General features: G+C 41.3%; 4 protein-coding genes across 6 annotated transcripts; 2 read left to right on the top strand and 2 right to left on the bottom strand.

The window, feature by feature from the left end:
• The first annotated feature begins 80,720 nt into the window (after window positions 1–80,720).
• akirin2 (akirin 2) lies at window positions 80,721–110,544 on the top strand. Its single transcript, XM_063040362.1, has 5 exons — window positions 80,721–81,263; window positions 91,391–91,534; window positions 102,048–102,200; window positions 108,254–108,325; window positions 109,136–110,544. The coding sequence occupies exons 1-5, from the start codon at window positions 81,089–81,091 to the stop codon at window positions 109,144–109,146; spliced, it is 555 nt and encodes a 184-aa protein (XP_062896432.1). The 5' UTR covers window positions 80,721–81,088; the 3' UTR covers window positions 109,147–110,544.
• A 140-nt stretch (window positions 110,545–110,684) lies between these two features.
• On the bottom strand, window positions 110,685–202,179 carry orc3 (origin recognition complex, subunit 3). The gene is made up of 20 exons (XM_063040360.1): window positions 202,126–202,179; window positions 194,969–195,023; window positions 192,008–192,105; window positions 188,382–188,526; window positions 181,765–181,869; window positions 178,994–179,154; window positions 174,894–175,030; window positions 173,216–173,375; window positions 169,651–169,764; window positions 169,409–169,542; window positions 165,454–165,517; window positions 161,394–161,510; window positions 159,133–159,212; window positions 157,543–157,676; window positions 156,517–156,611; window positions 153,091–153,188; window positions 148,036–148,177; window positions 144,471–144,587; window positions 114,292–114,371; window positions 110,685–112,935 (listed from the first exon to the last, which is right to left on the bottom strand). Exons 1-20 carry the CDS (start codon window positions 202,147–202,149, stop codon window positions 112,830–112,832), a joined length of 2,166 nt encoding a protein of 721 aa, XP_062896430.1. The 5' UTR covers window positions 202,150–202,179; the 3' UTR covers window positions 110,685–112,829.
• Window positions 202,180–202,300: 121 nt separating this feature from the next.
• On the top strand, window positions 202,301–255,899 carry rars2 (arginyl-tRNA synthetase 2, mitochondrial). 2 transcript variants are annotated; one of them, XM_063040357.1, is made up of 21 exons: window positions 202,301–202,446; window positions 205,778–205,851; window positions 210,259–210,361; window positions 212,205–212,288; window positions 213,762–213,859; window positions 216,000–216,055; window positions 217,389–217,472; window positions 218,057–218,133; window positions 225,514–225,672; window positions 227,173–227,279; window positions 230,310–230,405; window positions 232,362–232,422; window positions 234,414–234,490; window positions 235,606–235,730; window positions 238,197–238,264; window positions 240,464–240,573; window positions 243,175–243,270; window positions 243,807–243,881; window positions 246,318–246,381; window positions 253,078–253,210; window positions 253,871–255,899. In XM_063040357.1, the coding sequence occupies exons 1-20, from the start codon at window positions 202,411–202,413 to the stop codon at window positions 253,162–253,164; spliced, it is 1,737 nt and encodes a 578-aa protein (XP_062896427.1). In that variant the 5' UTR covers window positions 202,301–202,410; the 3' UTR covers window positions 253,165–253,210; window positions 253,871–255,899. The 2 variants fall into 2 exon arrangements, with proteins under 2 accessions (XP_062896427.1, XP_062896426.1); XM_063040356.1 differs by having other exon boundaries at window positions 253,078–255,898.
• A 37-nt stretch (window positions 255,900–255,936) lies between these two features.
• slc35a1 (solute carrier family 35 member A1) lies at window positions 255,937–280,128 on the bottom strand. 2 transcript variants are annotated; one of them, XM_063040358.1, is made up of 8 exons: window positions 279,900–280,128; window positions 273,597–273,774; window positions 272,748–272,907; window positions 272,048–272,200; window positions 266,788–266,854; window positions 261,509–261,685; window positions 259,935–260,069; window positions 255,937–259,659 (listed from the first exon to the last, which is right to left on the bottom strand). In XM_063040358.1, the coding sequence occupies exons 1-8, from the start codon at window positions 279,907–279,909 to the stop codon at window positions 259,535–259,537; spliced, it is 1,005 nt and encodes a 334-aa protein (XP_062896428.1). In that variant the 5' UTR covers window positions 279,910–280,128; the 3' UTR covers window positions 255,937–259,534. The 2 variants fall into 2 exon arrangements, with proteins under 2 accessions (XP_062896428.1, XP_062896429.1); XM_063040359.1 differs by lacking the exon at window positions 279,900–280,128 and having other exon boundaries at window positions 273,610–273,748.
• Window positions 280,129–288,358: the final 8,230 nt, after the last annotated feature.

The following is a 288,358-nucleotide window of genomic DNA, read 5'->3' as shown; positions in this document are numbered from 1 at the left end:
CAAAAAGACAAGCAGGTGAGAGATTCATTGGCCACTGCCAATTACCCCCGTGTGTAGGTGGGCAGTCGAATCTGAGGGGAGATGATAGGTAGGATAAAAGAGGATTAGTATAGGTTTAATGTAAAAGGATGTGTGTTGGTCAGAGAGGACCTGGTGGGCCAAAGGACTAGTTTCCATGTTTTGTGGCTCTACGACAAGGTGCCAGGCACATAAAGAAAGAATTGCCAATGCCAGCAGGTCTTACCATCCCCAATGAAATCTTTCAACCACACCCTCTGACCTGACACGCAAACTCCTACCAAGCAAATTGCAGTGGGGAGAGGTAGTGGAGGCGGGGGGGGGGGGCACTTGGCACTCTAACAGCATCACACCAGGTAGAATCTCTGCCTACGTAGTTGCTGGTTCGGGCATGTCTACCTACCTATTCATTAGGCTCTTTTATTCATTCATTACGTGCCACGTCATATGTCATAGGCGATCATGGTCTATGACCATGATTGTTCTTGGCAAATTTTTCTACAGAAGTGATTTGTCATTGCCTTCTTCTGGGAGTGTCTTTACAAGACAGTTGACCCCAGCCATTGTTAATACTCTTCAGAGATTGTCTGCTTGGCATCAGAGGTCACATAACCAGGACTTGTGATAAGCACCAGCTTCTCATACGACCATCCACCACCTGCTCCCATGGATTCATGTGACCCTGATCGGAGCGGGGATGGGGGAGGTGGCACTAAGTAGGTGCTACACCTTGCCCAAGGGTGACCTGCAGGCTAGTGGAGAGAAGGAGCACCTTACACCTGCTTTGGTAGAGACGTGCTTCCACCCCACCACCCATATTCACCAGTTACCATCTCCAATTATGAGTACTGTATAAGGTGTATTCCCGGTTCTGTCCTGAACAACAAAGGCCAAATATTTCTCCTCTGGGGGAATAATGTAGTGTCAGTTTTGATAACTGGAGGAGCAGTTTGCTAACAGGTTTAATATTCCATCCAAAACAAGCACAGATGACTGATTCACTAGAGGTGGTGAGATTATTGTCCTTCAATTTCATCTTCAGTTCCCAGTTTAACTTCATGCTCTATTTGTGACAATGAAAATAACCCTGATTAATCTTCTATATTTAGGAACCTTTCTATTTTGCATACCCATTTCAAGTGAGGCTAATGCCATCTGCTTGTTCTTCAAACACCTTATCACTCAAGTATCAGGTTCCTGTAGTTTATTTTCAGCTCTGCGGTGCAGTTCCTACATGCTATTGGAAAAAAATATACAGCAAGCAATGTGTTGGTTTTAAAGAAGTATTCTAACAGGGTGCATAAGCTACTCCACAAGTGTACAATGTCATTCAGAGCAGGTTGAAGCAAGTGGCAGATGTAGGAGCCTCTGTTAATGTCCCACAGTGGACTAGAGATCAACCGCAGCTCAGATCTACGGTATTTGACTGCAGGTGAAAGAGAGAGAATGGAGAAAGCAATAGAACTTAGAATTTATTTAAACCTTATATCCATCCCACAACATGAAGGAGTAAAAACCATTGCGTTATGACTCCATCACAATGTATAGACACGTGAATTTAAACATCTAATGGCTTGTAGAAAGAAGCTGTCCCGTAGCCTGTTGGTCCTGGCTTTAATGCTGTGGTACCGTTTGCCAGACGGAAGCAGCTGGAACAGTTTATGGCTGGAGTGACTGGATTCCCTGATGATCTTCCAGACCCATTCTAACTTCATGCACCTGCTGCTATAAGTGTCCTCTGTGGAGGAAGTTCACATCCACTAGCTGACAGGTCCGGTTAGTGTTACAAGGTGCTGTGAGATGTTTGCCATAGGATATTGAAATAATGGCAGGTGCTCTGCCCATAACTGCAAGAAGTATTCTGGACACAGCTCAGCACATCACGGAATCCAACCTCTCTCCGCGGACTCTATCTATACTTCTTACTGCCTCAGTGAGATAATCAAATACCCAACTACCCTGGACATTCCCTCTTCTCCCTCTTCAATTAGGCAAAAATACAAAAAGCATGAGTCAGCAGGCTCAAGAACAGCTTGCATCTTGATGTGATGAGACTCTTTAATAGTTCTCTAGTATGATAATATGGTCTCTTGACCTCATAATCTACCTCAATGTAGATGGTACTATCACAATGCACTTAGTAATGAATATGAACAGCATGCAAGACAGGCATTCCACAGTACAGGTGACAGTAATACACTAATTCCAATCAGATCTGTTTCCTTTCACATCGATGTTAACCAATATTCTGTTGCTGTATCTGTTTCAGGAGGAACATTTGGTGCTGAGAATTCCCCACCTTCCTGGACAGCCACAAGGGAGTTCTATGGTCAGTCCACTCAGATGTTTTCTCAGTTGAAGGTTAGGCAGCGGGTTCTGAGACTCAGTCCTCTGCGGACAATTCCAAAATGCAACTGGCGTCTTTTTCATCCCAAGCGGCTAATATATAGTAGCTTAGCACTTATCAGGTTACACTTAGGAGAAAATGGTTGCAATACCTCAAGCAGAAAGACGGTGATCAGTCTAAATAGCAGGTGTACTTATCTAAGCACATGCTTGAAGCATTAAAGTGGACAATGTCCAAGCACCTAATTCTAAACAGCTTTAAAACAATAAATTGCCACAACTCATTAATTTGCTTGCCAGGAATATTGTGGAATATTCAGAAATTTCAATGTTGTGCATGATTTCTTTTTGCTGGAAATATGTTTTCTTTTGTGGGGGGTGGGGAGTGGCTAGGACCATAAGGCACAACCTCAGAACAGAAGAACATTCCTTTAGAACAAAAATGAAAAGGAGTTTCTTTAGCTTGTGGGTGGTGAATCTGTGGAGCCAATTCATTGGGTGTACTTAAACTGGAGGTTCATAGGCATGAGATAATCTGCAGATGCTAGAAATCCAAAGCAACACACACACAATGCTGGAAGAACTCAGCAGGTCAGGCAGCATCTATGGAAAAAGAGTAAACAGTCAATGTTTTGGGCCAAGACCCTTCTTCAGGACTGAGAAGGAAGGGGAAGATGGCTAAATAAAAATATGGGAGGAGGGAAAAGAGACTGGCTGGAAAGTGATAGGTGAAGCCAGATGGTTGGGAAAGATCAAGGTCTGGAAAAGAAAGAATCTGATAGGAGAGGAGAGTAGACCATAGGAGAAAGGGAAGGAGAAGGGGACCCAGGGGGAAGTGATGGGCAAGTGAGAAGTGAAATGTCAGAACGGGGAGTAGATGAGTGGGGGTGGGTGGGGGTAAGTTTGTTCACTGGAGAGAGAAATGGATACTCATGTTATCAGGTTGGAGAGAACCCAGAAGCAATCTCAGCTGTTGCTCCTCCTCCCTAAGGGTGGCCTCATCTTGGCACTAAAGGAGGCCATGGATCAACACATCAGAATAGCAATGGGAATGGGAATTTAAATGTTTGGCCACCGTGAAATCTCTCTTGTGGCGGATGGTGCAGAGGTGCTCAGCAAACTAGCCCCACAAGCAGGACTTCCTGGTTGCCAAACCATTTTAATTCCCAACATGTCGATCCATGGCCTCCTCTTGTGCCAAGATGAAAAGCAACACTTTATATCCTGTCTGATTACCCTCCAACCTAAAGGTATGAATATCAATTTTTTTCTTCCATTAATTTTTCCCCTCCCCCTCCCCTCTTCTTCTATTCTCCACTCTGCCCATCTATTCTCCACTTTTACCTCTTCTCATCTGTCTATCACTTCCCCTGGGTCCCCTTCTCCTTCCCTTTCTCCTATGGTCCACTCTCCTCTCCGATCAGATTCTTTCTTCTCCAGCCCTTGACCTTTCCCACCCATCTGGCTTCACCTATCATCTTCCAGCTAGCCTCCTTTCCCTCTCCCCTCATATTTATTCGGGCATCTTCCTTTTCCTTCCCAGTCCTGAAGATGGTCCTTGGCCCAAAACTTTGACTGTTTACTCTTTTCCATTGATGCTGCCTGTCCTATTGAGTTCCTCCAGTATTCTGTGTGGGTTGCGATGGAGGTTTATAGCTTCTTGATTTGTCACAACGTCAAAGGTTTCAGCAAGGAGAATGCTGTTCAGAGGGATAATAAATCAGCAATGATGGGATGGAATAGTGGAGCAGACTCAATGGGCCAAATGGCCTAATTCTGCTCCTATGCACTGAATTCAGAAATAAAGATATTGATAGACTGAGTATCCTCTTTAGAATACATTATTTAATGATGAATGGGGTGTTGTGAAAGCTTCTAAACTTAAATGTAATGGAGTGTCCTGGCTATCACAGATGTATGCAGTAATAATCAGATACTGCAACACACTCTCTGAAGTGCTTGACACAGATTTCTATGATCCTTCTGAGGCCTGAGCTTCTCTCTCAAGGGAATAAGCTTCAGATTCTGTTTTATCTCGAAATCTCAATTTATAGGCCAAGTTTCTAAATAGCAAATCCCGGATCTCCAAGGAGGCCATCAAAGTTGGGATATATTCCACCTAGGCACCTTCATTTTCTCCATAATATGCCAATTCTGCATCCAAAATCTCAGACCTATTCCTGGAAGACTGAACTGATCTCGTTGAAAATTAGCAGCGTTAAGAGAAGGCATAAACTTATAATGAAAATCAAAAAGGAAAAGGAAAAAGAGCAAAGAAAAACACTAAATATCAAAGAACTTGAAAAAAAATTACTGCTCCAAAAATCTGCGGACCTATGCTCCCAACGATTTCACCAGCAGGAAGCTTGCAATCAATGGCTTCCATTCTTAGCCTGTCAATGTATGCAAAATCAACATTAGGACCATAAATGTGATGGCCAAGAAAAGGAAGCTTCACTACTATTTAGCAAACTCTCCGCATTATATGCAAAAAAATGCTGCTAAAGTGTACTGGCTAGGGAATGCTGAACTCTCTTGAGATGTTCTGATGGTTTCTCCTTGATCATTAAGCACCTAAATGTTATTTTTATGTTTTATATATTTTTAGGGATCTGAGGGGGATCCCAAATGCCCATCTACTGTTTCTGTGTGAAAAGCACTGTATCTTCCTGCTTTGAAGCCTTGCTTGGGTCTTGGCAACAAAATTGACCAATAGGGATGCTTCAATGCAAAACTGTAATCAAGTCAAGTCGAGTTAACTGTCATATGCACAAGTACATGTACGCAGAAATGCAGTGAAAACCTTACTTGCTGCAGCATCACAGGCACATACCATTAGAGATATAATATTCACAAGAAAATCATAAAATAAACATAAATTACACAAGAAAGAGCACAATTAAAACAAAAAAGTCCATTGTAGTACAGAGTGATCAAGGTGCAGATAGCATTACCATACTGAGGTAGTGCTTTGCTTATGCCGGTTGGTCCAAGAACTAAATGCTGAAAGGAAATAGCACAAACCCAAGAATTGATCTAGAAATCATACAATCAAGTAATGTTACTTCAGTGACACCTCATAAGAACTTTTAGTATTCAGATCCCAACACTTCTAATAAGGGAAGTCAAATATTAAGTAATTCAGGGTCAACATAATGAAATTACCTCACAGCAGGGAGATATATCAATTAGTTTTGGTTTCCGCTTTTGAAGTTAAGGCTTGATAAGCATTGCAGTAAAGTTGGGAGGTTGAAATCTCAAGGCAAATATAACTAACTTAAATAATATGATTAAAGCTAGACTGAAAAGGAAAACACAGCAGGAGCTGGAATATTGAAATTAGACAGAAATGATAGAGATACTCAATAAATCAGGCTGCATTTGTGTGCAACGAAATACAGTTAATGTCTCAGGTTGATAACCTTTGATGAATAAACCTAGATGAACTTCACTGAACAAAGAAAAAAATGTATATATTTTACTAATTTTATCAAAGATAATCAATGCTATTAGCAACATATACTGAAGCAACTCACAAAAAGCTGAGGAACTCAACAGATCAGGCAGCATTGCTGGAAGGAAATGGGGCATAGTCATTTTGGGTTGAGACTCTTCATTTGGGTGACGAAGGGTCTCGCGACAACACATTAATTGTCCATTTCCTTCCCTGGATACTGCCTGATCTACGGAGTTCCTCCAGCGTTTTGTGTTTTGCCCCAGGTTCCATCATCTGCAGTCCCAAGCTGTTGCTGAACGATAATTCACTTGCAAGTTCAAGCTACATAACAAAGCAATTAGTTTCCTCTCTGACAGATACATTCTCAGCAGATATCTGAATGTCACGATGCTGCCAGTGTATACAGATTGAATGTACAAAATACATCAACCATCTTTTAAACACGTTTAGAGAATTTGTATTATCCAGTGCAGGTGGAAGCCATCTAACCATCACACTCTGCTGGCTCATTGAAAGAGCTGACCAATTTATCCAATTTATTTGTGCTCTGAGTTTTCCCAATAACCTATAAATCAATCCTTGTTACATTTGAGTTTCTTTAAAAAGTTCATTTGGAATGTAATTCTACAAATTCTTTGGTAGTGCAGTTTGAACAAACAGTATCCTTTACCTAATTTGCCAATAATTTTAAATAAATAACCATTGGTTACTAGCACAATTGTCCAAAGAGATAAATTCTCCCAGATTGCTCTGTTAAAACCCTTCATAATTTTAAATATCTCTAATAAGATTCGTTCCCTGGTCCAAAGTACAGAAGGGAAAGAGGGAGAAGAGGGAAACAGTAGTGATAGGGGGCTCAACAGTCAGAGAAACAGACAGGAGATTTTCTGGACGTGAACGGTCCACCTGGATGGTATGTTGCCTCCCAGGTGCCAGGTCAGGCATGTCTCAGATTGCTACCACAACATTTTGGAGGGGGAGGGAGAGCAGCCAGATGTCATGGTACATATCGGTTCCACTGAAAGCAAAGTGATCCTGAAGAGAGAAATTAGAGAGCTCGGCAGAAAGCTGAGAAGCAGGACCTCCAGGGTAGTAATTTCTGGATTGCTACCTGTGCCACATGCTAGTGAGGGTTGAAACAGGATGCTTTGGCAAATAAATACATGGCTAAGAAGCTGGTGTAGAGGGCAGGGCTTCAGGTTCTTGGATCATTGGGATCTCTTCTGGGAGAGGTATGACTTGTACAACAATGATGTTTTGCACCTGAACCCAACGGGGCCTGATATTCTCACGGGCAGATTTGTTAGATCTGTTGGGGAGGGTTTAAATGGATTTGGCAGGGGTGTGGGAACTGGAGTGAAGGGACTCAGGATGGTAAAAAAGCAAAGATAGCATGCAGTCAGACTATCAGGAAGGGCAGGCAAATGATAGGACAAAATTGCAGCCAGCAGGGTGAGTATCAGTACATTAGGGATGCAGAATCAAAAATGGTAGCAAATGCAGTACTCAAAGTGTTATTATCTCAATGCACGGATTATAAGAAATAGGGTGGATGATCTTGTTGCACTACTACAGATTGTCAGGTATGATGTTCTGGCAATCATTAAGTCGTGGCAGAAGGACGGTTGTAGTTGGGAGCTGAATGTCCAAGGTTACATGTTGTATTGGAGGGATAGGAAGGTAGGCAGAGGGGGTGGCGTGACTCTGCTAGTAAAGAATGGCATCAAATCAGTAGAAAGATGTGACATAGGATCGGAAGATGTTGAATCCTTGTGGTTTGAGTTAAGAAACTGCAAGGACCTTGATGGCCGTTATATACAGGCCTCCCAACAGTAGCTGGGATGTGGACCGTAGATTACAGGGGGAAATAGAAAAGGAGTGTCAAAAGAGCAATGTTATGATAGCTGTGGGAGATTTTAACGTGCAGGTAGATTGAGAAAATCAGGTTGGTGATAGATCTCAAGAGAGTGAGTTTGTTGAATGCCTACGAGGAGATGGTGTTTTAAAGCAACTTGTCATTGACCCTACCAGGGAATCAGCTATACTGGATTAGGAATTATGTAATGAACTGGAGACGATTAGGGAGGTTAAGGAAAAGGAACCCTTAGGAGACAGTGATCATAATATGATTGAATTCAACTTGTAATTTGTGAAAGTAAAGTCTGATGCAGCAGTATTTCAGTGGAATAAAGGAAATTACAGTGGCATGAGAAGAGTTGGCCAAAGTAAATTGGAAGGAGATGCTGGCAGAGATGACAGCAGAGCAGCAATGGTGTGAGTTTCTGGACAAAAAAAGAGGAAGGTGCAGGATAGATGTATTCCAAAAAAGAAGAAATACTCAAATGGCAAAAGAGTACAACCATGACTAACAAGGGAAGTTAACGCTAATGTAAAAGCTAAAGAGAGGGCATACAACAAAGCAATAATTAGCAGGAAGACAGAGGATTGGAAACAAGAGAAAATTTGCAGATGCTGGAAATCCAAGCAGCACACACAAAATGCTGGAGGAACTCAGCTGACCAGGCAGCATACGTATGTGGAAAAGAGTACAGTCAACTTTTTCGGCTGAAACTCTTCGGTAAGACTGGGAATTGAGGATTGGGAAGCTTTTAAAACCTACAGAGAGCAACTAAAAGAATCATTAGGAGGAAAAGATGAAATATTAAAGCAAGGTTGCAAACAACATCAAAGTGGATAGTAAATGCTTTTTCAAGTATGTAAAAAATAAAAGAGAGATGAGAGTGGATATAGGACTGCTAGAAAATGAGCCAGAGAAATAATAACAGGGGACAAGGAGATGGCAGATGAACTAAGTGAGTATTTTGTATCAGTCTTCACTGTGGAAGACACTAGTAGTGTGCCAGGTGTTGAAGGGTGTGAGGGAAGAGAAGTGAATGCAGTTACTATTACAAGGGAGAAGGTCCTCAAAAAGCTGAAAGACCGAAGGGTACATAAGTCACCCAGACCAGATGAACTGCACACTAGGGTTCTGAAAGAGGTAATGATACAGGTTGTGGAGGCATTAGAAATGATCTTTCAAAAATCATTGGACTCTGGCATAATGCCAGAGGACTGGAAAATTACAAATGTCAGTCCACTCTTCAAGAGAGGAGGAAGGCAGAAGAAAGGATATCATAGACCAGTTAGCCTGAGCTCAGTGGTGGGGAAAGTGTTGGAGTCAATTGTTAAGGATGATGTTCTGGAGTACTTGATGACACGGGACAAGATAGGACAAAGTCAGCATGGTTTCCTTACAGGAAATCTTGCCTGACTGACCTGTTGGAATTCTTTGAGGAGATTACAAGTAGGATAGATACAGGAGAGGTAGTGGATGTTGCATACTTAGACTTTCAGAAGGCCTTTGACAAGGTGCCACACATGAGGCTGCTTATCAAGAAAGAGCCCATGGTATAAAAGTGAATTTACTAGCATGGTGAGAGCATTGGCTGATTGGTAGGAGGCAGTGAGTGGGAATAAAATTATCCTTTTCTGATTGCCTGCCAGTGACTAGTGGTGTTCTGCAGGGGTCGGTATTGGGACCTTCTTTTGCTGTATATCAATGATTTAGATGATGGAATAGATGGCTTTGTTGCCAACACACATCAAAGTTGCTGGTGAACGCAGCAGGCCAGGCAGCATCTATAGGAAGAGGTACAGTCGACGTTTCAGGCCGAGACTCTTCGTCAGGACTAACTGAAAGAAGAGCTAGTAAGAGATTTGAAAATGGGAGGGGGAGGGGGAGATCCAAAATGATAGGAGAAGACAGGAGGGGGAGGGATGGAGCCAAGAGCTGGACAGGTAATTGGCAAAAGGGATATGAGAGGATCATGGGACAGGAGGCCCAGGGAGAAGGAAAAGGGGGAGGGGAGGGAAAACCCAGAGGATGGGCAAGGGGTACAGTCAGAGGGACAGAGGGAGAAAAAGGAGAGTGAGAGAAAGAATGTGTGTATATAAATAACGGATGGGGTACGAGGGGGGAGGTGGGGCATTAGCACAAGTTAGAGAAGTCAATGTTCAAGTCAATGTTAAAATTCTTTTAAATGCCCCAATTGTATCAGCTTCTACACCTATATCTGACAATCAATTCCAGGCACCTATCACTCTGTGTAATAAAAAACCTACCTCTGACATCTCCCCCAAACTTTGCTCCACTCAGCAAATGGATATCCCTCTGGTATTGGCCATTGTTGCCCTGGAGGTAGGATGCTGCCCGTGCACGCCATCTATGCCTCATGTAATCTTATACACCACTATCAACTGATCTCTCATCCTGCTTTGAGATTTCATAATCCTCTGAAGGACTCAGTGGTCTTAACTCTCAAGCATGCAGGTACGGCAAGTTTAAGCCATGGCCAGAAGAGAGGGAGGATGGGAGGACTCCAGGCCAGGCTAAAACACTGAGGAATGAAGGTTCCTTTACCCAGCATCTTGTTAACAAATGTACATTTGCTGGAGAACAAGATCGAGGATCTAAGAAGCACGCATGGCCTCTCCGGTGAATGATATCATATTTGTAAGTAGGATGCCGTGCACAATTCTGATTTGATGGAGACAGGCGTGAGAAGCACGGAGGAACACCTGGAGAAACTTCTGTAATGCCTGCTTCGCTGCCGCTGTTACTGTGCGATCAATAATCTCCAGAGGGGAAGGCCCCAAATCCTCGGCTTTGCCTGTTACTGGCGGCCGGGGCTGGGGTCGAAGCACTCGGCAGAGATGGTGCTCGGTTCTCAGTGTTGGAGGGCTGGTCGGAGGCTCAAAGTTTTCGGACAGACTCAGAGTCGGACTGTGGTCGGGTGCTTCCAACATCCTGCATCAGCAAGTTCGCATTGCTGGAACCTCATGGCAGGGAGAGTTTTCTTCCTTCTACCGTCTGCATGAGATGATGGGACTTTCAAGAGACTTTGAGACTTTTTTTTTACCATGCCCATGGTCTGTTCTTCATCAAATTACAGTATTATTTGCACTGCTGTAACTATATGTTATAATTATGTGGTTTTTGTCAGTTTTTCAATCTTGGTCTGTCTTGTGTTTCTGTGATATTACACTGGAGGAACATTGTATCATTTCTTAATGCATGCATTACTAAATGACAATAAAAGAGGACTGCGTGTCCTCATAATCTAAAGAAAAAGATTGCTGTATAGGAGGCAAATGAGGAATTGCTGTGTTCTGTGTTTCACAGAGACATGGCTCACTCCAGACACATCAGATATCTGCTAAGTCCCAAAGACTCCTCAATACACAGGATGGACTGGACTTCATGACAAGTTTATCATGACTTTATGTTTCATGATAAATGGAGTCAAACATCGGCTTCCAATCCTTCCTGCATCCTGCCCACTACGAGGTTCACTCACACTGCCTCGGCCTCCCAGAGTCCTCTGCTTCCAGAGCACTGGAACACCCATATGATCTCCAAACATCCATACTCACCTCAATGTTTCAATCTCCAAATGACAAAACACAGGCTCTAACAGTTCCAGAATCGCATTCAAGGTGAGAAACAAATGTAAAAGACATAAAAGAAGTGAAAAAGATGGCTTCATTATCTAACCAGAGGTTATCGACCAAATGAGCATTGTAAGCAGGTGCCATATTGTCTGGAAAATTTCAGAGGATCTGTTCAGGGTCCAGCACGTATATGTCATTATGAAGAAAGCATGGCAGTGTCTCTATTTCCTTAGAAGTTAGTGAAGATTTGGTATGATATCTAATACTCTGACAAACTTCAAGTTCAGACTTCAACTGCAAATTTCACCATACCAAAGTGTGAAGTGTACTCTGATTGGTTACATCATGCCCTGGTACGGAAACACCAATGCCCTTGAACAGAAAATCCTACAAGGAGTAGAGTATACAGCCCAGTCCGTCACAGATAAAGCCCTCCCCACAAATGGGCACATCTACACAGATGGACTCACTTTCAAGAACTCTTCATCTCATGTTCTCGATATTTATTGCTTATTTATTTACCATTAATATTCTTCTTTTCTTTTATATTTTCATAGTTTGTTGTCTTTTGCACATTGGTTGTTTGTCCTGTTGGGTGTGGTCTTTAATTGAGTATGTTATTTTTCTTGTATTTACTGTGAATGCCCACAAGAAAATGAATCTCAGGTTGTATACGGTGACATATATGTAGTTTGATAATAAATTTACTTCGAATTTTGATCACTATAAGAAGTGGTTTGTGAGAATTTCACCAAAACTATGATGAAGAGAGTCTATCCAGATTAGGTTTATTTTCTTCGGAACAAGGGAAATTGAGGGAAGATTTAATTGTTTGTTATAGCACAGAAATGTTTGTGTTGGAGAGAGTACAGGGGAGATCCACTATGGTGTTGATTAGGATGGAACACTTCCAATTCGGAACAGAGAATGAAAGGGCTGGTTTGTTTCTCATGGAGCAAAAGAATTTTGGTCGAGGGGGAGCGAGAGAGGATTAGCCTGAGGGAGTTAAATAAAATTCTGAGGAGCATAGATATAGTAGGTAGCGAGAAACTTTTTTTTCCCTTAACAGAAATATCTAAGACAAAAGGGCATAATTTTAAAGTGAGGGATAGGAGATTCAGAGGATATTTAAGAAAAATCCCTTAAACCTTTGGGTATTTAAAATCCAGATTTCGCTCTCTATGGGGTGGTTGACAATAAGACCATAAGATACAGAAGCAGAATTAGGCCACTTGGACCATTGAGTCTGCTCTGCTATTTCATCATTGCTGATCCATTTTTCTCTCAGCCCCAATCTCCTGCCTTCTCCCCCTACCCCTTCATGCTGTGACCAAACAAAAATCTGTCAATCTCTGTCTTAAATATACATGAAGACCTGGTCTCCACAGCTGCCTGTGGCAACAAATTTCACAGATTCACCACTCTCTAGCCAAATAAATTCCTCTTCATCTCCTTTCCAAAGGGACACCCCTCTGCTCTGAGGCTGTGTCCTCTGGTCCTAGACTCTCCCACCATAGCAAACATCCTCTTCAAATCCACTCTATCAAGGCCTTTCACCATTCGATAGATTTCAATTTAAGTCACCCCTCATTCTTCAGACTTCTAACGAATACAGGCCCACAGCCATCAAATGCTCTTCATAAAACAAGCTATTCAGTCCTGGAATCATTTTGTGAACCTCCTTTGAACCCTCTCCAGTACCAACACATCCTTTGCTAGATAAGGGTCCCAAAACTGCTCACAGTATTCCAAGTGAGGCCTCACCAGTGCTTTATAAAGCCTCAACATTACATCCTTGCTTCTAAATTCTAGTTCCCCTGAAATTAATGGCAACATCACATTTGCCTTCCTCACCACAGACTCAACCTACAAATTAATGTTTAGTGAATCCTGCTCAATGACTCCCTTTGCACCTCAGATTTTTGAATTTTCTCTCCAATTAGAAAATAGTCTACCCTTTTATTTCTTCTACCAAAGCGCATGACCATACATGTCCCAACATTGTATTCCATCTGCCACTTCTTTGCCCATTCTCCTAATCCAAGTCCTTCTGTAGCATCTCTCTTTCCTCAAAACTACCTGCCTCTCCACTTGTCCTCATATCATTTGCGAACTTGGCAACAAAGCTATCAATTCCATCAACCAAGTTATTGACATATACATAAAAAGAATCTGTCCCAACACAGACCCCTGTGGAACATCACCCATCACCAGCAGCCAACCAGAAAATGCTCCCTTTATTCCCACTCTTTGCCTCCAGCCAATCAGCTACTGCTTTATCCATCCTAGAATCTTTCCTGTAATACCATGGGTTCTTAACTTATTAAACTGCTTCAAGTGTGGCACCTTGTCAAAGACCTTCAGAAAATCCAAGTACACAACATCAGCCAATTCTCCTTTGTCTACCCTGCTTGTTATTTCTTCAAAGAATTCCAGCAGATTTGTCAGGCAAGATTTTCCCTTGAGGAAGCCATGCTGACTATGACATATTATATCATGTGCCTCCAAATACCCTGAAAGCACACACTTAACAATAGACTCCAACATCTTCCCAACCACTGAGGTCAGAGTAACTGGCCTATACTTTCCTTTTTTCTGCCTCTCTCCCTTTTTGAAGAGTGGAGTGACATTTGCAATTTTCCAGTATCCTGGAACCATTCCAGAATCCAGTGATTTTTGATAGATCATTACTAATGCCACCACAATCTCTTCAGCCACCTCTTTCAAAACGATGGGGTGTACACATTCACATTCAGGTGACTTGTCTACCTTCAGACCTATCAATTTTCCAAGAACCTTCTCCCTTGTAATGTTCCCAAAGACACACTACTGACCCCTGACACTCTTGAACTTCCACCATACTGCTAGTGTATTCCACAGTCAAGACTAAAGCAAAATACTTATTTAGTTCCTTTACCATTTCCTTGTACCTCATTACTACCCCTCCAGCATAATTTTCCAGTGGTCCAGTATTCACTCTGGCCTCTCTTTTATACTTTATGTATCTGTAAAAGACTTTTGGTATCCTCTTTAATATTATTGGCCAGCTTACTTTCATATTCCATCTTTACTTCCTTAATATTTTTCTCCAGTCCTGTTGAATGGTCTTGGCCCAAAATGGCGACTGTACTCTTTCCATAGATGCTGCCTGTCCTGCTGAGTTCCTCCGGCATTTTCTGTGTGTTTCTTTACTTAATGACTTTTTTAGTTGCCTTCTGTTATTTTTTAAACACTTCCCAATCTTCTAGTTTCCATCTAATTTTTGCTCTTTTATATGCCCTCTCTTTGGTTCTTATGCTGGCTTTGACTTGTCTTGTTAGCCATAGTTGTGTCATCTTTCCTTTAGAATACTTCTTTCTCTTTGGGTTTACATATCTTGTGCCTTGCAAATTGCTTCCAAAAATTCCAGCCATTACTACTCTTCCATCATCCCTGCCAGTGTTCTTTTCCAATCGACTTTGGCCAATTCCTCTCTCATTTCTCTCTAACTCCCTTCACTCCACTACAATACTGCCTCATCTGACTTCAGCTTCTCCTTCTCAAGTTTTAGTGTGAATTTGGCCATTTTATGATTTCTTGTCCCTAAGGATTCTTTTACCTGATCAATTCTGGCTCATCGCACAACACCCATTCCAGAATAGCTGATCCCCTAGTGGGCTCAGCCATGAGATGCTCTAAAAACCCATTTCATTGGCATTCTAGAAATACCCCCTCTTGGGATCCAGCACCAATGTGATTTTCCCAATCTACCTGCATATTGAACTCCCCCATAATGAACGTAACATAGCCCATTCGGCATGCATTTTCTACTTCCCATAGGGTACAACATCCTTACTGCTGTTTGGGGGGGGGGGAGGCGTCTGTACACAATCGTTTTACCCTTACAGTCCTTAGCTCTACCCGCAACAATTCAACAACTTCCAACCCTACGTCTCCTCTTTCTAAGGATTTGATTTCATTTTGTACCAACAGAGCCATGCCACCCCCTCTGTCTACCTGCCTGTCCTTTTGATACAATGTGTATCCTTAGATATTAAGCTCTTAGCTATAATCTTCTTTCAGCCATGATTCAGTGATACCTGCAGCATTATACATGCCAATCTGTAGCTGTGCTACAAGTTCATCTGCAGCAATCTTTGATTTCCAACATCTGCAGATTTTCTCATGTTTGTGATTCTACAAGTTCATCTACCTTATTCCGTATACTGTGTGCATTCAAATATACACCATCAGTCATGTCTTCACCCTTTTCAATTTTGTCTGCCTTTTACATTGCAATTCATCCCGTTGACTGCAATTTTGCCCTATCATGAGCCCCTTCTTGCTTGGAGTCTCACTGCACGTTAGCTTTGTTTCTAAACCAACTTCCTCATCCTCGGCACTATCACTCCAGTTCCCATCCCCTTGCCAAATTAGTTTAGTTCTGAACAACTCTTGTAATTCTGCCTGCAAGGATATTGGACCCCCTCGGGTTGGAGTGTAACCTGTCCCTTTTGTACAGGTCATACCTTCCCCAGAAGAGATCCTAATGCTCCATGTCTGAAGCCCTGTCCCCTGCACCAGTTCCTCAGCCATGAATTCACCTGCCAGATTATCGTATTTTTATCCTCACTGGCATGTGGCACACGCAGCAATCCAGCAATTACTATCCTGGAGGTCCTGCTTTTCAGCTTTCTACCTAGAACCGTAAAGTCTCTCTTCAGGACCTCCTCACCTTGTCTACCTATGTCATTGGTGCCAATATGCACCAAGACTTCTGGCTGCTCACCCTCGCATTTGAGAATGCCATGGACCCGATCAGAGACATTCCTGACTCTGACGCCAGGGAGGCGACTTACCATCTGAGTGTCTCTATCGTGCCCACAGAACCTCATCTCTGTTCCTCTGACGATGGAATCTCCTCTCAACAGTGCAGTCCTCTTCACCTCTCTGCTCTTCTCAGCCACAGATCCAGACTCGGTGCCAAAGACCCATGCACTGTGACTCTCACCTGATAGGTCGTCCCCCTTAACAGAATCTAAAGTTGTATACTTATTATTGAGGGGAATGACCACAGATGTATTTTGTGCTGGCTGTGCATTTCTCTTCCTTCTCTTGACAGTCACACTGTTACCTTGTCTCCTGCAACCTACGAGTGACTACCTCCCTGTAACTCTTATCTATCGCCTCCTCATTCTCCCATATGAGTCAAATGTCATCGAGCTGCAGCTCCATTTACTTAATACATTCTCTTCGGAGCTACAGCTCGGTGCACCTGGTGCAGATGTGTTTATCCAGGAGACCGGAGGTCTCCTAGACTTCCCACATCCCTCACACAGTACAGCACACTGCCGCTGGAACCATTCTCACTACACTATAGATGAGGAATGAATAAAGAAGAACAAAAAAGAGGAACTTACCAGATATTTTAGCTCATCCAAGTTTAATCTCACCTAATTCTGATGAGCCAAAGTAATTCTAAAATAACGGCCACTCAAAGAATGGCTAAGGTGGGTACACTCACATTTATGAAGTATTTAGATCAACACTTGAACCAGCAAGGCATGAAAGGCTACTGGCTGAGTGCTGGGAAAAGGATTAGTACAGTTAGGTGGTTGGTGTTGGCACAGACATGGTGGGGTGTGTCCATACCGTACAAGTCAACGGCTCTATAAAGAGCCCAGAAGGCTTGTAGGGATGGCAGTGGTGCAGCAGTTAGTGCTACTGTCTCACAGCTCCAGGAACCCAAGTTCAATCTTGACCCAGATGCTGTCTATATGGAGCTTTCACATGCTCTCCATCTCTTCATTGGTTTCTTCCAGGTGCTCTGGTTTCCTCGCACATCCCAAGGATGTTCTGGAAGGTTAATGCACATTATGAGTACATTAATGGCAAAAAGAATGAAAGGATAGTTGAGGGGAGAGTATGAGCCTGAACAAATTTCCGGAGTACAGAGGAATAAAGAGAAGATAAACAGATCTGCTCCTCCGGAAGTTGACATAACCCTGATGGGCCAAATGATGAAGACAAAGGATTCATTTTCATTGGTAGAGAATCATATATTTAACTCAATTGAATAAAAAATCAGGTAAGATTAGATTATGAGGACACGGAGTCCACTTTTATTGTCATTTAGTAATCCATGCATTAAGAAATGATACAATTTGTTCCTCTAGAATGATATCACAGAAACACAAGACAAACCAAGACTAAAAAAAACTGACAAAAACCACATAATTATAACATATAGTTACAATAGTGCAAAGCAATACCATAATTTGATGAAGAACAGACCATGGGCACGTTAAAAAAAAAGTCTCAAAGTCTCTCGAAAGTCCCATCATCTCACGCAGTCGGTTGAAGGGAGAAACTCTCCCTGCCATGAGCTTCCAGCGCCGCAAACATGCTGATGCAGCATCCTGGAAGCACCCAACTCTGAGTCCGTCCGAAAACTCCGAGCCTCCGACCAGCCCTCCGGCACCGAGCACCATCTCTGCCGAGCACTTCGACCCTGGCCCTGGTAACAGGCAATTGGCAAAGCCGAGGATTTGGGGCCTTCCCCTCCGGAGATTCTCGATCGCACCGTAGCAGCGGCAGCGAAGCAGGCATTTCAGAATTTTCTCCAGATGTTCCTCCGTGCTTCTCACATCCATCTCCATCAAATCAGGATTGTGCACAGCCCCTAGTTAACAAATACGCTATCAATTCGGAGCGGCCGCATGCACTGCATCACGCCGCCATCTTCTCCTCCCCTCCTAGCTAGGATTTGAAGAAATGTTTTAACATCCAAACTGCAGCAGAGATCTGGAACCCAGTACTGAGAAGGGTGGTAGAGGCAAAAACCTTCAGCATGTTTAGAGGGTATATTTATCATGTGAACACTGAAAAGCAAACAATTGCGAACATCAACATGGGCACAATAAACTGAGTGGACTCCTATGAGCTGTAAATTTCTGTTATTAATCCTTGCTAACCATCACTGTACCCGCACAAGGGGTGTCTCAGCAACATTCTGAAAATTCACTATTTAGAATTGTCTAGGTTCAACATGACATCATTATTTTTGGTTTTCATGTCCCTTTTTACAAATTGAAGTATTCTATTTAGTTAACACCTGTAGCAACATATAGGTTCATAGTCTAACATTTGTGAATATATACTGCCCCTCATCCTTCTTCTCTTCTACCCACACCTTATAAAATACTATTGTTTAGATTATACTCTGATCTCCAAACCCAAAACCATGCATCTATTGTAAACAAAGGCCTATTAAGGTTAAAAAAAATCTCTGAAATGATAGGATAACATAAAATGATATGGCCAGCCTTTCCCTCTCCGTACTAGCAGGATACAGAGGATTTCTCCTCTGCAACAGCAATGGCAAGTGTTTCTGGGAATAATGCGGAAGGTGCAGGATCAGTTCATTCCAAAGAGGAAGAAAGATCCTAAGGGGAATACGAGGAGGCCGTGGCTGACAAGGGAAGTAATGGACAGTATAAAAATAAGAGAGAAGAAGTATACCATAGCAAAGACGAGTGGGAAGCCGGAGGATTGGGAAACTTTTAAAGAGCAACAGAAGGTAACTAAAAAGGCAATACGTGGAGAAAAGATGAGGTACGAAGGTAAACTAGCCAAGAATATAAAAGAGGATAGTAAAAGCTTCTTTAGTTATGTGAAAAGGAAAAAAATAGTTAAAACCAAAATTGGGCCCTTGAAGACAGAAGCGGGTGAATTTATTATGGGGAACAAGGAAATGGCAGATGAGTTGAACAGGTACTTTGGATCTGTCTTCAGTAGGGAAGACACAAACAATCTCCCAGATGTAATAGTGGCCGAAAGACCTAGGGTAATGGAAAAATTGAAGGAAATTTATATTAGGCAGGAAATGGTGCTGGATAGACTGTTGGGTCTGAAGGCTGATAAGTCCCTGGAACCTGATGGTCTGCATCCCAGGGTACTTAAAGAGGTGGCTTTAGAAATCGTGGACGCATTGGTAATCATTTTCCAATGTTCTATAGATTCAGGATCAGTTCCTGTGGATTGGAGGGTGGCTAATGTTGTCCCTCTCTTCAAGAAGGGAGGAAGAGAGAAAACAGGGAATTATAGACCGGTTAGCTTGACGTCGGTGGTGGGAAAGATGCTGGAGTCAATTATAAAAGATGAAATTACGACATTTCTGGATAGTAGTAACAGGATTGGTCTGAGTCAGCATGGATTTACGAAGGGGAAATCATGCTTGACTAATCTTCTGGAATTTTTTGAAAATGAACAAGGGAGAGACAGTGGATGTAGTGTACCTGGACTTTCAGAAAGCCTTTGATAAAGTCCCACATAGGAGATTAGTGGGCAAAATTAGGGCACATGGTATTGGGGGAAGAGTACTGACATGGAAAATTGGCTGGCTGACAGAAAACAAAGAGTAGCGATTAACGGGTCCCTTTCGGAATGGCAGGTGGTGACCAGTGGGGAACCGCAGGGTTCAGTGCTGGGACCGCAGCTGTTTACAATATATATTAATGATTTAGATGAGGGAATTAAAAGTAACATTAGCAAATTTGCCGATGGCACAAAGCTGGGAGGCAGTGTGAAATGTGAGGAGGATGTTATGAGAATGCAGGGTGACTTGGACAGGCTGAGTGAGTGGGCAGATGCATGGCAGATGCAGTTTAATGTGGATAAATGTGAGGTTATCCACTTTGGTGGTAAGAATGGGAAGGCAGATTATTATCTAAATGGAGTCAAGTGAGGGAAAGGGGAAGCACAACGAGATCTAGGTGTTCTTGTACATCATTCACTGAAAGCAAGCACGCAAGTACAGCAGGCAGTGAAAAAAGCTAATGGCAAGCTGGCCTCCATAACAAGGGGAATTGAGTATAAGAGCAAAGAGGTCCTTCTGCAGCTGTACAGGGCTTTGGTGAGGCCACACCTGGAGTACTGTGTGCAGTTTTGGTCTCCAAATTTGAGGAAGGACATTCTTGCTATCGAGGGAGTGCAGCGTAGGTTCACAAGGTTAATTCCTGGGATGGCGGGACTGTCATATGTTGAAAGATTGAAGCAACTGGGCTTGTATACTCTGGAATTTAGAAGGCTGAGAGGGGATCTTATTGAAACATATAAGATTATTAAGGGATTGGACACGCTGGAGGCAGGAAGCATGTTCCCACTGATGGGTGAGTCCAGAACCAGAGGCCACAGTTTAAGAATTAGGGGTAGGCCATTTAGAATGAAGTTGAGGAAAAACTTTTTCACCCAGAAAGTGGTGGATATATGGAATGCTCTGCCCCAGAAGGCTGTGGAGGCCAAGTCTCTGGATGCTTTCAAAAAACAGATGGATAAAGCTCTTAAAGATAGTGGAATCAAAGGTTATGGGGATAAGGCAGGAACTGGACACTGATTGTGGATGATCAGCCATGATCACAGTGAATGGCGGTGCTGGCTCGAAGGGCCGAATGGCCTACTCTTGCACCTATTGTCTATTGTCTATTTCTTTTACAAGAGACAGTGCCCACATTTACTTGTCAGTGAAATTCATGCATAGGAACACTACTCCTCTCACTTTGGCAGACCAAGGAACTGATTGCAGACTTCAGGAGAGGGAAACTAGAGGTCCATGTCCTCATCAGAAGATCAGAGGTGGAGATGGTCAGTAACGTTAAGTTCCTGGGTGTCACTGTCTCATAAGACCTGTCCTAGTCCCATCATATAAATGGAATTGCAAAGAAAGCACTTCCTTAGGATTCTGTAGAGATTCTGCATGTCATAAAAACCTTGGCCTGCTTCTACAGATGTGCAGCGGGAAGTCTGCTGAGTGGCTGCATTGTGGCCTGGTATGGGACACCAATGCCTTTGAGTGGAAAATCCTATAAAAAAGTAGTAGGTTGGCCCAATACCTCACAAGTATTGGCAGGTGTATGGAGTTGAGTGGGACCCAGGATCAGCCATGATGGAATGACGGAGCAGACTCAATGGGCCTACCTCTGCTCCTATGTCTTATGATCTTATAGGCAAAGCCCTCACAACCATTGAGCACAGCTACACGAAGCTTTGTTGTAGGAAAGCAGCATCCATTATCAAAGATCCTCACCACCCAGCCCATGCTCTTTTCTTGCTGCTGCCGTCGGGCAGAAGGTACAGGAGCCTCAGGACTCACACCACCAGGTTCAGGAACAATTATTACCCCTCAACCATCAGGCTCTTGAACAAAAGAGGATAAATACACTCATCTATTGAGATGTTCCCACAACCAATTATCTCACTTTAAGGACTTGTTATTTCATGCTCTTGCTATTTTTTTTTGCTATTAATTTATAGCTGTATTTGCACAGTTTGTAGTATTCTATGCTCTTGCTTACAGTTACTGTTCTATAGGTTTGCTGAGTATGTCCGCTGGAAAAAGAATCTCAGAGTTGTATGTTGTGACACGTATGTACTCTGATAATAAATTTCACTTTGTATTTTGAACTTTTGAACTCTGAACCTAAGTGTAGATCTTCTCTCTTTGCAATGCAGGATTTTGAGACTAATAGTATAAGCCATCTCTTTTTGCCAATCTGGCTGAAATAAGCTAAAAGCACTAACTGGGAATAAAGCCTAAGGCTTTATGGTTGTTTCAGTTTAATATGAGACACACTAAAATGCACAGATGGAGCTAATGTGGGGCTGTTTAGCACAAAATCTGAAAACAGAGTTAAAGAGAAAATTATATTGTATAAAAATAATCGTAACATAATGCCTTCCAATAGCTGACACATAGAGCTGCAGAATTAGCAGTGGGAGCCAGGCTGCAACTGTGGTTCAGCAAATGCAAGTCAACGTTAAATCTGAGCTTCCATACAAAAGACAGCTGCAGAGTCAAGAGAACTGCTATCCTGTTATCTATGTCTCTACTTGGATCCACTGACATACAGCTGAACCAGCTCTGGTATTCCCAATATATTCCCATAATACATAACAGTTTGCCTTAATAACTAACAACTTTTGACAGGGCTGTTCCGGTAATTATCTATGAAAGGACTAACAGCTGGCCTCAGTTCTGCATTATTCCAGATTCAGCCTCTAGTCACCATCGTCCAGTTCATGGGGTTCAGTGACATTAGGCAGCAGTTGTTTTTGAAGAGATACTATTTTATTTTTCAATATACAAACAGATTTAGGTCAAAGTTGTATCCTGTTAAAACCAGAGATAAGCCTTCTTAAGCTTTTGACTCCTGCCTCAACTTGTCCAGCCATTTCAGACATGTTATTCTTACTGAAGTTTGTTAATGATAAATGAGACAAGAGAAAGGGTGTTTGTGATAGAAAGAGGCATGGATTCTTTGGTGTTGTATTCCTTCAGCTGTTCCTGCTGTAATTCCAGCAACAGTCCAGAGAAACAGACCAGAAGGAGGCCTATGAGAAAGCTCTCCCACCAGCCTTGTACGATGTAGAGACCACAGAGCCAACAGCATTGAACAAAGTTGGTGGGACGGGACTAGGGACCTCTTCTGGTAGCTGCTGCTTTCAGATTGGTTGCAATGCTCAAAAGTGGAGTACAGTGGTGATAGGAAGTGTTGGCCAACACAGTCATTTGACACTGTCAGATGGATGCTAGGCATCACATGAGAGAAATCTGTTAACCAATAACAAAATGCTCTTTTAAATCAGTCATAACAGATGCAAAGTTGGCAAAGAGGCCTCAGAGATGGATAATGACCAGCACTCTGAAGATGCTGATACAAGTGTGGGTGCTACCAACCCTTGAAGAGATACTTCATGTATAGACAATGTCACTTTTAGTGAAGACTAGGCCTTAATAAATGGGACTTTGGTACAAAATTTCAAGTTATATGCATATCACAGTCTTAGCGTTCAGCAGGCCAACCGTTTATTTACAATGTGTTACTGAATTCCAACCTGTGTTTATTGTTACAATTTGTAGCAGTGTTGCATCTTGAAACACTGACAACGTAAATACATTGGCTCTAAAAATTTTCAAAGTAAAGGTTGTGATGCATTTATTATTTAGAAAATTTATGGATTATATTCAGGAACACATAATTAATTACATTGTATTATACTGTTATATTAACAAAGATTTCAAAATTATGTCAGCAAAATTATATGAGCTTAATTTAAAATTATTTTAACATTATCTAAAAGAAAATTCCGGCTGAGGGGCAATGTAGGCTATGTGTGTGGGAGCATTTCAGTTACCTTGCAGCCGTGTGCCCACACAGATTAAAGAAAAAAGTGTGAGTAATTAAAATGTGGAGGAGTACATTTGACAAAATGGAGAGAGCAGTAACAGGAAGCTGTGATACACAAAACCTTGGAACTTATTGATTCCACGTGGACTACATCAGAGAATATAACACAAGTATTGACTGGCAACAGCTGTGGACACAACAGTGGAAACAAGGCTGAAAGGCTTGATTCTGGAAATTATCCTGTTAGATTTACATTTATACATATTGGAAACCTAAACTTGTCTCGAGATGGATTTTCCTACACAAAGCCACTGAAAACGGAGGAGGAATATGATGCAAAATGGGATAAAGCCCTTCTATTGAATTCCTGCCAGGACAATTTACTTCCTTCACTGTTATCTGTTCCTCCACTCTCACCTCCCATCCTCACTACCAAGTCTAACTACAAGCAGCAGGGTGGGCTTGTGTGACTACTTTCCCCCACAGTGTTTCCACATCCAAAGGAAGAGTAACAGTTGACCCTACTACATTGATTGGCCTAATCTCAAATAATAATGAGGCAGCCTACAGAGAAGAAGTCATCACTCTGACACAGTGGTGTCAAGAAAACAACCTCTCCCTCACGTCGCAAAAAGGAGGAATGGAGGCAAGCATCAATTGACATCAATGGATCTGGGGTTGAGAGGGTGAACAGCTTTAAATTCCTTGGCATACACATCAGCAAGGAACTCATGTGGTCTGTACACACCAGCTGTGTGGTGAAAAAAACACAACAGCGCCTCTTTCACCTGAGACAGTTGAAGAAGTTTGATATGGCTCCCAAATCCTAAGAACTTTCTACAGGGGCATAATTGAGAGCATCCTGACAGGCTGCATCACTGCCTGGTATGGGAACTGGACTTCCCTCAATCACAGGACTCTGAAGAGAGTGGTGCGGACAGCCCAGCACATCTGTAGATGTGAACTTCCCACTATTCAGGACGTTTACAAAGACAGGTGTGTAAAAAGAGCCCAGAGGATCACTGGGGATCCGAGTCAACCCCAACCACAAACTGTTCCAGCTGCTACTATTTGGGAAACTGTACCACAGCATAAAAGCCAGGACCAACAGGCTCCGGGACAGCTTCTTCCACCAGGCCATCAGACTGATTAACTCACGCTGATGTGATTGTGTTTCTATATATTGACTGTCCTGTTGTATACGATGTTTATTACAAATTACTACAAATTGCACATTGCACATTTAGATGGAGACGTAATGCAAAGATTTTTACTCCTCGTGTATATGAGGGATGTAAGTAATAAAATCAATTCAATTTAGTTCAGTACTAGGAAGTGACTAGGATCCAATACCCCTCTCTCTTTGGTAGGGCCTACTGCATGGCAGGAGAGGCATCAACGGCAATCTGCATTGCTCTCTGGTGAAAGAAATATTATTTCACTTTCGGCACTCCTTGATCCCCTTTAGGGGTTACAGAAGTGAAAATATACAAATACTTCTATTCAGATATCAGAAAAAGGTAGGGTTGCCCGTATCCCTCCCGAAATCAGCCCTACTTTTCAACAGTGTCCCAACCTAAAACTTGAGGAAGTGCTATGACAAGAGAAAGTCAAAGAGAGCTACAACATTTCTCAACACGCCCTCCCCCCAACCTTGACCAGCACCATGATATTTATTAGCAGTATTTCAATTCATCCAGACTGTTTGAATAACCCTGGAAACAAAATAATCCACCTTCTTTGCAATAAAAGCTACTGTAACGTGGACATCTTCACAGTCATATTCAAAACCCGGACTCCAGCAACGACCATGGACATCTTCACAGCGATTGCGCAACCACCAACTGCGACTCCAGCCTTGAACTCCAGGCCGGGTCTTTATGTGCTGCTGTTGTGACTCCCGTCTCCCCTTCCCCCACCAATACTCTGCAACCCCATCACCCTCACATCCCACCGTCAGCTCCTGGGCCCTCAGAGGCTCCATCTTCCTCTCACCCCAACCCTCCCCTCTCCACTGACACCACCAGCCTCCCCCCTCCCCCCTCTGATCCCAGCTCTCATCCGTGCCGGGTCTTTACCATCCCCTCTGACCTTCAACTGTCTGAGGCAGAACGCTCTGTTCTCAGTAAGGGCCTCACGTTTGTCCCCCTTCGCCCACACCTCAGCGAGTTCCGTGTTCGCCATGATGCGGAACCTTTCCTCCGCCGTCTCCGTCTCCGAGCCTACTTCTTCGGCAAGGACTCTTCCACCCCCACCGATGACCCCTTCTCCCATCTTCAACCCTCCTCTTCTTCATGGTCACCCTGCTCTGGTCTTCTGCCTGCTCTGGATCTCTTTATCGCTAACTGCCGACAGGACATCAACCGTCTCGACTTCACCGCACCTTGTCCCCATTCCAACCTCACTCCTTCAGAACGCTCTGCTCTCCACTCCCTCCGCACTAATCCTAACCTTATTATTAAACCCGCCGATAAGGGGGATGCTGTTGTAGTCTGGCATACTGACCTCTACCTTGCCGAGGCACAGCGACAACTCGCGGATACCTCCTCTTATTTACCCCTCGATCGTGACCCCACTAAGGAGCACCAGGCCATTGTCTCCCACACCATCACCGACTTTATCCGCTCAGGGGATCTCCCATCCACTGCTACCAACCTTATAGTTTCCACACCCCGCACTTCCCGTTTCTACCTCCTACCCAAGATCCACAAACCTGCCTGTCCTGGCAGACCTATTGTCTCAGCTTGCTCCTGCCCCACCGAACTCGTTTCTGCATACCTCGACACGGTTTTATCACCCCTTGTTCAATCCCTTCCGACCTATGTTCGTGACACTTCTCACGCTCTTAAACTTTTCGATGATTTTAAGTTCCCTGGCCCCCACTGCTTTATTTTCACCATGGATGTCCAGTCTTTATATACTTCCATCCCCCATCAGAAAGGTCTCAAAGCTCTACACTTCTTTTTGGATTCCAGACCTAATCAGTTCCCCTCTACCACCACTCTGCTCCGTCTAGCGGAATTAGTCCTTACTCTTAATAATTTCTCCTTTGGCTCTTCCCACTTCCTCCAAACTAAAGGTGTGGCTATGGGCACCCGTATGGGTCCTAGCTATGCCTGCCTTTTTGTTGGGTTTGTGGAACAATCTATGTTCCGTGCCTATTCTGTTATCTGTCCCCCACTTTTCCTTCGCTACATCGACGACTGCGTTGGCGCTGCTTCCTGCACGCATGCAGAACTTATTGACTTTATTAACTTTGCCTTCAACTTTCACCCTGCCCTCAAGTTTACCTGGTCCATTTCTGACACCTCCCTCCCCTTTCTAGATCTTTCTGTCTCTGTCTCTGGAGACAGCTTATTCATTGATGTCTACTATAAGCCTACTGACTCTCACAGCTATCTGGACTATTCCTCTTCTCACCCTGTCTCTTGCAAAAACGCCATCCCCTTCTCGCAATTCCTCTGTCTCCGCCGCATCTGCTCTCAGGATGAGGCTTTTCATTCTAGGATGAGAGAGATGTCTTCCTTTTTTAAAGAAAGGGGCTTCCCTTCCTCCACTATCAACTCTGCTCTTAAACGCATCTCCACCATTTCACGTACATCTGCTCTCACTCCATCCTCCCGCCACCCCACTAGGAATAGGGTTCCCCTGGTCCTCACCTACCACCCCACCAGCCTCCGGATCCAACATATTATTCTCCGTAACTTCCGCCACCTCCAACGGGATCCCACCACTAAGCACATCTTTCCCTCCCCGCCTCTCTCTGCATTCCGCAGGGATCGCTCCCTACGCAACTCCCTTGTCCATTCGTCCCTCCCATCCCTCCCCACTGATCTCCCTCCTGGCACTTATCTGTGTAAGCGGAACAAGTGCTACACATGCCCTTACACTTCCTCCCTTACCACCATTCAGGGCCCCAAACAGTCCTTCCAGGTGAGGCAACACTTCACCTGTGAGTCGACTGGGGTGATATACTGCATCCGGTGCTCCCGATGTGGCCTTTTATATATTGGCGAGACCCGACGCAGACTGGGAGACTGCTTTGCTGAACATCTACGCTCTGTTCGCCAGAGAAAGCAGGATCTCCCAGTGGCCACATATTTTAATTCCACATCCCATTCCCATTCTGACATGTCTATCCACGGCCTCCTCTACTGTAAAGATGAAGCCACACTCAGGTTGGAGGAACAACACCTTATATTCTGTCTGGGTAGCCTCCAACCTGATGGCATGAACATCGACTTCTCTAACTTCCGCTAAGGCCCCACCTCCCCCTCGTACCCCATCTGTTACTTATTTTTATGCACACATTCTTTCTCTCACTCTCCCTTTTCTCCCTCTGTCCCTCTGAATATAACTCTTGCCCATCCTCTGGGTTCACCCCCCTTGTCTTTCTTCCCGGACCTCCTGTCCCATGATCCTCTCATATCCCCTTTTGCCTATCACCTGTCCAGCTCTTGGCTCTATCCCTCCCCCTCCTGTCTTCTCCTATCATTTTGGATCTCCCCCTCCCCCTCCCCCTCCAACTTTCAAATCCCTTACTCACTCTTCCTTCAGTTAGTCCTGACGAAGGGTCTCGGCCTGAAACGTCGACTGCACCTCTTCCTACAGATGCTGCCTGGCCTGCTGCGTTCACCAGCAACTTTGATGTGTGTTGTAACGTGAACAAATGTAATTGCATGACAGCAGAAATAAAATAAGTCTCTTTTGTAAGACATAGTTTAAGGACAAAATACAAACATTTGTAATTATTCTAGAGTAGCAAATAACTTATTTGCACAAAACCACGAATTCTGACTATAGAAATGGTGAAGGAGCCAGCCACGTTTCCAAAGTTATTTTCAGGTCCCTATAATAGTGTGTACTTACAGCCACATTTCACAGGTCCTCTGCATTCTTCAACCCGTATAACACACTTCTTTTCATCGCCTGGACATCCTTTGGTCAGCAAGACCTCTCTCATTCCAATACCTTGTCATTAAAGAGGCCAGCATTAACGCTTTGAGATAAAGATTTCATCATTCTCATTAAATCAAATAGTGCTTGTAGAATGTTAGATGCATATGTATCTTTAAGAGTACCACACCACATGGTATATTTTTTGATATATCATCATCGGATTAGAGTAGTTCACAATTAGTAAGATGTTTGGTTTAAAGCTCTATGTTTATTGCTTACTTCACTGAACAGCAATTTAGAGAAGCATCTACAAATGTTGCATTAGCAAAAGTTTGGAATACTGCAGCTGAGGAAGTGACAAGGAAAACCCACTGACAGTGAAAAGAAAACAGGGCTCTCTATATTAGAATGCTATTGTTGACAGGCAATTGATATGTTAGTCAGCTACAAAAGTACGAGAATTTGCATCAACTTTCCCTGTGCAAGGAATGGGCAGAAATGTTCCTGAGAGCAAATGATATCCTCAAGGTCCCGGGATGAGGCAAAACAGCCTATGAAAAGAAACAGGGAATATTACCACAGGTAGTAAGACCAGAGCCATATAAAATGTTCCTTATAATGAAATTCTGAGAAATTTGATGGGAGGTCTTCACAAGTTACATATTTTACATATGCATCAAAGTCCCAGAAGGAATGGTGCAAATATGTCATCACATTAAAAGCTTCAAATTAATGGCAGCATCTTCACAACTTTTTAAGAATCTTTCTCAAAGAATCATTTGGTGTATGGGTTATAAAACAAGAGAATTCTAAATGGCCCAGTAGATCTGACTTCTGAGGGTTTGTGTAGAATAATCTTAAAATATGAAAAAGGTATTGAAAAACAAAGTATACCAAGTACTTCGACTTTCTGTACATTAGCGTTTAATCCATTGAGTGCAATTGGCATCAATAAAGAGCAGCTGGATAGAAGCACGATCCTTGTTACTTTCCCTACCAAACAGCAATACAGAGAAACACCAATAGGTACAACATTCGTGACAAGCTGAAGGGGGGCATTGAGGAGTGTAAATCTGTCACTCAGGACAAGAGTTTGAGGGGCAGGCAAACAGCAAAACCGAAGAGATTTTAGTGGTTTCTTTGTAACCAGGTTACATTGATACCTCTAGTGGGAAAATGGTACGACATACATGTGTGCCTGAGGCAGGAAGGCTCTGAGTTATGAGTATAAAAAACTGGCCAGAGCCACCCAGCCTCTGAATGTTGACATAAACCCCCCCTATATTTTATTTACAACCAATAGCCCAGATTGCCAGTGGGACTGTTAGACTGCAGTGGGAATGTATTGCGCTGGTTATCTATCCTGGTGCTGGGCCGGAGCTGTGTAGCTGCAGTTACAGGTAGCTCCTTATAAAGGACTGCAGTGCTTAGAAGTGAGAAGATCCTGAGCCACGCAAGCAGCACTGCCCTGCAGAAAATGATTGCATGGGTGCCAATGAGTCAGGAGCTCGGACTAGCATACATAATTATAACAACGTGCGGGAGGTCGTTCAGCTCACGAAATCCATATTGGATTCTGCCATACCGGCTCCTTTAACAAACTCACTCTATTGATCTCATACCCTTCTGCTTTATCTCCCCACTGAAAATTAGAGAATAAATAAAGGCCTGTCAATTCCCCCTTGACTTCCTTGCCATTTACACGTACCAGGAGTTAAGGTTCTAACATGATTAGCGTAGAGGACGAGAAATCAATAGTCACTGTTCTACACCCTTGCTGGCAAGTTAATGCATATTTAGGGAAGCTAACCCAAAGAAGAGAGGTGATTGTATCCATGGAAATAAGTGGATTGAATTTAGTCCAGATCAGAATGCAGCAGCACCTGCTCAGATGGAGACTGAGAGTGAGCCTGTCTGAAGAAGAGTTTGGGGCTTGTGAATCTGGTGAGAGAAATGAGTGAATACAGCTATTTCTAGAAAGAAGGGGATTCAGAAATCATACCATTGCAACAAAATGTGCACAGAGATTCCTATGTCATCCAATAGCACAGGGAAATGCAAAGCTCCCAGGAGTGAAGTTATGGACACACTGGGAATTCAATACAGAATGTGCTTTCCACTTCTTTAAAAGAACTGTTCCTCGGAGCCCTGGGATTTGCAGTGTTAACATTTTCAAGTGTTGCTAACTAGCAGCACGGGGATAAGAAGGCCAGTGCTGTCATTCAATACTGACGTTCAATGGCAGTGAAATAATTGGAAGTGTGAGGGAGGTCACCAAAAACTGAAGAGGTTGTAATGGAGCACAGATTCAAAATGAGGTACGCTAGGAGAAGCTGAGAATGTAATGCTCACGTTATGTGAACAGGAAACCATTGAGAGGGGTAAGGTCAGAGGTAATGGCTTCAAGAAAGTCAACAGAGGAAAAAGCGTTGTCCCATAGGGCAGGGGTCCCCAACCTTTTTTGCGCTGTGGACCGGTTTAATATTGACAATATTCTTGCGGACCGGCCAAGGGGCGGGTGTTCAAGTAGAGTTAAACTCACCTCAACATGTCTTTTACAGTTAGGGTTGCCAACTTTCTCACTCCCAAATAAGGGACAAAGGTAGCAGTCAAATATGGAACACTTGGGTTTACCCCAAGAAAGGCTACCATGACCATGAAGCCTTGCACGGGCACCTGTGTGCGCATGCACGTATGTACCAATTTTTCCCCCACAAATCGGTTTCAGCTTAATCTTCCCGACTACACTGTACATACATTATTTCTACCTTATATAGGCTGTGTATTTATCATATCATTCCTACTTTTACTATATGATAGTGTTATTTTAGGTTTTATGTGTTATTTGGTATGATTTGGTAGGTTATTTTTTGGGTCTGGGAACGCTAAAAAATTTTCCCATATAAATTAATGGCAATTGCTCCTTTGTTTTATGCCATTTCGGCACAAAAGGTTTCATAGGAACGCTCTACCCTAGCGGGGGAAATATGGGACAAGGGTGGTCCCGTATGGGACAAATCAATTTAGCCCAATTTACGGGATGTCCCGGCTAATACAGGACAATTGGAAACCCTATGTTCAAGTTCAACAGTGCGTGACAGGGAATGAGCAAAGGTGCAGCTGACTCATATCGTTTCCTCGCGGCCCGGTAGCACACGCTTTGCGGCCTGTTACCGGTCGCAGCCCGGTGGTTGGGGACCATTGCCATAGGGAGCCAAAGTGAGAGTGGCCAAGTGGGGATGAAGGTAAGTAGATAGAACACGTTTTTAAAAATTCAGGTAATAATTAATCTTGTTATCGCGTTTGTGGTAATTGGAAATATTGTGATAACAATGTACTGTATAATTGCAATTCTGTTGAATCAATGTTGATCAATGTTAAGATGTGGGTTTTTCAAGGGTTCCGAAAGGGTAAGCATTATGATGCATTTACAGTCATATATAGACAATTCAATTCCGGTAGCACATGTGAGATTGACTAAGTGGGAAGTGTTGTGGAAAAATCATACAATGGACTTATCAGTATCAGGGGTACATACTATCGAGATTTTTAATGATGAACTGATAAGAATAGAAAATTTGTAGATATATGTTCAGGTAGTCAATAATATGCATATTATATTTTGAAAATAATTATATGTACAAATTTATATGGTATTTAAATAGTTAATTGTTATATACCGTATATGAATAGCTGTTGTTGCTAAGGAATTGTTACATTTTTTAGGGAAAACTGTGCAAAACTTTTGATTTATATATGTATTTATGAAGAAATATGTATACTATGCCGTCCAATTTTAATATCTTGTGTTAGCCACAGTAGTTGATTAAGTGTGCTTGCTGTCAATAAAGAATGCTTGGTTAAAAGCTCAGTCATCTCATGGGATGACTTAGTCAATTCTAAGGTTTGTCATATGGTGACTCTGGGCCTGTATTCATTGGAATTCAGAAGAATGAGGGGTGACTAAATTGAAACCTATCGAATGGTAAAAGGGCTTGATAGAGTGGATGTGGAGAGGATGTTTCCTATGATAGGAGAGTCTAATACCAGAGTACACAGCCTCAGAAAAGAGGGGCGTCCTTTTAGAATGGAAATGAGGAAGAATTTCTTTAGCCAGAGAGTGGTGAATCTATGGAATTCTTTGCCACCGGCAGCCATGGAGGCCAAGTCTTTATGTGCATTTAAGGCAGAAGTTGATAGATTCTTGATTTGTCAGGGTATGAAGGGATATGGAGAGAAGGCAGGAGATTGGGGCTGAGAGGAAAATTGGATCAACCATTCTGAAATGGCAGAGAAGACTCGAAGGGCCAAATGGCCTAATTCTTCTCCCATATCTTATGGTCTTATTATGGTCTCATCATTACTAGCCTCACGAAAGAACAATATAAGGAAGAATCTACAAGTGCCAGAATTTTATTTGCTGTGGCCTATTCACCTGATAGTTAAGGATGCTCTTAATGACCAAGGTCATTGCAGCATAATTAAAGGAAAAGTGGTAATGTAGATATGAAACTGGTCAAGAGCTGTCAAAAGCAGATAAGCAGATGGAAGTGATGACTAATCATTTGGACTGTGCAGCAGAGACAGCAGGCACCAGAACTGAGATGTAATCTTGATATAGTTTTGACTGGACATAGAGTTGGGAACTCAATTTAAAACATAGAACATAGAATAGTAGTACAGCAAAGTACAGGCCCTTCGGCCCATAATGTTGTGCCGACCCTCAAACCCTGCCTCCCATATAAGCCCTCAACTTAGATTCCTCCATTTACCTATCTAGTAGTCTCTTAAACTTCACTAGTGTATCTACCTCCACCACTGACTCAGGCAGTGCATTCCACGCACCAATCACTCTCTGAGTAAAAAACCTTCCTCTAATATCCCCCTTGAACTTCCCACCCCTTACCTTAAAGCCATGTCCTCTTGTATTGAGCAGTGGTGCCCTGGGGAAGAGGCGCTGGCTATCCACTCTATCTATTCCTCTTATCATCTTGTACACCTCTATCATGTCTCCTCTCATCCTCCTTCTCTCCAAAGAGTAAAGCCCTAGCTCCCTTAATCTCTGATAATAATGCATACTTTCTAAACCAGGCAGCATCCAGGTAAATCTCCTCTGTACCCTTTCCAATGTTTCCACATCCTTCCTATAATGAGGTGACCAGAACTGGACACAATACTCCAAGTGTGGCCTAACCAGAGTTTTATAGAGCTGCATCATTACATCATGACTCTTAAACTCTATCCCTCGACTTATGAAAGCTAACACCCCATAAGCTTTCTTAACTACCCTATCCACCTGTGAGGCAACTTTCAGGGATCTGTGGACATGTACCCCAAGATCCCTCTGCTCCTCCACACTACCAAGTATCCTGCCATTTACTTTGTACTCTGCCTTGGAGTCTATCCTTCCAAAGTGTACCACCTCACACTTCTCTGGGTTGAAACTCCATCTGCCACTTCTCAGCCCACTTCTGCATCCTTTCAATGTCCCTCTGCAATCTTTGACAATCCTCTACACTATCTACAACACCACCAACCTTTGTGTCGTCTGCAAACTTGCCAACCCACCCTTCTAACCCCACATCCAGGTCGTTAATAAAAATCACGAAAGGTAGAGGTCCCAGAACAGATCCTTGTGGGACACCACTAGTCACAATCCTCCAATCTGAATGTACTCCCTCCACCACCACCCTCTGCCTTCTGCAGGCAAGCCAATTCTGAATCCACCTGGCCAGACTTCCCTGGATCCCATGCCTTCTAACTTTCTGAATAAGCCTACCGTGTGGAACCTCGTCAAATGCCTTACTAAAATCCATATAGATCACATCCACTGCACTACCCTCTTCTATATGCCTGGTCACCTCCTCAAACAACTCTATCAGGCTTGTTAGACACGATCTGCCCTTCACAAAGCCATGCTGACTGTCCCTGATCAGACCATGATTCTCTAAATGCCCAGAGATCCTATCTCTAAGAATCTTTTCCAACAGCTTTCCCACCACAGAGGTCAGGCTCATTGGTCTATTATTACCTGGACTATCCCTACTACCTTTTTTGAACAAGGGAACAACATTTGCCTCCCTCCAATCCTCCGGTACCATTCCCATGGACAACGAGGACATAAAATCCTAGCCAGAGGCTCAGCAATCTCTTCTCTCGCCTCGTGGAGCAGCCTGGGGAATAATCCGTCAGGCCCCGGGGACTTATCTGTCCTAATGTATTTTAAAAACTCCAACACCTCCTCTCCCTTAATATCAACATGCTCCAGAACATCAACCTCACTCATATTGTCCTCACCATCATCAAGTTCCCTCTCATTGGTGAATACTGAAGAGAAGTATTCATTGAGGACCTCGCTCACTTCCACAGCCTCCAGGCACATCTTCCCACCTTTATCTCTCATCGGTCCTACCTTCACTCCTGTCATCCTTTTTTTCTTCACATAATTAAAGAATGCCTTGGGGTTTTCCTTTACCCTACTCGCCAAGGCCTTTTCATGCCCCCTTCTTGCTCTTCTCAGCCCCTTCTTAAGCTCCTTTCTTGCTTCCCTATATTCCTCAATAGACCCATCTGATCCTTGCTTCCTAAACCTCATGTATGCTGCCTTCTTCCTCCTGACTAGATTTTCCACCTCACTTGTCACCCATGGTTCCTTCACCCTACGATTCTTTACCTTCCTCACCGGGACAAATTTATCCCTTACATCCCGCAAGAGATCTCTAAACATCGACCACATGTCCATAGTACATTTCCCTGCAAAAACATCATCCCAATTCACACCTGCAAGTTCTAGCCTTATAGCCTCATAATTTGCCTTTCCCCAATTAAAAATTTTCCTGTCCTCTTTGATTCTATCCTTTTCTATGATAACTATAAAGGCCAGGGAGCGGTGGTCACTGTCCCCCAGATGCTCACCCACTGAGAGATCTGTGACCTAACCCGGTTCATTATCTAGTACTAGATCTAGTATGGCATTCCCCCTGGTCGGTCTGTCCACATACTGTGACAGGAATCCATCCTGGACACACTTAACAAACTCTGCCCCATCTAAATCCTTGGAACTAATCAGGTGCCAATCAATATTAGGGAAGTTAAAGTCACCCATGATAACAACTCTGTTATTTTTGCACCTTTCCAAAATCTGCCTCCCAATCTGCTCCTCTGTATCTCTGCTGCTACCAGGGGGCCCGTAGAATACCCCCAGTAGAGTAACTGCTCCCTTCCTGTTCCTAACTTCCACCCATATTGACTCAAAAGAGGATCCTGCTACATTACCCACCCATTCTGTAGCTGTAATAGTATCCCTGACCAGTAATGCCACCCCTCCTCCCCTTTTTCCACCCTCTCTATCCCTTTTAAAGCACTGAAATCCAGGAATATTGAGAATCCATTCCTGCCCTGGTGCCAGCCAAGTCTCTGTAATGGCCACTACATCATAATTCCATGTATGTATCCAAGCTCTCAGTTCATCACCTTTGTTCCTGATGCTTCTTGCAATGAGGTACACACATTTCAGCCCTTCTACCTTACTGTCTTTACACCGTTTATTCTGCTTCTCTTTCCTCAAAGCCTCTATGTATGTTAGATCTGGCTTTACTCCATGCACTTCTTTCACTGCTCTATCGCTCTGGGTCCCATCCCCCTTGCAAATTAGTTTAAACCCTCCCGAACTATGCCAGCAAACCTACCTGCAAGGATATTGCTCCCCCTCAAGTTCAGGTGCAACCCATCCAATCTGTACAGGTCCCACCTTCCCCAGAAGAGATCTCAATGATCTAAAAATCTAAAACCCTGCTCCCTGCACCAACTCCTCAGCCATGCATTCAACTGACATCTCCGCCAATTCTTACCATCTCTGTCACGTAGCACTGGCAACAATCCTGAGAACGTCACCCTTGAGGTTCTGTTCTTCAGCCTTCTGCCTAATTCCCAAAACTCACAATTCAGGACCTCATCCCTCTTCCTGCCTATGTCGTTGGTCCCAACATGTATCACGACTTCTGGTTGCTTTCCCTCTTGTACCAGGATGTCATGCACCCGGTCAGAGACATCCTGGACCCTGGCACCCGGAAGGCAACAAACCATGTGGGTGTCCTTCTCACGTCCACGAAATCTCCTGTCTGCTCCCCTGACTATAGAGTCTCCAATGATGACAGCTCTCCTCTTCTCCGTCCCACTCTTCTGCACCAGAGGGTCAGTCTCAGTGCCGGAGGCCCTGCCACCGTGGCTCACACCTGGTCGGTTGTTCCCACCGACAGTATCCAGGATGGTAAACTTGTTATTCAGCGGAATGGCTACAGGGGTGCTCTGCACTACCTGTCTGCTCACCTTCACTTTCCCCCCTCTGACTGTCACCCAACGACCTGCTTCCGACAGCCTAGGTGTGACTACCTCCCTGTAGCTCTCATCTATGACTGCCTCATTCTCCCTTATGAGTCGAAGGTCATCCAGCTGCTGCTCCAGATTCCTTACACGGTCTTCCAGATCGCCCAGCTATATGCACTTCTGGCTGATGTGACTCTGTGGGAGAGGGGTGTTCCCCCAAGCCTGCCACATCTCACATGAGAGGCACATCACAGTCTCAGGAGACATTGTAAAAACTAACTGCGAGCTAGCTTGCCCTCCGCCTCTTCTCGTCAAAGCCTCTCGAGTCAAAGCCTCAAAGCTCCACTCCTTCACTGGCCCAGTCACGCACTGGCCGCTTCGCTTGAGCTATCCCTCTATTTATCTGTTTGAACTTTTCAAAATGTTTGGTCACCTGACCTCGACTGCCCAATCAGCTACTTTCTGCTGAGTCTGAGCTATTCAAATCTTGATTGTCTAATCAACGGCTTTCTGCTGATCTATTCAAATCTTGATTGACTTGATTGCACAGACCAACTGCCAAAACTGCCAGAATCTCTCGAGTCAAAGCCTCCACTCCTTCACTGGCCCACTCACACTCTGGCCACTTTCCACCAGATGTGTAAACGTGGTAAAATGGTTAACAAAAATGGAGATGATAGCACACATTATAAGAAGATATCCAGGAGAGTGAAATGGGAAAACAAGAGCAAATGAATTTATTATGCAGGTTTGTAAAGTGTACATTTTTGAACAAAGAATGGGCAATATAAACTAAATGGTAAAGTGGGTGTGAAAATGATGGATTTAGGAGTTCACATCCCAGACAAATTTACAAATCCAAATAGTCTATAAACATTATCATCTATTCTTTGTGAGGAAGCCTGTTTGATTTACCAACTGCATCCCATAAGTAAATTGTTATACAATATATCTATTCCTATTAATACTTTGGATCAATTTTCTGTGCTGGCATACATGGAATGTGGGGTTTTTTTCCCATTTAACAGATTGAATTCTATGCACCATTCTCTTCAACCTGCAATTAAGTGCAAATTACCAATTTGTATAGATAATCATTGAGAACCTCTATCTCAAGCTTCACACACCTTCCTTGTAGCAGAGCCTACCTACTGCACACTGATTATGTGTGCAGGACTGACCCATACAGAGACACCAGACCAAAAATGGAAAGACCTCCACACAAAACCTCTGCAAAATGGGTAGCTGATGAAAGAGTCTCACATGCATACATGGCACATGAAGCATTCCATTGATTAATAATCAATAATCCATTTATCCATTTATGGAACTTTGGAATTCCCTGGATGGAATATTGACGAGCTCTCAAGCAACTACCCATCCATAGACTGAAAGGGCAGAAAAATTATATAAATTTTTCATTCTGATGTAATAACTTCTGATCAGTTCCATTCTGGTTCAAATTTAATGCACCAATAAATCTGATGTGGATTGTAATTAGCAGTAAATATCAACATTGACTGTAATGTTGATTCATTACGTCCAACAGCAGAAAATATTCAGAATTCAACTGTAAATTAATTAAATATTTTGTAGCTAGTAGAAGAAAGCCAGCGGTGGTTTGTCAAGCTAATCAAAGTAATTGTGGTACCAATTGAGGCCAATATCGAAAAGAGTTTGCCCTGAGCTTATCCCATTAAATACGTTACCATGGAGATTTGTGTAATTACATGACAGGAGGACCCAATGTTATAATCTATTAACATTTGTCACAGAGATATCAACTCTATTTGAGGTAACATTTTGGTTTATAGAATCACGGGAGAGAGAAGGAGAGCCATTTCTACCGCCATAGATGCAGCAGAGAAAGCGTCAAGATGGCTCTGGATAAAGAGGGCAGATGCATGGATTGCTGCTAGGGCGCAGGCCGGGGTCTGATCAACCCCGGTCGGGTCGCCCAGGCGAGGGTGTATGATGTTGAAAGACCCGAAACACCTGACGACCCCAGGTAACATTACTGATGACGTGCCCTAGCTTAGCTTCATGCAGATGCTTCTGAAAGAAGAAAAACAACTCGGGCTTCCAGCCGAGTATAAATATCAATTATAACTGATGTTTCAATGACAAACTCTGCCATTTTCTTCAGGGATGATGCCTGGGCATGTCTGGTCCAGTGGTATTGATGCACCATCAATTACTCCAAAAGACTGGAAGTAGAGTAAATACTGAAAGGCTTTTATTAACAGTAAAATGGATCCACGTCCATGCTGTATGTCTGCCTGGACTGTGGGAGGAGCAGTGACACAATTGCCTTTATTCTGGGGTCTGTGGGAGGAGCCACAGGAGCAGACAGCAGAGGGGCGTGTCCAGGCATGTCCAAACAGGTAACCCAGTTACAACCTATATACATGGTTCACCACAGGTATTTATACCCCTATTGTCCATCCCTCCTGATTCGTTAGTCCTCATCCAATCAGGTTTCCACTCTCCCACCTTGTTTACATTCGAATTCCAGTTCTTACTTAGAGGGAGACCTGCGTTTTCATGAAAATTCTTTTCTTCTAGTTTGATTTCAATGGTTTCCTCTACCAGGCGGATCCAAAAACCATTGGCACAGCACAATAGTTTTATGCCATCGAAGTCAATCCAACGATCATTATGAATGCTATGTTCTGCTAAAGCCGATTTCCCCAGGTAACACAAATGGATACACCTCCTGTATTCCTTGATGTGGGTTTCTACCGTGCATCCCATCTGGCCAATATATGCAGTTCTGCATTCACAGGCAATCACAATGCCAGCCTACCTGAGTAACAGGTCATCTTTGACCCACATAAGCAGTGACTTGAGCTTCTTTACTGATTTGTGCATGGTATTAATCCACTTTTTCATCAGGATCCTGGTGATTCTTCCAGAAACCATGGAAATATAGGGAAGGCAAGTAGCAGTGATGGGTTCCTCCTCGTTTTTAGGTTTCCTGGTTTCTCTGTCAACCCTTTTAAGGGCCCAATTGATTCCCTTCATCTTGTAGCCATTGTAGGAATGTCATCTGTAATTATTGTATTTCCTCGGCGAGACTCTGAGTCCAAGATAGTTTTTGCACAGTTAATCAAAGTAGAATGAACCGCTCTATGTTGGGAGGCATGATAGCTCACATCACAGCTAATGCGGGTCAAAGATGACCTGGGACTCAGGTTGGCTAGTGCTTACAGGATCCCCTGTGAATACAGAGCAGCATATATTGGCCAGACAGAACACACAGTGGAAACCCGCATCAAGGAGTACTGGAGGTGTATTCATTTGGGTTACCCAGAGAAACTGGCAGTAGCAAATGCTGCATTTGTATTGGCCATAGGATTGACTTCGACAACACAAAACTACTGTGCCACACCAGTGGTTTTTGAGACCACCTGGTAAAGGAAACTATTGAAATAAAACCAGAGGAAAAGAATTTTAACAAAGATAAAGGTCTCGCTCTAAATAAGAACTGGAATTCAATTGTAAGCAATATGGGAGAGCAGAAACCTGATTGGATGAGGACTAACCAATCAGTAGGGACAGACTATGAGGTATAAATACCACCAGACTAGACATGCCCAGGCATCAGCCTTGAAGAATGTGGCAGAGTTTATCATGGAAACATCAATTATAATTGGTATCTATACCCGGCTGGAAGCCCAAGAAGAGTTTATTCATCATATGTGCTGGGAAAGCACTAGATCCTTTTTAATATTTTAGTTATTTCAAGTTTCTCTCATAGGTGATACAACAGCATCATAACTCAAGTTACAACAGTCAGATTTCCTCAATATATGAAATGCATACTCCGGTCTTAAACGTACCATCTTTTGACGTTGGAAAGTGTTGCTAAGAGATTCTTTGTATGAAATGGAAGACAACGTGGTTCATGATGGGGGGTAAAGGAGTGAATTTGGAAGAGAAGCCCCTGGTTCCCAACATGGTGATATCAAACCCAACCCCCCATCTCCTGGGGCAAAGGAAGTTTCTAAGGGAGTAATGAAGATAAAGGAGACAGTGGGGCATGGGACGTGCTCGGTAGTAAGGGGGCACCAGACAATCAAGTAATCACCTCATCTCTTGCTAACCGTCCATTCTCTTAGACTTCTCTCAAAGGATTATTGTTGTTGAAAAGCAATGTAGCACTCCTGTATCTGGCATGTCATGAAAAATTTGGACTGAAGAACTCGTGTTATTATGTTATTTCCGGCTCCAGCCTGCACATTATTGCCATTCATCACTGTAGTACTGTATTAGCTAGAACAATGCTAATACTCTCAGCAGTGACACGATACATGAGAATTTGGGCATGGCATTCAATGGGGCAAAGTTCAGAATCTGCCCTTTCAAATGGTCTTGACCACGTTTCTCCAGAACTCTTCCCAACTGAGATAGCGCTGCCCCTTCAGGCAGAGAGTCAGGTTTTGCCTGAGCTGTGATGACATCATAAATTTTCCCTTTATTGATCGTAATTTTTGAGGCTGAACTTAATCAATAGGTGATACACTGTGGTCATTAATCCATTACAAAAATGGCAGAAACAGATGAAAACAAAGAAGAAGTGTAGACAGTATAGTGAAGAGTATCTGAAATATGGATTTATATTGGCACCAAGCAACTAAAAGCAGCCAATGAGTCTGCTGTGTGAAAAGATTATGTGCAAATAAGGCAATGAAACCATCTAGGTTCCCCAAACATTTTTGAAGAGAATACCCTCTGATAAAGCAAACAAGAAATTAGCTTATTTTCATTCACTTAGTGAAAACTTTCAGTAATGTAAATGTCTTCAAAACATGTTTGCCAGCACTTCACAAGGAAACAGTGATGGTTTGTGTGCTTCATAAACATTTCATTTCCTATTGCCAAATCTGGAAACCTCCATACAATTGGAGGAAAACTGATTCTGCCAGTAGTGAGACAGGTTCTGTGTACGGTTTTGCATAAGTCACTAGACCAGATAATTAAAGCCACAACTCTGTTCAAAGATGAATAGATGAATTGTCTGGGGATGTGGAAGGCACATTGTGCAACATACTTAGGATAACAGAATTTGCTCTGCAGTTGGACAAGTCAACTTAGCCGGGCAACAAATCTTTGCTTCTTGGTCATGTTCGCTTCATAAAAGATCAGAGTGTTCAAGTGTTATTATTTGCAAGGGGTCTAGAAACAGCTATGAAGGAATGTCAATATTTTGGGTTGCTGAGCAATTGTTCAAAGAGAAGGATATCCTGCTCACCACATTCTTGCTTGTGCAACAGATGAGACACCATCAATGAAAGGACACCATAGTGGGTTCACTACTTTCTTGAAAAAAAGCTGTTCCTAAGATACTACTATTCACTGTGAAATTCACAGGCAAAATCTTGTCACAACAAAAACCTAAGTCCTCAGCTGCACGAATAATTAAATACTGTTATCACAGCGGTAAATAAAATCAAGTCCCATGCTTTCAATTCTTGACTGTTTTGAGAGCTTTGTATTCAGAATGATGAACAGTTTGAATGCCTGTTGTTACAGATAGAAGTCAGGTGGGTCTCAAAAGAAACTGCCTGAGAAGCTTTTATGCGCTTTTTGAAGCACATAGAATTCATTGAAACTTTAATGTTTCATTAAGTAATCAACTCAAGAATATTAGAAATGACATTGCTTATTTGTCAGAATTATTTGCAAAGTTTAATGCAATCAATCTTCAATTGTAAGAAAATGCTTTGAATCTTTTCAAAGTCAAATCGGTCATGTCCATATTTCTGTCCAAGTTAACCCTATTTAAGTGCAACATTGGCCGTTATGACCTTTTCCAATTTACACCATAAGATCACAAGACCATAAGACCTAGAAGCCATTCAGCCCATCGAGTCTTTTCCTCTATTCCAACATGGCTGATTTATTACTTTCTCCCCATAACACCCTGATTAATCAAGCATCTATCAACCTCTACCTTAGATATATCCAATGACTTGCCCTGCACAGCCATCTGTAGCAAAGAATTCTAACTAAAGAAATTTTTCTTCATCTCTGTTCTAAATGGACGTCCCTCAATTCAGAGGCTCTGCTCCCTGGTCCTAGGATACCCAACTATAGAAAGCATCCTCTCCACATCCACTCTATCCTGACCATTCAATATTTTATAGGTTTCAATGAGACCTCCCCCACCCCCACCATTCTTCTAAACTCCAGTGAGTACATTCCCAGAGCTATCTAGTGCTCCTCCTATTTTAACCCTTTCATCCCTGGGATCATTCACGTGAACCTTCTCTGGACTGTCTCCAATGCCAGCATGTCTTTTCTTTGTTAAGGGGCCTAAAATTGCTCACAATACTCCAAATGTGGTCTGATCAATGTCTGATAAAGCCTCAGCATTATATCCTTGCTTTTGTATTCTAGGCTCTCAAAATGAATGCTAACCTTGCATTTGCCTTCCTTACCACCAACTCAATTTGCAAGTTAATCTTTAGGGAATCCTGCACAAGGACTCCCAAGTCCCTTTGCACCTCTGAATTTTGACTTTTCTTCCCATTTACAAAATAGTCCATACACTTCCATACACTATATTCTATCTGCCACTTCTTTGCCCTTTCTCTCAACCTGTCCCAGTTCGTCTGCAGAGACCCTGCTTCCTCAATACCACCTGCCTTTGCACATATCTTCATATTGTCTACAAACTTGGCCATAAAGCCCCCAATTCCTTCACCTAAGTTATTCTTTTCATACAACATAAAAAGAAGTGGTTCCAACACTGACCCCTATGGCACATCACTAGAGACTGGCAGGTGACCAGAAAAGGCCCTCTTTATTGCCACTCTGTCTCCTACCAGTCAGCCAATCTCCTGTCCATGCTAGTACTTTTCCAGTAATACCATAGGCTCTTATCTTGTTAAGCAGCCTCATGTGAGGCACCTTGTCAAAGGCATTCTGAAAATCCAAATAAAAAATATCCACTGGCTCTCCTTTGTCTATCCTGCTTATTATTTCCTCAAAGAATTCCAACAGATTTGTCAGACAATGCCCCTTTAGAAAACCAAGCTGACTTTGGCCTACTTTATCATGTGCCTCTAAGTACCCTGAAACCTCATCCTTAATAATAGACTCCAGCACCTTCCCAACCACCCAGATTAACTGGCCTATAACTTCCTTTCTTCTGCCTTCCCCTCTTTTTAAAGAGTGCAGTGGCATTTGCAATTTTCCAGTCCTGGGGAACTATTCCAGAATCCAGTGATTCTTGAAAGATCATTATTAATGCTTCTGCAGTCTCTTCAGCTAGTTTTTTCAGAACCCTGAGGTATAGTTCATCTGGTCCAGGTGACTTATCTACCTTCTCCTTAGCAATGGCAATGACATTCACTTCTGCCCCCAACACTCTCACATTTCTGGTATTCTGCTAGTGTCTGAGACTCTCTGAGTTGGAAGAGAAAGAAACAACACCAGATGATGATCTTCCAGTATGCTGTGCCCACCTGGGTGAGCTGCATAAAGACACGTCCGAGAGATTTCAGATCTTCTCTAAATCCAAATTCCAGATTGGATAATCAATCCATTCCTGAACACTTGTAATGATGAATTAATGGGGAGGATGGAGGAAGAACTGATCTCGCTACAAAATGACTTTGAGCTGAAACTGAGATTCCAAAAATCATATCAACACTTTTGTTTGCAGAAAGAAATCTTGGAACACTCCTGTACTGCAGAAAAAGGTCAAAATGTTCTTTATTGTCTTTCCAACATCATATTTGTGGAGCGTTGTTTCTGTGCAATCGCCCAACCTTTTTCAAAGTAATGAAACAGTCTGCAAATTACTGAACGTGGGAATCTGGAGACTCTTTCTGAGTAACATTCAACCTGATGCTGCGAAGTTGATACCACTGTACCAAGCCCATGCACCTCACTGAAAGGTGAAAAAGCAGTGAATAGTTGGACAGCTAACATACATTTACTTGTGTGTGGTACTGAACCTGAGCAAAGCAGTACATAAAAACGGACAGAGATACACATTGTACTGCATACTGTACTGCAGACGGTGGAACTTTACAGGCCATGACTGCCGCCTTACAGGTCCTTTAAATTTAATTGCTATAATGATCTAAGAGTATTGAGCCCAATTGTGAGCAAGGGGAATAGGCATGTGTTGCAGGTTGGGCACAAGGATCACGTGAAATTAGTGTCACGTGCTTCTGACTGCACTGGCTTTTGGGCATTGGAAATCAAACATCACTTGTTACCTCTGAGTTAAAGTGAGGAGGCACTGGAGCTGCAGGGAACAGGTAGTCATGGCTGAAAGAGCTGCTGGAGCAGCACTCTGACCTTTAGAGTGGCTTTAGGCTTCTTTTGAAGGTGCTCCTCAGCATCCTGGTCCTGCTAGAATGGGTACTAACAGAAATGCCCTACAAAGGAATCACTTTGTTTCGTGCATATCAATCTGCAGCTGCTCTCAGTAGTCAATCACTTCTCGCTGCTTAGTTTCAATGTTAAAATGTAACCTTTGACCTACTCTTTCATCTCCATTTCAGAAAGTGACCTGACCCCTGCGGCAACGGGAGAGAGACAGGAGCCTAGCCGAGAAGTTAGCATTGCTCAGCCTGATCTCAGGTAGAGAATAGCAGCATGGCTACTTTTGAGACCAGGCAGGCGAAGGAGGTGTTGTGAACAAGCAGGAACCAGAAATTATTCCAGAGGGAAAGGTGGGGTAGCTACCAGACTGCAGGTGCAGGAAACAACTCCAATGAAAATAGGAGAGAACGGTACCTGAGAAAGCACCCTATCAATTTAAGAGGACCTACATGTTCACCCTGGGAATCTTGGGGGGGAAAAAACAAGGCACACACCAAGAAATATTAAGTCCAATGGTCCATTTCCCAACAAATCTGTGTAGAATGACTAACATCATTTTGGATTATAGATCCAAGTTGTACCAGGCCTTTACACATGCAACCCATGTTTTCATTAACAGAGGCCGTAATCAGCACCTCATACAAGTTGATGGTGTGCAAATATCACGACCAAAATCCTGAGGTCAGATCTAGTTTTCATGTTAGCTCTTATTCTCTGTAATATTTTGATTACTTTGTAAATTTTGCCTCAAATCATAGCATAGGGATGGATGATTATGAAAGAACAATCTATCCAAATTCTGCTTACAATTAATATTTTCAAAAATAATATTTACCACATGTTACTGAACAAGGTCCGATCTCTTCATATTCTTCAGCATTGAAAGGACCTGTGTCATCTGAAATTTTAAAAAAAACTTGATTATAAAATAACAGTCAATAAAGAGAAGCAACACCTTCCTCTTACAGACTGAGGCATTTCAGCTTCCAATTATTATTGTTCAATTGATTATTGCCCATGGTTCTGATTGCAAATCTTGTACAGTTAATGTGATTTTCCTATTACTCTCTCCACAGATGTTAACTTCTTCCAGCAATTTTAATTTTATTTCAGATATCAAATATCTACAGTAATTATTAGATAAAATAATCAGTAAAAAGAGTAAAATTCGAATGAGAGAGGATGGCTGTGGAGAGGTGAAGACATCAAAAGTTTCCAGAGTTGAAGACCTATTTGTTCGAAAGACATAGGAGGAGAGAGAGGGGCAAATAATAACAATAACTGGCTTTATATGATATCTTTCACATGATAAAATCTTCCAAATAGCTTCATGGAAGCTTAACAAAATAAAATTTGCCATCTAGGATCTTACGTATTAAGGCAGATGAGCAAAGATTATCTTAATAGAGCTTAACAGTTGAAAGCATAATGGAGATGAGATTAAATTTGGGGAAGATCAAGAATCAGGAAGTGGGGGAGTGCAGAAATCACAGAGAATTATTGGGGACGGTAGGAGTTTACAAAAGTAGAGAATGATGAGATTATGTGGGAAATATTTAAAAATACTGGTAAATATTTTCAAGTTAACTGATGACTTAAACATGGTGAAGCTGACTTGGCCACAGACATCAGAGGCTTGGCTGAGCTTTAAAAATGAGCAAATGTGAGCCCAGCAAGACATACATGAGGCCAGAGAAACTACTGGAGGGCTATAAGCCTAACCAACAGAATCAGGAGGAGGTGAGTCAATGGTAAAATGTAATCCTAAGAACTGAGAGTTCTGAAATCTAAGCATCAGTTGACCCCAAGCCAATGTAGGGTAATCGGATTTCATGCTGATTAGAATTTAGGTAGAAAAGTGCTGATATCTGGACTTATGATGAGTGGGAAATAGAAAGTTCAAAGTTCAAAGTAAAATTTATTATCAGAGTACATACAGTACATGTCACCACATACAAACCCTGAGATTCTTATTCCTGCGGGCATACTCAGCAAACCTATAGAATAGTAACTGTAAACAGGATCATTGAAAGAGCAAGAGCATAGAAGGCAACAAACTGTACAAATACAACAAATAAATAATGAGATCATGAAATAACAAGATAAAAAGTCTTTAAGGTGAGATCATTGGTTGTGGGAACATCTCAATAGATGAGTGTAATTAGCCTGTTTTTGTTCAAGAGCCTGATGGTTGAGGAGTAGTAACTGTTCTTTAACCTGATGGTGTGAGTCATGAGGTAATTGTACCTGCTGCCTGATGGCAGCAGTGAGAAAAGAGCATGGCCTGGGTGATGGGGATCTCTGACGACAGTTCTGCTTTCCTACAACAGCGTTTCCTGTAGGTGTGCTCAATGGTTGGAAGGGCTTTACATGCAGGGGGCTACCTTTTGTAGGATTTTCCATTCAAAGGCATTGGTTTTCCCATACCAGGCCATGATGCAGCCAGTCAGCACACTTTTTATTGCACATCTATATAAGTTTGTCGAGGTTTTTGATGTCTTTCCAAACCTCCGCGGCCTTCTAAGGAAGTAGAGGCACTGTTGTGCTTTCTTTGCAATTACTTTCATACAATGGGTCTAGGACAGATCCTCTGAGATAGTGACACCCAGGACATTAAAGCTACTGACCCTCTCCATCTCTGATCCTCCAATGAGGATTAGCTCGTGGACCTCTGGTTTTCCTCTCCTGAAGTCTACGATCAGTTCCTTGGTTTTGCTGACATTGAGTGAGAGATTGTTGTTACAACACATTCAGCCAGATTTTCATAACCCTCCTGAATGCTGATTCGTCACAACCTTTGATACAACCCACAACAGTGGTGTCATCAACAAACTTGAATGTGGTGTAGGAGCTGTACTCAGCCACACAGTCACAGGTGTACAGCGAGTGGAGCAGGGGGCTAAGCTCACAGCCCTGTGGTGCACCTATGCTGATGGAGATTGTGGAGGAGCTGATTATGCCAATCAGAACTGACTGGGGTATGTCAAGGGAAGCTACTAAATTTGAAGGTCACAAAAATACAGATAAAGATCTCAGTAACACTTGGTGTGCCCGAGGTCCTCATCATTATATTGTTATGCGAATATATTTCACACTTATCGTCACTCTTCCGATGAAGATTGAAGGCAAGTGTAAAACTGTCCATAGAATGGAGGTGGAAGTAAATAACCTTGATTTTGAAAGGATTATGGAACCAGACATCAGATCATCCCTCTACCTTGACTGAGTGTCCTGAGGGCAGCCGAAACAGAGACCCATCATTAGCATTGTACCTATGGCTCATTTTGATTGCCAAACGATAAAATTGAGAGCACATGTAAAATAAATTCTTATTAAGGTCATTGGTTTACAACTTTCACCAAAACGATGTTCAAACGCCTTACAGTAAGCATCCAGAAAAGGTAATTTTAATTGCTTTTATTGTGAAAATTAATTGACACTGTCTTATTTTACACTTCCGACTTTTATGGAGGGAGTAAAACAGACAATTTACCCACTGTCATTCAGTTTCAGGTGATCCTAAGGTTAATAGATTTAATGACTGTATATTTACAATAAAAATATATTGTGAGTTTTGTGGCATCACACCCATATTCTGATAATGCTTCACAGCTTCCAAATCACTATAATTCCAAAGTTATTATATGGTATTTTACATTGAGTTACAACCAACATTGACTTATGAAACACCAGAAAATAAGCCCATTACACAAATATACCATAATTCACAAAGTGTGTATTTCATATCAATAAGATTTGATTTCCTTAAGAAGGGCCCTACTGACGATTTAGCAATAATGCATTGCTTTATACTTGGCATAATATTCTTCTGAGACACAAAAGCAATACTGAGGGAGTTCCAACAGTACTAGTAATGTATTTATTTATCTAGAGCCACCGCACAAAACAGCCCCTTCTGGCCCAACGTGCTGCACCACCTGGTAATCCACCTGTTTAACACCAGACTTACCCAAGACAATTTACACTGATCAATCAATCTCACAACTGGCACACCTTTGTGGAAACCGAAGCACTCAGAGGTAACCGGCACAATCAGGGGGGAAAGTACAAACTCCTTACAGACAGCGCTGCAATTGAACTCTAAACTCCAAAACGCCCTGTGGCACCTCCACAACACCAGCATACACGATGTCAACATCCTCTAATTGTCACAGGTTTTCTGTAGGTACAAAACAACACAGGCTGCTTTTCTCCTAGGTAATTCTACCTAAAATATAAATATGATCAGGGTTTTTTTTAAATTCTGTTGCATGGCACACAAAACATTGTGCCAGACAGAACATTGTGCATGATAGAGCTTTAGGCTGTTGTATTTAAATTTGGTCATTAAAATGAAGCACCATCAGCTTTTTCAGATAAAAGCTCCTATGGTACAGTACTAAAATACCAGTGGAGTTGTTACAGTCAACGTTTGTACCTCAACCAACATCACTGGTGTCTATTATTTGATCATCAACACCATGTTGGTTGTGGGATATAGCTGTGGACAAATTGGATGCTGCCTTACTCTAATTTAAAACTGTGACCTCAATTCAGTAATATTTAATTATTGTAAAGTGCTTTGAGTGTCCTGAGACTAGGAAGGAGCTTTGAAATGCAAATGTTTTCTTTCTTTGTAATAAATTCCATAAAGTCAATGACTTTATTATACATGAGATAGAAACCCTAGAGAGATTAGTTAAACCCAAAATAAATTGCGTATGGGATTTTTCCCATACAGCAAGAAAGCTAATGGCAGCTTTTTGAGGATTTGATCGTTGGCAAGACATAAACAGACAATTTAAATGAATGCTGAATTATAAAGTCACTCCACCCTTTGGAAACAGGCATTTTGGCCCACCACGTTACATCACAAATCCAACTCTACTGACCTCTTTTTCCAGCGTTTGGCCTGCAGTTTTCAACACTGTGGCATTCCAAGTGCTCATTCAAATACTTCTTTAATGTTGTGAGGGTATCTATTCCTGCCATCCAGACATGGAATGCATTTCAGATTTAAATTACTCTCTGGGTGAAAAAAAAAACCTTTTACCTTACCCTCTGGCTATAGATATACCTGTTAAGGGTAAAGGTTTTATTGTTATCTTTGCTGTCCACTGTGGTAGTTAATAGTGGTATTCAGTTGAGTATCCTGCATGCTCTACACTGTCCCTCATTAACGAGCACAACTCTATCAATACCCCTCATCATTTTGTATGTTTCAGTAAGATTTTCCCCCTTTAAGAAAATCAATCTCAACCTATCCAATCTCTCCTCATAAAGGAAACACTCTATCCCAAGCAACACCCTGATGAATTTCCTTTACATCTTCTGTGCTACTGTCCAGTTACAAGTCAAGGGATGAACCTCATCACAGTCAACAAAAGTAAGAAAAAGCATTTAAAAAAAAGCGTAAACTGTGCTGTCATCAGCCAATGGTTCCAAAGGGTTATCAGCCTGGACTTTGGGGTGATGTTCTGGCCTCTAGAGGCACAGTTCATTTTGTATAAACTTCACTTCTTGAAGGTATGGTACTTCTGTACTATATAGAGAGGTTCAAGATAAACCAGGAGTCAGATAACAGTTCACTCATCACAATGAGTGGGAAAGCACTTATTATATTTAATGAAACAAGGAGATTCTATGTTTATGTACATAATAGGATCCAACAGATCAGGCAATCAACCCCGAAGAACCAATGGAACGATGTTCCTATTGATGTCAAACTACTGATGGTACCACAAGAGGGCTCCAAGCAAATCAGCTCAGCACCTCCTCAAGGTTGACTGGCCGAGCACTTCTTGCTGATCCCCACCAGGAATGACATCAAGGTTGGTATTTTTGAAGTGAGAATGGTTAGAGTAAGAGTAGTAAGACTGTTTTCAAGACCAGTCTCTGACACTATCCTACTTTGGCCAAAGGCGTAATAAAATAATCACTTGGCTTTGAGTTCAATCGTTAAACTTGACATCCTACGGACGTCAAGTAGGGAATGCTCTGGCTTCTAGAGGTGCAGTTCAATATCTGTGAAAATCACTTCCTGCACTTTTTTTTAAACATATATCATTTCCTGCGTGGGTAATTTGGATTCAATCTGACACGCACAGTGGAAACGATCCATCTCCACCCTCTCTGTATTTGTCTTTGAAGCAACAATATATATTCACAAGTACAATCTCATTAAAAACCCTGAGAAAGCTTCCATCTCAGGTGATTTTTAAGAATGTGTTTAACTCGCTGCATAGCTTTGTACATATGCACTATGAGGGCAGTAGAGATGGCATGGTACCTTTATATTATATATAAAGATATATCAAGGTGAACCAGGAGTCAGGTGGCAGTTTGCTCATCATGGTAAGTGGTGAAGCATTTCGTTTTTACCCCTTGGCCTCACATTATTGATGCTGGTAAAGAAACAGTAACCTTATTCATTGCATACAGTCACCAATCCTATGAAAATCGATTAGAGATATGTTTGACTTATTATGGGCTAATTTACTGCAATGCAACATATTTAATTATTCTAATGATTTTAACATATAAATATATTTCAATTGATGTTAAATGTCTCTGACTAACAGAGGTATTTCTAAGAAGAGTTAAAAAAATCTTTTACAGCCAGCATAACAAATCCACCCCAGCTCTTGAGCCCCACACTACTTCATAAGGACTATTAGGTACAAAGGGTCAGCTTATTCAGCCCTCTGCATTATGAAAGGGAAAGTGTGGGCAGGGTGCACTGTGGAGAAGGAGACCAGTCACAATGATCTAGCTCAATCGTAATAAATACTAACAAATTCGCAGAACTTAATGGTTTTCACCAGAAGCAACTACGTGAGAAAATTGCAGACACTATTGCTACAATTTTACCAAGCTTTCACAATTTCAACTGGCTTTAGATTGCTAGACTGGAAATGTAACTTAATTGTTGAAGAAATACTAGAATCAGGGAAACCAGTAAATTAAAAACATGCAACTCTAACAGATGTGGGAGAGTTTTGGAATCTACAAGTAATGAAAGGACAATGGAGTGCTGAAGGGAATTTCCAAGTGATTGCATAGAACCAACACATGTTTGTAAAGAGTAAGTCATACAGCAAATCTAATAATGTTCTTTTTGAGAAGGTAACTAAAGTAGTGATCAGGAAGATATTTAATAGGCTTTTATGAAGAGAGTCATTAGCTAAAATTACTCATGGAGTTTAAATCAGTGAGTGGGTGGGTGATGCAGAAGAGCAGGAGGAAGGAAGTTGGGAAGTGGGGTCAGGGAAACAATTAGACTGGGGCTTGAGGGTCCAGGGAAGAAATGTCAACACATCACTCTGCGTGCCTAAATAAAGTAGTCAGTTATGGGGAGGTAATGGAGCAAATACTAAGAAAAATTGTTCTCACTATCTAAATGGTTTTAGGTTGCGAAGTGCTGATGTACAAAGAGACATGCTTGTCCTTAAACACCAGGTTCAGGAAGCAGTTAAGGCAAGTGGTAGTGTAGCCTTCATAGTAAGAGGAATGCAGGAACAAGGGTGTCTTGATACAATTATGCAGGACATTAATGAGTCCACACTTGGAGCAATGTGTCAGTCATGGTCTCCTTATGTAAGAAAGGGTAGACTTGCTGCAGTAGAAAGCAAAGGAAGTCACCAGCTGACTCCTGGATTGGTGGTATTGCCTCAGCCAGGGCGGCATCAATCTTCTTAACATTTTAAGGTGTTTCATTAACTCGATCAGGAGGCAGAGTTGTTGAATAAATAAATTCAACGTGGCAACTTCAGACATTTGCAGCACAAGGAATTAAAGAATTATAGGGAGAGCACAGGAAAATATATTGAGTTCAACACTGGATCAGCAATGAACTTATTGAATGACAGAGTAAGCTTGAAGAGCCAGTTAGCCTGCTCATGTTCCTTTTCCATAGAAACCGTAAAAACCATAGAAACTACAGCACAGAAACAAGCCTTTTGGCCTTTCTTGGCTGTGCCGAACCATTTTCTGCCTAGTCCCACTGACGTGCACACGGACCATATTCCTCCATACACCTCCCATCCATGTATCTGTCCAATTTATTCTTAAATGTTAATAAAGAACCCGCATTTACCACCTCGTCTGGCAGCTCATTCCATACTCCCACCACTCTCTGTGTGAAGAAGCCCCCCTTAATGTTCCCTTTAAACTTTTCCCCCCTCACCCTTAACCCATGTCCTCTGGTTTTTTTCTCCCCTTGCCTCAGTGGAAAAAGCCTGCTTGCATTCACTCTATCTATACCCACCATAATTTTATATACCTCTATCAAATCTCCCCTCATTCTTCTACGCTCCAGGGAATAAAGTCCTAACCTATTCAACCTTTCTCTGTAACTGAGTTTCTCAAGACCCGGCAACATCCTTGTAAACCTTCTCTGCACTCTTTCAACCTTATTTATATCCTTCCTGTAATTTGGTGACTAAAACTGAACACAATACTCCAGATTCGGCCTCACCAATGCCTTATACAACCTCATCATAACATTCCAGCTCTTATACTCAATACTTCGATTAATAAAGGCCAATGTACCAAAAGCTGTCTTTACAACCCTATCTACCTGTGATGCTACTTTGAGGGAATTTTGTATCTGAATTCCCAGATCCCTCTGTTCTACTGCACTCCTCAGTGCCTTACCATTAACCCTGTATGTTCTACCTTGGTTTGTCCTTCCAACGTGCAATACCTCACACTTGTCTGTATTAAACTCCATCTGCCATTTTTCAGCCCATTTTTCCAGCTGGTCCAAGTCCCTCTGCAGGCTCTGAAAACCTTGCTCACTGTCTACTACACCTCCAATCTTTGTATCAGCAAATTTGCTGATCCAATTTACCACATTATCATCCAGATCATTGATATAGATGACAAATAACAATGGACCCAGCACTGATCCCTGTGGCACACCACTAGTCACAGGCCTCCACTCAGAGAAGCAATTCTCTACCACCACTCTTTGGCTCCTTCCATTGAGCCAATTTCTAATCCAATTTACCACCTCTCCATATATACCTAGCGACTGAATTTTCCTAACTAACCTCCCATGCGGGACCTTGTCAAAGGCCTTACTGAAGTCCATGTAGACAACATCCACTGCCTTCCCTTCATCCACTTTCCTGGTAACCTCCTCGAAAAACTCCAATAGATTGGTCAAACATGACCTACCACGCACAAAGCCATGTTGGCTCTCCCTAATAAGTCCCTGTCTATCCAAATGCTTGTAGATTCTGTCTCTTAGTACTCCCTCCAATAACTTACCTACTACCGATGTTAAACTCACCGGCCTATAATTTCCCGGATTACTTTTCGATCCTTTTTTAAACAATGGAACAACATGAGCCACTCTCCAATCCTCCGGCGCCTCACCCGTAGACAGCGACATTTTAAATATTTCTGCCAGGGCCCCCACAATTTCAACACTAGTCTCCTTCAAGGTCCGAGGGAACACCCTGTCAGGTCCCGGGGATTTAGCCACTTTAATTTTCCTCAAGACTTCACTTATATTCTCTTGTATTTTTCTGTACGTGAGAAGGAATGAGTGTGAACCTCAAAGTGAGAAGAAAGGAATGCAGAAAGCTAGATTATGCTTTAATTATACCTTATTTATGTATTGAAATGCACTGTGGATAGGCCTTCGAGCTGCACCGCTGAGCTATCGCCCAATTTAATCCAAGCCTAATCACAGGAAATTTACAATGATCAATTAACCTACCAACCGGTAGGTCTTTAGACTGTGGGAAGAAACCGGAGCACCTAGAGGAAACCCACGGAGTCACAGGGGGAATGTACAATCTCCATACAGGCAGCTGAGGGAAGTAAACATGGGTCACTGGTACTGGAAAGTGCTGTGCTGACCAGTATGCCATCGTGCTAACCCACTGACTTGGCCTCCACAGTCATCCGTGGCAATGAATTCCACAGATTCACAAACATGTTGCTAAAGAAATTGCCCCTTATTCAAAAGGGTCATCCTTTTATTCTGAGGCTGTGCCCTTTGGTGCTAGACTCCCTCACTATAGGAGCCATCCTCTCCATGTCCACTCTATCTAGGCCGATCAATTGTCAATAGGTTTCAGTGAGATTCTCCTCGCTCTTCTAAACTCCAGCAGATTCAGGACCAGAGCCATTAAACACTCCTCATACCTTAACTCTGCCATTCCTGGGATCATACTCATGAACCTCCTCTGGACCCTCTCCAAAGCCAACACATCCTTTCTTAGATAAGGAGTCCAGAACTGCTCACAATACTCCAAGTATGGTCTGACCAATGCCTTATGAAAACTCAGCATTACATTATTGCTTTTATACGCTAGTCTTCTCAAAATAAATGCTAACATTGCATTTGCCTTCCTTACTGCTGACTCAACCTGCTAGTTAAGCTTTATGGAATCCTGCACGAGGACTGCCAAGTCCCATTCCACCTCTGATTTCTGAACTTTATCCCTGTTTAGAAAGTAGACTACACTTTTATTCCTTTCACTAAAGTGCATGACCATACACTTCCCTACACTATATTCCATCTGCCACTCCCTTGCCTATTCTCGTAGTCTGTCCAAGTCCTCACCATTTCTTCAACACTATCTTCCCCTCCACCTGTCTTTGTATTGTCCACAGACATGGTCACAATGCCTTCAATTCTGTCATCCAAGTCATTGAAATATAACGTGAAAAGAAATGGTCCCAAAACTGACCCCTGTCGAACAGCATTAGTTACCAGCAGCCAAGCAGAAAAGTCTCCCGTTATTCCCACTCTTGGCTTCCTGCCAGTCAGGCTATCTATTCATGCTGGTATCTTTCCTGCAATGCCATGGATTCTTAAATTGTTCAGCAGCCCTACGTGCATCACCTTGTCAAGGCCTTCGGAAAACCCAAGTAAAAAAATCTGTTGTCTATCCTGCCTGTTACTTCCTCAAAGAATTACAACAGATTTGTTGGGCTAAATTCCCCCTTAAGGAAACCACGCTGACTTTGGTCTACCTTATCATACACCTCCAAGTACCCTGAAACCTCATCCTTAATAATGGACGCCAACATCTTCCCAACCACTGAAGTCAAGCTAACTGGCCTGGAATTTCCTATCTTTTGCCTCCCTTCCTTCTGAAAGAGCGGAGTGACATTTGCAATTTTCCTGAGCTCTGGAACCATTTGAAAAACGAATGATTCTTGACTGATCACTACTAATGCCTTCACAATTCAGCTACCTCTTTTAGAAATATAGTGTATAGTCCATCTGGTCCAGGTGACTTATCCACCTTCAAGCATGTCAGCTTCCCAAGCACTTTCTCCTTAGCAATAGCAACCACACTCACTTTTCCCCCGGCACTCTGGAATTTCTGGCACACTGCTTGTGTCTGCCACAGTGAAGTCTGATGCAATATACTCAAGTATATTGCCATTTCTTTCTCCCGCATTACTTCTTCTCCAGCGCCATTTTCAGTGGTCCAATATACACTCTCACCTCCATTTATTGTTTAAATATTGGAAAAAAATCATATCCTTTATATTATTGGATGGTTTATCTTTATATTTCAGCTTTTCTTTCCTTATTTGCTTTTTTAGTTTCCTTCTGTTGGTTTTTAAATCTTCCCAATCCTCTACTTCATACTAATTTTAGCTCTATCATATCATTAGATTAGATTAGATTATGAGCACACGCAGTCCTCTTTCATTGACATTTAGTAATGCATGCATTAAGAAACGATACAATGTTTTTCCAGAATGATATCACAGAAACACACGACAAACCAAGACTGAAAAACTGACAAAAAACACATAATTATAACATATAGTTACAACAGTGCAAAGCAATACCGTAATTTGATAAGAACAGACTATGGGCACTGTAAAGTCTCAAAGTCTCTCGAAAGTCCCATCAACTCACGCAGACGGTGAACCTCCAGCGCCACAAACTTGCCGATGAAGCATCCCGGAAGCATCCAACCACAGTCCGACTCCGAGTCCGTCCGAAAACTCCGAGCCTCTGACCAGTTCTCTGACACCGATGCACAGAGCACCATCTCTGCTGAGCGCTTCGACCCCGGCCCCGGCAACAGGCAAGGCCGAGGATTTGGGGCCTTCCCCTCCGGAGATTCTCAATCGCACAGTAGCAGCGGCAGCGAAGCAGGCATTTTAGAAGTTTCTCCAGATGTTCCTCCGTGCTTCTTCACGTCTGTCTCTATCAAATCAGGATTGTGCATGGCATCCTACTTCACAGGTACGATATCATTCAGAACGGTCGCGCGCACTGCATCGTGCGGCCATCTTCTCCTCCCTCCTTTGCAGCACTATATGCCCTCTCTTTTGCTTTTATGCTGTCTTCAGTTTCCCTTGTCAGTCACGTTTGCCTCATCCTCTAGAATATTACTTCTTTGGGATGTACCTATTCTTCACCTTTTTAATTGCTCCCAGAAACTCCAGCTATTGCAGTTCTGCCATCATTAGTACCCCCTTCCAATCAACTTTCGCCAGCTACTCTCTCACGCCTCTGTGCTTGCCTTTACTCCACTGTAATATTGATACATCTGATTTTAGCTTCTCCCTCTTAAACTGCAGGGTGAATTCTGTCATATTATGATCACTGTCTCCGAAAGGTTCCCTTACCTTAAGCTCCCCAATCAAATCTGATGTATTACACAATACCCAATCCAGAATTGCCTTTTCTCTAGTGGGCTCAACCTCAAATGGTTGAGTTGGCACCAGAGAATAACCTCTCAAAGCTCATCAGTGAAACGGTCAAATTCTTCCTATTCTAATCTTCCTTTCAGGGTTGCTGGGCTCCCTGTAGCACCTAAAGACTGCGGTTCTACATGACAGCATGTTCCTGTTCTTGGAGCTCACTGATTGGCCATGTTTCGGCATGTCCAGGTTCAGCCAGAAGTTGGAGCCTTCAGGGCCTGCACGGCCCTGTGGACATGAATTCTTGCTGGTGTCACATACTGAAGCATAGAAAGGGCTGGAACATTGGGCTGTCAGAGGACACTACACTCGGCAACCGATTTGCCGATTCTCGAGGCAGGGAACTCCAAATAAGAAAGCAACGTTTCAGATTAATTGTAACATCAAAATATTGACTGTTGTCTCCCCTGCTGCTGTGGAAGGAGCTATATCTGTCTCTCCCTTGTCAGTGTGAGAGATCCTGTGGGATGTCAAAATGTTGGTGTGAAGAGTTAGTTTTTGATGTACTATAGACCATGGGGCTTTACTGTTGCTTGCAGGTTGGGTGGTGGGAATGCTGATGCTTTATGCTAGAATAAACAGCAGCTATACTTTATTAGGAGTTTGAAGAGATTTGGCATGTTAGCAAATACACTCAAAAACTTCTATAGTTGTACTATGGAGAGCATTCTGATATGGAGGGTATGGAGGGGCTACTGCACATGACCCAAAGTGGCTGCAGAAGGTTGTTTATCTAGTCAGCTCCATCTTGGGTTCTACCCTGCAAAGTACCCAGGACATCTTTAGGGAGCAGTGTCTCAGAAAGGTAGTATCCATTATTAAGGACCTCCAGCACCCAGGGCATGCCCTTTTCTTACGTTTACCATCAGGTAGGAGGTAGTGGCTCCATATGTCACTACCACAGGGTGTGACGATCCTTCTTTACACGAGTCCTGGGCTCAGCTGGCTCCGGCTGACAGTACCCGGTACGGGACCCTATCCAGGGTTATGGATCCCTCTGCCTTGTGGGTATCTTCAGGAGAAGAGAAGGCTAAGGAGTAAATCCTACACAAATCCGGAGTGGAGCCCCTAAGGCGGTTGGATGACATATCACGCCACCTCCCGGCAGCTCCTGCAGCCAAGCTGATGCCAAATGTACTGCTTCGCATTCCTTTGCACCACATCCGTGAGGCCGAGACGGGGATCTTGATGTCTGGGCAGCCCAGGATCTCCATATTTATCGCCCAGGTCTGCACCCCGGAACGGGCACATCCATTGTCTACTTAGACAGACACAGCCATGATTATTATGAGAAGGCACAGAAGCCTGAAGGCACACACTCAGCTATTCAGGAACAGCTTCTTCCCCTCTGCCATCCGGTTCCCAAATGGACATTGAATCTTAGGACACTACCTCACTTTTTTTTAACATACAGTGTTTCTATTTTTGCACGTTTTAAAATATCTATTCAATATAAGTAATTGATTTATTTTTTTATTTGTTATTATTATTATTTTTTCTCTGCCAGATTGCATTGAACTCCTGCTGCTAAGTTAACAAATTTCACGTCACATGCCAGTGGTAATAAACAATATTCTGATTCTGATTCTGAAAAATGGGGGGAGGGTTGATGCTGCCTGTAGCTGGGAGAGGCCAGGGAGCTTTGGGGTTCTTATACTTTATTTCTGCCATTCATTGTCTGTTTTTTTCCTTCTGTTTTGAGGGTGTCTGTGGAGAGGAAGAATTTCAGGTTGTATATTGTACACATTAAATTGCACTATTGACATGATTCTAAAAATCCAATTTGTAGGCATTCTACAAATCCTTTCTCTTGGAATCCAGCACCAACCTGATTTTCCCAATCTTCCTGCATACTGAAATCCCCATATATATTGCACCATTGCCGTTTTCACATGCCTTTTCTATCTCCCGTTGTAATTTGTAACCCACATCCTTGCTACTCTTCAGAGGCCTGTATATAACTCCCATTAGGGAGCTTTTATGGTTGCAGTTCCTTAACTCTACCCACAAGGATTCTACATATTCCAATCCTATGTCACCTCTTCCTAAGGATTTGATTTCATTTTCTTTCTGAGAACCACTCAACCCACTCAGCGTACCTGCCTGTCCTTTCAATACGGTGTGTACCCTTACAGTTAAGCTCTCAACTATGATCTTTTTTCAGCTGTGACACAATGATTCCCACAACATCATACCTGCCAACCTCTAACTGGTCTACAAGATCATCTACCTTATTCTGTACACTGCATGCGTTCAGATATAACACCTTGATTCCTGTATTCATCACACTTTTCAATTTTCCCCCATATTACCTGAAGTTAAATTATTATCCCTTTCTAAACTTTTTGTCTTTTTATTTATTCTTGAGTTTTCATGATTTCCACCTTCCTTTTATTTTATCCTCACTTTTCCAAACAGTGGAACTGTTGAACTGACTATTTGGTTTAAAGACACATTTCAACCTATTCCACTGACTGCAATTTTGTCCTTCTTCACAGTCTCACAACACACAGCATCTATTTGTATACCAACTGCCCTATCATTCATATTCCCATACCGCAGCCAAAGTACTTTAAATGCCCCCCAACAGCTCTTGCAAACCTGCTCACAAGGATGTTGGTGCCCCTCAAGTTCAGGTGTAACCTACCCTTTTTGTACAGGTCATGATTTCCCCAGAAGAAATCCCAATGATCCAGAAATATGAAACCCTGCCCCTTGCAGCACAGAAACAGGCACTTCAGCTGACCACCAAATACCTACTCTATCAAACAGCAGCTGGTCCATAACCTTCTATGTATTGACAGGTCAAGTGTTCATCTAGGTACTTCTTAAATGTTATGAGAGTTTCTGACTCCACCACCCATTCAGACAATGTTTTCAGATTGCAACTACCATCTGAAATAACCTCCTTTTCTCACGTTCTTTCTAAATCAGTGTTTCCCAATCTTTTTTAGCCCAATGCCTCCCAAAGCACTTTCATACTTGCCAACACCCCTCTTAGACACAATATACTTTCTGGCACCCCCATTATGTAAAGACATGTCTACCATATGCTAACATGAGAAAAATGATTCTTCTTTATATTTTTATTTGTCTTTAAACCTAGCTTACATCGTCACTGTTCACCGTAAAGCAGCTTTAATATCAATGTGATCATTGAGCTTAATGGTTTTTAGCAAGAGTTGAAATATCTGATTCAAGTTGTGACAGGCAAGTCTCAAGACCCCACGTGGAACAATGTCCAAGCAGTTTCTTTTTTTTGTGAATGTGATGTTCAATGCGCTGAAGCCTCTTTCAACAAGATAGGAGGATGGAAATGCAATGATGAGCAGTTTGGCTCTTCTCCAAAGACCAGGAAACTTCATATGCCAGTGTAGTCACATTCCATAAAAGCCAACATTTTTGAAAAGCACTTTTGCTTCGTCATCATTCTGAATTTTGATCATTTCTTCTTGAAATCTCCCTTCCTGTTCTTCCAACTTGCAAAGAAATGGGTTAATTACTCAGTCTGGAATTTCCAGATCATTGAAATCCTTGAATTGATTTTGAAAATCCTTCTTCAGTGACTGCAAGTGTAAGCAGTACTCTTGCAAATCATCATCTGTGAAATAAAGTGCTATACTTCCCATGCAGGGAATCTGTGAGAACATTCTTCTCCCAATGTTTTGCTTATATATTTCCAATTTTCAGATAAAAGTGGACGCTACATTTTTTGTCTGGATTAAATTGAAATTCTCACCCTGCATCTTCATATTTAGAATGTTCATTTTGTCATACAGATCGGAGATGCCACATCTCCACATAGAAGTTCAGTTAAGCAAAAATTCAATCACAGTATCAAAAAGATCAAAGAAATGTTTTAAGCAGCAGCATTTTGGCAGCTAACGCACTTCCGTGTGAAGAAGCAAGCGTTCAAACTCTTCATCGTTATTTTGGCATCACTGGCAAAATATTCTGCTATTTAATGGATGAGCTTTAATTTTGTTGATAGCAGATACTACAAGAGTCATACTTGAAAAACGTCGCTGGCTGAGGTTTTTGGCTGTGAGAGGTTGACGATGAATTACGCAATGGATTGCAATCAGACTTGGAATTTCTGTTTTCATAAATGCCATTAAACCTGTCATATATGGTGCTCCATCTGTTGCACAAGAAACCATGTTCCTGATTGGAATACTTTTATCCTCAATATACATTTTAAGCTCGTTGTGGATTGATTCTCTTTTGATCTTTGTTTTTAATTTTTTAGAAAAGAGAATCTCTTCAAAAACTTTTCCATTTTTTATAAACCATACATATGCCATTAGAAATGCCTCATTGTCTTGCACTGGGCTCATCCAGTTGTATCCCAAATTCTGCTTTTTATAGCTCTGTGCATAGTTGATTCTCAATGTCATCACTCATTTCATCAATACGACGAGCTACAGAGTTATTAATCAGAGGAATTGATTTTAAAATACTGGTATCTGTTTTGAGAACTGGTGAGCACTTCTGATACAGCAGGTATTATTAATCTTTCTCCAATTGTATGAGATTTTCCATACTTTTCTATCATTTTGGAAACGTTACTGTGTAAGAAGCAATGAGACCTCTATCGAAGTCATTTTTAACCTTCTTGGCAAATGACTGGAGTGTTCAATGTTTTTCACATGCTTCTCTCATCTTCTGGAACTGAGCCTTTTCAGGGTATCTTTTACTGAAGTGTTCCTGATATCTTGATGATTTTATGGCTTCATTAGACAGTACAGTATTACAAATAATACATATGGGGTGTCACTGATCTGATGGGAAAGGGATAAAACCACATTCCAGGTATGTAACATTGTATTGGTGCACTTTCTATATTTTGTATTTCTTAGCAGGGTTAGAATTCAAGGCTTCACCACCTTCAGACTCAAGGAGGTGGAGCCGTACGTACTTATCCATCATTAACGGGGCAAAATTAAAATTAAAAAAATTAACACAAACTGGGAATGCCTGTTAGATGTTGGCAACAGCAGTGAGTTGACATGGATGGAACAATGGTAGTGGCATGCAAAGGAACAATGAGGCAAAGATGAAGATGATCGCAACAGTGAAAATTATGTTGGCAAAGATTCAGATTAGCATCTGAAAGTTAGTTGGGATACAGCTGGTGCTCATCGAGCTACCTTTATACAACTCCAGTTAGCATGATTGACCAATCAAGCAAGGTCTCATAATCCCCATAGATGGTTCTTGTCAGCACATATGAAGCTGAGGTTGCTTTGAACACCTCAAGAGGAATCCTCGGAGTTGGTAGGTTCACTGATTTCACCATTTGGTTCTGCCCAGCGCTGTATCGCTGTATGTGTTTTCCGTAGATCTGTAGAGAAAGTGGAGAGGGTGTACTTGACTTACCAACAGTTAAATTGCATGAACTCATTCCATGCTGCAAGTCAAGGGGAACTGTTGGGCACCCTGGTTGCTAATTTATGCATCCCCAATAGTGTCTGTTTAGTTGGTAAGGTCGGATGAGATTGCCGAGTTTCAGACACGATGTGATGACAAGTGCTCACCTCCTGTAGAGCTATGGTTCTCCCTTTGTTCCAGTGCTTCATCCTTTTTGGAAGTGCATTCTCTACCATAGGTTGGTCAGGTCTCGTGCGTCAACTTAGGCCGCCGCTTACCATCCCACCCCCAAGAATCTTGAACGCCCCACCATGACTTCTATTTCCCCTAATGTCTCTTTAGGACACGTAACCACCCCCGTTGGTATTCACTAAGTTAGAGTATTTGGGATTCAGAGCAAGTCCAACTTGGATCCAAAATTGGTTTGGTAATATGAGGTGATGGTGAATGGTTGTTTTTATGATGGGAAACTAATAGCGGGTAGTGTACAGCAGAAATCGGTGCTGGGCCGCTTGCTGTTTGTTATATACTTCAATGGTTTGGATATGAATATTAAGTTTGCATATGACATGAAAACTAGATAGTGAAGTTGATAGTGAGGAGAGTCATAATAGGCTCATGGAAAATACTGATGGTTTGATAAGATGGACAAAGCAATGACATATTGAATTTAATCCTTACAAATGTAATTTGATGCATTTTGGGAGGTCAAACATGGCTAGGATATACATAATGATTAATAGGACCTTAGAGTATGGAATAACAGGAACTTTGTGTCTAAATGAAGACAGCAGCTCAGCTTGATGTGATGGTGAAGAAGGCTTGCCTCCAAAAGCCAGGACATTGAATATAATAGCAGTGTACTGTATAACACAGTGGTTGAGTTAGATTTGAAGTCTGGTCCTGGTCATGCACGTTAGGTAGGACATGATTGCAATGTAGAGGGTGCAGTGAAGCTTCGCAAGTATCTTTTCTGGGATGGAGAATTTTGGTTATATGCAGAACATGGATAAGCTGGGTTTGTTTTCACTCAAAACAGGCAGCTTTTGAGGATCTGATTGAGGTATACAAGAAATAAGATCATTCTGCATATAGGCTATATAGCAAGAAACTTTTCTCCATAGCAGCGTCCAAACCAAAGGGCATAGGTTTAAGTTAAGGGATGTTAAGAAGGCATCTGAAGAAGAATTTTATCACTCAGAGAATGGTTGAGTCTGGACCATACTGCCTGGTGGGGTAGTAGAGGCTGATACTTCCGTAACATTTAAGAAGTATCTTGACAGGTTCTTGAATCACCAAGGCGTAGAATGTTCCTATCCAAAAATGTGATTAATAAAGATGGGTGCTTGATGTCAGTATGGGCAAGTGGACAGAGGGCCTGATTCTGTGCTATATGACTGGATAAAGCCGCACATGTCACTGCCCCAATGTCTACACTTCAGCTTAACATAGTAGTATCCGCCCTTTGCTGCCTGTGCATCACAAGACACTTTGCCGTGAGATTTTGTAAAATTGCTGCACAATATCTTGCACTTGATATCTAAATGAGCAACAAGCCACGTGACCTTTGACCTGCCTCTGACTGTAACTCACACAAAATTGTGTGCAGGGCATATCTTGGATTGATTCATATCGTAATTATTCTAAGTCCCATCTGTTTGGTTGGTAAGGTTAGATGAGATTGCCGAGTTTCAGATGCATTGTGACGACAGAGAGGTTTGTTTTTTCCTTGTGTTCCAGTGTCTCATCCTTCTTTTTGGAAGTGCATGTTCTACTAATGATAGGTCAGGTCTCATGGCCCAAGTTAGGGTGCCGCTTACAGCAGCCCTGCCCCCAACAATCTTAACACCCCCTGATGACCTCTATTCCCCCAATACCTTGCTAGGACACGTAACTGCCCCCATTGGTAATCACCGCTCTAAATCTCTGCCCTCTAGTTTCAGATACCACTGCTGTGGGGAAGGAAAGCAATCTAGCTAGAAATACTTCCTAAGATCCTTTCACCCTAGCCTTGTAATATCGTCTCCCTCTTTTTTTCTGAACATGACTCTTTGCTGTATGCAAATGTTTCTCCTCATGTTATCCGTTCCTTTTGCCAATTATCTTAAAGTTCAGTTTTGTGTCTCACCTCATTGATTAAAGCACCCAATTTCTATTATTTAATTGGCTAAGCTTTTTACAAGTTTGAAAACTTTCCACAAATCACTTTCTGGCTCTAAAGAGAACATCTTCAATGTATCTTATTATGCCAAAGACTAGTCTACTTATCCGTGTAAGCGGAACAAGTGTTACACATGCGCTTACACTTCCTCCCTTACCACCATTCAGGGCCCCAAACAGTCCTTCCAGGTGAGGCAACACTTCACCTGTGAGTCGGCTGGGGTGATATACTGCGTCCGGTGCTCCCAATGTGGCCTTTTATATATTGGCGAGACCCGACACAGACTGGGAGACCGCTTTGTTGAACACCTACACTCTGTCGGCCAGAGAAAGCAGGATCTCCCAGTGGGCACACATTTTAATTCCACATCCCATTCCCATTCTGACATGTCTATCCACGGCCTCCTCTACTGTAAAGATGAAGCCACATTCAGGTTGGAGGAACAACACCTTATATTCCGTCTGGGTAGCCTCCAATCTGATGGCATGAACATCGACTTCTCTAACTTCTGCTAATGCCCCACCTCCCCCTCGTACCCCATCTGTTACTTATTTTTATACACACATTCTTTCTCTCACTCTCCTTTTTCTCCCTCTGTCCCTCTGACTATACCCCTTGCCCATCCTCTGGGTTCCCCCCCACCTTGTCTTTCTTCCCGGACCTCCTGTCCCATGATCCTCTCGTATCCCTTTTGCCTATCACTTGTCCAGCTCTTGGCTCCATCCCTCCCCTTCCTGTCTTCTCCTATCATTTTGGTTCTCCCCCTCCCCCTCCAACTTTCAAATCCCTTACTCACTCTTCCTTCAGTTGGTCCTGACGAAGGGTCTCGGCCTGAAACGTCGACTGTACCTCTTCCTAGAGATGCTGCCTGGCCTGCTGCGTTCACCAGCAACTTTTATGTGTGTGACTAGTCTACTAAATCTTTCTTCACCTCTTCTAGAGCTTCAAACCAGTCCTTATAGTTCAATGATTCATTTTGATGAATGATCTGGTTATAGACAAAACATAGGTTCTTCAGGTATGCTTTTAACCTTTACACTCAGTTGCCTCTATTTATAAAATCTGATGAAATTGGACTGCTTCCCCAAAAAATGCAAAGCAGTATAGATACCAAAACTGTATCACGAATATAACGTAAATTCAAGACAAAATGCAGGAGGGATCTCTTCTTGCCAAAAGAAGAATAAGCAATGGAAGTTCACTACCATAAGGAATATTCAGGTAAAAAGCAGAGATGAGGGCTGCCCAAGCTCAAGTGCTTGGAGGGCAATTTACAAGTTGGAAGGCAGCTCCCAGGATATGATAGTTATCAACACTACAATGCATGCAGATCAGTGATGGTTGGAGACTGCTGGGCATGTGCATGTTACAAGAAAATAGAAATTTTTGCTTCTGCTGTGTGAAAATTTATGCTGAAGCTTGTGAGAATTTTGAAGCAGGCCTTAATTCAAAGCTTCGTTCAAGGGTATCAGAATCAGAATCACGTTTATTGTCACTGGCATAGGGTGTGAAATTTGTTGTTTTGCAGCAGCAATGCAGTAAAATACATAAAAGATTATTATAAGGTACAAAAATAAATATTAAAAAATAGCACAATATGAGAACAAAATAATGAGGTTCATAGGTTTGTAGACCATTCAAAAATCTGATGGCAGAGGAAGAAGCTGTTCTTAAAAAGCTGAATGTGCATCTTCAGGCTAGTTCTGTTAATTAAGAGGTTCACCCAGTGTAGGGCATTGTTGCGAAGTGAGAGGCATCCATTTATTCAGGTACAGTTTGGTAAAATATCCAGGTTTTTTTTATATGTAGAGCTTATTTTATTATTAGTTAATATTATTATATTTAATATTATTTATTATTATTGCTAAGGATGCTTTTAAATGTTGTTGCTGTAATGAAATAATTTCCCACTCAGGATCAATAAAGAACCTCTTATCATTATTAAACCAGCTGAGTGAAATTACTGTACCTGTTTCTGGCCAGTACATTTGATTTAAGTTTGTTTTACAAAACCAAAACTTTTAAAAGCTGCCGTCTTCTGATCTTGTAAGTTAACAAAGTGAGGAAGTGGTAGAAGCCATTGTGATCCAATGATCAGCAGGTAAAAGCACACTCTCTGCTGTAGCGTCCATCATCACAAATTCATTAATTCAGGAAGATACCTGCTGTGATCTGCAGGAGGGAACACCATATGAAGCACTGAGCATGAGGAGTTACTGAAAGTTGGCTGGAGGTTCAACTTAAGGTCAGCTATGACACTTATAACCCGTATTTGGTGAGATTTTAAAACTTGAAGCTATGTACAATTACATGGGAATTCAATTGACTGTATAATTACAAAAGACAAATTGCAGTTTAGCAGTAGGATGATAAAAGGTCACACCAGTGACCATAACATCAACAGCTGGTTTATTCTGCACTTCTCATGAGTTCCTAGTGGACCAAGAGACTGAAATAGGCTACTGGTAAAATTATTTATTTTTATTTTTTATTTAGAGATACAGCACAGTTACAAGCTCCTCCTGCCCAACAAGTTACTGTTGCCCAATTACATCATGTGACCTATAACCTAGTAACTCGTACGTCTTTGGAATGTGGGAGGAAACTGGAGCACCCAGAGAAAACCTACGTGACACAGGGAGAACCTACAAACTCCTTACAGACAGTGCCAGGAAATTGATCCCAATGTTTCCAATGTAGACAATCAAATTTTATTGCTATTGTTTCTTTTAAGAACTAGAAATATGTAAAATGAAGTCTGACATTTATGATGATGCATTACAGAAAGTTCAAAAATGTTTTACAGCAGATTTTGCAAGTACAGTCTCTACTAAAAAGTGACTACTCTTGTGTTTGCTGTTGAATTTTCTTGTGGTCAAACAGTGCCATTTAGCTCAAAATAGCAGGTACACATTTAAAAAACAATCAACAATGAAGTGCTTGGGAAAATCCCTAGGACACACAGACCCTATTGCTTAAATATGCTACAGAGAGTCATACTGGCTCTTTGGCACAACTGGTCAATGCTGACCAAGATCCAAATCAGAGTTTGGCTCGCAACCTTCTAAACCTTTCCAATCCACGTTCTCATTCAAATGCCTTTTAAATGTTGCTATTGAACCTGCCACAACCACTTCCTGTGGCAGCTTGTTACACATACATATCACTCTCTGTGTAAAACAAAGTCACCCCTTAAGTTCCTGTTAAATCTTCTCCCTCTCACCTTACCCCTTTCCTTCCAGTTCTTGATTTCCGTAACCCTGGGAAAAAGACTTGAGAGTATGCACTTTATCTATGCCCCTCATGATTTTATATGCCTTTGTAAGATCAACTCCCAGTCTCCTATGCTGCAAGAAATGAAGTCTCAGAAGTCACAGCCTCTCCCTATAATTCAATATCACAGGTCCTGGCAATATCCTTATAAATCTTATCTGCTCTCTTTCCATTTTAAGCTTTCCTGTAGCAGGATGATTAAACCTGAACATTATACTCCAAGTGCAGCCTCAGCAGTATCCTCTGCAGCCACACCATGACCTCCCAATTTGGTATCGTGACTAATGAAAGGCAGAGTCCCAAAAGTTTTCTCCCCCACACTACCTGTGAATCAAATTTCAGGGAACAATATACTTGTATTTCAAGGTCTTCTGGTCTACAGCTGTCCCCTGGAACCTACTGCTCACGGTGAAAGTCCTACCTTGATTTAACTTTCCAACTACAACACCATGCACTTATCTGAATTAAACTCCATTTGTCATTCCTCAGCCCACTACACAGCTGTTTCAATTCCCCCTGTAATTTTCGAAAAACTACTTTTACTGTCCACTATACTATCTGCAAACTTACTAACCACGTTTTGTATATTTTTATTTAAATCATTGATACAGATGACAAATAACAATGGACCCAGCACTGTCCCATGAGGCACACCACTTGTCACGATTCAACACTCTGAGAAAGAAACTTACACTGTCATCCTCTGTTTCCCAACATGAAGCCAATTGTGTACCCAGTTAGCCAGCTCTCCCTGGATTCCATACAATCTAAACTTCCAGAGCAGTCTATTATGTGTAACCTTACCAAAATCCATACAAAAACAAGTCTGTCCTCATCATTGTTCTTGGTCACATCAACAAAAACTCAATCAGTACAGGCAAAAACTCAGCAATAGTTGGGTGTATAAAGGGAGGATGGGAAGATGAATACAGGGCCCTGGTGGAAGACTTTGTCAAATGGTGCAAGATGAATCATCTGCAGCTTACATTAGTAAGACAAAGGAGGTGGTGATGGATTGCACCCTGTTACTATTGATATTGAGGACATGGATGTGGTGAGGACCTACAAATACTTGAAGATACACCTGGATGACAGACTTGAGTGGAGCAGCAACACACAGGCTGTGTAAAAGAAGGGCCAGATGTGCCTCTACTTCCTGAGGAGATTGAGCTCCTTTGGAGTATGCAGGCCTCTCCTTCACATGTTCTACCAGTCTGTTGTCACCAGTACAATCTTCTATGCGGTGGTATGCTGGGGCAATGGCATCAACATGCATGATGCCAACAGGCTCAATAAACTGATTAGAAAGGCTGGTTCTGTTGTAGTAGTCAAACTGGATACACTGGAAGCTGTGGTAGAACAAAGGACCTTATGGAAAACCCTGACAATTCTGGACAATGTTTCTCTCCCTCTTCATGCCACCTTGGCTTAACAGAGGAGTAATTTTAGTAATAGACCAAGACAACTGCGCTGCTCCGAAGTGTGCTATATGAGGTCATTCTTACCCTCTGCCATTAGGCTCTATAATGAGTCAACCTATAGCCAGGGAAGTGATGACCCCCTCCTGTTAGACAGTTTGCAGTAACTTTTTTTTTTAATTCTTTCCATTTCTCTTCTAATATCTATATCTGTGCAATTGTAATGCTACTCTGACACTGTAATTTCTTTTGGGTCAGTAAAGTATCTATCTATCAAGTTTATAAGACATGATCTCCCATGTACAAAGCTTTGCTGACTATCTCTAATCAACCCGTCTTTCCAATGCACCTGATTAGTTCCAAGAGTTTAGATGGGGCAGGGTTTGTTAAGTGTGTCCAGGATGGATTCCTGTCACAGTATGTGGACAGGCCGACCAGGGGGAATGCCATACTAGATCTAGTACTAGGTAATGAACCGGGTCAGGTCACAGATCTCTCAGAGGGTGAGCATCTGGGGGACAGTGACCACCGCTCCCTGGCCTTTATAATTATCATGGAAAAGGATAGAATCAAAGAGGACAGGAAAATTTTTAATTGGGGAAAGGCAAATTATGAGGCTATAAGGCTAGAACTTGCGGGTGTGAATTGGGATGATGTTTTTGCAGAGAAATGTACTATGGACATGTGGTCAATGTTTAGAGATCTCTTGCGGGATGTAAGGGATAAATTTGTCCCGGTGAGGAAGATAAAGAATGGTAGGGTGAAGGAACCATGGGTGACAAGTGAGGTGGAAAATCTAGTCAGGTGGAAGAAGGCAGCATACATGAGGTTTAGGAAGCAGGGATCAGATGGGTCTATTGAGGAATATAGGGAAGCAAGAAAGGAGCTTAAGAAGGGGCTGAGAAGAGCAAGAAGGGGGCATGAGAAGGCCTTGGCGAGTAGGGTAAAGGAAAACCCCAAGGCATTCTTCAATTATGTGAAGAAAAAAAGGATGACAGGAGTGAATGTAGGACCGATTAGAGATAAAGGTGGGAAGATGTGCCTGGAGGCTGTGGAAGTGAGCGAGGTCCTCAATGAATACTTCTCTTCAGTATTCACCAATGAGAGGGAACTTGATGATGGTGAGGACAATATGAGTGAGGTTGATGTACTGGAGCATGCTGATATTAAGGGAAAGGAGGTGTTGGAGTTGTTAAAATACATTAGGACAGATAAGTCCCCGGGGCCTGACGGAATATTCCCCCGGCTGCTCCACGAGGCGAGAGAAGAGATTGCTGAGCCTCTGGCTAGGATCTTTATGTCCTCGTTGTCCACGGGAATGGTACTGGAGGATTGGAGGGAGGCGAATGTTGTTCCCTTGTTCAAAAAAGGTAGTAGGGATAGTCTGGGTAATTATCGACCAGTGAGCCTTACATCTGTGGTGGGAAAGCTGTTGGGAAAGATTCTTAGAGATAGGATCTATAGGCATTTAGAGAATCATGGTCTGATCAGGGACAGTCAGCATGGCATTGTGAAGGGCAGATCGTGTCTAACAAGCCTGATAGAGTTCTTTGAGGAGGTGACCAGGCATATAGATGAGGGTAACATACATCAAAGTTGCTGGTGAACGCAGCAGGCCAAGCAGCATCTGTAGGAAGAGGTGCAGTCGACGTTCCAGGCCGAGACCCTTCGTCAGGACTAACTGAAGGAAGAGTGAGTAAGGGATTTGAAAGTTGGAGGGGGAGGGGGAGATCCAAAATGATAGGAGAAGACAGGAGGGGGAGGGATAGAGCCGAGAGCTGGACAGGTGATAGGCAAAAGGGGATACGAGAGGATCATGGGACAGGAGTTCCGGGAAGAAAGACGGGGGGGGGTGACCCAGAGGATGGGCAAGAGGTATATTCAGAGGGACAGAGGGAGAAAAAGGAGAGTGAGAGAAAGAATCTGTGCATAAAAATGAGTAACAGATGGGGTACGAGGGGGAGGTGGGGCCTTAGCGGAAGTTAGAGAAGTCGATGTTCATGCCATCAGGTTGGAGGCTACCCAGACGGAATATAAGGTGTTGTTCCTCCAACCTGAGTGTGGCTTCATCTTTACAGTAGAGGAGGCCGTGGATAGACATGTCAGAATGGGAATGGAATGTGGAATTAAAATGTGTGGCCACTGGGAGATCCTGCTTTCTCTGGCGGACAGAGCATAGATGTTCAGCAAACTTTGCCTCCAACTTTCACCCTGCCCTCAAGTTTACCTGGTCCATTTCCGACACCTCCCTCCCCTTTCTAGATCTTTCTGTCTCTGTCTCTGGAGACAGCTTATCCACTGATGTCTACTATAAGCCTACTGACTCTCACAGCTATCTGGACTATTCCTCTTTTCACCCTGTCTCTTGCAAAAACGCCATCCCCTTCTTGCAATTCCTCCGTCTCCGCCGCATCTGCTCTCAGGATGAGGCTTTTCATTCTAGGACGAGGGAGATGTCTTCCTTTTTTAAAGAAAGGGGCTTCCCTTCCTCCACTATCAACTCTGCTCTTAAACGCATCTCCCCCATTTCATGTACATCTGCTCGCACTCCATCCTCCCACCACCCCACTAGGAATAGGGTTCCCCTGGTCCTTACCTACCACCCCACCAGCCTCCGGGTCCAACATATTATTCTCCGTAACTTCCACACCTCCAACGGGATCCCACCACGAAGCACATCTTTCCCTCCCCCCCCCTCTGCATTCTGCAGGGATCGCTCCCTACACAACTCTCTTGTCCATTCGTCCCCCCCATCCCTCCCCACTGATCTCCCTCCTGGCACTTATCCATGTAAGCGGAACAAGTGCTACACATGCCCTTACACTTCCTCCCTTACCACCATTCAGGGCCCCAAACAGTCCTTCCAGGTGAGGCATCACTTCACCTGTGAGTCGACTGGGGTGATATACTGCGTCCGGTGCTCCCGATGTGGCCTTTTATATATTGGCGAGACCCGACGCAGACTGGGAGACCGCTTTGCTGAACATCTACGCTCTGTCCGCCAGAGAAAGCAGGATCTCCCAGTGGCCACACATTTTAATTCCACATTCCATTCCCATTCTGACATGTCTATCCACGGCCTCCTCTACTGTAAAGATGAAGCCACACTCAGGTTGGAGGAACAACACCTTATATTCCGTCTGGGTAGCCTCCAACCTGATGGCATGAACATCGACTTCTCTAACTTCCGCTAAGGCCCCACCTCCCCCTCGTACCCCATCTGTTACTCATTTTTATGCACACATTCTTTCTCTCACTCTCCTTTTTCTCCCTCTGTCCCTCTGAATATACCTCTTGTCCATCCTCTGGGTCACCCCCCCACCCCCGTCTTTCTTCCTGGACCTCCTGTCCCATGATCCTCTCTTATCCCCTTTTGCCTATCACCTGTCCAGCTCTCGGCTCTATCCCTCCCCCTCCTGTCTTCTCCTATCATTTTGGATCTCCCCCTCCCCCTCCAACTTTCAAATCCCTTACTCACTCTTCCTTCAGTTAGTCCTGACGAAGGGTCTCAGCCTGAAACGTCGACTGCACCTCTTCCTACAGATGCTGCTTGGCCTGCTGCATTCACCAGCAACTTTGATGTATGTTGCTTGAATTTCCAGCATCTGCAGAATTCCTGTCGTTTGCATATAGATGAGGGTAGTGCAGTGGATGTGATCTATATGGATTTTAATAAGGCATTTGACAAGCTTCCACACGGTAGGCTTATTCAGAAAGTCAGAAGGCATGGGATCCAGGGAAGCTTGGCCAGGTGGATTCAGAATTGGCTTGCCTGCAGAAGACAGAGGGTCGTGGTGGAGGGAGTACATTCAGATTGGAGGATTGTGACTAGTGGTGTCCCACAAGGATCTGTTCTGGGACCTCTACTTTTCGTGATTTTTATTAACGACCTGGATGTGGGGGTAGAAGGGTGGGTTGGCAAGTTTGCAGACGACACAAAGGTTGGTGGTGTTGTAGATAGTGTAGAGGATTGTCAAAGATTGCAGAGAGACATTGATAGGATGCAGAAGTGGGCTGAGAAATGGCAGATTGTGTTCAACCCGGAGAAGTGTGAGGTGGTACACTTTGGAAGGACAAACTCCAAGGCAAATGGCAGGATATTTGGTAGTGTGGAGGAGCAGAGGGATCTTGGGGTACATGTCCACAGATCCCTGAAAGTTGCCTCACAGGTGGATAGAGTAGTTAAGAAAGCTTATGGGGTGTTAGCTTTCATAAGTCGAGGGATAGAGTTTAAGAGTCACGATGTAATGATGCAGCTCTGTAAAACTCTGGTTAGGCCACACTTGGAGTATTGTGTCCAGTTCTGGTCATCTCACTATAGGAAGGATGTGGAAGCATTGGAAAGGGTACAGAGGAGATTTACCAGGATGCTGCCTGGTTTAGAAAGTATGCATTATGATCAGAGATTAAGGGAGCTAGGGCTTTACTCTTTGGAGAGAAGGAGGATGAGAGAAGACATGATAGAGGTGTACAAGATAATAAGAGGAATAGATAGAGTGGATAGCCAGCACCTCTTCCCCAGGGCACCACTGCTCAATACAAGAGGACATGGCTTTAAGGTAAGGGGTGGGAAGTTCAAGGGGGATATTAGAGGAAGGTTTTTTACTCAGAGAGTGGTTGGTGCGTGGAATGCACTGCCTGAGTCAGTGGTGGAGGCAGATACACTAGTGAAGTTTAAGAGACTACTAGACAGGTATATGGAGGAATCTAAGGTGGGGGCTTATATGGGAGGCAGGGTTTGAGGGTCGGCACAACATTGTGGGCCGAAGGCCCTGTACTGTGCTGTACTATTCTATGTTCTATGTTTTATATTTCTTATCCCTCACACTCCTCTCCAGTAACTTATCTACCGCAAGTGTTAGACCTACTGGCCTATAAATCCCAGGCTTCTTTTTACCACCCTTCTTAAATAAAGCCCCAGTGGTCATCACTCTGCAGTCTACCGACACCTCACCTGAGGCTATCAATAACATAAATAACTCGGCCAGGATGCTCACAGTTTTTTCTCCAGTGTCCCACAGTGTTCTTCGATATACTTGGTCAGGCCTACCTTCATAGATTTTAAGATGTTCAGCATCTCCTCTAATGTAATGCTAATGACCATAAAACCCACCCATTTATTTTTCCTAGTTTCAAAGTCTTCATGTCTTTGTTTGTTGCCTTACGATATACAAACATATTAAACTTGGATTTCAAAAAACTGGCAATTTTGCCTTTTTGCCATATTCCTTTCTAATTCTTTTATTACCATCTCATTTAATTTGCCTGGCCTCACGCCTTTCATTTTAACTCATTTTTCTTTCCTTCCTGCCATATTCATTTAAACCTTCACCCAAAGTTCCAATTAGTCTCCAAAGAAAACAATATCCAGCTTTGTTCTGGAGTACAAGCTGACAGGTAATTGTTGAAACCAGATGAGGGGGAAGGTGGGTGGATGGGGCATGAGGGAATGAAGTACAAAGTTCAAAGTAAATTTAGTATCAAAGTACATATACGTCACCATATACAGCTCTGAGATTCACTTCCTTGTGGGCATACTCAATAAATCCAATAACTGTAATAGAATCAATGAAAGACCACACCCAACTGGGCAGACAACCAGTGTGGAAAAGACAACTGTGCAAATACAAAAGAAAAGAACAAATAATAATAAATATGTAAGCACCAAATATTGAGAACATGAGATGAAGAGTCCTTGAAAGTGAATCCATAGGCTGTGGGAACAGTTCAATGAAGTTAAGTGAAGTTATCCCCTCTGGGTCAAGAGCCCGATGGTTGAGTGGTAATAACTGTTCCTGACCTGTTCGTGTGAGTCCTAAGTCTCCTGCACCTTCTTCCTTCCAGGTGGCAGCCCCAAGAAGAGAGCATGACCTGGCTCGTGGTGGTGTCGGATAATGAATGCTGCTTTCCTGTGACAATGCTCTGTGTAGATGTGCTCAATGGAGTGGGGAGGGCTTTACTCATGATGGTGTTGATGGTGATAAGTGGAAGCCGTAGAGGACTGAAGAAAGAAGAATTAGGAGAGGACAGTGGACCATTGAAGAAAGGGAAGGAGGAGAGGCAGCAGAAGGAGGTGAGGGGGAATTTCGTTTGGTATATCTTACTCATCCTTCAGGACGAATCATTATAGTTTCTTGATAAACCTATTGAAGAACAAAGAATAGTCTTCCATGCTTCTGTTCCATGATCCTGCAACACTAAGCAGGACCTGAAGTCAACTCTTCCCTTCGCTGTTAGCTTCATCATAAAAATTAACCTCCACTTACTTCCACAGCCCTTAGCATCCATGTTGTTAGCATCAATCCAGGACATCTTAAGCTCAACATACCATTTGGGACTTAAAAGGAAATTCAGGAAATATCAACCCATGGCTTGCTGGCAGTATTTTCACCCATGAATTAGGTTGTAGTGGGCTCATACCTTATACTGAGATTCAAGATTCAAAATTGTTTGATGTCATTTCCGGTACGCAAGTATAAAGGAGAACAAAATTATTGTTACTCCAGATACGATGCAGCACAAAAAACACAATAACAAAATACACAATAAACATAAATACATAAAATTTGTACATATACAGTAGATCGTTTGTAGGCCCATAAAGTGACGCTAGGCACAGGAGTGTAAGGTGACGCTGACTGGAACGATGAAGTAGTTCTTGTGCGGGGCTGTGGTGGTGTGTGTTAGTGGGTGGAGATGTTGATCAGCTTTTCAGCTTGGGGAAAGTGACTGTCTTTGAGTCTGGTGGTCCTGGCATGGATGCTATGTGACCTCCTCCCTGATGGGAGTGGATCAAACAGTGTATGAGCAGCAAACAGGAGGAAATCTGCAGATGCTGGAAATTAAATTAACACACACAAAATGCTGGTGGAACGCAGCAGGCCAGGCAGCATCCATAGGAAGGAGCACAGTCGACGTTTCGGGCCGTGACCCTTCGTCAGGATTAACTGGAAGTGTATGAGCAGGGTGGGTGTGATCCTTCATTATGTTGCTGGGATATATATGTGTGCAGCTTTCATACCAAGCACTAATGCAGCGTGTTAGGATGTTCTCTACTGCACATCTAGAAGGACATAAGTATAGATATGTCAGAGTGCTCTTTCTGGATTCCGTTTGATATTCAAAACTATTGTACTACAGATCTTGATGAACATGCTCCTACTCCTCAGTCTATTCACCATTGTCCATCTGGGTGTTGGACTGCCTAAGCAACAGATCTCAGATGGTGAGGATGCACTCCCTCACTGCTCCTCCCTCCCCATCATCCTCAACACAGGTTGCTCCCAAGGGCTGTGTGCAGAACCCCGAGTAATCACGTTGTCGAGGTCGCCAATGACACAACAGTGGTGGGACTCAGCACCATCAAGGGTGAGATGGCCTACAGCAAGGTGGTGGAAGAGCTTAAGGCCTGGTGCCAGGCAAATAGCCTCTCTCTCAATGTCAACAAGACAAAGGAGACAGTTATCGACTTCAAGAGAACTCACACTTCTCTTTGTAATCGGTGGCACAGCTGTGGAAACTGCAATCAGTTTCAAACTCCTGGGGGTGCACATCTTGCACAGCCTCTCATAGTCCCAGAACACATTCTACACAACCAAGAAAGCTGCCCTGTGCCTTTACTGGATTATGTACATCTATGTTCATGTCCTAATTGGAGACCTAATGATATAGCATAGACTTTGCATGGTTAGTGGTCTCATTGTATTAATGAATAGTCTCTCTGAATCTTAATTTCCTATTTCTAAAGAAGACTGTAATTATGGAGGACAGCATGTGTATAAATGTCTCTCTCCAGCAGACTTCATCATGATCATCATCATGACTCCGGTATTTCTACTACTTTTTAATGTTTCTTAATTGTACATATGATTTTTTTGTGTTCTATCGCTGAGCAGCAGTGAACCATCTGACTGGCCTATCAGAGTTCTCTTTGGGAACTAGTTGACTTGATCAGCATTTCTGATCTGGCTATTGTTCACGGTTGCACTTAATAAAAACAAATTCTCCCCATGTCAATGCCTATATACGTTTCTCGGTAAATGCCGCTAAAAGAGATTGCTTAGTCAATAATTGATTGTAGCTCTTTGCTGTAAGCAAACTGATTCTCACCTTTGTCTGTGTGTGTAAAAACAGTGACTGGAAAGGCGCTTCATTTGCTGTAAAATGGTTTTAGGTGTTGTGAGAATGTGGAATGTAGATAACAATACAAATTTCATCCCCAGATAAAATTCATTGTAGTAATTAGCATGGATAATACTGAACTTACTTGGAAGTGCCTTCTTTCCCGAGTTAGTATTTTGATATAATTCCAGAGCCTGTGCATTATCAAGCAGCCAGAGGGAGAGAAAACATAACAGAAGGCCACTTAAAATTATTTCAGAATTTAGTGACATTGCCTGAAAGGACAAACCATGGTGTGACAATGAGGAAGTCAAACACAATCAATTCCCATTTCTGCAGAATGTGGTGCAGGAGATGTTACCATATGAAATGACTGGAAAAAAGATTCCTAAATTACCACGGAGACCATGACACATCATAATATAACTTGATGTCAGGGCCTAGGTTACTATGGAGACCACATTCAAAAGAGTACAGTGAAGGATCTGGTAGGATTTATATAGGCTAGGGGATAGAGAATTACATAGCAAGCAAGGAGATCTAAATATATTCAACACCTTGAGACCCCCTTGTCTTGTAATAAAACTTGGTAGATGATTCTTCATAGTTATGAATGAATAAATGTGTCATATTCATTTGGAGTTTGGTTCAAACAAGTGGTGTTTTAAATGGTGCTTTTTATTTTTTTTTAGCTTATTTCCGTACTTGGTGCAAGTGCTCATTTTGTTCTGAAACTCTACCTAACATGAGTAAGTTTAGTGGTTCAGTGGTTCCATTTAATATCAGAGAATGAAAACTATATATGACCTGAAATTCTTACTCTCTGCAGGCATCCTCGAAACAGAAGAAAAACCCCAAAGAATGAATGACAGAAAAAAGTAAGGACCCCAAAGACCCCTGCCCTCTCCCATGCATAAGCAGCATCAACCCTCCACCTCTCCCTGCCCCCACTTACTCTAGCAGAAAGCATCAGCACTCCCACCACGCACCATGCCAGTACCAGCAAAACCCCAGAGTCCGTAGTCTACAGTCCATCAAAAACTACAGTTCGACATCCCCCTCTCTCTCACTAACAAGAGGGAAAGAGCTATCACTCTTTCCACAGTATGAAGGGGGATAAACAGTCGCTGTTTCGATGTGACAGTGTTTGTAGAAACACTTTTATTTCGAGTTCCCCCGACCTGAGAGTCAGAAGCAAACTCGCACTCACCATCAGTTCTCTCGAGTCTACAGTTTAGTACCTGCTTCATTTTCATGCCACTAATTTAACCACATCTCTACTACCAACGGCACAGAAATCATTATCTACCTGTGTGCTGATCAAATTATCTCCAGCTCACAGCATCAATAACAGACCAAAGTCCTGTCATTTACCCAGTGCTTTATACAAAAGGTTTCATGTCACGATACTGAAGACCGGATAATTCTCGCTACTGTTCTGGCCAAAATTTATCCTTCAGTTAGTACTTACAAAAAAATGACTCAGGTCACTATCATATATCAGTTTATAGAAGTCCGCTGTGAGTAAAAATTGGCTTGTGTTTCCTACATTACACTTGTAAGTATATTTGCCGATAAAGCACTTTGCAATGAAAGGAAAGGACAGGAATGTATTTCAATAACTCTTGATGCCTCATGTCCCACATTCTGAATCCGCATGCCATACTCACATTTAAGCCCTCTCTATCTCTGTAAATAAAACTCTTCCCGTTCAATCCTATCGCTAAGGTTCATGCACACTTCTTTTTTTAGATTACTGTGAGCAGTTGTGCCTATAAACTCAAGTTCTAGACTTCCCTCAATGACTCTCTTTGGCAAAGTTCTTTATACATGTTATTTCAACTTGATATCCTTTCAGAGATTCCCAGCCTGGGATTCATGGACCCCTTGCATAATGATTTTGGTCCATGGCATAAAAAAAATGTTTGGGAACCCCTGATTTGGTGGTCTTCCAATTTATCTCAATGCTGAAGGCCATTCAGCGCACAGTATTCGGTCAAGCCAGGTCTTTAGTGAACAATTTCAATATCCCTGCAATTTATTCTCTCATACGTCCTTCAATTCCCCGGGCAGAATCAACCGGTCTAAAAACATTCTCTCTATATAACAATTAGACGCCGAATTGCTTAAATGACCTATGCTTCTTTCTTTTATTTACAGAAACAAAGACGTCCATATTGGCGAGTAAAATGTAGGAAATGTAAAAAACAGACAACAGCTACGTATTTATGCATTAAACTTCTTAATGTTTTCCTCTTGTAAACTACAGAAAAACTTCCAAGTAACGCACAGGCTCATCAACTATAATTTTGAGGTGTAAAACAATCATAAATTTGCAACGTTCATTTAGTAATAGCGGGGTTGGGGGACGACAGAGATTTTATTAGCAATTATAAAACAACAGAAATCGTTCAAGATCACTTCCTTATTTGCAAGGCACTAGAAGGATTTCCTGGTGGGCTCTTCCAATTCCTCCCTCTCATTGATCACTGAGCAGACCTTGTTGCTGCTTGAATTTACCAATGAGGGATTTAAATATAGCAGCCGGCATATTCTGGTCGCGGCGGATCTCGGGATTTGTAGTTTTACTCTGCTCATCTGCCATTGAGCGGCAGATGTGAAGACTACAAGTCCCAGGGGGCGGCGTGGCGGTGGGGAGGCGGGGTCAGGCGAGTGCGCAGCTGCGGTGTCAGGGCTCAGAGCGAGGCTGGCGTTGTTTATTGTCGCTGTTTCCGCCATAGCGGAGGGAGAAGCCAGGAGAGGGAGAGGCAGCGGCTCCCTTGCGGAGCAATCCATCGGCATCGGCACTGCTGCTGGGTGGACCGCCTCGGCTAGTTAACGCAGATCACTGCGGTGAACGGAGCTATCCTCTCGTGCAGATACTGGATTAAGGCGAGTGCGGGACCGGTGAGAGGAAACAGTTGCTCGGCGGTAACGGGGCGGCCGCCGCCTTCTCCCCAGAGGGACCTAAGCGTCGCGGCGACGACGACCAGGGCCCGTGTTCGATCAGCAGATAACCCGACCTGTTCCCTGCCCCACCCCGGCCGGCGCCATGGCCTGTGGAGCCACACTGAAAAGGACTATCGATTTCGACCCTCTGCTGAGTCCCCCGTCGCAGTCGCCGAAAAGGAGGCGTTGCACCCCGCTCAGCTCGGCCGCCTCCCCGCAGAAGTACCTGAAAATGCAGCCGTCACCGTTCGGAGAGGTGACTCCCCGCCTCACCACAGGTTGGTAAGGCCCGCGGGGCTGGGGAGCGGTGCCGGAGCTCCCTGATTTAGACACCGTTTCCGCCCTTCAGCCATTGCACCAGTTCCTCGCCCCTTCCTTCACCTCCGCCACGATCTAGCTGGATCACTGCCTGTTTTCTTTTACACTACCCCACCCCTGCATCCAGCTTTATTCGATCAGTATCCCCTCTCCCTTCTGTCATTGTTGGATCAGTGCCCCTCCTGCCTTGCTCTGGACGCGTGGCCCTCTGACCCTTGACTTCAATATCACTGCCTAACGCTCTTTATTCATGCACATGTGTATACACGGTTTTCTACCTAACCATTCTATTTACCACCCTGAGTCACTGTCCAAACTTGATCGTAAATCGTTTATTCCTCCACCGCCCCCTTTGCAGATCCCGTCCTCGCTTACCCCGCCCCCTCCATCTCAGTCGTAGCATTGTACTGCACTGAAACGGGCCCTTAAAACCAACTCGTTCATAATGACTGCGTTTGCATCCATCAGCCCTCTGTCCCCCTTTAGATCTTGGTTCCTTGTTCCTCCGAATTGTTACCTGCTCCCTGTTCAAGCATGGTTCATGGTTCAAGCATGTTATTGCCCCTACCCTCCTAACACCCTCTTTCCAAAGATATACCTTTCTGTCTCTTTGCACACCCTCCTTCCCACCCCGTGATTAAATCCTGGCAGTCAATTTGGCTCCCAATCAGGATGTGTGGTCCTGAATTGTCACTGCATTAGGGCAAGGTTAATATCTTGAAGTTCCAGGAACTTCTAAAGGAATTGCTGCTAGAAGAATTGGGTAATTTGACCTGTGGTTTTGAATCTGTAGTTGCTCCCTCTTTGACATTTAAGAGTATGTACCGTTCAATTATTTTGTAGAAGAATCTCCAGTTTGCCTAAATTTACTAAATTTTTGTCTGCTGTTGTAACTCTGGTTCAGAAAGCTTTGTATCCTTGACATAGGTTATGCCTTTTGAATGTTTGCTTCAATCACCAAATTTTGAATAGGCTACGGATATCATAGCAATACAAACATCTACTTGGCAATCAGAATCTATTTCAGAAAGAAAGCGTGATTATCTTAAGTATTTACTAATGGAGCTTTTGTGTTTTTAGTTAGGAAGCCTTAACTTGGTGCATACCAAGGGCTGGAGGAACTCAGCAAGTCAGGCATCATTTATGTTGGGGAATAAACAGTTAATATTTCAGGCTGAGACTCTTCAGGATTAAAAAGGAAGGAAGCCACAATAAGAAGTTGGGGAGGTGGTTATTTTAAGAAGCTGAGAGGTGATAGTTGGAGGGCTGAAGAAGAGAGAATCTGATAGGAAAAGACAGTGGGCCAGACTTGCTAAGTTCCTCCAGCACTTTGTGTTCAAGATTTTCAGCATTTGCAAAATCTCTTCTGTTTAATTTTGGAGTGTTGTGTTTCCAGTATAATGTTTTTGATTTTCCTTCTGCTAAACTTGTGTAAAATTTCATTGGATTTGTAGATCAGGTTTAATGTTTGAGTTTGTTTTGGATGTTGCTTTCTTAGTTAGATCTTTTATTGCAGTGGAGAAGTACTGATGAACGTTCTGTAATTTTGAAAGTTAAAAGGTAGGCCTTATTCTAGGTATGACCATAATTACATAACTACTGAAGAAAATTTAATAGGGAAGAGGTTAATAAGATCTTAATGTTCTGGTATCAGATGTATTGAGTTAGTTATACTTCAGTGATGGTGCCATGGTTAACGTACTAAACTAGAAATCAAGAGCCTAGATTAACTATGTAGGAGTCCCAAATTCAAATACCACCTGGCAGCTTGATGCTTATTGTGAGGTTAAAAACCTGTCACTAGCTAATGAAGAAAACTAAATGTTTGTATACAATTTTTTGGAAATTGGCTTCATTAAAACTTACAAGAATATTAAAACAATACAATCTGAATATGAAAAATAACTAATGTACAGTAATGTATTTTTACAGTTGGAAGAAATTATCTCAAACTTGTGAAAATTGGAGGTGAGATGCATTCTTGAAAGCTAAGCTGAATAAAGCAAACCATAGTTTAATTATGCAAACACGAGGAAATCTGCAGATGCTGGAAATTCAAGCAACACACACAAAATACTGGTGGAACGCAGCAGGCCAGGCAGCATCTATAGGAAGAAGCATAGTTGATGTTTCGGGCCGAGACCCTTTGTCAGCTAACAAAGGGCCTCGGCCCAAAACGTTGACTGTACCTCTTCCTATAGCTGCTGCCTGGCCTACTGCATTCCACCAGCATTTTGTGTGTGTTGATAGTTTAGTTATGAAGACTGTTCCTATGTGAGATGGAGACGATTGGGTAATTCATGTAGCTATTTCCACTTACTCTGGGATAATTTACTATAGATTCTGTTGCATTTTAATTTTGTTCAAGTTGACTGGGAAATTAGTGTTTGTCTTTCTGTGAGCCCACTTGTACACCCTTTTGTGCATCTAGTTCATTTTCTGTGATGTTAATGGCTGTTGATAAAAGTGGATACTCCAATTTTGGTACAAATGTGAGGAAATGCCCTCTTGTCACCCAGCTGTCAAAACACTTTTATCAGGATTACCTCTGAGACAAGTGACTGTTTTGTGGAACATCTATGCTTCCACTTGTATGTCATTTCCACTGCTCTTTTCCCATTCCCACATCAGTCAGTATTTCCTCAGCCTTCTCCAGTAATATGGATGTTGAATTTTTCAACTTCACGTAACCTGGATTCTCCTGATTAACCAGCTTATCTCATCTGTCCAGTGTCCACACAGTACGCCCCTTTCTGTCTGCCCATCTTCTTTCCTTATTTATTCTACTTATCAACTTCCTTAGCAAATTCCAGCATTTGCAGTCCAGTGTCTCCACTTCCAGCCATTTTCTCTAACTCTCCCTCCCCCACCCCTTCACTGATTTGTTGTCCCCCTCACCGGATATTCCATCCTATTGTCTATGATCTCCTTGCTCTCTCATTCCCTATACACTTTCTCCTGTGCAATCCCAGTCCTGATGCAGGGTCTTAAACCAAAATATTGACCCCCTTTATTTCCTATACTGTTTTGTCGTGCTGAGTTCATCCAGCAGTTTTTTTTTGCTTCAGACTACAGTATTTGCAGTTTGTTCTGTGTCCTTCTAATTCTAAACACCAGTAAATATAAAGCTAACTCGCTATCCCTGTCCTTTTTGGACAACTCATTTTGCTCCAGGAGTCTAGTGACTCAGAGCTGCATCATGTCCAAGGCCGACATTCTTGGGTGTAGATACCTATACTAGTTGCAGTACCCAATGTGTTTTCTTTAGAGCATGGTAACATGTCCGTCAGCCTACAATCAGTTACACTGTAGCTGCTAAGTTCTGCATCCTTCCCTTACCACCCCCACCCCACAAAAAAAACTCCCTAATTCTGTCACCAACTAGGCGCAGTTCACGATGACCGATTAACCTATAATCTGGAATGTGGGGAGATGGGAAACTTGCATGGTCAAAAGGAGAATATGCAAGTTGCTCCTGGAGTCAGAATTAAACTCTGGTTTCTGGCACTGCAAAGCTGTGGCTTTACTGGCAGACCTCCTTGCTATTTGGAGGTTAGATTTATAGGATTATTGGGGGGCAGGGTTTATAAAGGGTTTTTAAAAGATCACGGATTTGAAAGCTATGTAGGATTGTCTGAGATGAGCCTTGGACAAATCAGTTGTCATATTGAATGTTGGGGCTCAGCAACGCACTCCTTATTTTTGTTCCTTTGCATTGTGCGGAGGAGCAACCTGTGAGGGCAGCTGTTTGATGGGCCGGGACATTAGAAGCAGGTGTCTTCCCTCTTGATGGCTGAGTACCCCTCTCAGCCCAGATATTCCTGTGGTAGGTAGTAGCTTGCATCACTTCCAAAGGGAGGTAGTGAGAGATGCTGTTGGATCTGGTGATGATGAAAATGCCATGAGTCCTGAGCAATGGCTGCACATGCTGAGCTGTCAGACCACTCAACCTAGCTGTCTCCACAGCAGTCCTCACTGGCCATCTCTACATAAAACTGGATGACTTGTTGGATATATGAATAATTTCTATTGCAGTAGTAGGCAAGGTAGTTCACCTGAGCCATATGAGACTGATTCCAGTGATGCTCTTTCTTGAGAATGCATTCTGAATGCTAAGTAAGATATCTGTGTAAATCTTCAAAAGGGGTGGGGGGAGGGGAACGACACCATGAGGCAATGGCTGAAAGTTTGCAGGATTGTTAACTTGTGCCAATATTAATTTTTGCTTAATTTTACCCGATCCTTGATTCTCGGCATTTTCTTGGAAGACAGATACAAAATACGTGTTATTTCCTCTACCATTTCCTTATTTCCCTTGTACCTTCTTCCATCTGTTTGTCATACATTTCCCCCTCGCTAGTCTTTGTTAAATAACAAAAGAGGCCTTGTTTTTGTTTCTTACTAGTTTACTGCTAATAATTGGACATTATACAATATTCCCAATTGTTGAGCTTGGTGTTTCCTGGCAATTTAATAAGCCTTTGATTTGTGCTACCTTTCATTGTTCTTGTAATCTGCAGTTGGGCATTTTTCCTGAGGTTTTGTCTTTCAATGCTTAATTGATTAACCTAAATTATGATTATTTTATGATTACTCTCCTGTTAGGGACCCCTTTACAGTAAGAATAGTTAAATGCCGAGGATGCAGAACTGACTTCTAGAATGATTTTGGAATCGTAGAACGTACCAACACAGCCAGGTGCTTCATCCCATCTAGTCCATCCTGAACTACTGGTCTGCCTAGTCCCAGCGACCTACACCTGAACTACAGCCCTCCTTACCCTCCCATCCAAATTTCTCTTAAATGTTGAAATTGAATCTGAGTCCACCTCTTTTAATGGCAGCTTGTGCAAAGTTCTCGCCACATCAGGAGTGAAAAGTTGCCCCTTGTACCCCTTAAACATTTCACCTTTCATCCTTAACCCATGACCTTTAGATCTCGTTTCACACACCCTCATTGGAAAAAGCCTGGTTGTATTTACCCTTTTAAATACCCTCATAATTTTTGTATACTGCTGTCAAATCTCCCCTCATTCTCCTAAACTCTAGGAAATAAAGTCCAATTCATCCTTTCTCCATAATTCAGATCCTGAAGTCCTGGTATTGAGATTTTCCCTGCACTTTTTCAATCAGTGATCTTTCCTGTAGGTAGGTGACCAGGACTGCACACAGTACTGCAAATTACACATCAATGTCTTGTACAACTTCAACGTTATCCCAACACCTGTTCTTAATGCATTGATTTATGAAGGCCATATGCCATAAGCTCACTGTATGACCCTATCTACTTTGATGCCACTTTCAAGGAATTATGGACCTGAATTTCCAGATCCTTGTGTACTCTGCAGTTCACTGTGGTGGTCCTACCAAAATGCAATACCTCACAGTTGTCTGCATTAAATTCTATCTGCCATTTTCAGCCCATTTATCCTGTTGCAAGTCATGATAGTTTTCCTCACAGTCCACTACATCCCCAATATTGGTGTCATCTGCAAATCTGCTGATCTGGTTAACCCCATTATCATTCAGATCATTGATATAGGTGACAAACAACAACAGACCCAGCACTGATCATGTGCAATCCACTAGTCACAGGCCTCCAGTCAGAGAGGCAGCCATCTACACACAAAGCCAGTGTCTAATCCAGTTTACTACCTCATCTTGAATGCCAAATGACACAATCGCAGTCTAAATCCTACCCTGGTTAGTCCTCCTAGGATGCAACACCTCACATTTTCTTGCATTAAATTCCATCTGCTATTTTTTTTCCAGCCCGTTTTCCCAGCTGGTCCAGATCCTGCCACAAACTTTGATCTTCCTCCGCTGTCCATTGTGCCCCCAGTATTGGTGTCCTCTGCCAATTTGCTGATCCAGTTTACCACATTACCATCCAGATTGTTGATACAGATGATAACCGGCAATGAACCAGTCCCTGAAACACCACTAGTCACAGGCTTCCAGTCAGAGAGAACCATTTACTACCACTCTGGCTTCTATGAAACCAATGTGTGATGCAATTTACCATCACATCCTGAATGCCAAGTGACTGAACGTTCTTGACCACCCTCCCTTGTGGAACCTTATCAAAATCCATGCTAAAGCCCATGTAGACAACATACACTGCTTTGTCTTCATCAACTTTCCTGGTAATTCCCTCAAAAACCTACATGACCTGCCATGCACAAAGCCAGTTTGATTATCCCTAATCTATCGCTGTCTATCCAAATACTTTTATATCAAGTTCCTTAGAATACCTTCTAATAACTTTTCCACTACTGATGTCAGGCTCACTGGCCTATAATTTTCTGGTTTATTCCTGGAGCTTTTCTTAAACAACGGAACATTAGCGATCCTCCAGCACCTCACCTGTGACTAAGATCATTTTAAGTAACTGTTAGGGCTCCTGCAGTTTCTGTATTTGTCTCCCACAAGGTCCAGGGAGCACCTTGTTAGGCCCTGGGGATTTATCCACCCTAATTTGCCTCAAGACAGCAAACACCACCTCCTCTGTAATCTGTATACAGTCCGTGACCTTAACTGCTTGAAAGAATGGGATTGTGTTTGAATGAAAATTCTGTGAAGACTAAAGTTTGAGTGTAGAGAACTTGTAGCTTGTGTGGATCTCAACAAGAAAAGCTCTGAACAATTGAGTTGCTTGCAAAGGGGATTAAGATTAGGTCTTGCATATTTAGAAGTTACCTAGGTGAGCATCTAAAGATGCATATTTGGCTACACACATCAAAGTTGCTGGTGAACGCAGCAGGCCAGGCAGCATCTATAGGAAGAGGCGCAGTCGACGTTTCAGGCCGAGACCCTTCGTCAGGACTAACTGAAGGAAGAGTGAGTAAGGGATTTGAAAGCTGGAGGGGGAGGGGAGATGCAAAATGATAGGAGAAGACAGGAGGGGGAGGGATAGAGCCGAGAGCTGGACAGGTGATAGGCAAAAGGGGATACGAGAGGATCATGGGACAGGAGGTCCGGGAAGAAAGACGGGGGGGGGGTGACCCAGAGGATGGACAAGAGGTATATTCAGAGGGACAGAGGGAGAAAAAGGAGAGTGAGAGAAAGAATGTGTGCATAAAAATGAGTAACAGCTGGGGTACGAGGGGGTGGTGGGGCCTAGCGGAAGTTAGAGAAGTCAATGTTCATGCCATCAGGTTGGAGGCTACCCAGACGGAATATAAGGTGTTGTTCCTCCAACCTGAATGTGGCTTCATCTTTACAGTAGAGGAGGCCGTGGATAGACATGTCAGAATGGGAATGGGATGTGGAATTAAAATGTGTGGCCACTGGGAGATCCTGCTTTCTCTGGCGGACAGAGCGTAGATGTTCAGCAAAGCGGTCTCCCAGTCTGCGTCGGGTCTCACCAATATATAAAAGGCCACATCGGGAGCACCGGACGCAGTATATCACCCCTCCCCCTCCAGTTTTCAAATCCCTTACTCACTCTTCCTTCAGTTAGTCCTGACGAAGGGTCTCAGCCTGAAACGTCGACTGCGCCTCTTCCTATAGATGCTGCCTGGCCTGCTGCGTTCACCAGCAACTTTGATGTGTGTTGCTTGAATTTCCAGCATCTGCACCTCCCCCTCCAGCTTTCAAATCCCTTACTCACTCTTCCTTCAGTTAGTCCTGACGAAGGGTCTCGGCCTGAAACGTCGACTGCGCCTCTTCCTATAGATGCTGCCTGGCCTGCTGCGTTCACCAGCAACTTTGATGTGTGTTGCTTGAATTTCCAGCATCTGCAGAATTCCTGTTGTATGCATATTTGGCTGTTGATTGGGAGCTGAAAATAGCCTTGTCTGTTGGAGGTGCTAGCACTTCTAATAAGTCAACTGACATCTTTCAGTACTGTAAGAAGGCTGTCTGCCATTTTTTAAAATTTTCTGTTCTTCATTCCCAAATGAATAACTTGAGATTTCCCCATCTGCACCCATCTTTTCCACTTTTCTTATTTGTAGGTTGGTTCCAAATGTGAAGGTTCTAGAGAGGGTGTTAAAGTATCTCACATTTTTTTCTGATGGAACTAATAGGCTAGGCTGTATTTGGCCAATTGTTGCCACAGATTTTTGGACTGGTGTAGTGAAAGAGAGTAGTGGTGGATAACTGTTTGTCAGGTTGGAGGCCTCAAGGGATCTGTACTGGATCCAGTGTTGTTTGTCATATACATTAATGATCTGGATGATAGGATGCTAAATTGGATTAGTAAGTATGCAGATGATACTAAGATGGGTGGAATTGTGGATAATGAAGTAGGTTTTCAAAGCTTGCAGAGAGATTTAGGCCATTTAGAAGAGTGGGCTGAAAGATGGCAGATGGAATTTAATGCTGATAAATGTGAGGTGCTACATTTTGGTAGGACTAATCAAAATAGGACATACATGGTAAATGGTAGGGCATTGAAGAATGTAGTAGAACAGAGGGATCTAAGAATAATGGTGCATAGTTCCCTGAAGGTGGAATCTCATGTGGATAGGGTAGTGGAGAAAGCTTTTGGTATGCTGGCCTTTATAAATCAGGGCATTGAGTATAGGAGTTGGGATGTAATGTTAAAATTGTACAAGGCATTGGTAAGGCCAAATTTGGAGTATTGTGTACAGTTCTGGTCACCGAATTATAGGAAAGATGTCAACAAAATAGAGTACAGAGAAGATTTACTAGAATGTTACCTGGGTTTCTGCACCTAAGTTACAGAGAAAGGTTGAACAAGTTGGGTCTTTATTCTTTGGAACGTAGAAGGTTGAGGGGGGACTTGATAGAGGTATCTAAGATTATGAGGGGGATAGATAGAGTTGATGTGGATAGACTTTTTCCATTGAGAGAAGGGGAGATTCAAACAAGAGGACGTGAGTTGAGAGTTAGGGGGCAAAAGTTTAGGGGTAACATGAGGGGGAACTTTACTCAGAGTGGTAGCTGTGTGGAACGAGCTTCCAGCAGAAGTGGTTGAGGCAGGTTCGATATTGTCATTTAAAGTAAAATTGGATAGCTATATGGACAGGAAAGGAATAGAGGGCTATGGGCTGAGTGCAGGTCGGTGGGACTAGGTGAGAGTAAGTGTTCGGCACGGACTAGAAGGGCCGAGATGGCCTGTTTCCGTGCTGTTCTGGTTATATGGGAAGCTCAGAGGTCTAGACCTCTGTATTGTCAATGGTCTCCTGCGAGTAATGGCACTTTTTACAAGTTTATCTTGGAGGGAAGCTCTATCCCACCTCAATTCTTTGTCTGTTGTCTGAACACCCAACTCTTGTGTTGCAATCATTTTCATAATGCAGATGTCCCCAGGTTGCTAATGGCCTGACTTAATGGAAATCTGACACATTCTTCTGCACATTTGAGTTTCCTTTTCATAAAACCCATTAGTCTTTTGTGTAAATCAAATTTTAATGATTTTTTCATTATCTTATTACTACAATGACTGTTCCTGCCATTCTAATTTTTTTTTAAGTCCAGAGTAAATAATTCTTATTGTTTTTGGGTGCCTTGTCTGGTTCATCCTTGGTATGATTTCTGCTTTCTTTTTACTCCCATCTCAACCATTTGAAAAATGTTTCATTAAGGGCATCACAAAGTTAAATATTCTGATGACGTAGTTCAATGCTTTACAGTTTATTAAGTATATCTGATTGCAGAGGTAGATGACTGGCATTATAAGTTTGAGGTCTGGAGTTCTACTTCACTACACCACTTTGGGCAAAGTAAGACATTGAATAAAACTTTATTTATTTTTGTGTCTTAATGTTACTGATCCAGAAACTTGTAAATGCTTTCCCCCATATTCTTTTCTCTGTTTTGTCTAAGATTCACTTCAAGATGGTTGGCCAGAATTGTCTTGCTGATACACAAGTGTGTATTTACTGCATATTAATGCTGTCTTTTTTTCTTTAGCAATTCCATTTGATTAATTCCAGAATAAGATGGTCAGTAGAACTATTGAATGCTGATGTGTTGGATAATTTTTTTGATACTTTGAACTTAATTGGTTTAAATTATTAAGCATTCAACTTTACCCTTTTTTGTCAAGCATATGAACTATTTAAATTGTGGGTATTGTATGATTCCTTTCATTAACATGAGTTTTGTCTTTTTTCCAGAACAAATTCTTCACAACATAAAACAGGAGTACAAACGCATTCAGAAAAGGAGACATTTAGAAAGTTTCCTGCCTCAGTCGGAGGGCAGTTGTTCAAGTGACGGACAGTCCCAAATTCCAGTTTTAAATGGACCAGTTTTGCAAGGTGTGTGATCTTAAATGTGGTTACCCAGATTCCTTGCTAAAGTGTTTTTACTACTGATGAAGTTGATCTTATCTACAAAGAGTAATGGAGACATCTAAGTGTAGATTGCAGATGTTTCTTCCTTGATTTAAAATGGATAACCTGGACCCACCTCTGGTTAATTGTCAAATGAAGCCATAACATGTATTGTATTATTCTTTGGAATGTGCTCAATTTGTGTAATCTTGATGTTTGAATGTATGAAGCTACATAGCTGAACCTTGTATATCTGATATATTCTGTATAATTGTTTGTCTTGTTCACTTGCAGCATACATGGATATTGGGAAGTAAAGCCTTGTTTTGCTACTAATGTACTGTTAAAATAACATTGCACTGCAATTATAATCAAATGATTGTGATGAGTACCATTACATCGACCAAAAACTTTACATCACAATGCAGAGTATTCAGTGTACACAGTGTTCCCTTCTGCAGAATAGACCTTAATGATAAGAGGAATATATCTGAGTTTATCATGTGTAATATTAGATGTAACTGTGTGTGCCAGTTTTTTTTTTGAGGGGATGGAAATCAGAAACTGAATCCTGCATATTTATTCTTTCAGACTAAAATTGTGATTTGATCATTTATGCTTGTTTTAATATTTAAATTAATGTTTCTAGAAATCAGTAGTATGCTTATGCAACTCTTGTAATTAATAAATATCCTTGAAAGCAGATGTGCCTGATAGGTTTCTTTTTAAAAAAAAACCTGTCACAACAAGCAGACTGCTATATTGACCTAAGGTGCTAAGAGATTATGGAACAAAAAAGTGCTGGATATTGTCTATATCCCAGTTAGGATAAAAGTCAGGTGTCAGATAATTGGGGCCTTCCTAAAGTTTAGTTTGTGCTGCCTTGCCATCAGGTTACATGAGCCTTGCAACAGTGGTGAGAAAATTACTGGAGGGAATTCTGAGGGATAGGAGCTGCCAGCATTTGGAAAATCAAGCATTTATCAGAGGTAGCATGGTGTTGTGTGTGGGGGGAGGTTGTTTTAAGACTATAGACCAGTGAGTCTTACTTAATTGGAGGGGAAATTATTGGAGAAGCTATGTAGAGACAGGATTTATGAGGGTTTGAAGAAGCATATTGTGATTAGGGTAGTCAATGTGGCTTTGTGAGGGGCAGGTCATGCCTTGTGAGCCTGTTTGAGTTCTACGAGAATGTGAAAAAGCACATTGAAGGTAGAACAGTGGATGTGGTGTATATGGAAGTTATTAAGACCTTTGATAAGGTCCCCTATTGTTAGGCTCATTCAGAAAGTTGGGAGGTATGGGATTCAGGGAAACTTGGCTCTATGGATTCAGAATTAGCTTACCCATAGGAGGCAGAGGGTGGTTGTGGATGGACTATGTTCTTTCTGGAAGTCAGTGACTGGTAGTGTCCCACAGGGATCTGTTCTGGGATTTTTCTGTGAATTTTATAAATGACTTGGTTGAGGAAGTGTAAGGGTGGGTTAGTAAGTTTGTAGATGAAAAAGGTTGGTGGTGGTGGTGTGGATAGTGTAGAAGCTTAAGTTATAACTGGACATTGATAGGATGCAAAGGTGGACTGAGAAGATCAAGTTCAACATGGGGAAAAGTGTGAAGTGATTCATTTTGGAAGGTCGAATTTGAAGGCAGAACATAGGATTAATGGTAGGATTCTCAGCCACGTGGAGGAACAGAGGGATCTTGGGGTCCACATCCATAGATCTCTGAGCTGCTGTGTAAGTTGATCGAGTTGTTAAGATGATATATGATGTGTTGGCCTTTATTAGTTGGGGAATGAATTCAAGAGCTGCAAGGGAAAATTGCAGCTCCATAAAACCCTGATCAGGCCACACGTAGAATATTGTATTCAGTTCTGGTTGCCTCATTATAGGAAGGATATGGAAGCTTTGGAGAGGGTGCAGAGGAGATTTACCAGGGTAGTGGCCTAGTCTGGAGGACATGTCTTGTGAAGATGGGTTGAGCAAACCAAGACTTTCCTGTTTGGAGCACAGGAGGATGAGAAGTGGCTTGTTGAAAGTATACAAGACGATAAGAGGCATAGATTGAGTGGACAGCCAGAGACTTTTCCCCAGCATAGAAATGATTAATATGAGGGGACATTATTTTAAGGTGATGATTGGAGGTAAGTATAGGGAGATGTCAGAGGTTGGTTTATTTTACTGAGTGGTGGGTGCATGAAACACTACCATGGCTGGTGGTAGAGACAGATGTATTAAGGACTTAAGAGACTCTTAGCTATTTTGCCTCTTTTTTTTCTTTCATCTATCTGCCTATGTGGGAGGGAAGGGTTGGGTTGATATTGGAGATCGACACGCTTGTGTTCTATGAATTTTGAGTTTTTTTGAAGTGACCGAGAGGATTAACAAGGGCTGTATGGCAGGTTGGTGTTGGGGGTTAGATCACGTGGAACTCAGGATAAGATGGCCAGTTGGATACCAAAGTAGCAGTGGAGGCTTTATTTGACAGGTTGGAGGTCTCTGACTAGTAGTATGCCACTGGGATTGTGTCACTGTTATCTGTTTCAATGAGTACCAAAATTGAAGTAGGCAGCGAAGAGTTATTTAAGTTTACAAGTTGGGAAGTGGGCCAGAGGTTGGCAAAAGGAATTTAGCTCAAGACATTTGTGAGGCATTGCACTTTAAAGTTAATCTAGGGGAGGACGTGTGCACTAAATAAGAAGACCTTGGAAAGTATTGTAGAACAGAAGGACCATAGTGTGCTGAAATTGGAGACCCAGGTAGATGATGAAGAATACTGGCACACTTATATAACCATATAACCTTAGAACAATTACAGCATGGAAACAGGCCTGTTTTCATTGGTCAGGGTACTGAGTGCAGGAGCTGGGATGTCATACTACAGCTGTACAAGATGTTGGTGAAAATGCACTTTGGCTACAGGAAGGATGTCATTAAGCTGGAAAGTGTGCCAGAAATATTCACAAGGATGTTACTTACTGGGTTTTGGAGAGCTTAAGATGTGAGGCTGAATAGGCTGAGACTACTTCTCTTTGGAAACAGGGAGTGGGGGGGGTGATTTATTTACATTCACAAACTCACAAGAGTCATGGATAAGGTCAATTTTTTTCTTTTTTGCCCCCACACACCAAGATGGGGTAGTCCAAAGCTAGGTTTAAGGTGAGTGGGGGAAGAATTAAAGGACAGGAGAGCAGCTTTTCCACACACAGGGTGGTAGGCAGATGGAACAAGCTGCTAGACATCAATGTTGGATGCAGTTACAATGTTTAAAAGACATTTTGATAGGTACCTGGATAGGAAATGTTTAGAGGATATGCAGGGAAATGGGACTCGGTTAAGGAAATAACACGGCATGTTCAAGTTGGGCTAAAGGTCTTGTTTCCATGGTGTACCCCTAAACCCATACACTGCTGTTGATGTTAACACAATGAGATGGCCCCATCTTATGGACATTTATAATCTAGAATTACATGAGCATAGCATTTTTTATTTTTCACACTACATAGAAATATTTTCTGACACCATTATGCCTGTACACAGGATAAAATCCCAAAATGAATTGGGAAGGGGTAGTGCACATAATATATCTCAGTTGGTATCTTCCTAGATGTTGCTGTGTGGAATTGAATTTTTTTTTATTCTTGGCAAATTCTACATAGAAGCTATCAAATTATTAAAGCCTGGGTACTTCTGTAGTTTGCTGTTTTAATATAAGCTTGTAGGATGCTGTGGGAGGCTGATGGTGGAGGATTGGATGTTTGGATCAGGTTTCTACAAGATTATGAAAAATTATTTTGCAGTAATTGATACAAGTGGCATCGAACGGAGCCAGCAAGGAAAAAGCTGCATTGAAAGCAATAATATGCAGATTATTATTTAAAGGCTGGGTTTCAACTGTACATGGAACAAAATAAATTGACACGGATCTAGAAAGATACCTCTGATCCATCAATTTATTGGGCTATCTCAGTTCTAAATGTGATTATTGTACAATGGAACCTCCTAGATGAAGAAAAAGTGGGCTATTGGTAAGGAAGAACTTGATATATTCTGGATATGAAATGGTCTGTTTTGTTTTGCTGCTGTCTGTTCTTAAAGGTGAAATCATGCATGTTTGCAACAGAGGGTGGTAGGAGGAGAGGTAATAGCTGGATCTTTTTGAGCATATAATTGATACTGGATATCTTAGTACAGTATTCCCAACTTGTCTGCAGCCTTGCTGTTGGCAGCACATTTGTAAAACTTATCCACAATGGAGTCCTTTAGCCACTTATACTTTGGAACTGTTTTGAATGAACCTATTTTGACAAGGCCTTATAATTTGTGGTTTAAAAAAAAATTCCGATCCTTTGCTACCTATCTAATAGACATACTTTTGCTGAACTACTATTTAATCAAAGTGCAACTTGAATCTGCATCAGCTTTGCAATATGTTACAAAGATTATATGCTTTCTATGGAATAGTTAAGATTTCATGGGATTTTGAATTGTCATATTTTCCACTTGCCTTGTGTTGCATATAATGGTTGCACTGTCTTAGGGGCTGGTTTTGTTATTTTTGTACTGGCTTGTTTGTTTTTATGATATCTAGATCAGAGAGGAAGCAATGTGCTGGTTATTGAGCTGGAGTATGGAAAATCTATGACATTCCACAAGAACAAAAAGGGTTGCTTGGAGAACGCAGGGGATTGAGCTTTTGGGGTCAGATCGGACTGAGGAAAAAAAGCCTGGCCGTGTGAAAAGTGAGTGGAATTTGACCTGTGAGTGGTTACTTGAGTGTGAATTTTGGGTTCTTATTATGAAAATCTCTTGAGCTTGAGAAATTTGACAAGATGGTTGGGCTTTGGAAAGATCAAGGGGCATGAGACTGGACTGTTTCTAGGGGAGAACAGGACAGGTTTTCTATGTTACCAGAAGACTGCAAGTGGTTTTATCGGAGCTGGGGTTGGTGCAACTGAAAGCTATTCCAAGACTGAATGTAATGTGTTGGGAAGAAGAGGGTATAACAGTGATTGGAGGTAGATCGTAAGTGCTGCACATCTTCAACAGTGCAGAGATCTGAACATTGTTGGCTTTGGAGAAGTAATAGTAGAGCTTAATACTATTAAGTATAGAAAAGAATTTGGAGTGGGGTCAAAGTTTTGAAATGTAGTTTAGGGTTTGGTGTTTCAGTTGAGAGCGCTGAAGTGATTCAGTATAAATGATCAAATTTTATTTTAATGAGTTGCTGGGAGGAAGTTATGGGAAACTGTATGATGAATAAGCTTGTCCTATTGTGTAAGTTGTTCCAGTTACTACAGGAAAAATGAAATTGAAATCTTAGGCCCTTGGGGTAGTGTTAATCCAAAGTAGCTTCACACTATAGGAAAAGAAAGTTAGTTACAGTACTACAGATGAACAGCCATTACCAGCAATAGGAAAAATGTTAGAATCTATTAAGTGATACCCAGGCATTCAGAAGATTATAAACTTGGCAAGGGTGATGTGAATTTATGAAATGGAAGTGGCGTTTGATTTAATTATTCTGCTGGCTACAATAGAAATAAATAAAACCATACCAGTTAAGTGCATTTCTTCACATCCAAATGAGAAGTAGAATTTGTATGCTGTACAATGGTTATTAGTTAATAAATAGAATGTAGGAATAATTCTGGGATTCTGCAGCATCTGAGCTGAGGCCCCACAGTGCCAAATAGAAGGGGTGAGGATGTGACAGATACAAAAGCTGTAAGAAGGGAAACAATAAAATATGAGGGCAAACAAGCCAATAATATAAAGCAGGATACTGTTTTTTCAGTTATATAAAGAACAAAAGAGAGGTGAGAGTTGATATTGGACCACTGGAAAATGGATTCTGGTGAGATAGTAATGGGGTAAAAGAAATGGCAGATGAACTTGATAAGTACTTTGCTTCAGTCTTTACTGTGGAAAACTGTGATTGAATGGTGGAGCAGCCTCGGTGGGTCGAATGGCCTACTTCTGCTCCTATATCTTATGGTTTTATGGAAAACACTAGCTGTATGCCAGAGCTCTGTTAATGTCAGGGAGCAGGAGTGAGTGCCATTGCTATTACAGAGGAAAAAGTGCTAGACAGACTAAAATGTCTTAAGGTGGATAAATTACCTGGACCAGATGGGCTATATCCCAGAGTCCTGAAAGAGGTTGCTGAAGAGATAACTGATGGCTTGGTCATGATCTTTCAAGAATTACTCGATTCTGGCATGGTCCCAAAGGACTGGAAAATTGCAAATGTCACTCCACACTTTAAGAAGGGAAGAAGACAAAAGATAGGAGATTATAGGCCAGTTAGTCTAACCTCAGTGGTTTGAAAGTATTGGGAGTCCATTATTAAGGATGAGGTTTTGGGGTACTTGGAGATTATAACCATAAAATAAGCCAAAATCAGCATGATTTCTGTAAAGGGAAATCTTGCCTGACAAATCTGTTAGACTTCATCAAGGAAGTAAGAAGGAGAGGCAGTGGATGTCATTTACTTGGATTTTCAGAAGGCATTTGATGGGGTGCCTCACATGAGGCTGCTTAAGATAAAATCATATGGCATACCAGGAAAGATACTGGCATGGGTAGTGGAATGGATGACAGGCAGGAAGCAGTGAGAGGGAATAAAGGGGACACTTTCTAGTTGACTGCCAATGACTAGTGGTGTTCCTCAGGGGTTAGTTTTGGGATCGCTACTTTTCACATTGTTTGCCCATGATTTGGATAATGGAATTGATGGCTTTGTGGCAAAGTTTGTGGATGATACGAAGATAGGTGGAGGGGTAGGTAGTGCTGAGGAAGCAATGCAATTGCAGCTGGAATTAGACAAATTGGAAAAATAGTCAAAAAAAGTCCGCAGATGGAATACAGTGTTGGGAAATTTATGATAATGCATTTTGGTAAAAGGAACAATCGTGCAGACTGTTATCTAAATAGGAAGAAAATTCATCAGAGGTGCTAAGAGTCCTCGTGCAAGCCTCCCAGAAGGTTAATTTACGTTGAGTCTGTGGTAAAGATGACATATCCAATGTTGGCATTTATTTCAAGGGAAATAGACTATAAAAACAAGATATTGCTGAAGCATTATAAGGGACTAGTCAGGCTGCACTTGGAGTATTGTCAACCTTTTGGGGCCTCTTATCTCAGAAAGTATGTGTTGTCATTAGAGTTCAGAGAAGATTCATGAGGATGATTCTGGGAATGAAAGGGTTAACATATGTGGAGAGTTTGGCTGCCTTGGACTGTACCCACTGGAATTTAGAAGAATGCAGAGGGATCTCATTGAAACTTACCAACTGTTGAAAGGAACACACATAAAAAATGCTGGTGAACACAACAGGCCAGGCAGCATCAAGAGGAAGAGGTACAGTTGACATTTTGGGCCGAGACACGGAGTACTGACGAAGGGTCTCGGCCGGAAATGTCGACTGTACCTCTTCCTATAAATGCTGCCTGGCCTGCTGCGTTCACCAGCATTTTTTATGTGTGTTGCTTGAATTTCCAGCATCTGCAGATTTCCTCGTGTTTGCATTTTTAAATGTTGAAAGGACTAGATAGGTGAATGTGGGGAGGATGTTCGCTCTGATGGGGGTATCCAGAACTAGAGGTCACAGCCTCAAAATTAAGAGGCAACCTTTTGGAACAGAAGTAAGGAATATTTTTAGCCAAAGGGTGGTGAATCTGTGGAATGCTCTGCCACGGACTGCAGTGGAGGCCAAGTCTGTGGGTATACACAAAGCTGATTGGTCGTGGCATCAAGGGATATGGTGAGAGGGCAGGTATATGAGGTTGAGTGGGATCTGGAATCGGCCATGATGAAATGGTGGACTGGACTCAATGGGCTGAATAACCTAAATTTGCTCCTATGTCTTGTGGCCTTGTAGACGAAGGTGGAGTTATCCACTGATTTGGTGGGGTGGGGCGGGGGGAGATCTTTTTGATCTGTTGAAGAGATTGTTGTCCTGGAGGATCTGAGACAACTTGTCCATTAATCACTGAAATCTAATATACAGCTATAGAAACAGTCCTGCTGAAGGGTCTCAGCCCAGAATGTCGACTACTCTTTTCCATAGCTGCTCCCTGGCCTGCTGTGTTCCTTCAGCATTTTGTGCATGTTTCTTGGATTTCCAGCATCTGCAGATATTTTCTTCCTCGAGATAGAAACAAATTAGGTTTCTGTATCTACACGTTGGTCTTTATTACAAGAAGATTTTGAATACAAAGGGAAAAGAGATCTAACTGCAGTTAAATAAGTAAGACTGCAATATATTGTATACAGGTTTGGTCTATTAACAGAGTGGAAGTATATTGAAGTTTTAACTGATTTGTATGATATAATTTGTTTTGAGAACATTTTATACTTCAGAAAAATGAAGTAACCTTCTCAGAACAACTTATTTTAATAGAGTAGAGGTAAGAATGATGTTTCTTCTGTCTGGGATGTCTGAAACCAATAATTGCAGCTTTAAAATATGGCAGAAAGGAATTTTTCCCCACTGAAGATGGTTATGGAATGATCTACCCAAGAAGACTAAAGAATTGTGAGATCTAATCAGGATAAAAAGCAATTAAAACTCTAGATGTGAAGAGAATTGATGTATATGGGATTTTTAGCAATATGTGATAAAAGATCAGTCATGATTTTGAATGTAACTGGCTTGAAGGCTTACTCCACTTCTATTTCTTGTCTGCTTAATTCCACAGCATGGGTTGCCTTACACCAAAAGTTGTTAATTTTGTTACATTAAATTTGCATTCTGGGTATTATTGGTATTGTGATCAGCAGTTCAGACTATTCCTAATTGCTGATTTAAGTTACATTTTTAAAAAAAAAATCTTGTTAGTTTAATTTTTGTTTCTGATTGATCTTTTTTATGACAGGTTCTTGTTGCTGCAAAAATAAGTTTAAAATGTGGCATTCTCCACCTGTATGAGTACACTGCCTGCATTTTGCTTAGCCCCTTCTATTTGTAACATCTTACTTAAAAGCTGTTATCCAGCGATGCACCGTTTTAGTGAATCAAGGATTGTCTCATCACCACAGCTTCATTCACTCTAGACACTTTACATTGCTTCACATTTCTGGTTTTTTTTTTGCTATCACTGTCTTTTACTTTCAACTTACTCCATAACAGCCAAAGTTGTGCTGTCTTGTGTTTTTGTTGTTTTGACCTGAAGCAGTTATTTTAGGTAGCCTGTTTTACCTTTTAGTTCCGTCCTCCACCAACTCCAGTTCCTCAGCAGCTGGTCATTTATCCCCAGGTTCTCCTCTTCTGCCTGCATAGTTGTATTACTTGCTATTTCAGGCTTGAAATGTATTATGATCTCCTATTTTTTTTCTGGTGACCCAAAATTGAATCTTACTTTTCCTTTGGGAATAATTTACCAGATTAGACAGTGTCTAGGGATTGCAGCCCTCTAACCTAAAACTGTTCAATAAATAAAGGCTGTCGTTAAAAGATGGAATGATGTTTTTTGATTATTGTCTGGGTCCTAATATTAAAAATTCTGCTTAGCTGAATTGTGCGGACCTTTTAATCTGCTGTTGCTCACCTAAAACATTTGCCCCCTCAATTGCTTTACATTGATGTACTAGTTAAGGGGATCCATGCTATTGATGTCGTAAAGCTTCAGTAGCAGGTTGACCCGTTTTCAACTAATTTGAGCTATTTAATAAGGACAGCTGATGACAAATAACATTTGCTTTTAAATTTTCTTTCAGTTTAGGATGTTTTAGTTATCAGAAACGGTTTTGTTGGCAAAACCAGCATTTATTTCCTACTTTCTTTACCTTTAAAGTGGTAATGAGCCACTTTGAACTGCAGTAGTCCATCTGATGAAAGTACCGAAGAGTTCTAGGATGGAGACTTTCGGGATTTAAGCCATGAATTTTTGCAAGGATGACTTGCAAGCAGCGAGTGTTTCATTTAAAGTGTGCAGGGCTTCACTGCTGTTGATGTTAAACAGGAGAGAGAAATTCATTTTTACAGTTCATAAATTTTTCAAGACTAAAATACTACGTTTGATTCAACTTCCAACCATTTAGCAAATACTACAGAATCCATATGTATGGTGTACTTGTATAGTGTATGGTAACTTGTTATTTTTCAGTTTTATAGCCTATTTTTCCTGGATTTATATTTTTTCCTGCACTTTTTGCAGTACTATTCTTTTTGGCTTTGATACTTCATGAAAGGCAATTTTCAAATGCATGCCTTTGCAATATTTTGGGTAAAATGCCCAGCAATATGTTTGGATAATAGGGATATGGGGGAGGTGGGGGCTATGGTCCCGGTGCAGGTTGTTGGAGTAGGCAGTTTAAATGTTTTCAGAAGGACTAAATGGGCCAAAGGGGGCCTGTTTCTGTGCTGTACTTCTCTGACTCTAACCTTGCAGAATGATGAATGCTTGAGAGTTCTGGGAAGTTCCTGAAATGTTTGCTTCCTCTTGTTAAATATTGGCCGACAATAAGTGTGTACTTATTTTTAAATAAACTGTAGGCACTTCATCTGGATCATTGTCACCACAATCAAAGAAAGACCAGCCATTGTTCACATTGAGGCAAGTTGGAATAATTTGTGAACGCCTGATTAAAGAGCGAGAAGAGAAAGTCCGTGAAGAATATGAAGAAATACTGGATACAAAGCTGGCAGGTAACCCTGAATGGTCTTGTGTGTACCTACAGTTCTTGGTTTCCTTTGAAGACATTAATTACAGATGGAGACGAAAAAGATGCGTGGTTGGAGCTTAGCAAATTTTCTCCCTTTATGGAGAGAAGTATGAGAATGCAGATGCTGAAGCCTGGAACAAAAATCACAAACTGATAGAGGAACACAGTGTCTTGGGCAGCATCTCTGGAAGTAAAGGGATGGCTGTCATTTCAGAATTCTTTGTCTCCATTGATGCTGCCTGACCCTCTGAGTTCCTCCAGAAACTTGCTTCGGAGTGGGGGTGGTGGGACAAAATATGGAAATTCATTTCACTTCCCATAACCATCTCATAAAATATGAAGTGAGTCCTGATAACCCAAGCACTAGGACATTTCCATTTATTTCACTGATTTGGACTTGCTGGACCCAAGGAACCTTATTCCAAACCGCCCACTACCAGGCACCGATCCTGTCTACTTTGAGAAATGGTGCTTATGTAATGCTGTTACTGTATGAGAAGCAACTCCAATTTTTTTTTTAAATTGGGAGAGCAGCAAGTTCCCACTCTGACAAATGGAGGTAGCAGATCAGACACTGACCCAGACACAATTCTGATCTCAGTGAGGATCATGCGGAACTTGCATATTCTCATTTATGTGTAGGCTTCCCCTCCCCCCCCCCACATCCTAAATCTATGCTGGTAGGTTAATTGGCCACTATAAATACCCATGGTTTGTATCTGGCAGAGGTTGCTGAGAATAAATGTAAGATTTGTGCAAATAGGTGCCTGATGGTCAACATGGACTTAGCAGAGAAGACCACCTGTTTCTGATCTGCACTACTTAGATATGGCAAAGTTATTTCCCATGCTCGGGGAGTCTAGGACAAGAGGGCATGGCTTCAGGATTGAAGGGCGTCCATTTAGAACAGAGATGCAGAGAAATTACTTTAATCAGAGGGTGATGAGTAAATCTGTGGAATTTTTTGCCACAAGTGGCTGTGGAGGCGAAGTCATTGGGTGCATTTAAGACAGAGATACATAGGTTCTTGATTAGCAGGGACTTCAAAGGGTATGGAAAGAAAGCAGGGAAGTGAGGGTGACTGGAAAAATTGGATCTGCCCATGATTGAATGGCAGAGCAGACTCGTTGGGGCCGAATGGTCTAATTCTGCTCCTATATATCATGATCTTGTGACTCTGAACTGACTGCTAAGCATGTGTCATTAAACTCCTTTGTCCTCCATCAGCACCACCAAATTGTAGAATGTCTGCCTGCATTTTGCAAAAGCTTCTGAATGTTTGTCACAGGAATTAGCTTTCTATTACTTTAAAGAATTTTTCTATGAATGTCCTTTAGGTTTGCAGTGTAAGCCCTTCGTTGATCAGAAATGTTGGTGGTTGGGGTAACACCAATTGCAGAGGCTGTACCTGGACATTTTGCCATTTGTAAATGCTGTAGTTTTCAAAATAATGTGAAAATGAGTACTTTGAAGCTTTGCTAAGGCAGAATATTTTTGGTCATTTGGCAATTTTGGTTCCATGTTGACCCAGAGTATGCATTGTATATCTTGTGCCTTTGTCACATTGGGAACAAGTATTGATGTTTTGCTCTACCACGCTAGAGTTTCTGGACGTGCTGAGCAGGAGCAATATTGTGGTCTAAAGGCTGACTTAAGGTTCTGGTAACACCGAAGAGAATGGGATGAGACTGAGAAAGTTGCCTGGCATTCTTTTACAAAACTGAGAACCACTGGAAGGGGCTTTTGCAATTTATCAGGCTTAGTTTTTGTGGGTTTTTTGTCATGAGCCTCAATGATAAAACAGGAATTTAGCTTAATGAACAGTCTCTCATCTTTTCTAGTCAGTGTTTGAGGTAGAACTGGCTAATAAAGGTATTTGTTTAACTTATGAATTAGAAGGATGGAGAGGTGCTATTTTGAGGGTAGGCTGCAATCAAGTTTTTTTCAATCATTCACTTACCTGTAATGGTATAGAACATAGAATAGTACAGCGCAGTACAGGCCCTTCGGCCCACAATGTTGTGCTGACCCTCAGACCCTGCATCCCATATAAGCCCCCACCTTAAATTCCTCCATACACCTGTCTAGTAGTCTCTTAAACTTCACTAGTGCATTCCACGCACCAATCACTCTCTGAGTAAAAAACCTTCCTCTAATATCCCCCTTGAACTTCCCATCCCTTACCTTAAAGCCATGTCCTCTTGTACTGAGCAGTGGTGCCCTGGGGAAGGGGCACTGGCTATCCACTCTATCTATTCCTCTTATTATCTTGTACACCTCTATCATGTCTCCTCTCATCCTCCTCCTATCCAAAGAGAAAAGCCCTAGCTCCCTTAATCTCTGATCATAATGCATACTCTCTAAACCAGGCAGCATCCTGGTAAATCTCCTCTGTACCCATTACAATGCTTCCACATCCTTCCTATAGTGAGGCGACCAGACCTGGACACAGTACTCCAAGTGTGGCCTAACCAGTGTTTTATAGAGCTTCATCATTACCTCGTGACTCTTAAACTCTATCCCTCGACTCATGAAAGCTAACACCCCATAAGATTTCTTAGCTACCCTATCCACCTGTGAGACAACTTTCAGGGATCTGTGGACATGTACTCCCAGATCCCTCTGCTCCTCCACACTACCAAATATCCTGCCATTTACTTTGTACTCTGCCTTGGAGTTTGTCCTTCCAAAGTGTACCACTTCTCTGGGTTGAACTCCATCTGCCACTTCTCAGCCCACTTCTGCAATGTCTCTCTCTAATCTTTGACAATCCTCTACACTATCTACAACACCACCAACCTTTGTGTTGTCTGCAAACTTGCCAACCCACCCTTCTACCCCCACATCCAGGTCGTTAATAAAAATCACGAAAAGTAGAGGTCCCAGAACAGATCCTTGTGGGACACCACTAGCCACAATCCTCCAATCTGGATGTACTCCCTCCACCACCACCCTCTGCCTTCTGCAGGCAAGCCAATTCTGAATCCACCTGGCCAAGCTTCCCTGGATCCCATGCCTTCTGACTTTCTGAATAAGCCTACCGTGTGGAAGCTTGTCAAATGCCTTATTAAAATCCATATAGATCACATCCATTGCATGCCTAGTCACCACCTCAAAAAACTCTATCAGGCTTGTTAGACACAATCTGCCCTTCACAAAGCCATGCTGACTGTCCCTGATCAAACCATGATTCTCTAAATGCCCAGAGATCCTATCTCTAAGAATCTTTTCCAACAGCTTTCCTACCACAGACGTAAGGCTCACTGGTCTATAATTACCCGGACTATCCCTACTACCTTTTTTGAACAAGGGGACAACATTCGCCTCCCTCCAATCCTCCGGTACAATTCCCGTGGACAACGAGGACATAAAGATCCTAGCCAGAGGTTCAGCAATATCTTCCCTCGCCTCGTGGAGCAGCCTGGGGAATATTCCGTCAGGCCCCAGGGCTTATCCGTCCTAATGTATTTTAACAACTCCAACACCTCCTTTCCCTTAATATCAACATGCTCCAGAACATCAACCTCACTCATATTGCCCTCACCATCATTAAATTCCCTGTCATTGGTGAATACCGAAGAGAAGTATTCATTGAGGACCTCGCTCACTTCCACAGCTTTCAGGCGCATCTTCCCACCTTTATCTCTAATCGGTCCTACCTTCACTCCTGTCATCCTTTTTTCTTCACATAATTGAAGAATGCCTTGGGGTTTTTCTTTACCCTACTCGCCAAGGCCTTCTCATGCCCCCTTCTTGCTCTTCTCAGCCCCTTCTTAAGCTCCTTTCTTGCTTCCCTATATTCCTCAATAGATCCATCTGATCCTTGCTTCCTAAACCTCATGTATGCTGCTTTCTTCTACCTGACTAGATTTTCCACCTCACTTGTCACCCATGGTTCCTTCACCCTACCATTCTTTATCTTCCTCACCGGGACAAATTTATCCCTAACATCCTGCAAGAGATCTGTAAACATCGACCACATGTCCCATAGTACATTTCCCTGCAAAAACATCCTCCCAATTCACGCCTGCTCGCCTTATAGCCTTATAATTTGCCCTTCCCCAGTTAAAAATTTTCCTGTCCTCTCAGATTCTATCCTTTTCCATGATAATGCTAAAGACCAGGGAGCGGTGGTCACTGTCCCGCAGATGCTCACCCACTGAGAGATCTGTGACGACCCGGTTCATTTCCTAGTACTAGATCTAGTATGGCATTCCCGTAGTTGGCCTGTCAACACACTGTGACAGGAATCTGTCCTGGACACACTTAACAAACTCTGCCCCATCTAAACCCTTGGAATTAATCAGGTGCCAATCAATATTAGGGAAGTTAAAGTCACCCATGATAACAACCCTGTTATTTTTGCACCTTTCCAAAATCTACCTCCCAATCTGCTCCTCTGTATCTCTGCTGCTACCAGGGGGCCTATAGAATACCCCCAATAGAGTAACTGCTCCCTTCCTGTTCCTGACTTCTGCCCATACCAACTCAAAAGAGGATCCTGCTACATTATCCACCCTTTCTGTAGCTGTAATAGTATCTCTGACCAGTAGTGCCACCCCTCCTCCCCTTTTTCTGCCCTCTCTATCCCTTTTAAAGTACTGAAATCCAGGAATATTGAGAATCCATTCCTGCCCTGGTGCCAGCCAAGTCTCTGTAATGGCCACTACATCATAATTCCATGTATGTATCCAAGCTCTCAGTTCATCACCTTTGTTCCTGATGCTTCTTGCATTGAGGTACACACACTTCAGTCCTTCTACCTTACTGTCTTTACACCGTTTATTCTGCTTCTCTTTCCTCAAAGCCTCTCTATATGTTAGATCTGGCTTTACTCCATGCACTTCTTTCACTGCTCTATCGCTCTGGGTCCCATCCCCCTTGCAAATTAGATTAAACCCTCCCGAACCATGCCAGTGAACCTACCTGCAAGGATATTGCTTCCCCTCGAGTTCAGGTGCAACCCATCCAACCTGTACAGGTCCCACCTTCCCCAGAAGAGATCCCAAAGATCCAAAAATCTAAAACCCTGCTCCCTGCACCAACTCCTCAGCCACGCATTCAACTGCCATCTCCTCCAATTCTTACCATCACTGTCACGTAGCACTGGCAGCAATCCTGAGAACACCACCCTTGAGGTCCTGTTCTTCAGCCTTCTGCCTAATTCCCAAAACTCACACTTCAGGACCTCATCCCTCTTCCTGCCTATGTCATTGGTCCCAACATGTATCATGACTTCTGGTTGCTTTCCCTCTCGTACCAGGATGTCGTGCACCCGGTCAGAGACATCCTGGACCCTGGCACCCGGGAGGCAACAAACCATGCGGGTGTCCTTCTCACATCCACAAAATCTCCTGTCTGCTCCCCTGACTATAGAGTCTCCAATGACAACAGCTCTCCTCTTCTCCGTCCCACGCTTCTGCACCACCGGGTCAGACCCAGTGCTGGATGCCCTGCCACCGTGGCTCACACCTGGTCGGTCGTCCCCGTCAACAGTATCCAGGACGGTAAACTTATTATTCAGGGGAATGGCTACAGGGGTGCTCTGCACTTCCTGTCTGCTCACCTTCGCTTTCCCCCCTCTGACTGTCACCCTACGACCTGTTTCCGACAGCCTAGGTGTGACTACCTCCCTGTAGCTCTCATCTATGACTGCCTCATTCTCCCTCATGAGTCGAAGGTCATCCAGGTGCTGCTCCAGATTCCTTGCACAGTCTTCCAGATCGCCCAGCCGTATGCACTTCTGGCTGATGTGACTCTGCGGGAGAGGGGTGTTCCCCCAAGACTGCCACATCTCACATGAGAGGCACATCACAGTCTCAGGAGGCATTGTAAAAACTAACTGCGAGCTAGCTTGTCCTCCGCCTCTTCTCATCGAAGCCTCTCGAGTCAAAGCCTCAAAGCTCCACTCCTTCACTGGCCGATATACTCAAAGCAATTGTATAAAATCGATTTATTTTGATCAACTTTTATATGCTAGCATTTAATATGGTGATAGTGTCGTTAGTGACTTGATCCAAATTCTTTTTATTTCAGAACAATATGATACTTTTGTGAAGTTCACGCATGACCAGATAATGCGACGATATGGAGAGCAACCTGCCAGCTGTATGTATATAACTAAATAGCATTTCTAATTTTCTAAACCCCCCCCCCCCCCGGATTCTGGTTTTTAGTTTGAGTTGCGTATCCTTGACTGAGAGGACAAGATCGTCCTCTTCAACACATGGTTCTTTAGAGTGTGGCCTGGGGTGGGGAGGAGTGGTGTCCATTCCAGTTTCTTTATTTTCCTTTTTTCCTTCAGATAAGATGCGTATTTCTGAAATGCAGGGATTGCACACCATAGCCATTCCACCCACCCCTGATGTACACATTGAGGCATGGTCATCTTGTGGGGAGGGGAGCCGTGAAATACTGCCTTAACAGTAAACTTTTTTTATTTGTACTGGGGCTACTTAAATGTTATTTCTTACCAATTCATTTATGTCTATGAAGATCTTAAATAAGTTTGCATTTATAATGTAATCCACAAACTAGAGTATAGAACTTTTAGATTCCAAGTTGAGCAGAGCCCTTTCCATATGAGCCCCCCTCGTTTGCTCGGTTTTTTAAATTTGTATTGCCATTGGTTTAGTTTTCTAAGATCAGTGTGAGGCAACCTTTTGGTGGCATGGTCACAGATCAAAACCGTATTGTCATTATATGAAGACATGCTGCCCATACCCAATCAGAATGAAATGACTGAACCCAGCTCGTGGCAGCTCTAAGTGCTGTGCCACTTGTATACTTTTAGAGGGTAACACAATCTCTGTAGAGAAATGTTCTATGTTCTGAAAGGGCTGGCTGGTACTTTAACAGCAAATATTAAAATATCTCAACCATCCTAGAATTACACTTTTTTTTTCTTTTCATTCACAGATGTGTCCTGAATTGTCCTGTTTCTGTGGAGTGCCCTTTTCCTTTTGAACACTGCAAGTTGGCTGTTTCTCTGAGACTTGTAGCAGTGCCATATTAACCACCTATGAGCACGGGGTGTTTTCAGCTTGTGTCAGTGGCAACCACTTTTCTGCAGCATGTTTAATGGAGTGCTCCCTGATATGTCGTCACCTTTTATTGGACCTTTGCTAACTTGTACTTATAATTACCAGTGGCTCCCTCTGTTAAAATTTTGCTGTATGTTAAAATCTGAAAAGCTTTTTTCTTTCCTTTTAATGACTTTAAAGGAGCAGTACTGGTGTTCCAAAATGTCCATCTCAATTTCAGCATTGTATTTTAAATGCCAGATTTTAGGGGAATAATCAGTCTAGTACTGTTTTAGTAATGAGCCTTATTTTGCAAACTCTGACTTCTAGCTACCAAAACGCAAGAGGGCAAAAGTCATTTTTTTTACTCCTATTCCTTATATAAGTGTTATGTTTTTTCAGGCTGGTTTGTTGGAGGTTTTGCCTTTTGTCTTAACCAGTTCATATTGAAATAATGCCAAGTTCACTATCAGATTTGCAAGTAAGCAACAAAACGTGGCTCTTGTTTTTGATTTTATTTAGCATTTCTATTTCAACAAATTAGTGAAGCATAATTCAATCCAATCATAAGCAAACAATTCAAACTGTTGAATTCGAGTTGCAGCAACGTTTCCCTGATGTCCAGCAGACAACTGAACACAGCTTGACCTTGATTCTACTTTTGATATTTACCTGTGTTAATTAGATGTTAAGAATATTGTTTTCCCCAAAAACTTTCAATATTAAGATTTTTTAATTGTATACATATTTGACTCTCAATGCAAGATTCTTGATTTCTAAAATTGTGGGGATTCCAACAACTGTATTTTTAAAAATAAGGTAACTTGTAAGAAACCAGGTCCAGTTAATAATGAATTACAAAGGTCCAAGAATACTGATAATCAACATACTTCCAAGAGAGCAGCTGTGAAGATGTGATAGCTGGTAGCAATGTCTTCAGTTACTGCACGGCTGAGATTAACATGACCAGAGGGGAAAGGTTTGCAAAGGCTCATTGTGCACTACAACATTTCTGCAGGCAAAATCTCAGTGAATTTTGGATAACGTGATTAATTATCTCCACTGTTGGAATTGCCTGCATGTAGCTGTGGTCGTCTATCAAATGAAGGGTTCAGAAGAGATTTTGTACTGAGAAGAGGAGGATGGGAAGGGGTAACTGAAGCTTCATAGTAAATTTGATTAAAATAGTAAATTTTATTTATTCTAGCAGTCTTTCAAAGTTTATTTCTGCATTTTGATGTACCATTATTTTACTGTTCTTTGTAGTGTAATGGAATTTAGTTGACAATAAAGATTTACATCCGAATTTGAGTAGTGCTTGAATTGATTAAAGACTTACTGGAATGCTGGTTAATAAGACATTACCTCTTGTCCAGGTATACATTTTTGCTTCTGACTTTGGTCAAATGCCCAAGATTAATAGGTTTAGAATGTACTATGCTTGCACACAAGATATCTGCTGAAGTTGCTGCAAATTTGAAATACTTAATTTCTTTGACTTTATTTCGACTTTGGTTCAATACCTTTGTTAATATTAGATGCCAACAGAGCAGTGCAGCACAGGAACAAGGTCGCTAGCCCATAATGTCTTTGCTGAGTATGGTGCCAAAATTAAACTCATTTGTAGAAGTCAGTATGTTTTCTAGAAATTAGCTATTCTTTAGTGATTGTACACTGCTCAACCGAAGGATCTGAGACTTGAAAATAATTGGGTATCCAGTTTACAATGCAGCAGATTGCTAAAAGTTCATATTCAGTAATTTGAAACAGATTCTTCCCCTCTTCCATCAGATTTATGAATAAACCAAGAACACTACCTCATTCTTTATGCACTATTTTATTTCATGGTATTTTAGACTTTGTATTATACAGCTGCTGCAAAACAAATTTCATGTCATCAAACTCAATGATAAATCTGATTCTAAATATGACCAAAATTCACGCTTTCTCCCATAGGACCAGAGAATGTTCTTTCAGGACATTACCTAGGAAAATTGGAACACAATATTGATTAACCTTTGGTCAAAAGTTTCAACAAATGGCAAGGGAGGGGGACTTGGCCTGTTGCTGAATGGATTTGTGATATAGTGGGTGCATATACAAAATGAATTTGTGAACTGTCATCTGCTGAAACTCAACTATTCCTCCCAAAAAAAACTAATTATCTTTGTACTGAAATTTAATAAAGGTTCAAAGATTCATTTTATTATCAAAGTATATATGCAGAATGCAATTCATCAGATAGCCATAAAATACAGGGAAGCCATAGAAGCAGTAGAAAGAAAGACTATCTCCCTCTCTTCTTCCCCCCCCAAACGAAAAGAAAAACACTAACTTGGATTGCTCTAGCTGTGATGTCAAAATATATTTGTGTAATACTCATGTTTCAGTACTATAATGGATCTCCTACAATGTTGACTAGAAGATGTTAAATAGTTAAGGAGATTGTCTATTATCTACCCAATTGCTTTGAGGTTGCATTGTCAGATACCCACCCATCCATTTAAAAAATTGCCATCAGATCAGAACTCTTTGGTTTACCTTAAAGTGCTAATTGGACAAACTAAGGTTGCAGTACAAAATGAATGGGGGGAGGGAATCTTTCTGGTTTTGACCCTTTCATCAGAACTAACCTGTGAATATTTTAAAAAGCTCTTTATTTAAACTCCCTCATTTTGAAACATTATCTAAGGGTATTAGTCTCGTGTTTTAGGACAGTTTTAAAATGATTGATTTACAGCAAGTAAGTCATAAAAATGAATAGATTTGCATTTGCTCTGACTCAAGCAATGACTCTCGCAGATGATTAGGATTTGGCCTTGAATAGAGAGATGAATAGTTTATCACAGGGTATGTTCCTTATACCTTTTACACAGAGCTTCTGAAGCATACCAATTCTGAATAATGGTAATATTTATCTACTTGGCTGCATCACCATCTGGTATGGAGTTGGGGGAGGGAGGGGGCTACTACTTCACGGTATCAAAGTTAGCTGCAGAGAATTGCCCATCATGGCCACTGGCCTCTGTAGTATGCCCTCTTATTGCTACCGCTAGGAGGAAGGTACTGCAGCCTGAAGGCACACACTTAACATTTTTTTCCTCTTATTATGTATTGCATTGTTGTGCTGCTGCGAAGTTGATAATTTCATGACATTGTCTGTATCTACTGAAAATATGACTAAGAATGAGCATAGTCTATAAAAGTGTACTGCATCACAAGGCACCTTTGGTTGGGATTCCCACTGAATAAACTACACAATTGCAAAACCCATGCTGTGCTAATTTTAAAGCAGTAGCTTTTATCTGTAATTGTATTTTTGTCGATAGGTGCCTAAAATTCCCTAGCTACCTGGTACTATTAATTCAGAAGGAAGCAGAAAGAGTTCTGCAGCAGGTTGGTGTCTGACAAACGTATAACAATGTATGCCTGGCCCTTGCTGCCTGTTAATGTGAAGACAAACTTTTTTTTAAAGCCCAACATCTGAAATAATCATTTTATTAATTAGTACAAACATAGCAAATTCTCCAGGTCTAGCATAGGTACATTTTAAATACAATAGGAAATCTTTTCAAGACTTAAAGCTACAGTCAGAAACCACCCCATGTTAGCCTTGCTACATGATCAGTCTTCTGTTTTGTTGGCTTAATAAAGCCCAAGAACTCCAGCTCAGAAACTGCCCGAATGAAACGAGCACTGAAAATAAGTCAAGGAAATCATGGTTCAGATGTTAATACAGTATGTAGATCACCATAAGATTGCCATCCTATAACTAAATACTTCCCATATTTCATTTTTGTTACATTCTTTATTGAATCTTCCAGGACACAGACTAACTGGCAGTGACACTGAACAGACTGGCCAATTACTCCCATTTACCTGCTCCTTTCTCATAGCTTTATGAAATTTTAAATTTAATCTCATTTGAAAAAAAATAAATTTGATTCTAATTTCCTTGAGGCAGAAGAATAATGTACTGTTGCTGGAGATAAGAGGTAGGAATAGTGAAGGACCTCAAGCAAAATTTAGATGATCTACTGAAAATAATACTTTTTATTTATTTCAATGGGAGAACTCTATAGATTTTGTATGTTATAACAGTCTATTCACATAACTACAACGCGACCCAAAGACTTCAATATAGGCACCATTAGCTGCTTTTATTAATCAAGTATTCATTAATATAGAAGCCTAATAATCACATTTTTAAACAATGGAGTCCTTCCCATAAATTAATGGACAAATATTTCTCATTCAGCAATATAACCAAGGCTCGGGCTAGCACCATGAATGAATGCATCATGTGATGTTCTATGGTGACTGAAATGCCATGTTGTTTTGATCAGTATTTTATTATCCATTACTGGGTTTCTGCAATTACATTCCCTGGCTAAGAATATTGGCCCTGACTGCAGATAGACAATGAAACAGTCTGATGATCACATGATAAGACACAAAAGTATGCTTGGCCTATAAAGCAGAGAACTGAGAGCAGTGAGAGCACACAAGTGGATCTGGCAATTCTCTGAAAATAAACCTCTGTACCACAATTAGAAACACTCCAGTACATAACTGATTTCAGCTTTCACAATAACAAGAAGTGATTCATATCCACATCCTGGTAACCAAATGGAAGATGACAAACAGTCCTTAATAATGTAAAACACTTTAAATTTAACTTTACAGTTTATTTGCCATATTTTGCCCAACCAGTCCATGCCAATTAAAGCTGATCCTATTTATTTACATTTTACCTCTATTCTTCTAAACCTTTCCGATCTATGTACTTGTATTTACGTCTTTTAAACATTGTAATTGCCCCCATTTTTACACTTGCCTTTGGCAGTCCATTCATATCCCACCCTCCATGGATATGTGTGGTAGTGTGATGATAGTAAATTCTTGCAGTACAACTATCTTCAGGATTACCCAATTGCTAGGAAATGTTTCTTAAGCAGTATGCAAGATGATTAAAAATGTAAAAGGATATATTTTTAAAAGGTTACCCTTACTGCCATGGTTTACTGGCAAGAAATTGCACAGAAAGGATACTGTAGAATATCATCCACCTGTCCGTTATTTATTTTGTCTGGATCCTTCCCTTCTGCAGCACAAACCACGGTAGCAAATGCCTGGAAATAAATCTCTGGTTCAGTCAGTTAAAATAGCAGTACATAATACTACTGAAGTTCAAGGAGGTCCATACAAATATATCACCATTATTTTGGTATATCACAGCCACAAAGTTATTTTAAATGAAAGCCTCAACATACATTTTTCTCAGAAATTTAACCAAAAAACAAAACAGATATTTAAACTTGTGAAACTCTAAAATGAAAAGCTTAACGCATTACTAGTAGTACATTACATCACTTGTACTGAGGTAGATTTTGCATGCCTTTTACTAGCAGTTCCCTGAGAACCACCTGTTCTCCCCCGCTCACGGCCTGTGCACGTGGAGTGGGATGGAGAAGACAGATGCTAGCAGATATCGTGGGCAGGTAGCGCCGCAGTTAGCGGGACACTATCACAACTCAGGGCGTCAGAGTTCACAGTTCAATTCTGACATCATCTGTAAGGAGTCTGTATGTTCCTCTCCATGAATGTGTGGGTGCTCTGGCTTCCTCCCACGTTCCAGCTGGTAGGTTAATTGGTCATTGTAAGTAATGCTGTGATTAGGCTAAGGTTAAATAGATGAGTTCCTGGGTGGCACAACTCGTTAGCCCAGAAGGGCCTATTCCATGTTGTATCTCCAAATAAATAAATAAATGAATGATGAATGAATGAATGAAAATTGGTAGCAAAGCAAAGATGTGCAGAGATAAGGGGGTGGAGACACTTTGCACCCTGCCCCTCAGCTTTATATTAGAGAAAGCTGGCATACGAAGTATACGCAGAATAATAAGAATGAAGAGGCCAATCTTTAGGAAAAAAATCAATGGAAAACTGTGAGTGATGCAACAACAGCTACAATAATATTTAATAGTAATTATAATAGCATGTTGCATTAGTAAGTCATTTCTGTTGCATCCTTCATGGACTGTCTACACCACTTGCTGCCTCAGTAAAGGAGCCAGCACAATCAGCACACCCGACGTTCTCTCTTCTCCCTCCCATCGAGCAGAAGACACAAAAGCCTGAAAGCACATACCACCAGGCTCAAGGACAGACTTCATCCTGCTGTTATAAGACTACTGAATGGTCTCCTGTTATGAAAGGATGAAGACTTGACCTCACAATCTACTTTGCTATGGCCTTAAACTTTATTGTCTAGCTGCACTGCACTTTCTCTGTACTGTAGTACTTACTCAGTATTCTGTTATCATTTTACCTTGTACTACCTCAATGCACTGTTGTAATGAAATGATCTGTACAGTCATTATGAAAGATAAGTTTTTTACCTTAACTTGGTACACGTGACAATAATGAACTAATTTGCCAACTTAATATTTTCAGTCTTGAATACAAAATCCATTCCTCTTTAAAAGTTTCTACTTAAGATGATTCTAGTAAACAGTGCAATTTACATTTTGTTGAGAAATAATCAACTCATAAGTTTTTGTTAAGGCCAGAAAGGTGAAGAAAAATTTAAAAAAAATCAAAGCCAAAATTGTGTGCATGTTGAAAATCTGGAGAAAAGAAACAAAATATTAAAAGTATTTAGCTAGTCAGATTGCATTTGCACCGAAAGAGTTAAACATTCAAGTGAATGATCTATTATCAGTATTGGACCTGTTGCAACACCAATTCTACCATTTTGACCCATTTTAATGGGAAAACTCCAAAGACTTTGTGTGCTATCAGAGTTTTAAACTGCTCGAATTACTACTGCAGTAATAGACAATAGACAATAGGTGCAGGAATAGGCCATTCAGCCCTTCGAGCCAGCACCGCCATTCACTGTGATCATGGCTGATCATCCACAATCAGTATCCAGTTCCTACTTTATCCCCATAACCTTTGATTCCGCTATCTTTAAGAGCTCTATCCATCTCTTTCTCGAAAGCATCCAGAGACTTGGCCTCCACAGCCTTCTGGGGCAGAGCATTCCATATATCCACCACTCTCTGGGTGAAAAAGTTTTTCCTCAACTCTGTTCTAAATGGCCTACCCTTATTCTTAAACTGTGGCCTCTGGTTCTGGACTCACCCATCAGTGGGAACATGCTTCCTGCCTCCAGCGTGTCCAATCCCTTAATAATCTTATATGTTTCAATAAGATCCCCTCTCAGCCTTCTAAATTCTAATGTGTCCAAAACTTTATTAAGTGGTGATATTAAAGGATTGACAGTGGATATGCAATGGCAAGCATTTAAAGGTTGCATGGATGAACTACAACAATTGTTCATCCCAGTTTGGCAAAAGAATAAATCAAGGAAGGTAGTGCACCCGTGGCTGACAAGAGAAATTAGGGATAGTATCAATTCCAAAGAAGAAGCACACAAATTAGCCAGAGAAAGTGGCTCACCTGAGGACTGGGAGAAATTCAGAGTTCAGCAGAGGAGGACAAAGGGCTTAATTAGGAAGGAGAAAAAAGATTATGAGAGAAAACTGGCAGGGAACATAAAAACGGACTGTAAAAGCTTTTATAGATATGTAAAAAGGAAAAGACTGGTAAAGACAAATGTAGGTCCCCTACAGACAGAAACAGGTGAATTGATTATGGGGAGCAAGGACATGGCAGACCAATTGAATAATTACTTTGGTTCTGTCTTCACTAAGGAGGACATAAATAATCTTCCAGAAATAGTAGGGGACAGAGGGTCCAGTGAGATGGAGGAACTGAGCGAAATACCTGTTAGTAGGGAAGTGGTGTTAGGTAAATTGAAGGGATTTAAGGCAGATAAATCCCCAGGGCCAGATGGTCTGCATCCTAGAGTGCTTAAGGAAGTAGCCCAAGTAATAGTGGATGCATTAGTGATAATTTTTCAAAACTCATTAGATTCTGGACTAGTTCCTGAGGATTGGAGGGTGGCTAATGTAACCCCACTTTTTAAAAAAGGAGGGAGAGAGAAACCGGGGAATTATAGACCGGTTAGCCTAACATTGGTGGTGGGGAAACTGCTGGAGTCAGTTACCAAAGATGTGATAACAGCACATTTGGAAAGCGGTGAAATCATCGGACAAAGTCAGCATGGATTTGTGAAAGGAAAATCATGTCTGACGAATCTCAGAATTTTTTGAGGATGTAACTAGTAGAGTGGATAGGGGAGAACCAGTGGATGTGGTATATTTGGATTTTCAAAAGGCTTCTGACAAGGTCCCACACAGGAGATTAGTGTGCAAACTTAAAGCACACGGTATTGGGGGTAAGGTATTGATGTGGGTGGAGAATTGGTTAGCAGACAGGAAGCAAACAGTGGGAATAAACGGGACCTTTTCAGAATGGCAGGCGGTGACTAGTGGGGTACAGCAAGGCTCAGTGCTGGGACCCCAGTTGTTTACAATATATATTAATGACTTGGATGAGGGAATTAAATGCAGCATCTCCAAGTTTGCGGATGACATGAAGCTGGGCGGCAGTGTTAGCTGTGAGGAGGATGGTAAGAGGATGCAGGGTGACTTGGATAGGTTGGGTGAGTGGGCAAATTCATGGCAGATGCAATTTAATGTGGATAAATGTGAAGTTATCCACTTTGGTGGCAAAAATAGGAAAACAGATTATCTGAATGGTGGCCGATTAGGAAAAGGGAAGGTGCAACGAGACCTGGGTGTCATTATACACCAGTCATTGAAAGTGGGCATGCAGGTACAGCAGGCGGTGAAAAAGGCAAATGGTATGCTGGCATTTATAGCGAGAGGATTCGAGTACAGGAGCAGGGAGGTACTACTGCAGTTGTACAAGGCCTTGGTGAAACCACACCTGGAGTATTGTGTGCATTTTTGGTCCCCTAATCTGAGGAAAGACATCCTTGCCATAGAGGGAGTACAAAGAAGGTTCACCAGATTGATTCCTGGGATGGCAGGACTTTCATATGAAGAAAGACTGGATGAACTGGGCTTGTACTCGTTGGAATTTAGAAGATTGAGGGGGTATCTGATTGAAACGTATAAAATCCTAAAGGGATTGGACAGGCTAAATGCAGGAAGATTGTTCCCGATGTTGGGGAAGTCCAGAACGAGGGGCCACAGTTTGAGGATAGAGGGGAAGCCTTTTAGGACCGAGATTAAGAAAAACTTCTTCACACAGAGAGTGGTGAATCTGTGGAATTCTCTGCCACAGGAAACAGTTGAGGCCAGTTCATTGGCTATATTTAAGAGGGAGTTAGATATGGCCCTTGTGGCTACAGGGGTCAGGGGGTATGGAGGGAAGGCTGGGGCGGGGTTCTGAGTTGGATGATCAGCCATGATCATAATAAATGGCGGTGCAGGCTCGAAGGGCCGAATGGCCTACTCCTGCACCTATTTTCTATGTTTCTATATTACTTTTGATTATAGTGAAATTCATGACATTTTACAATACAAACTGTCTCAAAAAATAACAGAAATTATTCCTATTTAGCAATGGAACAGGATTCTTCGGTGAGCTTGGTGAGTAAATGCATCACGTACAGTGCTTATAAAAAGTATTCAATCCCCTTGGACGTTTTCATGTTTTATTGTTTTACAACATTGAATCACAGTGGATCTAATTTGGCTTTTTTTGGGACACTGATTAACAGAAAAATACTTCTTCCTGTCAAAGTGAAAACATATTTCTACAAAGTGATCTAAATTCATTACAAATATAGAACACAAAATAATTGATTGCATAAGTATTCACCGCCTTTAATATGACACACTAAGTCATCACTGGTGCAGCCAATTGGTTTTAGACGTCACATAATTAGTTAAATGGAGATCACCATGTGTTTCAATTGACTGTAGTAAAATTACACCTGTAGCTGGAAGGTCCAATTACTGGTGAGTCGGTATCCTGGCAAAATCTACACCATGAAGACAAAAGAACACTCCAAGCGACTCCGTGAAAAGGTTATTGAAAAGCACAAGTCAGGAGTAGGAAGTGTGACGCCAAACCAAGTTATCAGACGATTGATGCTAATGAGAGAGATAAGAGAGACAATGGAGAAATGTTCAAAATGTTAACGAGAGAGGAGAGAGAGATTAACAGAAAAGAAACACAATTCAGCTATTGACAGACCGGTTACTTTGAACCTGAACTGTTTGAAGTTTGATGGACAGGCGATACCCCAGCCGGGGGATAAAAAGAATAGGTTCGCTAAGGCATGGGACACACCATGAGATCACGAGATAACGAGACCCTGGAAGAGCGGTGTGCCCCCACAAGTTGGTGGAGTTTGGAGGTCCGGTTTGCGGGAACTGACCATAGACTCACAGGGTGTAAAGGTACGATCGGTGGGAACCTGGTGTGTGTGTCCGCCCTTGCCTGGGTGCTGGGTTCACCGCGGAAGAACGGTCGTATCCGGAACGGAGGGGTCACAGTCGGTGACCACAGCGGGATAGAAGACATCAAAGGGTCTGCCCGAAACCAATTGCGAAGACATCAAAAAGGTCTGCCCAAAACCAAATTGCATCTCTCTCTCTCTCTCTCTCTCTCTCTCTCTCTCTCCCCTACAGCACAACAGCGATTACTGCGAACTGTACTAAGCTGAACTGAACTCTGCGTCACTTAAGACTGATCATTTTACCCCTAGACTGCGATAGAGCTTGGTTGATTCCTATTACCCTAGTTCTGTGTACATGTGTGTTTTATCATTGCTAACCTGCTGCATTTATATCCTTACGATTAGAGTACTGTGTTACTGATTTCTTTAATAAAACTTTATTAGTTCCTAGTAATCCAGATTCCAACGAGTGGTCCATTTCTGCTGGTTTGGCAACCCAGTCACGGGGTACGTAACAGAAGGCTTTAGCTTGAGAGGCTTCTGCGAGCAGAGGCTGAAGATGAGTCTGCTCCCAGTGAGGTAAGGCCGGGTAAGTTCCTTTAATTACTCTAATTAACTTAGCAGCAAGTAATGGAGGCAGCAGTTAGGGCAGTCGAGTGCTCCGTTTGCAGTATGTGGGAAGTCAGGGTGAGCACAATAGTCCCTGATGACTACACCTGTAAAAGGTGCATCCAGCTGCAGCTCCTGACAAACTGAGTTAGGGAACTGGAGCTGCAGCGTTGCTGGATGAAATTCGGATCATTCAGGAGGTAGAGGCAGAAATAAACAGGAGTTACAGGGAGATAGTCATCCCTAAGAGTCAGGAGACAGGTAGCTGGGTGACTGTCGGGAGAGGGAAGGGGAATAGACAGAAAGAACAGAGCACCCCTGTGGCCGTTCCCATCAATAATAAGTATATCGTTCTGGATACTGTTGGTGGGAACGACCTACCAGGGACAAGTTGCAGTGGTTGCGTCTCTGGCACCCAGACTGGACCCTCAGCTCAGAAGGGAAGGAGGGAAAAGAGGAGAGCAGTAGTGATAGGGGATTTGATAGTTAGGGGGACAGATAAGAGGTTCTGTGGAAGAGATTGAGAATCCCGGATGGTCTGTTGCCTCCCTGGTGCCAGGGTCCACGATATCTCAGATCGAGTTCTCAGTATTCTCAAGAGGGAGGGTGAGCAGCTGGATGTCATGATCCATGTAGGGACCAATGACGTGGATAGGAAGAAGGAGGAGGTCCTGCAAAGAGAATTTAGGGAGTTAGGTGCAAAGTTGAAGGACAGGACCTCCAGGGTTGCAACCTCAGGATTGCTACCCATGCCATGTGCTAGTGAGGCTAGAAATAGGAAGATAATGCAGCTAAATACGTGGCTAAGGAGTTGGTGCAGGAGGGAGGGCTTCATGTTTCTGGACAATGGGGCCTTGTTCCAGGGAAGGTGGGACCTGTTCTGATGGGATGGGTTGCACCTGAACTGGAGGGGGACTAATATCCTTCTGGGAGAGTTTGCTAGTGCTGCTCCGGGGGGTTTAAACTAGATTTGCAGGGGGAGGGGAACCACAGTGTTATAGCAGATAGTGAGGTGAAGGAGGATCAAGGTCATGCGAGAACTGCAAGTATAGTGCATGGAGTAAAGCCAGATCTAACATATAAAGAGGCTTTGAGGAAAGAGAAGGAGAATAAATGGTGTAAAGATAGTAAGGTAGAAGGGCTGAAATGTGTGTACTTCAATGCTAGAAACATCAGGAACAAAGGTGATGAACTGAGAGCTTGGATGCATACATGGAATTATGATGTAGTGGCCATTACAGAGACATGGCTGCACCAGGGCAGGAATGGATTTTCAATATTCCTGGATTTCAGTGCTTTAAAAGGGATAGAGAGGGATGGCATTACTGGTTAGGGATAATATTACAGCTACAGAAAGGGTATGGATAGAAGTCAGGAACAGGAAGGGAGCAGTTACTCTTACTGGGAGTATTCTATAGGCCCCCCGGTAGCAGCAGAGATACCAAGGAGCAGACTGGGAGGCAGATTTTGGAAAGGTGCAAAATAACAGGCTTATCATGGTTGACTTTAACTTCCCTAATATTGATTGGCACCTGATTAGTTCCAATGGTTTTGACGGGGCAGAGTTTGTTAAGTGCGTCCAGGACGGATTCCTGTCACAGTATGTCGTCAGGCCGACTAGGGGGAATGCCATACTAGATCTAGTATTAGATAACGAACCGGGTCAGGTCACAGATCTCTTTGTGGGTAGCATCTGGGGGACAGTGACCACCACTCCCTGGCCTTTAACATTATCATGGAAAAGGATAGAATCAGAGAGGACAGGAACATTTTTAATTGGGGAAGAGCAAATTATGAGGCTATAAGGCTAGAACTTGTGGGTGTGAATTGGGATGATGTTTTTTCAGGGAAATGTACTGTGGACATGTGGTTGATGTTTAGGGATCTCTTGCAAGATGTTAGGGATAAATTTGTCCCAGTGAGGAAGATAAAGAATGGTAGGGTGAAGGAACCATGGGTGACAAGTGAGGTGGAGAATCTAGTCAGGTGGAAGAAGGCAGCATACCTGAGGTTTAGGAAGCAAGGATCAGATGGATCTATTGAGGAATATAGGGAAGCTGAGGAGAGCAAGAAGGGGACATGAGAAGGCCTTGGCGAGTAGGGTAAAGGAAAAGCCCAAGGCATTCTTCAATTATGTGAAGAACAAAAGGATGACAGGAGTGAAGATAGGACTGATTGGAGATAAAGATGGGAAGATGCGCCTGAAGGCTGTGGAAGTGAGTGAAGTCCTCAATGAATACTTCTCTTCGGTATTCACCAATGAGAGGGAACTTGATGATGGTGAGGACAATATGAATGAGGTTGATGTTCTGGAGCATGTTGATATTAAGGGAGAGGAGGTGTTGGAGTTGTTAAAATACATTAGGACAGATGAGGCCCCGAGGCCTGACAGAATATTCCTCAGGCTGCTCCACGAGGCGAGGAAAGAGATTGCTGAGCCTCTGGCTAGGATCTTTATGTCCTCGTTGTCCACGGGAATGGTACCGGAGGATTGGAGGGAGGCGAATATTGTCCCTTTGTTCAAAAAAGGTAGTGGGGATAGTCCGGGTAATTATAGACCAGTGAGCCTTATGTCTGTGGTGGGAAAGCTGTTGGAAAAGATTCCTAGAGATCTGATCTATGGGCATTTAGAGAATCATGGTCTGATCAGGGACAGTCAGCATGGCTTTGTGAAGGGCAGATCGTGTCTAACAAGCCTGATAGAGTTCTTTGAGGAGGTGACCAGGCATATAGATGAGGGTAGTGCAGTGGATATGAGCTACATGGATTTCAGTAAGGCATTTGACAAGGTTCCATACAGTAGGCTTACTCAGAAAGTCAGAAGGCATGGGATCCGGGGAAGTTTGGCTAGGTGGATTCAGAATTGGCTTGCCTGCAGAAAGCAGAGGGTGGTGGTGGAGGGAGTACATTCGGATTGGAGGGTTGTGACTAGCCGTGTCCCACAAGGATCGGTTCTGGGACCTCTACTTTTCGTGATTTTTATTAACAACCTGGATGTGGGGGTAGAGGGGTGGGTTGAAAAGTTTGCAGAAGACACAAAGGTTGGTGGTGTTGTGGATCGTGTACAGGATTGTCGAAGATGGCAGAGAGACATTGATAGGATGCAGAAGTGGGCTGAGAAGTGGCAGATGGTGTTCAACCCTGAGAAGTGTGAGGTGGTACACTTTGGAAGGACAAACTCCAAGGCAGAGTACAAAGTAAATGGCAGGATACTTGGAAGTGTGGAGGAGCAGAGGGATCTGAGGGTGCATGTCTACAGATCCCTTAAAGTTGCCTCAGAGGTAGATAGGTTAGTTAAGAAAGCTTGTGGGGTGTTAGCTTTCATAAGTCGAGGGACAGAGTTTAAGAGTCGCGAGGTAATGATGCAGCTCTATAAAACTCTGGTTAGGCCACACTTGAGAGTACTGTGTCCAGTTCTGGTCGCCTCACTATAGGAAGGGTGTGGAAGCATTGGAAAGGATACAGAGGAGATTTACCAGGATGTTGCCTGGTTTAGAGAGTATGGATTATGATCAGAGATTAAGGGAGCTAGGGCTTTACTCTTTGGAGAGAAGGAGGATGAGAGGAGCCATGATAGAGGTGTACAAGATAATAAGAAGAATAGATAGAATGGATAGCCAGCGCCTCTTCCCCAGGGCACCACTGCTCAATACAAGAGGACATGGCTTTAAGGTAAGGGGTGGGAAGTTCAAGGAGGGATATTAGAGGAAGGTTTTTTTTACTCAGAGAGTGGTTGGTGCATGGAATGCACTGCCTGAGTCAGTAGTGGAGGCAGATACACTAGTGAAATTTAAGAGACTGCTAGACAGGTATATGGAGGAATTTAAGGTGGGGGAGTTATTCGGGAGGCAGGGTTTAAGGGTCGGCACAACATTGTGGGCCGAAGGGCCTGTACTGTTCTATGTTCTATGAGATGGGTACAAGAAAATTACCAAGTTACTAAATATCCCTTGGAATACAGTTAAGTCGATCATCAAGAAAATAATATAGAACATCTGAAAAACTGCCTGGAGCAGGCAGTCTTCAGAAACTGAATGACCGTGCAAGAAGGGAACTAGTGAGGGAGGCCACCAAGTGACCTATGACAACTCTGGAGGAGTTATAAGCTTCAGTGGATGAGATGGGAGAGGCTGCCTATTCGCCTGTTGCCCGGGTGCTTCACCAGTCACAGCTTTATGGGAGAGTGGAAAAGAGAAAGTCCCTGTTGAAAAAAACTCATGGCCAAAGTCAGAGGCCAGTCCTCAATTCAATTGCGAATTTGTGGCTGGACTTGAAAAGAGCTGTTCATTCATGATCCCCATGCAATCTGACAGAGCTTGAGCAGTTTTGTAAAGAAGAATGAGGAAAAATTGCAGTGTCCAGATGTGCAAAGCTGATAGAGAACTATCCACAGACTCAAGGATGTAATTGCTGCCAAAGGTACATCTCCTCAATACTGACCTGAAGGGGTAAATACTTATGCAATCAATTATATTGTGTTTTATATTTGTAATTAATTTAGATCACTTTGTAGAGATCTGTTTTCACTTTGACACAAATCTTTTTTCAGTTGATCAGTGTCCAAAAAAAAAAGCCGAAATTAAATCCATTGTGAATCAATGCTGAAAATTTTTATAGGCACTGTACGTTAGGACCAAGGTGGTCATATTCAGTTTTAATCAATGGTTTATAATCTTTTGTGGTGTTTTTCTGTGATTACAATTCTGGATGAGGAAGTATTTGAAAAGAGCCACATTAGACAGCTGTAAATAGGCATTGAAACATTGTCTATGGATCACAGGGTAACTAAAGGAAAGCATATGAGTTTAAGAAGTGAAACTTACAGAGAAGCTTTGAGACAGTTTATAAGTGAATTAGACAATGCCATGCAATTGGCCTCTTTACCACAAACATATCTGATCTCAGCTTTCACAACAACAAGAAGTGATTTGTAGCCATATCCTGGTAACTAAATGGAAGATGAGAAACAGTCTTACATAATAAAAGCCAGTTATAATCACAGTAAGTGAAATTTCACCAAGGACGCAAGGCATTTAGAGCAGCGTATGCAATGTGTGGGATCCTAGGTAATTGTTATCCAGCAATCTGAAGCACACATTTCAAAAACAAACGTGGGCAAAATTTAAAGCTGACGTCTCATTTTAAAGTCTAAAGATGCTTTAGGTCTTTGAAAGCAAGCCGCAAACTATCTTAGACAACAGTTCAAGGTACTGGGAATTTCCAGTTACTTTCACCGATTGGGGTGAAAACTGATTTTATTCTCCCCATAGGATTCTTTTTTAGCATCAAACTACTCTGAAGAATTAAGTCCAAATTTTCTACTTCAGGATGCACTGTACCACTCATTATGTTCAATGCTATATGGTCAAAACTGAGCAACACACGCAATATGCTGGAGGAACTCAGTAGATCAGGCAACATCAGAGAGGAATAAACAGTTGACATTTCCGGTCAAGGACCCTCACCAGGACTGAAAAGGAGGGGGATAGAAACCAGAATGTGATTGGGGGAGGGATGGAAGAGGAAGGAGTACAAGCTGGCAGGTGATAGTTGAGACCAGGTGAAGGGGAAAATGGGTAGGTGGAGGAGGGGAATAAAGTAAGAAGCTGGGAGGGGGTAAGTGGAAGCAGTAAGGGATTGAAGAAGAAATCTAACAGAAGAGGACTGTGGAGGGCGAGTTCAACTGACCTCCATATCCATTGGTAAGCTTGAACAACAGGCCAAATTTAGGACTCTCTGGCTCACAGAATTCAAAAGAAGAAAATAAAATTCCTTTGACTCAGGATTTGAAGCTGGGGATAACGCTAACTCCTTCAATGTTGACCCTTAACTTACCTCCATCCTACTAGCCACAAAGATCCGGTGATATGTATCCTAAGCAGGTCTCATTTACTAAGCCTGACACCATCTTCTCACAAGCAGCAGACCGGGACAAAGGATATTTTAACTACATTTCACAGGATGATAAATGAGGACAGGAATATACATAAATGAAGAATATCAAAGCTGAAATATAGTCATGGAGTACGAAAGCAGAAAACAGACACCTTGGCCCATCTAATTCATACTTACCCAATTTGCCTAATCCCATTTACCTGCACTTGGACCAAATCCCTCTAAACCCCTTTCATCCAACTTCCCTTAAATGCTACATTTGAACCACATCTACCAATTCTGCTGGCAGTTGGTCCACACTCACACCACCCTCCAAGTGAAAATGTTTTCCCTCAGATTTGCTTTGAAAATTTCACCTTTCACTCTAAACCTATAGCCTCTAGTTCTAGTCTCACTCAATCTGGGTGGGGGGGGGGGGAGAGAGGAGAGACTGTAAATTCAAATCTCTCCTTTTTCTCCAAAGCTCCTAAAGTCCTAACCTATTCAACCTTTCCCTATAACTTAGAACTATAATTCTTGCACCCCTTCAAGCTTATTAAAATCTTTCCCTGTAGGTAGGAGGCAATAACTTGGCCTCACTTTCTTGTACAACTTTAACATAACATCCCAACTACTGTTCTCAAAGTCCTGACACCCTGACTTATGAAGACCAAAAACTCCCTTTATGACCTTGTACCAAAAACTCTTTTACAACCCTATCTACCTGTGATGCTACTTTCAGGGAATTATGGATCTGCATTCTCAAGATGTCTCTTGTCTAACGCACCTCTCAGTTCCCTACCGTTCATTGTTTATGTCCTACTCTAGTTTGTCTATCTAAAGTGCAATACCTCTCATTTGTCTGCATTAATTCCACCTGCCATTTTTCAGCCTATTTTCCCAGCTGATCAATTATCTTACTAAAGTCCATATGGACAACATCTAAAACACTTCCTTCATCAATCTGGATCTCCTCAAAAAAAAATAGTAAGGCAGAACTGTCCCCTCACAAAACCATGCTGGTATGCCTAATCAATCACTGTCTTTCCAAAAGAACATACACCTTGAGCTGGACTTGGAGGAATTAAAATATGGATTACAGTATTGAACTTGAATGGGTCAAGGACAGTGGAAGCAGACAAACGAATTGTCTTTGTTCTTGCCATGAGGTTGAAGGAATGGAGGCTGCCATTTTGTGAAATTGCTCTATGCCCTTTATTATGTAAACTGGTGTTGCTTGGTTTTAAAAGTAGACACAATGATGCTCCAGGTAATCTGCTGAACTAGAGATAAGAAGTTGCATGTAACTCCAAATAAAAAGTTATTTGTGAGGTATTCTTCGATTAGGTTTGTGAATGGCGGAGGCAGTTTCTGCCCGGAGTGATTCAAGCTGGTTACTGGTTTGAGCCAGAGGTCGAGAACACCAAGAGCCATAAATTACAAGTTGCCAGTTGTCACTTGCGGAAGAAAAGCAATAAATGGATGCTGGCTTAGACCAGAGCCAATAACGTGTAATAGGTCTGTCAGATGACCCAAAACCAATAACATTGAAAGGCAACATTTAAACTGGCAAGGAATGAATATAAAAGCAGAGGTTTTCAGATACAAAATAGAAATAACTCTGGAGATTCACCATTGTGAGGAAGAAGCCCCTTGGCAGAGGCTGGAAGAAGGAGGGTCAATCATTTGGCCAACAGAAACTCCCTATTTCAGTGTTATAAATCAGAAAAGTAATATGAATGAGTATTGGCACAGAGGGAACAGTAGAATTCATGTTTTAAGTTATTGACCTGGGGTCAACATAGTTACGTTGTTGTTTGTGCAGAGACAATAAAGTGTGAGCTTCGATTAACTAAGAGTTGTGTAGTGAGTTTCCTGACCTACAAACCCCATTTCTAGAAAAGTTGGGATATTTTCCAAAATGCAATGAAAACAAAAATCTGTGATGTTAATTCACGTGAACCTTTATTTAACTGACAAAAGTACAAAGAAAAGATTTTCAATAGTTTTACTGACCAACTTAATTGTATTTTGTAAACATACACAAATTTAGAATTTGATGGCTGCAACACACTCAACAAAAGTTGGGACAGAGGTATGTTTACCATTGTGTTACATCACCTTTGCTTTGAATAACACTTTTTAATCATTTTGGAACTGAGCATACTAATTGTAGTAGATTTACAATTGGAAATTTTGTCCATTCTTGCTTGATATAAGACTTCAGCTGCTCAACAGTCCGTGGTCTCCGTTGTCTGATTCTCCTCTTCATGATGCGCCATACATTTTCAATAGGAGATAGATCTGGACTGGTAGCAGGCCAGTCAAGCACATGCACTGTGTCTACAAAGCCATGCTGTTGTAGCTGATGCAGAATGTGGTCTGGCATTGTCCTGCTGAAATAAGCATGGACGTCCCAGGAAGAGACATCACCTTGATGGCAACATATGTCTCTCTAAAATCCTAATATACGCCTCAGAGTCAATGGTACCTTCACATACATGCAACTCACCCATGCTGTGGGCACTGATGCACCCCCATACCATCACAGATACTGGCTTTTGCACCTTTCGCTGATAACAATCTGGATGGTTGTTTTCATCTTTGGCACGGAGAACTCGACGCCCGTTTTTTCCGAAAACTAGCTGAAATGTGGACTCATCTGATCACAGCACACTATTCCACAGTCTTTCAGTCCATCTGAGATGAACTTGGGCCCAGAGAACTCGCCGGCGTTTCTGCATAGAGTTGATGTATGGCTTCCTCCTTGCATAATACAGTTTCAAGTTGCATTTCTGGATGCAGCAACAGACTGTGTTGAGTGACAATGGTTTTCCAAAGTACTCCCGAGCCCAGGTGGCTACAATTGTCACAGTAGCATGACAGTTTCTCAGGCAGTGCTGCCTGAGGGCTCGAAGATCACGCGCATTCAACAGTGGTTTCCGACCTTGCCCTTTACACACTGAGATGCCTCTGAATTCTATGAATCTTTTCACAATATTATGTACAGTAGATGTTGAAAGATCTAAATTCTCTGCAATCTTGCGTTGAGAAATGTTCCTTTTGAACTGATACTTGAATATTCTGTGCACTTTTCAATCTTATTTTAACTCTGTCCCAACTTTTGTTGAGTGTGTTACAGCCATCAAATTCTAAATTTGTGTACGTTTACAAAATACAATTGTTGATTATTGAAAATCTTTTCTTTGTACATTTGTCAGTTAAACAAAGGTTCACGTGAATTAACATATCACAGATTTTTGTTTTTATTGCATTTTGGAAAATATCCCAACTTTTCTGGAAATGGGGTTTGTAGATCCATTGATAAATGAACACCTGTTCTTCAGAATTTTCTCCAATAACTTTCCTAACACTGATGATATGCCAGTTCCTAACTAAAACTAAACTCAATCTGCAGGAGCTCCTTCAGTTATCCAACCTTTCATAAGTATTTGTAGAATCACAGCCTATAAAGCAATAATAGGAGTTAATTTGGCCAAAGTGATTTTAGAGGAACAACAGTTACAACTACATGCAGTTCAAGGCTGCTGAAAGTGAAAATGCAGTTTAAAGCTGTTTTGCATTGCTGATGCAGTAAACTCAGGATAATCCACAATTCAATTACTTGGAAATCCCAGTGATTCAACATCTGGCTCACCAGGTAATACTTGTTGTGTTCCCTCTGACTCACCAAGGCCCTGGTTCCTACATCCCCTTTAATCATGTCAGATTCACTGGATAATAATCGATCGCTCCCTCCATACCTCTCTAGAATACTATGTAACATTTGAAAAACAAAAGTGAATTTAAAAAGTATAGGAGTAACATCCAACTGTACACAAAATCTGATAGTGGGGAAGAGAGTCTTCACCACTAAACTCATCAGCATTTCTTCTGCCCAAAGCAGTTAATTCCATGGGATATTTGGCTACATAAGTGAAGATGCCATTCTCCAATATGTGAACAGCCCTAAAACACAGAGTTTCTTCTCACTCAACATCCAAACATGCATATCCTATATACATCACCGTATAGCAAATGGGGGTAGAAATTCTGCCACCCCCCTCCACCCTGCAGGGCAAATTATAGTGCCATCATTATAATCCAAACAAGATCAACTAATAGAGAGAGGAGCTGCTAATCAGAACATCAAATCTGTTTTGATGTGCAGGCAAATATCTGATGCACAAAATTAACTGTAATCTACATTAATCAAGAAGAAACAATTGAAAGACTCTCTTTCTGCACTACATTGACAACTGCATTGCTACATGCACCCATGTTGAGTTTGTGAATTTCATCAACTTTCCCTCCAATTTCCACTCTGCCCTTAATTTCACTTGGTCCATTTTTGACACCTCCCTGATATCTTTTATAAACCCACAAATTCCCAAGGCTATCTTGACCAAACCTCTTCCCACCACATCTCCTGTAAAATCTCATTCCTTTTTCTCAGTTCCTTCATCTCTGTCGCATGTTCCCAATATGAGGCTTTCCTTTCCAAGACATACCATAACATAGAACGCAGAATAGTACAGCACATTACAGGCCCTTCAGCCCACAATGTTGTGCCAACCCTCAAACCCTGCCTCCCATATAACCCTCCCACCTTAAATTCCTCCATATACCTGTCTAGTAGTCTCTTAAACTTCACGAGCGTATCTGCCTCCACCACTGATTCAGGCAGTGCATTCCACGCACCTCAGAGATGTCCTCCTTCTTCAAAGGACAGGGTCTCTCTTCCTCCTCCATTGATTCTGCCCTCACCTGCATCTCCTCCTTTTCCCAGATATCCATGCTCACCCGATCTGCCCACTGCCTTAACAGGGATAGAGTTCCTCATCCTCACCTACCACCCCATGAGCATTCAACATATTCTCTGCAACTTCTACCATCTTCAATGAGACCCTACCACCAGACACATCTTCACCATTACACTAGGTAGCGTAGTGGTTAGGGAGACGCCATTACAGCTCAGGGCGTTTGGAGTTCAATTCCGGCGCTGTTCTGTAAGGAGCTTCTGTATGCCCTCCCGACAGAATGTATGGGTGTTCTCCGGGTCCTCCAGTATCCTCTCACAGTCTAAAAGACGTACCAGGCAAGGTTGGTCATTGTAAATTGTCTCTTGATTTAGATTAGGGTTAAATAGGAGTTACAGAGTTGCTGGATTGACGTGGCTCAAAGAGCCAATAGGGCCTACTCAGTGCTGTATCGCTAAAATAAATATCCCTCCACTCTCTGCAGGGATTACGGCCTCCGTGACTCCCTTGTTCATTCGTCCCTCCCAACTTAAACTCCCTCTGGCACTTATCCCTGTAAGCAGCAGTAGTGTTACACCTGCCCACTCACCTCTTCTGAGAAATTCTAAGGGTTGAAAGACCCTAATGGGAGTTATCTACAGGCCCCCAAACAGTGGTCTGGATGTAGGGTGCAAGTTGAATCAAGAGTTGAAATTGGCATATCGCAAAGGTAATGCTACAGTTGTTATGGGGGATTTCAACATACAGGTAGACTGGAGGAATCAGGTTGGTACTGGACTCCATGAAAAGGGAGTTTGTGGAGTCCCTCCGAAATGGATTCTTAGAACAGCTTGTACTGGAGCCTACCAGAGAGAACGCAATTCTAGATTTAGTGTTGTGCAATGAACCGGATTTGATCAGGGACCTCCAGGTAAAGGAGCCATTAGGAGGTAGTGACCAGAATATGGTATGTTTTAGTCTACAACTTGAGAGGGAGAAGGGAAACTCGGAAGTGTCAGTATTACAGTTGAACAAAGGGAACTATGAGGGAGGAGCTGGCCAAAGTTCAATGGAACAATACCCTAGCAGGGATGTCAGTGGAACAGCAATGGTAAGTGTTTCTGGGAATAATGCGGAAGGTGCAGGATCAGTTCGTTCCAAAGAGGAAGAAAGATCCTAAGGGGAGTAAGGGGAGGCCGTGGCTGACAAGGGAAGCAATGGACAGTATAAAAATGAAAGAGAAGAAGTATAACATAGCAAAGCCGAGTGGGAAGCCGGAGGATTGGGAAAATTTTAAAGAGCAACAGAAGGTAACTAAAAAGACAATATACGGAGGAAAAAATGAAGTACTAAGGTAAACTAGTCAAGAATATAAAGGAGGATAGTAAAAGCTTCTTTAGTATGTGAAAAGGAAAAAAATAGTTAAGACCAAAATTGGGCCCTTGAAGACAGAAACAGGTGAATTTATTATGGGGATCAAGGAAATTGCAAACAAGTTGAACAGGTACTTTGGATCTGTTTTCACTAGGGAAGACACAAACAATCTCCCATATATAATAGTGGCCAAAGGACCGAGGGTAATGGATGAACTGAAGGAAATTTATATTAGGCAGGAAATGGTGTTGGATAGACTGCTGGGTCTGAAGGCTGATAAGTCCCCGGGACCTGATGGTCTGCATCCCAGGGTACTTAAGGAGATGGCTTTAGAAATCGTGGACGCATTGGTAATCATTTTCCAATGTTCTATAGATTCAGGATCAGTTCCTGTGGATTGGAGGGTGGCTAATGTTGTCCCTCTCTTCAAGAAGGGAGGAAGAGAGAAAACAGGGAATTATAGACCGGTTAGCCTGACGTCGGTGGTGGGAAAGATGCTGGAGTCAATTATAAAAGATGAAATTATGACACATCTGGATAGTAGTAACAGGATCAGTCCGAGTCAGCATGGATTTACAAAGGGGAAATCGTGCTTGACTAATCTTCTGGAATTTTTTGAGGATGTAACTATGAAAATGGACAAAGGAGAGCCAGTGGATGTGGTGTACCTGGACTTTCAGAAAGCCTTTGATAAAGTCCCACATAGGAGATTAGTGGGCAAAATTAGGGCACATGGTATTGGGGGCAGAGTACTGACATGGATTGAAAATTGGCTGGCTGACAGAAAACAAAGAGTAGCGACTAACGGGTCCCTTTCGGAATGGCAGGTGGTGACCAGTGGGGTACCGCAGGGTTCAGTGCTGGGACCGCAGCAGTTTACAATATATATTAGTGATTTAGATGAGGGAATTAAAAGTAACATTAGCAAATTTGCCGATGACACAAAGCTGGGTGGCAGTGTGAAATGTGAGGAGGATGTTATGAGAATGCAGGGTGACTCGGACAGGCTGAATGAGTGGGCAGATCCAGTTTAATGTGGATAAGTGTGAGGTTATCCACTTTGGTGGTAAGAACAGGAAGGTAGATTATTATCTAAATGGAGTCAAGTTAGGAAAAGGGGAAGTACAATGAGATCCAGGTGTTCTTGTACATGAGTCACTGAAAGCAAGCATGCAAGTACAGCAGGCAGTGAAGAAAGCTAATGGCATGCTGGCTTTCACAACAAGGGGAATTGAGTATGAGCAAAGAGGTCCTTCTGCAGCTGTACAGGGCCCTGGTGAGACGACACCTGGAGTACTGTGTGCAGTTTTGGTCTCCAAATTTGAGGAAGGACATTCTTGCTATTGAGGGAGTGCAGCGTAGGTTCACAAGGTTAATTCCCGGGATGGCGGGACTGTCATATGTTGAAAGATTGAAGCGACTGGGCTTGTATACTCTGGAACTTAGAAGGCTGAGAGGGTATTTTATTGAAACATATAAGATTATTAAGGGATTGGACACGCTGGAGGCAGGAAGCATGTTCCCGCTGATGGGTGAGTCCAGAACCAGAGGCCACAGTTTAAGAATTAGGGGTAGGCCATTTAGAACGGAGTTGAGGAAAAACTTTTTCACCCAGAGAGTGGTGGATGTATGGAATGCTCTGCCCCAGAAGGCTGTGGAGGCCAAGTCTCTGGATGCTTCCAAGAAAGAGATGGATAGAGCTCTTAAAAGATAGCAGAATCAAAGGTAATGGGGATAAGGCAGGAACTGGATACTGATTGTGGATGATCAGCCATGATCACAGTGAATGGCGGTGTTGGCTCGAAGGGCCGAATGGCCTACTCCTGCACCTATTGTCTATTGTCTTCCTTCACCTTCATTCGGGGTCCCAATCAGTCCTTCCAGGTGAGGCAACACTTCACCTGCAAATCTGTCGTCTACCGTATCCAATGCAGCTTCCTCTATATCGATGAGACCTGACGTAAATTGGGAGACCATTTGTCGAGCACCTTATTTCCATCCTCAATAAGTGGAATTTCCCAGTGACCAACCATTTCAATTCCACTCCCCATTCCCATTCTGACATGTGGATCCACGGCCTCCTCTTCTGCCATGATGAGGTCACTCTCAGGTTGGAGGAGCAACATCTCATATTCCATCTGGGCAGCCTCCAGCCTGATGGCATGAACATCGATTTCTCCAACTTCTGCTAATTTTTTCCCCTTCTTCATTTCCCCACTCTGGCCTCTTACCTCTTCTCCTCCCTTGCCTATTACCTCCCACTGGTGCCCTCCTCTTTCCCTTTCTCCCATTATCCACTCACCTAGCAGATTCATTCTTCTCCAGCCCTTTGTCTTTTCCACTTACTATCTCCCAGCTTCATACTTCACTGCACCCCCCCCCCACCACCCCCACCCCCCAAACCTGGCTTCATCTATCATCTACAAGAGAAAATCTGCAGATGCTGGAAATCTGAGCAACACGCACAAAATGCTGAAGGAACTCAGCAGGCCAGGCAGCATCTAGGAAAGCAAAACATCAACTGTACTCTTTTCCTAGATGTTGCTTGGCCTGCTGAGTTCCTCCACCACATTCTGTGTGTGTTGTTCACCTACCACCTGCTAGCTTGTCCTCCTTCCTCTCCCCACACCCTCTTACTCTGGCATCATTCCCCTTCCTTTCAGTCCTGATTAAGGGTCTGGACCTGAAACGTCGACTGTTTATTCACTTCCATCGATGCTGCCTGACCTGTGGAGTTTCTCCAGCATTTTGTGTGCGTTGCTCCAATTCAAAGATTCTGCAACTTTTAGTAGTATTGGACAGAGCTAAGCGCCGACTTTCTCTGGAGCAGATGTTCCAATCATAAATTGTTAATGGACTTCATCCAAGAAGTGTTTTGTAACCCTTTTAAATCAGACAACAAAACAGTCTATTTTGGTCTGATGTTAACATGAAAGATACATGAGAATGCTGGATGGAATCTGCTGCTGCCAATAATCCTGATAGTATAAGCTGTTAAACTGCTATCACTTTCAGTGAAGGTGAGTAAAATTGGAAATCACTCTTTAATAAATAAAACATGACTTTGTGAACAGTTAGATGTTATTTCTATAAATAAATGCTCCAATATACTTTAAATTCACTTCTGTTTTTCCAAATGTTACATAGTATTATGAACTGGAAACTGCCTGAAAATTTGAGTCCTGTAGGATATGGAAGAAACTGCAGCAACACTGGAGGACAGGAGACTCAAGACATCCATAAAAATGGAACAAGCTAATTAACAGAACTGCCAGCTGTAAGTACATTAACACTGGGTATTTAATTTCCACAATTACCTAAAACCTTACCAAAGCAAGTACCAACAAAAATTAAATACAGAGGATGCAGGTTCTGGAGTCTGGAGAAATATAAAAAGCACTCGAGGAATTCAATAGGTCAGACAGCATCTATGGAGGAAAATAATTACAAAGAAACTTTTAAAGAATTAGTGTTCTGAAAATATCAAGGTTAATATAGCTGGGCAGTTTTTAACAATGGTGGTAGCAACTGTGAGTCAGCCCACAATCTTGCCAGGTTCATTTCAAGCACAAGGCTAACTTAAGCACACGTTGCTGTGAATTGCAGACTGCAAAGCTGACACCTGATTGCTTATTAACACAACGAAAGCTTAACACTTAGAACCTGGAACCAACTACAGTACAATTCTGTCTCAGTAATAGATAAGCCTAGAACCAAGAGTAGCAATAAATGTCAGCAATGGAATAGCTGTTAATCCATCCGATCCCAGAACCTGAGCATTAAAATTCTCACTTTTTAAAATCCCTGCTGATTTGTAATCCTTTTATATATAGCTTCTACATTAAAGTGAACTTCCTCTCTGAAGTACCTCAACAGTTAATACAGCTCAGGGTTTGCATAATTTTCAAGGTCTAAAGGTCTAAATCTGACCCACTGCAAAGCTGGAGATTCAAAAACAAAATATGCCACACAACAGGAATATTGCAGATGCCGGAAATTCAAGCAACACACATCAAAGTTGCTGGTGAACGCAGCAGGCCAGGCAGCATCTCTAGAAAGAGGTACAGTCGACGTTTCAGGCCGAGACCCTTCGTCAGGACTAACTGAAGGAAGAGCTAGTAAGAGATTTGAAAGTGGGAGGGGGAGGGTAGATCCAAAATGATAGGAGAAGACAGGAGGGGGAGGGATGGAGCCAGGAGCTGGACAGGTGATTGGCAAAGGGAATATGAGAGGATCATGGGACAGGAGGCCCAGGGAGAAAGATGGGGGTGGGGGGGAACCCAGAGGATGGGCAAGGGGTATAGTGAGAGGGACAGAGGGAGAAAAAGGAGAGTGAGAGAAGGAATGTGTGTATAAAAATAAATAACGAATGGGGTACGAGGGGGAGGTGGGGAATTAGCGGAAGTTAGATAAGTCAATGTTCATGCCATCAGGTTGGAGGCTACCCAGACGGAATATAAGGTGTTGTTCCTCCAACCTGAGTGTGGCTTCATCTTTACAGTAGAGGAGGCCGTGGATAGACATGTCAGAATGGGAATGGGATGTGGAATTAAAATGTGTGGCCACTGGGAGATCCTGCTTTCTCTGGCGGACAGAGCGTAGGTGTTCAGCAAAGCGGTCTGCCAGTCTGCGTCGGGTCTCGCCAATATATAGAAGGCCACATCGGGAGCACCGGACGCAGTATATCACCCCAGCCGACTCACAGGTGAAGTGTCGCCTCACCTGGAAGGACTGTCTGGGGCCCTGAATGGTGGTAAGGGAGGAAGTGTAAGGGCATGTGTAGCACTTGTTCCGCTTCAACCCTCCTGTTCTTCATGGACCTTCTCCCGTCTTCAACCCTCCTCTTCTTCATGGACACCCCGCTCTGGTCTTCTGCCTGCTCTGGATCTCTTTATTGCTAACTGCCGACGGAACATCAACCGTCTCGATTTCACCGCACCTTGTTCCCATTCCAACCTCACTCCTTCCGAACGCTCTACTCTCCACTCCCTCCGCACTAATCCTAACCTTATTATTAAACCCACCGATAAGGGGGATGCTGTTGTAGTCTGGCGTACTGACCTCTACCTTGCCGAGGCACAGTGACAACTCGCGGATACCTCCTCTTATTTACTCCTCGATCGTGACCCCACTAAGGAGCACCAGGCCATTGTCTCCCATACCGTCACCGACTTTATCCACTCAGGGGATCTCCCATCCACTGCTACCAACCTTAAAGTTCCCACACCCCACACTTCCCGTTTCTACCTCCTACCCAAGATCCACAAACCTGCCTGTCCTGGCAGACCTATTGTCTCAGCTTGCTCCTACCCCACCGAACTCATTTCTGCATACCTCGACACGGTTTTATTCCCCCTTGTTCAATCCCTTCCTACCTATGTTCGTGACACTTCTCACACTCTTAAACTTTTCGATGATTTTAAGTTCCCTGGCCCCCACCGCTTTATTTTCACCATGGATGTCCAGTCCCCATATACTTCCATTCCCTATCAGGAAGGTCTCAAAGCTCTCCGCTTCTTTTTGGATTCCAGACCTAATCAGATCCCCCCTACCACCACTCTGCTCCGTCTAGCGGAATTAGTCCTTACTCTTAATAATTTCTCCTTTGGCTCCTCCCACTTCCTCCAAACTAAAGGTGTAGCTATGGGCACCCGTATGGGTCCTAGCTATGCCTGCCTTTTTGTTGGCTTTGTGGAACAATCTATGTTCCGTGCCTATTCTGGTATCTGTCCCCCACTTTTCCTTCGCTACATCGACGACTGCATTGGCACTGCTTCCTGCACGTATGCTGAGCTCGTTGACTTATATTAACTTTGCCTCCAACTTTCACCCTGCCCTCAAGTTTACCTGGTCCATTTCCGACACGGCCCTCCCCTTTCTAGATCTTTCTGTCTCTGTCTCTGGAGACAGCTTATCCACTGATGCCTACTATAAGCCTACTGACTGTCACAGCTATCTGGACTATTCCTCTTCTCACCCTGTCTTTTGCAAAAATGCCATCCCCTTCTTGCAATTCCTCCGTCTCCGCCGCATCTGCTCTCAGGATGAGGCTTTTCATTCCAGGACGAGGGAGATGTCCTCCTTTTTTAAAGAAAGGGGCTTCCCTTCCTCCACTATCAACTCTGCTCTCAAACGCATCTCCCCCATTTCACGCACATCTGCTCTCACTCCATCCTCCCACCACCCCACTAGGAATAGGGTTCCCCTGGTCCTCACCTACCATCCCACCAGCCTCCGGGTCCAACATATTATTCTCCGTAACTTCCGCCACCTCCAATGAGATCCCACCACTAAGCACAACTTTCCCTCCCCCCCTTCTGCTTTCCGCAGGGATCGCTCCCTACGCGACTCCCTTGTCCATTCGTCCCCCCCATCCCTCCCCACTGATCTCCCTCCTGGCACTTATCCTTGTAAGCAGAACAAGTGCTACACATGCCCTTACACTTCCTCCCTTACCACCATTCAGGGCCTCAGATAGTCCTTCCAGGTGAGGCGACACTTCACCTGTGAGTCGGCTGGGGTGATATACTGCGTCCGGTGCTCCCGATGTGGCCTTCTATACATTGGCGAGACCCGACGCAGACTGGCAGACCGCTTTGCTGAACATCTACGCTCTGTCCGCCAGAGAAAGCAGGATCTCCCAGTGGCCACACATTTTAATTCCACATCCCATTCCCATTCTGACATGTCTATCCACGGCCTCCTCTACTGTAAAGATGAAGCCACACTCAGGTTGGAGGAACAACACCTTATATTCCGTCTGGGTAGCCTCCAACCTGATGGCATGAACATTGACTTCTCTAACTTCCGCTAATGCCCCACCTCCCCCTCGTACCCCATCCGTTATTTATTTTGATACACACATTCTTTCTCTCACTCTCCTTTTTCTCCCTCTGTCCCTCTTACTATACCCCTTGCCCATCCTCTGGTTCCCCCCCTCCTTGTCTTTCTTCCCGGACCTCCTGTCCCATGATCCTCTCATATCCCCTTTGCCAATCACCTGTCCAGCTCTTGGCTCCATCCCTCCCCCTCCTGTCTTCTCCTATCATTTTGGATCTCCCCCTCCCCCTCCCACTTTCAAATCTCTTACTAACTCTTCCTTCAGTTAGTCCTGACGAAGGGTCTCGGCCTGAAACATCAACTGTACCTCTTCCTAGAGATGCTGCCTGGCCTGCTGCGTTCACCAGCAACTTTGGTGTGTGTTGACAAAATACGCCACTCTTGTTTTCATAGCTGAGATGTGTGGCTCAAGGAATAGCAAGACACCTAGTCATGATGCGAGTGGGATTTTATTGCAGTAATGATAATGATTATGAAACCTTATGTATCCCTGTAGTTTCAGTTTAACCTGACCCAAGTGGAACTCTGCTGTCCCAAAAAATTAAAATACCAATTATAGAATGTGTATGCTTTAATTTCACTCCATTCTGATTAAATAAGTGACATTCTAATGAGCTTGAGCTGCCCATTTACACCTGTGTGACCAAATAACATACTAGCTTGTATATCTTTGGAATGAGGGAGCAAACTGGAGCACCTGGAGGAAACCCATGCAGTCACGGGGAGGATGTGCAAACTCCTTACAAACAGCGGAAGAATTAAGTGTGGGTCACTGATGCTGTATAGCGTACGCTAACGATTATGCTACCGTGGCCACTATTGTTTTTCACCCTAAAAAATCTTTAGGATTAGTTTTTTTCTGTGGAATTAGCAGCACAGGAGAAATTAAAAGTACAGCCTTAACAAGATCATAGTTCGACACAAGGTGTATCATGAGCAAAGGATATCCCTGTGCCACCCAATAATGCGCTGATAGAGAGGAGTTTATCTAACCATTACTGAGGTTAAGATTACAGGATATTTACTATAAATATGAATTGGATAGTTATCCCCTCCCAGAACTCAATTAACTTTACAGTTCAGATTTCCAAGTCATGTGGCGTCTTTCCCAGTGATTTTATACTGAATTCTTTCAATCACTGCAGACCAAAAACCAGACTCAGGAACTTATTATCTTTGCAACACAGAACTACACACAAGCAGCTAGACATCATTTTTGAGAAATAAATTGGTATCTACTGGAAGGGAGATTAATATCCAATTAAGGAAATCAACAACAGGGGAAAAACACATGGCTTTTTTAAGCTGACAAGCGATGATAAATATGACTACTAATGAAGGTAAAAAAAAAAGTATTAAGTCACTTAATATCATGCTGGGAGACAGCAGTCAACATCAATGGGGCAGACACATGCAAGTATCCCAACAGAAGGAACTGGGATTGAATCTAAAGGAGGGAACAAGTACCTCATCAGTGATTCTACTGCAGTTCCCAGAGAGGATGGATAATCTGCACAGGCCAGGTGTGATGAGACCAACTTGTCTACAGATAAATGAGGACAGTGTTACGTGGCCAAACCATGAAACACATCAACGTGCTCATTAAGATCAGCTGCCGGAGGAGCCCCCCCCCCCCCCCCATTCTCACATTAGCATCTCAAGGAACGATTGTGTGCTTTACCAGACTGGATGTCCAAACATGGAGCTCGTCATAACATATGGGTTTCCAACCTGGGGTCCAAGGACCCCTCAGTTAATGGCAGGGGTCCATGGCATAAAAAAGGTTGGGAACCCCTGCCATAACATTTGGCAGATGATAGCTATCCCTCAATGTAATGCATCTATTCTTTATAGTCAATGATCTTACAATATATAAGCTATCAAGCAAGATTTTGCTGGAACTCAGCAAGTCAGGCAGCATCTATGCAATTCCCTTCAAGGACATTTTACCATCTAATTAGCTCTACACATGCTGCCTGGCCCACTGAGTTCCTCCAGCACCTTGTTTGTTGTATCAGATTCCAGCATCTAGTCTCTTGGATCCCCATAAATATAAACTATGTTCTTCTTTAAGTTATAAATCTGACAGAAACTTACTGAATACCATCTTGTTATCATCAGTGAATGATCCAAACACAACTAGACAGCAGGTTGAGATAAAAATAACATTGCCTCATCAATTAGTCCTTATTTCATGGAATAATTCCTATCAATTACACTACAGACCATAAAGATCTAGGAACAGAATTAGGCCATTTTTCCCATCAAGTCAACTCTGCCACTTCATCATGGCAAATCCATTTTCTCTCTCAGCCCCAATCTCTTGCATTCTCCCCGTATCCCTTCAGGCCCTGACCAATCAAGAATCTATCAATCTCTGCCCTAATAGGTACCCAATCACAGCCCCACAGCCACCTGTGGCAACAAATTCCATAGGTTCACCACTCTATGGCTAAACAAATTCGTACTCATATCAGATTTAAAAGGACGCACCCCTATTCTGAGGCTGTCCCCTCTGGTCTTAGACATCCCCACCACAGGACATCTACTCTATCAAGGGCTTTCAACATTCGATAGATTTCAATTAGGTCACCCCCTCATTCTTCTGAATTTCAGTGAGTTGAGGCCCAGAGCCATCAAAACGCTTCTCATATGATAAGCCTTTCCATCCTGGAATCACTTTCATGAACTTCTTTTGAACCCTCTCGAATATCAGCACATAATTTTTTAGATGAGGGGCCCAAAACTGTTCACAACATTCCAAGTGAGGCCTCCCCAGTGCTTTATAAAGCCGCAACATTGCAGACTTGCTTTTATATTCTAGTCCTCTAAAATGAATGTTAACACCATATTTGGCTTCCTCACCACTGACTCAACTTTCAAGGAATCCTGCATGAGGACTCTCAAGTCCCTTTGCACCTCAGATTTTTGAATTTTCTCTCCATTTAGAGAATAGTCTACCCTTCTAGTTCTTCTAACAAAGTGCATGACCATACACCTCACAACACCGTATTCCATCTGGCACTTCTTTGCTCATTCTCCTAATCTAAGTCTTTCTTTAGCCTTTCTACTTCCTCAATGCTACCTGCCCCTCCACCTATCTTTGTATCATCCAAAAACTCAGCCACAATGCCATCAGTTCCGTCATCCAAGTCGTTGATTTATAACGTAAAAAGCGGTCCCAACACAGACCCACAGCCAACCAGAAAAGGCTCCCTTTCTTCCCACTCTTTGCTTCCTCCCAATCAACCAATGCTTTATCCATGCTACTATTTTTCCCGTATTACCATGGGCTCTTAACTTGTTAAGCAGCCTCATGTGTGGCATCTTGTTAATGGCCTTCTGAAAATCCAAGTACACAACATCCACCGATTCTTCTTTATCTATCCTGCTTGTTACTTCTTTAAAGAATTCGAACAGGTTTGTCACCAAGATTTCCCCCTGGTGAAACCATGCTGACTACAGCCTATTTTATCATGTGCCTCGAAATACTCCAAAATCACATACTTAACGATCACCTCCAACATCTTCCCAACCACTGAAGTCAAACTGGTCTCTCCCTTTCTGAAGAGTAGAATTACAGTTGCAATTTTCCTTTCCTCTGGAACTATGCCAAATGATTTGATTTTTAAAAGATCATTATTAATACCTCCACAATCTCTTCAGCCATGTCTTTCAAAACTCTGGAGTATATACCATCTAGTCCAGGTGAATTATCTATCTTCAGACCTTTCAGTTTCCCAAGAACCTTCACCCTACTAACAGCAACTTCACATACTTCTTCCCTGACACTCTCGAACTTACTGCATGCTGCTAGTGTCTTCCACAATCAAAGCTGATGCAAAATACTTATTCATTTCGTCTTCCAGTTCCTTGCCCCCCATTACTACCATTACAAAATAGCATCATTTTCCAGTGGTCTGATATTTACTCTCACCTCTCTTTTACACTTTTATGTTGACTTTGACTTCTCTTGTCAGCCACAATGGTGTCAACCTGCTCCCAGAAATTCCAGCCCATTATCCCTGCCAGTGTTCTTTTCCAATCAATATTGGCCAGTTCCTTTCACATGCCTCTGTAATTCTCCTTACTCCACTGTAACACTGATACATCTGACTTTAGCTTCTCCTTCTCAAATTGCAGGGTGAATTCTATCACATTGTGATCACTTATGTCTAAGAGTTCTTTTGCCTTAAGCTGCCTAATCAATTCTGGTTCATTGCACAACACCCAACTGAGAATAGCTGATCTCCTAGTGAGCTCAACAATTAGCTGCTCTAAAATGCCATTTCATAGGTATTCTAGAAATTCCCACTCTTGGGATCCAGTACCAACATGATCTCCCCAATCTACCTGCAAATTGAAATCCCCCACGACTATCATAACATTGCCCTTTTGGCATGCATTTTCTACATTGACCACATCTTTACTACTGTTTGGGGGTCTATATATAACTCCCATCAGGGTCTTTTTACTTCTGCAGTTCCATAGTCCGATCTACAATGATTCAGCACCTTCTGGCCCTATGCCACCTCTTTCTAATGATTTAATTTCATTCTTTATCAACAGAGCCACCCCAATCCCTCTGCCTACCGACCTGTCTTTTCAATATAACGTGTATCCTTGGATGTTAAGTTCTTAGCTATAACCTTCTTTCAGCCATGATTCAGTGATGCCACAAATTCATACATGCCAATCTGTAACTGTGGTACACATTCACCTACCTTACTCCACATAATGCGTGCATTCAAATATAACACCTTCAGTCCTGTATTTACCCTTTCTGACTTTGTCCATATTTTATATTGCAACTCATCCTGTTGACTGCAATTTCACCCTATCATCAGCCTCTCCTTGCCAGCAGTCTCACTACACATCGCCTGTTTGTAAACAAACTACCTGATCTTCAGCCCTATCACTCCGGTTCCTATCCCCTTGCCAAATTAGTTTTCACCCTCCCAAACAGCTCTAGCAAACCTGCCCGCAAGGATATTGATCCCCTCCGGTTCAGGTGTAAACCATCCCTTTTGTACAAGTCATACGTTCTCCAAAAGAGATCCCAATGATCCATAAGTCTAAACCCCTGCCAATTTCTCAGCTATGCACTCATCTGACAAATCATCCTATTCCTACCCTCACAGGGGTGTGGCATGAGCAAATAACGGTCTCTGAATGAAAAACCACTCCCGTGGCCATGCTACAAAGATTCACAACTCTTTCTGCAAACCCTTAGAATAGATGTTAGCTAACAGTACAAATTCTGTGGTTTTGCAGCTCTGTTTAGTCTGCTCATATTGTTGTCTCACCATTGGACACATCAACCAGCACTAATGGCCTGCCCCTATATTGGATTGTGAAGATGAAAGGATTTGCCAATGATGGTAGAATCAATGCAAAAACGGATGGGACAAAAATGGGTGTATTTCCAAATGACAAAAACAAAGACTCACCTGCAGCCAGTCATAGAGGTTGATCAATCGTCCACACTCCAGGTGAAGCTTGTAGATTATACAGATGTCTGGTGCGACATTAGTAATGGTTCCTCCATCGCTCTTCAAGGCTTCATTCTGAGTTGGAACAATGAAATTCAACTATAAAGTTTTTAAAAGTGGCAGAAACTGTTCAAAAATATTTGTAGAATGGGGAATTTAGACCATGAACATCATAACCAAATGGTGGATGCAGAGATCCTGCCATTCTACCTGAAACAGAGCCATTGTTGCAACCCTGTCTACTTTGGATATCTAGCCATGAATGCCAGGGTCCTCCTCCTCTTACTCCATCCAAGTACTTGCAGGAACCTGTCTCTGGGCCTATTAATTACTGACAAATACTAAAGATTTTGCAGATGCTACAGATCCAGAGTTCCTCCAGCATTTTGTGTGTGTTACCAATAATCTCCCAATTATCTCTTACTATTGCTGAATGAAAGCTTAGTGATGTAGTAGCCCCAAGTCAGGGTGGTACTGAACTCAAGAAGAGCAATGCTGGTCTCTTAAGAATGGAGTCTAGACTACAAGAATGATTTATGTATCCCTGGATTGCTGGCAATTTGCACTAAACTGCACCTGTACATTAACTACGACACACAGGTGATTCAGGCATGGAAATTAGTAGAGAGGTATGGTTTCTTGAGTGTCTTTGGGAATGGGGAGAGCATAAGAGTATTTTTTCTATATACAAAAAGGACAGATAATTGGTGAATCTGATATAAAAAATGCAGTTGATGTTCTTGTATACAAGTCACTGAAAGCCAATATGCAGGTGAAACAAGTAATCAGAAAGGGAAATTGAATGTTGGCCTTCATCATAAAAGGATTAGAATACAAAGTAAAATTGCCTTACTACAATTATAGTCTTGGTGAGGCAGCTTCTGGAGTTTTGTGTACAGTTTTGGTATCCTAACCCAAACACATGCCACAGAGGGAGTGTGGGACTAGATTGCATCCAGAGAAGGCGAGTTTGCAAGCATTCTCTAAAGTTTGGAAGAATGAGAAGTAAATACACTGAAAGTTATGATATTATTAAAGGGCTTGATAGGCTGGAGAGGAAGGACATTTCCTTGACTAAGGAGGAGTAAAATGTTCCTTATTCTAATGTTTTAGAATGTGGGACATTTAGGACTAAGATGAGGACTAAGCTTCATTCAGAGGATTGTGGCTCTTTGGCTCGATCAATTAATTTATTACAAATTCTGGATATTAAGGAATATTCTTAATAAGTGGATAGTATGGGTGTGAAGATGCAAGAACACTGGAATAGTGTTCATATGGTCTACTCCTGTTCCTAGTTCTTGTGTTATATCCTACCTACCTTTAATGGATGCCAGACTCATTTACACATTTTTAAACTTTAAGGTCACAGCCTTTCCCTCCTGAACACCACATTCTCCTGCTCTTCAAGCATGAGAAGTGGGGAAAGGTGGGTTCAATTAGGACCATGCATCTACTCAAGGAGTTATACCCTTGTTCTTTTAAAGAAAAATCCTTAATCCAACACAAATTCTATTTAATTTTGTGCAAAGTAGTTCCAATCTTGATCAGTAAAAAAAAAATAAAAATCCCTATTACACCACACAATGTCTCTTTTATCATAATTTAGATTATCTCATTGGAAGGCATGGAATTCTTTCCAGTAATTCCAACATTTCCAGTAACTTAATTGAATTTGGCAACATCTCCAGACCTAGTGAGTTGGTTCCTATTTTGTGCTCACTGCAATATCTGCATGCTTGTTTCAACTAAAGGACTTGTTTAACTTTTAGCCCGAGATACAAGTTTTAATTCATTACTTTTCAAAGGCCAGTCTTCACTTATTGACTCATACTTAGGAACACTTCACTAATGACAGTTCCATGTGGTACTCTGATCAAAAGTGGTATTTTTTCCCCTTCCTCTTTATGCTAAATATCATTACAAAGAGTGGGTGGAAGATTTGTCTTTAAAACTGAAATAAGTATTTCTTGTGGAAAATGGCACTACTGAAGCAGCTGTCCTTAGCAAGTGGGCTACTTTGAACTTATTTAGGAAGGAAGGGGTATAAAGCACCTCATGGCAAGGTAGGCTTGTATACAGAGGGCTCGAAGTATTGTTGACGATCCCTACCACCCATCCCACAATCTCTAACTACTGTCAGGGAGGTGGTACAGGATCCTCAAAAGTAGGACCGTCAGACTGGGCAACAGCTTCTTACCTCAGGCTGAGACTAAAGAATATCCTGCCACTACTGGGGTCTCATCATGAGGACAGTGAGTTTTTTACCGTACTGTTTACCTGTGCTGTGCACTACCTGCATTTTGAATTATTTTTTATTAACTTAAGAGTATTTATGGTAATGTTTTGTTTCTCATGCTGTGTGAGATACATATTTTGCGGGTGCACTATTGTCCAGGAGAACGCTGTTTCATTTGAATGTACATATTACAGTCAGTTGACAATAAACTGCAAACAAATAACACATTAAATCCACTAAGCCCATCAGGTCTATTCTGGCATTGATGTTTAATCACAGCCACCTCCCACCGTTCTTCAGCTAATAAATGCTACATTCATTTTCATGTTTAGCTCGTATTTTTATTAACCTCACACGGCTCTCCGTTAAGAGTGCTCTACAAACTTCCTCTTGAGGACACATCTCTTTCAGCCTTCAATGCATTTGCACCTTTCATTCCTTTCACATTCTCTTTCATTTTCAGGAAACAGCAACAGAAAATCTAAGCCAGGATGCTTCTCAGTGCAGCAAATATTGTAAACTAACTATAACTGTAACTGCGTTGCAACACACACAATAACTGTTATTTAGTCAGAAATACAGCATGGAATAGGCCCTTTTGGCCCTTCGAGCTGCGTCACCCAGCAACCCATGACAACCCTGATTTACCTTAACAATTTACAAAGACCAATTAACATACCTGGTATGCCTTTGAACTGAGGGAGGAAACTGCAGCACACCGAGAAAACTCATGTATTCCATGTGAAGGACATAGAGACACCTTACCGAGGATGCTGGGATTGAACTCCAACACCTCAAGCTGTAATTCCGCCATATTAACCACTACGCTACTGTGGCACCCAGATAGTCTTAGGCGCAGAATTAGGCCGTTTGGCTCATTGACTCTGCTCCGTCATTCAATCGTGGCTGATTTATTATCCCTCTCAACCCCGTTCTTCTGCTTTCTCCCATTAACCTTTGATGCCCTGACTAATCAAGAACCTATCTACCTCTGCTTTAAATATACGCAGTGACTTGGTCTCTACAGCATTCTATGGTAATGAATTCTACAGATTCCCAACATGCTTGCTAAAGCAATTCCTCCTCATTTCTGTTCTAGAGGGACGCCCTTCTACTTTGAGGCTGTGCCCTCTGGTCTTAAGAATCTCCCACTTTTGGAAACATCCTCTCCACATCCACTCTATCTAAGCCTTTCAATTTAAATGGGGTGCAAATGAGAATCATCTAGTTGGATTTATCAGAACCAAAGGAAATTATCCTGGTAAAGTTGTCATAGTCTATTACCTTTAAATAGTGATATGGATTACTTAAAGCTATCTGCAAGGCAGCACGTGGAGCTGCATTCAAGTGTCTTCGAAGCGTGCTAGCGGCTTTGAAATAGACAACTTCGTGGAGCGCCTGAGTTTCCGGTAGCAAAAGGTATTGCCTGCAAGAAGAACCAGGAAAAAAAAAAGGTATTATCATGTCCTTTCACCAGTAACAGATCAAATCATTCCCAGGTTTTGCATAATTGAGGACAATGAGGAATAATTCAATTGAAAACAGAATACAATTTGATTTTTTTTTACATCTAATGTCCAGACCAAGTGCTCTTAGTCTGTTAGCTAGTTTCTGTTCCACTCAACAAATGGTTATATACTGACTACAGCAACACATGAACACTCACACAGCTCCTTCTGTGTGTCTCTGCACTTGGAACAGTAAAAAGTTGTCAAGTACAATACAGACACAAGAAACTTCAGAAACTGGAAATCTGGAGGAACACACAAAAAGTTTGAGGAACTCAGTAGGTCTGGTAGCATCCAGGGAGAGAAATAAACAGTCAACATTTCAGGATTAGTTTCCTTCCTCACCTCCTCGTTATTCCATGGTTCCATGTCCTCTCTAATTAGATTCTAATCTTCAACCTGTTGTCACTTCCATCCATCACCTTCTAGTTCTGACAACATTCTCACTCTCCTCTTGCTTCAACCCCGTCTTCCCTCCTTCCTATACTGGCTATCTCCCCTCTTTGGTGAAGATGGTGCTGGTAAGACACAGCCTCACTTTGTAGGTGGCAAACAAAACTACTAACCATCAGATATACCTTTTGGGACCTACAGTCACTGAAATCTGCAGCCTGCTGGGAAGTGTGCTTTTGAACCTTCTGTATAACCTGGTATTTTTGTGGTAAGCTGAAATATTCGGAAATTGGACTTTCGTGAATGTAGGCACGGTATTGGCGGCCATTGCTGGAGCGGACTTAGACCAGATCTGGGTCTGAGAGCAGCCAGGATAATCAAGGACATGACCCACCCCGTCAGCACACTTTTCGTCCCTCTTCCCTCTGGGAGAAGGCTCAGGAGCCTGAAGACTCGTACAGCCAGATTTGGGAACAGCTTCTTTCCAACCGTGATAAGACTGCTGAACGGATTCCGACCCGGATCTGGGCCGTACCCTCCAAATATCCAGACCTGCCTCTCGGTTTTTTTGCACTACCTTACTTTCCATTTTTCTATTTTCTATTTATGATTTATAATTTAAATTTTTAATATTTACTATCGATTTGTAATCTAGGGAGTGGGAAGCACAGAATCAAGTATCGCTGTGATGATCGTATGTCTAGTATCAATTGTTTGGCGACAATAAAGTAAAGTATAAAGTATAATGAGCTAATGTTTGCCCCGAGTTAAGCACCGAGCCAGATTAAAAGGATTAAGATGTCGAGGGTGAGAGCAGTGGACGAATCAATGTTCAGCTCATTACTATGAGTGGCTTTGGTTGCCTGAGCACTGAACTCCCTCTGCAGCGTGGCCTGCAGTCTTTGGTATTCACTTCACCACTGAACCTAGCACAATGGCTGCGACCTGTAACGAATGACACTTGCTTCAGCACGGTCCCTGGCTCCGCAGCTGCAGCATCGGGCCCCTGAACTGGCTGCAGCACTGAACTAGCTCTGTGGTTGTGGACTTATTTTCAGGGACTCTGAGGTTCATGACCTGTGGATTGTTTGCCTTTTTTAAAAATATAATTGTTTGCATGATTTGTTCTTTCTTTTGCGCACACTGGAATAATGACTGTCTTGATGGTGTAGGGTTTTTCATGAATTCCATTATGTTTCTTTGTTTTGGGGCAGCCTGCAAGAAGATGCATACATTGATCTCACAAGTGATTCAGAGAAATATTTTTTAAAGGGAAACTGATCCCTGCGTTCACAATACGAACCGTTCGCAAACCATTAAGAGCTAAAGCTCTTTTCTAAAAATCTGCCCAAGTCTGAGATAACACAAAATTAGAGTAAATCTCAAAAGATGAAACCATAAGATATTGATTTAACCAATGCATTTGCCATTCACTTAAGGTCAACCTTTCACTAATAATAGATTCTCATTTCAGTAATGCAACGTAGAACCAAATCGTCTCAAAGAAGTAAGAGTCAACAACCCATTTTGGAAAGTAGTCACTCTGCTTATAAATAGCATGCCCCTCATACCCGATACACCTGCTGTACATATAGCACAATGCCAAACTTAGGCCAGTACGTGGCCACTAATGTCACTACATATAGTACTAAGGTCAATACCATGAGAAATGGGTCACCCTCACAGTTAAGCCACACCTCTCTATACCCTCCAGTACATTTTAAAATTGCATACGGCTGACTATTTTCAGCCACTACTTCTTTTTGAAATGTGAACTCCAAAACGAAGCTTATAAGATGTGGTCTCTTGATCCATTTTCCTTTGGTATGCAATTATTTGCCACTGGACATATTGATGTCATTATCACATGCAAAATCTGGCCAGAAAATATCATTAGGAAGAATCAAGATGGAACAAGACCTGCCAAATTCCTGATGGGCCAGTCTTCAACAGGAAATGCAATTTTAATATCTTTGAAATATGCCCAAAATTTAACTCAAATGTACCAAATAAGTAGAAAAGGTTCTCTTCTAATTTATTTTCTAGTCTACTGCATCAGGAAATACTGGAATTCCCCTATTTCTACTAATTAGATTAGATTAGATTCAACTTTATTGTCATTGTGCCGAGTACAGATACAAAGCCAATGAAATGCAGTTAGCATCTGACCAGAAATGCAAAGAATAGTGTTATTTACAAAGTAAGTGCTACAGCACACAAATATAAAAGTACTGAGACAGTACAATATGGATGCAATACTGCTTAGCGCTGTGATGTGAGGTTCAGCAGGGTCACAGCCTCAGGGAAGAAGCTCTTCTTGTGCCTGCTGGCGCGGGAGCGGAGGCTCCTGTAGCGCCTACTGGATGGGAGGAAAGTAAAAAGAGAAAAGAACTTAAGAAACATACAACTTCTGGACCGAAGCCTGTACACTAACCATTTTTACCAAAGTTGACAGCGATAAGCACTTTCATTTGCTGTGAATGTGCTTTGCAGGAGATGGGACACCTTGCTGAATTGAATGACCCATTTTTGCAGTATTTTACTTTAACACTCTTCAAAAGAGGTGATACGATAACAAGGAATTACAACTCTCCCCTCACTGCTCAGTTCTTCACTTCATTCAGCAAACCTAATTAAAAGTTAAAAAAAATGTGGCTCTTCTTGTATTGAATTAGAATCAAAATTGAAACGGGGGTCTGGTTTGCATTGGTGGTCCACTGTCTCCAGACATCACAACAGTACAGGCTGACTAAAATTAGATAGTTATGTGATTATATCATTGTGGATTCTTCAAACATCATTGGGAGTTTTCATATCACTGCTTAGCAACAGATAAATTAATCAACAGAACAGTCTTAAAAGCAAACAGAGATTTAGTCAGGTTTAGTGAAGTAATGAACAACCAGTGATGGGTGACATGAAAAAGGGCAGCTGATCTAACTAAACAAACAGAGGCAAGCAGAAACAAGAATTTCTTCATAGCAGATGATGAGTAGATGTTAGCAACATCCCACACTAGATTGAAGTCTTCCCCCACGGCCACCCCTGTATACTTCAGATTCTACTTTTCACTTCTTTTATTCAATATTATACTTTGGTTTTATTTCCAAATTGATTGCTTTTTTTCTAGTTAAGAGTTGTAAAATAAATTTATTTTGAAACTAAGGGAAACTACAGTTAAGTTTGAAAAAGGACAGGTTAGAAAATGTGTGTTTTGATTTTTTTTTAGCTACAAGGTCACATCCAGTCTACCGGGCACATGGATGCACAAAGATTTTCATAAAACATTCATAAGGTGTCTTTCCACGTGATTTGGTAGAGTAAAAAAAGTTAGGTTTAAGGAAGGAAGAAAAATTGGAAGTATTTTTGGCAGACTGGAATTGGGGTTGAACTGACAGTCCCAAAATATTAGCATTAGTAACAATCTTAACACCCGATGTTGATACGAAAAACATGGGCGGAGCAGGGCTGTGGTTCAAAAACACTTGAGGAAGACGAAGACATACGAGCAGAACAAACAGACAGCTGAGCACTTTACCCAAGTGTGAAATTAATTGTTCCAAAGGAAAAATAAAGTCCTGTATCTTTCACTGAACAAAAAGCTAACAATTGTTGATCAAAATACATACTCCCTAAATGGAAAACACCATTTAAACGTCTAATGGTATTTGTATTTTAATAAGGCAAAGTACAAATATTAAAAATAATGATAAATTTGTATGACATTGGAACTTTTAGATGTTTCTGAACGCTGACTGTAGAAGTATATTGAAGGTTTAAAAGGTGAGCAGAACAATTGTAATAGGCATCGTATGTAAATTCAAGATGCAAAGAGAGATTTGAGATGGTGGACTACATTACAAACAAAGCTTGTTAAGAGACAGCTGCTTTACAGGGCTTTTAATACCGCATGAAGTCAACAAATTATTTTGACTGGAGGAGAGACACCAGGATATGAGAAAGGAGAAGAACAAAAATTCCCAGGGCTATCTAATCGCCTGGAATCTTGGATCGACAACAATTTAAAGAGATATATTTAAATATTTCAGTGCAACACAGGAACAGGCTATTTGGCCCACAGTGGAAAAAAAAACTCTTTGTTGAACAATAAAGAGATGAGAGAGTGAAAATACAGGCAACAGAAAGATTCAGTAGCCTGTCCCTGAACCTTTGTTGACTTGACTTGTTCAAAATGACCTTAACAACCCTCTTCCCTCAGACCTGAAGACTCACAAGTCTTAGATGCTGCTGCTTTATAAATGCTAGACTCAATTCAAGGCAAGTGATGGGGAAGGGCTTGTGTGTGCTAAGAGAAAATAATAACTGCTTCTTCCTCATAGGGCATGTTTTAGGAACACCTAACAGGCACTCAAGAAAGTGCATCTTCATATTAAAAATGTCACTGCAATTGTTCTCACCAACTATCCCATTAACTCACCTTACAAGTTTGTCCATAAATTCAAGGACATCCATTCGCAAAACCTCAAACTTGCTTGGTTTCTTGGATCTTCTTAATTCCTTCATTTCCAATAAAGTCTGCAAAATCCAAAGCTGTAATTTTCAAACACTATCTTTGCTACAGCAATTGCTCACTAACAAGGCACTGAAAGTGATGGGAAATCTGTTATAAATATGATACTTGCATATTTTGGTTTTAAAATGGTTAAACAGCTTTCCCAATTAAAACAAAACTTCAAAGGCTTACTTGATTAGTGGTTTGAGATTTTTAGCATACACAGTTTATGAAATACATTTTCCTTGCTTGAACATTAAAATACAGTTACCATCAACCATACAAAATTTACATTTTCATTCATTCAAATTTAAGATCACTACACCTAACTCTCCACATCTTCAACAGGATCCTAACATCAGGCACATCTTTCCCTCACCACCCCCCCACCGCCCTTTCTGCTCTCCACAGGGATCACTCCTACACGACTCCCTTGTCCACTCATCCCTCCCCACTGATTTCCCTCCTGGCACTCATCCTTGCAAGTAGAACAAGCGCTACACTTGCCCCTACACTTCCTCCCTCATTACCATTCAGGGCCCCAAAAAGTCCTTCCAGGCAAAGCTACACTTCCCTTGTGAGTCTGTTGGGGTCATATATTGTGTCCAGTGCTCCTGGGTGTGGCCTCTTGTATATCGGTGAGACCCGACGTAGATTGGGAGATGGTTTCACCGAGCACCTACACTCCTTCCGCCTGAAGAAGCAGGGTGTCCAGGTAGCCACCCATTTTAATTCCACTTTCTATTCCGATATGTCAATCCATAGCCTCCTCTACTGTTGTGATGAGGCCACACTCAGGCTGTAGGAACAACACCTTGTATTCCATCTGGACAGCCTCCAAGCTTGAACATGAATTTCTCAAAATTCTGGCAATGGCCCCCTGCCCTCTCCCTCACAGACCCCAGCCCTTTTCCTTCTCTCACCTTATCGCCTTGCCTACCCATCGCCTCCCTCAGGTGCGCCTCCCCCTCTTCTTTCTTCCACAGCCTTCTATCCCCACCTATCAGACTCCCCCTTCTCCAGTCCTGTATCTTTCACCAATCAACTTCCCAGCTATTTCTTCATCTTTCCCTCTCTCGGTTTCACCCATCACTGTTTCTCTCTCTCCTTCCCCCACATTTTAAATCTATTCCTCAGCTTTTTTTCTCCAGTCCTGCTTAAGGGTCTCAGCCCAAAAAGTTGACTGTACTCTTTTCCATAGATTGTGCCTGCCCTGCTGAGTTCCTCCAGCATTTTGTGTGTGTTGCTTGGATTTCCAGCAGCTGCAGATTTTCTCTTGTACATAGTTTTCAAAATGATCATTTAGACTGCTGACCTGGTTGATCTGTGGGATCTCCTGATTGGTGGTGTACGCAGTGAAAAAAAGAAGAACAACAAAAATGTGGGCAGGTTGGACAATAAAACCCTAAGGGGATTGTGATTACATGAAAGAGAATGAAAATCCTACAGTATGTCTGAACCCAAAGGAACAGGAAAGCAGCAAAATATTACTATCAGATGTCTTCTTCACCTGCCTGTCTACCTGCCTTGTCACTTTCAGAGAACTAAGTACTTGTACCTCCAAGTTTCTCTGCTGTTCAACAGTACTTTAGGACCCTGTCATTTACTGAGCAAGTTCTACCTTAGTTTGACTTCCCAAAATGGATCACTTTCTGTTTGTCTGCATTAAATTTGATCTGCCATTTCTTCATATGCCATTCCACTTTACCAGTTGAATTATATACTGTTCCAACCTTAGACAACCTTCAATCTTGCCACCCATATTCTCATAAGATCATCAATACATGTGACAAACATTGAGGGGTTCAGCACCGATCCCTGCAGCTCATTACTGGTCACAGGCCTCAACTGGAAAAGCAACCTTCCATTACACCTTCTTATTCCTTACAACAAGACAATTTTGTATCTAAATGGTTCGATTACCCTGGATTTCATGTGATCCCACTCTCTGGACTAGCTTACCATGCAGGACCATGTCAAGAGACAGGCTTAAATCCACTTAGACATTATCATCCTAACCTTGGCAATTATCTTAATAACCCCTTCAAAAAAAAACAATTAGATTTGAGACACAATTTCCCATGCACAAAACTATGCAGACTATCCCTAATTAGTTTTTGCCTTTCTAAATGCAGATATATCCTGTCTCTCCGAATCCCCTCCAATTACTTAACCACCACTGATGCTAGGCTCACTGGTCAGTTTTTCAATACTTTACTCATTGGCTAAGGAATATACAAGAATCAATACCAGAGACCCAGCAATGTCTTCTCGTTACACATTATTGAAGTTTTTCAGAACGTCACTGTTCTTTTCACTGGATTCACTACCTTCTTGTCTGCATTTACTGTTGAGAAGTATTCATTTATGACCTCACCCATCTGCTGTGAGTCCATATGTAGACAACCTTAAGAATCCTTAAGAGGACCTATTCTTTCCCCATTTAGCCATTTGCTCTTAATATATTTATAAATTCTCTTAGGATTCTCCTTTACCTTATCTGCCAGGGATATCTCATGTCCTGATTTATTTATTTAATTATTTTTAAAGTGTTCTCCTACATTCCTCGTAGTCTTCAAGGGACTCGCTTAATCCTAGTTACCAATACCTGATATATGCCTTCTTTCTCTTGACCAGACTCAATATACCTCATCCACCAAGGTTTACTAATCCTGCCAGCCTTACCCTTCACTCTAACAGGAACATGTTGACCCAGTAATTTGAAAGCAAACTACTTCCGTTCCCTTTACTTGTGAACAGCTTCTCCCAATTGACCTTTATAAATTGCTTCCCTAATACCATCAAAATTAGCTTTACTCCAATACAAGACTTCAACTTTTCAACCAGCCCCATTTCTTTCCATAACTACGTTAAAACTACAAGAAATATGGTCACTATTACCAAAATGCTCCCCCAAATTTCGGTGATTTGCCTTGCCTCATTTTGCAAAGGAAGCTCTCAAAAACTACATTTATTTAGCAATACTGTGCAGAGTAGGCCTTCCAGCCCTTTGAGCCACTCCACCCCAGCAAAGCCACAACCCCGATTAACCCCAAGCTAACCATGGAACAATTTACAATGACCAATTAACCTACCAAGCACATCCTGGAGCTGTGGGAGGAAGTGACAGACTCCTTCTAGAACAGTACCAGAACTGAACTCAGAACTCTGGTACAGCCTGAGCTGTAACAGTGTTGTACTAACACTACCCTGGTGCCCACTGTTACAGTGAAATTGGCTACAAGCATTTCAACCATTGCCAATTAATAGTTTGCTTTCTAATCTGTTTTTCAAAACATGAAGATAGGGAATTTACAGGAAAGAAGGCAACATATCAACTAAAAGTTAAACCTTTTGAAGCTGATAGAGATCAGTCTTTTTCTGTAGCGATTTCTGCGATCTTGCTTTGGGTTCTTCACCTTCTTCAATATCTTCCACAGGAACTTCTATGTAAAATTAATTTAAAAAATAACTATTGCAAGCTGTAATCTTTCTCCTGAAGAAAGCCCAAGTTCTCTCAGATCTGAGAATGCTCAGCACTGAGTGCCAGATGCGAAAACAAGCTCCCCCTCTCCAGTATCAACATCTTCATGAGATTACACAAAAATGTATCTTGTGATGTACTAGTTATACATATAATAAATTATTGGAATAATAGCTTACATTCATTTTAAGATTCTGTGAAGCAAATGATGATTATTCCATGTAGTTTCCTCAGTAATAATTATCTACAGAATTTATGCCGAGAAGTTCAATAAAACAGTTTGGAAAAAAAATGGCCAGACTTACAGGAAACAAGATTCATGGTACAGAAATGAGCAATTTTTTTAAGGAGGAATGAGAAAAGGCAATAAAAACTGAATGGTAGAATAAGAAAAATTCAGGAGCAGAGTGACATGAATTAACAATATGTTCAAAGGTGCTACAAGAAGATCATTATTCCAGAAATGAAATTTAAAGGTGTTTTGATTAATCATTCTACATCACTGTTTATTTGAAATAATGCCCAATTCTGGACCCTACATCTTAGGAAGGATGTCATGAATTTTGGGAGAACACAGAAAATTTACTTGAATTATAGCAGGCATAATGACTATAGCTTTCAAAAAGATAATTACCTGTAGAAAAATGGAAATATATACAATGCTGTAGGGAAAGAACAGGGATATGAATCTATCACAAAGAGCCAGCACAACATGAGAGATTAAGTGACCACCCTCTGAGAATTTAATTCTATTAAATTCTTTTTAATAGAAGATTGGAGGTAGTGTTAAATAGCTATCATGTTTCTATTGCAATAATAATATGGAAATCGCATTTTCACAAAATAGATCTTGGTCTGGCCCATTACCACTGATTACATTGCTCAACACATACCATCCAGTTTCTGAAACTTTGCAAGGAAATCTTCCAGTGTTTCTATGGAATGAGTGAGGGATTTGTGCTCAGAAGACTGCAACACTTCTAAGCATTTTTGAAGCAGATGTACAAGCTCATCTTTGGCCATCATTCTGCAACATATCAAATTATTTAATCACTACACAAATTCAATACACATCTTCTCCCATCATATGTTGGAGCAGGCAATGGTTAATCTGACATGCTCTTTCCCATTTGCAGACTGTAGAAGTTCCATGCTTCATGTGTTAGTGTCTTCGCAACATCATTACCAAAATTACAATATGGAAATTTCATGTAACAATTGATTCAGGTAGCATAGTGGGGCGCAGCAGGAGGTGTTCCTGCCTACAGCTACAGCCAGCTGGGTTTGTTGTTGACCAGGTGCTCTGATTTACTCCTACATCTCAAAGCCATGCTGGTAGGCTGTTTGACTATTATAAATTACCTCAGTGTAGATGGACAGTAGAAAAATTAAGTTGAAGTTGATGGGCATATGGGAGGGCACAAACTACAGTGAAATAAGTAGGGGAGAGCCAGTTTTGACTCAATTGGCACAATGACCTCTTCCAATTAAAAGAAAGAAATGGAAAAGAAATGCTGCAGCTGCATTGATGCTGAACAGGGTGAAATTAACCCTGGAAGTTGCTGCCAACCTCATTGGCTTTCCGCAGAAGATGCATCAAACTGCCTCATTCAAGTTCAATGCCTCAACGAGTGAATTTCACAAAATGTAAAAATCCATCTCACTACTGTACCCAGTCCCTACTAGCAGTTCCTGTACCAAATCATCAAACATTGTGAAAATATTTAAAAATTAAAATTAAAGAGCTAGAGGTCATGGGTTAAGGGTGAAAGATGAAATGTTTAAGAGGAACCGAGAGTAGCGAGAGAATGGAATAAGCTGCCAGCAGAAGTGATGGACGCAGTTCGATTTCAACATTTAAGAGAAGTTTGGATAAGAACATTGATGGGAGGGGTATGGGTTGATGGGACCAGGCAACATAATAATTCAGCATGGACTAGATTGGCTGAAGCCCTGTTTCTGAGCTGCAGTGCTCTATGACCCTATTAAAATTAATTCACCATCCAGAATACTATTAAACAGATGTGGAAGGTAAGCAATAAAATGATATGGAATTAGAATCTCAAAGGGAGTTCTACTAAATATAAAATCATTTTGCAAATAAAATAGTTGAAGTTGGAGGATCTACAATCAGAAATTTACCAAAGTGATGCTGTGGAGTTATTCTTTTAAGGAGACTGAATTAATTAAGCATTTAAGCAGAAGATGATTAAAGCCTTGAAATGGATGGGTAAGAAGCATGTTATGCCGATCCATGTTAGGCTTGGAGTGGTGAATCGCATATGGACCAATTGAGCTGTACGATTTGTTTCTTATATGGAATGTGTACATTCCATACGCAGTGAAGAGCTAAACAACCAAAATTGTGAATCAATAAAGTTATGACATACAAAAGTAGGAAGTGCTGTAGTTTTAAGTACTACATCATTACAAGACTCTTAGGCTAGAACAGCTGAGTCACATATTACTTTCTATATATTTACCTGAACAGTTGGAAAGCAGCAGTGTACTCTTCATTTTCCCATACGTTTGACTCTAAGCAGGTGATGTAGAGTTCTCTGATCTGTGGGATCACAAGTCATGAATAAATTCCAGGCATATTCAAAGATCCATGTAAAAAGGAAGTTAAAATCTAATCGTTTTTTTCTACTAAACAAAATCACAGTATTCTGAATAAAATTAGCTCCACAAAGCGTCAGGCAACTCTTAATCCAGGACTGTTTGTTACATCCTTAACATCAATTTCACTGAAAATTCTGATGTGGCCATGCTTCCAATTATGCTCTGCTCTCTAGGAAAAATTGTTAACTATGCCTCACTTTTAGGTTGTTGAGTCCACATTGCAGCCTCCATCAACAGAGTAGGGGACACACTTCTGGTGCAGAAAATATCAAGTACCCAACTGGATACCTGGGTTTCTGCAAACACCAATCAAAGAATATCGAGGTCTACAGTTCACACTTCCCCAGAATGATCAAAGTGCCTCTATCAATAACAACAGAAATAAAGACAGCTCTGAAAATAAGATCTCTACAAATTCCACATACTTCCAGGAAATGATTTGCACTAAGATCCAGAATGAAAGAAATTTCTTAGCTATGACTTGACAGACTGGATATATATCTCGACTCCTTTAATAACTACAAACTTTCCTTACATAATCTATGAGTCATTACAACCAGGATCTCAATACAACTCCATTTATAGAGTACATGCAAATTTATTTTCAAAATAAAAACAAGATCCTTAGTTGTCTTGACCAATTGACTTTCCAACATGCATATAACATTGCTGCATTCAATTTTTATTCCAGGATACAATATAAAATGTACATATGACTTTCAAACGTTAGACTCTCTTTTACACAATGAATAGAAGTCACACTGAACAACATCTCAAATCCTCCATTTATTCTTTTGCATTAACTGCTTATAATACTCAACATAATTTGTAAATCTATCTACTCAACAACGGAGAAAATGTCCATATATATCCTGTTCATAAAAAACAGGACAAAACCAATTCAGTTAATTGCCCAGACCATTTTTTAAACATGAGTAAAGTAATAAAAGGCTTCATTGACAGGGCTCATCAACAAACTGCTTACTGATGCTGAGTTTGGCTTCTGCAAGGACCAGTATGCTCCACACATCATCGGAACTTTGGTCCAAGCACGTACCAAAGAACTAAATACCACAATAAAGTGGGACTGACTCGTCTAGACGTGAAAGCAGATTTTGACCAAGTGTAACACTGGGGAGTCCTAGTAAAATTAAAGTCAATGGACATCAAGAGAAACAACACTCCAAGTATAGGAGCCACAGTTTACAAAAAAAGATGGTTATGGTTCTTGCATGCCAATCCTCCCAATCCTAGGACATCACTGCAGGAATTCAAAGGGGCACTCTCCTCGATCGAACCCCAAGCTGACCGCTTCGTCTTGGATTGTGCAAGTCAAGTTAAATGTTCATTCAGCTTACCACTGGCAAACAGTAACTGTAGAGCAAACTACCAAAAAATGTGCTGTAGTTACTTGTCCAGGCAGTTCTGAAAGCACCTCATACTCAGATTTATTTCTGATTCAGAAATAAACCATTGTTCTTCATCATTGCAAGGTCTAAATCCAAGAACTCCCTATTCTACAGTGTTCTATTTAAAGTGGCAGCTCATTTCTACCTTCTCAAGGGCAATTAAGCATGGGAATAAATGCCGGCCCTTCCAACAACACCGAGGACTGAATAAGCAGTGCAGATTGCCTACTTGTATAGGCAAGATTTACAGACTTAATTATCGAAAACTATTGCTCAATGATTCAAACTAGAGGGTGAAGTGCATTCCTTTTGAAACTAAACACAGATGTGGTAATGATTTAATTTTTTTCCTCTTGTAAGCAGGTGGAACATTTCAACACCTGCCTGACTGGAAGTCATATCAACCAGCAAGTGATTACAGGGTTTTCTGTCTTCCTGCCACAACTGCCAAGAACTGTTTCGCTCTTACATAGCCAGTAATATCCTGATATTCCTCTTTTACCTTATGGTTATTATAAAATATAGGACAAAACAGATGGTTTCTTTTGTGAGAACAAGTGCAATAAACTAACTAGAGTCAAATTCTTCACCTCATCCAATCTGCCTTCAACATCTTCAATAAAATGCTTTATAAGCATATTGTTAATGTTCAGAAAAGTAAAACAATTCATTTGTAGTTAAGCATATTAGATATTTCAAAAGCAAACACACACCTGTTTACCCAAAGGATATCTTGGAAGCGACGATGTAAAAATGTGCAAGCATTTCAGGACCGGGAAGTAATTCTTATGGTAATTGTGAAGGCTTGTCAACAGTGCTTCTACAGCAATCTGTAAAATTTAATAGACAAATGTATAAATGAATTGAAAATCATCTAGTACTCAACATAATTCTAATGATGCCTAAAGTGATTCAGCCAGAAACATCCACTGGTATTGGACCAATATCTAACACCATCTCGTTTTGCAAGTTAAGGAATAAAAGTTCATAATTTTCTCAAAAAAATTAGTTGATATGGCAGATTTTCATTAGAGATAAATAAAAACTTTGTGCTGGTTATAAACTTCATTAACCAAAAACTGCAACAATTCAAACCACAAACCAAGTCCTTCAATCCATGTCTATGCCAATCTTTAGCAAAGCAACCCTAAGCCAACCCCACCACTCTACATTTACCATAAAAATAGTATCTCAATCTATCCAAATTTTCTTTAATCTTTAATTCCTACCTCCGCAACTTACCTACCTCCGACATAAATAATCTTCCGGAAATAGTAGGGGACCGAGGGTCTACTGAGATGGAGGAACTGAGGGAAATACATGTTAGTAGGGAAGTGGTGTTAGGTAAATTGAAGGGATTAAAGGCAGATAAATCCCCAGGGCCAGATGGTCTGCATCCCAGAGTGCTTAAGGAAGTAGCCCAAGAAATAGAGGATGCATTAGTGATAATTTTTCAGAATTCTTTAGATTCTGGACTAATTCCTGAGGATTGGAGGGTGGCTAATGTAACCCCACTTTTTAAAAAAGGAGGGAGAGAGAAACCGGGGAATTATAGACCGGTTAGCCTAACATCGGTGGTGGGGAAACTGCTAGAGTCAGTTATCAAAGATGTGATAACAGCACATTTGGAAAGCGGTGAAATCATCGGACAAAGTCAGCATGGATTTGTGAAAGGAAAATCATGTCTGACGAATCTCATAGAATTTTTTGAGGATGTAACTAGTAGAGTGGATGGGGAGAACCACTGGATGTGGTATATTTGGATTTTCAAAAGGCTTTTGACAAGGTCCCACACAGGAGATTAGTGTGCAAACTTAAAGCACACGGTATTGGGGGTAAGGTATTGATTGGCAGACAGGAAGCAAAGAGTGGGAATAAACGGGACCTTTACAGAATGGCAGGCAGTGAGTAGTGGTGTACCGCAAGGCTCAGTGCTGGGACCTCAGTTGTTCACAATATATATTAATGACTTAGATGAGGGAATTAAATGCAGCATCTCCAAGTTTGCGGATGACACGAAGCTGGGCGGCAGTGTTAGCTGTGAGGAGGATGCTAGGAGGATGCAGGGTGACTTGGATAGGTTAGGTGAGTGGGCAAATTCATGGCAGATGCAATTTAATGTGGATAAATGTGAGGTTATCCACCTTGGTGGCAAAAACTGGAAAACAGATTATTATCTGAATGGTGGCCGATTAGGAAAAGGGGAGGCGCAACGAGACCTGGGTGTCATTATACACCAGTCATTGAAAGTGGGCATGCAGGTACAGCAGGCGGTGGAAAAGGCGAATGGTATGCTGGCATTCATAGCAAGAGGATTCAAGTACAGGAGCAGGGAGGTACTACTGCAGTTGTACAAGGCCTTGGTGAGACCACACCTGAAGTATTGAGTGCAGTTTTGGTCCCCTAATCTGAGGAAAGACATCCTTGCCATAGAGGGAGTACAAAGAAGATTCACCAGATTGATTCCTGGGATGGCAGAACTTTCATATGATGAAAGACTGGATCGACTAGGCTTATACTCGTTGGAATTTAGAAGATTGAGGGGGAATCTTATTGAAACGTATAAAATCCTAAAGGGATTGGACAGGTTAGATGTAGGAAAATTGTTCCCGATGTTGGGGAAGTCCAGAACGAGGGGTCACAGTTTAAGGATAAAGGGGAAGCCTTTTAGGACCAAGATGAGGAAAAACTTCTTCACACAGAGAGTGGTGAATCTGTGGAATTCTCTGTCACAGGAAACAGTTGAGGCCAGTTCATTGGCTATATTTAAGAGGGAGTTAGATATGGCCCTTGTGGCTAAAGGGATCAGGGGGTATGGAGGGAAGGCTGGTATAGGGTTCTGAGTTGGATGATCAGCCATGATCATACTGAATGGCGATGCAGGCTCGAAGGGCTGAATGGCCTACTCCTGCACCTATTTTCTATGTTTCAATGAAGACGCCCACTCAATAATTCAGAACCTGCTTCTTGCTCTCTGCCATCAGATTTCTGAACAGTCCACAAATCAAAACACACTACCTCATTATTCCTTTTTTTTGTACTATTTATTTTATATTTATAGTAAATTTATATCTTTGCACTGTACTGCTGCTGCAAAATAACAAATTTCATATCATAGTTAAAGATGACGCCAGAGGTTTTTGCAGACCTGGGCGACTTTGAGTTCAACCACGAAACATTTAAGTTTCTGTTCTCATGTCTGTTGCTTTCCTTTTCAAGGTGGCTGAGGTCCTGTTTGAGTCTATGATCTACAGCTGCACTTAAACTGCGTCCTTCACGGACAGTGGGTTCTCGCTATTCTGGAACTCGCCGAGTGGTCTGAGGCTTTCAGTATCTCCAGAAGCGGCTTGGAAGACGGGCACCTTCAGGCTGTGGTCCTGTGTGGCCCTGAGGAAGACCTGATTCCCTGCCAATGCTGCTAACTGAAGTGTGCAGGAGATTGACTCATCGAGAAAGTGACTGTGGCTGTTGAAGGTCTCTGCACTTGCGATCACTCTCTCTCGCGATGCTGATAGAGATTTTGATGATTCTCAAGTTGGGGGAACTCGAAATAAGCGATGCTGCAGACTGTAACATTGAAACAGCAAGCTGTTGGCCTCCTCTTTTGCTGTGGCAGGAGCGACATCGCTTTCTCTCCCTCATTAGTGACAGAAAGCTGTTGAGGTGTTGGAATGGACAGTAATTCTTGATGAACTAAAGATCACAGTCTTCAGGGGCCTACTATTGCTTGCATGGTGGGTGGTGGGGGGGCTGATAATTTTTACTGGAACAAGTGGGGGGAGAGGAGGGGGAACATTGATTCTTTGCTGCTGCTTGTGCATGGGGGAGGGGGCTTTAGGGTTCTAACATTTTTCTGTCATTCGTTCTTTGGGGTTTTTGCTCTCTGTTTTATGGATGTCTGTGAAGAGCAAGAATTTCAGATTCTATGACAGTAAATTGAACCATTGAATACAAGACAGTAATAATAATCCTGATTCTGATTTATTGATATCCATCCACAGAAAAAAATCATTTTCTCTTTAATTTATCAAGTGCCTTTACAATCTTAAAAATCTCTCATTATCTCTCACTTCAATTTTGTTTGTTTTTCTCTCTCTATCCTGTTCTTTGGCACCATCCTGATCTTTAGTGCTTTATCTATGTTTTGGCAGTGAAAATTAAGCACGCTGATCTAATCATAACCTAACTTAGCACAGAATATTGCTTCTTCATTCTCCTAACTGAGTAAATCTTTGTGTTTCAGAGAATCAACTTGTGGAACCACAGCCTTTTAAAATATAGCAAATTGTTTCATCATGTTAATTTAAGGAGACATTAGTATTTGTACAGCTTCCAGCAATTTATATTGAGGAATACATAGGCATTTTACATGATGGAGAAGATGATGGGAAAAGAAACAACTGAATTGTAATATTTTAATACATGGTATGAGAAGTAAAGAGGTGACTGAAATTCTAAGTGATAAAACATATTTGAGAAAATTGCTGAAGGTCCAAGAGATAAACATAAAGGGATATTGGGAGGTATTTCCAAAGTGTAGAGGCTTAAGCCTCTATTAGAAAAGCTGGCTAAGGGATCTATATTTGATGGCTATCAGTGGATGTGAAAATTCAGGAGGAAGTTGAAGCATGTTGAAATTATGAAGAGATTTGAAAATGGCAAGGAATGTAAATTTAATGGAATCCCTTTCAAGAGCTAATGTACAGCAGCAAGGAAGAGTACGTTATTTAAGTATCATCACATCAAGTTTGGAATACACATCATATGGATTACCTTTAAATACTGGTCATTAGTCAAAAGGTCAATCTGCTTTTCTGAATCTTGACGATCAACGTAACTAAAATTTAAAAATACATTCCAATTAACTTTGCTGGTTCATAATTGCAGTTACATAGGTGGCACTGTTGCAACACAGCTGCCCTGCAGAATATCAATTACATCATAAAACATTCCTGTGACTTTTAGCCAGTAATACCCACTCCATGGTTCAGTACACAACACATAAACATGAGCACTAGCTCAAGTTTGGCCATTGATTTAAATTATATAATTCCCTTCAGCTGGAAAGCAACTCCCAGATTTTACCTTTGATGTATCCCAAAACACTGAATTGATCCACAATCCTGCTTAAGCAACATTTCCTTGCTCTAAAGCTCAAAATGAAAGTGAAGGCCCTCCAGTTTAAAGCAGCCTCCTTGCACTTAATCTGATATGACATAAAACTGAATTGCTTCTACAACACATATACAAGGCAGATAGCTTCATCTATTGGTAGCAGTTTGGAAAGTGAGAGAACAAAGAAAGCTATAAAGCATTATACGGGTCATAAAACATGAAGGTACTGCACATTAAAAAATAAATCAAAAAACATGGGAACATTGATACTTTATTATAAACTGGGAAACAAGTAACAACATAAATGCAGACAAACTGGAGAAATTTGAAGAAACTTCAGATACTGGAAGTATACATCTAACTAGTCACCATCTACAGAGAGGGACACAGTAATGTGTCAGATAGGCAATATTAGAGATTCACAGCTGATAACCTGGGAAAACTGGAACCAGGAGGAAGGAAAGGGAACTATCTGTGCTAGGATGCAGGACAAGAATGTTTTATTGACAAAAGTAATCATAATGCAAGTAAAAGGTGTTGAAGTTTTTTTAAACTTGTCTCAATCTTTTGACACTTTCTGGTTGCTTATCTTTTAATATCTCATCTCCATTGCAAGAAAACAGTCACAAGCTATCGTAATTACAAATACATAAAACAAATAATGACAGAATAATAATAACTTATTGCAGTGAACTTTTCACACAAATGATGTAGTTCAAAGTGCTTTACAATGAGATAAAGCGTGAATATGAAAATAAAGGACAATATGGTGTTAATTAAAAGCAAGGTTAAATAAATAGGTTTTGAGCCGGCATTTAAAAGAGTCAACTGAGCCTGCATCTCTTATAGTTCCACAGTTTAGGAGCATAGTTAAAAAAAAATGACCTACCAATTATCTTTTAAGGAAGACTGGGAGATTTAAGAAACCAGTGGAAGACCTGAGAGTTCAAGCAGCATTATAAAATAAAAGTGATTCTGCAATGTATTCCAATCCCAGACCAGAAAGCTTTAAACACAAGAGAAAATTAAAAACAATTCTAAAAGATACAGGAGGCCAATGTACAGCAGTAAAGGAGAGAGTGACACGCTCTCTCCTCCTGTTACTGCTCCCTTCACACCTTATGGTGCGTCAGCCAGTAACCTTGGATTGCTTTAGCATTTTTGTCTGTTTTTTTTTGGCTAGTTGCTAGCTCAATGCTCAGCTCAGCACGTTGGGAAAGCGAGGAACATGTTTACATGTTGTGTACTGCAAGGAGCCAGCCAGATTCAAACTTGGGACCACTCGTGTCAAAGTCCAGTGTGAATGCCACACCACCACCAACCAGCTCTCTCATCCTGGTTTTAAGTTGAAAGGTCTAGCAGCGACATTCTGAGTAAGTTTGTTAATAGATTGCTTTGGAAGGCTAATAAAATGTGTACTGCAGTAATCCAAGTCTGTTGAACATAAAGGCATGAATTAGTTTTACAGCATCATTTAGTGGCAGAAATGGACATACCTTTGCAATATTTCTTAAAGTGTAGAAGTGCTGATCAGGTCACTTTCTTTATTTGGGATTTAAAACTCAAATCAGAATCAAGGATAACACCTAGGCTTGTTACTTCTGATTTTACAAGGGCAGCCAAGTTCTCAAGTTTATCAAGAAGTTTCTCTCTTGGACTTGGGACCAACTGAAGGTACCTCAGTTTTATCTTGGGTATAAGACATAAGACATTGGAGCAGAATTAGGCCACTTGGCCCATCGACTCTGCTCCACCATTCCATCGTGGCTGATTTATTATTCCTCTCAACCATATTCTCCTGCCTTCTCCCCATAACTTTTGATGCCCTGATTAACCAAGAACCTATCAACCTCTGCCTTAAATATACTCGATAACTTGGCCTCCATAGCTGTCTGTGGCAATAAATTCCACTGATACACTACCCTTTGACTAAAGAAGTTCTTACTCATCTCTGTTCTAAATGAACATCCCTCTATTCTGAAGCTGTGCCCTCTGATCCTAGATTCACTCACTAAAGGAAACATTCTCTCCACATCCACTCAGTCTAGACCTTTCAATATTCCATAGGATTCAATGAAATCCTTACCTCATTCTTCTAAACTCCAGCAAGTACAGGCTCAGAGGCATCAAATGCTCCTCATACATTAACCCTTTCGTTCCCAGAATCATTCTTGTGAACCTCCTCTGGACCCTCTCCAATGCCAGCAAATCTTTTGTTAGATAAAGGACCAAAATCTCCTCATAATACTCCAAGTGTGGTCTGACCAATGACTTATAAAGCCTCAGCATCACATCCTTACCCTTATATTCTGGTCCTTTTGAAATTAATGCTGGCAGCAAAGTAGCACAGTGGATAGCACAACACTTTACAGTACAGGCGACTCAGGCTCAATTCCCTCTGCTGTCTGCAAGGACATTCTCCTCCTGGTGCTCTCGTTTCCTTCCACAATCCAAATACATACTGGTTTGTAGGTTAATTCGTCATTGTAAACTGTCCTGTTTTGGGGATTGCTGGGTAGCGTGGCTTGAAGAGCCTAAAGGGCCTATTTTGTGCTGTATCTCAATTTTAAAAAATATTGCATTTTTCTTTCTTACCGCCTACTCAACCTACAAGTTAGCCTTTAGGGAATCCTGCACAAGAACTCTCAAGTCTCTTTGCACCTCTAATTTTTGAATTTTCTTCCCATTTTGAACAGTCTACACCTTTGTTCCCTCCACTAAAGTGCAGGATCATACACTTCCCTGTACTATATTCCATCAGCCACTTCTTTGCCCATTCTCCCAGTCTGAGCCGTTCTGCAGACTCCCTGCTTCCTCAACACTACCTGCCCCTCCACTTACTGTACCTTTGTATCGTCTGTGGAACACCACTTGTCCTCCCTTAGGTTTAGGAAATTTTTGGTCATCCACCTGTTTATTGCTGCTGTATCAGAAGTCAGAGAAGATAGGGTGTCATCACCGTCAGGCTCAAACAAGATGTGTCACCTGCATAACTGTGGAAATCAGATTTCTGCTCTCTAAGGGGAGCATGTATAAGGAGAAGAATAGCAGACCAAGACAGCTGCCCTGAGCAACACCAAAAGGTACATCGTATCTCTTAGAGAAATCGTCTCCAAGACAGACAAAAAGAAATTCTCTCCAAAATATATGAGCGAAACCAATTAAGGGTGCTACCAGAAACCAATCCAGATCTCAAGGCGATCTAGGAGAATGTTGCAGTCAATTATGTCAAAGGTAGCATTTTATGTAGATCTAGTAAAATTAGAACTGAGACCCTATTGGCAAATGTGCTAGGGTTATTGATAATTTTGATAAGGGCAATCTCTGTGTTGTGGTTTGCTGTAAAACCTGATTGAAACTTTTCTAGAATATTGTTCTCATTCAGAAAGTGATTGAGTTGGTTGAAAATTCCAGGTATACCCAACAAATAATGTACTGGAAGAAACAGGAGTTAACATTAGACTTCTCATCAGTGAAAAATCTGTTTTGCTTCACAGTGCTTAAGACTCTTTAAATTGTGACTCTTCATCGGTCTGTAATGGGCTTCAGAAAATCCTAAAAGAAGCCATAAGGTTCAAATTTTTTTCATCAAAAGCAAGTAACTTTTACTCACGCCATAAAAGATGACAACTGGCGGACTAGTTCACAGTCATCATGGGTAAGGTTCTGGACCCTGGCACTGGCTTCGTTCAACGCACAGCATAAAAGACTAAGAGGTTCAGAGTAGAAGTGCTCTAACAGAGATAGCTGTGAAGAACAAATGGAAGAATATACAGGAACTGAATCAAAGTAAATTTCAATTCTTGTATTATAAACAGATTTTGAACTTGTCCGTCATAACCAACCCCTGCTTACCTGAACACCTTTAACAAAATTCTTTGCAGAAAAATCATGGTACAAGAATATGTTATTCAGAACTTGCAGCACTTTGCCACTCAACTTAAATGGGAATTTGGCTGTCAACACAAGCTGTGAATGAGAATGAAAAACAGGTATTTGCATTGTACTGAATTATAATAATTAGCAGATGGAAGCAAACCCCCATATATGTTTGTACAATCAAAACTTGCCTCAAAATCCAATCATAAGAAAGAGGACTCTCTAAAAACAAATAAACAAAACCAGTGTAGAATGAGTATTTATGCATACAAATGTGGTGGGGTGAGTTGCTGCTGAAGTCAACACTTATTTCTCATTTCCTGAATCACGGCTTTGTTCTGGTGAAGGTAGTCCCACAATACTGTTAGATGGACAACCGCAGTCCTTAAAAAAATGGGAATACACACTCAACACACATCAAAGTTGCTGGTGAACGCAGCAGACCAGGCAGCATTTCTAGGAAGAGGTGCAGTCGACGTTTCAGGCCGAGACCCTTCGTCAGGACTAACTGAAGGAAGAGTGAGTAAGAGATTTGAAAGTTGGAAGGGGAGGGGGAGATCCGAAATGATAGGAGAAGACAGGAGGGGGAGGGATGGAGCCAAGAGCTGGACAGGTGATTGGCAAAAGGGATACGAGAGGATCATGGGACAGGAGGTCCGGAAAGAAAGACGGGGGGGGGGGACCCAGAGGATGGGCAAGGGGTATATTCGAGGGACAGAGGGAGAAAAAGGAGAGTGAGAGAAAGAATGTGTGTATAAAAATAAATAATAGATGGGGTACGAGGGGGAGGTGGGGCATTAGCAGAAGTTAGAGAAGTCGATGTTCGATTAGGGGTGATGGAGGCAAGTACTCTCATCTCATTTAAGTAGTACCTAGATAAGCACCAGAATTGCCAAGACACAGCAGGCAACGGACTAACTGCTGGTCAATGGAACTAGTATACATGGTCAGTATGGAGATGATGGACTGAAGGGGCCGGTTTCTGTGCTGTATGATTCTATGACAAGTTATGGAGAACAGAAATTCTAAGTTATTTCAGTTTTCCCTATGCTAATCCAGAACACCTCTAGCAATAGGATCCAGGAGACGTAGAGCTACAACATGACTACATTTATTTTTAAACATACACTAATCATTCATGCTCCTGTTCAGGTTAATAGACAATACTCATGGATTTTTGTTTGCTGGGGGAGTAATTCTGCAATGGACAGATTTTATCTGCGTACTTCTCCATTACAGCAAGTGGAGGCCTTCAGTATCGCACTGTATACTCAGATATCTCTCTAAAGCTTCTGCATGTTTCAAATGAAGTAATTTTACTCTATAGACAACTTCTTTTTGTTTGAGTTGTATTCAGAGGATAAATAGGTAATAACTATCAACAAACATTGCTCCAAGCTGGTTGCTTATACAATGGAGGGGCTCCAAAGTTGTTTCTTCTTTTCTCCAAAGAAAAATCAGTTCACTACATGGCCACTTCCCAGAATGAAACAACAAAGACTCTGACAGGAACCAAACTTTCAGCATATTAACAAAAGGGATCCTGCAAATGCTGGAAATTCAGAGCAACACACACAAAATTCTGGAGATAAATACACAATCAACGTTTCGGGCCAAGTCCTTCATCATAACCCAATAATCCAATGTCTGTCTTCACAATGAAATTAGAACCAGTACATTTTTCATCCTCCCCCAAGAAAGATAAAATCAGCATTTCAGCAAGGGGACATTCATAGGGCTCTGTTCATATTATAGTCATCGATGGAAGAAAAATGGAGGGCCAAGTTGGAGGGAAGGGTTAGATTGATCTTGAAGTAGGTTAAAAGGTCGGCACATCATGGACTGAGGGGCTTGTACAGTTCTATCTGTGTGAACCTAGGGTTAGAAATAGGCCACCTTGCCTTCAGACCCATTCTATACTTAAATATTTCATGGCTGATCTATATCTTAGCATTCATCAACCTTGCTTCTGTAAAACACAATTTCTTCACCTACCAAAAAACTTTTAAGTCCACTTTTGAAATCCGGCTCAGTACCATTTTACGGAAAAGTGTCCCAGCTTCTTATACCCTTTTTATGAATGTCTCCCTTTTTTATCCTGAGCACCCCAACTCTATTATTAAGATTCTGTCTTCTTGCTCATTCTGGAGTTATTTGGAGTCAGAGTTTAACTTGAGTGAAGTAGTGTAATAATTCTTCCTCCAGTTCCTGCATTCTACTTTTACACTTTAACTTGCATCAGTGCAAAATAAAAACCATCAGCTCTGTACTGTGGTTACATCTAAAATGGTCCAAACCTCAAGAGTTTTCCCAGGGAAATGTGTATTCTCAAATTGAATTTTCCCTTAGATTAAGTAGTAGGACATATGCTGCGCTAGATTATATTTTTAAAACTTTTAACTGTACCATTAGTCCCAGAAATTTTGTGTGTCTAAAAGAATATGCAGAATATTTGGATCAGTGGAGTGCCCAATGAATTTATGCCAAATTGTCCTTCATTAAAGAAGCATTCCTGAACCATACTTTGACAGTCCAGGGCTAAGGACTGGAAGCTCAGAGGCGGCCTGTGGTGGGGTTAAAGTCCTGTCAGTGAGTGGTGTGTAGATAAGGGGCTTGTTTTATTTTGTTGTTGAAGATTGTGAGCATGCTATGCTGGTGTCAGAATATGTACCAACACTTTCGGACACTCCTAAACACACCCTTCGGTGTGTTGATTGTCAATGCAAATGCTACACTTCACTGTGTTTTGATGCACATGTGATGACTAAATCTGAATCTGAACTCAACAGGTCAGACAGCATCTGTGAAGTCCAAGGGAGAGAAGGTGTCAGGTTGAGACCCTACAACAAGACCGTAAGTGTAAGTGAGGGATAAAGGTTTTTTTTGGTGGGGGGGGGGGAGGCAGGAGAAAAATCCCAGTGTGGGAGGAGATTGTTTGGCAGATGGAGCCAGTGGTACGGGGATGTGTAGAGATAGCAATTGAGGTTGGATGAAGAATGTTCATCCTATTGGGCTGTAAACTACCTAGGCAGAATACAGGGTACATTTAGCCTCATTCTGGCAGTGGAGGAGACTGAGGACAGATCAGTATTGGAATGGGAGGGGATTTATAATATTCTGCAACTGCAAAGTCGGGATGGCCATGGCGGACAGAACACAGGTGCTCAGCAAGGCAGTCTCTTAGTTTACTAGGATTCAGAAGTGGCCACTTTAGCCCTGAAACTTATTGCTTCTTTAAATAATTGTGTCTTGCCAGTCATTTCACAGCATTTATATATGCCTTTTGTTTGTGTTTTTTCTTTCTCTAATTGCACATCAACTTATCACCAGAACAATCTCATTAAAAATATTCCCTTAGGTATGAATAGACCTCCACGATCCTCTTTTCAAATTAAAATTAAGGTTTTCTCACTTCCCGGTTGCAACCCAAAACTCTAGCATTTGCTGTTCTTGTATAAAATTTCTAGCAGCTGCAGTTTTTACAATTTACGTTACATGTTTTGAATTGTTTTCTCCCAGTCAACATGTAATGAATGTTTACCTTATCAATAACTGTAGCCAAATGATCAGTGCAGGACAGAGACTGGAACAGTTCAATGCATAGTAGTGAGGAAACCGAGTGGGACAGCATTCGGTGTATAGTGATTGGGGACGTGGCAAGTCCAAAAACCAGCACCAGTGGGAGATGCTGGATGTAGTTACTGAAACATTAAACAAACATGTAGAATTAATGGTTACTTAGAAGTAATATTCCCCCACCTGGAAATCACAATACTATCACCCAAAAAGAACTCACAGGATCTAGGATCACAAGAAAATAGTTCCCTAAAAGTGGCGTAGCAAGTAGACAGGGTGGTGAAGGTGTGTTTTGGCATGCTAACCTTCGTCAGTCAGGGCAATGAGTATAAAAGCTAGGATATTATGTTGCAGTTGTAGAAGCAGACATTAGTGAGATTGCAATTGGAATATTGTGTTCAATTTTGATCACACTACTATAGGGAAAACACCATTCAGCTGGAAAGAGTGCAGAAGAGATTTATGAGGATGTTTCTGTAATTTAATAGACAATCATGGAGAGATTGAGCAGGTTGGGGCACTTTGCATTGGAATGCAGGAGAATGAAGGGTGAGGAGCACAAAATTCTTGAGGGATTTAAGTAAGGTCAATGCACACAGTCTTTTTCCCAGTTTCCTGGGGAATCAAGAATCAGAGGGCATAGGTTTTAAGGTGAGACGGGAGACATTTAATAGAAAACTGAGAGACAACTTTTTTTTAAACCCAGAGGGTGGTCAGTAGATGGAATGAGCTGGCAGAGGAAGTAATTGAGGCAGGTACATTCATAACATTTAAAAGGTACTTGGACAGTTAAGGTTTAGAGAGATATGGACCAAAACTGGGCAAATGGGACTAGATTAGGTGGGAATCTGTTTCAGCATGGATCAGATGGGCCAAATGGCTGACTTCTGAGTTGTGTGACATTATGACTTACAAGTTTGTGCCCATATTCCAAAACTACTTTTTGTCAAACAACAAAAACTAAGTTGCTTGAAACATACAAGACAAATCAATTGTTTAACCTTTGCACTGAGCACACCACTTCTTCTCGCAGGGCACTGTATAAAATTGTGTGCCAATGTGGAATCAACTAATACTTTACTAAAAGTGATTTAGTTCAATCGATGAGACAAACTGTGAAGGCATGAGGAGCAGGGTGGCTGTGGCCAATTGGCAAACAATATTGAAAGGTATGATAGCAGTAGTAAACAACTTGAGAATCAATATCCATCAGGGGAATAGTATTAGAACATTGGAAGTGGCGTAGGTTGCCTAAATAAGCAGCCCAAGATTTGGAGCAATTTCAGTAGTCAACGAAGAAAGACCAAGAAAATGATAACAAAAAGCAGAGCATGAGAAAATTTTTAAAAATCCATGAGCTTCTATAGATATGCAAAAAGACAAAGACTGGCTTAAGTTAATTGGTCCCTTCCAGATTTTGACAGGAGAATCTATTTTAGGGAAAGGAGGAAATGACAGCAAAATTGCCAGGCCAATCAGACTGTCTTCACATGACAAATTTTAACACCAATTAAGTTTTAAACACCCTCCCCCCAAACATTTTTTTTTAAAAGGCCTCTCATTTACATAAACAGTAATAATGTAACACAGATATTCATTATAGCCATCAATATAAAATCAGCTGTGAGAACTTGCTGTGTTACCTGGCGATGATTATGAAGTCTTGTAGCACCTTAGGAAGAAAGCTCTCAAGATCCTTTAAGATGATAACTATGGGAGGGGCCTCTTCATGCTGAAGCAAGGATTTCCTCTTTTTACTTGGGCTTTTTGAGGTAGATTTCTGCATGAGAAGAAAGAACATGTAACATAATCCCAGGACTAAAGTAAAACCAGGCCTCTGATAGATATTGGTCAGAAGGTAATTATTTTTCTCCATTAAAAAAAGCTATTTGCACAAGGGACATAAATAAAATCTTCCTCTTCATGGAAAAGCAAAATAATTATAACTTCTGCTGTGCCACAGAACAACAAGCCAAACTCTCGCTCTCTACTAATGTTAATCTGACATACAACCAGTCACCATGGAGGAAGGACATCTGGGGAAAGAGAGAACAAAAGGGTAGGATCAAGCACAAAATTAGAAAGGAAGGATGCCCCATGATATATCTCTGATTGAGAGAAGGCTGGGCACTGGTCAACAAAATTGCAAAGCAAGATCAGGACTAATTGAGAAAAATCCAACAAGACTGAAAGAGCAGAAATATAGTAAATGTTATACGGACCATAATTTGAGACAATGAAGTAAATTTACAGAAACTAGTATCTACCATCAACACAGAGAGCGAAAGACTTGGCCTAACCTTAAAGAAAAAGAAAACTGAAGTAATGGTCATATCAAAGAAACCTGATATCCCAAACTGTAGGATCGTATTGGGAAATGAAATCCTGAAACAAGTTCACAGCTTCAAGTACCTTGGATCATGTGTAACATCTGATGACAAATGCGTAACAGACATAAAAGCAAGAATAGCAATGGCAAGAACAGCATTTACAGAAATGAGAAACATCCTAACGAACAAGAAAATAGCAATTGACATCCGCCTCAGAACTCTCAGCTGTTACATTCTTCCTATATTGATGTCTGGCTGCGAGTCATGGACCATCACAAATGCAATGGAAAAAAGAATCAATGCAGCAGAGATGTGGTTCCTCAGAAGAATGCTATGTATATCATATACAGACACGATAACAAAGTTCTACAGAGAACGAAAACAAAGCGTACATTACTTAAAAAAAATCAGAAAACAGCAATCAAAATTCTTTGGACACATTATGCGAAGAGAGACATTAGAACATGTGGTTATAACTGGAAAGCTGGAAGGAAAAAGAAGCAGAGGCAGACAGAGAATGAAAATGATAGATAGAATAACATCATGGTTAGAAACAGGGGAGGCAACAACTACAATTCGGTGGGTCAGGGACCATGATGGATGGAGAGACGTGATCGCCCACGCCGTACGGCAAGGCACCTAATCTCTATCTAATTTGAGACTTGCAGCTGAATGACGATGCTTGCTGCCAACCTCAAGGAGAGCTTCCCACAAAAATATTGCTGCAGAAGGAATTTTTCAGTTTGCCTCTGGTCCTTACCTACCACCCCATGCGCCTCCGCATCCTGCACATCATTTTCTACAACTTCCGCTATTTTCAGCAGGATGCCACCAGGCACATTTTTACCCCACCCTCCATTTTGTGCAGGGATCACACTCTATGTGGTCCCCTTCTCCATTTGTCCCTCCCCACTAGTCTCCCTCCTGGCACTTAGCCCTGCAAGTGGAAGTTCTACAGCTGCCCACTCACCTCCTCCCTCACCTCCATTCAAAGCCCCAAACAGTGCAAATCTGTTGGGGTCGTCTACTGTATCCGGTGCTCTCGAAGTACTCTACTCTACATTGGTGATACCCAATGTAGATTGAGGTATCGTTTAGTCAAGCACCTTCACTCCATCCATAACAAGCTGTATTTCTTGGTGTCCAACAATTTTAATCGAAATTTCATTCTGACATGTTGGCCTACTCTGATGCCATGATGAGGCCACTTTCAGGTTGGAGGCGCAGCTGATTATATTCCTAATGGCATTAACATTGATTTATCTAACTTCCAGTAATTTTCCCCTCCTTCCCTCTTCTTCCATTCCCTGCTCTAGCTCCACTCTTACCTCTTCTGCCTAATCACCTCTTCCTCATGTACCTCTACCTTCCCTTTCTCCTTTTCCACCTATCACCTCCCAGCTTCTCACTTCATTCCCTCCCACCCACCTGGCTTCATCTATCACTTTCTAACTTGTACTCCTTCCCCTCATTGCACCTTCTTATTCTGACTTCTTTCCCAGTCCTGATGAAGGGTCGTGGCCTAAAACGTCGACTGTTTAATCCTCTCCTTAGATGAGCCTGACCTGCTGAGTTCCTCTAGCAGTTTGTATATGTTACTCTGGAATTCCAGCATTGCAGAATTCCGAAAACTTTGTTTTTGCTGGTGATTTTTCTTGCTGGTGTTAGAGGAGGCTGCAAAACAGCACAGCCTGTAGCATTGTATTATATTAAAGCACTATCAGCTCCTGAACTTTTGTACTAACCTATGTTTACACAGAAAACCCAAAGTTATTGATAGCGATTCCAAAAAATAACAACAAAATGCCAGCACTTTCACTACTGTTACTGCAAACTGGTTGTAATCAGAGTTAAAAGGCAACACTTTCACACTGTCAAGCTACTCCACATGCTTTGTAATAAATGACTCAACTTTGTAGAACTGCGAGGTAGCATTCCAGCCAAACTGTGTGCAGTAAGCACCAATCAACATTAGTTGTATAATTATTAGATTTTCTACATTTCCTATGAGATAGATGTCAGCCAGGAGTTAGAATTCCCTTCTTTCTCTTCAAACAGCATCATGAATCTTTCACATGATCTCAGAAGTAGATGGGTGCTGGAGACTGAGAGGCTTCTGTTGGTCAGGGTTCACCATGGATGTTCTGTCTTAGCTGACTACAATTAGTCAATATGCAAGCCAGGTTAGTACTGTATGGAGAGCAAGCCGATGCCTATGCAGCAAGCTCCCCCTCTCCACACAGCTGATGAGTACCAAAACCCCCATGTTCCCTAGGAAAGAGAAGCGCCACCCTGACATGAGGCCCAGAACTAGGCCTAATGTGCTAACCTGATCATTGGCCATCAGACAAATGGGTAGGTGACAGGCGTGTTCACTACAAACAAGATCTGGGTTGATAAAGACTGCATCCCTGGCGTTGCACTTGGCGGTGGGGCACAGAGGAAGAGTTAACTATATGGTTTGTTTTACATTACGTTTCTATGATTGCTCACCATCGTCATCCAGGACAAAAAAATCCACTTGTCTGATTCTCACCCATCTCCCTACACTTTCTAGCCTCTACAGATGATGCATGAGGGCAACAGTATTTATTTAGCAATACAGCAGAGTAGGCCCTTCAAGCCTCACCACTCCAGCAGCGCAACAACCCGCTTAACAGGAGCCTAATCACGGGGCAATTTACAATGACCAGTCAGCCTACTTGGTACACCTCTGGCCTGTGGGAGAAAACCAGAGCACTGGGGGGACCCACACATTCCATGGATGTAAAGACAGAACAAAGCCGAAACCGAACTCCCAACTCCAGAATTCCCTGAGCTGTAATAGCATTGCACCAATGGTTATGGTACTGCAGCACCCTATATGTCTCGCACCTTCCGCACTGCAGCTCATTAAGTCTTCTTCAGCTGCACTCCCAGCCCTGAAACCTCCATCACCTAGAAATGCAACAGGCACGTGTGCATCTCATCAGACCATCCGGACTTGGAAATGTGGCTTTGCTTTATTCACCATCACTGGCAAATAGTGCTGCAGAATCACTTTAGGGTAGTATCATTGCAAGGCCAGTGGCAGTTCACCATCAGCTTCTGAAGAACAACTCAGTCATTTGTTTCTCTTGCAAATAAGACCACAAGACATTGGAGGACGATTAGTTTATTCGGTCCAACAACTCTGCATCCCCTCCACATTCAATCTCTATCAGCCTTTCAATATATTCAATAGGTTTCAATGAAATACACACCCTCCCCCCCCCGACCCCACTGCTCATTCTTCTAAACTCAGAGGCCCAAAGCCATCATATGCTCCACATACATTAATCTTTTCATTGACAGGATTATTTTGTTCCCAGGCACAAAAGTTTGTGTATTTGGATATCTGTGAATAAAGGATAAAACAACAGGTTGTTATTTACCTTTGTTAAGGTATTGTACCACCTACACAAGGAAGCCATGGAGCAGATCATTTTTCTCTGGTGGAACTCAACAGAATGGTGCACATCCTCTTCCTCGTCCTCATCATTGCTGTCGCCACCCATGAGAGTCACTAGAATCTTCTGTAGAACCTGCTTCACAGCTGGCAAAAATAAGCATGTTCAATCATGCAATAAATGACATCTTTATGAAAGGAGACCTTAGATTTTGATGTTGTTTGATTAAATAACCCTGATGATAAGCACAAATTATTCCACAACCCTCACAGGCTATTTTCTAGCAGCCAGCAAGCACCCTCAGTAAATTCACAGCTTCCTCACAGGGCCCCAAATGTCCCATACTTGGTGAAATGCCAGTTATTACAAGGAAATTAAATGGTGACCACGAATACGTTGAACTGAGAAAAACATAGATGCTAGAAGCATTCAGCCGGGCAGTAGCATCTACAGATAGAAAAACAAGAGTTTATATTTCTGCTCATGACCATTTATCAAAACTCTTCCAAGAGCATAACATGAATACTCTTTCTTCCTCCAAAGGTGCTGGCCAGCTTGCTGAGAATAAGAATTTTTAGTTTTTATTTCGGATTTCCAACATTTGGACCTGTATGTTTTTTTGCAAGTTGAAATAGCTGACTTTTATTGCTCCAGCTGTATCCTGTACAACTTAAGTTCTCTTGTTCAACATCCCCTTCATGATGCTAATTAAAACCCACTGTTAGTGAAGGTTTATCGTACAAGATCTAACATTGTGAATTAATAACTGATAGTGTTCCAGTGGCCGGCTGGTGGTGCAGAGAAACATCAGTGCCGGACTCCACAGAGTAAGTCCCCGAGTTCGAACCCAGTCGGGCCGCTCCCGGGCAGGCTTTCCATCTGTGCTGGGTTGAGTGTTGAGCTCCCAACTCAGCCTCGTAAAAAAAAACACTGCGCTGTGAGAAGGACGTGGGGGACCACTCACAGAATCTTTCCTCCAAGACAACCACTTGAAAAAAGTGATCGCTGAGGCTCTGGCAGAGTATGGCACACACAAAAAAAAATGTTCCAGTGAAGCACATTTGATATATTTGTTCCATAAAATACAGTGGTCCCCAACCTCCGGGCTGCAGACCGATACCTTGCCGCGAAGAATGCAGCGGTGCAGTGGTAGCCAGAACACACCCAACACACCTTATAAGAAAAAAGTCGAAATAAACAAGCTAATTAATTAGGTGCCGCCCGGCATGTAAATGTCGGCCCAGATCAGAGGCGATTGCCGATGGGTTGCAGTGGAGAACTGGGGTGAGATGAGAGAAATTAGAAAAACGAGTAAATCATAAATACAAGAGATTGCACAGATAGTAAAAATCTAGAGCAACACAGACGAAATGCTGGAGGAACTCAGGTCAGACAGCTTCTATGGAGAGGAACAAACAAGCAAAGTTTCGGGCTGATACCACTCATCAGGCTGGAAATTTGAGAACTGAACAATGGTTTCTTTATTATTTGTTCGGGCTTCTTCCCCTTTCCTTTCCAGTCCTGATGAAAGGACTCGCCCCATCTAAGCAAGAGCCAAGAAACAGCAAACCTGACTACTGAGCCTAGATTTCAGTCCAAAATTAAACCAGATTTAAGAACTCTGTTGGCAGAAGAGCCCATATGTGGAATGTGAACACAGTTGCCACAGAAAGTCAAAGATCAAAGTAAATTTATTATCAAAGTACATATACGTCACCATATACAACCCTGAGATTTATTTTCTTGCGGGCATACTCAATAAATCCATAACAGAATCGATGAAAGACCACACCAACTTGGGCACTCAACCAATGTGCAAAAGACAACTGTGCAAATACAAAAAAAAAAAAAATAACAAGCAGTAGTAAATCAAGACAACTGGACTTGCTCTGTTGTCTAGAAGACATTTCGCCATTCATCCGAGAGGCTTCTTCAGTTCTAATCCACAGTAGGTAGTTTTCCGGCTTATAATAGGCATCCGTTAGTCTCGTGAGACCATGGAAGGTTTCCAGGGCGCAGGCCTGGGCAAGGTTGTATGGAATACCGGCAGTCGCCCATGCTGCAAGTCTCCCATCTCCACGCCACCGATGTTGTCCAAGGGAAGGGCCCTAGGTCCAATACAGCTTGGCACTGGTATCACCGCAGAGCAATGTGTGGTTAAGTGCCTTGCTCAAGGACACAACACGCTGCCTCAGCTGAGGCTTGAACTAGCGACCTTCAGATCACTAGACCAACGTCTTAACCAGTTGGCCACATGCCACACTTTCCGGCTTATAAACTCCAGAAAACTACCCACTATGGATTAGAACTGAAGAATCCTCTTGGATGAATGGCAAAATGTCTTCTAAACAACACAGTAAGTCCAGATGCCTTGATTTACTACCGTTTGATATACAATGACCTGAATGTCTGAGAAACTTCATTGAAAAAAAAAACAATAAATATCAAGAACATGAGATGAAGAATCCTTGAAAGTAATGTCGTAGAACATTACTCACTCTGGTTCATCACCATTCAGTTGTTAGGTCAAGTCTGACTCTTTGTGACCTCATGGACCATAGGGTTTTCATGGCAAGATACGGGGAAGATTGCCAGGCCTTTCTTCCGCACAGATACCGCTGCTGCGCAGGTTGGGACCTGGCTAGGTTTGAACTCAATACCATCTGCCTTGAAGTCCAGTGCTGATGCCACTACACCACCAGCCAGCCAATCGCCATACAAAATGTAAATGTATAGCTCAACAGACTTGTCCTTACTTGTACATTCCTTGCCCTGAAGACAAACTACATGAGGGGTAACTGACTGCTTTAGAAGGTCTGATAATCCCTGGACTGTCAATTCGTGGTCAGGTACGTTCACACCTGCAGAAAAACACAAATAGCATATTTCTTAAAAGAAGGCAATGCAGTTCCCAAAAATGGAGAATAAAATATTTTAATGCATTGCCCAATAACTCTCAAATATTTCTCCCACAAACAACACATTTCCTTGCAGAACTACTACTGACAATTAAACTGTTTCTAAAACTAATGACGGATTCAGTCCCGGGCAGGAAAGGTTGCAATAATATGTTCTGATATATATGGGATGCACAGTGGCATAGCAGTTAGCGTGGTGCTAATACAGCTCGAGGCGATGAAGCTCTGAGTTCAATTTGTCTGAAAGTAGTTCGTACGTTCTTCCCATGCCTACATGGGTTTTCTGTGGGTGCTCCGGTTTCCTCCTACAGTACAAAGACGTACTCTTTAGTAGGTTAATTGGTCATTGTAAGTTGCCCTGTAATTTAGCAAGTGCCAAAAGTGCCTGTTCTGCACCGTATCCCTAAACAAATACATTAGAAACAGACATTTAAAACTTTGTTAGCAAGTTCTTAATAGTTATATTAAAAAACAGGAAAAAAAGAAAAAATTGAGAGAATGTCACCTCCGACATCCTTGTCACACAATGTCACATGACAGCAGCTATGGTTAGCAGTCACATTCCGGTCACTCACAACTCAGGTGGGCTCAGGGCTTGTCCGCAAAAGTGATACAAAATATTTCATGCTGAAGATGGATAGATTTTCACCTCATTAGTTTTAAGAAAATATGAAGTATCATTATATCCTCCTATTGACTAAAATTATGAAGATGAACATCCAAAACTTCAAAGTCAATCCTCTTCTTCCTAAATTCCAGGAGGCAGTCACAATTTATATGAAAAAAATAATTATGATTCAAAATGATGCCTGTGTCCTTTAAATATTTTTTTTGTTTTGAAAAAAAGTTGTGCATCACCATAACCAAAAGGGGAAAAAAAATTAGATTTAACCTATAATTCAAATGTCTGAAATCTAACATAATCTCACAGAGAAGGATTTCAATTCCAGATACATCCAAAGTATACAATAAAACAGTCATAGCCAATGAAAACACTGGAAAAACAAAGAACCGTTAATGTAGAAGGAAAAACAATTTTGCTGCTCAGATCAGAAACATAAGCATTTTATCCAAAATGTAAACAGTGGTATCTGACAAATGGGGGAAAAAAACACCGGCCAAACTGTGGCTGTATCATCACTCACTTGTTGAAGACAGAACCAGGATTTCTCACATGGTGCAAAAGCTACTCCCCAAACAGAAAGACACAGAATTAAAATTCTAAATGATCATGAAGACTGCTTGTTTCAGTCAAAGCAAGCAGCTGAGAAGAAGGGAGTGAAGAAATCGGGTACAAAAAGGCTTTTTTTTATAAACACTGCTCGGGGAGAAGGGTCTGCACTGCACAGGCGCGTGACGTAGAGCGCCAAGGTTTAAAAACAGACCACCATATGCAGCGGGCAGCGGAGTGAGAGGGAACAGAGTAGGACAGCTTTGGCTCAACAGGCTTCGCCGAGAACAGGCAGAGGCCAGGGTAGATTCTGGTAAGTTTTTTGTCCAGTTTGTTTAGAGTAGAGAGAATGCCAGGCAGGATGTTGGAATGCTCCTCTTGCAGGATGTGGGAAGTCAGGGAGCCCTCCAGTGTCCCTGACAACGACACCTGCAAGAAGTGCATCCAGCTGTAGCTCCTAACAAACCGCGTTAGGGAACTGGAGCAGGAGCTGGATGACCTCTGGATCATTCGGGAGAATGAGGAGATTATAGATAGTAGCTACAGGGAGGTAGTTATGCCAAAGGAGCAGAGCACAGGAAATTGGGTCACTGTCAGGTGAGGGAAGGGCAAAGGGCAGGCAGAGCAGGGTTCCCCTGTGGCCATTCCCCTCAACAAGTATACCGCATTGGATACTGTTGGGGGGGAATGACTTACCTGGGACAAGCTGCAGCAGCCAGATCTCTGGCACTGAGTCTGGCTCTGCAGTGCAGAAGGTAGGGTGGAAAAAGAGGAGATCGGTAGTGATAGGGGACTCGATAGTTAGAGGTACAGATAGGAGGTTCTGTGGTCGTGACAGAGAATTCAGGATGGTTTGTTGCCTCTCGGGTGCCAGGGTCAAGGATGTCTCTAATCGCTTGCATGACATTCTGAAGTGGGAGGGTGATCAGCCAGATGTCGTGGTGCACATCAGTACCAATAACATAGCAAGGAAGAGTGAGGAGGTCCTGGGAAGTGAGTACAGAGAGCTTGGTAGGAAGTTGGAAAAGCAGGACCTCGAGGGTGGTAATCTCAGGATTGCTACCTGTGCCACGTGCTAGTGAGGGTAGGAATAGGATGCTCTAGAGGAGGAACAAGTGGCTGAGGAACTGGTGTAGGGGCCAGGGTTTCAGATTTCAGGATCATTGGGACCTCTTCTGGGGCAGGTGGGGCCTGTACAAGAGAGACGGATTACACTTGAACTACAGGGGGACCAATATCCTTTCAGGGAGGATTGTTAGTGCTATTGGGGAGGCTTTAAACTAGATTTGCAGGGGGATGGGAACCAGAGTGCCAGAGCTGACAGTGTGGCTGGGGCGAAAATGAATTATGTTAAAAGTTCAAGCAAAGCCGCAAATAGAAAGGTTGTGAGTGGTGGTAAAAATCTTCTGAGGTGTATATATTTCAATGCTAGGAGTATTGCGGGGAAGGCAGACGAGTTGAGGGCATGGATTGACACATGGAATTATGACGTTATAGCAATTAGTGAAACTTGGCTACAGGAGGGGCAGGACTGGCAGCTTAATATTCCAGGGTTCCGATGTTTCAGATGTGATCGAGGCAGAGGAATGAAAGGTGGGGGAGCAGCATTGCTTGTTAGGGAAAATATTACAGCAGTGCTCAGGCAGGACAGATAAGAGTGCGTGTCTACTGAGTTCTTATGGGTGGAGCTGAGAAACAGGAAAGGTATGGCCACATTAGTGGGGTTGTATTATAGACCACCCAATAGTCAGCGAGAATTGGAGGAGCAAATCTGCAGAGAGATAGCAGCTAACTACTGGAAACATAAAGTTGTGGTGGTAGGGGATTTTAATTTTCCACATATTGATTGGGACTCCCATACTGTTAGGGGTCTAGATGGGTTAGAGTTTGTAAAATGTGTTCAGGAAAGTTTTCTAAATCAATATATAGAGGTACCAACTAAAGATGATGCAATATTAGATCTCCTATTAGGAAACGAGTTAGGACAAGTGACGAAAGTGTGCGTAGGGGAACACTTTGGTTCTAGTGATCCTAACACCATTAGTTTCAACTTGATCATGGATAAAGACACAAACGTGTAGATCTGGTCCTAGGGTTGAGGTTCTAAACTGGAAGAAGGCCAAATTTGAAGAAATAACAAAGGATCTAAAAGGCGAGGATTGGGACAGGTTGTTCTCTGGCAAGGACGTGATCGGTAAGTGGGAAGCCTTCAAAGGAGAAATTTTGAGAGTGCAAAGCGTGTATGTTCCTGACAGGATTAAAGGCAAAGTGAATAGGAATAAGGAACCTTGGTTCTCAAGTGATATTGCAACTCTGATAAAGAAGAAGAGAGAGTTGTATGACATGTATAGGAAACAGGGAGTAAATAAGGTGCTTGAGGAGTATAAAAAGTGCAAGAAAATACCTGGGAAGGAAATCAGGAGGGCTAAGAGAAGACATGAGGTTGCCTTGGCAGTCAAAGTGAAGGATAATCCAAAGAGCTTTTACAGATATATTAAGAGTAAAAGGATTGTGAGGGATAAAATTGGTCCTCTTGAAGATCAGAGCGGTCGGCTATGTGTGGTACCAAAGAAATGGGGGAGATCTTAAATGGGTTTTTTGTGTCTGTATTTACTAAGGAAACTGGCATGAAGTCTTTGGAATTAAGGGAAACAAGTAGTGAGATCATGGAAACTATACAGATTGAAAAGGAGGAGGTGCTTGCTATCTTGAGGCAAATTAAAGTGGATAAATCCGCAGGACCTGACAGGGTATTCTCTCGGACCTTGAAGGAGACTAGTGTTGAAATTGCAGGGGCCCTGGCAGATATATTTAAAATGTCGGTGTCTAAGGGTGAGGTGCCAGAGGATTGGAGAATGGCTCATATTGTTCCGTTGTTTAAAAAAGGATCGAAAAGTAATCCAGAAATTTATAGGCCGGTAAACTTGACATCAGTAGTGGGTAAGTTATTGGAGGGAGTACTAAGAGACAGAATCTACAAGCATTTGGATAAACAGGGACTTATTAGGGAGAGTCAACATGGCTTTGTGCATGGTAGGTCATGTTTGACCAATCTGTTGGAGTTTTTTGAGGAGGTTACCAGGAAAGTGGATGAAGGGAAGGCGGTGGATGTTGTCTACATGGACTTCAGTAAGGCCTTTGACAAGGTCCCGTATGGGAGGTTAGTTAGGAAAATTCAGTCGCTAGATATACATGAAGAGGTGGTAAATTGGATTGGACATTGGCTCAATGGAAGAAGCCAAAGAGTGGTAGTAGAGGATTGCTTCTCAGAGTGGAGGCCTGTGACTAGTGGTGTGCCACAGGGATCAGTGCTGGGTCCATTATTATTTGTCATCTATATCAATGATCTGGTTGATAATGTGGTAAATTGGTTCAGCAAATTTGCTGATGATACAAAAATTGGTGGTATAGTGGACAGTGCGGAAGGTTTTCAAAGCTTGCAGAGGGATTTGGACCAGCTGGAAAAATGGGCTAAAAAATGGCAGATGGAGTTTAATACAGAGAAGTGTGAGGTATTGCACTTTGGAAGGACAAACCAAGGTAGAATATACAGGGTAAATGGTAAGGCACTGAGGTGTGCAGTAGAATACAGATACAAAATTCCCTAAAAGTGGCATCACAGATAGATAGGGTCGTAAAGAGAGCTTTTGGTACATTGGCCTTTATTAATCAAAGTATTGAGTATAAGAGCTGGAATGTTATGATGAGGTTGTATAAGACATTGGTGAGGCCGAATCTGGAGTATTGTGTTCAGTTTTGGTCACCAAATTACAGGAAGGATATAAATAAGGTTGAAAGAGTGCAGACAAGGTTTACAAGGATGTTGCCGGGACTTGAAAAACTCAGTTACAGAGAAAGATTGAATAGGTTAGGACTTTATTCCCTGGAGCGTAGAAGAATGAGGGGAGATTTGATAGAAGTATATAAAATTATGATTGGTATAGACAGAGTGAATGCAAGCAGGCTTTTTCCACTGAGGCAAGGGGAGAAAAAAACCAGAGGACATGGGTTAAGGGTGAAGGGGGAAAAGTTTAAAGGGAACATGGGGGGGGGGGCTTCTTCAAACAGAGAGTGGTGGGAGTGTGGAATGAGCTGCCAGACGAGGTGGTAAATGCAGGTTCTTTTTAAACATTTAAGAATAAGTTGGACAGATACATGGATGGGAGGTGTATGGAGGGATATGGTCCATGTACAAGTCAGTGGGACTAGGCAGAAAATGGTTCGGCACAGCCAAGTAGGGCCAAAGGGCCTGTTTCTGTGCTGTAGTTTCTCTATGGTTTCTATAGTTTTTTTTAAAGAGACAAAAGATACAAGAAGGCAGGTCGGGGAAAATATATTGAAAAATAAAGACTGCTTGTGTTTGCAGAGGCAAAAGACTGAGATGTTGGAAGGACAATGACCAACACTGAGGAAAAAACAAGTGAACAGCAAGAGGTTAGCCCCTTCACCTCACGTGTTACACTATACAAGTTCTGCAAGTGCAGCTTTGTATTTGCCCTCCCCATCCTTCAAGCTCAATTCAAGATCCCAGACACCTAAAGGCTCACCGATACCAGCTATATAAAAAAAACTGGAGAAATACAGTTAAGCCAGAAATTAAAGCATGCCCTAGAGCAGGAAGATATTGCACATAACATTTTCTTCATGCGTCATCCTTCCTGAAAGCCAGGTATGAACGACCTTTTTGAATTGTCACATCCTTCTGGTAAATGGTAGGATTTCTCAGATAATAGACTCAGTGAGGGAAGGACTATGATATATTCCACATCAGGATGGTGTGCAACTTGAGGGGCATCTGATGCCCTCATTCTTCTAGGTGGCAGAGATTATGGGTCGTTAGGGGAGTGGGCAACATCAAAGAAGACGAGTTTTTACAGTGCCTGTGTATTGTTAATACGAAGAACAGATTAGTAAGATATCTGCTCAGTTGGGAACAGACTATTCCACATAAATACAAAAGATGTGTGGATGCTACCTAAGCCAGTTCTCATGGGGACAACTTTAACCTGGAGAAAATTAATAGAGTTGCTAAAAATGTGCCTATATCCTGGAAGACTTTGAAAACTACTTAGGCAGCCAATAAGCAATATAAGAAAAAAAACACTTTCAAGACAGTCAGCTAAAGTTTTTAAATATATTGTTGACCTGAACCATCTCTCCTGTTTAACCGACCTAGTCAACATTTCAAGCACACTGAGTTCAGATCTTCCAGTGTGCTCTATATTCTTCTTTTAATCGTCATCATATGAATCTTAAAATAAAAAAAACAAATTTAGTGGCTCACCAAGAACAAGTGCTGCTGTGGGTATCTCGGAACACCGCATCCGATAGCGCCAATCATTTACTTCAGTCTGAGCACCAGTGTGGGATTTTTTAATAAATGAAATTAAGCTATCAAATATCTTGACATTTAAGTGTTCTTGCAACTTCTGTGAATGAAAGTACAAAATACATCAAATGAGTAACAAATTCATCTTGAAAAAGGCGTTCCTATTCACATCAACAAAATACTTTCAATTCACATCAAAAATATCTTCAGTTTAACAACAGGACACAGGTGGCTGCGATTGCCACAGGCCTTCTCAAAACATATTGTAGTGCCCTGGTTGAGATTCCTACGCATGCTGAGGGGTATTTCATTTTGTAGTTTTCTGTAAAAGCAGTGGGCCTGCTGGTAGAATGTTTTGGTTTCAGCATGTTGTTCAACTTGAGAACGTTGTGTCCGCCAATCAAGGTGGTGGAATTGGGAGAAGGTTCTAGAGAGAGCTGGGCAGAGAGAGATTTGTGACCGACACTGGTGGGGTTGTGGTCTTTTGGTAGGAGATATGGAGAAGATCAAGAGAGACAGCCATAGGATTTGATCCGACGGGAAGGCGCAATTTTAAGTATTGCTTCACAAGACGAAGGAGTCCAAGATGGGAAACTCTCCCAGTGATTGGTGATGAGAATTCAGCACCATGAATAATGGTTATACCCAGCTGTTGGAAGAGATAAGCTCCAATGGTCATGTGCACGTTTAGATTGTTTAACTGTAATGGACCCTTTTTTTTCTTTCTCTTAATAACTAGTTGATAAAACCGAAATTAGTAAATATACTTGCTTTATAATTTCATGCAGAGTACAATCTGTCATTTCTTGCCAACCAATGATCATGTATGGGCAATATATACACAGCATTCGATCAAATCAGGGTACCGTTAAATGGAACATTCCAACTTTCCTATTTGGTTGAACCCCAAATCCTACTGACCCTAGAAGTATGTACAGCATATTGCTTATGAAAAGAAGCCTTCTCACTGCTGAGTCCTGTGGCTGTTAGCCGAGTCAGCTATCAAGCCAAGTCTGCATACAAGCCTGGTCAGAGGGTTACAATATCTTCAGCTGAAAGCCTATATAATTGACACAAATCACTTGTGCGATTTTCTTCAGGTACTTATGCAGAAGTCATAGTTGGGTGTTTGCTGAATCCTACAGAACATTTAACCCAGCACATTACTAAAAACAATTAAAGTGGAAACGTGAGATTGCAACTTAATTTTAAGTAATTAAATCTTGAATATAAATGTTATGATCAGTAATAATAAACATAAAATTACTGGATTTTAATTAAAAACACCTAGTTCATCAGTGACCATCAGGGAAAAAATACTGGCATCCTGGATTTTGTTCATGTTTGAGCCCAGACTGAACAATGTGCTTCACTCTCAGTTGTCCTCCGAGTTAGCCCAGTGGGATAAGCTTTCAAGTAATCAAGCCTTCTAGCTTTAGGGAGTAACTGTGCAGATGTATTGCCGACACTGGGATTATCTTACAAGACTACAGATCTCCGAAGTAATTTATAAATTCTTAAATTGACTTTTATAAAGAAAAACAAAGAGGCAAAAATATGGCTGACACGATCACATATTGGATACCTTTTATAGGTGTTGTAAGGTAACAAAAAAGATTTCAGTTTTACTGTGAACTTATCAGAACTACACACGTCTGCTCTTACCCCATTCTCCCGCCACCCTACCAGGGATAGGGTTCCTCTTGTCCTCACCTACCACCTTCCACAACCAGCACTTAATTCTCCAAAACTTCCACCCCCTACAACGAGATCCCACCACCAAGCACATCTTCCCCACTGCACTCCCCCAACTTTTTCTGCTTTCTGCAGGGATCACTTTCTACGCGACTCCCTTGTCCATTCATCCCTCTCCAGTGATCTCCCTCCTAACATTTATCCTTGCAAGTGCAACAAGTGCTACACCTGCCCCTACACCTCTACCCTCACTACCATTCAGGGCCCCAAGCAGTTCTTCCAAGTGAGGTGACACTTCACCTGTGAGACCTTTGGGGTCATTTACTATGTTTGGTGCTCCTGGTGTGGCCTCTTGTATATCGGCGAGACCCGATGTAGATTGGGAGACTACTTTGGCGAGCATCTACGCTCTGTCTGCCAGAAGAAGAGGGGTCTCCCAGTGGCCACCCATTTTAACTCCACTTCCCATTCCGATATGTCCATCCATGGCCTTCTCCACTGTCATAAGGTCACACTTAGGTTGGAGGAACAATGTATATTCCGTTTCGGTAGCTTCCAACCTGATGGCATGAACATCGATATCTCAAACTTCTGGTAATGCCCCCCAACCCCTTCCCTTCTCCATTACCCATCTCCTTTTCCTTCTCTCACCTCATCTCCTCACTCATCCATCGCCTCCCTCTGGTGCTCCTCCCCGCTTTTTCTTTCGTCCATGGCCTTCTGTCTCTTTCACCCATCAACCTCCCAGCTCTTTACTTCATCCTTCTCCCTCCAGGTTTCACCTATCATCTTGTGTTTGTCTCTCCCACCCCCCACCCCCCGACATCTTTTAAATCTACTCAGCTTTTTCTCTCCAGTCCTGCCGAAGGGTTTCGGCTGAAAATGCCGACTGTACTTTTCCCCAATATACGTTGCCTGCCCTGTCGAGTTCCTCCAGCATTTTGTGTGTGTTGCTCAGAGCTACGTCTCCTTGTTCTTATATACAAAACATATTTTTAGGAAAATAGGATGGGTTAAATCCTGATAACACTTCAAGTTTATTGAGCTTCATTTGTTCACTTATGCATCCACTGTAGATAAACGCAAAAAAAATACAACTTCCTAATTACTCGAAGGAAAAGTAATCCAGACTTCTGAACGCAAAAAGGTGAAGGCTGAAAGACTCAACAGATTTTAAAAATTACCCGGATTAGCACTTAAAGAGTTATAACCTACAGAGCAACAACTGGGAAGTGGGAGCAACTCAAATAGTCAATTTTTTTGCTACATGGTCACATCAGATTGCATGGCTATAAAAGTCTATGACACCAAAGGTGTTAGTGTAGGATATAGGTCAACAGATTATGATCATTTGAAATGGATGAAGAGAACCAAAGGCATCATTGTACAGAGGCCTGTCTTTTGGCCAAACAATCTGCTGGAGGAACTCAGCAGGTTCAGCAGTATTTGTGCAGGGTAAAAGACTTGTCAATATTACGTATTCCCCCCCCGCCGTTTAACCTATTGATTTGCTCCAGCATCTATAGTCATCTTGGTGGTGGACAGGATAATAAAGTAGTTCTAAAATCAAGTGTTTGTTTTAATGACCAAGCAATTACTCCCTTTTCTTTCTCTTCCCAATATTAATGGCTAAATTAAAACACACACAAAAAATGCTGAACCTAACCAAATAATCTGTATTTAATTACATTTAAATTTACTGATCCTCACTACATTTCTTAGAAGCACAAGATTGACCCAGTGCAGTAAAAGTTTAAGCAGATAAGCAGGACTTTTTTTTAAATGTACAAATCAATTACTGACAGCTGCTTTATAATTCATTCCAGCTGCAATATCTTACTGAGACAGCTACATGAGAATGTACCTCCTATTGGATCAGTGCTTACCTCCGTTTCCTCTTTCATCTGTTGCCATAGTGACTGATAGGTACTAAATCGCAACTTGTCATTCTCTGAAACAGCTTTGCCTTCATGAAAGTAGTCAGCTGTAACATAGGAAGCAGTGTACACCTTTGGTAAAATCAAATTATATTTTATATATCAGAATTACTCAAATGAGTTTTGAACAACTATCCAATGCCCCACAGAATATTTGAGAAATACATTTATATTAAATAATTTCTTACTCTAATGCAACCACGCACTCCTTATTCCCACATTTAGTAGATATCTTCAACCGATTTAGACAAAAGGTCAAATACAGTATTATTTTGTAGGGGGAGGGTACAGCAACACAGTTTAGTCTTTAGTGAATTTCAACATAACCTCATCAGCTATAATTTCATTTACAGTAACATAATTGAATTATTTAATCTCAATTTTTATTAAAGCTCAGATTACATATGTTGACAGGATATACTGCCCAGAAGTGGACCATTTGGCCACATTGGCATAAATGCTCCACTCAAGCCTCCTCCCATCCTTCTTCATCTGGATCTACCAGTAAGAACCTCTCCCCCTTTCTCCCTCATTCTCTTGCATACCCACTCTAAGATGCCTTCAAATTCTTTACCCCAAACACGCCCTGTGGTAGCATTCTCCACATTCTTAATGCACTTTGTGTATAGAAGTTTTTATTCTAACTCACGCTAGATACAAAATGGATAGACAAGACACATGTTCCATTAAAACACTTATGAAACAGTTGTAGAAATGCACTCCAATGGGCTCCAGTGGTAGATATCATCAAATGCTAACGGAGTCAATGCATTTTATAAGTGAAACTTGATTACTTCATTGGCCTGGAATTTTGCCAACAATAAAATTACAGCAGCACTATGGCATGGCTAGTGGAATTAATGCTTCCCAATGTCAGAGACTCAGGTTTAATCCTGACCTTGGGTGCTGTCTCCGTGGAGTTTGCATGTTCTCCCTATGAATGCCTGGGTTTTGTTTGGTTGTTTCAGTTTTCTCCCATGTCTCAAAGATTTTGTGGGTTAGCTGGTGAACTGGCCATTACACATCGTCCATAGTGTGTAGGTGAGTGGTACAATCTTGGGGCCATTGATGAGAACTAAAGAAATAACATGGGATTAATGTAAATAGGTGGTTGATAGTCAGCACAATCTCAGTGTACTGAAGGGACTATTTCCATGCTGTAGATCTCTGACTAACAAAACTACTACCTTTAGCCTCAAGGAAATCCATCTATAAAGCTCTTACAGTCTCCGTGAAATGAATTTACCCTTCTTGCTCAGACATTTGCTGCCTGGTATCTGAATATGGGTCCTCTACAATCTAGCAACAGTGACGTTGTCAAGTTGGCCTAAAAGTCCATCAGATTCTTAGAGTCAACAATCCCAGAACCACAATGCACGCTGTAAAATTTTAACAAGTTAGACTATAAACATAAGGATTAAAATTTGCAGGCAATTGAAATATTATAAGATTTCCAAAAATAACAGATTTTATACTCGTACTTTTTAAATATATTTTTATCCAGTAGCAATGATTTAACATTCCTTTAGAAATCACTTGGCCATCTTGCAATAAAGCAGAATATATTTTCAGAGTATATCACAGAGTAAAATCTTAAGTTCACATCAGTTCAAATGGGTAGGGTCTCGAAACAATGCAGAGACAGAGAGGCTGACATTGACAAGTTCAAAAGATCAACTATAAAACTAAATATGTGGAAGAAATACAGAAGCTGCTGCTAGTTTCAAGGGAGTGATAATGAATATTGATATGGAGTGCAGTACACACCCTAGCCTCAATGTCAAATTTTCTATTTAATTTAACACTCACAACACGCTGGAGGAAATCAGCAGGTCGGGCAGCATCAGTGGAAAAGATCGGTCGACGTTTTGGGCCAGAACCCTTCGTCAGGACTGTAGAGGAAAGGGGCAGAGGCCCTATAAAGAAGGTGGGGGGAGGGTGGGAAGGAGAAGGCTGGTAGGTTCCAGGTGAAAAACCAGTAAGGGGAAAAATAAAGGGGTGGGGGAGGGGAGGCAGGGAGGTGATGGCTAGGAAAGGTGAAGAAGAAAGAGCACAGTGCGGCCTCCTCTACATCGGTGAAACCCGACGCAGGTTGGGGGACCGCTTCGTCGAGCACCTCCACTCCATCCGCCACAACAGACAGGATCTCCCAGTAGCCACCCACTTCAACTCTGCTTCCCACTCCCATTCAGATATGTCCATACATGGCCTTCTCTACTGCCATGATGAGGCTAAACTCAGGTTGGAGGAGCAACACTTCATATACTGTCTAGGTAGTCTCCAGCCCCTTGGTATGAACATAGAATTCTCCAACTTCCGGTAAATCCCTCCCCCTCCCTTCCTCTATCCCTATGTCACTCTGCCCTCTCCCCCAGCTGCCTATCACCTCCCTCATGGTTCCACTTCCTTCTCCTACCCATTGTTTTCCCCTATTCTTTCTTCACCTTTCCTGCCTATCACCTCCCTGCTTCCCCTCCCCCACCCCTTTATCTGGTTTTTCACCTGGAACCTACCAGCCTTCTCCTTCCCACCCTCCTCCACACCTTCTTTATAGGGCCTCTGCCCCTTCCTCTTCAATCCTGACAAAGGGTTCCAGCCCGAAACGTTGACTGATCTTTTCCATGGATGCTGCCCAACCTGCTGAGTTCCTCCAGCGTGTTGTGAGTGGTGCTTTGACCCAAGCATCTGCAGATTATTTTGCGTTTCCATTTAATTTGAATGGTTGTTTTAAGTTGAATGATGAAGGAAACCTGAATAAAGCTTACTGATATGAACATGCATCGGAACAGGTGACCAAAACCAGATGTTATCGAACAGTGAAAAAAATAGTGCATTTTATTATGACATTTCTCAAATATTGTACACTTAAACTGCATACAATTTCCTTTTAACCAAATTCTTGCTACCAACCTGTGATAGATATTTTTCTCTTTCTGGAATCACTTGGTTTGAAAACAAAGCAACCCTGCATGAAAAAAAAGATAGTTAAGAAATCTGCAGCTTCAGTCCTACATTTTCTTTTGAAAGAGTGTAGAACAGTTCGCTGTCAGCAAGATGTCTATGCCTGAAACATTCAGTTTTATTCAAGGATGTTGCCATCACATGAAGGACTAAGTTCTAGAGTGGGTTGAGCAGGCTAGGAGTTTATTCAATGGAGTATAGGAGAATGAGGAGAGATTTTATAGAGAACCATCAGAGGAAATAGATAGGGCAAATGCACACAGTCTTTCAGGAATCAAGAAGTAAAGGTAAGAGGGCAGAGATTTAATAAGAACCCGATGGGCAACTTTTCACTCAGAGAATGGTCTGTATACCAGAAGAAGTGGTTGAGGCAGGTGTATTAACAACGTTTAAAAGATATTAGATAGATACATGGAGAGTAAAGACTCAGAGATACAAACCAAAGTCTCCTTGGAGCGACAGAGGATGAGAGGTGACCTGATAGAGGTGTATAAGATGATGAGAGGCATTCATCATGCGGCTAGTCAGAGGGCTGAAATGGTTGCCACAAGAGGACAGAGGATTAAGGTGCTGGGGAGTAGGTACAGAGGAGATGTCAGGGGTAAGTTTTTTACTCAGAGAGTGGTAGGTGCGTGGAATGGGCTGCCGGCAACTGTGGTGGAGGTGGATACGATAGGGTCTTTAAGGAACTTTTGGATACGTACATGGAGCTTAGAAAGATAGAGGGCTACAGGTAAGTCTAGTAACTTCTAAGGTAGGGACCTGTTCGGCATGACTTTGTGGGCCAAAGGGCTTGTATTGTGCTGTCGGTTTTCTATGTTTCAGACATCCCACCCCACAAAAACTCATTTCAGGGAGGTATCACCACCATCCAGGGAGGTAGTACCCCCCCCCCACCCTGTCGACCTCCAAGGGTGTATGTAATGCTTTGTTTAGTGATTTTGTCTAATCTGTAAACCAAGTTGGGTAAATGCAGCAAATGTGACATTAAAATATGTACTTATATTACATTATCGTGTTTATTCTATTACAACTTTAAGCAAGTCTACAGGGAGTTTGGCGTCATCACGTAGGACATCAATAGCGTAGCTCCTCAGCAGCTAGCCAGCTAGTTTAAATAACATTAGCTATGCTAATTAACAAACGACACCTGTTAAACTCACCTCAACATGTCTTTTACATTTTAACCCATCATGGGCAATAGAAAAGTCACTGTTGCCAACAGTGCAGCGAGCAACACTGTCATTATTTTTGAGGACGACTGTAAAGCCGCCCACAGAGAAAACTGATAGGTCTACTTAGCAGGGGTCCGCAATCGTCTTCGCACCGCAGACCGGTTTAATATTGACGATATTCTTGCGGACCGGCCGACTGGGGGGGGGGGGCGGGGGGGAGGGAGGTGTTAATCATGATCGGAATATAGGTGATAAGTCAATAGCATCATAACATTTTAAGAAACATTTGGATATTAAACACACAGTGCATATTTTCCCTGTATGAACATATAAAATCATTGCAACACACCAATATCACTGAATCAGTGGGAGCCCTGGGCTTGTTTTCCTGCAACAACACGGTCCTATCGAGGGGTGATGGGAGTCAGCAATAGTCGAAGGGGATTTCTTATGTCCAGTCTATTCCGCAATTTAGTTTTCGTTGCATTCATTGCAGAAAACTCCGCAGAGATATGTTGGAAATGGAAACAACGTTTTCAGTGCTTTCGTGGCTATCTCAGGATTTTAAGCCTTGACTTTGATCCAGAATTCCAGCAGAGATGTTATGTCAAGCATACTTTTCAGCCCACTATCATTTGCAAGCTCGAGGAGTTGCTCTTTTTCCCATGCTGACATGGATGACGCGTGGGTAATGACGTCCGTTCAAGCTCAATAGGGCATGACAGGGAATGAGGAAAGGTGCAGCTGACTCATATTGTTTCATTCGCTTCCTCGTGGCCCGGTAGTTGGGGACCAATCTTAGCACGAAGAGAGACCAATCAGGATGCTCGCTCTCCCTCATTTTCTCAAAAAAATCTATTTCCGGGATATTGTATATAATTTCCGGGCGTCAGGGAGCCACTATCGATATGCGGGAGACTCCCGGAACTTCTGGGAGAGGTGGGATGTCTGATGTTTCTAAATCCCATTTGGGCCTGTAATGTGCTGTAGGTTTTCTATGTTTCTAAATCCCTTTTGGGCCTGTATTGTGCTGTAGGTTTTCTATGTTTCTATGTTTCTAAATCCCATTTGGGCCTGTAATGTGCTGTAGGTTTTCTATGCTTCTATGTTTCTAAATCCCTTTTGGGCCTGTATTGTGCTGTAGGTTTTCTATGTTTCTAAATCCCTTTTGGGCCTGTATTGTGCTGTAGGTTTTCTATGTTTCTAAATCCCTTTTGGGCCTGTATTGTGCTGTAGGTTTTCTATGTTTCTGTGTTTCTAAATCCCATTTGGGCCTGTATTGTGGTGTAGGTTTTCTATGTTTCTAAATCCCTTTTGGGCCTGTATTGTGCTGTAGGTTTTCTATGTTTCTATGTTTCTAAATCCCTTTTGGGCCTGTATTGTGCTGTAGGTTTTCTATGTTTCTAAATGGGACAAGATTAGACAGGCTCCTTTACTGACATACACCATCTGAACCAAAGGCCCATTTCAGTGCTGTAAACACTACGATTCATCATTATTACAACCACAAAACATCACGTACGTACACCAAAATGCAGTACAAGTGAATTACTGCTTGATCTGAAGGAGCATTTGGATTTTGAGTGTTGAGTTCAATGTTCAAAGTACAGTTATTATCAAAGTATGTATACAGTATACAGCCTTGCAGGCAGCCACAAAACAAAGAAAACCCACATAAGACCATCTAATGCACGAGATCATGTGAACAACAAAAAATGAATTAACACAGAGAACATTAATCAAACCACAGCATCCCCAGAAGTGAGTCCACAGCCACGAGCCACTGGGACGAGTCCAGAAGTCAATGGCCGTAGTCACAGCTACCAAGCCAGTCAGTTCAGCACTGTGTTATAGCTGCAGGCCACAGACAAAGATCCAGTTCTGTGCCAGAGAGCCTTAATCAAACCATAGAACGCTGAGGACATTAAACATCAAAGTGAGCTCACAGCCACGAGCCAGTGTGGTGATCAAACTTTGCAGCTTGGGACCCAGGACTCCCTCACCTTCTGTTGGTGGGGGAAGAGAGAGAGCGAGAGATCAAATGCAGGCAGATGCCACTGAACACCCATTCGTTTCCCAGTCTCTTCGATTTTAATCTTGCCCAAAGCTTTAATCGGAGCAGAGCAATGAAGCCAACCGTGTGTTTGGGTTCCACCATTAAGCATCGACACAACATACACTCCCAGTGATGGCTGTAGCAGCACTCCACACCAATCCCCCAGATCAATGAAGTGCCAGAGTGTTCAGTCAGCTCAAAAATACATTCATAAATGGGAGATTACAGGCTGCAATCCGTTGTAGTTCAGAAGTATATTCAGTATTTAATAACTTTGCAAGCTATCTGTAAGATATTACCGTTGGACACTGGCACCATCTTACCAGAAGATGTACAAAGACAGGAGTTGCTTCCCCAACAGTGGCACAGAAGGTACCAGAACAACGGGAGTGGGCACTGATGAAGATGGAAGAGTCAATCAGGTAGTTGATGTGGGAATGGTCCCTTGAAGGAGGGGGTGGATTTGTCTGGTGGTGGCAGCACAATGAAGGTAGAGAAAATTTCACCGCATGATTAATTCATTGAATGTGGAGGTTGATGGGCCAAAAGGCAAAAATAAGAGCAAAGCCATCTTACTTTGGATGGATGGAAAGGGGTGAGGGTAGAAGTGCAAGAAATGAAACATACAATAGAGTGGAAGCTATGGTAAAAGAAATAAAAATCAGAAGGAAGTACTGGTATGGAAAATGTCACCATCAGAACATGTAATAGAGCTGGAGAAGCTGAGAACAAAATAGAGTCCTTTTGGGAATAGGGTGGTAGGAGGCAAACTCAAGTTAGCTATGGGAGTCTAGGGCTTGGATGGTGTGTTGTGTTTCAAACTTGATGCACTAGCCCTTGTTTCTCCCTACGCAGAAGATCCTGTAAATATTCAGACCCACAGAGCAACACAGCAGAAATACAGGCCCTTCGGCCCAGTCTATGCTGGCCACAGTACCCACCCAGCTAGTCGCAATTTCCTGCATACAGCCCATATCCCTCATTCTCCACTCATGTACTTATCCAAATGCTTCTTACTTGGTACTAGTGTGCCTGCCTCATCGAATTCCTCTGACAGCTTTCTTCCGTATACTCACCATCCTGTGTGGGGGGAAAAGTTGCCCCCAGGTCCCATTGAAATCTTTCCATTCTCACCAAAACCTACCTCTCTAGGACTGACCTAGCCGGGCGGGGGGGCAGGGGGACTGCTATAATCAAGATTACCTATGCCTCATCATCTATAAGGTTGTCACCTCTTTCGCCTATGTTCCGTGAAATAAAGACTTAGCTTGGCCAACTTCTCCCTTTAACTCAGCCTTCTAGTCCCGCCAACATCCACGTACATCTTCTCTGTGCTCTCTCCAGATCAACCATATCTCTTCTATAATAGGGCACCCAAAACTGCACACAGTACTCCATCTACAGCCTCACCAACATCTTATACAACTGCAACATATTGACCCAACTGAATACTCAATCCCCTAATAATCTTATCTCTCAAATTTCCAACATTTAAAGATTTTAGTTTTTCAAGTTGGCCACTGAAAACCTTTCCCCTCCTGCCAATTGTAATACCTGTCTGCCAATCACCCCGAATCAGCTTAGTCAGCACCAAAGGGAAACTGAACCATATAACTACAAATCTAATAGCTACCGTCACCAAAGTTAATTAAAATAAAGCATGTCCACTGATATTATGCTCATAGAAGCAGGTACAATGATGATTAAAAAAAAAACAAACATGAGCATAAGTACAATAGATGTGGCAGGCGTGTTGGACTCCAGTGTGGTGATTGTTTCATCCTCTCATTAGTGCACTCAGACAGGCAGCAGTGAAATTGCACAATAGCTCAACATGCCTTCAAGCAACAACCTGTTCTTCAAAACCTCACCCCTGGTTTGAATTCAATGAGAATAAATGAAGCATATAGGTACCCTGGCCCAAACAGATGCATTCAGCTGAGAGACAATGCAAGAATATTTCCCCTCAATATCAAACTAACAATCAATACAGTGCAAAAAAAACCCCAACCCAACACATCGAAATCCCTCTGGTCTTCAGAACTGTATATGCTGTAAAGGGATATGTCTGTGGTGGTCAGATGGCAGTCTCCTCACATCAGAATTAATCAAGATAGTGATGGGCAAGGAAAATGTCCTTTTACCAGCCACATTCAACTGCTTCATTAATGACTTCCCTTCTATTACAAGGAGTGAGTTGCTCAGCAAGGATTCACAGCTCCAGAGCATTTCAACTATGATGAGGGGAAAAGTCGCCCTGGTCAAAACTCAGTTCTTTTCACATTTATAGTCACAGGACACCACAGCACAGAAACTGGCCCTTCAGTTCATGCCAAACTATTATTCCGCCTAGTTCCATCAACTTGCACCCACACCACTGCTTTCCATACCCTCCTTTTCTAGGTACTTATCCTAATTTCTCTTAAACATTAAAATTGAACCTGCATCCACCACTTCCACAGACAGCTCGTTCCACGCTCTCACCATCCTTGAGTTCCCCCTCACATTCCCCTTAAACATTTCACCCCTGACTGATGACCCCTAGTTCTAATCTCACCCAACTTCAGTGGGGGGAAAAAGCCTGCTTGTATTTACCCCATCTATACCCACACAATTTTGTACACTTGTATCAAATGTCCCCTCATTCTCCTATGCACTAGAGAATAAAGTCCTAACCTATTCAACATTTCCCTGTAACTCCTGCCCTCAAGTCTTATTATTTATTACTTTGTGGCTCTGGTTCAAATTTCATAGAGCCTGGCTCTGGGATTTGGGCACATCAGTTACATTATCATTTTTATACAGTATTGATGAAATGCTGGTTTGGCTGAAGTTGAGTGGGACTACTAATTTAAGCCCCAAATGCCTTTTCCAATTTGCAAAATATACCACTGTATGATTTGAACAAGAACAGTAGAGTACTTGGGGCATCTTAACCAATATTTATATATTTTTAAACTGACATTTAAACTTTAAAACACATAAAGATAGAAATGATCTTTCAGCTCAATCCATTCAGCGCTTGGACTCTACCATCTGTCTTCAGAGTTGTTGAATATATTTAAAGTGGCGTGAAGATTTTTTTTCCTTAATTTTAGTTTTAAATGCAAAATCTATCTAATCATTTTGGAATTTTAAAGGTTTCTATCACATCCCCCTTATTTTTCTCAACTTTTGTGAATGTAGGCCATGTCACCTTGACCTCCGTACTGCCAACATTGGAAATTCAATTTCTTATTTATGGAATCTTGCATTGGAAATTTCCTGCAGAAAGTGGCTATGAAGTATTTGAAATGCCCGAAAGCATAAATAATCAATTTCGAACACTGTAGTTGATGACATTTGTAATGTCGAGATCTCAAAAACTGATAATGCAAAATCAGAACGCTAATGTGATGTTACGTATGCGATTCCACCCTACTACTGTTGTCCTTGAGGTCCATAAAACATATTGGAAGCTCACTGGCTCCAGTATAAAACAGCTGATTGGAGTGGTCAATCTAACTTCCGACTTCACTGCAGTGCCCAGTTCCTTAGGTAGCGAACAAATGCTCAATCCTCGACATACATGCAGCAGAGAAAGCGTCAAGATGGCTCTGGATAAAGAAGGTGGGTTGCTGCCGGGGTCTGATCAACCCCGGTCGGGCCGCCTGGGCGAGGGTGTACGATGCTGAAAGACCCGAAACACCTGACGGCCCCAGGTAACATCGCAGACGATGTGCCCGAGCTTAGTATCATGCAGATGTTTCTGTAAGAACCAGTGAAAAGTTGCAGCTGCAATTCTGGTTTGATGCACATTTAGCCTCTGCAACAACAGACAACTTCACCCCGACGACGTCCCCCGTAACTTCCTCGCTGCGGCTTCCAGCCCTTACCTTGGACACTGAAGAAGTCGCCATGCTCCCGCGCCAACCAGGACTTCCCGGCACGGCTCAGCCACCTATCAGAAACACGCTACCTTCCGCAACCGCAGCAAAGCAGTTACCAGCGCCACGATTGGCTGGATATGCATTAGGTCAGAGGTGGGAGGTCAGAAGGCGGGATGCGAGTTTCACGCGGGTGCTGGGTATTGCGGACATCGGTGAGTTTGCAGAGTCCAGCCCTGATACAGATAGTATACGCGATAAAACAGATTGCATAAAGTACGGTCAAATGATGCCATGGCTTGTCTTTTCCGAAGGTCCATAGCAGTACAGGTAGGTGCATCAGCAATGTCCCTTTAATCATTCCGCTCTACTTGTGTGACCTTCTGTCAGCTGCCGAGGGTTTGGCTGGATACCCCGCTGTAAATATTACCAACTTTGTCAAAGATGACTAAAGCTAGTTTACAGTGAATCGAATTTAACTGGCTAGCTGCTTCTTGTTTTGTTGATGGTGATGATTCTAGTGCAGTATGCAGAAAAACATGAGCAAGAATGTAAAATACCAATTAAATGCAGAAAACAATTAAACTGCAGTCTCCAAATGTAGATCCCTTTCACGTTAAAGTTTAATTTATTGATGAAGATTTGTAACATCATTTATTAATAACTGGGGAGTTGAGAAATAATAATTGTTACCATTCAATTGTGAGGAATCAAATAGTTTAGTGTTTTGCATTTCAAAATAATTGTCTTAATTAGGCTTAAAGTTTAACAAAACCAAAATACTTTCCCTGCTAGTTTTGTCGTAAGAACAAAAAATAATTTATGAGCAGGAGTGGGCCATTCAAATCATTGAGTCTGACCCACCCTTCGTCACAATCATGGCTGATTAATCTTCAACAATTTTTACATAGGAATAGGAATGGGAGTTGGCCTTTTGGTCCCTTGAGCCTGCTCTGCCATTCACTGTCTTTGTGATCATGGCTGATCTTGTGTCCTAATCTTATATTCCTCAAACACCTCATAATCCTGAACAGATTTTCTGTGTATATGCCATGGCTTGTCTTTTCCAAAGCAGTACAGGTAGGTGCGTCAGGGAGTCTCCCTAAATCATCTCGCTCTACTTTTGTCTCCTTACTTTTCTTGTATTCAGTCACTTGACCTGCACTGCTCATTGTGGGCAAGCATCCCACAGGTGCACTACCTCCCCTCATCTTAGTCCTAAGTGACTTACTCCTGAGGTTATGAAGTTCTAGACACACGTTCAGTAGAAATGATTTTCCTGCTTCCAGCCTGTTGAGCCTTATCAAATTTATTAAAGTTTCAAATAGATCCCTTCCCAGTTTGTTCTAGCCCATTAAGATTGTTCTTTTAAACTTGTTCTAAATTTTTATTTGCTTGCATGTGTATTTTATATGTATGTATTTATTTGAAACCTCTTGCAATGAAGGGCAACAAATCATTTACCCTAATTGCTTACTTCACCTACATCTGGTTTTTTGCTTACTTGTGTACAAGAAAGGACACCCAGGGCCTTTTTAAATATCATTTTCCAAACTGACACTGTTTAATACTCTGGCTTTCTTTTTTTTTCCTCCATGGATATCTTCATGTTGCCACTGAGTCATATTGTTTAACTCGCTTTAAAGCCACTTTGCATCCTCCTTGCAAATCCATCTAGATTTGTATGTTGGTAATGTTATTATCATTATATTTAGTTTCCTCATCCAAATCATTGCTAATGTGTATATTAAATTGATAAATGTTGGGGGAAAAAAGCATTGGCTATAATACCCCACTAATGTACTGCAGCAATTCCCCTGCCACTGGTGTTAAATTAGCTGATCTGGTTTTCTTTCTTAAATAGTGAGTTTACAGTACATCTGCCATCCTCCAGTCTGCATGGATTATTTGATAATCTATAGAATTTTGGCAACCAATGGTACTATTTCCATAACACGAGGAATTCTGCAGATGCTGGAAATTCACGCAACACACATCAAAGTTTCTGGTGAACGCAGCAGGCCAGACAGCATCTCTAGGAAGAGGTACTGTCGACATTTTGGGCCGAGACCCTTTGTCAGGACTGGCGAAGGGTCTCGGCCCGAAATGTTGACTGTACCTCTTCCTAGAGATGCTGCCTGGCCTGCTGCGTTCACCAGCAACTTTGATGTGTGTTGGTACTATTTCCATGGCAGTCTCCTTTGGTAATCTAGGCTATCGATTCTAAGGCCCTAAGAATTTATCAGCTCTCAGTTCCATTAATTTCTCCAGTACTAGTTTTTAAACAAGCACTAATCTCTTTTTCCTTAAACTCTCAGTTCCCTAGCATTTCTGAAAAGTTACTTGGGTTCTCTTCCATGAAGATCAAATAAAATGTATGTTTGACTATCCTAGCCTTTCTGTGTTTCCCATTATGTATAAATTATCCGATGAAGGAATTACATTTGTCTTCACTTTTTTTTTCATTTTATTTACCTTTTCCTGCCCAAGTTTTGTCCTCCTTTCACCCTCTAATTTCCAGGAATCAATCAACTTCTCTTTTGCATTGCTCATAGACTGAGTCAGATGACCTTCAGGGATAGAGAATTCAGGAGATCCACTGCGTTTTAAGACTGGAATCACTGAATCTATAGTTCAAGGCTCTAGAGCAGTTGGGAATGACATTGGAATGTGATTCAATTACGGCCATTTCTGCTTCATTAAGTAAACGCAGAAGATACCGTATCGTTGTTGAAACAGGGTGGGGAGTTGATCTACATTGTCAAACATTGAACCCTATACCAAAATCCAGTCAATTTGGGATGAAGCTTAATACAACATATACTAGAACTAGGATATGAGATGCAATAAACCACATGAACATTCTATACAAAATATTTGGAATTGTGGACTCCGAGTATAGGCATGTATTTTCAGAAGAAACAGTAATTCTGAAATGCCGATGATTTCATTTGACTTGTATGAACTCTACATTGTCAGTTTCTGCACTGATGGACACTAAGCATAAGTTTGATTTGAAAATAAATTCAGACCATGAGACATAGGAACAGAGTTAGGCCGTTTGGCCGATTAGGTCTGTTCTGCCATTCCATCATGGCTGATCTACTCTCCCTCTCAATCTCATTGCCCTACTTTTCCCCTGTAGCCTTTGATATCCTTACTAATCAAGAACCTATCCATCTCCACTTTAAATGTACCCAATGACCTGGTCTCCACAGCTGTCTGTGCCAGTGAATTCCACAGATTCACTACCCTCTGGCTAAAGAAGTTCCTCTTCATCTCTGTTCCAGAGGGATGTCCTTCTATTCTGAAGCTATTCCCCCTGGCCAAGGCTATAGGAAACATCCTTTCCATGTGCACTATATCTCGACTTTTCAATGTTTGATATGTTTCGAAAGAGGTTGCCTCAGAATAATCACAGGGTAGTGTTGAACCTTGAGTTTTAAATGCTTGTAAGGAAAGTTTGACATTATTTTACCTTCTATTTCAATTCTACCTACTGGTTCTAGGTGTTTATTTCTGCTTGTATATGGATGCTACACATTTTTTAAAGATTAGCAATTTGTTTGAACTGGTCTGTTCTGCTTTAAATTAAAATTATAATTTTTTTCAGAAACTCTGGCATGCAATCTATTTTCTAAATATTGTGTTTTATTTTTAGCTTTCCAGGATTCTGGGGGTAACAACAGAGAAGCTTATTCCAGTGGTGTCAGCAGTTCCAGTCTCCAAAAAACAGTAATTATATCAGTTATATATTTTGAACTGTATTAGAATTATTATTAAACCTCAAGCAATTGCAATCTAGAAAGAATAAGTTCACAGCATAGTGGCAATGTAATTGTAACCCATTATTTTGTATGTAAGTATAAAGGTATACAAATGGATGTGCATGTTGTTCCCACAAATGTGTGTATCATTTGCAAACATCCATTATTTATTGACCTGTATTTTCCAGCATTTATATTTATCTTTGCACCATCTGTTGTTATCTATTTTCCTATGTTATCATCTCATTATTTGTAGAAATAAATTTCTTGACCACTTGTAATCTCTGTCCAGCTGTAGAGTTGGGTCATGTTGCGGAGATGGAACTAATCAGTCAGCAAAGGATGCAACTAAATTCTGGGAATTGGGACTATGCTGTGCTCCTCCTGTTACAACCTTTTTTGCATGCTCCCAGTTTTGTATTTGCTCTGTCATGCAATCCCCGTTTTAAGTCCATTTTTTACCTTTCCCTTCTCCTCATAAGCTGCTTCTTAACATGTACCTCTTAGATCATCCCTGCAATCGATGGAGTGATTGGACTACCCCCTTAAAGGTTGGGTATCAAATTTTGTCTGATGCTTCTGTGTAGTACTTGGGGTGTTGTGTTACTGACTATTTAAGTGTTGGAGCTTAGTAATATCATGGAGATGAAAAACACTCTTCAGCTTATCGTCTTTCAAACATCTGTTTATGATAATCCCACATTAACCCTTTCTAATTTTCCCCATATTCTGCCACTCACTGTGTAGGAAAATTGCGGCCAGTTAACCCACCGACCTGCAAATCTTTGGGAGGAAACCGGATGCGATCGAATAGAGATCTCGTTATTTGTTGGGTTGCTATCCTTAGATGTACATATACCTGAAGTCAGCCATGTGTCATTGGGTGTGCGACCAGCACTGTGATCAAAGTAGTGACGCCCGGGGGTTTAGAACATGAATGGGTGTTACATCTGGAGGCTGGATCCGGACTGAGGATCGTGACGGAGCTAGGGTATGAGCCAGAAGTTAAGAGGATGAATCATTATGTCAGACTCTATAATATTTCAGTTAGAAAAGAAAATGGAAACAGTCAGCTGGTCAAGCATGATATTTTGATTTTCTATAACTTTATGTAATATGTATTCCTATGTTTTTTAATAAATTTAATCTTTTTGCAGTACAGATTTTTTTCCTATGCTGTACAGGAAGTAACCGGCTCAAAGTATTTTATCTGACTGGGAGGGGGAAGGTCTTTTTGATATCATTCTTCAAGACATTAAGAAACGGTTGAGGGCATTGAATGCAGCAAAGGATATGAGATTGGACAACACCCCAACTATAGTGCAGAAGTAATGTACTTCAGAAGTAGCTGTGCCTCTGACCAAGCAGTTTCAGCATAGAACTAACAACATGTAGAAGTTTACCCAGGTATGCAAAGTTTCTTAGAGACAAGATCTATGATCATTTGGAGAACCCTATTCTTATTAGGGATAGTCAATCCGGCTTTCTGAGGGGCAGGGCATGTCTACTGATAGAATTCTTCAAGGAAGTGCGCGACTGCCCCAAAACAACAGATTTCACAACATAAGTCAATGATATGAAACCTGATTCTGATTCTGAAAACACATTGATGAAGTGGATGTGGGTTTTAGTAAGGTGCTTCAGTAGGTATCATTTGCAAAATGCACTGTTGTTCCTCACCCAGGCTATTCTGCCAGTGCCTCACAAAACCCACAACCTGTACCGTCAAGAAGGACTTTGTTGCCGGGCATACAGAAAAAATCATTGGTTGCTGGTGACCCTCCAAATCACATACCATTTCAACTTGCAGATATTTTTCGATGCTTCATTGTCGCTGGTTCCAAATTCTGGAACTGCATGCGCAGCAACGTTGTAAGGTTACCATCACTAGAAGGACTGCAGCAGTTCAAGAAGGTGATTCCTCACCACCTTCAGGGCAATTAGAAACAAACCGGTCTTTAATCTAGTCACTGCTGGTCTTTCCAGTGAGGCCCTGATGAAAAAATACTGAATGTATTTTATTTTGTGAAGTCTGATTTTAGGACAGGAAAGACTGTGATTACACAAGTCGTCTGTCTCATTGATTTGATTTGACCTTGCTGATTACCAGGAACAGAATGCGGTAGGGTTGCATTAGCATATTGTATATTGCTCAGTCCAAGGCATACTCGGAGTCTCTGAATAAGCAGATAAAAGTTAACTCTTTTTCACCAAATATGAACACATTTGAATCTGCAGTCTGATTGTTTTCCTGTGGACAATAACACACTTCTCCTGACTTGAAGTCAGGGAAAGAAGACTGGGCATGTCTAGATACTACAATGTGATTTGCAACCTTGTTTAGAATAATCTTTTCACTACTTCTGTATCATATAGTCAAGATGCCACTGTTCCCTAACTAGGTGAGCATAACAGTTATAAATAACTACGTTCACCTTCCAATTTACTGGAATTGTGTAGAAAACATCCTCTGTCATTTTTCATGAACAAGATTGAAATTATAAAGAGTAGTCAAGATGGTAGATGAGTTTAGGAATTTTCAAAGCCAAGAGGGAAGACATAAATTAAAGGAAAGTCACAAAGTTCACACATGCTGGAAGTCTAAAATAAAAGCACAAAATACTGGAAATATTGAGCAATTCAGGCCACATCTGTGGGAAAAGAAACCAAGTTGAAGTTTCTGGTCAAAGATTCTTCATTAGGGCTATTTGCATTATAAAGAGGTTCTATTCTGTGACATGGACAGTTTTTTAGTGTAGCAGATTGAAACTTGCTTGTAATGTGTAAAAAGATAAAGTGACTTGGATAATAAAGTTACCCAATCCTTTAGCATCTGTGTTGGCATGTGGCCAAGTGGTTAAGGCGTCGGTCTAGTGACCTGAAGGTCGCTAGTTCGAGCCTCAGCTGAGGCAGCATATTGTGTCCTTGAGCAAGGCACTTAACCACACATTGCTCTGCGACGACACCGGTGCCAAGCTGTATCGGCCCTAGTGCCCTTCCCTTGGACAACATCAGTGGCGTGGAGAGGGGAGATTTGCAGCATGGGCAACTGCCGGTCTTCCATACAATCTTGCCCAGGCCTGCGCCCTGGAAGCCTTCTAAGGTGCAAATCCATGGTCTCAGAAGACTAATGGATGCCCATCTATCTATCCGAATCCTTTAGGAATTAAAATAATTGTTAAGTAGTTGTATTCATGTATTTTGTAACCAAAAATAAACATCTTAAATAGAAAGAGGTTCTCGAGAACATCAACAAAAACAAACACTTCATCTAGGAAAAGGTTCTAGTCTTCAAGGAAAATCCTCCCAGACAATTGTTAATCTTGATTGTTTTCCCTTACTATATGCTTTTGTTATTTACTCTTAGCTAGTAGTCCCTCAGTATCGTTGGCATAAAGTGTGGCATTCCAACAGTCAGATGTGTATAAGTGTTAGCCCTATTGAAACTTCAGAGAACCGCTAGTCTTGTTGGTTACAACAATTCACAGCCTGGATTTTGCTCGTGTGCAGTATGTAAATGTTGCATTTTATCTGCTGTTATTTTGTCCATGCTTTGTTTTTCTCTAATTCTGTAATTTCTAAACTGGATGTATTCATTTCACTGTCTCCCCTGCTTTGATATCAGAAAAATTGTCTCCCTTGAATTGAGCTTTGATCCAGATCATTTACGTCATTGAGAAGTAATGGGCCCAATAATATATTACTTCCCAGATTCGTGTAGCTCTGGTAACCTCCCTGACAAATACCACACTCTCGCTCATTTCTTACCCATTCCTAGCCAGACAGTGAATGTCCAGCAAGATATTAAACATTATTGGATGCTCTATATACGTCTAGTGTACTATTGAGAGCTTTCTGCAATATTTTGCCATGTTATGTGATGCACTACTCAAGGAAATCGGACAGATGCTAGTTTTTATGAATTCAATATCAGATAGTTATGTACATGATGTCAACTTATATTATTTGAGATGAAATTGAAATCTGAATTGGTGTGATATTGTCCATGTCATATTAATGGTACTCTAATTACAGCCACCATATTGAACTGTCCTCATCTTAATATCATGTTATCATAATATCTGATAATCTCTCAATTTTTTTTTTGGTCTCTTTATGCACATTATTTCATCCATCTGATTTTCCTTATTATTTTGGTTTAAACAATTTAATCTGTCTCAGAATTCTGTTACTTATGACTCAAATTCTCTATTTTTCGGTGATCATTTTGGAGCTGGTAGGAGGTAAACTGCCTGTTTTTTTTCCCCAGAGGTCACACCAACCTTGACCTTGGCGTCTTGCCTTGGCCCCGATATTTCCTTTTGAATGCTTTGTGTAAATGCAAGTTGCTCAAATTCTTGCAAATGTTTTTCAGACAGACTCTAGATTTCCGAGTGTCAGTGAACTCTCTGCTGGCAAATGGCTATTTAAAATTGGGATCAACTACTCCGAATCAAGCAAAAGAACTGTCTGAGAAGGTACTACTAATGAGGATTTCAGGTTATGTACAGTTGCAAGAGAAAGTTTGTAAACCCTTTAATAATTACTGTTTTTCTGCATTAATTACTCATAAAATCTAAGTCACAGTAGTAGACAAACACAGAGTGCCTAAACTAATAACACACAAACAATTGTGCTACTTCTTGTAAATACTGAGTACACCATTTAAACAATCACAGTCTAGGTTGAAAAAAGTATGTGAACTTCTGGGGTAATGCATTCTACAAAAACTATTTAGTGTCGGGTGTTCCAATCAAGGAGATGCATGAAACTGGAAAAGGCTACAAAAGCATTTCTAAAGACCAAAGAGTTCATCAGTCCACAGTAAGAGAAACTGTCTACAAATGGAGGGAACTCAGTACTGTTGCTACTCTCCCTTTGAGTGAGCATCCTGTAAAGATCACACCAGCAGCACAATGTGCAATGCTGAACGAGGTGAAAAAGAACCCAAGGTTAAGAGCAAAAGACCTGCAGAGATCTCTAGAACTTGCTAAGGTCTCTGTTCATGTGTCCACTATAAGAAAAACACTGAACAAGCATAGAATTCCTGGAAGGACACCATAGAGGAAACCACTGCTCTCAAAAAAAAAATATTGCTGCACATTTCAAATATGCAAAAGACCACCTGGGTGTTCCACAATGCTCTGGGACAATGTTCTGTGGACAGGTGAGACAAAGTTTAACTTTTTGGTGGAAATGCACCAAAAGTTTGGAGGAAAAAGGGCACACACACCAACACCAAAACCTCATCACAACTGTGAAGCATAATGGAAGGAGCATCATGATTAGAGGCTGCTTTGCTGCCTTAGGACCTGGACAGCTTACAATCGTCGAGGGAATGATGAATTCAAAAAGCTTTGTGTGGAGGAATCGTCTAAAATTCCTCCTTGCTGTTGTGCAAGTCTGATCAGCAGCTACAGGAAATGTTTCATGGAGGTTATTGCTGCCAAAAGAGATTCTACCAGTTATTAAATAAAAGGATTCACATACTTTTTCCAGTCTGGGCTGTGAATGATTAAACAATGTGTTCAATAAAGACATGAAAAGTACAATTGTTTGTGTGTCATTAGTTGAGGCAGATTGTGTCTGTCTATTATTGCGACTTAAATGAAGATAGGACAACACTTTATGAGTAATTAATGCAGAAAACCAGGTAAAGGGTTCACAGACTTTTATTTGCACTGTATATCGTGCTTTTTGGGGTCTTCGGAGTGCTGTGTGGTGGAGGTATTTAGGATACTCTTTTGATCGAGATAGGGTATAAAGGAACAAGGAAGAGAAGGTTCAAAGGATAATTGAGGATGCTGGAGTGAACAGTCCATTGACATGAAGAGATGCCATCGAGTCATTTTTGAATTGGGAGGGGGGTTGGGTATTAAAATGAGGTGCTGAGGATCTGTATGCTTAAACAGGGAAAATTAAAAGAATTAAACACGTTAAATGGTTGTGGTACAGAAACCCTCCCCATATTTAAACAGTACCTGGATAAACCCTTGATGAATCATAACCTAAAGGGCAATGGACTCAGAAGTGGGATTAATTTGAAATATTTTTTGGCCAGTGCTGAGAAGGTGAGCAAATAGTTTGCAAATATACTATAAACTTCTGATCCTCTGAGCATTGTCATTATTACTGGCTAAAATTAATGTTGGATTATCTTGTGTTCTAACCTTTTGGGAAGAAGGATTCAGTGAAACTAAATGTACAAAGGTAAACACAAGCAGATGCTGGTACAAGTGGTTCTTGTTTAATTCCCGTTAACAATTTGTCATTTTATCATAAACAACGCTGGGTAATAAATTTTTAAATTTCTTGTTTCAGTTAACTTGTGATGATGTGATTACTGAGATCGCAGTTGGGCAAGGAAGCATTAATTTCAAAGTGAACCGAACCCTACTTGCTGAGGTGAGTACGTGGGTGAAAGTTGGCCAAGTACACCCTATCCTCGTTGACGCATAATGTGAAATCGCATAATGTGAATGATTATTTAAATGGAGAAAATAGGGATGCGTTCCAGAGGGCTTCCTAAATATGTTTTATCTGTAACTTATTCACATTTTTATACCAATACGACACAAAAGCAGTAATTCAAGACAACATTTGTAATATATTTAATCAATTTAAGGTAATATTCAATGTAATAAATCATTGAAAGTTAACATCCTCTGGTGTACAGTACTCACCAACAGTGGCAGGTGTGTTCGCTCCGGGAGATGAGTGGTTGTTGTGGTGTCGGGCAGCTTTACACGGATAAGGTGGATGGTTGTGGTCATCAGGATAATATCAAGCACAGCAAGGGGTGAAGGAAGACTCACAGAACTCTTAGAACTGCCAGCAGCAGGAGATGACACCGATTTGAAGAAAGTGGTGAGGGTTGTTTGTTTGGCAGTATTTTGTTTTTCAGCATAAATTTGCTTGTAGGGAAGAAGGGTTGACGGCAGGGATCGACTGAAATGCTGACTCTGTTCTAAACTTGGGTTCATGTCCATCTCCATTTGTGCCAAGTGTTCTGACTTCCACCATTCCCTCACTGTTGGTAAACTCCCGGGATTTTCAAAATCGTCTGTTGCTTGTAACATCTGAGAGATAGTTCGTCATAAAAAAAACGTACGCCTTGAATGTGGATTATACCTTGGTTGAGTGGTTGAATCAGCTATGTTGTGTTAAGCGGCAGGAAACGCATTATTATGTTAGGATGAATGCTGTCCAAATGTTTAGGATGGGCTGGCGCATTGTCAAGCAACAAAAGAACTTTAAAGGCAAGATTCTGTTCCCAACAGTAGCGTCCCAGAGCTGTTACCTTCAGCTGATGCCGCACTGTTTATAATTTCCAACTTTTTTTCAAGTGTTAAAGCGGTTCTCTGCCGCTCGGCTGATGGCCCAAGACATGACATCGGATGCTTAGGAGGCATAATTAAATATTTCAAGCACAAAATCGCTGCACTGTAGGTAAAACCAACAAAAGTTTAAGATCACGCATCCACACCTTGCCAAAACCAGTGTAAGAGTGGCGGGAGAGAGATTGTGAGGCGCGCGCACCTGACTTGTTTTGGCGGGAAAGCAGTGCTTCTCGTCCCAACAGTGAGACTGTAAGGTGTGTGCATGTGACTTGTATTGGCGGGAAGGCAGTGCTCCTCGCATAACTGTGAATTTTGGACGCATATTATGAGACGTTGGTAGAAATAGGTTCCTCGCGTAACTGTGAATCCGCATAGTCTGAAGACGCATATAACGACGATGGGGGGTATTACTTTCTAAGGTTCTTTCACTGTGTTTGGAAGCATAATCATTGGGCATTTTTGGGCACACTTGATTGCGAATGAAGCACTCTGTTTCTATATTACGGTGTTCTTTTATGTTTACTTTGAAACTTAACAGATTGTTCTGCAAGAAGTCTTTAAGAAGGGTTCAAAATATGGAATAGTGAGTGAACTCTTTCGTGATTATCCCTGTGGCCGAGTTATAGTGGAGTTTAGGTAAGTGCCTGCCACAGCGAATACATAAATTACAGTCAAATTCTTATTTTTATTTAAGTTTGTTTTTTTTTTGATCCTTTCAAGTCCTTTCATTAATGTTCATTTGGCTTTATGAAAGATGTTTTTGCCAACAATAATTAAAGGTTGATTTCTTATAATGCAGTCTGGTTGAAGGTACGACAAAAGCAGTCCAGAACAATACCAATAATCATGTGAACTGTATGTCAGACTAAACAAGCTTGGACAGTAAGACCTGGTCAACTGAGAGGTTCAATAAAATGTGAATTAGTTCAAAATGTAGAGTGTTGTCTTAATTTATCAAAGGGAAGTTGGAGAAAGAATTAATAAAAGTACACCACCTATATAAAGACCATATTATTTTCACTTGGCTGATGTCCAGCTTTTGCCATTTAAATTCAGATGTACATTATTCCAAATTCCTTCCTAAAATCTAACCTAGTGTAGAGACTTCAAGGAGTCAGGATGTGAGCCATATGATACAGGATAACCAGCTTTAACCTGCTTCCCTGTAGCCTTAATGTTCATTTGACTGCTCAAGTTCAGCTTTGTGTAGATAGTGAACAACAGTTTTGATGCTGCGGGATCTGGCGCTAGGGCTGCCTGTGAATTTCAAAGGGAGATGGATAGCTGGTCTCTTCTTTTTGATCTTCTTTTTCTGCCTATCACATATGACAAATATTACCTTCTACTTCAGTGCAACTCCCTAGTAGTTATCCAGATCTTGCTGCATGTAGGCACAAACCAGTTGACAATCTGAGAGTCTACAGACTACAATTGTGCACGATCTCATGTCAGTCCCAAAGGTGTGGGTGAGGTCACTGATGAATCATTTGTACATGATCGCCTGTGGCAGTGCCCCGGTACTGACATAATTGACCTTTAATGATGAGAGCCATTTTTCTCTGTGCCTCATACAACTCTTGGTCACAAGTGGGCTGGATAAAAGTCAGGTAAGCGACGTATCGCATTAAACTGTGGTGTATCTTTGCTTTTCAAATCTTTTTATTGTTATATTATACAAAAGAAATAACACGAGTACATTGAAGTAACAACACTTACAATGTCTCAAAAAAGACATCATCTTAAAGATTGGAAAAAAATTTGATAACAAAAAAAACCTACTAAGCAGAAAAAGTGCCATGCGTCATACAAAAAGCTTCTAAAAATAAACATCAAACCGCCAGCAAGAAAAGAAAATATACCAAAAAATTTACAATTAGATTGTGGAAAAAATCTATCAATTAGCTCAAATGATAGTAATGAGCAAATGAGCCCCATCTTTTCTCAAAATCAAATAAAAGTTCAAAGGGTCGACTTCTAATTTTCTCCAAATTAAGACATAGCATCACTTGAGAGAACCATTGTGACAAAGTGGGAGCTGGTGTATCCTTCCACTTCAACAGGATGGCCCGCCTAGCTATCAATGTAACAAATACAATAACATGTTGGTCAGACACAGAAATACCATGAATATTTTGAGGAATTATTCCAAAAAGCACAGTTAATTTGTTAGGTTGTAGATTAATTTTAAGTGCTTTAGAAATTGTTGAAAAAGCCGACTTCCAGAAATGTTCCAATATAGAACAAGACCAAAACATATGTGTGAGTGTAGCTAACTCAGTTTTACATCTATCACAATGACTATCAACATTAGAAAAGATTTTAGGAAGTCTCTCCTTCGTCAAATGATAACGATGTACAATTTTAAATTGAATCAATGAATGGCTAGCACAAATTGAAGAAGAGTTAACCAACTTCAAAATCCGCATCCAATCCTCCGTCATAGAAGTCAAATTGAGTTCCTTTTCCCAATCCTGTTTAATCTTAAAGGACGCTTATCCCATTGTAATAATAAATTATAAATTCTTCCAATAGAACCCTTGATCGAAGGATTCGTACTCGTAATAGTATCTAACAGGTCAGCCTCCAATATATAAGAAAAATTACTTAAATATTTTTGTAAAAAATGTCTAACTTGAAGGTATTGCAGAAAGTGTGAGTATGAAAGAGAATATTTATCATTTAAACTGATGTATCTTGTACAGTTTATGACAGGTCTTCCAATCTTGGAGGGAAGATTGAGCAATGGTAACAATTTTTCTCCTTTTATTCCACATAGTTCACCAAATATTGCGAAAAAATTTCATGTAGGGCATTTGCGTTCCACAATTATAGGTAAGTGTTTTGTGTCCTTTGCTGCAATTAATCTAAGCTATCAACGTCGTTTTTTTTTAAAAAGATAATTTTTTGGGATCTAGACAACACTTGCAAGGACAACATTTATTGCCCATTTCTAGCTCATTCTTGAAATGAATGGCTTGCCAGGCTGTTTCAGAGCATATTTAAGAATCAACCACATTGTCATATAGGGCACTACAGGATAAGGGTGGCGATTCCTTTCCTGAGGATGTTGGAAGGCCAGATATATATTTTCACAAAATCTGGTTTTGTGATGTCATTAACAATAACTTTTTAGATCCCAGAATATTAAGTGCATTTAACTTCCACTGTTGCCTGACAGGATTTCAGTGTGGGTTTTTGAATTGTTAGTCCAGACTCCTGGATTTCTTGTCCAGTAATTTAACTGCTGCATCACACTACTATCCTTGGTGAAAGAATGACAAGGTGAAAACATAAGGCCCATACAACTTGTATTATTGAACAAATATAATGGAATTACAAGAATGCCCTAAAATTACTTTTTTAAAAATAAAAGTACTAGCACTTAAATCATCAATTCTAAACTGTAACCAAATGTAAATTTAAATTCCATTTTTGCTTCCAGATTATACCTACACAATATAAACTGCTTAAACCGCTAATGCTGAAATATGTTAATGAGAATAAAATCTTGCACAGAGAGAAAGATTTTAAGGTTTCTGATGTTCAGCATCTTTTATTTTTATTTCAGATTTTGAACATCTGCATGTTTTTGATTTGGAAAAAAAAGTGCTATTAGTGTCATACCAACATAGTTTACAATCTGATTTACTTTAGATGTGTACAACTGTTTAGAAGCTCTGGTGTTGGCCTGATGCCATCCTAATTTTTCAGTTTCCTTTTATTTATTATGTGTAAATCCTTAGAGTTGAACTGTTCTAGCAAGTTTTCTCTTCATCTTTGCTGAAGTAGATTAAGCCATGTTTTTTTCCCTCTGCTTTTTTTTTCTTTTGGGTGCTGATTGAGTGATAAACATCAGTAAAAATACTATGAGAATCTTAGACTGCATAGCATTCTCTTTACAGTGCTGTAGAGTGTCAGCATAGCTAATGCATTCATAGCCTAAATGCAAGGTTGGAAGCTTCGACCTTGTAATACCATTGCCAGAATCTGTCACATGGCAGCTACGGACAAGTGCACTTTCTACCTCATGGGTGAGGAGGGAAAATTATATACTTCAAATTTGATCTTTAATTAACAGCTATAAAAACAATATTTCAATATTAATTTAAATATGTCATTATGTAACAGTACTAGATGTATAATTAGATTGTGGGTTTTTTTGTAGGTAACTTCATAGCCAACCTAAAGCAGGCTTTAGGCAATGATGTGATCAGGATCAACTACCTTGGTGACTGGGGCTTGCAGTTTGGTAAGTTCCATGTGTATGGAAGAGATTATGTATTTATTTCAACCCATATTTGTCCTCTTCAAAGGTAAGTTTGTACAGTATTTGAATTAATTGTGTGATACTAATAGGAGATGGGCAATTCTGCTTCATTACCATACCCTCATTTTCCTTAAAGTAGGATGATGACTAGCTTCGGGTTGCAAATATTCATTTTTTCTAAAGTGCTCTTATCTTGTGTTGGTAACAGTAGCAACAGGTTTTTAAAAAAATTATTGTGTTCTTTATCTTACTTGGGTTTTTTTGTGCTGCATTGGATCCAGAGTACAATTCTTCTGTTCTCCTTTACACTTGTGTACTGGAAATGGCATTAAACTATATTGAATCTTGAACTGATTGAAGTCATGGATAACAGTTCAGCTTTCCTCGTGAAGTAGCTAACACAACTAATAGAACTCTGATAATCCATGCTGCTTACAATCTAGTTTGTTTGAATGTAAGGTCCAAATTACAGGTAATTGGGGTACTTTCAGCTCACTATGTTGCTTTGCACCGTGATTGTGGTATTTCCAAAACATAATAACTTAATTCTTTGTTCCTTGATTCAGGATTACTTGGAGCAGGATTTCAGTTGTTTGGTTCAGAAGAAAAGCTTAAAGCAAATCCTTTGCAGCACCTTTTTGAGGTCAGTAAAATTGTAAAAAAATGTGAACATAGATTTACAGAAGAGCAATATTATTTTCAGTAAGCTTAGTGATTGTTTTCAATGCAAAAAATCTTTATAGCATTTCTCCAGAAGTTGAATATATAAAATGGCAAACAAGCATAAATAAGGTTTGGAGGTGAGTTAGAATATTGTAGTAAAAATCCCACCGTTCTTATTTCTAACGCAGATGTGCTCCTGTATTACTGAAAGGGTTAGATGCACAAAGGTCATTTGCCAACTCAACTCATCCAAAAAGACCATTCAAAACTGAAGGTAGAGTTGTGCATCAAGAAGTTGGTACTGTGCCTCCTTAATTAAGAACGTAGTGGGGAAGTGTGTACACTAGAGCAGTGGTCCCCAACCACCGGGCCACGGACTGGTACCGGGCCACAAAGCATGTGCTACCGGGCCGCGAGGAAACGATATGATTTGGCGATATGAAACGATGAGAATCAGCTGCACCTTTCCTCATTCCCTGTCATGCACTGTTGAACTTGAACGCTCACACTCCTGTCGGCCGGTCCGCAAGAATATTGTCAATATTAAACCAGTCCGCGGTGCAAGAAAGGTTGGGGACCCCTGCATTAGAGAATGGCATTAAACAATCAACAATAGATAACCTGTGGGAAGAGCAAAACAACTAATAACTGTGTCATCGACAAGAATGAGATAACCGCATACTATTTCATTGTATTTAAAGTGGGTAGATACGTTTTATACTGTGGGGTAGAAAATAGGGTGTAGAACCCTGATGGCCATGTATAAGGGGCATATGGGCAAAAGAGGGGTAATTTTAACACCTCTGTCCACCTTCCATCCCTCAGCATAGCAGGCTCAGAGTATGAGTATGCTCTTTTTTTTTAATAGATGCTCTTGGAGGCCAAGATGTCTAAACCCTTTTTAATGCCCTTTTGAGCAAAAAACTTTGATCAGTGTTTGTATGCCAGAAGCATCAGAAATGTTTCTTTCTCTTCCTAAAGATGTGCATCCTGTGACCAGATCTCAAAATATCAGGTACACCTGTGGCCTCAGGGTAGATGATTTTTTTAACTGCAGGCACAGATCACTGATTATTTGCACAACTATACCCAAATGTTGACCCTGCCCTATGACATCCTACTCACCTGCCCCGACTCCTGGCGACATTCTCACCCAACAACTAATCAGCTGCTAAATCGACTTAACTGTTCAGTGGGATAAATTTTGGGAAGCAATGTTAAACTTATCATGCCAGGGAATTTGGTTAGAGTAACACATACATACGGATTTTCTTCTCAAAAATGCACTTTCATTGTTTTGGATCCAATATCTTTCAAATTGTTAGCTTAGTAAATTTGGAAAATAAGCATGTTTCTGACCCAAACCAGCAGAAACATGAATCCAAATCAGTTTATCATTTGAATATTTTGTTAAAAGGATGGGCTGGGAGTTCACTTTCAGCCATAGCACAGACGATCATTTTTTGTCTGAAGGTTCATCTGTTCAGAAGAAAGTGTCGAAGTTTTTATTGGTAGGATAAGCTTTCATTTAACTGTTATTTACCCCTAATCCCTCCCATTGAAAGTGACTCTGGTAATGAACTAGAAAAATAATTGTTATTGGTGAAGCTTGAGGGTAATAGCTGTGACGGGCTGTCCTGTCTTTATGCCCTGAGGCACTGTATTCTAGACTCCAACCATCAGAGTAGAAAAACATCCTCCTCAGATCCACTCTAAACCTCTTTCTTGATATCATAAACCTGTCCACTCCATTGTGGAAAACTTTCCTACCACAGAACATAGAATAGTACAGCACAGTACAGGCCCTTCAGCCCACAATGTTGTGCCGACCCTCAAACCCTGCCTTCCATATAAGGCCCCACCTTAAATTCCTCCATATACCTGTCTAGTAGTCTGTTAAACTTCACTAGTGTATCTGCATCCACCACTGACTCAGGCAGTGCATTCCACGCACCAACCACTCTCTGAGTAAAAAAACCTTCCTCTTATTTCCCCCTTGAACTTCCCACCCCTTACCTTAAAGCCATGTCCTCTTGTATTGAGCAGTGGTGCCCTGGGGAAGAGGCGCTGGCTATCCACTCTATCTATTCCTCTTATTATCTTGTACACCTCTATCATGTCTCCTCTCATCCTCCTTCTCTCCAAAGAGTAAAGCCCTAGCTACCATCTCCCCCATCTCTGCACCCCCCTCATAATTTTATGCACTTGTACCAGGCACTTCCCTCAACCTCCTCTGCCCCAGGGAAAAACAGACCTAGTGTCTCCTCCTCACTGAAATGCTCCATCCAGAATCAGATTCAGGTTTATTATCACTGGCATGTGTTGTGAAATTTGTTAACTTAGCAGCAGCAGTTCAATGCAATATATAATATAGAAAAGTAAGTAAATAAATTATAGTATATGTATATTGAATAGATTAAAAAATAGTGCAAAAACAGAAATGATATATATTTAAAAAGAGAGGTAGTGTTCAAGGGTTCAATGTCCATTCAGAAATCGGATGGCAGAGGGGAAGAAGCTGTTCCTGAATCGCTGAGTGTGTGCCTTCAGGCTTCTGTACCTCCCTCTTGATGGTAACAATGAGAAAAGGGCATGTCTTGGGTGCTGGGGGTCCTTCATAATGGATGCTGCCTTTCTGAGACACCACTCCTCAAAGGCATCCTGGGTACTTTGTAGGCTAGAACCCAAGATGGAGCTGACAAATATATATCCCAGGCAGCATCCTAATGAATCTCCTCTGCACATTGTTGAATGGTAGGGCTGTGTGTGGCAGAGATATAGTTAAATAAATTTATGAATAAAAGTAGAAGCCATTTTCCCCTCAGTATTTATTAAGATCTTGGCTGACCAACCACTGACCTGTACTAATCCCATAAACTTTTGATTCCTTTAATCTGTCAAATGTATTCAGTAAGTGAACCCCTAGGACTCTTGAATGGAGAATTCAGAGCCAGTTTTATTAACCCCGACATGTGTTATAAATGCGTTATTTTCTGGCAGCAGGACAATGCAAGACATTGAAGAATTATTGTAAGTTACAACAAAAAGAAAATAAATAATTCAAAAGTTGGGACATAAAGTTTCATAAGGTGTGGGGACCTTTCCTTGAATATTTTCATAACTCCCCTTTAGGTTAAGTTTATCCTTTTTTTTGTATACTACAATCCCTTACTTTCAGCTTTTTTTTCCTGTAAGTTTTACGGTTTTTTTTGTTGTGAATTACATTATAGTTTTGGTAGTCGGCATTATACTTTTTTTTCTGGTATATATTTACAGCTGTGTGGGGTTGAATGCTCCGATTAATTTATTTTTCTTTTATACACAGAAATGGTTGGCCTGGGTTTTTTTTTCAGTGGGAGGTTGGGGTGGATACTAATCTTACGTGATTTTATTTTGGGTGCTTTTTTTATTGTTATGAATTATATTTTGGACTTGTTTGTTTTGCACTGTATAAATCTTCATTTTGTTGATTTTTTTTTTCTGTAGTTCTATTGTAGAAACGCATAAAAAATTGGTTTAAAAAAAATGCAAAAGAGGAGTAGTGAGGTATTATTCATGGACCATTCTGAAGTCTGATGGTGGAAGGCAAGAAGCTCTTCTGAAATTCTTGAATGTGCATTCTGAGGCAGCGCAGTAGTCTAGCGAGTAGCACAATCACTTTAACCGCCAGCAATCACCAATTGGTGTTCAATTCCCACCACTGCCTGCAAAGAACATGTATGTTATTGCTGTGAACACACGAGTTTTCTCTAGGTGCTGTGGTTTCCTCCAACATTGCAAAGATGTACGGTATGTTTAGGGTTAGTAAGTTGTGGGCAGGGTATGTTGGCACTGGACGTTTGGCGACCCTTGCAAGCTGCCCCCAGTACAATCCTGGTTGATTTGATACAGAATGACACATTTCACTGAATGTTTTGATGTACATGTGAAAAATAGAGTTGATCTTTCTTTCTTAATCGTTCTTAACAAGAAGAGGGCATGTCCCAGAAGAGAGTGTCCTTAATGATGGGTGTCACCTTGAGACATGGTCTTTTGAAGATGTCCTCAGTGGGGGGTAGGTTTGTGCCTGTGATGGAGCTGGCTGAATCTGCCTCAAGGTGGCACCCATCATCAATGTCTGCATTCTCCATTGATCCTACACATTGGAGCCTCCAGGTGGGGATGCAACCTGTCAGAATGCTCTGCTCGGTTTTTTCACAAGATCACAGGACAAAGGAGTGGAAGTAGGCCATTCGGCCCATTGAGTCTGCTCTGCCACTCCACCATGAGCTAAACTGTTGTCCCATCTAGTTCCAATTTCTGGCTTTTTCCCCATATCCCTTGATACCCTGACTAATTGGATACCTGTCAATCTCCTCCTTAAACACCCTCAATGATCGGGCCTCCACAGCTGTACATGGCAACGAATTCCATAAATCCACGACCCTCTGGCTGGAAAAAAAATTTCTCATCTCTGTTTTAAATGGGTACCCTCTAATTCTAAGACAATGGTCTCTTGTCCTGGACTCACCCACCAAGGGAAACAGCCTTTTCACATCTACTCTGTCCAACCCTTTTAGCATTCAGTTTATCAGTAGAAACTTGCTAAAGTCTTTGGTGAAATAGCAATCCTCCTCAGACTCCTAATGAAGTAAAGCCACTGGTGTACCTTTTTTGTGATTGCATCAGTATGTTGGATCCAGAATAGATCTTCAGAGATGTTGATGCCCAGGAATTTGAAGCTGCTCACCTTTTCTACTGCTGATCCCTCAATGAGGACTGGGCTGTTGTTACCTTGACTTCTCCTCCCACAATCAATTCTTTGGTCTTACTGATGTTGAGTGCAAGGTTGTGGTCCTGTACGCCTCGTGTACAGGATCTCAGAATCTGCAAAGAAACGTGGTGTCATTGGTGAATCTATAGATGCCACTTGAGCTGTACCTAATCATCTCCACTCTGAAGGGATCCATGTATTCTGAGGCTGTGCCCTCTGGTCTCAGATTCCCCCCAGCTTTGGAAACATCCTCTCCACCCACTCTATTTAGGCCTTTCAATATTTGAGAGGTTTCAATGAAATCCCCGTCCCCTTACTTCAGCAACTACAGGCTCCTCAAATGCTCCTCATACATTAACGCTTTAATTCCTGGGATCATTCTTGTGAACCTCCTCTGGACCCTCTCCAGTGCCAGCATGTCCTTTCTTAGATAAGGTCCAATTCCTTGTAAAGCCTCAGTAACGGGAACTGTTCGATGTGATAGTTCCTGTTGAGAAAGAACGGTGACAGCAAATGATCTGTCTGGAGGATAGATGGAAATATCAGGAAATGAGTGACAACTTAGGAGCAATGCACACAAAATGCTGGAGGATTTCAGCAGCCCTAGCAACATCTGGGAATAAACAGTCGATGTTTTGGGCCAAGACCCTTCATCAGGATCTGTGATAGAGTTTAAAAAGCAAAAGCTGTAACAGTGAGAACAAGATGCTGGAAATCAAAAGAGAAAGATGAAAATATTTAGGCCATTTCTAATTCAAACTCTGGAGATTGTCTGAAATTATTGAACTTAATGTCGAGTTACATGGACTGTAGTGTCTAATCAGAAGATAAGATGCTATTCCTTGGGCTTGGGTTATATTTAGTTGGAACAGTGCAAAAGTTTTCTCCAATATAGAGGAAACCACATTGTGAGGCCTGAAAGCAGTACATTTGATTGGAAGAGGTATAAGTGATTCAAAATGGAAACTATAGAATCATAGAGCAATATAGCTCAGATACGGGCCTTTTGGCCCACCTAGTCTGTGCTGATCTGTTTTTCTGTTTAGTCCTATCGACTTGCACCCAGACCATAGCCCTTCATTTCCTCATTATCGATGTACCTATCCAAATTTCTCTTAAATGTTGCAATTGAACCTGTATTTACCTCTTTAACTAGCAGTTCGTTCCACATGCGCAACATCCTTGGGTGAAGAAGTTCCCCATAATGTCTCACCTTTCACCCTAAACCTATGACCTCCAGCTCTAGTCTAGTCTAATCTCAGGGGAAAAACCTTGAATTTTTATACCCAAACTATACCCCACGAAATTTTGTATACCTCTTTAAGAACTCCCCTCACTCCCTTGTTCTCCAGGGAGGAAAGTCCTAACCTGTTCAACCTTCTCTATAACTCAGGCCTTCAAGTCCCAGGAGCATCTTTGTACTTAATATGGCAATAAGTCTAAGGGTAACAGTAGGTTAATTTTTGGATATTTTCCCCATTCCATTTGGGCTGACTTCGTTGCTGATTGTTATCACTGAAATCCCCATCTATATCTTTGTAGTGCACTCTGATGGGCCTTCCCTATACAGCTTGTAAATCTGAGCTCATTCAGAACCATTGCATGTTACTAAATTCCAATCACTCATCATCCTTTGTTTGCAGACTTCAAATTGAATAACTGCCTGATTTTAGAGTTTTCCACCTCCCTCCATGGTCTACTCATATCTGAAATCACATCCATCCTTCCATTAATCTGTAATCTACAGTAGCCCTCTGTCCCTCCTGATATCTACTCCTCCCATTTCCTGCTCCTACAGTTCCCAAGGCCCTAAATTCAAAAATGTTCCCAAAACCTTTCTACCTCTTGACCCTCACTTGTATGTTAAGATGCTGCTAAACATCTGCAACTCCCAACAAGCCATTGATCGTGCCTTAATATCTTCTCATATGAAAAGTGCCCTTCTTTTAATCCTTTCCCATAATGCTGCTGGGTTGATTTTGTTTTACTAAAACTGCAATATTATGTAGTTATTGTAGTTTTCTGTGAGGTGAGCCCAATATGCTCTAGAGATGGTAAAATGTTTGATTTAATCAGATGCAGTAACAAGGGGAGGATGTAAATTTGGTAACAAAGGTACGGAGTACCAGAGCAATGAATTAGTAAACATTTCTTTAACCCCAGCCTGCAATCTTTTGTTAATTAGATGGGAAGTGACTTACTGGAGGATGCAGAAGTAGGAAATGCTACCTCTTTAGATCAAAGAAATTAATGTTGTAGAAGTTTAAAATGGCTTAGTGCACAAAAGAGAGAAATTGCCATCTACAGAAGAGATCCTGAAGAATACTGGGAATCCTGAGCAACACACAAAATGCTGGAGGAACTCAATGTCAGGCACATCTGCAGAGGAGGATAAACAGTCAATGATTTAAGCTGAGATCCTTGGGTTTCAATGCGACTGGTTATTTCCCCTGCCTGTCTTGCTGAGCTCCAACAGCATTTTGTGTATGTTACTCAAAATTATCATGTACAAAGTTCTCTTAAATTGTCAGTAGTAGTTGGTTAAATATTGAACTATAACTACTCAGCTAGTTTATTAGCATTAAGCTGTTAATTTTGAACTTGCAGGTGTATGTTGAAGTGAACAGATTAGTAGAAGACCGTGATGACATTCAGAAGGCAGCACAAGAATTTTTCAGAAAGCTGGAACATGGGGATAAACAGACCTTGGCATTATGGGAGCACTTCAGGACTATAAGCATTGAAGAATATGAGAAAACTTACCAGGTGAGAAATTGTGAATCGGAAAGGAAATGATTAGTTTCGCCCATGTCACCCCAAACATAAGGGGAGTAAACTGGCTTAGGTTGGCTTCAATGTTGCCTTAATATACAAATTGCCTAATTAGTTTCCTAGTTAGAGAATTTTGTGCAGCAGTATTTGCTGATGATGTGCAGACAGCAACTAGTATGGAATTACACTAGTTACCACTCCATTGCACATAAAGAGGACCTGAATGGCCAGTGATTATTTAACCAGTGAATGCAGTATATTGATGATCTTAAACCCACTATCATTACATGTTACTTTGAGATTACTTATTGTGATCACAAAATTGACAGCATTTTGGAAGCAGAGAAATAGGATTGATTAAATGCACAAGTATCTTTCCTGTACATATTATGAATTGGGGGAATGAGAAAGGCTGTCATGTGGTATATTGTGTAAAAAGTTGGTTAGAAGTTGTTATGAATATACACAGCAATATATAATAGAAAAGTTAATCCAAATGTACAACAAAATAAAGTAGTTGCAGCCATATATAGTTTAACTTGGAATTCATTGTTTTTTTTACAATATTGTAATAGGCCAATTTCCAGTTTACTCCATACAAAATATGTTTTTACAGATGGGTTCTAAATTGCTCCTTTTGGAGCTATCCATATTCCAAAGATGTAGGAGACAACTTTTTCTGGCCACTGTCATTCACGGACTGAGTCCTTAATATCTGCACTGTGATCGCTCAAGTTACAGAGCAGAATACTTCTTCTCAGATGTTGAATATTAGATCAACTTCTATTATTAAATAATTGATGAATTTTTTAAAAATGAAGGTGTCATGTAAGTGAGCTAACATTGCTCCCAAAAGCAAAATGTGCCAGACATCTGAAATGAAAATAGTTAATGCTAGAAGAGCCCAGTCAGTCAGGTGGCATCTATGCAATAGAGAACACTCTGACCTGACCTAAATGATAACAGAGGTTCTGACAGAACATCACCAGCCATAAGGGGAGACACAACCCAGCTATTCGCTTCATTCCCACTCTTCCCCTCCCTCACCTGCCACCCATCCCCCTCTCACATGGTTCCACCTATCACCAATCGTCCCTTTCTCTAGCCCTTCTCCAACCCCCTCACCTTATCCCAACTATCTCCCTTTTTCTTTCCAGTCCTGATGAAAAGCTTGACCCATAGTGTTGGCTGTTCATTTCCCTCCATAGATGCTGCCTGGCCCGCTGAGTTCCTCCAGCATTTTATGTGTCGCACCAACTCTGAAATATTAACTAGCTCAGTTTCTGTCTTCACAAATGTGTTGAGTGTTATCAGCTGTTAACATTGAACAGAATTTGAATGTTGATTAATGTGGTTCAGTGTTTTTTTTTAAATGTTGCTGCAGGTTACTTTGTTGTTGATCTAAACTGGATTGTGACACATTTTTGTTGTAAGGTTCAATATAAAAATAATCATTGAATTGTATCTGATTTGTAAATGTGTATGTTCCAAAAGCGGCTTGGTGTGCACTTTGATGAGTACTCTGGAGAATCCTTGTACCATGTTAAATCACAAGAACTCCTGCAGCTGATTGATCAGAGAGGACTGCTCAAGAAAACAAAGTAAGGTTAGACTGTAATCGTTGCATATTATAAATAGCTTTGTAAAATTAATTGAATCAAAACGAGAGCCTGCTGAAATTATACTGTACATGGTTCAAAATATAAAATAAACCTCTATTCTATTAAGCAGAACCTATCTTTTGATAGGATCTACTTTATAGGATTGATGGCTATTGTATTTTAACAGATGAATACATTTAAAGTCTAACTCAAAAATGTTGCTTAAACCTGAAAAGGCCTTGATGGAGGTAGTAAGTTGAAATTTCCTTGTAGATCTCAACATATCCATCTGAGGCATTTTAATCTTAGTTCACCAACAATGTACTTTTGAGGTCAACTTAGATTTTTTCTTATGCACAGGTTTTTTTTCTCCAAAGATTTTAATACCAAAAGCAATTTCTGGGAAAGCTAATTGAGAGATGTTTTGGTGAGGATGTACTATTTGTGGTTTGGGTCTTCCAAGTGTTTCCTAAAAGAGACTGCAGGTTAATGAAGAGATCATATTAGATCACTGCAACAAGCCAGAGAGGGATCAGGACAGGTATGGAGAGAGGAACAGGCTGTGATTCGATTCCATTTGGAAACTGCCACTATGTCTTTGGATTATGTTGTCAAGGATGTAACTGAGCAAATATTTATCCAAGAATAAAACCTGGTGGATAGATAGGGAAGGGTTAATTGGGCGATAGCCTAACAGTGCAGTGGTGTCGTTCTTACTTCGTCGCCTCTGTTAAAGATTAATAAGAAAATGTACTCTACAAGTGGAATCATGAAACTAAATGATAACAGAGATAGTGGAGGAGGCTAATAAAATCAGTTGTGTCAAAGTCCGTGGGTTGTAGACAACAGTGATACTGCACTGTGGTCATAATCACAGAGAATATAGTTTGTGATAATTATCTGTAGGTGCTGTTAAAATATGATAGAGTACAGATCCATACCGAACAATACTAATCTTTCGGCCCATGATGCTGTGCCAACCTATATCAACCTACTGCACGCACAATCTGACCCATCCCTGCTACAATCGCCCACAGTCCTCCATTTTTCTTTCATCCATGTGCCTATATAATTGTCTCTCAAATGTCTGTAATGTGGCAGCCTCAGTCACCAATCCCAGCAATGCACTTCAGGCACTTAACGCTGTCTGTGTTTTTTAAAAAAACCTGTCTATCTATGCTCTTTTAATCTTAAACACCTCTGTGATTGGGTGAATAGAAAAGAGGTTATGAGCGGGAAAGATCTATTGGAAATGGAACATTCAAAGACATTGCAGAGCAAAGGAGGGCTGAAAGTGGGATGTATCCAAAACACCAACATGGAACTCTATTGATTCTTATGCCTTAGCCATTTTCTATCACCAACAGCTTTCGATTTTCCATCTAATGAGCTAATACCTCTTCCCTGCTTAAAAACCTACAGCCCTCTGCTGTGTACTCAGCAGGCTGTTTAAACTCATCATTACATTCATTCTCCCTTAAGATTGTTACAAACACTTTGTTCCTTCATGCTTACTGGGAGCTGCTGTGTTTCCTACATACAACAGTAACTCTCATTTTTAAAAGCTGCTACATGAGATGATGAGATGGCAGAAGGTGCCACATAAATCCATATCTATATGTCTGTTTTAAAAGATTTGCAAAATAACTGAAAATGACATCTCCTACTTCTAAACCATCTATTCTCATTGACGCTTCCATTTTGAGACTTTCCATTTCAAAAGTGAATGAATATTAATGCAGGCCATGAAATGAGTAAAAGTTGATGGAGTATGTGTTTTGTTAACAAGCAACGCTCTACAAAAATGGTAATGGTATGGGTTGTGACAAGTCTTGGGTTATAGAAAGATATTGATCAGCTTTTAGATTGAGCAAAGCAATGTGACGAAATTTGAAATGTATTTTAAATCTGACAAACACAATGAATTATAGCGGCCTATGGAGTATTGAGAAACAAGAAGAGTTTGGCGTATTATTCCAAAGACATGTGATAGACAATAGATACTGTGGTAAAGATGGTAAACAGAATGTTACTCTTAATCTAGTTGTGACATAGAATTTAGAGCAGGGAAGTTAAGGTGCAACTTTGCACGCCAGCAGCATGTAGTCATTGGGCACAAAACTCTGCAGATGCTGGGAATCTTCAGCAACACACACAAACATAAAGGCAGCTTTATTTTCTTCATTCCTGCATTAAATTAATGAAACAGTGATGCCACCCTGAGGGTGGAACCTGTGTCAGTCCATGGCCTCCTCTTGTGCCAAGATGATGAGTTCTCTGTCAGGTTGGAGGAGCAACACCTTGTATTCCATCTGGCTATCCTCCACCCTGATGGTATGGATATCAATTTATCTGGCTATCCTCCACCCTGATGGTATGGATATCAATTTATCTGGCTATCCTCCACCCTGACGGTATGGATATCAATTTATCTGGCTATCCTCCACCCTGACGGTATGAATACCAATTTATCTGGCTATCCTCCACCCTGACGGTATGAATATCAATTTATCTGGCTATCCTCCACCCTGACGGTATGAATATCAATTTATCTGGCTATCCTCCACCCTGACGGTATGAATATCAATTTATCTGGCTATCCTCCACCCTGACGGTATGAATATCAATTTATCTGGCTATCCTCCACCCTGACGGTATGACTATCAATTTATCCTTCTGGTGAACAAAATTCCCCTCCCCCATTCCCCACTCTGATCTTTTATTTCTTCTCACCTGCCTATTACTTCCCCTTGGGTCCCCGCCTTCCCTTTCTCCTATTTCACCTCTCCTGTCAAATCCTTCCTTCTCCACTCCTTGACCCTTCCCACCCACCTGGTTTCCCCCACCACTTTCCAGTTAACCTCTTTCCCCTCCACCCCCCATCTTTTAATTTAGGCATCTCCCCACTTTCCTTCTAGACCTGATGAAGGGTCTTAGCCCAAAATGTCAACTGTTTAGTCTTTTCCATAGATGGCCTGACCTGCTGAGTTCCTGTGTGTGGTACATGTTTCATCCTGTTTATTTGTACAGGCATGGAGTTGGAGTGGTTGATCTTTCACCAAAAGGTGATCTCTCCAGTTATGCCAAAATGGTTCGAAATGATGGGACGTCCCTCTACTTGACCAGGTAAACCTTTAATTGAAATTTACTTTAATTACAGTAAATTAAAAGATTAGTAAGTAAAATAGTTACCCAGATGCCTGACATTGTGCAATAAAGTAGACCATACCAATATTTTTCCGTACAATCCCATTGTATGTTCCTTTGTTCACCTGCTAATCTGTTAACCTGACCTATTTAGGGAAAATGCTAGAATCTACAACTACCTCCAGCTACCTACCTCGTTTAGAGCTTTTACCTTTGGCAATCCTAGCCTCACCTTATCCAAGGTTTCACCATTATTCAGTCCTTCTCTCTCCCAAACTTTCTGCAACTTAAAACCAATTTATTTTCTTTCTTTCCCAGATGTGACAGTCTTTGAACTGAAACATTAACTCCATTTTCTCTTCTACAGACGCTGCCTGACCACTTGAGTGTTCCGTTTTTCTTTTAGATATCCAGTATCTATATTTGATTTCCATTTCATTATTTTCACATTTTTGTGAAGACCATTTCATGGAAGAAATTGATAGCACATCAAGAGGCCTTTTGGCCCAGTTCAAAGGTTAATTTTATTGTCAAAGTTTTTATGCACAATACAACTCTGATGTTTGTCTTCTCCAGATAGCCATTAAATAAATACAGAAAGACCATGAAATAAAAGGCATCAATTTCCCACCGCCCTGGCACAATAAAGGAAAAATAAAACTCACAGATCCCAAAAATCCCCCCCCCCCCACAGCAATGATCTTTCAAGAATCAATAGATTCTAGAATGGTTCTAGAGGACTGGAAAATTACAAATGCAAACGTTACTCCTCCCTTTCAGAAGGGAAGGGAACAAAAGCCAGGAAATTATTGGCCAGGTAGCCTGACTTCAGATGTTGGTGTCTATTATTAAGGATGAGGTTTCAGGACATTTGGAGATAAAATAGGCCAAAGTCAGCATGGTTTCTTTAAGGGAAAATCTTGCCTGACAAATCTGTCAGGATAAACAAAAGAGAGTCAGTGGATGTTGTTAACTTGGATTTTCAGAAGGTTCAGAAACTTTGGATTTTGACAAGATGCTGCACACAAGACTGCTAAGTAAGCTAAATACCCATGGTATTACAGGAAAGATACTAGCAGGGATAGAAGATTGGCTGGCTGCAGGAGACAAACAGTGGGAATAAAGGGGGCCTTTTCTGGATAGCTGCTGATGACTCGTGGTGTTCTGCAAGGGCCTGTGTTGGGGCCGCTTCTTTTCAAGTTATATGTCAATGCTTTGGATGACAGAATTGATGACTTTGTAGCCAGGTTTGCAGACAATACAAAGATAGGCGGAGGGGCATTTAGTGCTTGGGATGCAGAGAGTCTGCAGAAAGACTTAAATTAGGAGAAATGGGGAAAGAGGCAGCAGATGGAATATAATGTAGGGTCATGCACTTTAGAAGGCATAAAGCCATAGACTATCTTTTAAATGGGGAGCAAATTTGGAAATAAGAGGTGCAAGAGGACCTGGGAGGCTTTGAGCAGGATTCCCTAAAGGTTAACTTGCAGATTGAGTTGATGGTAAAGAAGGTAAATGCAATATTGGTATTGCATCTGTGCGCAACCTCTGTATTCCTGAAGCTTGTGTTTGAGCATTTCGATGTCACTCTGAGTGCTCATTCTCTACTTTGACTAGTGATGGGGCAGAGAATTCCAAAGAGACGGTGGGGAGTTGCATTTCTTCAAGAAGGCTTAGAGCACATCCTTCAGCCACTTCCTCTGTCTCCATGATAATATCTTCCCATCATAGCTTGGCATGGAGTGTCTATTTCAGGACTCTGCTGTCAGGCTTGGGACCAACATGACCTCCCTAATTTAGTTAGCTGAGTATACAGTATTGTTTGAAATATGGTGCATGTTTACTTGATAGGAGACCTCTTGATAATCAGTGAGCTGAATGGTTGAAGCATCTCCCATGGGAATAATGGTTGTTACTTCATGATCTTGTTTGCAGGGATATTGCAGCTGCTGCAGATCGAATGGAGAAATACAACTTTGACAAAATGATATATGTGGTAGGTAACTAAGGCGAGCTACAACATGCTCTTAGGAGGTAGAAATTCATCCTTGTTGGCAAAAGACCTGTATATCATAGGATCAGAATTAGGCTATTTGGCCTATTGTCTGCTCTATGTGGCTGATTTACTATCCCTCTCAACCCCATTCCCTTGTCTTCCTTTACTAATTAAGAACCTATCATTCTTTGCTTTAAGTATACCCAATGGCTTTACCTCCACAGACACCTGTAACAAAGAATACCTGTAGATTTGCCACCCTCTGGTTAAAGAGGTTCCTCCTCATCTCTGTTCTAAGAGAATGTCTTTGTATTCTAAGCTGTGCCCTCTGGTCCTAGACTTCCTCCATAAAAGGAAACATGCTCTCCAGATCCACTTTATCTAGGGGTTTCAATGATATTCCACTCTAAGTCTTCTAAACTCCAGTGAGTACAGACCCAGAGGCATCAAACTCTCTTCATACATTAACCTTGTCATTCCCAGGATCAAGTCCGATGAACCTCTTCTGGACGTTCTCCAATGCCAGCAGATTATATCTTAAATAAAAGGCCCAAAACTGCTCACAGTACTCCAAGTGCGGTGTGACCAGTGCCTTATAAAGCCTCACTATGTGCTAAATCTGTAGCATCGCAGGGCTTTCAAGTCATACTCTGCCTATAAAAAAGATATACAGGAGCAGATTGTCTAACACATTTAGTACATGTATCCGGAGATGAATTTCTATCAAATTGCATAAGAATTCATGCATTTTCTGTGTAATGATTATATATAGTGGATTTGATCGTGCATTAATTCTACAAGAACATTCTTTTCCTTCAGAAATTTTATTAAATTGGCTTGTCCATGTTTGTATACTCTCAACTAAAATAATAATTGAAGTGAAATTATCTTTTGTTGAATCTGTGCTCTGATATAAAATATTTTGTAGGCAAAATAATCGAACTATAAATCCATGTGATTTTCTTGGCACAGTACATTGTGTGATTATTTTGATAAATGTATTGATAAATTCATAAATTTTACATTTGAATTAGATGCATTTAGATGCAATATTCAAGCAAACTTTAACAATTTTCTCCACCCCTTTTCCATTTAAAAAAGAAAAAATGCCTTTTGTTTGACACAGGAAAATTGGCATTCAACCCAGCAGAGCTGTCCCAGCCACTTCTATTCCACCTCACTACGTTGCTTCCCAGTTCTTGTTTCCATATTCTCCTTGTGACCAATTCTTGCATGTCTGACAACTTGTCTCTCTCTTTAATTGATCTTTTGCCACTTTAGTTAAAGGAGTAATTTTACAGCAGCCAATCAACTACCAGTACATCTGTGGGATGTTGAGGAAACTGGAGAATGTTTATGGATTTTACCCAAAGTCAGAATTAAGTATAGGTCCCAGCATTAACCCCTGTATCATGTGCTCTCTTCCTTTCTCTGGTCATTATCATGCCTCTTCTAATTGATGTCGGGTGGACTCTCACCAATGCATTCATATAATTTTCTGAATCAGCCTGAGATGATGCTTCTTTCTCCCCATGGAAAAACATCTCACTTTTATTCTGTGCTTTCATAGAGCCACGCTTGGGATTGAGACTGCAACTTATAAGGAAGTGCAGATAAACTGCTTGCTCCTATTAGTTTAAGTATGTTCCTCTAGTGGTATTTAATTATGTATTTCCTCTAGTGGTTTAATGTTAACATCCCTTTGCTTCATAAGAAAACACAGGTATACACTACCTGCCCAACTGTAGTATTAAGGTTGCTTTCTTTTATACTTTTCACAAGACCTTAATTTTATTTTGAAGGGATGTTACACAAGAACTTCTTTGTTTCAGCAAATTTACTAAACAATCTGAAGCAGGTTTCTTTTAATTTGATTATTCCAGAAAGTGCCATGAAAGTAGTTTGAAAAAAAACCACATATTTGGTACCCAGCAGCTTTTTCTGAGAATCATTAGTGCAATTTTCATATTGATCGCTCTTGTGTTCTTCAGACAGATAAAGAGCAGCGCACTCATTTTCAGCAAATGTTTGAAACACTGAAGATCCTGGGCTTTAACTGGACAGAACGGTAGGTCATGAAAGAATGCACATTGTAACAATTCTAAAGGGTCGTGAAGGTGGATGTGGAGGTGTTTCAGCTTTCTCAGAATTGAATGTCACTTATTACAAATGCACATAGTACAAGTTTTTTTGAGAGGAATAGAGAGCTGATGTTTCAGGCCAAGACCTTTCATAGTCTGATGAAGAGTCTCTGTCTGAAACATCAGCTCTTTATTCCTCTCCATAGATGCTGCCTGACCTTCTGCGTTCATCCAGCATTTTTTTATGTGTTATTCTGGATTTCCAGCATCTGTAGAATCTCTTGTTTTTGCACAAGTATTTTCTTCTCTAAATGTTGTGAGTTTTTGGAACTCTTTTCCTTAAGGGGTAGTTGAAGCAATTTTTGCATACTATAAATTCAAGCTTCCCTATTCTCCATTAGCAGCCTGTGGAAAAACAGACTTATTGTCATAGTCTTGGGCCTTTCTTGCAACTAAACTAATGTGATGGTCAAAATAGTTATTGTCTCAATATATTTATGCCATTTTCTATTACATCCTTTAAGGTGGACTAGAATTTCTTGGTACGTATATATATTTCAAGATGAGCTGCAATGAATGCTTTAACACAGGTCACTAGCTTGCAGGCTCAGGCAGATGTTTCTTGAAGATCAACCAAAAAATAAATAGAAGGAGAAAATACAGATTCTATGGCTTCTCAAATAGTTTTGAAGAAATAAGTATTTTTGTGCCTTGTGGAATAAATTGAAGACACTCCAGAGTTTGCTCTATTGAAAATCTTAAAGGAATTGTTTGACTTAATATTTATATTTTAATAATTTATAGTAAAAATAACAATTGTATTTGTTAAGTAAATCACAAAACAAGACTGAACAAGAAACTGCAGTCGCTGGGATCTGAAGCAGCATAGGAACTCAATCATCGAGCAGCATCTGTGGTCTCGACCTGAAACATCAACTATCCATTTCCGTCAATACATGCTGCCTGACCCACTGAGTTTGTGCAAAATGAAACAGTGGCCAGATAGTGACAAAGGCTTTTACAAATGTACAGTACACTCTGTTAATTTGTGTGTTGAATAAAGTTAAGGAAACTGAACTGTCATGTGTTTCCCCACCCCCAGGTGTCAGCATGTACCCTTTGGGTTAGTGAAAGGAATGAAGACTCGGAAAGGAGATGTTGTTTTTCTAGAAGATGTTCTGAATGAAGCACGCACCAGAATGCTGCAAAACATGGCTGCCTCAAAGAGTGAGTACATAACTCCTAGTTAATGGACTTTTAAAATGTGTTTATTTTTAAGGTCTTTTCCTTCCCTGATAATGAGTACAGCCATTTCCAGGAGTGGAGCCCACTGGTAAATTGCCTGAACTATCAGAGAGACCTCTGTAGTTACTGATGAATTATTTGTAATGGGAGGACCTTACACATCTGTCAAATCTTTGGGTATTCCCAAGGCACTTTACAACCATTGGAAAACATTTTATGTATGATTGCTATTGTGTATTGTTTCTGCAGTAGCAATGAATTTTTTAAACAGCAAATTCCTTCAGCAATATCATGCTAATGACTAGATGGTCACTTCCTGTGCAGCTTATTGGGAGAGAAATTGGCACAGGCTACTGAGAACTCCTTAGGATTATTCTGAAGGGTGGAGATTTTTATAACCATCTGAATATAGCTGGCAGTACCTTGGATTTATATCTCATCCAAACAAATGTTCTTTTCTGAATCGGAATCAGTTTTAATATCACTGGCGTATGTCGTGAAATTTGTTTTCCAGCAGCAATACATTGCAATACATAATAATTTTAAAAAGCTACAAATTACAACAAGAGAAAGTGTGTGTGTATGTTTTTTTTTAATTTGTTATATAGTAAATTAAGTTTAAAAAAATATTGAAGTAGTGTTCATGGATTCATTTCCATTCAAAAATCTGATGGCGGAGAGGAAGAAGCTGTTCCTGAAGAGAGCGGCTTCATGCTCCTGTACCACCTCCTTGATGGTAGCAATGGGAATATGGTGCGTTCTGGGTAATGGGTGTACTTAATGATGGATGCTGCTTTTTTGAGGCACCGCCTCTGTAAGGTGTCCTCGGGATGCTGGAAGGCTAGTGCCCATGATGGAGCTGGCTGAGTTTACAACTTTCTGCAGCTTTTTCTGATCCTGTGCAGTGGCCTCTCCATACCAGACAGTGATGCAGCCAGTTAGAATACTCCCTATGGTACATCTGTAGAAATTTGCGAGAGTCTTTGTTGACTTAACCACCAAGAGGACCACAACCTTGTCGTGGTTTGGAAGCTCGTGTGCCTCAATGGCTCAGAGTGCTATGTTGGCTGAGGTCAGGGCTTTATGCTTTGGCTCTTGGTGGGGTCACCCATGCCCAACAGATGAAAGGCAGAGGACAGACTAAGAGTTGTCCACCAGTCCTCCAGGGTTGGGCTTTTAGCTCAGGGTTGAGTCCCCTGGCTAGTAAAAATTTGTTACGGAAACAGCAGTGAAGAATCTTTCTACATCTGAGTGTGACGGTATTCCTGAATCGACATGCGGGACTTGCATGACTGACAGTAGTGAAAACCGGAAGGAAGCCCTGAACACCACCAGAGATGGAGGACCTTCATCGCTGCCCTAAACGCCAGCGGCATAACAGGCAGTAAGTAAGTTTGGTGACATACCAAGTCTCCCCCAACTCCTAGTTAAATAAAGCCCCTACCGTGCTTTCTTTGCAATTGCATCAATATGTTGGGCCTAGGATAGATCTTCAGAGATGTTGACACTCTGGAACTTGAAACTACTCACCCTGATTCTTCAATGAGGACTGGTGTGTGTGCCTTCGATTTACCCTTGCTGAAGTCCACAATCAGTTCGTGGGGCTTGCAGATGTTGAGCACAAGGTTGTTATTGCGAAACCACTCAAGCAGTGTTCTGTCTCACTTCTGTATGACACCTCATCACCTGAAATTCTACCAACAATAGCTGTGTCATCAGTAAGTTTATAAACGGCATTTTAGATGTGTCTAGCCGTACATTTCTAAATGAAGATAACAGTGATGCATTCTGAACTGAAGTATTATGTTTCAGAACCGTCTGATTAATCATTGACCTGAGACACTGACACCACAGTTCCTGTCTATCCTCCTGGGTATTTCCAATACTTGATTTAATTTAGGATTTCTGCAGTCTTTGTGGCCTGTTTCAGGCAGATTCATATTGATCAAACATATAAATTTCTGCTACACATCAGATGACGCATCCACTATTTTAAGTCAATATCAAATATTTAGAAGGCCAGTTTTAATCTGGTTATGTATCTCCGTTGTCTTACTGAATATGGCCTAAGCTTTAGTGTTTTTCAGTAAGAGATAATGCAAGTCCAAAAATTTATAAAATAATTATAATTAGGACAAGTAGTTTACAGGATCAAAGTTCAAAGTAAGTTTAACAAAGTACATATATAACACCATATACATTTTCTTGCGGGCATAAATTCATAATTGAATAATAACCATGGTAGAGTCAATAAAAGACCACACCTACTTGAATATTTGTAGGAAATCTGTAAAAGATCAGTTTATAATTTTAACATAAAAGATTTTTTGGTTTCCAAGTTGAAGGTAAGCCTGTTGTTAATTTTTCTAAGGTGATGATTCATTGTGCCAATATAATTTCTGAATATTTTCTCACAGATCATTTATATAATTGTTTATTTTTATGAAGCAACAAAAGAACTAGAGGATCCTGAGACTACAGCAGATAAAGTGGGTGTTGCTGCACTTATTGTTCAGGTAATAACTGTTTGTTTGGGCTGTTTGTTGAATTGCGGCAGTTTTGATCCTTCTTAATTTATCATATTTAATAAATTTTGATTGTAATTTTTGCTATTAAGCCAAACAATAAAATTTCACGGCCAAATCCAATATCAGAAAACCATAACTCTGGGTATCCTAGATTTGCCTTTAACTTTACAAAAGTTTTTTTTTGCACTTCATAACTGATTGACCTGCAAAATATTGAGGTAACAGGATTGCCCTTTAAACCTTGCTGGCAACAAAGCAGTTTACAGAAATCATACCTGTTAGGGCAATTCCCCCTGATTCAGTCAAAAGTTTACGGGGTTTAAGGAAGTGGTTTCTGATGGTTGCTTCTTCAGCAGGTTTATCTTTAGGAACTCGCTTGCATGTTCCGGCTGGCCTTAGTCCTTAAACTGCTGGAGAACAGTGCAGAAAGAATAGGTGCTATTTTCTCCCGGTAGGGATTAGTTTTTAGTTCCAAGTGCTCCTGCCACGTTTTGTCACCCTGCAACCTTATCCTTCAATCTCTTTGAATTATGGAGGACAGCATGTGTATAAATATCTCTCTCCAGCAGATCTCATCATGATCATCATGACTCCAGTATTTCTACTATTTTTTAATGTTTCTTAATTGTACATATGTTTTTTTTTTGTGTTCTATCGCTGAGCAGCAGTGAACCATCTGACTGGCCTATCAGAGTTCTCTTTGGGAACTAGTTGACTTGATCAGCATTTCTGATCTGGTTATTGTTCACGATTGCACTTTTAAAAAAAAAAATCAAAAAAAGTAGCTTGTGCATTTGTCCAACATATGGTTTCTTCTCTAGAATAATTTTAGGAGAGCTCTTGGCTCTCTTTATGAGGGGCATTCTCTTCTTATCAAAAGGAATAGTATGTCCCTTGGGCTAAATGTACACAGGGCCCAGTCTGAGCAAATTCCCAACCCAGGAAGTCAGCTGTACCTCCATGATGTAGAAGACCATAGTATAGGCAAAGAAAGCTATAAGATTTTTGAGGCTATCCCTGGACATTACCATTGCACATCAGTATCCATTTGACCTTGTTTTGGATCTATTTTGCAGCCACATTAACCTGTTTTAGCACATGCCGTGCTTGTAACGATCTTGACATTACTACCCAATAACTTTTTTGGGTGGCCATCTAGTCCCCGTTTAATATTTCACAAATGACAGCAAAAAACTGTGTCATTGTTCATGACTCACCACTCAGTCTTATTGCATGTAATTCCTCCAGTTAAATGGTTAGGTTCTTAAGAATCCAATTAAGTCTTGTTTTCATGTAAATGTTGAATGCTGCCATGGTAGCTTCATACTCTACTTGAGGAAACAAGAACATAAGAATTTGAGACAGCAGTAGATAATTTGGCCAGTTGTGTCTGTTCTGCCATTCAATAAGACCAGAGCAGATCTTGAACCTCAGCACCACTTACCTACATTGGTCTTGTACCCCTTGATTCCCGTATCATCTTAAAAACCTATTAATTTCTATCCACTACCATCTTGAGTTGTAAATTTCAAAGATTCTGGAAAAGTCTGAGGCACGTGTATATAGCTGGGATGCCTAAGACTTCTGCACAGCACTGTGGATACTAAATGTTTGCCAATATTAACAACATCTCACAGATATTGCTGTTTCACGACCAAGTAAAGAGAGGGTGGAGATGGATGCCTTCCCACTGTGTGCTTCAAATCAAATCAAAATCAATCCATGCAGGAAATGATATTTTTAAAGAAGCAGTTTACAGTACTGTGCAAAAGTCTTAAACATCCTAGCATGAACTATCAATAAGAAAACGTATGTTCTTGCACTGGTCACCAATATCGTGGAAAATCTTCTCTGTTATGTGAAAGGAAATAGTGTTGATGGGGTGAGGGGAAGGCTTTGGGTGGTGGGAACACACAGCAGCAATTTCTCTCTCTAAAAATTGTGTATTGTATAAACAGGATGTGTTTTGAAGCTGCGGGAGGCAAACCAAAATTTAACGTTTTCATCAATTAATTTAAGTTAATAACAATGCAGTAATTGAAAGAGTTTGTTAAATTATTTGTAAACCTTTGTACTGTATATCACAATGTTGGATTCACTTGCAAGTTCAGTTTTTCCTGATGTTTTTTTTAAACTTGGGTTTCTTAGTTAAGTGAAGATTAAATCATTTTAATATATAATTTATAGGATTTCAAAGGTCCCCTTATATCTGATTATGAATTCGACTGGGATCGTGTACTCCAAAGCCAGGGAGATACTGGCGTGTACCTGCAATACACTCATGCCAGGCTGTGTAGGTAAGGCATATCTGCAAAAGAGTCAAAAAAACCTTTGGCAAAAGGATGGTTAAAACATCAGGCAAACAAGCCCCTATCATTCATTGACAGTGACACCAGCCATTATTAATACCCTTCAGAGATTGTCTGCCTGGCATCAGATCAGGGGCTAAGCAAGTACTACTGCTTGCCCAAAGCTGACCAGCTGGCTAGCAGAGGGAAGGAGTGCCTTACACCTCCTTTGGTAGAGACACATCTCCACCTCGCCACCCAGAAATAGATTTTTAAATGTCATTGTGCAACTTGTATGTGATTTTTATTTAAAAAACTCTTAGTCTCGGAAATTTCACTCGGAAGATACAGAGGGAACTAAAAAACTGTAAGTTGGTATAATCAAGATATTAGAATGATTATTTTCAAGCCAGGACTTGATCTGGAGACATTATTTCAACTCAAAATGACAACCAGGGAAATCAAATTCGAGTAATTAAATAAATCTGGAGGGGGAGAAGCTCAGGGAAAGGTCATAGTTGTCATTAAGTTCATTTGGGTTAGGGAAGCTGCTGTCCGTACCTAGTGTGGACTCCAGAACAATGGCAATAGCTCTTTACTGCTCCCTGAAAATGGCTTAAAAAGCCACAGTCAGAGGCAACTTGGCATCCTGTGAGCAAATATATTTTTATAAAGTAATGTAATAAATATGTTAACAAATAAATCCATTACGGGTAGTTCTGGCATTGTTAATACTAAAAAGTTGTTTTGGTGTCACCTACAGATACTTAATGTAAACTATTTAGAATGTTTTCATTAAAACAGATGGTTTGTTAATTTATAAATAGTAGATAACATTATCCAAATTTGATGATGTGTCATGAAGTAATTTAGAGGAATATTAAAAAAATGATGCATGAATTTGGTAGACAAATTGTGGTTGAGTGACAACCCTGTAGAATTAACCTCAGAATCAACAGAGTAACTGGTTTAATTATTTGGACGTTTAATGAGATAGAGTGGGAAACGTGTTCTGCATGCTATGAATGGCATGCAGATTATTTCAAAATATAAGTACATTGAGGTGGTACAAGGAAAAAGCAATAATTCTGCCAAATATGGTATTACAAAGTGCAGATAGAACATAAGATGCAAGGTCCAAGACTAGGTAAATTGTGAGGTCAAGAGTTCATTTTTATCATACAACTGCGTCCAGTTCTGGACGCCTCACTATAGGAAGGATGTGGAAGCATTGGAAAGGGTACAGAGGAGATTTACCAGGATGCTGCCTGGTTTAGAGAGTATGCATTATGATCAGAGATTAAGGGAGCTAGGGCTTTACTCTTTGGAGAGAAGGAGGATGAGACGAGACATGATAGAGGTATACAAGATATTAAGAGGAATAGATAGATAGAAAGCCAGCGCCTCTTCCCCAGGGCACCACTGCTCAATACAAGAGGACATGGCTTTAAGGTAAGGGGTGGGAAGTTCAAGGGGGATATTAGAGAAATGTTTTTTTACTCAGAGAGTGGTTGGTGAGTGGGATACACTGCCTGAGTCAGTGGTGGAGGCAGATACACTAGTGAAATTTAAGAGACTACTAGACAGGTATATGGAGGAATTTAAGGTGGGGGGGTTATATGGGAGGCAGGGTTTGAGGGTCGGCACAACAATGTGGGCCGAAGGGCCTGTACTGTGCTGTACTATTCTATGCTAAGCCTGGTAGTGCATGCCTTCAAGCTTTTATATCTTCTGTCTGATAGAAAGAGGGGGAGAAAAGACAACCTCTGGGGTGGCAGGAGTATTTAATTATGTTTGCTTCTTTCCTGGGACAGCATGAAGTGTAGACAGAGACTGGAGGGGAGGTGAGTTTCCATGGTGGGCTTAATTATGACTGCAACTCTGCAATTTCTTGTGGTTGTTCAAATAGTCATGAAAAGAACAAAATTATTTTATAATATATACATATATAACTGTAGGAAATTGATATTTGGCACATAAGTCTATAGTTGCAAGATGCTCAAAATTCTACCTGAGATATTTCCACTAAAGCTCATGGACCAAGAAGTGATGGACAAAAATTTTAAAGGTAAAAATTTAATTTTCTTGCAAAACAAATCTCCCAGAGCCCCAGCAAAACTCTGCAGCAACAGTAAACTTAAACACATGAGATTGAGGTAATGATTTTCAGGTTCTCTTTCATCATATTTCTTTAGGTATTAACATTTCTTCATAAAATAGAATCCTGAAAAAATATATTCCTTAATAATCCTTTTCATTAGCATTTCTAACAATGTGGTTAAAAACGATTAAGTTTAAATAGCCTTCTATTGCAAAGGTAAATGATAGTAGAGAGGCACCTCCAGAATGAGACATTACTTATAGTCCATGAAATCTAACAAGTTCTGTGCTGAGAAGTTCTAAATCTGTACATGTCGTTGACCTGTTTTCAATCTCTAATTTTTTCAGTGTTAAATGATTAGCAAACTGGAAAGTAAATTGAATGACACTAATGATGAATGAGCTTTTGTTAAACTAATCAGACCAAATTCTGTCTATTTGATGTTGACTACATTTCTGAAGTGCCCTGCAGTGATGTTCTCTTTGATGTATTGACAATTATAAATTCAGTTTACAGAGACAGTGTGAAAATGGAGAAATTATGCAATTCAACCCAACTTATTTACAAGATCCTCAGGCAATTGCTTTACTACAGCATCTCCTCAGGTACCAATCCCGTAACTGCTGAGCTATGTTATTTTTTGAGGATTCGATAAACTGGATAATTCCTAATTTTAGTGATTGTGAGGAATCCGTTTCCCCATTATCCAGTAGTGAAAATCTTGTTTTCATTCTTCACCTATGCTGAATTTAAAGTTGAAGTAAAAATGTATTGTCTCCAATAGAAGCCTTGTCATTTTGTTAATTTGATAAGAGTTTAAAAAAATTCTTCTTCTTCAAATTCTATGTTTTACGCTAAGAAATTCCAAGCCTCAGTATAGAAATTTGGACTTTTAAATACTCAAAGCAAAAATTCAGAAGATGATTCAGGGTATAATCAAGTCTGTTGTAACCACTGATAACCGCTGACTGATTATTGGAAAACATTTTAATTTTTTTTTGAAAAGCCACGTTGAATTCGCCTTGTTAAAATGATTTATTGCAAAAACAAATGTTCAGGTTTGTAATACAAAAATTTAATTTTTATATTAAAGTGCTATGAAATGGAATGACAAGAGGTTCAGAATTGTGTTCTTTTAAAGGTACGATGAAGTTCTTTATCAAGTTTCTGAAGATCTCCAACCCAAATATCTTGTTAACTACCTGATAATGCTGAGGTAAATGTACTCTCTGTATCATTGATGACTTACCTAAATAGCAGATTTCAGTTTCCAAAGTGGCATTGTGTTTATTGAAAATCAAAATTGGGGTGAATGGAATCCTTACTAAAGTTTGATTCACTGGTCTAGTGTTGCAACGGATTATCTTTGAATTTCATTTTATTTCATCATTACACAAAATGATTGCTGAGGGTGCAGTCAAAATTGTTACTGAAAAAGATTGGTGTCTGAACTTAACAGTGTAGTTGTAGGAATATGTTTCTCTGAGCTTCAGTTTCTAGAATCAGGTGTCAGACACAAAATACAGATATTCCTAAATTTATAACAAACAGACTCTCTGCTGAGGTGATAAATTATGGATCTACTTGTTGCTATACCTAATAACATACCGCCCACCAAAATTCTCATATATTTTGCCCAAACTTTAAGCTAAGCAGAATATTTGTTTAAGAAAGCATTCCTTTTTTTCAAAAATCGAGGAATGGGTAAAAGGAATTGCCATTCAGAAAAGTATTTTGTTAACCTATGGGTAGTGCATCAGATAAACACATGAATTAGGAGCTGAAGTAGACCAACCTGAACTCACAAGCCTCCTCTGCTCTTTAATAAGATCATGGCTTTATCTCCATTATGCATTCCCATCATCCCACAGTAATTTTGCTTATCTGGTACATGTAAACCTTTATCTTAAATAGTTATATTCTGCTTCTTCCACCTTTTTGAGAAAATTTTACAGTGATCCCTCATCCTCAAGGAAAAATTGCACCTCATCCCCAACTTAAATGAATGACCCCCTAGTTGTAGATTCTCCTAGAAGAGGAAACCTTTTTACACTCCCTTGTCAAAATCCTACAACATGTTTCAATCAAGTCAGCATGTTTCATTCTTAAAATCCAGAGGAAATGAGTTTGGTTTGTCCAACCTTTTCTTATAAGACACGCTAGCTATTTCAGGTAATGTCCACTATTCCTCGTGTTATGAACACCTTGCCAACCTCTTTACATTATGACAACAGACCAAGTGTACTGCATAAAAACAGCCCACCTCTATGTGAAGTATCACCTTATCTGCACTAATCCCACTTGCCTGCATGAATTCTGTATACCCTCATGCTCTGCTCATTCAAATACCTATCCAAATGACTCTTAGATGTTACTGTTCCTGCCTCCACCACCTCCTCTGGCAGTTCATACCAAATACCAATTTCTCACTGTTGTGGAAGTATTGCCCTCAGTCGCCTGTAAGCTCCCTCCATCTTGCCTTAAACCTTTGCCTTTTAGCTTTAGATGCTCCAATCATAAGAAACTAGCCCTGGCTGTCATCACGATCTAAGCCTCTCACTATTTTATATACCTCCATTCTATCACCTCCCAGCTTCCTTTGCTCCTGATTTTGATCTCCCTGCCTTGGTATTTATTTCCAATTAATGACAACATTCCTTTAACCTTCGACTGTACAAACCTTTTGCAATTCATGCATGGAGATGCAATTCCCCCAGCATCCTCTCACTGTTTAACATAAATAGTGTTGTTTATCCCCCTGGACATTGGATATTACACGTTTGGGATTCTTGACCAGTAAGAAGTACCACGGGGACTTGTTAACTGTGTAAATTCAAGGCAGATTGATAAACTTTTGAGAACGAAGGGATATAGTGGTTGTAAACTGGCACTGAGGTACAAGATCGTATTGATTGGCAGCAGAGGTGCCAGCAGGTAAATTGTATAGTACTATTTATATTCTTACTGTACATTGTACAGATCAACGTGCTGCATGTACTCAGTTCACTGAATCTCAGGAGACACTGATAAACTAGAAGCTGAATGTTTTAGATTGAATTTCATGTGTTCAAATTGGTGTTTAGATTTGTTCCAGACTGTCACTTGAGTTTGCCTCTTTGAATAGCAGGGTTATTGTTTAAAAAAAGAAAACTTTCCCTACAAGTTTGCATTTTGCTTGACATTAGGACATTTGATTCCATTTGATACTGCAGTTGTAGAAATAGTTTTAACTAATGGAAGATTGCTGTTTTATACATTATTAAAATTCAACTTCATTGGTTAAAATTATATATTTTCATTGAGAGTAAATATAGTTTTTCTAACTGCTCCATTTGTGAAAAGACGCTGAGTTGAGATGTGGTTCAGTGAACAGTATTCTCACAGCATCTAATCTTAAAGCATGATGGAGCTTTTAGACTGGGAGATATTGCACCCAAGCCTGAGCTCTAATAACCGCATTTGTGACCAAGCATCTCTCAGCCAGCTTGTTCAAGTACCAGTCTAGAAAAGAAAAAACAGAATGATTGTCTTTTTCCTTAGTAGCTCATGGAAGTAATTTATATATATAAAAAAAATTAAATTAGGAGTAATAGTCTTTTATATGAATATTTTGTTAATGTATAAAAATGCTAAAGTATTTTTCTTTTTGCAGCCGGCTTGCTTCTATAGCTCACAGGACTCTGCATATTAAGGGCAGCATGCCAGAAGTAGCAACGGTAAGTTGTATTGTCAAATCGGTAGAGCAGAAATGTAAAATGTTATTTAGGAACATTAAAATGAAAATATTAATTTTGTTCTGTAAACTTGGAAGATATGTACAGTATGATTTGAAGTGATGTGGTATCTTCGACTTCCAGCAATAAGCTTTTCTCTAAAAGACCCAATATAACTGGAAAGCAAGGGACAAAATTGGTCCTCTTGAAGATCAGAGTGGTCATTTAAGCATGGAGCTCAAAGAGGCAGACGCAGGTTCCTAATAGAAGTATGAAAAAAGCAATGAGATCATGGACCTTATACAGATTAGAGTGGGAGGTGTTTGCTGCTCTGAAGCAAATAAGGGTGGATAAGTCCCCAGGGCCTGGTGGGATGTTCCCTCAGACTTTGTGGGAGGTGAGTGCAGAAGTATCAGCGCCCCAATTTCTCCACATCTCTGTCCTAAATGGACGTCCTTCAATCCTGAAGTCGTGCCCTCTTGTCCTGGACTCTCCTACCATGGGAAATAACTTTGCCATATCTAATCTGTTCAGGCCTTTTAACATTCAGAATGTTTCTTTGAGATACCCCCTCATTCTCCTGAACTCCAGGGAATACAGCCCAAGAGATGTCAGACGTTCTTCATACAGTAACCCTTTCATTCCTGGAATCATTCTCGTGAATCTTTTCTCCAATGTCAGTATATCCTTTCTAAAATAAGGAGCCCAAAACTGCACACAATACTCCAAGTGTGGTCTCACAAGTGCTTTATAGAGCCTCAACATCACATCACTGCTCTTATATTCTATACCTCTAGAAATGAATGCCAACATTGCATTCGCTTTCTTCACAACTGACTCAACCTGGAGGTTAACCTTTAGGGTATCTTGCACAAGAACTCCCAAGTCCCTTTGCATCTATGTATTTTGTATTCTCTCCCTAAGTAAATAATAGTCTGCCCGTTTATTTCTTCCACTAAAGTGCATGACCATACACTTTCCAACATTGTACTTCATTTGCCACTTCTGTGCCCATTCCCCTAAACTATCTAAGTCTCTCTGCAGGCTCTTTGTTTCCTCAACACTACCCGCTCCTCCACCTATCTTTGTATCATTCACAAATTTAGCCACAAATCCAATCGGAAAAAGCAGCGGTCCCAACACCAACCCCTGTGGAGCTCCCCTGGTAACCGACAGCCAGCTAGATTAAGATCCCTTTATTCCCATTCTCTGTTTTCTGCCGATCAGTCAATGCTCCACCCATGCTGGTAACTCCCCTGAAATTCCATGATCTCTTATCTTGTTAAGCAGCCTCAGCCTCATGTGCGGCACCTTGTCAAAGGCCTTCTGAAAATCCAAGTACACCACATCTACTGCATCTCCTTTGTTTACCCTGCTTGTAATTTCCTCAAAAAATTGCAGTAGGTTAGTCAGGCAGGATTTTCCTTTCAGGAAACCATGCTGACTTTGGCTGGTCTTGTCATGTGCCTCCAGGTATTCCGTAATCTCATCCCTAACAATCGATTCTAACTATTTCCCAACCACTGATGTCAGGCTAACAGGTCTGTAGTTTCCTTTTTGTTACCTTCCACCCTTCTTAAATAGCAGAGTAACATTTGCAATTTTCCAGACATCGGTACAATGCCAGAACCTATCAATTCTTGAAAGATCGTTGTTAATGCCTCCGCAGTGTCTCCAGCTATTTCCTTCAGAACCCAAGGGTCCATTCCATCATTTCCAGGAGATTTATCCACCCTCAGACCATTAAGCTTCCTGACCACCTTCTTAGCCGTAATTTTCACTGCACATACTTCACTTCCCTGACAATCTTGAATGTCTGGTATACTGCAGATGTCTTCCACTGTGAAGACTGATGCAAAATATGCGTTCAGTTATAGAAACATAAAAAAACCTACAGCACAACACAGGCCCTTCGGCCCAGAAAGCTGTGCTGAACATGTCTTTACGTTAGAAATTACCTAGGATTACACATAGCCCTCTATTTTACTAAGCTCCATGTACCTACCCAGGAGTCTCTTAAAAGACCCTATCGTATCTGCCTCCACCACCGTCACCGGCAGCCCATTCCATGCACTCACTGCTCTCTAGGTAAAAAAAAACTCACTCCTGATATCTCCTCTGTACCTACTTACAAGCACCTTAAAACTGTGCCCTCTCGTGCTAGCCATTTCAGCCCTGGGAAAAAGCCTCTGATTATCCACACAATCAATGCCTCTCATCATCTTATACACCTCTATCAGCTGTCTGTCATCTTCCATCGCTCCAAGGAGAAAAGGCAGAGTTCACTCAACATTACCTCTCAGCTCCTAAACTCAGTCCTACGATTGATGAAGACCAGTGCACCGTATGCCTTTTTAATCACAGAGTCAACCTGCGCAGCAGCTTTGAGTGTCCTATGGACTCGGACACCAAGATCCCTCTGATCCTCCACACTGCCAAGGGTCTTACCATTAATACTATATTCTGCCATCATATTTGACCTACCAAAATGAACCACCTCACACTTATCTGGGTTGAACTCCATTTGCCACTTCTCAGCCCAGTTTTGCATCCTATCAATGTCCAGTTGTAACCTCTGACAGCCCTCCACACTATCCACAACACCCCTAACCTTTGTGTCATCTGCCATCTCTGCATCTCTCATGGCAATATCCCCAGTGTCATTTTCTATTGGTCCTATATCTACCCTCAACTCTCTTTTACATGGCTTTGTGCGTGACAGGTTGTATCTAACCAATATTTTAATGTTTTTCGAGGTTAATTGAAAAGTTGAAAAAGGCAATGGATGTTGTCTACATGGCCTTTAGCAAGACCTTTGACAAGGACCCACATGAGAAGTTGGTTAATGTTCAGTTGCTTGGCATTCAGGGTGAGGTAGTAAATTGGATTGGACATCGGCTTTGCGGGAGGAGCCAGAATGTGGTAGTAGATGGTTGTCTCTCTGAGAGAGTGGGTGTGGAATGAGCTGCCAGTGGTAGTGGTGGCTACAGGTTCGATTTCAACATTGAAGAGAAATTTGGATGGGTGTATAGATGGTTGGGTACAAATCAATGGGATTAGGTAAATTAATAGTTCAGCACAGACTAAATGAGCCGGAGGACCCTTTTCTGTGCTATAGTGTTCTATGGGGCTGACTTGATTGTTATAACTAACAGCAGTAAGTATATTTAATCTCTGGTAAGAAGAGTTGTGGTTTAGTCATTTTAGAGCTAACATGAGTATTAGTGATGTTGAAGAAAATCTGTTTCCAAAGCTTTTGGAAAGCTGGAGCACAGTAAAAGAAAACCCTGCATTAATAGGCCAATGGTTCCATGCAAGTACTGGTGGGCCAGTGAGTGGAAATCTGGAACCCACTGTCCCAAAAGGGTAGTGGAAACAGAAAACATCGCCATGAATTTATTTTAAATGTTCTTCAACAAACCACTTAAGGAACCAGTACCTTTTGGGCTATGGACCAGGAAAGTGAAGTGGGACTAATTTGGTTCATTTCGCACATTGTGGGGCAAATGGTTGCCACCTCTGCCATTATTTTGTTAAGGTTCTGTGGTGAATCAGTAGATCACCATCTTGCATCCTTGCAAGAGCAGAAAAGTAAACAAAACCCAGCAGATGAGTTTAAAACAAACTGTAGATGCTGGGAATCTGAAATGAAAACAGAAAATGCTGGAAACATTCAGCAGGCCAGATAACATTGGTGGAAAGAGACATAGTGTTAATGTTTTAGGTGTCAGAACTCACCATTGCACGGCTCCCCTAAGTAGCCCCACTTTGCACCCTAATCTGACTGGCCCATCCCTTAAAGCTAAAATTACTGATCTACCTACCTCTGATTCTGTTTGAGTCCTGGATCTGAAATGTTTATTTTGTTTCTCCTTCCACTGATGCTGCTTTATTCCAGCATTTTCTGGCTTTTTTTTGTTAGTTAAGTACAGGGTTTTGCTGACTTTAGCTGGGAACTAATAACTTGGATTCTAAGGTACGATGGTAAATATTCAGCTCTCATTAGGAATTATCTGAAATGGTGTCAAGAAGGACCAGGACATTTTTACACACTGTCAACTTAAAGGTTGAAGGTGCAGGCACATTAATCATCAGTCTTTGGTAAGATATCAAGTTAATATGCATTTGCAGCTAAACAGATCAGAGTAATAAATGTGCGAGAAACAAGAAATGTTAGTGCAGCAACTTGTAACAGAAGTTAGGGATGTGAATTTAGCATATGGTGGAATTCTTCATTAAGATGGAGAGTGACATAGTTAATTGAGAAACAAAGGTTCTGAACTTAAAGAGGGGTAACTTTGAAGGTATGAGACGTGAATTAGCTAAGATAGACTGGCAAATGACACTTACAGGATTGACGGTGGATATGCAATGGCAAGCATTTAAAGGTTGCACGGATGAACTACAACAATTGTTCATCCCAGTTTGGCAAAAGAATAAATCAAGGAAGGTAGTGCACCCGTGGCTGACAAGAGAAATTAGGGATAGTATCAATTCCAAAGATGAAACATACAAATTAGCCAGAAAAAGCGGCACACCTGAGGACTGGGAGAAATTCAGAGTTCAGCAGAGGAGGACAAAGGGCTTAATTAGGAAGGGGAAAAAAGATTATGAGAGAAAACTGGCAGGGAACATAAAAACGGACTGTAAAAGCTTTTATAGATATGTAAAAAGGAAAAGACTGGTAAAGACAAATGTAGGTCCCCTGCAGACAGAAACAAGTGAATTGATTATGGGGAGCAAGGACATGGCAGACCAATTGAATAATTACTTTGGTTCTGTCTTCACTAAGGAGGATATAAATAATCTTCCAGAAATAGTAGGGGACAGAGGGTCCAGTGAGATGGAGGAACTGAGCGAAATACATGTTAGTAGGGAAGTGGTGTTAGGTAAATTGAAGGGATTGAAGGCAGATAAATCCCCAGGGCCAGATGGTCTGCATCCTAGAGTGCTTAAGGAAGTAGCCCAAGAAATAGTGGATGCATTAGTGATAATTTTTCAAAACTCGTTAGATTCTGGACTAGTTCCTGAGGATTGGAGGGTGGCTAATGTAACTCCACTTTTTAAAAAAGGAGGGAGAGAGAAACCGGGGAATTATAGACTGGTTAGCCTAACGTTGGTGGTGGGGAAACTGCTGGAGTCAGTTATCGAGGATGTGATAACAGCAGATTTGGAAAGCGGTGAAATGATTGGACAAAGTCAACATGGATTTGTGAGGGGAAAATCATGTCTGACGAATCTCATAGAATTTTTTGAGGATGTAACTAGTAGAGTGGATAGGGGAGAACCAGTGGATGTGGTATATTTGGATTTTCAAAAGGCTTCTGACAAGGTCCCACACAGGAGATTAGTGTGCAAACTTAAAGCACGCGGTATTGGGGGTAAGGTATTGGTGTGGGTGGAGAATTGGTTAGCAGACAGGAAGCAAAGAGTGGGAATAAATGGGACCTTTTCAGAATGGCAGGCGGTGACTAGTGGGGTACCGCAAGGCTCAGTGCTGGGACCCCAGTTGTTTACAATATATATTAATGACTTGGATGAGAGAATTAAATGCAGCATCTCCAAGTTTGCGGATGACACGAAGCTGGGTGGCAGTGTTAGCTGTGAGGAGGATGCTAAGAGGATGCAGGGTGACTTGGATAGGTTGGGTGAGTGGGCAAATTCATGGCAGATGCAATTTAATGTGGATAAATGTGAAGTTATCCACTTTGGTGGCAAAAATAGGAAAACAGATTATTATCTGAATGGTGGCCGATTAGGAAAAGGGGAGGTGCAACGAGACCTGTGTGTCATTATACACCAGTCATTGAAAGTGGGCATGCAGGTACAGCAGGCGGTGAAAAAGGCGAATGGTATGCTGGCATTTATAGCGAGAGGATTCGAGTACAGGAGCAGGGAGGTACTACTGCAGTTGTACAAGGCCTTGGTGAGACCACACCTGGAGTATTGTGTGCAGTTTTGGTCCCCTAATCGGAGGAAAGACATCCTTGCCATAGAGGGAGTACAAAGAAGGTTCACCAGATTGATTCCTGGGATGGCAGTACTTTCATATGAAGAAAGACTGGATGAACTGGGCTTGTACTCGTTGGAATTTAGAAGATTGAGGGGGGATCTGATTGAAACGTATAAGATCCTAAAGGGATTGGACAGGCTAGATGCAGGAAGATTGTTCCCGATGTTGGGGAAGTCCAGAACGAGGGGCCACAGTTTGAGGATAGAGGGGAAGCCTTTTAGGACCGAGATGAGGAAAAATTTCTTCACACAGAGAGTGGTGAATCTGTGGAATTCTCTGCCACAGGAAACAGTTGAGGCCAGTTCATTGGCTATATTTAAGAGGGAGTTAGATATGGCCTTTGTGGCTACGGGGGTCAGGGGGTATGGAGGGAAGGCTGGGGCGGGGTTCTGAGTTGGATGATCAGCCATGATCATAATAAATGGCGGTGCAAGCTCGAAGGGCCGAATGGCCTACTCCTGCACCTATTTTCTATGTTTCTATTATACTAAAGGTAAATGGTGTACAAGATTTATACAACCATAGTGTAGAAACTGGTTTGCATCCTGAGAGTGAAACTGAATACCATTTCAAACCATTTAAATTGGCAATCCCTTCAGTCCAAGAACTGTACAATATGTTAATGCAATTTATTCAACCAGTGCTCAATCCCAAGAGATAATTGACCATTATTCATCTTTATCTAGGCAAGACTTCTACTCTTCAAGGGAATCTCTTCTGTACTCGCCAATGGAATGAAACTCCTTGGTATAACTCCAGTGGAGAAGATGTGATTAAACTTGTGTTTGAGCAATCAATAAATGGCTTGGCAAAACTTAGGTAAAGATGTGTTTACAATAGCTGATTAAGCCAAATATGCAACTGCTTTTGAGTACTCAGAGGGAGTCATGTAACCCCTGGGGAAGGGTCACTCTGTTGCTGCCCTTGGGTGGCATCAATTCAGAGCAAGTGTCCCTCTAATTCAGTGGCAGATACCACAAATTCACGGTTCACAGAAGGGAAAATAAAGCTGGGAGAAAACATAGCAACCTCTTTTTTTTTATAGTCATCCATGATTTGTTCGATATTTCAAATTATACGAGGTAGGGTGAGTCAGCCAGCCTGAAGATGCAGTAAGTACAGCTTGAAGATTATTAGATCATGCAATATGCTTGAATGTTCATTCAGCAATGATTTGAAAGGACAACTTGCTTAAAGACTAAAATTCCTCTCCATAGGTACTGCATGTACTGCTGCGTTCCTCCAGTATTTTATGTGTTTCTCTGGATTCCCAGCAACTGCAGAGTCTCGTTTTTTTTTAAAAGTTATTTTTTCACTCTTTAACTACCATGCTGCACCCCCTACCTTTGATTTCTAGTGGCCAAAGCTCCACCCATATCTTTGGTATTATTGGAGCTTGTAAAGTTAGTTGTGGAAGGACAGGAATAGCAGTAATACAAATTTTTGAAATGAAGACTCACCTTGGCTTTTCTCATTTAGGTTCTCATAAAGATGACAGTTGACTTGCTGTTGGTTAGAATTACATTCTGTGGTTGATGCCGAAGAGTGATTAAAATCCAGCCAATATGGGTCTCGCAGAAACCAGTTTTATGCCATGTGTAACTATTAATAATTTTAGCTTGTGCTTAAAATATTAGTCAAAGTAGCTCACCTAACATTAAAAATCAGCTAGCACAGAGTACCTTTGTTGACCTTTCTGCAAACCAGTCTGCAGTATGTCGCGAGCAATATGGCAAATAGCAGAAACAGTAGCTGAAGAATGCTTTATTTTGTTATGCTTGTGAGCCTGAGGGGCTTAAAATGGGATGTCACTTGAGTTTAACTATTGAAATATTTGATTATTAAGAGTTAGTAGTGCTTGTTTGCTCTCTTTAGTTTGTTACTATTTGTCTTTATTGGAACCAGTGACTAATATGATTTCCAGTTTCCTGTTCTGCTTTCCATAAACAATGCAGAGCAGACTCGATGGGACGAATGGCCTGCTTCTGCTTTTATGCATTATGGTTTCATAGGAGTGTAATGCTCTGGTTAAGAACATGTTTTATTGTATTACTACTGTTAAGTTGTTAGATATTTTATTTTCTACAGCTTTTCTGTAAAATGCAGGTGTGTTCTGTTCAGCTTCACAGTCCAGTATTTTGGTTTCTGCTAAGATAAGGAGTCATTTGCTCAGCTTAGGAATGTTACGTCAGCCTCTTGAGTTTGTCATGATAACATTCTGTCCTGTGGGTTGGGAAGGGGAGGTATGGAGAAAAGCACAAAGGAAGACATTCTCAGAACCCCTGCCTGGAGGAGAGACCCTATTGTAAGAAGAGCTTTATGCAGGCGAATGGTTCCAAGGAGGAAGTGCCAATACCTCCTGAATCAGCCAGTTTGTTCGTAGCGGTCTTCAAATGAAGTTTGAACTGGGGTTGGTGTCTTTCAAGCAGAATACGGGTTCAGCGGCGTGAGTAATTAAGTACCCAACTATACAGTCTTTATGTACATATTTAGACTGCTTTAACTGTAATGGACCCTTTTGCTATTATCTGATGGTTGAGTTGAAATATCTGTAAACATACTTCCACTGTAATTTTACGCCAGTGTAAGATCCGTAATTTCCTGGTGAACAGTAACTTTGCATGGGGCAGTATTTATACAGCATTCACCATAATTTCCATCCCTTATCAGAACATTACAACTTTGTTTGCTTGAGCCTGGATCATGCCAGCCCTAGATGTGTTGCTGATGGAAGGTGGCCTTCTCAGTTACCATGCAATGCTGAGTCATGTGGCTGCCAGGCAGAGTTAGCTAATGAGCCTAGTTTTATCACGAGCCACAGTGAGGGGGTTACAGGAAGATGATGCAAGAATTGAAAGCCACCTCCAGACTTCTGAACAAATTGAGGCTTCCCTCACTGGAGAGTTGTACGTCAACTGTTAACGTTTTCTTTGGACATTGCTAGTTATCTGGACCTTAGTTCATTCAGAGAAATTTAAACCATCTGACTCCCAGTTTTAATCCCATTACTGGGAAGAGTGAGATGGAATTGATATTGAGTATGGTTACTGGTCTGCTGCAATCTTGTCCTCGATTGTTCCTAAACCTCAATTTAAAAAGGTTGAATTACAGATGGATGGAGCAAAGTAGTAGAATCTGGAAAATGTCTTCAAGTCTGTAACTAGCTTTCTCCCCACCCTGTTTCCTAAATGCCCCACTGACTGTACTCAGTTCAACTATCTCATGCTGAATTGTGGAAAGGCCAATGTAATCATCAACTCTACCACAAATTCAAATCCTTGCCTCCCACTACACCCATGGGTCTGTACAACACACTCATTCACAAAAGAGATTCTTTCCAATTCTGATAAATAGACTTCCAATGGTAGAGGAATACAGCTCCTAACTTTTAAAATACTTGACTGTTGCTTAAGTTATTTATTGTGTATCTGACCATTTGGTTCTTAGTCAATTGCTTGGATGTATGTTACCTAGTTTTTTTATGAAAATTAAAAGAATCCAAGTGATGCATAAAGTAAACTTTTTGTTCAATTAGAACTATATTTACTTTTTAATTTGGTAATTATGCAGGTTTTAGTTACATTTCTCTTCTGGACATCATAGTTAGCTGTACAATATTACTCAAAATTCATTTTCCACAAAATTCAGAACAAATGGACATTCAAAAAGAACCACAGGAAGTCCTTTCCAGGGGCCCATATGATCACCTTGTCCCACAATGATTTTCACAAGATCTTAACATCAATTGAATTTGATTGACAAATTATGATTTGATTTACTTGACTTATATACAGTACAAACAAAATGTATAATTAATTGCAGTGCTAAATATCACTGCCTTTTCCAGTGATAACGAACACACATCACAGTGCTTGGAATCTGTACTTAGATTCTGAGGCCATTTTGCTTTTAGTTTCAAACTACATTCGAAATCTTGGTTTAAAATAGTTGCCTGAAGCCTCAAATATTCATACAGTAGAGACTGTACACAAGAAATTACAATTTAATGAGCATGTGTAAGGAATTTTCCTCAGCATGAGTCTGGTGCTCTCAAAGGCACTGAAAGTTTGAATAAACAATACTCAGTGGCCACTTTATTAGGTATTAATACAAATATCTAATCAGCCAATCATATGGCAACAACTCAATGCATAAAAGCTTGCACACATGGTCAAGAGGTTCATTTGTTGTTCTGATCAAACATTAGAATGGGAAAGAAATGTGATATGAGTGACTTTGACCGTGGAATGATTGTTGGTGCCAGACAGGATGGTCTGAATATTTCAGAAAGTGCTGATCGGCTGGGATTTTCATACATAACAGTCGCTAGCATTTACAGAGAATGGTGGGCGGGGGTCCAGTTCTGTAGGTGAAAATGCCTTGTTAATGAGAGAGTGGAGGAGAATTGCCAGACTGCAACAGTAACTCAAATTACCATCTGTAACAGCAACAGCATGCGGAAGAGACATCAGACACTTAAGTGGATGAACCACAGCAGAATCAGTATCAGATTCCACTTTTGTTCCTAATAAAGTGTCCACGAAGTGTATATTCTATTAATTAAATATTTCATAGTTTAATGGAGGAAGAGAAATTTGGAACTTCCTAAATAGATAAGGATCATTGGTCCAAACACACACTCATTACTTCATTGTTAACTATACCTTCATGTGCTGCTACTACTATTGATTACATTAATTAGATCATAGAAGGGCAAATCTAAGAGGAAATTAGAAAATAAAATTCAGTCCTGACCAAGGGTCTCGGCCCGAAACGTCGACTGTACCTATTCCTAGAGATGCTGCCTGGCCTGCTGCGTTCACCAGCAACTTTTATGTGTGTTAAATAAAATTTAAATCGAGTATTAGCAGTGGAGGAGAAAAGGAATGCAAATGGCAAATAGACCATTTTAGTCAGAGAATGCAGAGAACAAGGCTGCAATACCAAAGTAACCTGAAGAGCATGAGAAAGCATGATATATGGTAACAGTGTTTACTTTAAATGGAGGTGTACAATCACAAGTCAATTCATGCCACATTATAAATGGTATAAAATAGTTGTTTACTTAGACTAATCCAGAAGACGCTGACTTGATGACTCTAAGTATAACAATCAGAAATATTTTACTCTTCAGACCCTAAAATATCAAAATTAAAATTTTCCTTCAACATTAAGTACCGGTTGTAAATTTGGATATACTCCTTGTTTTAAATTAGCTTATCAACAAAATGGTAGGAATGCATTATTAGGGCAGGGTGTTCATGATTCTGGTCAAATTTCTATTCTCAGTAATAATCGATGATGAGAATTTAAATAGAGAACAAGCATTTAGCCTCATCACAGGGGAAATTCTGTTGTTTTTAATGTTCATGGTGCCAAGCTCCATATAAAGAACAATAGAAATGTGAAGTCAGTAGAAGTACTTGCATACATGCAATTCTCTGGAGGGGCGAGTGATGGAGACAAATTTGCAATCACCCTTCAAATTCACCACTCAGGAAAACACCATTAATTACAAATTCTTCTGAAGGAGAGGACTTTCAACTGTACATAATTACAGGGCAATACAAAGATAACTGTTTTACCCTGACATTATCCTTTCTTGCTTTGAAGGCACAACCCTATATTTAAACATGTTAGTCCCAACTTAAAAAGCAGTTCCATCATACACAAGCAGAACTGCTCATTTAGTGTAACTCTGTACGTAGCAAGCTCATAGAAAGCATGCTTGAACTCTCATAACTGGTTTTAAATCTTGAAGTGGAAACCATGGTTAAAATGATATTTGACCATGTTCTCTGGGGCATACAAGATCATTTCTTGTTTTCCCAGTCCAAGAGTTCTTTCTGTACATGTCAATCAAAAACAATTTCTTCTTTGCAGGAATCAACCATAAAAACATAGAACGTATACATTCTCATTGGGAAAAAAAAACTCAGTTGCAAATTACACCCCTATGCGATTCTTGAGTGAAGCACAAAAGTAGCGCATTTTGCAGCAACATGATTTCTTAAACATGAAAGCACCATTTCATCTAAAACCCTAATTCAATGTTTTTCTTTACAAGGATGGTTTTTAAAAAAATAAATCATTTACCCTTTAACTTCATTAGAAATCACTACTGCTATCCCATTTCCCGTAATTGCATTATTTACACAGGTATTGGGTTGATTCTTGAAACTAAAACTTCTAGTGCTTCAAGGCGAAAGGACAAAAGGCTCCTGGGATGTACAGTAGAATAACTTACCTGTAATCAACTAGAATCAGAAGTACATGAAAATGGAGACTTATTTGGGTTTACTTCAAATTTTCCTAAAGGCAACTTCCAAGGTGAGACCCAACAAAATGTAATCCAATATAAAGGTGGAACAGAACTGACAGGATAAATGAGGCTTTGTTGATGATAATTATTTCCTTCACAACCACAAAAGAAGTTTCAGTTCCAAATATCACCAAAAGCCAAAGATCGATGTGCAACACCAATTATTATTTTCTAGACTGTTAGTAACCCATGTTTTACTTAGTGTACCAATGAAAATTTGCAAGTTACCACAGTGTTAACATGACCAGAGGTTGTCATTCTCACAATAATCCTCTAATCTAGCAGCAGTGTTGATTTAGCCTGTATAAATAACTTTCGGTTGGAATGTTATTTAAATTTTTTTTGTGAGAAATGAAAAGTAATTTAAATTTCAATAGTTGGTTTTGAACAACTTTAAAGCCAAAATCAATTTGTTGATTCAACAAGCAGTTTGATCTGCTGTCAAACACAAAGGGAAGCAGCTCAAAATGTACATAACGTGGAAACCACCATTGCAGATTTCAAAAATAGTCTAAAAAATATGAAATGGATAATAAGAGCACATTATAAAACTTAAATGCTGCTAGAAATGTCAAGTCAAATATAGCAAAAAATCTTTGTTTTTAAATTGCACACATTTAGTTTGATAAATTATGTATGTTCCTATATTGGCACACTGATCCAAAATCATTTCTTCAGAGATAGCCAGGATGTACAGTAAAAATGTATCGATGAGTCAATAACCCTTAGGGAAGTTATTTTATATAAATGGCGGTTTCTCCCAATAGCCTAGTTGAGGAGTCTGGTCTTCCTTGCCCTCGGCTGAATGAGGTGTTCAGTGGTCACACGTTTATTAGCTGCTGTTTGGACTTCTCTGCTTCAACCGGCACTAAGGTATCTTGCTTCGGCAAGCCATAGTAGTATATGGAAATACAGACAAGAATGGTTCCAGCTATAAAGTTGAGAGCTGAAATTAAAGAAAAAAAAAATGTACTTGCCCAGAATGGAAAAATAGCTAATATTTACTAGTTTAGTGTAGGACAATATACAATATATCTTAATATGTTTTTAAACCATTTCTTTATCTTGCTTCACAACTCCCATGCATGTTGGTACATGCCTATTAATTTCTTTACCTTATTAAAAATCACACTGTTGTGACACTGCATTCAATAAAACAACCCCTCTGTGCACAAGGCCTGGCATCATTGAAAAAGCTGAAATAACAGACTCCTTACTTACTTAACTGCAAACCAAACAGCAACACGGATGCTGCCGTGGAAATTACAATTGCTGCTGCTGCTGAAAATCCCTTCATGATGTTATCGGTGTATTTCACAACAACAGAAGTATACAATCCTCCAAGACTGGCTAATACTGTGGAGATAGAAGAGAAACTGTCTCAGTTGAAAGTGACAAAACATTACACAGTTAACTGGAAGAATCAGTGTACTTGTAGCCAATGTTAAAAACATTAAGCCAAGACTGTGGCAACACTGACCCTTCAGCCCATATCTGGATGTCCTGTGAAGATAGTTGGAAGATTTTAGAACTACTTGTCATTCTTGCATCGATGCGCTTGTAACTACGTCATAGCAGAATAATTAATCTAACCACAATGAGCGGTTAAATGTCCAAGACCGAGTGCTTGTAGCTTGGAAAAACTTAGAGATGATGACCTGTTCTATCATCTAGCTATTCTCATCTTCACTTGTGGTCAAGATCCAGAAACTAGATGAAGTTAACCTTCGTTGATACACTATCCACAAATAGTGCATACTACACTACACTAGTGGAAAAAAGATTAAATACTAAATTCTGGGTACAAATCAGGGAATGACCAAGCTGCAGATCAGATTTACATATTCATCCCATTTATTTATGCTATTGATCCAAGTCAGCCATTAAATTGAGAAAGGAGATTCTTTAGATGCTGAAAATATTGAGCAACGCACAAAATGCTGGAGCATCTTAGCAGGTCAGACAAAATCTATGGAGGGAAATGAAGAGTCGACAGGACCTGTTGAAGGATCTCATCCCGAAATGTCGACTATTCATTTCCCTCCATAGATGCTGCCTCACCTGCTGAGTTCTTCTTCCAGCAGTCAGTTTGTACAGTCAGCCATTAAACTAATACGGTTATACATGGTTCTGTAGGGTTATAGATCAACATGCCTCTACCCCAACCCTGGCAGGGCATTCCACACAACCACATCTATGTAAAGAACATTACTCTGACACATTTCCCCTAAATTTTCCTTCAATCACTTTCAAATTATGCCCCCTTATATTAGCCATTTCCACCCTTGGAAAAAGTCTCTGGCTATGAACTCCTTGCCTCTTATCATCTTGTACACCTCTTGTTCTCAGCCTTCTCACTAGTTACATATCCTGGGCACAGAGAATTGCAGCAGCACAGATAGCAGAAACAGTCATTGCCATAGATTTGATTTAAAAATCAGATTTAACCTCTTCTTGGTAAACAGAGCCCATAGGTCTTACTGCACTAAGCTCGGTTCCAGGATCTCCCACAGACATCAGCTGTTGGATAGGATGCCTGTCCTCCAGATTACTCAGGCAATGTTGACTAGATAACCCTAGCATGACAGGAGTAAAACTGCCAGCAAACCATGTTCCTGAATCCTACTTTCAATTATATTGCTGGAGGATCTTACAATTATCTAAATTTCTTATTGGGACAAATTAAGAGCCCTTAAAGGTTCCTGATTCTGTCATTTACTTTATTTTAAATGCAGAAGACTTCTTTGTGTACATTTATGCAAAAAGAAAATCATTATGAAAATACTCATACTCACATATAACAATCCAAACCCAGTGGGTGTATCCAAAGAAAAAGCCCTTCTCCAGCACTTGGGCACCATCATTCAAGTAGACTCCACAAGCAGTGACTACAATGCCAGAGATATACATCTGTATGTTACGGATCCACAGCGAGGTGTCAGAGGCTTTCAAAACCTTCTCAAAATAAACTCCTAAAATTGAATAAAGTGAAAATACAAACAACACAAACATCGAGTACATTTTAGGCTTATGCAACAAGTCAATTCAATGAACAGCTAAAGCCGAAAGCATTTTTAATGCAGGGTTACAGTATTCCTGTCCTTTATGCTCCATTAAATATACCTCTCAGATTTTAGTAATTCCTTGTAGTATACCTTCAAAAATTTTAGGAACAATTCCACAATGCTTTCAATTTCTGATGTGTGAAGTACAATTGTATACTGTTTGAGATTAGGAGTGGTTGATTTGGCCTCAGCTAGTTCGTCATAAGTTGTTTCATACTGGTTCTCTTGTTTGCCATGCGCTCACATATCATATCTCAGAAATCACATTTGAGGAACAGTCTATTTGACATAAGGTTCTAGGTTCCGAACCACAAACAATGTAGGCATTGTGAAAACCTTTGCCGTCGTACTATACAATTATCACACGCCTGTTAGCTGGGTTGAAGCTATGTTAAGTCATCCTTCACTACTAAACACCTGTTGTTGGTTAACTACTACTCGAGTCTCAAGTCATTGACAACAAACAGCCTGCTGAAGGAACTCAACAGATTGAGCAGCATCTGTGGGAGGAAAGGAAATGTTGATGTTTCACGTCCAAACCTGCATCAAGTCAGAGTGGAGCAATGAGAAGACCAGTGTAAAGTGGGGATGGGGAGTTGTGACAGGAGGCAGAAGTAGTTGATGGACTGGGCATGGGGGGGGGGGGGTTAAAATGACAGGCAAGCTATGCCAGGTTTGGGAGAGGATCAATTAGATATAGTGGCATTTCAAAGGCTGTCCTGAAGGGGCTTCCACTTATTCTTGCCTCTTCACAGTGCCACACTACTGTCAACCTAGTTGGGGACTTCTTTCCCTGCCAATTCTGCCAATCCCATTCCCATGCTTGTGGTTTTGCAATATACTCAGCAGGGGCATTGTGAATCCCTGATTGCTCATCACTAACTAGACGACAGGGCATTTGGTCATTTTCATTTCTAGGTGAAATTTCCACGGTTTAACACATACACATAGTTGTAAATGGATCTCTACCCACTTTCATGTGCAGCATTAGAGAAATGGTGTGGCCCCAGGTAAGTTGCTTTCTAGTCAGATAAAGCTGGTGGTTTTGGCAGGTAATAGTTTTGTCTATTCGGTCACAATTCTCGTGAGGATCTGAATCTGGCACTATTCGTCCATAAAGTTCTACAAAACGTCAATTGCCAGTCTGGTGGTAAAGCAGCATATTTTTGCAAATGAATTATCTGTATATTTTCAGTAAATGCATCAGGCTATCGTTCTCTTTCATACACAGCCCTCTGTCACCAATGACAATGAACTCAATTTACTCCCTTTTGTGAGCTCCTGTATCCACGTTGATAAGTGTGTATATTTTTCGCTCTTCTCTTTCAGGGTGGATTTGTTATTATCCTCAGTGGCATCACACACTGCAACTTCACTTTTTTTTTGCAAGGAATTAAGTCTGAAGGTGTGGCTCCACATACAGCATCCACCTGCACTCTCTTGCACAATCTTATTGTGGCACTTGATTCTTACTGTTTTCATACTGATACATCATCCTGAGGTATGAACCAGTTTCGACGGTGACTTGGCATCATTTGACTTGACATAACTAGGTGTGCACCTTGATTGCTAAAGGTTGCACTTTAATGTCAAAGAGCTTGACAACTTGTCCTCTTGGAACTCTCTAAGACCTAAGCAGCTCAGGCACTGGTGGTAAAATTAGCCATTTGTAACGTTCCCTGGATCACCAACTGGGATACAGGCTCCGGGACTTCGGCTTCTCACTACCCTCTGACCTGAAGCCAAGGTCATGTACCATTGTTTTCCCTTCCTCCTATGGTCCACTCTCCTCTCCCATTAGGTTCCTTCTTTCCAACCCACCTAGTTTCACCTATCACCTTCTAGCCATCTTTCTTCCCCTCCCCCCCCCCCAATTTATTCTGATGTCTTTCCCCTTCATTTTCAGTCCTGATGAAGGGTCTTGGCCCAAAACCTTGACTTTTATGCATTTCCATAGACACTGCCTGACCTGCTGAGCTCCTCCAGCATTTTGTGTGTTGCTTTAGGTTTCCCGCATGTGCAGACTTTCTAGCGTCTATGTCTTGTATCAGCAGTTGACTCTCGACATTCAAGACTGCTGGCATCATTCTCTTTCCTTGCTTTGGAAAATCTCAATCTCTGAGAACTTCCAGTTGTTTTAAGCTATACTGCTGTCTTATTTGTTTCTACTGGCCACTGTGAAGGAAGTTCTCCATTGAAAGCTTTAAGTTATGCCTCTTCCTGATAATAGCTGATAGCTTTTGTACCTCTAATTTTGAGAACACTAGTCTTTAATCTCTATTCCTGGCACAGAGAATCCCATCAGTAGTTCTTGCAGGTGGATTAAGTATCTCCTTGACCAAGCCATCCAGATACCCTGTACAGTTTTGAGAGGTTTTTGCAAGTACAAGATAATCTTGGCACCATACAGATTTTTAAATAATTCCAGTCTCTGTAAGTACTGTAGTTTGGCTCACCTGAAGCACTGGAACCATCCCTCAAGCTTTTTGTATCAACTCTCCACAGTGATACAACTCCATGGGGCAACTCTTGCTCCCAGACATTTCTTGATCTTACCTGGTTTGATGTAACTAATTCCAGATGTTTATAACCCATTTTTCTTCGCAGTTGTGTTCAAATGTTTTACTTTTACAGGTTACGTAGAACCCTTTGATTTTTTTTTACATTTAACTAAAGACACATTGCTCTACAGAAAGTTTGCAGGATGTTAATGTTCTTTGGCCATTCCAGTGTAGAATTTGCTTAGGATCTGATGGGGGCATCTTTTCCAACCTCCGCTAGAGTACTGTGTTCGTGTTCAGGTTCATTACGAGGTCAATAAATCTCTTAAATAAACTCATCCTTGTCAGTACTATCTTGGGAATCGAGACTGCTTGGTTCAATTAAGACAGTCCAGAATGACACCTGCTTTCAGCCACAGGGAGAAGAATTCAAAACTGTCCAGGTCTTTACACCTTATGCCATCAGGGCCAAGTACTGGACTGTCCTCGCAATCCCTGTTAGTGCATCCTCAACTTCCTCAGTCCCTGTTTTTCATTACATCTCTGTGTTCACTCATTCATGGCATCCGGCCACCTTGCTCAGTTCTACCTCATTGTTCACTGTACCCAACTTGGCTGGGAAGCATCATTGTCCTTCCTCCTTAATTAGCAGGTAGTCCAGCACTGCCAGAACTCCCATGAGTTGGCAGGCAAGTATCCTTCAATCTTACTCAGACATTCGCAGGGTGTTCTCTCTTGGGCCACCGCCCTCTATTTTCAGTGTTTCCATCTGTTCTCCTTACTCCAACTATGGATCTCTCTACATCTGCTTTCAGGATTTCCATCAACATCTACAATAAGGTCCAGAGTTACACTTTTGATTAGCCTTATTTCAGCTTTAAAACTCACCATGTCTTCTCCATCCTGTAAAAGGGCTTTTGCCTATTCCAGGTCTGTGTCCCAACCTTTTGGGTCACTTCTGATGGGGAGAGACAGTGATATTGTACGTGTATTGGTGACTGTGTTTGATGATCTGATTTTTCAACTTCCTCAGCCACTTCAGTCCCTAACTGAGGTGCTGGATCTATTAACACCAATGCACCTTGTGCAGTAATCTGAGCTTATTGGAGATCTGCTTGTTCCCTTCCCCTCACATCTTTCCTCAAGCTCCAACAGCAAAGTCACCTCTTTCTCCGACCGTTTGGACAATTCTACTGTGTGTAGCGGATGGATGGAACCAGGAGGATGAGTTGAGGGAAAGGGGACAAAAAAAAAGGGAGGACCAGAGGAAATACCCTGGCATATTTGCATATTACTATTTAACTATTTATGGTTTTATTACTATTTATTATTTATGGTGCAACTGTAATGAAAACCAATTTTCCCCCGGGATCAATAAAGTATGACTATGAGTATAAAATTGGAAGGGGAGAGAGAAGGTGGGGATGTGGTGGGAGGTGGAATTGTTAAACCGCACCTACATTTTCATTACACTTACGTGCAAGCATACAACAGGTTATCTTTTTTTTAAAGTTGAAACTAACTTGGGAGCACACCTGTGAGTAAGCCTGGGGAAAAACTCGGAACAGAAGCTAAATTATTGACCACTTACAACAGGAGCTGAGGAGAAGCCAGAGAGTGATGGCGACATACAGCTACTCTGATTTGCAAAGTCTCACCAGTGGCAACAGGATCAAAAGAGAGAAGGCAATGCAAGAAATGTAAATGATGCACTAAATTTTTAAAAAAGATAAATGGGCAAAATCTAATAACAATAGGAGGTTACTCTTTTTGACCTAATAGACATTCACTTCCCTTCCAAGTGATGAAAAATTAGAAACATGGGAATTAGTGTACAGAACAATATAGAGTTCAGTGGAATGCTAACCTTTATACTTGGGAGGGTTCTACACATTAATCTACAGGTAAACGATGCCCTACTTAGAGCAAAACTGTACAGTTGTACACTGATTAACTTAGGAGAGAGAGAGACTCCTCCAATTACATTGAATGAAATGTAGTTAAACGTTTTAAAATTCAAAAGGACAAATTTCAGAATCTAAGGTGCTCTTCCACAGAATTTATCAAATGCATTTCACTTTATCTTTCCACGTACATGTGATAAATAAGTTAATCTGAATCTGAAGCTTTCAAAGTAGAGAATAAGAAGAATTGTTGCAGAGCAACTACTCTGCTAGAAAATCTGCAGATGCTGGCAATCCAAAGCAACACACACAAAATACTGGTGGAACTCTGTGAGTCAGACAGCATCCATGGAAAAGAGCTATATGTTGAAGTTTCAGACACAGACCCTTCTTCAGGACTGGCCTGAAACATCGACTGTTAAAACTATTCTGCTAGGTTCCTGTAAGCTCATTAGCATAAAGATTTAATAAACTTACAGGAAGCTAGAGTTAAGAATTAAATGATTTAAACACAACCCAGTAATAAACATTGCAACTATCTAATAGAAATCTTATCCCCTTATGCAAATAGGAAGGTGTTGTTAAATATCAATTTACGTCTTACCAGCAAATCCAGAACACAATACTGCAACTGCTATGGCAACAAATCCCAAAACTGGATTCTGTACAACCTGCAAATAGAGCATTTATGCTGTAAAGTTTGACACTCTTACAGTACATGTATAAAGCAGTGCTACTGTGTGGATCAGAGTAGCAACTCAGGCAGAATTAGCTTGACTTATGCACCTAACAGTTCCTTCTTAATTAAAAAAGACACCCTCAGAAAAGTATATATTTGAGCTTATTTCTTCACTGCTTTCTTGACTTCCAAGGAAGTCTTTTCTTTTCAAATCAGCCAGGGGTTGTGGACATCACTGAAAATGCCAGAAATTACATTGCCATTGTTAACTGTCCTGAACTGGGAATAAGTCAACCAGCCTTGGATGTTCTTGGGTCTGGAAGTTGCAAAATGGACAGGAAGGGGGTGGGGGAGAAGAAATAGCATCGCTAATCAGGGATGGTAACACAACAGGAGAAAGGGAGGGCGTTATGGACAGATTGTCTACTGAGCCAGTGTACATGGAAGTCAGAAACAAAAAGGGAGCGGTCACAGAGTATCCTATAGAACCGCCCATCCCCCCACACCCCCCAAATAGCAAAAGGCAGTAAGGAACAGATCGGGAGACAGATTTGGAAAGGTACAAAAAATAAAAGATTGTTGTCATGGGTGACTTCAATTTCTTTAGAAGGTTTAAGTGGAGATGTGTCCAGGAAGGATTCCTGAAAATATGCAGACAGGCGTGATAGGGAGTAGTCTAGAGTTATGTGCTATAGCAAATATTAATTATTACATTAAGTTCTTACTATAAATTTTAAAAAGTTCAGGATGCTTGCAATAATTCTTCAGTTCTTATTGTAAATTGCAAGCAGTAAATTGAAGTTAAATTGGCCCACAGACTAAGGCATATTTTAAGACAATGGGGTTGTGTTAATTGGCTTGATTCAAACTAGGCAACCGGGCTAAGTTATTTTCACCATTGTAACTCAGTTCAAGCTGGCAGACCAAACTGATGTCACTTAGTATATCAAACATGGTCACAAGTATAGGCAGTCAACAGTTTTTGTAGTCATGATATTTGAGAATTCAGAGACAGTCCTGACATTAATTTTGGATGTCTGAGATTTTTGCCCCCAGATGCTTTGACTGTGTGGGAATTACTTTATGACAAAGGTGTCTGAACATTCAGAGGCCCATGTCACTGTAGATATATAATTCAAAAGAAGCACTGTCAACCCAAAATATTGAAGGAAACAATGTAATTGTAATTATTGAAATTGTATTGTATCAACTACTATTAGCTTTGGTCTTAAGAGTATAAAAATGTGATGTACTTTTGGGTTTGTGAACCTCTACCAAGCCTGTCTCCAGAACGATGCCTGCTTGTTGTGATGAATAAAGACATCTACATCACCAGCTTCCGTGTTTCTCCGGTGACTTCGATCACAGTCACAGGGCTGACTAGAGGAGAGGCCATTCTGGATACAGTACTCGGAAATGAACCTAGCCAGGTGTCAGATCCCTCAGTTGATGAACATTTCAGAAAGTGTGGTGGAAGGGAAGATGCTCTTCCTAAAATGTTGATGTCTTCAGGCTCCTAAATCTCTTCCATAATGGTAGTAAAGAGAGAAGGGTTAGGGTTAGGCTGGATGGAGAGGGTCCTGAATGATGGATGCACCTTTTTGAGGCACAGCCTTTTGAAGATGGTAGGGAGAATTGTGCCCATGATGAGGCCAGCTGAGTCTACAATGCTCTGCATCCTTTTTCAATCCTACACATTTGAGCCTCCATGCTGGTCAGTAACGTAACCAGAGTGCTTTCACTGTGCATCTGTAGAAATTTGCTAGAGCGGTGACAATACCAAATCTCCTCAGGCTCCTAATGAAGTGTAGTTGCTTTTTTGATATATCCTCCCAATCTAAAACAGAATACAGGGTTAATGGCATGATTCTTCACAATGTGGAGAAACAGAGGAATCCTGGGCCATTGATCTCTCAAAGTTACTGCACAAAATGTTAAGACCACAAGACATAGGAACAGAATTAGGCCATTCAGCCCATCGAGTCTGCTCCGCCATTCCATCATGGCTGATCCTGGATCCCACTCAAACCCATACACCGGCCTTCTTGCCATATCCTTTGATGCCCTGACCAATCAACTTCCGCGGAATTGGCCTCCACCGCAGACTATGGCAGAGCATTCCACAGATTCACTTCTCTTTGGCTAAAAAAATTCCTTCTTACCTCTGTTCTAAAAGGTCACCCCTCAATTTTGAAGCTGTGCCTCTAGTTCTGGATACCTCCACAATAGGAAACATCCTCTCCACATCCACACTATCTAGTCCTTTCAACGTTTGATAGGTTTCAATGAGATCCCCACGCATTCTAATAAATTCCAGTGAATAGGAAGGTTAAGAATATGTATAGTGTTCTTCATTAGTCAGGAAACTGAGTCCAAGAGCTGTGAGGTAATACTGGAGCTCTATGAAACCTTGGTTAGACACATATGCAGTTCTGGTCACCTCATTATAATATGCAGCAGCTTTAGAAAAGGTGCAGAGGAGATTTACGAGGATGATGTCTGAATTAGAAAGCATGTCTTTGAGGATAGGTTGAGCGAGCTAGGGCTTTTCTCTTCGGAGAGGAGGATTGGAAGTGACTTGACAGACTCAATTTGTATTCTATTTACTATTCCTTAACATAAATACATATTTTACCCTTCTCCACATTAAGTCATTTTGTTGACTTAAGAGTTGGATTTCTTATGGCCTCCTGCATTTCTGACCACCTTACATCCTTAGGACCAAACAGCTTTGCAGCATTTCATTTGGAAATCATTATCTATGGCCTGTGGTTGATATTCTACTGTTAACAGTCAGAAGGGACGGGCTCCACCAGACTTTCTCCCAAGTGTTATGACCAATTACTTCCTAACAGGAATGCTTAAATTTTTATTCATTACCAAGATACAAATAAACTGGTCTCAAATTTTCATGCAACCACTATTTTAAACAGTGTTGTAATCTTTCGTAGGACAAAATACTAAGATGCCGGAAAATGACAAAAGGTAGCACGTCTGCTTCCTCGAGTGTAGTGGCTTAAGACAAAGTACAGTTAAATATTTCACTTTGCACTTTATTCAAAACACAAGTCATTCCTGCTATCCTAGATCTGTTAGCTCAATTTAGTAACTTCTCTGCTTACAAATTGAATCTTAGTAAGAGTGAATTATTCCCTTTAAATAAGCATGTATCTATTTATGGACATTTACCATTTAAATTGGTTACTGATTCATTTATATATTTAGGGATAACAATTACGAAAAAGTATAAAGATTTATTTAAAGCTAATTTTTTACCTTTAATTGATCAGATTAAACTTTTACTTACCAAATGGTCCCCAATCTCTTTGTCTTTGATTGGTCAGATTACTGCTATTAAGATGATCATTTTGCCTAAATTTTTGTATATATTCCAATCGGTTCCAATTTTTATCCCAAAATCTTTTTTTGATAACATAGATTCAAAAATTTCCTCATATTTGGCAGAATAAAAATCCTAGGTTAGGTAAAAGGTATCTACAGAAATCTAAAAAGGAGGGGGGGCTCGCCCTTCCGAATTTTAGATTCTATTATTGGGCAATTAATATTCGATATTTAAAATTTTGGTTACAAGATTTGACGCATCTTTAAACCCTCATTGGGTAAATCTTGAATCTAATTCATTACAAGGGTTCTCCTTGAGTTCGGTTTTAGGAACTTTACTTCCTTTTATTTCTTTTAAATCATATAAACAAATGAACAACCCAATAGTTAAGCATACTTTACGTATATGGTTTCAATTCTGAAGATTTTTTGGGTTTAATCAATTTATTCTAGCAAGTCCTATTATATCAAATTTTCTTTTTTAACCTTCTACGATGGATCAAGCTTACTTTGATTGGAAAACCAAAGGTATAATATCTTTTCGCGATTTATACTTGGATAACTGTTTTATGTCTTTTGATCAACTCTCTAATAAATATAACTTACCCAGATCTCATTTTTTTAGATATCTACAGATTAGAAACTTTTTAATTACTGTCTCTCCTAATTTTCCACATCCATATCCAATGGACACTTTGGAAAAAATCTTAGATTTAAATCTCTCTCAGAAAAGTGTAGTAGCAATTATATATAATTATGAATCTATGTCCTGATGCTTCTAATAAAATCAAAGCTGACTGGGAAAGAGAACTTGAGATTAATATACCGGCTGAAAAATGGGAAAAAGTTCTTCAGTTGGTGAATTCATCCTCTATATGTGCTAAACATAGGTTGATACAGTTTAAAGTAGTGCACAGATGTCCAAAGATAAATTATCTCATTATTACTCTTATATTAATCCTATATGTGACAGATGCCATTCCGAGATAGCTTCTTTAACCCACATGTTCTGGTCATGTCCCTTGTTGGAGAAATATTGGAAAGATATTTTCGATATTATTTCAACGGTCCTAAATATAGACTTACAACCTCATCCAATTACCGCTATCTTTGGACTACCAATGATAGACTTAAATAATTTAACCTCTTCATCACGAAGGATGATCGCATTTCTTACTTTAATAGCTAGAAGGTCCATTTTGCTGAATTGGAAAGAGATCAACCCTCCTACTGTATTTCATTGGTTTTCACAAACTATGGTGTGTTTGAATTTGGAGAAAATTAGAAGCGCAGTTTATGACCCTTCTATTAAGTTTGAAAAAACTTGGAGGCCATTCATTCAGCATTTTCATTTGATGTAATTTGATCATTTCCAAACTTGTTTTATCTCCCTGTACTGTTGTTGGAGGGGATTGGAGTCGTCGACACTAAGGTTTTCTTCTTTTCCATTTTTAAGTTGTTAGTTCTGCCCAAGTCTTTTAGGTTAGTTGATTAATTTTGTTTTTCTTTGGGGATGGGTTTTTTTTTGTTTTGTTTTTTTTTCTTTTTCATTTTTTTTCCAGTTTTTTTTTATTTTGTATTATCCGTGGTTAGTTCTACATGTTTGGGAGCTTTGTTAATTTCCACTACTTGGTTTTGCAATTAATTTTTTTAAGTGTAACATTACATCTCCTTCTATTTGTATTATGGCTATGTTCTGTTTCTGTATTTTGAAATTAATAAAAAGATAGAAAAAGAAAAGAAAACACAAGTCCGCACAACACGAGGTTAGATTGCACAGAAAATCCAACCCAGCTTGGCCATGCCAGGCTCACATGCAGTCTCCAAAATTACAGTTACTTACCTGCACCTTTGTAGTTTCCATAGGCTTCCACTGGACCAATGTTACCCCTGCACAAAGCATAAATACAGAAACCCATTGCAGTTTGCTAAGAGAACGATTCAGCATAAAGACTGTACATAATGCTGTGCAGGGAATCTTTAGTTGATATGTCACCTGGAAACAAATTAAATACAACTAGTTAAAATCAAAATCTTTACATTTTCTTTTCACTGAGCTATATAGAAAAGTGATGTTCCAAACTATTTGAGCAGTTAACTATGCTAAGAATTACATTTAAGCAAATTGTCATAAAGTACTTCTTTATACATCAGTATTTTTATCCTAGAATCTCTCTATTCATATTCACATCCCAAGCCAAGATATAAGTGCCAATTTGCCAAAAATCATTGCCAAATTTAATCATTCTACCTTTGGCCTCAACTCTGGCATTCCTTCATTAAATCGCTTTGTTTGTCTCCTACTTTAAAAATCTATTTGATCAAGTCTTTGGCCATCTGACTTCAAATGAGCACAGTATGGTCTCACATAGTACACTGCGTCTAGGTTGTGCCTCCAAAAAGAACTAGTCACCGAACAACCTTTTACCATTCAAATCTTAAAAAAATCTTATTCACTATTGCTTAAAAAGTAAAACGTACATCATGTCAAAATAAAATGCAAACTATTTGATTTATTTCTGAGTATCCCAGACAATCATTACCTGATACACTGCTGCATCCAAGTTACTAAGCGCCACGAAGGCCATATTATTTTGAACAGCGTAGACTAGAGATGGAACACTGAGCTTCAGCATTTCTTTGGGACTCCTTACTGTGTGGTCACGCAATGCTGCCAGCACCCCACTCAAACTGCCCATGTCCCTTAAAGTGGAAAGAATAAGGTAATAAAATATGCTACATCAACAAATAAAAAGATACACATTGAAGCTTTCTGGCACCATCCACTAGAGATCAGAAATAAACAGGACCATAAGTGTGGCAAGATGATGTGGTCTGCCATACCTCTGCTCCAGTGTTCAGATAAAACTCTCAGGACAATGAAGGAAATGTGCTGCATTTACTCAGTTTGAACAGTACATCCATAGGCACCGTGGCTGATGATTTATTTCTCAATTTGTAGGGATTTTTCAGCACCTATTTCCCTAATAATCTTTAGGGGGGTGGTAGAGGGTCATGTTCCTGAACCACTGCAATCCCAGTAGTGAACATACTCCTGATGTGAGACTGGGTAATGCATTTCAGGATTTAGAGTGAGTCACAATAAAGGAACAGTGAAGTATTTCCAAACCCGGATGGTGCGTTATTTGGGGAAATCTGCGGGTGGTGGCATTGCCGTGTTCTTCCTGCCCTCACCCTTGGTGGTAGAGGCTTTGGGTTCAGAGTAATGGAACACATAACAAGATGAAAGTGACTGGGTGAAGGGTTTGTCATTCACGGACAACCTACGCCAAAAGAGTGTGCAACAAAAAACTGTAATGACGGGTTTTACAAGTAATTTCTTAATTAACTAAATATTGTGGAAAGTATGAGGCAATAGACTTAATACATACCTTGCTAACATACCTAAGCTCAAGATTAATTTGAGGACTTCAGTGATGCAAACAGCAGTGGTTGCAAAGTACATCTCAGTTAAGACTGTTCTTGTGTACCGCAATGCTATTATGTATGTGGCAGCTACAACTGTCATTACAGTCAAGCAGTACAATTTAAACATCAAGCTGACATTCTCTGAAAGACAAAAGGAAAGAGATTTTTACAGTCTTTTTTGGAACAGAAAAGTTTGTGGCTATTAAGCACATCCAAGTGCTAATTTGTTAAATACCAAGTTTTGACCAAATTCAGTTCAATTTCAGCTTAAAATGTATTGGTTACTCCCAACGCAAAATCCCAATTCTTTACTTCATCTGAACTCAAGACCTCTCAAGAGCATCACTCTCACAGATTGTTCAGGGCACTTCCACTGAAATGCAACAAGGAAAAACCACAGCTACAAGTAAATTTAAAGTAATAATACTTACGAATTGCTGTCATGGTCCACCACAAGTATCAGTTAGGACCCTTGCTATGAACATGCATTGATTACATTCGGCATAAAATAGCTTGCTGAGTAGCAATAGCCAGTCAGGAAGTTCTAGCATTATATTTGAGATAATAGAAGCATGCAACTGTCTTAAGTTGTAAATACCATCAATAAGCATTTGGCCAAAAATGGTAACAGTTTCTAAATCCAGGTAACATAATTCATTTTCAATGTAATATTACCATCTAAAAATTGGCAGGTATCATTGCACTAAGTACCCTTCAGTACAGATACATCTAGGTTGATATTCTTAAAGAATGTTTATTATTTATGCAGGCAACCCCCTGAGTTACAGCCACTTAAATGACAGAAATTTGCCTTCACAGATTTATCTAATCATTACCCAAAGATTTGAGGCATGGCAAAAAATCCACTCTTCCAAGAGTTTGCAAAAAAAAAGTAAATAAGCAGAAATGTTTTCCTCATCTCAGGTTTCTTGAGGTGTGTAATGATGATGCAGGTTCTCATTATAGAAAAAAAAGCATGATAATGACATGCTTTCCAGGAATATAAATCTCCTCCTAGTACGGGGATTACCTTTAAATTTTGATTTTGCTCTCACAGACCAAAGAAAATAAAAAGATTTTCATTATTAAGAATCAAAATTTATTACTGCATGAAAATATGAGATTGCTTTTATTTCTTAATGTATATTGCCAAATGAAGATAAATTAAAGCAATTATGATTTATTGCTTCATGTACATTTACTTTTTCTTTTGTAATGTTACTGTAAAAAAAGCTTCTTATGGTATACTACCATTAAAGAATTGTTTGCCACACTGCCCATTTTTAGAGCCCTAAATATTCAAACTAAAATAACACGTAAGTTATTGAAAAATGAATTCTGCCAACACCCCAGAGGCACTGCAGACTTGTGTACAGTGAAAATTCCTCCAGCATTTATCAGTGCAAGTGCCAAGTTCGGGAAACATACACAAACAATAAAGTCCCAGACTTACTGATTGCACTACACTGACTTCCCCAGCCACTGAAACTGAGGGTGCAGCAAATGTGGCACAATTTCCCAGAAGTTACACTTAGACCTGGTGCAAGGAGAATGAAGAATATCCGCGTGAATATCACTACGCTTCATGTTGAGACTAGCAACAGAGCCTGGTCTTCCTAGCATTGCCCAGCATTACACTCATCTGTAACAAATCCGTTTTTGGTTGAGTTCTAACTAACAGAGCAAATTAAAGTGATTAAGATTTCAGAAGGCCACATGAAAGATTATTAAACAAAATTAGAGTGTAGTATATTGGAAATAATACACAGCCATGGACTGTGGATTAGTTAATGGACAGAAAAACAGCATTGATCAACAGGTCCATTTCAGGCTGGGAGGGTGTACCACATGTAAATCCTGCAGGAGTCCCAAATGTTCACAACTACTGGTTTAGATGAGAGGATCAAATCTAAAACAACCAAGTTGTTGATGATACAAAACTGGATTGCAGTCTGGAGTGTGAAGAGGATGAATGAAAAGGACATGCCAGGTGGACCATGTTAGCTAATCTATTTTGATAAAGGAAAAAGAATAGAATCATGGACTATATTTGAAATAGTGAGAGATTGAAAGGTGTTGGCATTAAGAGGGAGCTGAATGTCCTCTTGCACAGATCACTGAAAGCTAATGTACAAGTACAACCAGCAATCATAAAAATAAATGGCATGCCAGTTTTTATGAGTACAAAAGATGGGCCGCCTTTCTTCTACCATATGTGGCTCTGGTTTGCGGGCACCTGGATAATGGATACAGTCTAGCTTAAGAAAGGATATACTTGTAATTGAGGTAGTAAAGCAAATCTTTGTCAAATTGATTCCTTGAATGGCAGGTTTGAGACTGAGAGATTAAGCAGTCTGGAATTTTTTTTATTATTTATGGGTATGAACTCAAAAAAAAGGAATTGAGGTCACTGAAATCTACTCTATCTGTAAGAATTTTGTACATGTGGGAAAAGTTTTCTCTGGCCATGTTCTGAATCATTCAGGACAAACACTAGAAGAAATCTCGTGCCCTTGAAGACAGTGAATCACTGAATTCTCTAGCCAGGTGACTCTGCATGTAGGCTTGGTCTCTGACTTTGTTCAGTACTAAAATTTATTGACTTTTAAATAGGAAGCAAATAGAGGGATACAAGGATATTTGCAGGAAAGTTCTGCTGAACACAAGACCAGTCACACTCATTGAAAGGCAGAGCAGGGAAGAGGGGCAGCAAGGCCTACTCCCATTTCTACTTTTTGCCTTCCAGGATAACTATTACAGAAAAGCACTCATGCTACTTATATCCAATCCACCTGGAACAAACAAGAGAAACTCTGCAGATGCTGGAAATCCAACCAACACACGTTAACCCCTTCCGTACCAGATGCAGCGATTTAGATCGACGGGTTTACTATACACCGTCAGGATAGATCTATAGAGTCTCTCAAAAGCAGAGGTGGAGGAAATATATCAGTGCTGTCCCAATTCTGCTCATAAGACCTGGAATATCTAGCAGTAAAGTGTTGTCCTTTTTACCTACCACAGGAGTTCTCTGGGGTCATTTGGTAGCAGTTTACATTCCACCTCAGGCCAATGTCAATCAGACTTTAGATGATCTGAGTAATGGGATCAACATGCACAAAACAGCACACTCCAATACCTTCACCATTGCTTTGGGAAATTTTAAACAAGCCAGTCCGAAAAAAATCACTAAGCAACTACCATCAACAGATCACTCGCAATACCAGAGGAAACAACACACTGGACCATTGCTACACCACCATCAAGAATGCCTACCTTCAGTTCGGGAAGTCTGATCACCTGGTTGTACTTCTGCTCCCTGAGTATAGGCAGAGACTGAAGACTGCAGCACCAGCAGTGAGGACCAAGAAGGTATGGACAGGACTGCTTTGAATCGGTGGGCAGGGCTGTATTCAGGGATTCATCTTCGAGCCTGGACGAGTATACTGTAGTTGTTACCGACTTCATTAAAACCTGTGTGGATGAGTGTATGCCCACAAAGACTGACTGTATTTTCCCAAACCAAAAGCCGTGGATGAACCAGGAGGTACATCATCTGCTGAAAGCTAGATCTGTGGCAATCAAGTCTGGCGACCTAGGCCTGTGCCAGAAATCCAAGTATGATTTGCGGAGGGCTATTTCAAGGGCGAAGAGACAATTTTGAACAATGTTGAAGGCGACATCAGATGCACAACTACTTTGGCAGGATCTGCAAGACATTACTTCCTACAAAGTGAAACTCAATAGCATGAATGGCAGCACACAGGTACAGCTGTGAAGATCCCTGCTGCACCTGATGACACTATGATCTCTGTCTCAGAGGCCGATGTTAGACTGTCTTTACAGACAGTAAACCCTCGCAAGGCGGAAGGTCCCAATGGAGTACCTGGTCAGGCTCTGAAGACCTGTGCCAACCATCTGGTGGGAGTATTCAAGGACATTTTCAACCTTTCACTGCTATGGGGGGAAGTTCCCACTTGCTTCAAAGAGGCAATAATTATACCAGTGCCCAAGAAGAATAATGTGGGCTGCCTTAATGACTATCGCCCGGAAGCACTCACATCGACAGTGATGAAATGCTTTGAGGAGTTGGTTGTGACTAGACTGAACTCCTGCCTCAGCAAGGACCTGGACCCATTGCAATTTGCCTATCACCACAATAGGTCAACGGCAGATGCAATCTCAATGACTCTCCACATGGCTTTAGACCACCTGGACAACACAAACACCTATGTCAGGATGCTGTTCATCGACCATAGCTCAGCATTTAATACCATCATTCCCACAATCCTGATTGAGAAGTTGCAGAACCTGGGCCTCTGTACCTCCCTCTGCAATTGGATTCTTGATGTCCTAACCAGAAGACCACAGTCTGTACGGATTGGTGGTAACATCTCCTCCTCACTGACGATCAACACTGGCACACCTCAGGGGTGTGTGCTTAGCCCACTGCCCTACTCCCTATATACACATGACTGTGTGGCTAGGCATAGCACAAATACCATCTATAAATTTGCTGACGATACAACCATTGTTGGTAGAATCTCAGGTGGTGACGAGAGGGTGTACAGGAGTGAGATATGCCAACTAGTGGAGTGGTGCCGCAGCAACAACCTGGCACTCAACGTCAGTAATACGAAACAGCTGATTGTGGACTTCAGGAAGGATAAGACGAAGGAACACGTAGCAATCCTCGTACACTCATAGAGGGATCAGAAGTGGAGAGAGTGAGCAGCTTCAAGTTCCTGGGTGTCAAGATCTCTGAGGATCTAACCTGGTCCCAGCATATCAATGTAGTCATAAAGAAGGCAAGACAGCGGCTATACTTTATTAGGAGTTTGAAGAGATTTGACATGTCAACAAATACACTCAAAAACTTATATAGTTGTACTGTGGAGAGCATTCTGACAGGCTGCATCACTATCTGGTATGGAGGGGCTACTGCACAGGACCGAAAGAAGCTGCAGAAGGTTGTAAATCTAGTCAGCTCCATCTTTGATACTAGTCTACAAAGTACCCAGGACATCTTCAAGGAGTGGTGTCTCAGAAAGGCAGCTTCCATTATTACGGACATGCCCCTTTCTCACTGTTACCATCAGGTAGGAGGTACAGAAGCCTGAAGGCACACACTCAGTGATTCAGAAACAACTTCTTCCCTTCCGCAATCCGATTCCTAAATGGTATCTTTGGACACTACCTCACTTTTTTAAAAAAATATACAGTATTTCTGCTTTTGCACATTTTTAAAAATCTATTCAATATACGTAATTGATTTACTTGCTTATCATTATTGTTTTTGTTTTATTTACTTTTTTTCTCTGCTAGATTATGTATTGTTGCTGCTAAGTTAACAAATTTCACATCACATTCTGGTGATTGGTGTACGTGGACACCCAAGTCTCTCTGAACACTTTTCAACACCTCACTATTCAATTACTGGATTCCACCTGCCACATCTTTTCTCATTCACTCTCTTTCTATATGTGGAAATGGCAATTTCAAATTTACCAAAACAAAAAGTATGACTAATTAAGTCCTTATCAAAATTACAGCAGCTTAGTGGCTATGTTCCTGAATACAATACAAATCCAAATTCTGCTATTACAAGATGAAAACGTGAACTTTAAAGCACAAAACTAAAAAAACAGCATCAACAAATACAGGCTAAAGTTGTTGGATCTTGTAAAATAACTCACGTTCTTACTACAGAATAAAATTTTACATCCTCGCCCGAATTTGCTTGAACTTCAACCCTACAATGTGTATTTTGAGAAATAATAACTATATTCTCAACCTACAAGCTACTTACATTTGAGTAAAACATATGCTCTACCCACATTTAAAACTCATGTATTCAGCTGTTTGCTAAGAATATTTGCATAAAATTAGCGATTGTCTACTTAGTTCAAGAACATCTCAAATACATTTCCCCAGGGAGCGGTTGCTGAACTGCTCGGTGCTTTGCCAAAGCGAAATAATAAAAATAAAAAGTCAATCTCCTTGGCCTCTATAGTAACTGGCACCGCACATATACATTTAATTGTATTACGCGTTGGGCAATAAACCGATTTAAACTAAAATTTAATCGTATGCAATAGTTTGCGTCCATCTTATATTGGCCGTTGTAAGTTAAACTTACTGGCTTTATTCCTCAAAGCCTCAGTTCAACAAAAAATGACCGTAACTAAGATTAGTCTCAAATGCACTTTAAATAATCTCCGCGGAAACAAAGCACTCAGAGAGGAAAGTACGGAGAAGGTTCTCACCAGTAGCCATCCTGGTGCGGTGCCGTGGAAGCACACCTTGCGCGGAGCAGACCTAGAGCCGCTGAACCAGCCGGCCTCGCAACGCGGAGGCACGATGAGACACAGACTGAAATCCAGGCCACATTCCCGACAGGAGCGGCTGAACACTCACACTCCGACACTCTCACACAGCGGAGAGCGGAGGCCGCACGGCGGACGTCCGCTGCGCGCATGCGCACCGCTTCGCCGCTGCCGGGCGGGGGGCGAACCGGACGCGAGCAGCCGATGCTGGAAATATAATTCGCACACGCAGTGCTGGAGGAACTCAAGATCTGTGGAAAAGCGTGCAGTCGACGCTTCTGGCGGAGACACTTCATCAGGACTGGGGGGGGGTGGGGGGAAGATGATAAGTTAGAGCAGGAAGGTGGGCGGAGGGGAGGATAAAGTACAAGGTGGGAGGACTTCCGCTAATTGTGTGCCCCACGCCACCACAATCCCCCTTTTCCCTCTCTCTCCTTATCTCCTTACTTACCCATCACCTCCCTCTTCCCTTTCTTCCATGGCAGACATCCCACCCTGCAAAAACTCATTTCAGGGAGGTAGCACCATCAATTTGCGGGAGACTTCTGGGAGAGGTGGGATGTCTGCAACAGAGTAGTCCCTGAGCAGCTAGCCAGCTGTTTAAATAACGTTGGCTATGCTAATGAACGAATGATACTTGTTAAACTCACCTCAACATGTCTTTTACAGTCTTAACCCACCATGGGCAATAGAAAAGTCACTGTTGCAAACAGTGCAGCGAGCAACACTGTCATTATTTTTGACCCCTATTAGGCAGGCATATACTTTAGGGTAGTCTGGGGTGACGTACGTTTTATATTTTCTTTTTTTTGAAACACTCTCCCATGGCTCTCACTGGCTGGCTCTCAAAAAAAATGATTTCCGGGACATTGTATATAATTTGCCGGTATCGGAGCCACTATTAATATGCGGGAGACTCCCAGAACTTCCGGGAGAGGTGGGATGTCTGCCATGGTCTTCTACAATCGATCAGATTCCACATTCTCAGTGCTTTTATGTCTTTCACCTTTCAACTTCCCAGCTCTACTTCACTCCTCCCCTCTCCTGGTTTCACCTATCTACCATCTTGTACTACTTCCACCCCCTCCATAGAACCATAGAAACTACAGCACAGAAACAGGCCTTTTGGCCCTTCTTGGCTGTGCCGAACCATTTTCTGCCTAGTCCCACTGACCTGCACACGGACCATATCCCTCCATACACCTCCCATCCATGTATCTGTCCAATTCATTCTTAAATGTTAAAAAAGAACCCGCATTTACCACCTCGTCTGGCAGCTCATTCCATACTCCCACCACTCTCTGTGTGAAGAAGCCCCCCCTAATGTTCCCTTTAAACTTTTCCCCCCTCACCCTTAACCCATGTCCTCTGGTTTTTTTCTCCCCTTGCCTCAGTGAAAAAAGCCTGCTTGCATTCACTCTATCTATACCCATCATAATTTTATATACCTCTATCAAATCTCCCCTCATTCTTCTACGCTCCAGGGAATAAAGTCCTAACCTATTCAACCTTTCTCTGTAACTGAGTTTCCCAAGTCCCGGCAACATCCTTGTAAACCTTCTCTGCACTCTTTCAACCTTATTTATATCCTTCCTGTAATTTGGTGACCAAAACTGAACACAATACTCCAGATTCGGCCTCACCAATGCCTTATACAACCTCATCATAACATTCCAACTCTTATACTCAATACTTTGATTAATAAAGGCCAATGTACCAAAAGCTCTCTTTACAACCCTATCTACCTGTGACGACACTTTTAGGGAATTTTGTATCTGTATTCCCAGATTCCTCTGTTCCACTGCACTCCTCAGTGCCTTACCATTAACCCTGTATGTTCTACGTTGGTTTGTCCTTCCAACGTGCAATACCTCACACTTGTCTGTATTAAACTCCATCTGCCATTTTTCAGCCCATTTTTCCAGCTGGTCCAAGTCCCACTGCAGGCTCTGAAAACCTTCCTCACTGTCTACTACACCTCCAATCTTTGTATCATCAGCAAACTTGCTGATCCAATTTACCACGTTATCATCCAGATCATTGATATAGATGACAAATAACAATGGACCCAGCACTGATCCCTGTGGCACACCACTAGTCACAGGCCTCCACTCAGAGAAGCAATTTTCTACCACCACTCTCTGGCTTCTTCCATCGAGCCAATGTCCAATCCATTTACCACCTCTCCATGTATACCTAGCGACTGAATTTTCCTAACTAACCTCCCATGCGGGACCTTGTCAAAGGCCTTACTGAAGTCCATGTAGACAATATCCACTGCCTTCCCTTCATCCACTTTCCTGGTAACCTCTTCGAAAAACTCCAACAGATTGGTCAAACATGACCTACCACGCACAAAGCCATGTTGACTCTCTCTAATAAGCCCGTCTATCCAAATGCTTGTAGATTCTGTCTCTTAGTACTCCCTCCAATAACTTACCTACTAATGACGTTAAACTCACCGGCCTATAATTTCCCGGATTACTTTTCGATCCTTTTTTAAACAACGGAACAACATGAGCCACTCTCCAATCCTCCGGCACTTCACCCGTAGACAGCGACATTTTAAATATTTCTGCCAGGGCCCCTGCAATTTCAACACTAGTCTCCTTCAAGGTCCGAGGGAACACTCTGTCAGGTCCCGGGGATTTATCCACTTTAATTTTCCTCAAGACAGCAAGCACCTCCTCCTTTTCAATCTGTACAGTTGCCATGGTCTCATTACTTGATTCCCTCAATTCCATAGATTTCATGCCAGCTTCCTTAGTAAATACAGACGCAAAAAACCTATTTAAGATCTCCCCCATTTCCTTTGGTTCCGCACAAAGCCGACCACTCTGATCTTCAAGAGGACCGATTTTATCCCTTACAATCCTTTTGCTCTTAATATACTTGTAAAAGCTCTTTGGATTATCCTTCACTTTGACTGCCAAGGCAACCTCATGTCTTCTTTTTGCCTTCCTGATTTCTTTCTTAAGTATATTCTTGCACTTCTTATACTCCTCAAGCACCTGATTTACCCCCTGTTTCCTATACATTTCATACAACTCCCTCTTCTTCTTTATCAGAGTTGCAATATCCCTTGAGAACCAAGGTTCCTTTTTCCTATTCAATTTGCCTTTAATCCTGACAGGAACATACAAACTCTGCACTCTCAAAATTTCCCCTTTGAAGGCTTCCCACCTACCAATCACATCTTTGCCAGAGAACAACCTGTCCCAATCCACGCTTTTTAGATCCTTTCTCATTTCTTCAAATTTGGCCTTCTTCCAGTTCAGAACCTCAACCCTAGGACCAGATCTATCCTTGTCCATGATCAAATTGGAACTAATGGCGTTATGATCACTGGAACCAAAGTGCTCCCCTACACAGACTTCCATCACTTTCCCTAATTCGTTTCCTAACAGGAGATCCAATATTGCATCCCCTCTAGTTGGTCCCTCTATATACTGATTTAGAAAACTTTCCTGAACACATTTTACAAACTCTAAACCATCTAGACCCCTAACAGTATGGGAGTCCCAATCAATGTATGGAAAATTAAAATCCCCTACCACCACAACTTTATGTTTCCTGCAGTTGTCTGCTATCTCTCTGCAGATTTGCTCTTCCAAGTCTCGTTGACTATTGGGTGGTCTGTAGTACAATCCCACTAATGTGGCCATACCTTTCCTGTTTCTCAGCTCCACCCATAAGGACTCAGTAGACAAGCCCTCTAATCTGTCCTGCCTGAGCACTGCTGTAATATTTTCCCTAACAAGCAATGCTACTCCCCCACCTTTCATTCCTCTGCCTCGATCACATCTGAAACATCGGAACCCTGGAATATTAAGCTGCCAGTCCTGCCCCTCCTGTAGCCAAGTTTCACTAATTGCTACAACGTCATAATTCCACGTGTCAATCCACGCCCTCAACTCATCCACCTTCCCCGCAATACTCCTAGCATTGAAATATATACACCTCATAAGATTTTTACCACCACTCACAACCTTTCTATCAGCGGATTTGCTTGAACTTTCAACATCATTTATTTTCACCCCATCTTCCCCTATCTTCCTGCTCTATCTTCTCATCTTCCGATGCTGGAAATCTGCTGAAGGATTTCTGTACCATACTTTTTCCATAGATGCTGCCTGGCTTGCTGAGTTCCTCCAGTATCATGTGTATGTTGCATCTTTTTTCCAGTCCTGGATGAACGGTCTAGGCCCAGAACGTCGACTGTTTACTCTTTTCCATAGGCGCTGACTGCTGAGTTCCTCCAGCATTTTATGTGTGTTGCTTGGATTTCCAGATTTTCTCCATCAGAAGTCAGAGTAGGAAATTGGGGGTGGGGGGGAAGAGGAGGAAGAAATACAAGATAGTAGGTGATAAGTGATACTGGGAGGGGGGAGGGTGATGTAAAGAGCTGGGAAGTTGAGCAGTGAAAGAGGTAAAGGGCTGGAGAAAGGGGAATCTGATAGGAGGGGGTAGAAGACCATGGAAGAGAGGGTAGAGAGAGGAGCACCAGAGGGGGTAAGGAGATAAGGTGTGAAAGGGAAGTGGGAATAGTAAAGGGGTGAAGCAATTACTGGGAAGTTCAAGAAATCGATGCTAATGAATGAACTCACTGGGTCAGTTGAGCGGCCTCTGTGGGGGCAAGAGCAGTAGTTGACCTTTCAAGTTGAGACACTATCAGGGTTGTCGAGACTTATTCTATATATATATACCTGTGAATTACTTGTCTATTTGACCTGGAATTTATTTCTTTGTATTCTCACTTTTTTTGAACAAGATGCGAAGGCAAAATTTTAATTTTTGAAAATCAAATGTAAGGATTTATAAAGCTCTTTTCACAGGAGGTCTCCAAATGCTGTACAAACTTGATTTAAATATAGTCTCTGGGGTACTATAGCATATGCCTGCCAATCAATAAGTTCTGGGGTCCTCTCTGTCTCTAAACCTGACGACTTCGGTTTCGGTATAGGTTAATGTCATGTTTGCCATGATACAGTGGAAAAACCTGTCTCGCGTAATATTATACAAATCAATCATTACACAGTACACTGAGGTTGATCCAGATAAAACAATAACTGCAGAATGAAGTGCAAGAGAGTTCCAATGAAGAGTCAAATAACAGCATCATTGTGCTTTCAGGCTTTGTATTTTCTGTCTGATGGGAGGGAAGAGAGAATGCCTGGGATGGGTGGGGTCTTTGATTATGCTGGTTGCTTTACTGAGGCTGAGAGAAGTATAGACAGTGCCCATGGAGGGGAGGCGGGTTCCTGTGATGTGCTGAGCTGTGTCCACAACTCTGTCTTTTCTTGCAATCACATGCGGAGCAATTGCCAAACCAATCCAGTGTGCATCCAGATGTTTTATGTTCCATCATTGTGTAACACCCTGGTTGACATTTTTACCACTGTGCTGTAGGTATTTCATTTTAGTGGTTCTGTAAGAGCAGTCTGTTCTGCTTTCAGCCTGTTTGGGTTATTGTTGAAGATAAGGGATGCTGAGGAATATGTGTCACCCGATCAGGAAGGTTGGTCTTGGGTTTTTTTTTGGGTTCGGCGGGAGATGAAGAGAGAAGATGCTGGAGAGGACCGGTTGTAAGATTCGACATGGTGGGGGACCATGATCTGATGGAGCCAGGTGCCAAGATTGACTGAGGATAGGTGACTATGAATTTTGTGAAGAGTTGAGCTGTGCACTCAGACAGTTGAGGAAGTTTGGTATGGCCCCCCAGATCCTAAACTTTTTACAGGGGCACAATTGAGAGCATCCTGACTGTCTGGTATGGGAACTGTACCTCCCTTAATCACAGGACTCTGCAGAGAGTGGTGTGGACAGCCCAGCACATCTGTAATGAACTTCCCATGATTCAGGATGTTTACAAGGACAGGTGTGTAAAAAGGGCCCGTAGGATCATTGGTGACCCAAGCCATCCCAACCACAATCTATTCCAGCTGCTACTATCCAGGAGGTGGTACCGGAGCATAAAAGCCAGGACCAACAGGCTCTGGGACAGCTTCTTCCACCAGGCCATCAGACTGATGAACACGCTGATTTGAGTGTACTCTACATTACATTGACTGTTCCATTTATTATAAATTACTATGATTGCACATTTAGATAGCGACGTAACATAAAGATTTTTACTCATGTATGTGAAGGATCTAAGAAATAGTCGATTCAACTCAATTCCAACTCTGTACATTTGACCATTTAATTATAATGGGCCCTTTTTGTTTTTTTTTTCTTTCTTTTCCTTACTAACCCTTAAGTTAATATTCATAAATATAATTCCTTTAATGATATGCAGTGTGCTATGTGTTGTTTCTAGGCGCTGAGTTGTAACGGTAGCAAATCGCACAGACCAGGGTTCAGGGTGGGAGGGCTGCCTCAATTTCACGGGTTTGGTGGCACCAGTCTTCCTTAGATGTCTGCAGTCGGGGGAGCCAGCAGGGTTTCCCCTGCAAAATGGTAAGAGTCAATGGGGACATGCTGAATTTTTTTAGCCTCCTGAGGAAGTAGAGGCATTTGTAAGCTGAGCATTGGTGAGCTCGTATTTCAAATATCTGTTGGTCTTTACCTCAGAATCAGTTTTAATATCACTGACGTATGTCATGAAATTTGTTGTTTTGTAGCAGCAATACATTGCAACGCATAAAAAGTTTAAAAACTATACAGTAAGTATATATAAAAATAAATTAAATAGATAGTACATAAAGAGAGAAAAAAAAAAGTGAGGTGGTGTTAATGGTTTCATTGTCCATTCAGAAATCTGATGGCAGAGGGCAAGAAGCTGTATTCGTTGGTAAACATTTGTGAGTATTTTTGGTGACATATCAGGTCGTCTCAAACTCCTAATGAAATATAGCCACTGCTATGCCTTCCTTGCAATTGCATCAATTTATTGGGCCCAGAATAGATCTTCAGAGATGTTGACACCCAGGAACTTGAAACTGCTCACCCTTTCCACTGCTGATCCCACAATGAGGACTGCTGTGTGTTCCCTCAACTTCCCCTTCCTGAAATCCACAAATAATTGCTTGGTCTTACTGATGTTGAGTGTAAGGTTGTTGTTGCGAGACCACTCAACCAACTGATCTGTCTATTGCTCCTATGCGCCTTCTCGTCACCATCTGAAATTCTCCCAACAATAGTTGTGTCCTCAGCAAATTTATAGATGGCGTTTGAGCTGTGCCTGGCCACACAGTCATGGGTATATAGAGAATAGAACAGTGGGCTAAGCACACACCCCTGAGGTGCACCAGTGTTGATCGTTGGTGAGGAGGAGATGTTTTTTCCAATCTGCATGACTGTGGTCTCCCAGTGAAGAAGTCAAGGATCCAGTTGCAGAAGGAAGTACAGAAGCCTAGGTTTTGGAGTTTGTTGATTAGAACTGAGAATTGAGCTGTAATCATAAACAGTGGTGTGATGTAGGTTCAGGTGATCCAAGGCCTCCTTGGAAGACATTTAGTTGGTTCAAGCCCACACCTCTGTGGGAGGGTAGGAAATTCCATGTTCCTTAGAGAAGAGAAATTGTTTTTCTTCTCACATAAGAGATTTGGATTCAGATTTATTCATCACATGTATATAGAAACATACAGTGAAGTGCTTTGTTCGTGTAAGCAATCAACACTTATAATAGGGGCAGCCCACACGTGTTACCACACATTTTGGCACCAATGTAGCATGACCACGATGCTCAGCAGAACAACACAGAATACAAAAAACAAAAATACAACAGCAGCAAAACAAACCCCTTTCCTCTTCGCCATCCTCACCCCCTTCCACCCACCCACACACGTTTAGTCCTCCAACTCCAGGACAGGCCTGCAGTCTCCAGGCTTCAGCTTCCAGACCTCTGATCAACCTTCATGCTTCCATCTTCTGTATCGCCCCACAGACTAGCCGATGATGGGATCTCCAACTCTGGGCTCGCTAACTAAGTGGCCTCGTGCCTCCTCTCTGTGCCCAAAACCATACCCACAAACTTAAAAAACAACTAAGTCAGAGCCACGACCTTGACAGAGACCACAGCTTGGCAACATCTTAACTGGAAGCATCGATGGTTTATTCCTCTCCATAGATGCTGCTTGACCTGCTGAATTACTCCGGCATTTTGTGTTTGCTCAAGGTTTCCAACATCTGCATCATACTTTGTCTTCTTCTTCATCTTCCCTTACTCTGAAACTATGTCCTTTGATCCTGGATATACCCACTAAGGAAAACAATTACTCAACATCTTAGTCTGCCAAACCCTTCAAAAATCCTACATTTAAAAAAGATAACCTCTCACGCTAATATACTTCAAGGAAAAGGTTAAATTGATCTTAGAGTAGGTTTAAAGGTCTGCATAACATTGTGGGCTGAAGGATGTGTACCATTCTATGAATGTAGTCCCAAACTACTCGCCT

The sequence above is a fragment of the Mobula hypostoma genome, chromosome 2 (assembly GCF_963921235.1).
Source record: "Mobula hypostoma chromosome 2, sMobHyp1.1, whole genome shotgun sequence".
Classification (NCBI taxonomy): Eukaryota; Metazoa; Chordata; class Chondrichthyes; order Myliobatiformes; family Myliobatidae; genus Mobula; species Mobula hypostoma.
The sequence above is the reverse complement of the archived record's forward strand: the minus strand, read 5'-3'. Positions and strand labels throughout refer to the sequence as shown.

Coding starts and splice junctions, on each gene's coding strand:
- akirin2 (XM_063040362.1), top strand. CDS start 81,089: ATGGCCTGTGGAGCCACACTGAAAAGGACTATCGATTTCGACCCTCTG. Junction 81,264..91,390: donor GACTCCCCGCCTCACCACAG/GTTGGTAAGGCC, acceptor TCTTTTTTCCAG/AACAAATTCTTCACAACATA. Junction 102,201..108,253: donor ACTGGATACAAAGCTGGCAG/GTAACCCTGAAT, acceptor TTTTTATTTCAG/AACAATATGATACTTTTGTG.
- orc3 (XM_063040360.1), bottom strand. CDS start 202,149: ATGGCGACTTCTTCAGTGTCCAAG. Junction 195,024..202,125: donor CGACTTCTTCAGTGTCCAAG/GTAAGGGCTGGA, acceptor TTTTTCATGCAG/GGTTGCTTTGTTTTCAAACC. Junction 112,936..114,291: donor CAGGTGGATGATATTCTACA/GTATCCTTTCTG, acceptor ACTTATTTTCAG/TGCTCGTTTCATTCGGGCAG.
- rars2 (XM_063040357.1), top strand. CDS start 202,411: ATGGCTTGTCTTTTCCGAAGGTCCATAGCAGTACAG. Junction 218,134..225,513: donor CTTTGCAGCACCTTTTTGAG/GTCAGTAAAATT, acceptor TTGAACTTGCAG/GTGTATGTTGAAGTGAACAG. Junction 234,491..235,605: donor GGCTTTAACTGGACAGAACG/GTAGGTCATGAA, acceptor CCCCACCCCCAG/GTGTCAGCATGTACCCTTTG.
- slc35a1 (XM_063040358.1), bottom strand. Junction 272,201..272,747: donor TGGATGCAGCAGTGTATCAG/GTAATGATTGTC, acceptor ATTTGTTTCCAG/GTGACATATCAACTAAAGAT. Junction 261,686..266,787: donor ATTGTGTTCTGGATTTGCTG/GTAAGACGTAAA, acceptor ATTCAATTTTAG/GAGTTTATTTTGAGAAGGTT.